At 38.8% G+C, this 288,358-nt stretch overlaps 1 protein-coding gene across 1 annotated transcript; it reads left to right on the forward strand.

Moving 5' to 3' along the window:
• Positions 1 to 50,217: 50,217 nt before the first annotated feature.
• On the forward strand, positions 50,218 to 239,028 carry LOC114095200 (cytosolic beta-glucosidase). The gene is made up of 6 exons (XM_027938386.2): positions 50,218 to 50,261; positions 130,422 to 130,532; positions 169,670 to 169,897; positions 180,022 to 180,827; positions 181,563 to 181,686; positions 238,232 to 239,028. Exons 2-6 carry the CDS (start codon positions 130,475 to 130,477, stop codon positions 238,432 to 238,434), a joined length of 1,419 nt encoding a protein of 472 aa, XP_027794187.2. The 5' UTR covers positions 50,218 to 50,261; positions 130,422 to 130,474; the 3' UTR covers positions 238,435 to 239,028.
• Positions 239,029 to 288,358: the final 49,330 nt, after the last annotated feature.

Raw genomic sequence — 288,358 nt, forward strand, 5'->3', positions numbered from 1 at the left:
GGTCATGTGGTACTGGTTGTTCTACAACCGGCTTATTTCACTTAGCATAATGTTTTCCAGATCTATTCAGGTTGAAGTAAATGGCAGGGTCTCCTTTTATTAAGACTGAGTAATATTCCATTGTATTCATATATCATGTTTTCTTTGTCTGTTTACCTGTTGGCAGACACTTAGATTGATTCCCTATCTTGGCTACTGTGAATAATGCTATGATAAACATGGCATAGTGCAGATATTACTTTGACACATTAATTTAATTTTCTCCAGATATATACCAAGTGCTGGGATTGCTGGATTGTGTAAGTTCTATTTTTAATTTTCTGAGGAATCTCTATACAGTTTTCCGTAATGACTTGCTAAATTACATTCCTACCAACAGCATGCAAAACACAAGTTGTTTTCTCTTTTTAAGCATAGCCATTTTAATAGGTATAAGGTGATATCTTTTTGTGTTTTTCTCCAATTAAATTTTTTGAGCAATATTTATTTAAACTTGTTTAACATTTCTCTAGTCACATACTATTTACTCTAGTCACTTACTATTTACTCAACAAAGTCATCTCATTGGGATTTTAATTTGCATTTCCCTGATTCGTGATGTTGAGCATTTTTTCAGATACCAATTATAATAGGGACTTAAAGCCTAATTTTGCTAAAAGCACAGACTCTTCACTTGGGCCTGCAGATATCCAATGGGCGACAAAAGCTTGGCATCTCTGTATTTATTTTGCATCTGTCTCCTTTGCTATCTTAAACTTTGTTTGGTGTCAGGTGCCTGTTTAACTCTTCATGAAAACCTATTCACCACTTACATAAGGAGTGTCTGTCTAAAAACAGGTAATATAAGGCTGATTACTTCTAAATTGACCTAACCTCTCTTGTCGCCCCTCAAAACTGAAAACGCTAAGATGAGAGTAACTTAAGATATTTCCAAGACTCTAGATACAGTCAGCCTTGCAGGCAGATCACCCCATGATGGGATTGGACCCTTAAGCAGGAGTGATTATACTGCAAGGTAGGAACTTAAGGAAGCTGCCTCCTTGAACAGGAGCAATCATCTCATTTGGAACTAAATTTTCCCCTCAATGGTAATGATTCCCTGGCATCAGCAGAACCATGGACGACTGGACCTGAGATGACAATCACCCAGGCTACAGTTTTACCAGGACTGCTTGACTATGCATTTCTCTTGTTCCCACTATTGTTCCTTCCCCTGTATAATCTGGACCTCATGTCATACCCAAAGACAGGGCTTAGGACACCAGTCCCCCTGCTTCCCAGTGTGGCTACCCTGAATAATCATTCCTCTATGGCTTTATCACCATTCATGTTTCTGATTGGACCCTTGAGGCCACAGGTGGCAGAACCTGGTCTGTTTGGGGTCCCCAGAGTTGGGTCTCTGGACTAGGACTCCAGGAACACTATTGCCCTATTCATGTCTTTTTCCCTTTTGTTAGTGAAGTATTTGTTTTCTTATTATTGAGTTCTTTGAGTTTCTTACATATCACTCGTTACCAGCTGTATAGTTTGCAAATATCTTCTCCCATTCTGTAGGTTAACTTTTCATTTTGTTATTTATTTCCTGAGCACTATAAAAATTTATTCATTATTAGTCTGGATTGTCTATATCTTTATAACTCGATCTTGGTATCTTATATTATCAATCTGTATATCCATTTCCTACAGGTTTTCCAACTGATCTTGTATTTCCATTGCATCATTGAATCAGTTGTAATGTCTCCTCTTTCACTTCTGATTTTATTTTCTTTTTTCCCTAAACTAGCTATGTTTTGTTGACTTTTATCTTTTCCAGAACCCAACTCTTCCATTGATCTTTTTCCATTATTTTTTAAATCTCTTTTGTTTATTTCTACTCTAATCTTTATTTTTTCCTTCCTTCTACTGACTTTAGGATGAGTTCTAGTTTTTCTAGTTCATTGAGGTACGACCTTAGCTTGTTTATTTGAGTTCATTCTTTTTTTTTTTTTTTTTTTTTGATGTCAACTTCTATTGCTGTAACTTCCCTCTGAGTACTGCTTTTGCTCTATTCTATAGGTTTTGGTGTAGTTTGCTTTCATTTCATTTGTCTCCAGAAATTTTTAAATTTTCTTTTTAATTTCTTCATTGATCCTTTAGTTGTTTAGAAGTGTAATGTTTAATTTCCATGTATTTTAAAATTAAAACTGCCCTATCCTTTTCCATGCATCTTTTCTTATAATTGTACTACCACAGATACTCTGCTTTCTTACCTGGTTTCCTTATCTTGTAAAGATATTTTTGCATGTGGATGCTTGTTCAAATTAATGTTTCTGTGGCAGGACAATTGCTGGAAAGTCTTATTCCACCATCTTGCTCCTGAATCACGCATCAACATCGTGACCAAATGAAAAAAATATAGTTAATTCTTTATTGCCCAATTTACTTGACATCAGTGGTTGCCACTCCCGTGTTCATTCACCTCTCCTCAGTAGCCTCTGACTTCTACGTGGGATTTCATGTGGTTTCTGGAAAGATAACAAGTCCATTCATTAACTACAGTAATAGACTACATGGCCTAGACCAAGCACATTGTAACAATAAACTCCAGCCAGGATGACTGGTTCAGGAATTGGCATGCAACAACAGCTTGTATAATGAGATGGAGGGAAAGCTAATAAAGCCATGGCCTTCCCTTGGTTGAAACGGGGTGGCCCACAGATGTGAAATCCATTTTGTTTCATTAACAAAAGCTCTCCTGGGCTAGGAAGAATAAATGGAATGACTCCCACTCTGAAGAAGCACAGCAAGGCTCACAGTGAAGACCGATTATGTTTTATTACCACAACTATGATGTCCTCTACTTCCTCCTCTATTGTCGAGAAGAACCAACAAAGTTTCTTTACTTCTTTAGTCACTTTGTGTTGAATTGCTATTCTTCAAACCAAAAACCACTCTTACAGACTTGTGTGAATGAATGGTAGGATAGGTAAAAATTCTTTGACCATAAGACAGTATGTTTCGATTTCGATCCTTTGTATTATTTTGTATTTATTTATTTATTTTTTCCTTTGTATTATAATATAAATACTGAAAAGACTCACTCATGTAAGTGAGTCTTAGCTCCATAGACTATGCCTAAGGTTTATCCTCACACTCTCTTTCTCAGAGTCAATTCTGGCTTCTTTTACCAAGAATCTCTTCTGACAAACTCAAGAGTGGACAATTTCAGAGTTGATCTAATTATATTGCCTGAGAAATAATAACCAGGAGGTAACAGAATGGGTGTCAGCAGCTCACCAGAGTTGGGAGAGAGATCTGAGCTGCCACATATCAGCATATCAGCTTCAAGCCTGGCACATGCCTGTAAACCCAGCTACTCAGGAGGCTGAGGTAGGAGGATTGCAAGTTCAAAGCTAACCTCAACTTCACAAAGCCTTGTCTCAAAATTTAAAAAGAAATAAATAGAAATGTAGCTCAATGATAGAGTACCCCTGGGTCCAATCCCTGGTACTCTTATGAAAATAAATTTTAAAAAAAGATTTCCCTTAAACATCAAAAATGAAAGATGTAAATCTATGATCACGTTCTGAGACGTTATAAACAAGAGGCTAAAATAAGGGAAAACACCAACTTCCCCTATTCCATTTCCCCCAGTGGAAAGGCACACTGGTCCAGGGTCACGTGGATCATCAGAGGTGTGAAGTCCTCTCTCTGCTGAGGGAGCACCATGCAAAAGCTTCAAGCTTTTTAAAATAATTTATTTACTTATTCTAATTTGTTATACATGATAGAAGAATGCATTTCAATTCATAGTACACATATAAAGCACAATTTTCCATTTCTCTGTTTGTACACAAAGTAGACTCACACCATTCGTGTCTTCATACATGTGCTTAAGGAAATGATGTCCATTTCATTCCAGCATCTTTTCTAGCATTTTGATGGACCCTGGTGCTAGGGACAGTGTTCAGTGGATAATCTAGGAGGGAAAAAGTACTCGGTGCTAAATCAGAGAGGGGAAGATTGTCTTCAAGGTTTCCTTGTTCTTCCCCTACATGGAGGCCTTGCCAGAGGCATCAGAAAGGACTTCTACCCAAGGCCTCAGATAGTGGGGGCATAGGAATGTCAATATGTGAACTTGCACTGAGCCTAGCATGGAGAGGGCATTTCCCCATAGGGTGCCTTCTTGGTAAAGCCTTTGCAATTGTGTATGGTCAGGCCTGAAAAATCACACATTGTTCTTTACCTAAAAGTGAGACACTTCAAGGGGGAAAGTCAGACTATTTTTAAAATCCTAAAATCCTGAGAATTTTCATGAACACATTTTAATGTCGTGTTTGAGTGCATGGTCTATCACACAGAATTGGGTTAAGTAATCTGTTATTTGAATAGTCCCACATTTGTGGAATGCTAGCTTCCTTGTTGAAACCCTTTGGGTTCAAAGAGTTTTAAGTAGGATACAATTTCCATGACAAAGAAAAAACTCAGCAGAGAATTCTCAAGAAGAAATCAACTGCTCTATAATCAACAAAACTTGGTGTCACAGACTTTAAAATTTAAAAATATCAAAGAATAATGAGACTTTTAATACAGACATTTGCTCTCTATTCAATCATATAACTTCTTTATGGATTACTTTTTACTGGGGATAAATATTATAATCTTTTGGTAGATCCTAAATATTTTACCTGATATGTATTATAAACACTTTCAAACTTATGTGGTATTAATAAGAGCTGTTTGAAGGTGATCAACTCATAGTCAGTACTGTTTTCCCCAAACCTTGAGAGATGTCACAATATTTCAGATTTCCTGAGAGTTGTGGGAACTTCTTTGCCGATCACAACACAAATCTTTGAATCTTAAAGTGGAACTTCTTAAGTATGTTCAGAATTTATTAAAGAAAGATTTTAATTTGACTATTTAAATTGGGATTTGGTTGTCATTTGGGGATCTCCAACCCCAAATGTCTATCTGGTTAGAAATGCTTTTTTTCTCCCTGAAATATAGTTCTTATATGCTACTGTTAATTAAAATTTATTGGAAGGTGTTTGGGTAAGTGTAGGTGAGTGTCTAGAAGTCTTTTTGTTTCTGAAGATGAACTAAGAAAGATCCCTAGCATGGTTGGTGTGGGGACGCTTAAGGAGGGGGAAAACTGGCCACTTCCCTGATCTCCAGTCTTTAGTTGGTGGTCAAAACAGGACGACCTTGGATGTGAAGCAAAGTCATGTGCTCATAAAACATCTGAAGAAACCCTATGTGTGCAGTTGGTGTGATCTATCTTTGTATGTATTTTCCCTGCTTGTAGGTACAGCGGAGACCTTCATTCTATTCAGCTTATTGCTGCCGAGGACTGTGTAATAAAATGTCTGAACCCTCTCTATTGATTCTCCACAATCTTTCTTCGAAATCAGAGAACCATACACAGCCCTGGGGTTGAACTACGGGCATTGGCTTGGCTTCTAGACTAGGCTCAATAGACCAAATCAAGATGGTGTCACTCGTGGGAAGGTGCCTCACTATCAGGCCAGACTCGTATGTTTATCTAACTTTTTGGGAAACCAAGAGAAAGAGGGATGAGAGCCAAATCCTCAAACAGGCCAGTTTTAGGCAGTATCAGAAAGTCTCCTCTGCTTTAACCTTTCTAGGGAAGGTAGCTTTGAAATGAACATTTCCTTTATTCTTTTTGTTTCTGCTTTCTTCTGCCCTTTTCTGCCCATAAAACCAACCTCCTCTGCTCAGCTTATTGGAACATTCATTTTGTTTTATAGAATTAGTTATTGCCCACTTATAGAATCCCAAATAAAACCCAATATCTTTAAACTAATTGTTATTGTTGCAACACTAGCTAGTGAGCTGTGGTCTCTTTCTGCAGCAACATGGTTCATTTTTTGGTGGAATGTAGAGCCACCCAGACCTGAGAACAGAAGGAGCTGAGTTGCAGGACATGGCGTCACACTAAGTCCACTAAATCTTTCTGTTTGTCTCTTAAAGTATGGGAATTGTGCACTGGAGTTTTATTTATCCATAAAGAGAATGAAATTATGTAATTTGCAAGAAAATGGATGGAGCTTGAGAACATAATGTTAAGGGAAATAAACTCAGAAAGTCAAGAGTCATATGTTTTCATATAATTTCATGAAAAAAGAAGAGAGAACAGTAGAATAGAGAAAAGGGACCAGGGAGAGGGAAGAGAGAAGGGAACCGGACATACTGGGGAACAATATTGGCCAAATTTTATTGTTATATGTTATACAAGTATAAATATGTAACAACAAATCCTACAATTACGTATAATTATAGTGAGCCAATAAAAATATTAAAAAATACAGCAATTAAACCATTTTAAAAATAATACTTTGTTTTTCTCACCAAGTTTTAAAATTCCATGATAAATTTAAATTTGGGCTACTAAGAATGAATTGTAAACCAGTAAAGTGGTAAAAGATTTGGTCTGCAGTATGGATCACAAGAGGATAGAGCAAGTTGCACCTTAAAAGCTTGCCTACTAGCAAAAGCTCTGATCTCAGAATAAAGACAACCGGGCATGGGAGGAAGGCAAGGGATGAATCAAACTAGAAGTTTTTCTCTTCTTGTTGAAAGACTCTTTTTCTTGGTATATTTTCAACACTAGCGATAGAGCCCAGGGCATCAAGCATGCTTTTTCTTTCTTATATTTTAAATATTTTCCCTGAACTTAATATTTTCCATAAAATGTTTTCAGTAAGACCTTTAAATTAAGTCTGGGTGTTTCTGAGTCTACATAGCAATATCCTCTTTTTAAAATTTATTTAATTTGTTCTTTCTAGATATACATGACAGTAGAGTGTATTTTCATATATTAGACATGCATGGAGTAAAACTTATCCTAATTAGGATCCTATTCTTGCAGTTGTACATGATGTAGAGTTTACATATATGTATTCATATGTAAACATAGGAAAGTTACATCTGATTCATTTTATTGTCTTTTCTATTCCTATTCCCATCCCCCTTCCCCTCCCTTCACTCCCTATATCTAGTCCAGTGAGCCCCTCAACCCCTTATTATCTGTTAGCATCCATGTATCAAAGAGCACACTTAGCCTGTGGTTTTTTAGGCACTGACTTATTTCACTTAGCATGATAGTATTCAGTTACATCCATTTACCAGCAAATGCCATAATTTAATTCTTCTTTATGACTGATATTCAATTGTGTATATATACCATATTTTCTTTATTCATTCATCTGTTCAAGGGCTCCTAGGTTAGTTCCAAAGCTTGGCTATTGTGAATTGAGCTGCTATAAACACTGATGTGGCTTAGTCACTGTACTATGCTGATTTTAAATTCTTTGGGTATAAACCGAGGAGTGGGATAACTGTGTCAAATGGTGGTTCAAATGTGGTTCAAATGGTGGTTCAAATAACTGTGTCAAATGGTGGTTCCATTCCAAATTTTCTGAGGAATCTCCAGATAGAACAGTTGCACCAATTTGCAGTCTCATCAGCAATGTATGAGTGAACCTTTCCCTCCACATCCTTGCCAACATTTATTATTACTTGTATTCTTGGTAATTGCCATTCTGACTGGAGTGAGATGAAATCTCAATGTAGTTTTAATTTGCATTTCTCTAATTGCTAGAGAGTTCAACATTTTTTCATATATTCTTTGGCCATTCATAGTTCTTCTTCTGTGAAGTGCCTATTCAGTTCCTTTGCCCATTTATTGATTGGGTTATTTGGATTTTTTTTTTTTTTTTGGTGTTGTTTGAGTTCTTTGTATATCCTGGAGATTAATGCTCTATTTGAGGTACAGATAGCAAAGATTTTCTCCCATTCTATAGGCTTTCTGTTCACATTCTTGATTGTTTCCTTTGCTGTGAAGAAGTGTTTTAGTTTGATACCATTCCATTTATTGTTTTTTTACTTTACTTCTCTTTAGAGGTCTTGTTGAGGAAGTCGGTTCCTAAGCTGACATGATGGAGAGTTGTGTGCCTATTTTTTCTTCTAATAGGCCCAGGGTTGCTGGTCTATTTCATAAGTACTTGATCCATTTTGAGTTGAGTTTTGAGCAAGGTGAGGGATAGGGGTTCAATTTCATTCTACTACATATGGCTTCCCAGTTTTCCCATCACCATTTGTTGAAGAGGCGATCTTTTCTCCAATGTGTGTTTATGGCATCTTTATCTAAGATGATATAACTGTGTTTATGTGGGTTTGTCTCTGTGTCCTCTTTTCTATACTGTTGAGAGCCACAGCTGAAGGGGCCCCAGCAAACTTCCAGCTGCCAGCAACCAGCTGCCGGCTGATGATTGTCTCACAGCGGCCCCAGCAACATCTAGCTGATTGGCTCCTCTGCGGTGATGCTCATTGGGCTGTTTCCCTGCCCTTTCAGACCACGGAGCTGCTCATTGGGGGACTTTTTTGGCTCCGCCCACGTGACCCAGCCAATCGGCCTCAAGAGCAGGAGGATTGTGGGAGGTGGAGAGAAGCTTGTGGGGGAGAGAGAGGCTTGTGGAAAGCCGGTGGTGGCAGTTGAGGCTCTGAGGGTTTTTCCTGAGAGGCTGTTTTGTTTGGCGTGTGTGGTTCTAAAAATAAAGTTAGTTTCTTTTGACAAGTGGCTCCTGATTGTGCCCAGCCAGACTGCAGCATTTGGTGGCTCGCACGGGGAGCGACTGAGGGTAAGTGAAACTGCTCGCCCCTGAGGGCAGGGCGAGAGGATGGGTAGCCATTTTAAGATTCCTCTTTTATTTTGCTTCACTTTTGTTTTAAGTTGCCTGTCCCTGGAGATGAGTGAGACGGAAGAAAAACCGCTCACATCTGAGGAAAAACTATTTACGTCTGAGGAACAGATAGGGAGAAAGGACGGATGCACATGTCAGGAGGATAGAAAGGCTATAATGACTTTTTGTTGCTCCCTTTTTATTTCATTCTGTCTCGGTTTTGTTTGGCATCATCTTGTTGGGTTGTATTATAGTAGAAATACGGGATCAGAAATTAGCAAAAAACAAACTGAAAGAGCTCATCAAACTATTAAAATGTACTTATTAAAGCAAAAAGAAGGAATTGGGAAGGGGTATATATTCCCCAAAGATAAACTTAAAATAACCCTTTTTACTCTAAACTTTTTAAATTTGGATTCATCAGGACTTAGTGCTGCGGAAAGGCATATGTGTCCAAAAAATGTACATAAGCCTAAGGTACTTTGGAAGGATATTCTAACAGGACAATGGAAAGGTCCTGACCCAGTAATTGTCTGGAGTCGGGGGTCTGTTTATGTGTTTCCACAGGGAGAACAGCAGCCGATTTGGATTCCAGAAAGATTAACTAAAGCGATTTCTACAGACCAAAAAGAAGATGATTTGGCTCAAATCCATAACAACTGATATCCAAAACTCCAGTTTGGCTATTCTTACATCTGCAACAGAACCAGGATGCTTTTTTCAATATCTATTTTATTATTGCCCTTTGCCATATCATGAAGTTCTATTTTGTTTTTTGAGCTCATACAGACCTAGGTTAATGTTTTGCTGATCAGTTCTATTTTTTGACTATAGAGTTTTTAAACATTGCAATGGAGATTTCACCTGTAAAAAGTTATAAGGCCTTTACTATAATGTTATGTGTTGTATGTATTATATTATGTGTGCACACTTGTGTTTTGTGTTATATGTTTGAATGTACGTATGTCCATATATCATATATGATGAGCGCTCATGGTAAAATGGATCCAAATATTTTTTTTCACGTGATTTATATGGTTTAATTTAAATTGGGTAAACAACTGTTGAGGATTGTTTTAATATGTAAACAAAAAAGAAGGTTAACAGATCTGTTTGTTTACTTTCACCTTTCCTTTTCATTATATTTAATAATTCTCTTAAAGACAATGTAAATTGTTAAGAAAATTGTTTTCTTTTAGTGCCTTCTGTAATGTTACATAATTTTTTCTTTAGCCATTATTGCCAGAATTCCTATCTTCATCCCAGTGCTGGTGAAGTCAAAGATAAAACCAATCTACAACTTCTACAATAGCCATCACTGAACTGCTTGCAGAACTTGCCTGGACACATTGTGAGCTCACCTGTATGCATTGTGAACTATCTGTTGGTGCAGCGACTTGTGGTAGTGTTGGGGTATTTTTGCTGATGATGTCATTGGTGGTACAATTTTTCCAAAAGGAGCCATCAATTGGCTTGGTGTATCTTCCTCCCTTCTGCTTGTCATGATCGTCCAGCTAAAATTTGGGGGCCAACAGAGGTGAGGCAAAGAACCTCACCCCCCCGCTGGTACAAAGACCTCTCCACAGGTGTGGCTGTATACTGGACCGGTAGTCAGTGACGGGTAAGATCCAATTGCAGTGGTACCAACCTAAGGACCATATGTACTATTGGACAACCTAAGGCAGGCACGGTCCCTAAGCCACATGCTTGTTGTTTAAACAGAGAGGGGGAGATGTTGAGAGCCACAGCCGAAGGGGCCCCAGCAAACTTCCAGCTGCCAGCAACCAGCTGCCGGCTGATGATTGTCTCACAGCGGCCCCAGCAACATCTAGCTGATTGGCTCCTCTGCGGTGATGCTCATTGGGCTGTTTCCCTGCCCTTTCAGACCACGGAGCTGCTCATTGGGGGACTTTTTTGGCTCCACCCACGTGACCCAGCCAATCGGCCTCAAGAGCAGGAGGATTGTGGGAGGTGGAGAGAAGCTTGTGGGGGAGAGAGAGGCTTGTGGAAAGCCGGTGGTGGCAGTTGAGGCTCTGAGGGTTTTTCCTGAGAGGCTGTTTTGTTTGGCGTGTGTGGTTCTAAAAATAAAGTTAGTTTCTTTTGACAAGTGGCTCCTGATTGTGCCCAGCCAGACTGCGGCACTATACCATTGGTCTTCATGTCTATTTTGGTGCCAATACTCTGCTGTTTTTGTTACTATAGCTCTGTAGTATAATTTAATGTCTGGTATTGTGGTGTCTCCCACTTCACTTTTCTAAGGATCAGCAACATCCTCTTGACTTTTATGGTTATGCGTATCAGTTTTCTAGAGCTGAAACTGCATGATTTATATAAGTTTTGGCTTCTTTTAAGAACTTGTTCTTTTTTAAAAAAATGTCATTTAAAATATGTTTTTAGTTATAGGTGGACATAATATCTTTATTTTATTTTTATGTGGTGCTGAGAATAGAACCCCATGACTCATGTGTGCTAGGCAAGTGCTCCACCACTAAGCCAACACCTCAGTCCTGAGACCTTGCTTCTTGATTTGAAGAAAGGCACCTTCTCCCTGTGTCCCCAGGTGGCCTTTATTTTGTTGTTCTTATAAGGACACAGATTGAATCAGAGACCATCTCAGAATGTTATTTAATCATAATTATCTACTTAAGGCCTTCTATTCAAATACAATTGCATTCTTATACACTAGGACTTAGGAATTTTGGAGTTCAATAATATTTAGCCTATAATAGTATGGCATAAAGGCATAGTACATGCCATGTAATATCTCACATAATTTCCAATTTCTAAACAGTTGATTGTATTTTATTTATATACACTCTGATAATATTTTATAATATTCTTTATTAGCAACTATGCATTGTGTAATGATAAAATAATTGTTTGGGTAGATATCCAGTGGCTCTTCAGTTCTATATTTGGTTTCCTTGTAATTAAAAGGATATTGGTTATAGAATTTAAGCCTTACATATTGACCCTGAATCAAACAAAGTCTAAATAACCTATACTTACTTACATGAATTGTTTTTTGTTAGTAAGATGCAAGATATAACTTCGATATTTTAGAGGAAAATGTGAAGATTTTAACTGGTTTTATCAGTTATGAGGTAAAACAGATTATCCAAAATCTTAGGGATAAAGGCAACAAACATTGGTGTGTTAGCTTTTCATTGCTATGACCCAAATACCTGACAGGAACAACTTAGAGGAGGAAGCATTTATTTTGGACACCGCTTCAGAGGGTCAGTTCATGGTCAGCTGACTTCATTTTACTGGGCAAGGAGGTGGAGCATCATGGAAGAAGAGTGTGGTAGAGGCAAGCTGTTCCATTCTTGGTGGCCAGGAAGTAGAAAGAGAGAAGGGAAGGAGCCATAGGAAGATATCCCCTTCTAGCACATACCCAAAGACCCCTCTCCTCCTCTAGCCACACTCCATCTTCCTACTGTCACCACTCAGCCCATTCAAACTAGGATGGACTGAGAGGTTAGAGTCCTCACAATCCAATTGTTTCACCTCTGAATATTCCTGTGTTAACACAAGAGCTTCCAGGGGACACCTCATATCTAAACCATAACACTTGGCCCTCTAGCAGTTTCCAAGAGTTAGAAATCTGGAAGCAGCAGAGTTGGGTGGCTCTGGCTCAGATTCTCCCATGAAACTGCAGTCAGATTTCAGCCAGTTCTACAGACATCTGCAGGGTCTCTCGAGCCTGAAGGACTCTCTCCAAGAAATCCTACTCAAGAGCTGTTGGCTGCATGCTTTGTTCTTCACTGGCTTGTGGCAATTCCTGACTATGTTCACTTCTTCGTGAGGTTGCTTGAGTGTCATCTCAACTTTTCAGTTAATGTCATCCAGGGCAAGTGATCCAAGACTGAACTGAGTAGAAAGCCACAATGCCTTTTATGTGGTACCAGGGGCCCCTAACCACTGAGCCACGTCCCCAGCCACCCACTCCCCTTTTTTCAATTTTAAGACAGGTTCTCTCTCAATTACCCCTGTGTCGCTGAATTGCTGAGGCTGGCTTTGAACCTGTGATCCTCCTGCTTCAGCCTCCTGAGCCACTGGGATTACAGGCATGAGCCACCATGCCCAGTGCCACAATGCCTTTTATAACCTGGTCTTTGAAATCACGCAGCATTATCTTCACCATATTTTCTTTTGCTAGAAATAAGTCACTAGATCCAGGCTCATGCAAGGGGAAAGAAACTAAGTTCCAACTTTTAAAGGAAAAAGACTTTTAGGCATTTTTAAAAACTACTACACTTTCTGGATCAAGATAATAAAATTGGGAGAATGCATTAGTCTGTTTGGGCTGCTATAACAAAATACAATAAACTGAGTGGCTAAAAAGCAACATAAATTTATTTCTCCTAGTCTTGAGGCTGGTAATTTTAAGATTAAGTTGCCAGCAGATTTTGTGTGAGGCCCAACTTCCCAGTTCATAGTTGGAGCTCTCTCGAGTTGTCTTTACATGTTAGAAGGGCCAAGAGTCTCTTTGGGGCCTCCTTTACATGTTAGAAGGGCCATGAGTCTCTTTGGGGCCTCCTTTGTAAAAAACTGAAAATCCCATCACAAAAGTTCTGTCCTTATGATCTAGTCATTTCTCAAAGATCCCACCTTCATATACCATCAACTTAAGAGTTTGATTTCAGTATAAGGATTTTTGGGAAAAAGCGAACAATAATGCTATAGTAGATCACTTGGATTTATATTCCACAAATGTTGTTTGGCAATCTAGAGATATTAACATGGTAAGAAAATGTTATGTAGCATAAAATTAAAAAGAATTGTAGCCTTCCAAAAGAGTTCTGTTATATTAATGTTGTCACTAGACAACACTCATTTAGTAACAAGGATGATTACCATCAATCCTAAGATTTAAAATCTTAAGTCTTGAAAGATTTAAAAATAAGCATTGAAAAGATTCAAGAGCATCAAAGCCATATGTTAATGTTTTTGAGTTTAGGAAGTAATTATGTATATGTGAAATTTCATATACTGTAATATATCACAGTGGCCTATTATACTGATATGTTTTTTAACTACACTTTGAGATGTGCAGTTAAGAAATAAATTTAGACTTAAGAGTTTGAGGTGAAAAAAAAAAGTAAGTAATGTTCGGTAATGAAACATCTCAGAGAACTTGAGTTCATTGTATTTAAAAGTTTTATTTCTTGAATTACAGGAGTTGTTGGATACTTGGATTCTTTCCCTTAAACATTAAGGAAAGTTTTTCAAAAGCAAATGTTCAAGGTGAGGCAACTGATAAACTGTTTCACAGAACTTCTGATCTTCAGGTTGGGAACACCATTTCGTTCTCCAGACCCCAACTCAAGTCCTATAAATGGGTACTGATATGTAGAAAGCTATCTGAGCATCCGAGACCTATCCTTCCAACTTTCAAACCTCTGGCTACTCCCATATGGGCTTCTGATGGTCTCCTGATGGTCTCTGAGATCCTCATTCCTGTTCATGTCAGGCATCCTGGTTAGCAGCACATGGGGCAAAAGTGACATCACAGAAGAAAGAAGAACTATGGATCTGGGCCTGGATTTTCCAATGTAGCAGCTTCTCATAAGTATGTTGCCTGACTTTCACTGCTGGTAATTCAGAGAAGCCTGACCAAATATGAGGCAGAAACTCTTGGGAAGCTAGGATTCCTCATCCACCTACTAATTGACTTTATAGTTTCCTCAGTTGTTTAGATTCTTCCATGTCATAGGTTTTTTTGTTTTTGCTTTTGTGATGCTGGGGATTGAACCCAGGGCCTTGTGCATGCGAGGCAAGCACTCTACCAACTGAACTATATCCCCAGCCCTTCCCATGTTAAAGTTATGGTACCCTCTTCTCTAGATGGCTCTAGGCTTTTCCATATTAAAAAGCAAATTCCTACTGTAGCTAAAAGAAGAGAGAAAAGAGCAAAGAGCAAAGAAAAGATGGTAGAGGAGGTGAAGTAGAAGGAGGAGAAGAAAGGAAAGGAGGAGGAAAGGATTTTCAAAGAATACTTGCTGGGAAATTTCTTTCAATGTAATCTAAGATCAAGTTCTCATTTGATGGGAAATTCTCTTTAACCTAAGTATAAACCTAAAAAGTAAATTTTAATTGTGTATCTCATTCTACTCCCAGAATTCTGAAAAAGATAGAATTGAAAAGGTAGGCTATTAAGAAAGAATTGGTTAAAAGCCTTCACCCAGAATTTATAGAACTTATAAATATGACCTGTTGTGGCAAAGTATTTGACTATGTGATTACACTAAGAGGTTGAGATGAGGAGATGCTTCTGTACTGTCCAGGTGAACTAGAATGCACTAACATGTGTCCTTAGAAAGAGAGAGGGAGAAGAACATCTCCCCACACACAAAGGAGAAGGCTCTACGGAGACAGCATAAATAGATTTGAAGCTACTGACCTTGAAGATTGGAGTTGTGTGGCCACAAGCCCAGGCACTCTGGCAGCCTGCTGAAACTGAAGAGATAAGGAACAGGTTCTCCCCTGCAGCCTCCAGTGTGAACACAACCCTGCTGACACCCTGGTATCAGCCTAGAGAAAACGACTCTGACTTCTGACCTCCAAGACTGTGAATCAGTTTCTGTTGTTTGAAGCCAGGGTTTTGTGCTAACTTGTTGCATCAGTCACAGGAAAGTAGTTTAGCACCTTTGCAGAAAAAAGGTCATAAGGGCCCTGAACTCATTTCAGTTAACCCGAAGAACATGGGAACTGTACTTCAAAGAGCTCTGGGGCTCAGGCCATAAGAGATCATCACCAGGTGGGCCACGACGGTTCAGCTCATATTTCTACCGTACTCTCTATCACCTGATAGAAAGCTTGCTTGCCATAGTCAAAGATGAACTGCCATTTCAACTTTATTTTCAGCATGAGTATGAGTTGGCTAACACTGAGCTTCATATCAACACAGCTTGGTAGCCAAAGTGCATGTGAAGGAATTTCAGAGAAATAACAGTTTTGCACCCAGCTTGCTGGGCCCTGGAGCTCCCATAGCTATGTGATGCAGCAGATCTTAAATATGTCCTTTTGATACATATCTCATTGTAAGTTGGCTCTGCATAATGAACCAGAGGTCCCAGACAATGAGGAAATTAAGTTGTCACATTCCCAAAATAAGGAGTAAATCAAATATGACCTTTAAGATTTACATATCAAGCCAGGCATCATGGCATATGCTGGTAATGCCAATGACTTGGGAAGCTGAGGCAGGAGGATTTCAAGTTTGAGGACAGAAACCTAGCAATTTAGCAGGACCTTATCTCAAAATTTAAAAAAAAACGGGCTGGCCAAGTAGCTCAGTGGTAGAGAGCCCCGGGATTCAATTCCCAGTACCATAAAAAAAAAAAAAAAAATCTCCATATCAGAGGGAAACAATCCTGTCTATAACATTTGTGAGCCCTAAAGCAAAAGTACAAAGTACAAGTGCAGGACTATTTATTATACATATAAATATTTCAAGGATATAAATAAAGCCAATAATAATTACATATTGTTATATAAAAGATATCCCAACTGGGTACCTTGAAAAATACAACTTTACAATAAGAAACACAAAAATACGTGGAAACTATATTTTTATGATTGACAATAAATATAGAAGACAATGCAATTTAATTAATTATATATGTTGGGTGATGTTTCAAAGAGTGATAAAATAAAAATTCATATTTTTTATGCATTGATTCCATAAAATTTACTTTCTTGCCACCATTTCAGCAATGAAAATAATATTGCAGTCAATATTTTCCTTTAAGTTTATGACAGCTACTATGGGAGGAATATATGAACTCTAGATAGGGCAGAGGGGTGGGAGGGGAAGGGAGAGGAGAGGGGGTTAGCAAGGATGGTGGAATGTGATAAACATCATTATCCAAAGTACTTGTATGAAGACACGAATTGGTGTCAACATACTTTATATACAACCAGAGATATGAAAATTGTGCTGTATATGTGTAATATGAATTGTAATGCATTCTTCTGTCATTATTTAAAAAAAAAAAAGTTTTAACATGTTTTTAGTAAAATATAAGATAGCAAACATTAACATTTTCAAAAAAATTTTTGTAGATTATTTGAAATACAAATATGAATGTAATAGACATCAAAATTTTAACTCAAAATTATTAGCTAAATTTGAAGTATGTCTATTTTTAAAATTACAATTAAATCCAGTAAAATATAGCGATAAAAACAAAACAATTCATATTCCTTGTCCATCAAATTGCCAATATAATGGTTTTCCTTAAGCCTCATACGTATGATGTCTAAAATAACATAATGTAAGCCAGGTGTGTAGGGAGGCTGAGGTGGAAGAGCTCTTGAGTCCATGAGTTTGAGACCAGCCTGGGCAACATAGTGAGATCCTTCTCAAAACAAAGCACAATACAAACTTGAGAGTAATATTGATTATTATTATAATATCTACCAGATGTCATGTGCAGTATTGCAAATTCCATGTGCTCTAGTTCATTTTGTGCTGTTCTAACACAGTATCAGAGGTTGAGTAATTTATAATGAGCAGAAATTTTTTTGGTACACGTTTCTTCAAGCTAGGAAGTCCAAAGTCGAGGTGCCAGATCTGGTGGATAGCCTTCCTGTGTCATGATGGAAGGTGAGAGGGCAAGAGAAGGTGAGAGAAGAGAGAGGGGGACTGAACTTGGCTTTTTAACAAATCCACTCTTGCAATAAAAACCCCTCTCCCAGGATAACATTAATCTGCTCTTGGGGGCTCTGCCTTCATGATTGATCATCGCCTCTTATTAGGCCCCCTTTCTCAACACTTTGTAAGAAGTGTTATATTAGGAATTAAGTTCCCGACACATGAACTTGGGAGACGACGTTCAAACCATAACATCATGCCAGTTCAGTCCTGAGTCCTCCTTGAAACCCATGTGGACATACTGACAGTTAACGATACATACAGACACATTTAGCATCATGTTACCTGAGAGGAAGGGTCAGGTAGACTAATGTCTTAAAGTGTTCATACTATTCACATTCTTCCTGCATCCTGAAACCTTGTCTGTCCAAAATCATCAGCTTGATAATCACTATCACCAAGAACATATCGGAAGAAATGTGGAATAGCATTTCTCTGGACCTCGAATAATACTATATTAACACAAGAAAGGCTGTTCAGCACACAGATCCTCTGATCCTGTGATGAAGAGCTATTTAATATAGTTGGAGGTTCCAGGTGTCTTGTGACACATAGGTATTCTAAACTGTGGGCCCTAGGGATAGGACCCTACTGCCAAGTCTAAGAGTTAGGGTTAGGGTTAAACTTGGTCAGATTACTTTGATACTGGGCAGTATTCATCTTTACCTAGCCTTACTAGGTTCCCCAAGTTTGGGTTGTAGGTTCAATGGTTGGCTGACAGCAACAGTTTGAATTTTCAGGTTTCAGTTCATTTCTCTCTGATATGTGGATACTAACCCATAACAAGAGAGGGTAGGAAAGAAAATATACAAGTCATTGGATTAGACACAGAACGAAAATCCCTATTTCACTTCTCCAGCATGGCAACTCTACCTTAGAAGAAAAAGAGACACTATGTGGTTACCCCAAAATTTCAAATACCTGCATGATGACCTGGAATAAATAAACTCAGAGCTACGGTATGAAAACTAGAGTGCCTCTCTAGGATTCACCTCTATCTTTTCTGTGCTTGCATTCATATATGTTTGCTACTATCTATCAAAATATTCTCTCCCTCTCACCATGCCCATCTCCCTTAATTTACATTTAAAATGATGATGAGAAATGACCCTCTTTGTAAAGATGCATTTGTAGCTTAAGAACAAATTTTGAAGTAGATGGATTTGTACATTTCCAGATGGAAGATAGACACATCAGTTTCCCCTTCAACAAGTGAGTTTCCAGGTCAATATTTATGTTAAAGATCTCACCTAACACAAATATACTTATCATTTTGTTTCCTCCAGACAATTACTTTGATTTCTTTCAAATGTATGTTAGCTTTTGGGGGAAAGTTTTTTAAAAAAATATTATGATCAGGTGGGGTTTATTTGAAAAGTAGCATATTCACTAGCTCAACAGAATAAAGGATAAAAACCCTATAATCATTTCAATGGGTGAATGCAAAGTGACAAAATTCAGTGCTAATTCATGATGAAATCTCTCAGTGAACCAGAAATGAAAGGGGGTGGCAAACCTTTATTATCTCTAATTTCTGGGGCCAGGAATCTGTGTGTGGCTTAGCTGCATGCTTCTGGCTCAAGATTTCCCATGAGATTGTAGCTGGGGCTGGAGTCAATTTCTTCTGAAGATTCAGCTGGCAGATTTCAGCTTCCAAGTTCACTCCCATGGCTGTTGGCAGGCTGATGTTCTTGATAAGGTTAGTTTTGTCCTCCTCTGCGGTGTCTCAATTTCCCTTCCTGAGTGCCATAAGGCTCCTTCTCTCTTTCTCTATCTCTTTTTTTCCCCCCAAATATTTTTAGTTGTAGATGGACAAAATTCCTTTATTTATTTTATGTGGTGCTGAGGATTTAACCCAGTGCCTCACATGTGCTAGGCAAGCACTCCACCCCAGCCCAAGGCTCCTTCCCTCTTGAAGACCAGATGGCAAATCTTGAACAGGGTTCTGGATGTACTCTGGTATAAAAAAACTGCTTATAATTTAGATGTGTTAAGAACTTGGGAGATGGTCCTGGAGGGTCTTTTTCTTATAAATTAGACAAGTCAATTTTAAATGTTCTTAGGGTATTTTATTTTTTAAACAACCTCATTCAAATTTAATACACATTATCCACTTAATATACAGAATTAGAAGTTTTTAGTATGTTGACAAAGTATTTTCATAGAGCAACCATCTCCACAATCAATTTTTGAACATCTTCATTCCTCCAAAAGAAATCCCTTACATAGTAAACTATCCCTAGAAGCATTCACTCCCCAACCCATCCCAACTTTCCTCCGTCTCACGCAACCATAATCCAGCATCCATCTATAGAGTTCCCACTCTGACATTTCATATAAATGGAATCACTTAACATGTTTTGGACATAGCTTTATGTTGTAGCATATATTAAGTCTATCAATTCCTTTTATTGCTGAATAATATTCTGTTGTTTGGGTACATGTATTTTATGTATTCACTGGTTCAGGTAAATTTGGTTGTTAACATTTTTTGGATATTCTGAAGAAAACCACAACAAACATTTGTGAATAATTTTTTTTTGTGTGTGTGTGGATGTATTTAAAAGTGGAATTGCCGGGTCATATGATAATTATGTTTAAATTTTGAGGAATGTGGAGCTGTTTTCTAAAGCAGTGGTGTCATTTAGCACTCCCAACAGATATGCATGAGGATTCCAGTTTCTTTATATCTTCTCCAGCACTTCTTGATATTGTCTGCTTACCTTCCTTCCTTTCTTCTTTTCTTCCTCCCATCTTTCTTTCTTCTGTACTAGGTAAATTCAGGGAACTCTACCACTGAGCTACATCTCCATCTTTCTTAATTTTTTAGGGTCCTGCTAAATTGCTGAGGCTGGCCTCAAACTTGCAATCCTTCTGCCTCAGCCTCCCAAGTTGCAGAAATTACTGGTATATGCCACCACACCCCAGCTTGCTTGCTTTCTTCCTTCCTTCCTTCCACCATTCTAATAGGTATGACATGCTTTCTATTTGTATTTAAGAGCTATTGATGTTTACCATCTTTTCAAATTTATTGGTCACTTTTAAGTTTTCTTTGGGAAAAAATGCCTGCTCAGGTCCTTTGCCCATCTTTTTATGAGAATCCAACCCAGGTCATCATGCACATCAGGCAAGGGCTCTAACACTGAGACACATCCCTAGGCTTTGTTCATTTTTAAATTGGGCTTTTAATCTTTTTTTTATTGTTGAATTCTGAGAGTTATTTATTGGATATAAATCCTTTATGAGATAAAATATTTTAAATATTTCCCATCACTTTGTACATTTTGTCTTTCAGGTCCCTGTTTGCAATATTTATAGCAGAAAAGTTTTTGATTTTGATAGTCTCTGGGATGGAAGATTTTATGTGTCAATATGACTGGACCATGGAGTGCCCTGATTGTTTGGAGAAACATTATTCTGTGTGTGTTTGTGTATTTTTGCTTGAAATTAATATTTGAAAAGGTAGGCTAAAAAAACCAGATTGCTCTTCCTGATGTGGGTGGCCCTCCTCCAATCAAATGAAGCACTGAGTAGAAAACTAGTCAACCCTCTTGAGAATAAGAGAGCACACTTCCTGCCCAACTGATCCAGGGATCTTGGACTTTAACTTTGAACACAGCTCTTCTTCAGTCTCAAGTCTGCAGCTTTCAAACTAGAGTTTCCCCCAGTGGCTCTCCTAGGTCTCTAACTTGCAGATTACAGATCTTAGGACTTTTCTACTTCCATAATTACGTGAACCAATAGTTACAATGAATCTCTTTCTCTTTGTGCATACATCCAGTTTGTTCTTATTTCTCTGGAGAAATTGACTAATATAGTACATTTTTTTTTCTATTGTTAATTGTGATTTTGGTGTCATATCTAAGAAGGCTTTTTTCTCACTCAAGGTTGGGAAGATTTACATTTTCTTCTGAGAGTTTTATAGCTTTATCTTTTACAGTTAGCACTACGATCCTCTTTGATTTAACTTTTGTGGATAGCATGAGGACTGGGTTCCGGGGAGCCACATCTCCAGCCACTTTTTAATATTTTATTTAGAGACAGGGTCTCATTGAGTTTCTAAGTTCCTTGCTAAATTGCTGAGGCTGTCTTTGAACTTGAGATCCTCCTGCCTCAGCTTCCAAGACACTGGGATTATAGGCATGCACAATAGCACGCAGCTGTATGAATTTATTTTAATACAAGTGTAGATGTTTTATGAGAAAAATCAATGCAGGTAGAATATCTCCTTTATAATAAAGTATCTGATGAAAAGTACACAAATAACTATTTTAGAAATATACCAATGACATGAAAGTGACCTCTAAAACCATTTGAACTGTTGGTCAATTTGAACTTAGTTTAAGTAGCTGCTATCATATGGGACACATGTCATTGGAGGACATCTCAAGTGGGACTCAAGACAGTTTCAACATGATAATAATATTGCTGAATTTCAACATTGCATAAAACAACAGGAGCCCATGGTGCTCTTATTTTTATAACTCCCATCCCACGCCAAATGCTTTTTCATTCAAGAGCTTCTCAGTGACAGCCTGGCTGCCTTCACTAGCTCAGCTGGAGATAGTGGACTGAAGCACTGCACAAACATGTTCTTACTGTCTCAGGCCTTGAGTAGTGAGAAGGGAGACCAGGATCCTCCAGGGCATCCGGATTCCCCTGGGTCCCCAGGTCTGCAGGACCTGCTGGAACACCTGGCTCTGGACCCCCAGGAGACTCAGGCCCGAAGGACCCCAAGGGATTCCTGGAGCCCCTGGGCCACCTGGAGAAGCGGGCTGGTCAGTTTTCTTCCCAGTCCTGTTTTCCTGTGGAGTGGGTCGATGGTTCCTAGAGCTGATGAAGCACCTTCAAGATCAATGGCTGTATATAAACTCCTTTCTAACAGATAGAACCTGTCATCTTGTGGACACTGGGAAAGAATATGTAGGGTATATCAGAGAAAATCAATTTTTCCCTGTTATTGAGCCATTTATAGGATTGTCTCTATCCATTCCTGATATAAGTATATGGAATGAATAGATCCTAGGGGTTGAGGGGAAGTTAATCACAATACGCCAACAGGAAACAATAAACAGAACTTGACCTTGAGAAACCACTTTGAGGTCTTGACAGCTTGATGTCATTATTGCAAATTTTTTTTTGAGGGGGGGCTATAACACAATATGAAGATTATAAATAAAACTTTATAATTCCTAAGACAAATGAAGAAATATTGCTGGATAATAGTTTTAAAGCCCAGGTAACTTTTGGAATACATGGGTACTGAACATAGCTCTGTATTCAGAAGAATTTAGGCTCTTCTTTTTTTATCTTTTAACATATTTCTGTTTATCCATTAACAAATTCACAGCATTCCTTATGAAGTACATATGTTCTTCCTTTGTTTTTGTTTTTAGATACACATGACACTAGGGTATATTTTGACATATTATACACATGTGGAGTGCAACCCCTTCCAATTAGGATCCCCCTTCCTGTGGTTGTACATGAGGTGGAGTTACACTGACTGTGTATTCATGTACGAGCATAGGAAAGTCATGTGCCATTTATTCTACTGTCTTTCCTACTCCCATCTCCCTTCTCTTCCCTTCCCTCCCCTGTGTCTAATCCAATGACTTCTATATTTTCTTTCCTACACTCTCTTGTTATGGGTTAGTATTCACATATCAGAGAGGACATTCAGCCTTTGGTTTTTGGCACTGGCTTATTTCACTTAGCATTATAGTCTACAGTTCCATCCATTTACCAGCAAATGCCTTAATTTCATTCTTCTTTGTGGCTGAGTAATACTCCATTGTATACATTTTCCTTATCAATTCTTCTGTTGAAGGCATCTAAGTTGGTTCCACAGCTTGGCTATTCTGAATTGAGCTGCTATAAACATTGATGTGGCTGCATCACTGTATTATGCTGATTTTAGTTCCTTTATTTTTATATTGAAGAGTGGGATAACTGGGTCAAATGGTGGTTCCATTCCAAGTTTTCTGAAAATTTTCCATATTGCTTTCTATAAGGGTTGCACCAATTTGCAGTTCCAACAGCAATGTAAGAGTGAACGTTTCCCCCCATATCCTTACCAACATTTATTGTTACTTGTATTCTTGTAAATTGCCATTCTGACTGGAATGAGATGGAATCTCAATGTCATTTTAATTTTGCATTTCTGTAATTGCTAGAGATATTGAACTTTTTTTGTATATCTGTTGTTATATTTCTTCTTATGTGAAGTTGTTCAGTTCTTTTACGCATTTATTGATTGGGTCATTTGGTTTTTTTGGTGTTAAGTTTTTTGAATTATTTGTATATCCTAAAGATATCTGAGGTATCTTTGACAAAGGTGACAAAGGCTTTCTCCCATTCTGTAGGCTCATTGTTCACATTCTTGTTTCCTTTACTGTCAAGAGGCTTTTTAGTTTGATTTTGTCCCATTTGTTGGTTTTTCATTTTATTTCTTGTGCTTTAGGAGTCTTATGGAGGAAGTCTGTTCCTGAGCCGACATGATGGAGAATTGTGCCTACTTTTTCCTTCTAGTAGGCACAGGTCTAATTCCTAGGTCCTTGATCCACTTTGAGATGAGTTTTATGCAAGGTGAGATATAGGGGTTTAATTTCAATTTGTTACACATGCCTTTCCAGTTTTCCCAGCACCATTTGATGAAGAGGCTATCTTTTCTACAACGTATGTTTACGGTGCCCTTGTCTAGTATGAGGTAACTGTATTTATGTGGGTATGCTCTGTGTCTTCTATTCTGTCCCATTCATCTTTTTTTTTTTAATTTTTTTTATTGGTTGTTCAAAACATTATAAAGCTCTTAACATATCATATTTCATACATTAGATTCAAGTTGGTTATGAACTCCCAATTTTACCCCAAATACAGATTGTAGAATCACATCGGTTACACATCCACATTTTTACATAATGCCATATTAGTAACTGTTGTATTCTGCTACCTTTCCTATCCTCTACCATCCCCCCTCCCTCCCCTCCCATCTTCTCTCTCTACCCCATCCACTGTAATTCATATCTCTCCTTGTTTATTTTCCCATTCCCCTCACAACCTCTTATATGTATTTTTGTATAACAATGAGGGTCTCCCTCCATTACCATGCAATTTCCCTTTTCTCTCCCTTTCCATCCCACCTCATGTATCTGTTTAATGTTAATCTTTTCTTCCTGCTCTTCCTCCCTGCTCTGTTCTTAGTTGCTCTCATTATATCAAAGAAGACATTTGGTATTTGTTTTTTAGGGATTGGCTAGCTTCACTAAGCATAATCTGCTCTAGTGCCATCCATTTCCCTGCAAATTCTATGATTTTGTCATTTTTTAGTGCTGCGTAATACTCCATGGTGTATAAATGCCACATTTTTTTTTATCCATTCATCTATTGAAGGGCATCTGGGTTGGTTCCACAGTCTAGCAATTGTGAATTGTGCTGCTATGAACATCGATGTAGCAGTATCCCTGTAGTACACTCTTTTAAGGTCTTCAGGGAAAAGTCCAAGAAGGGCAATAGCTGGGTCAAATGGTGGTTCCATTCCCAGCTTTCCCAGGAGTCTCCATACTGCTTTCCAGATTGGCCGCACCAGTTTGCAGTCCCACCAGCAATGTACAAGAGTACCCTTTTCCCCACATCCTCTCCAGCACTTGTTGTTGTTTGACTTCATAATGGCTGCCAATCTTACTGGAGTGAGATGGTATCTTAGGGTGGTTTTGATTTGCATTTCTCTGACTGCTAGAGATGGTGAGCATTTTTTCATGTACTTGTTGATTGATTGTATGTCCTCCTCTGAGAAGTGTCTGTTCAGGTCTTTGGCCCATTTGTTGATTGGGTTATTTGTTTTCTTATTTTTTAATTTTTTGAGTTCTTTGTATACTCTGGATATTAGGGCTCTATCTGAAGTGTGAGGAGTAAAAATTTGTTCCCATGATGTAGGCTCCCTATTTACCTCTTTTATTGTTTCTCTTGCTGAGAGAAAACTTTTCAGTTTAAGTAAGTCCCATTTGTTGACTTTTGTGCTATGGGTGTCCTATTAAGGAATTTGGAGCCCGACCCTACAATATGTAGATCGGAGCCAACTTTTTCTTCTATCAGACGCAGAGTTTCTGATTTGATATCTAGCTCCTTGATCCACTTTGAGTTAACTTTTGTGCATGGCGAGAGGAGGGGATTCAGTTTCATTTTGTTGCATATGGATTTCCAGTTTTCCCAGCACCATTTGTTGAAGATGCTATCCTCCCTCCATTGCATGCTTTTAGCTCCTTTATCAAATATAAGATAGTTGTAGCTTTGTGGATTAGTCTCTGTGTCCTCTATTCTGTACCATTGGTCCACCCTCCTGTTTTGGTACCAGTACCATGCTGTTTTTGTTACTATTGCTCTGTAATATAGTTTTAAGTCTGGTATCGCTATACCGCCTGATTCGCACTTCCTGCTTAGAATTGTTTTTGCTATTCTGGGTCTTTTATTTTTTCCATATGAATTTCATGATTGCTTTATCCATTTCTACAAGAAATGCCGTTGGGATTTTGATTGGCATTGCATTAAACCTATAGAGAACTTTTGGTAATATCGCCATTTTGATGATGTTAGTTCTGCCTATCCATGAACAGGGTATATTTTTCCATCTTCTAAGATCTTCTTCTACTTCTCTTTTTAGGGTTTTGTAGTTTTCATTATATAAATCTTTCACCTCTTTTGTTAGGTTGATTCCCATGTATTTTATTTTTTTTGAGGATTTTGTGAATGGAGTGTTTTTCCTCATTTCCGTTTCAGAAGTTTTGTCGCTGATATACAGAAATGCCTTTGATTTATGCGTGTTGATTTTATATCCTGCCACTTTGCTGAATTCATTTATTAGTTCTAGTAGTTTTTTTGTAGGGTCTTCTAGGTATAGAATCATGTCATCTGCAAATAGTGATAATTTAAGTTCTTCCTTTCCTATTTTTATGCCTTTAATTTCTTTCGTCTGTCTAATTGCTCTGGCCAGTGTTTCGAGAACTATATTGAATAGAAGTGGTGATAGAGGGCATCCCTGTCTTGTTCCAGATTTTAGGAGGAATGCCTTCAATTTTTCTCCATTGAGAATGATGCTAGCCTGAGGCTTAGCATAGATAGCTTTTACAATGTCAAGGTAAGTTCCTGTTATCCCTAGTTTTTCTAATGTTTTGAACATAAAGGGATGCTGTACTTTGTCGAATGCTTTTTCTGCGTCTATTGAGATGATCATATGGTTCTTATTTTTAAGTCTATTGATGTGGTGAATAACATTTATTGATTTCCGTATATTGAACCATCCTTGCATCCCAGGGATGAATCCTACTTGATCATGGTGCACAATTTTTTTGATGTGCCTTTGTATCCGATTCGCCAGAATTTTATTGAGGATTTTTGCATCTAGGTTCATCAGAGATATTGGTCTGTAGTTTTCTTTCTTTGAGGTGTCTTTGTCTGGTTTCGGAATCAGGGTGATGTTGGCCTCATAGAATGAATTTGGCAGAGCTCCTTCTTTTTCTATTTCCTGAAATAACTTGAAAAGTATTGGTATTAATTCTTCCTTAAAGGTTTTGTAAAACTCCGCTGTATACCCATCCGGTCCTGGGCTTTTCTTGGTTGGAAGTCTTTTGATTGCTTCTTCTATTTCATCTATTGTTATTGGTCTGTTTAAGTTGTGAGTATCCTCCTGACTCAGTCTGGGCAAATCATATGACTTAAGGAATTTATCGATGTCTTCACTATCTTCTATTTTATTGGAATATAGGTTTTCAAAATAATTTCTAATTGTCTTCTGTATTTCCGTAGTGTCTGTTGTGATATTGCCTTTTTCATCCCGTATGTTAGTGATTTGAGTTCTCTCTCTTCTTCTCTTCGTTAGCATGGCTAAGGGTCTGTCGATCTTATTTATTTTTTCAAAGAACCAACTTTTAGTTTTGTTAATTTTTTCAATAGTTTCTTTTGTTTCAATTTCGTTGATTTCCGCTCTGATTTTAATTATTTCTTGCCTTCTGCTACATTTGCTGTTGTTTTGCTCTTCCTTTTCTAGGGCTTTGAGATGAAGTGTGAGCTCATTTATTTGTTGGTTTTTCCTTTTTTTGAGGAATGACCTCCAAGCGATGAATTTCCCTCTTAAAACTGCTTTCATTGTGTCCCATAGATTCCGATATGTTGTGTCTGTATTTTCATTTATCTCTAAGAATTTTTTGATTTCTTCCTTTATGTCTTCTGTAACCCATTGATCATTCAGTAACATATTGTTCATTTTCCATGTGATGTAGGATTTTTCCTTCCTTCTTTTATCATTGATTTCCAGTTTCATTCCATTATGATCAGATAAAATGCATGGTATTATCTCCACCCCTGTATATTTACTGAGGGTTGCCCTATGGCATAATATATGGTCTATTTTTGAGGAGGATCCATGTGCTGCTGAGAAAAAAGTATATCCACTTGATGATGGTTGATATATTCTATATATGTCAGTTAAGTCTAGGTTGTTGATTGTGATATTGAGTTCTATAGTTTCTTTATTCAGCTTTTGTTTGGAGGATCTGTCCAATTGTGAGAGAGGTGTGTTGAAGTCACCCATAATTATTGTGTTGTGGTCTATTTGATTCTTGAACTTGAGGAGAATTTGTTTTATGAACGTCGCAGCACCATTATTTGGTGCATAAATATTGATAATTGTTATGTCTTGTTGGTGAATGGTTCCTTTTAACAGTATATAATGTCCTTCCTTATCCCTTTTGATTAATTTAGTCTTGAAGTCAATTTTATTCGATATGAGGATGGCCACCCCTGCTTGCTTACGAGGACCGTGTGCGTGGTATATTTTTTCCCAACCTTTCACCTTCAGCCTGTGTATGTCTTTTCCAATCAGATGTGTCTCCTGGAGGCAGCATATTGTTGGATTTGTTTTTTTAATCCATGTTACCAGCCTATGTCGCTTTATTGGAGAGTTTAAGCCATTAATGTTTAGAGTTACTATTGATATATGGTTTGTACTTCCAGCCATGTTTGATTATTTATCTTCTTCTTCTTTTTTTTTTAATTTAGTTTGTTTCTCCATGGTTAGCTTTCCCCCCGCCCTCTGTCTTTATAGAGGCACTTCCCACTGATGGTTTTGGTTATTGTTTTTCATTTCTTCCTCATGTAGTGTTTTGCTCAAGATGCTTTGCAATGCTGGTTTTCTGGCTGCAAATTCTTTTAGCTTTTGTTTATCATGAAAGATTTTTATTTCGTTATCGTACCTGAAGCTTAATTTTGCTGGATACAGAATTCTTGGTTGGCATCCATTGTCTTTCAGTGTTTGAAATACGTTGTTCCAGGATCTTCTCGCTTTCAGTGTCTGTGATGAAAAATCCGTTGTTAACCTTATTGGTTTACCCCTGAATGTAATCTGCCTCCTTTCTCTTGTAGCTTTTAGTATTTTCTCTTTGTTCTGTATATTGGATATCTTCATAACAATGTGTCTTGGCGTTGGTCTACTGTGATTTTGTGTGCTCAGTGTCCTGTATGCATCTACAATTTGTATATCCGTTTCCTTTTTTATTTCTGGAAAGTTTTCTGTAATTATTTCTTTCAGCAGGTTACTCATTCCCTTGGTTTGAATCTCTGTACCTTCTTCTATCCCGATGACTCGTAGGTTTGGTTTCTTTATGTTATCCCATATCTCTTGGATGTTTTTCTCGTGGTTTTTAACCAGCCTTTCTGAGTTGGCTAGGCACTTTTCAAGATGATATATTTTGTCTTCATTATCTGATGTTCTGGCTTCTACTTGCTCCACTCTGTTAGTGATACTCTCAATTGAGTTTTTAATTTGGTTTATCGTTTCCTTCATTTCTAGAATTATTGTTTGTTTTTTTTTTATAATCTCAATCTCCTGATAAAGATGCTTAACTTCTTCTTTTATCTGTCTATGTAATTCATTTTCAAAGTGTTCTTTCACTGTTTGGATTTGCTGTCTCGTATCTTCTTTAAGGTTCCATTCCATCTGTCTAAGGTATTCCTTGAGTTCTTTATATGACCATTTTTCTGCTGACTCTAGGTCCTCCTGAATATTTAGGCTGTCCTTCATTGTTTGTACTCCTTTTCTTCCTTGCTTTTTTATGCTGCTCATGTTACTTCTTGTTCTGTTTGACTGCTGAGTTACTGTTTACTCTTATAGATTTATTTGATGCTTGAGAGGAAAGATATTAGAAGGGAAGGGAAGAAGTCACTAAAGAGAATGAGAGTAGGCAGGTAGAATTCAAGGAAGGGGGAATAAGAAAATTGAAAAGAAATGAAAAGACAAAAGAAACAAGAATAACAAAGATTAGATAGTAAAGAAAGAAAGAAAAGACGAAAAAAAATTTTTTAACAAAAATAATAGTGATAATAAAAAATGAAAATTAAAATTTAAAAAATAATAATAATAATAAAATTTAAAAAATTAAAAAAAATAGAAACATTGAAAAAAAGTTAAAGAACAACAGCAAATAAAAATTGAAAATGAAAGAAAAAGAAGAAAGAAAAAAAAAAAGAAAAAGAAAAGAAAAAAAATGATAATAATAATAATAATAAATGCAGTCCTAGAGTTCTATTAACTTCTCTTCCAGTAGGTGGAGCTGTGCCCACTGGGCCAAGCTTCTCCTCTCAATAGGTGGGAACCATTCACTGTGCAGCAGCTCTTTCTCCTAGACTGGGCGGGTCTCCAATCCTGAGTGTCTAGGGCCTTGTCTTGTGTTTCCTCAAGCCAGGCCATGCTCACCTGTGGCGCTCACCACAATACTGGCTGCACGCCAGGTCTGCTGATCCTGGGAGCCCTGTTTTCATGAACACCTGGGCTCACTCTCCCTGTTTGCCTCCCTCAGACCCTAAGTTTGTAGAGCTTGGGGCTGAGATCCCCCAGCGAATTTGCTTGCCCTCCTGTAGCCACGCCCCCAGTAGCTGGTGCAAGAGACCTCAGTTGTCAGCACTGGTGGGAGCGGTAGCCGGGAGTTCCGCGCCGCGAGTCCCGCGCCACTCCTGATTCCCTCGGTCTGGTTATTGCGTTCACAGGAGAGCTGGGAGTGGCCCTTAAGTTTTCCCTGCTGTGTGGAGAGAGATGACTAGGGGATTACACACCTGTCGCGCTGGTTTCAATGCAGTTATCTCCTCCGCCCGTGACGCCATTTCTCTGCCATGGTGATATCCCATGCAAATGGTGACCGTTTGTTCCCTTTGCCGGGTGACCAATGCCACGGGTGGGTCCTGACTGTCTCTCCCAATCCCTGTTTCAGTCTTGTGGCCACTGCCTATGAAGTCTCGGTTGGCTTTTACCTCTGTAAGTTCCTAAGGGCCGGCCAATTATTTCAGCGGGATCGTTAGTGCTGAGTCACACGAAGCAGGCGAACCGGAGCTTAATTGCCTCCGATTCGGGCTCTGTGTGTGTGTTCTGAGGGGCCCAGCCTGTACACCCCAGATCCACGTCAGCTCAGCATTGCCTAGTGATCCTGAGCAAACAGCACTTAGACAGTTTACGGCTCCCTATGCCCGCGCAGTTGAAGATGTCAGAGACTTGATCTCTCTGCGCCTGCCACCATGTTACATCTCATCAATGATGTTCATGTTGCCCTTACAGCTTCCTGGTATAAGCAAGTTCTTGGGATTATACAAACTGCTGCTTCTGTTTCCAGTCCAGATTTCTAGAAATGAAACCCTGCCGCCGTCGCCTCCGTCTCTGGGCCGTGCTCACGAGCGCCGCGCTTGTCTGTGACCGTAGCAGAGCCGCCCTGGCCTCTGCAGCTCTTCAGCCCGGTGCCCGGCCCCAGGGGCCCAAGCGGCTGCCGCCGCGGCTCTCCGTCCCCCTCCTCCGGAGCACGGGTCCCCTGGCAGGGGGGTGCAGAACGACCCCAGAGCAGGCTCTGCCCGAAGGTGCAGCGGCGAACAGGCCACCGAGATGCTCGAGGCTGCAGTCCAGCCTTCGGAGGATAGGGCTCGGCACGCAGCCCAGCTCCAACCTCTAGGTGCGGCTGCCGGACAGTGTATACAGAGCCATCAAGACAGCAAGCAGAAAGCAAATGGCGGCACCCGCGGAGTGGATTTTCGGCACAGAAACCACAGCCCCGCCAACAATCCCAATCTACAAACTCTCCCTGTATAAAAAATATTCAAAAAAAAAAAAAAAAAGAAAAAAAAAGGGCGGGGCGCACTGAGCTTTCTTTGCCTCGGGTACTTACAATCCACTGCTGATTACACATTCAGCTTCTCCGCCCGGAGCGAAGCGAAAGAGGAAGCAGATGGGAGCAAAGTGCCCGTGGCTCTGAGCAGCCAAGCGTCTCTTTTTCGATTTCTTTGTTCTTCCTGCTCCTTGGCAAAGTGGTCCGCTACAGATTAACGGTGAAAGAAGCTCTAACAGACTGTGCGAAATCTCTATTAAAGCCGCTGCTTTGAGCACCACGCTCAGCACTTCAGCAACCCCCGTACGCAGCGGCCATCTTCTCCCTCCCCATTCATCTTCAAGTATATATTTTTGTGCCTATACCATGCTGTTTTTGTTACTATAGCTCTGTAGTATAATTTAAAGTCTGGTATTGTAGTCCTTTCTTGCTAAGAATTGCTTTGGCGACTCTAGGCCTCTCATTTTTCCAGATGAATTTCATGACTAGTTTTTCTATTTCTATGAAGAACATCATTGGAATTTTAATGGAATTGCACTAAATCTACATAGCACTTTTGGTATTTTGACAAAATGGCCATTTTGATATATTCTTTCTGCCTATCCAAGAACATAGGAAATCTTTCCATCTTCTAAGGTCTTCTTCAATTTCTTTCTTTAGTGTTCTATAGCTTTTATTGTAGAGGTCTTTTACCTCTTTTTGTTACCAAGTATTTCATTTTTTTTGAGGCTATTGTGAATCAGATACTTTTCCCAATTCTCTTTCAACTTATTCATCATTGGCATATAGGAAAACAATTTATTTGTGGGTGTTAATTTTATATCTTGCTACTTTGCTGAATTTGTTTATGAGTCTAAGAAGCATTCTGTGAAGTTTTTTTGGATCTTCTATAGGTAGAATAATGTCATTGATAAATAGGGATTGTTTGAGTTCATACTTTTTATTTGTATTCCTTTTATTTCTTTCTTTTGTCTAATTGCTCTGGCTAGGGTTTCAAGAACTATACTGAATAGAAGTGGTGAAAGAGGGCATCCTTGTCTTGTTCCAGTTTTTAGAGGAAATGCTTTCAATTTTTCTCCTTTTAAAATAATGTGTTGGCTTTGGGTTTAGCATATATAGCTTTTACAATGTTGAAGTATTTTCTCACTATCCCAGTTTTTCTACTTTTTTGAATATGAATGGATGCTGATTTTTTTCAAATACTTTTCTAAATTGAGATAAATCATATGATTCTTGTCTTTAAGTGTATTGATGTGATGAATTATGTTTATCTATTTCCATATATTGAAACAGCCTTGCATTCTTTGGATGAACCCCACTTGATCAAGCTGCACTATCTTTTAAATATGTTTTTGTATGGGATTTTCTATTATTTTATAAAGAATTTAGGCATCTATGTTCACTAGGTATATTGGTCTGAAGTTTTCTTTCCTTGCTGTGCCTTTGTATAGCTTTTGAATCAGGGTGATATCAGCTTCATAGAATGAGTTTGGAAGGGTTCCATCCTCTTCTATTCCATGGAATGCTTTGAGGAGTAATGGTGTAAGTTCTTTGAAGATCTGGTAGAACTTGGCTGAGAAGCCATCTGGTCCTGGGCCTTTCTTTTAGGCTTTTGATGTTGTCTTCAGTTTCATTGCTTGAAATTGATCTGTTTAGATTTTCTGGGTCCTCTGGTTTCAATTTGGGCAGGTTATGTCTCTAGAAATTTGTTAATGTCTTCATGATTTTCTATTTTATTGCAGAATAGATTTTAAAAGTAGTTTCTAATTATCATCTGTATTTCAATAGTGTCTATGGTGATGTTTCCTTTTTCATTGTGAGTTTTAGTGATTTGAGCTTTCTCTCTCTTTTTAGATTCTCTCTCTAATTGGCTAAGTGTTTGTTGATTTTATTTATTTATTCAAAGAACAAACTTTTAATTTTGTCTATTTTTTTTGGTTCAATTTTATTAATTTTGGCTCTGATTTTAGTTATTTCCTGTCTTTTACTGCTTTTAGTGTTGGTTTGTTCTTTTTCTAGAGCTTTGAGATGTAACATTAGGGTATTTATTTGGTGACTTTCTGTTCTTTTAAAGAATATACTCAGTGCAATGAACATTCCTCTTTGAACTGCCTTCTTAGTGTCCCAGAGATTTTGATAAATTGTATCATGTTTCTCATTTACTTCTAAGTATTTTTTTTAAATTTCAACCCTAATTTTTTCTACTATTCATTTTGGTCATTCAGTAGCATATTATTTAGTCTCCAGGTGTTAGAGTAGATTTTATTTTGTATTTCATTGTTTATTTCTAGTTTCATTCCATTATGATCCAATAGAATGCAAGGTATTATCTCTATTTTTTTTTGTATTTGCTAAGAGTTGCTTTGTGGCCTAAGATATGATGAATTTTAGAGAAGGATCTGAGTGCTGCTGAGGAGAAAGTTATTTGGTCCTTGATGGATGAAATATTTTATATATGTCTGTTAAGTCTGAATGATTAATTGTATTTATTAGCTCTATAACTTCTTTGTTTAGTTTTTGTTTGGAGGATCTATCCAGTGAAAAGAGAGGTGTATTAAAGTCACCCAGTATTATTATGTTGTGTGATCTATTTGATTCTTGAAATTGAAAAGATTTGTTGGATATACATAGGCGTTCCACTGTTTGGGGCATAAATATTTATGATTGTTATATCTTGTTGATGTATAATTTCCTCAGGTAGAATGAAATGATCTTCTCGGTCCCTTTTGATTCACTTTGGCTTGGAGTCCAATTTATCTGATATGAGGATAGAAACACTACTTATTTATGAGATCCTTGTGAATGATATTTTTTTTCCCATCCTTTTACCTTCAGTCTGTGGATGTCTTTGCTTATAAGATGAAACTCCTGGAGATGGCATATTTTGGGGGCTTGTTTTTGAATCCAGTCTGCCAGTCTATGTCTTTTGATTGATATGTTTAGATCATTCACATTCAATGTTATTATTGAGATATGATGTTTATATTCCCTGCCATTTTGACTTATTTCTGGTTAATTTAATTTGAATTAGTTTCTCCTTTGATTTACTCTTTTTCTAGTGTTGTTCCTCCCTTTGCTGGTTTTCCCTTTGATTTTTCATTTCTTTTTCACAAAATATTTTATTGAGTATGTTACGTAGTGCAGGTTTTCTAGTTGTGAATTCTAAGTTTTGTTCATCATGGAAGGATTTTATTTTATCATCAAACATTAAGCTAAATTTTGCTGGGAATAGTATTCCTGACTGGAACCCATTTTCTTTCAGAGCTTGGTATATATTATTCCAAGACATACTAGTTTTGGGGGTCTGAGTTGAGAGATCAGATGATATCACGATTGATTTCTCTTGAAATGTTACTTGTCACTTTTCTTTGGCAGCCTTTAAAAATTCTCTCCTTATTCAGTATGTTAGGCATTTTCATAATACTGTGACTTGGTGTAGGTCGGTTATAATTTTGTAAATCTGGGATCCTATAAGCCTCCTATATATGGTTTTACATTTCATTTTTAAGGTTTGGGAAATTTTTGGACTTATTAATTTTGGACTTATTTAATTTAAAGTTTGTGTATTCCCTTGGTTTATATCTCTGAACTTTTATGTATTCCAAGAAATATTAAGTTTGTTCTTTGCATGTTATTGCATATATCTTGGAAGTTCTGTTCATGTACTCTTAACACCTTTTCTCCATAGTAAGCTTTATTTTCTAAATTATATCTTTTGTCTTCATTGCCTGAAACTCTGTCTTCCAAGTGGCCTAGTCTGTTTGTGATATATTATATTGAATTTTTAATTTGCTTTATTGATTTCTTCATTTTTTAGATTTCTGACTAGTTCTTCTTCAGTATCTATGCTCTGTTATGGTTTAGATTTGATGTCCCTCAAAAGCTCATGTGAGACAACACAAGAAGGTTTGGAGAAGAAATGATTGGGTTATAGCCTTAGCCTAATCAGGATGTGCCTGGAGGAGGTGGGAATTAGAATGTGGCTTTGGGGTATATATTTGTATTTGGTGAGTGGAGACTCTCTTTCTGCTTCCTGGTCATCAGGATGTGATCTCCTTTCCACTGCCATCTTCTCCCACCATGATGTTCAGCCTCATCTCAAGCCCCGAGGAATGGAGCTAGCCTTCTATGGACTAAGACCTCTGAAACCATGAGCCCTCAGATAAACTTTTCCTCCTCCATATTTGTTCTGGTTAGATCCTTTAGTCACAGCAGCTAAGAAGCTGACTAAAACAGTCTCCTTGTTGAAATGGTATTTCACTTATTGTATTTTCCCTCTGGTTTCATTTCCTACGTCATCGTTACCTCATAGACCAGTTTAACCATGAAGTTTCTGAATTCCATCTCTTACATTTCCTCCATTGTGTTGTCAATGGAGTCTATTGTTGAGGTATTATGTATTATTTGGGATGGTTTGTTCCCTTGCTTTTTCATATTGTTTGTTATCTACCCATCTATCTGGATGGATATGATGCTGTAATATCTCTACCTTACAAGTTTATAGTGTCCCTCTATGTTATTAGTACCTCACATATCGGGGTGGGAGCCCAATGATAGCAATAATGTATGCAAATATTTAGCAGTAGACTAGGTCTTTAATTTCTATTTTGATATCTAGTGTTAAATGGTATTATATGTAGAGACAGTAGGATCAGTAAATTTTCATCAGTAAAAACAGTAAATAATCATGCATTATGTCTGGCTTAAAATCAAACAAAAGATGTTGTCTATGACTTCTGCCATATTAATTTTTCTATGACATTGGTGGTAGGGGTAGACACTATATACCTCAATTAGTATTAAGAAGTGTTAAGGATAGAGTTGAGTATGAGAAAAGAAGAAGTGATAGGAAGGTAGAAAAGTGTTCGCATTTTCAAAGGCTGAGTAGGGCAAACACTGTAGTAACTTAGAATATGTTGTTAATATCAAAGGAGAGGAAAAAAAGAATATAAAGGATGAGAGAGAATGGAATTTGGGTGTCAGGAATGGAAAAGAGAGAGGGAGACAAAGGAGATAGAGTAGTGGCAAAGAGAATACAAAACAGAATCATATTAAGCCAATCAAATACCTCAACCCTCAAAATACAGAGCATGGGAAAATAGTACATTAAAAAAGAAAGAAAGAAAAAGGCTAGAAACAAGGAGAGAGAAACAAATATGAACAAGTGTAGAAGTCCTTGAATTCATCAGTATACATTCAAATAAAATAAAACCCAATATAGAAAGCCCCAAACAAAAAGCAGAACAGAACTACAACCACAACAAACAACAACAACAAATCTTGGTGAAATGTTAAAAAATTAAGGAGTCGTATCCACTATGGTGGACAAAATAGTGAGTGAATCTGTTCACTGTCTATACCCACCTGGTTTTCTTCTTGATTCCTCTTGAAGTATGAACAAGTGTGGGAATATGGACCATGATTTGTCGTGTGTCCTTCCTCTTTATTGTATTGCTCACCGAGTTGAAGGTTGGGGTATAAGCCTTCCCAATTTCCTTTCTTGGGAGATTAGTGTGGGCAGGCTGTGCTGCAGGCCTGGAGAGGAAGTGGTGTGCTGGTGAAGCTGGGTTGCGGGCAGGTGGTGAAATAGCTGGGAGGCCTGGTTGGCCACATCTGGGAGGCCCAGCTGGCCTGGGCCAGGTGGGTCAGAGTGGGGACCTGACAGCCTATTGGGAAGCTATGTACTGGGCAGGGTATGTCTGGTGGCAGGCAGGACCATAGGCTGGTGTCTAAGCTGTGGGTCTAGTATGTGGGACAAGTTTCTGGGTGGGGGACCCAGGAGTTGGCAAACTGGGGACTGGGGGGATGGAGGGCCCTGGCAGCTCCCAGGGACTGGGGACTGGTGGATGAGAGATTGGGGATGGAGACAGGCACTGCGCTGGTGTTGGGACCTGGCGAGTATTGGCCCAGATGGACCCCAGGTACCCAGTGGATGCCAGGATTGACTTTCTGGGCAAGCAGAGACCCAAATGCACTCACACCTACCCTTCCAACCTCCTGACATTACCCTCTATAGCTATCCCTGTCAGTTCCCACAAGCTGCAGGACTCATAGGACTGAGGAGACCTGGGCTCTCTCCAGGCTCTCTAACTTGTGTTTCTCTGGGCAAAATGCTCCCAGTTTCTGACTTTCCACAGGTTTGCTAGGCTCAGACAGGCTGTGGCAGACCTCCCTGCATACTCATGAATCTGGTTTCCAGTTCCATTGTCTGCTGCGATGCAGTCCCAACATGGCTCCTGGATCCACTCTCCACAGAAGCTTTTTTTCTGTTTGTTTGTTTTTAGATCTGATTAATGATTCAAATAGTCTCTGGTTCAGCTAGAGTGTTAACACTCCAGTCTCAGGAGTTTTTACTGTAAGCCTCAGGGAGAGGTAGTATTCCGACTGCCTGAGTTCTGGGTAGCTGACTAGGAGAAATGCTGCCTCACTCTCATCCGCCATCTTGCCTCTCCTTGCCAACTTCATTCTGCATAGGTAGATCTGCATTTTTAGCTGATTATTTGCTCCTAACTCTACCATTACCCATTGAGTTATTTTGGCTTCCTTGTCAAAAATCAATCAACTATAAATATAAGTGTTTATTTCTGAGCTCTATTCCAAGAACTTATTTTTCTGTTGTTACAGTAACACTGTCTTGGTTAGTGTAGATTTTGGAGTAGATTTCAGGTACATGACATTGAGCATTCAATATTCCACCATTAAGTATGATCTTAGTTGTGGTTTTTTTTTGTAGATGCCCTTCACTGAATTGAGAAAATTCTCCTTTATTTCTAATTTATTGATTAAAGCTGTTGGTTCTGTCATGTGTTTTTTTTATAAGTATGTGAGATGACCTTAAAGTTTCTATCATTCTTCTGTTCATATGGATGCTGTATTATATTCATTGATTTTGAATATTATTTTAGCCTTGCATTCTGGGACAAGTCTTGTCTTAAATTCCAAGCCTGCGCTCTTTTGATGCAGTAATGACAAAATAGATCAATAACCAGCCTGATAGTTTGTTATAATGAGGTAGAACTGGTTCTGTGATGCCTGAATATTTGAGGTTTTCCAGCCTGAAAGCAGGATGTACCTTAATAATCCAACTGTAAATTGAGATTCATTTTCCTATTTTTGCCCTTATTCTAATTTTTTTTCACCACTGTAGCGATGAATCTTAAACCAAAATTAAAACATGATCAGAATCAGAACTCTCTACATTAAAAATGGAAATTACACATAAGTTAGTTACTTGCACTAATTGACTAGGGCTGCTGTAGCAAAGTACTACTCATGAAATGACTCAGACAGCAGAAAGTTATTGTCTCAGTTCTGGAGGAGTCCAGGATCCTGATGTTGGTTTGCTTCCTTCTGAGGACCTGAGGGAGAATCTCTGCCTTTCGTCCTCCTTGTTGGGCATTTCTGTTATCTTTTGGTGTTCTTTGGCTTGTAAAAACACCACTCCAATATCCACCTCCATCTTCACATGCATTCCCCTGTGTGTGCAAGTTTCCTCCATTTATAAGGATTGTCGTTAATCTTGTGGAATTAATCATATTGATTTTTTATTTTAATAATATTTTCAATGATGATTATCAACAATTATTGGATTATTATTAATCATCTTTGACATATTGGGAATCTATTGACTTCATTTTAATGGATGACCTCCAGAAGAGCGTCTCCAAATAAGGCCACATTGTGAGATCTGCAGAGTGAGGATTGAACACATGAATCCAACCTGTAACAGCTACTATCTGAGAAGTGTATCAAATTGTTTTCTAAAGCTTGCAGGTAAAGCCTTCAAAGAGGCTTAAAATAACAATCTTGAAAATGACATATCCACATTTGTGGTGTTTAATATTTATTCATGAGGTAAAGTTAAAAAAAATGACTTACTCTTGCTATTTTGAATTTTCTTGTTTGATGCTACAAACATTTAGAGATAACTACCGTGTATTCTAAAACCTTCTATTTCCTGCCAAGGCTAGGACAGATACTTCTATATAGAAAAATCCTCTAGTAATGGATTTCTAAGTTATCAGGGTAGTTGATTAAGTTATAGTTTGATTAAGTAAGCTTTTGTGGCATTGCAAGAGGAAGAAAGAAATGGAGGAAAAGAAAAAGGGAAAGGGGGAGAGACAGAAAAAATAAGGGTCGTAGACAAAGTAGAGAAAGAAGAAGAAGAGACAGAAACTCCAATAGATTAATTCTTCATTGGTGATGTGACTGTCAGAGATAAATGATATAGAATTACCATAGATTTTAAAGTCAGATTCAAACAAAACTCTAATAAGTCTGTGTTCTGCATGGATAATGCTTTTAAGATGATTTTTTTCCCTACATTAGATTTCAGGGTGCTGTCAGAAAGGATTAAACTCTTTTGCATCTATTTTTCTGTTTTTGAAATTTACATATTCAGTTACATTGACATTTACCTAAATGTTTTAACTTCTTCTTCCTTTGAGCTTCACAAATGGAAATCCAGATTCAGTGATAAAAACATAAGCGAAGTAAATATGAAATAATTATAAACGATTTTGAAACTTAAAAAACTAGGGCAGTAACTTAATATTCTAATGAACAATTGCATAACTGAGAGCGTTTTATTGTTCCAATCATGTGTATGTAAACTAATTATATGAACTAATTTGCTAAATAAGATTAATTGTGATTCATGGAACATTAATTTAAATGCCTGTCCAAAGCCTGACATTCTCCAAAGAGTCAATTTCTTTGTATAACTCTTTTTAAGAAATGAAAATGTGTGTTAGGCTATGTCAATTTATTTAATTTTAGAATTATAGTTACTAGTTACTTAAAATGACTTTGAAATAACGTATTCTCAAGACTTTGCTTTTAATAGACGAATTATGAGTCGTATTTTCCTTGTCATTGTTCGGCAATTGGCATTACCTGGTCATAATAGAAAAATCATACATTTATTTAGAAGAAAATCTCTATTGAAAATGACATTTTCAGAGGTTCACAAAGATCAGCAAACTAAGCTAAGCCCGCGAGGCATGCACATTTGGAGAATAAATAACTAATTTGCAAAACAATGAGTAAATCTAACATACATACAGTACATACATTTAAACATGATGAACAAACTAAGATCGTCCCAGAGAATATTCCTTATTCCTCAAAGATTTTCAGAAAATAAAATTTGAGGCTTCAGGGCAATAACTCAGAGTAATAATGGGTTTATGAACCTTATTATAATTTTTAAGCCTACCATTTGACTTGAATTTTCAAGCGCAATAAATCTTGTAGACCATGAAATTAATTTTTCTTTCTTTTTTATTTTTTTTCTTCTTGTAGGCACGGAAGAGTGTACAGTTAGAAATTAATGCTTCTTGCTGGACAGTGAAAGATGAAGGAAGACAAGTGGTGTTAGCTAATTATTTTCATCTCTATAAAAACACAATGATGTAAATAGAGCAGGCACGATTTCTAAGGTACAGTTCCGTAGCAACTTCAACCCACTTTAAGTTATTAGTGCATGTATATTGTATATCTATGATTTTGTCTTTTATATAACTTTACATGACTGGAATTAGCTCCTCTAGTCTTGATGTCTGAATTAGGGCATTTATGTGTGTGTGTGTGTGTGTGTGTGTGTGTGTGTGTGTGGTGTATTTTCCACTCATCTAGAAATTTCTTTGAACTAAGTGTTTGGCATTATGAACTTGGTTTTCTGAGCTGAAGTTTCCATCTGGAGAGCTAGGAACTGTTACGGATTGAGTTATTTCCTTTCAAAACTTATATGTTGAAGCCCTAACTGCCAAAGGGACTGTATTTGGAGTTTGGATCTTGAGAGAGGTAACCAAGGTTAAATGAGGTTATAATACCTAATCCACCATGACAAGCATCCTTATAGAGACAGCATGTGGTGTGTTCATAGGGAGGAGGCCAGAGGAAGATACAGTGAGGAGGCAGCCACCTGCAAGTCAAGGAGAGATGATTGGGAGACACAGACCTGTCAAGACCTCCACCTTGGACATCTGGCTTCCAGAACTGTGAGTGAAACCACCCAGCCTACCATGATTCATTATGGCATCCTTGGCAAAATAATACTGGGGCATTTATATAAAGCAACAATAATGTTATGGTTAGAAAAACGTGAATTTTAGACTTCTCACTGCCTAGGCTTCCATTCCTCCTCCACTCCTTACTAGCTGTGTGAAATCGGCCATTATTTAGCCATCTGTGCTTCCTTCATGATCAGATTGCTGAGAACTGTGGTAAAGAGGAAGTCCCAACAGCATTCCCAGCAAAACAGTCCATTCAGAAGGCCCATGATGAGACTTGTTAATGACACCTAACTGAAAATTGTGCAAGGCAGAAGACAATGGATAGGCGCCTTTAGCATATTGCCAAAAATTTCTACCTAGAAATCTATATTTAATGAAAATAGTCTTCAAAGCTGAAGAAAATAAACACTTTTTTTTGATAAACAAAACTCGAAAAAACAAATTACAGACAGACATGCACTAAAATAGATAGTGATATTATTAGAACAAAGAAGAGGAGGAGGCCTGGGGTTGTCACTCAGTGGCAGAGCACTTGCCCCTATATGTGTGAAGCACTGGGTTCGATTCTCAGCACCACATATGAATAAATAAATAAAATAAAGGTCCATCAAGATCCAAGATGGTGGGCCAGGGGGAGGCAGCATTCTGTGTCGTTCTGTGACCTGGGTCTCAACTAGTGGGAATATTGCTTCTCTGAGAGTGATAGATTTCTGCTGTCACACAAAATCACTAGCACTATGCCCCTGCACAAGGATCTGGGCCTCAGTGTTCCAGAAGGACTCCCGGCTCCTGACACCCAACTCTTGACTACTAGACCACGCAGGGCTCAGGGAGGCCTTAGCAGGATCACTGCATTGGTCCGGGCACAGAGCTCCCAGATGCTGCTCCATTCCCATGCAGGACACTCAGCTGGTACCCACCCACAGGAACTCCAGCTGCCACTCCCTGTGGACCCCCATCTGCCAATGTGGAGATCCCCCAGTTGCCTGTATCTTATGACTCTGCAGCTACTGCCATAGTCCCCTATCCATGGTAGCTTGCCTGCACCTGGGGACATCCCATAGGCTCTAAAGACAGTCAACAACACTGCACACCACAGAGATCATCTCTGAACACACTGTATGAGGCCATTTACTGGCTCCCCCCACCTGACCCAACACCCTGGTGCTGGAAGCCCGCCTCCATCTTGGGTCACCTTCCTCACCATCTTTGGTAGGGGAAGCTCCCAGGTTGGAACTCCAGCTGGCCAGGTACCCAACTCCCCCCTCTCCCCAGTGGCAGGTACCCCGGCCCAGTAACTGCCCAACACAAAACAGATCTCAGTGTTACAGCAGCGAAGTGCTATCAGGGTGCTGCCCACGGGAGCCCTGGTGATGGGAATTACCAAGGGAGAGGGAGAGTGTACAACAGTTCAAAGAAAGACTTATAGAAAGACCAGGAATTGGGAAATCTTCAGGCAAGATAGGGAGATGGGACCAAGCACTCAAGTCATACAAGAGGATTCAAAAAGAGACGCTTGAGGTGCAGTCTCCCTTCAGGAAGTGGCAGGTACCACCTCACTTCCAGGTGCCCTGCACCAGGACCAGCCTTCCCTCCCTGGTTACCTCCACCATCCTGAGGACAGAGATACCAGCTAACGGCAGACTACCCCACCTACTGGATGAGAAGGGAAGCAGGAAAGCTACTGATCTCCAACCCAAACAATTAATAATCCTGGTTTCTTCCTTCAAGATTTTATTTTTTCTCTTTTTCTTTCCCCCTCTTGCTTCTGCTCTCACATCTCCAACATGTGCGAAACCAAGTACTTTGCATGAATTAGGATTTTGAGGACTGGGATGTCTGACTAGTATACTAGTGTTGAATATGTATTTTTCCCCCTTTTTTCCTCCAAATTTTACTATTTTAACATCCTTTATTTTTCTTAATACATATGTGTGTTTGTTCTATGTACTCTACTGTCTTCCCATGTACTTTTCTAACCAAAATTACTTCCTGTTTATTCTCCTGCTATTAACCCTCTTCATCAGATTCTGTTTCACACTTCCTAAGATACACTCTCTGTATCCTCACATCCTGCCTCCTCAGCATATCATCCTATGCCTCAACCCCAGTTCATTGTCCACCATCAGAAACTAAACCCTTTTAAAAACCTACTGATTATATTATAGATAATAATCAAATTCAATATTTCTGTACATTGTGGCCAAACTATAAATGTCTTAATAGTAATAAAATGTTTATAGGTGATATGTTGTTTATATTGGGATCTGTTAACATTGTCTTTCCCCCACAAAGGAGAGGTATTGGAACCCTACTGGAGCACTATAAGCCTATAAGGTAAAAATGATGACGTCTAGGATCCACAGGGCTAGAAGGGAAGACACATAAACAATATGAAAAGACAAGGGAAGAAAGTGCCCCCAAATAAATCAAGATACCACATTATTAGAATCCATGGCCAGCACAGTGGAAGAAATTACAGAAAAGGAGTTCAGTCAGGATGTACAACACTAAAATGTTCTGTGAATTAAAGAATGACATAAGAGAGCAAATATAGGCAGCAAAAGATCATTTTGACAAAGAGCTACATAAACAAATACAGGAAGAAAAAGAATACTTCAATAGGGAGATAGAGGTTCTAAAACAAACAAACAAACAAACAAAGCCTTGAAATAAAAGAAACAATAAACCAAATTAAAAGTTCAGTTGAAAGCATCACCAACAGAGTAGACCTCCTGGAAGACAGGACACCAGACAATGAAGACAAAATATATAATCTTGAAAAGAATGTAGACCACACAGGATGATGGTAGGAAACCATGAGCAGAACATTCAAGATATATGGGATAGCATAAAAACACCAAATTTAAGAGTTACTGGGATAGAGGAAGGCATAGAGGTCCAAACCAAAGAAATGAACAATGAAATAATATCAGAAAACTTTTCCAAACATGAAGAATAAATTGGAAAACCAAATTCAAGAAGCTTACAGGATGCCAAATATACAAAAGCACAATAGATCTACACCAAGGCATATGATAATGAAAATGCCTAACATACAGAATAAGGAGAGAAAATTAAAAGCCCATGAGAGAAAAAACCAATTAGGATAACTTCAGATTTTTCAACCCAGACCCTGAAAGCTAGAAGGTCCTGGAACAACATATATCAAGCTCTGAAAGAAAATGATGCCAACCAAGAATCTTATATCCAGCAAAATTAAGCTTTAGATTTGATGATGAAATAAAAGTCTTCCATGATAAACAAAAGTTAAAAGAATTTATAGCTAGAAAACCGGCACTACAAAACATCCTTGGCAAACTATTCTATGAAGAGGAAATGAAAAACTACAATGAAAATCAGCAGAGGGAGGTAGTATCCTAAAGGAAAAACTAATCAAAGGAGAAACCAAGCCTAGTTAAATAACAAAAATAAAAAAGAATGGCTGGGAATACAAATCATGTCTCAATAATAACCCTGAATGTTAATGGCTTAAACTCACCAATCAAAAGACATAGACTGGCAGATTGGATTAAAAAAAAAAAAAAAGACCTAACAATATGCTGCCTCCAGGAGACTCATCTGATAGGAAAAGACATACACAGACTGAAGGTGAAAGGTTGGGAAAAATCATACCACTTATATGGATTGCAGAAACAAGAAGAGGTTTCCATTCTCATATCAAATAAAGTAGACTTCAAGCTAAAGTTAATCAAAATCGATAAAGAAGGACATTTCATACTGCTCAAGGGAACCATAGAATAACAAGACGTAACAATTATAAATATATATGCACCAAACAATGGAGCATCTATGTTCATCAAGCAAACTCTTCTTAAGTTCAAGAGTCAAATTGACCACAACACAATAAACTTGCATGACTTGAACACACCTCTCTCACCACTGGATAGATCTTCCAAACAAAAGTTAAACAAAGAAACTATAGAACTAAATAATACAATCAATAATTTAGATTTAACTAAGATATATAGAATATTTCATCCTTCAATTAATGAATAAACTTTCTTCTCAGCAACACATGGATTCTTCTCTTAAATAGACCATATAATATGCCACAAAGCAACTCTTAGCAAATACAAAAAAGTAGACATATGACTCTGCATTTCATAAGATCATAATGGAATGAAATTAGAAATCAAGGACAAAAAAAAATTACTCCAACACCTGGAGACAAAAAATACCCTACTGAATGAACTGTGGGTTGCATAAGACATCAAGGAGGATATTAAAAAAAATTCTTAGTGGTAAATGAGAACACTGACACAACATACCAAAATCTCTGGACACAATGGATGCAGTCTTAAGAGAAAAGTTCGTTGCATAGAGTTCATTCCTTCAAAGAAGAAAAAGTCAACAAATAAGTGACTTAACATTATATCTCAAAGCCACAAATCAATACCAAAAGCAGTAGAAGATAGGAAATAACTAAATTTAGACAGGAAATAATTAAAATTATAACTGAAATCAATAAAATTGAAACAAAAGAAACAATCGAAAAAACAAAAAGTTGGTTCTTTGAAAAAAAAAATAAGATTGACAGACCCTTAGCTACAATAATGAAGAGAAGGAGAGAGAAAAAGGTAATATCACAACAGACACTGCAGAAATATATAAGATAATTAGAAATTATCTTGAAAACTTGTACTCCAATAAAATAGAAAATATCAAAGGCATTTTCAAATTTCTTAAGTCATATGATTTGCCCAAATTGAATCAGGATGATATATACAATTTAAACAAACCAATATCAAGCAATGAAATAGAGATGCCATCAGAAGCCTACCAACCAAGAAAAGCCCAGGACCAGATGGAGACACAGCCAAGTTCTACAAGCCCTTTAAAGAAGAACTAATACCAATATTACTCAGCAATAAAAATAGAATAAAATCATGGCATTTGCAGGTAAATGGATGCAGTTGGAGAAGATAATGCTTAGTGAAATTAGTCAATCCCCCCCAAAGAAACAAATAAAGAATATTTTCTCTGATATAAGAAGTTTGATTCAAAGTAGGGTAGGGAGGAGGAGCATGAGTATGGGAGGAATAGAGGAACTCTAGATAGGGCAAAGGGGTGGAAGGGGAAGAGAGGAGGCATATGGTTAGAAATGATGGTGGAATGAGATGGACATCATTATCCAAAGTACATGTATGAATGGTGTGAATATACTTTGTATACAACCAGTGATATGAAAAACTGGGCTTTATGTTTGTATTATAAATTGTAATGCATTCTGCTGTTATATATAACAAATTAGAATAAAAAAATTTTAAAAAGTGTGCAAGATTAAATCTAGGGGCTCTGTACCTCTGAGCTATATTCACAGAACTTTTATTCTTTATTTGGGACTCAGTCTTGCTAAGTTGCTGACAGTCTCACTAAATTGCTGAGGCTGGCCTTGACCTTTTGATCCTCCTGCTTCAGCCTCCTGAGTAGCTGGGACAATAGGCATATCCAACCACACCCGGCTTATTTTAAACATTTTCAACAATATTATCACCTATCTAAAGACTGATACCAATATGTCATGGAGTATGGAAAGTACATAGAATTAATATGTTGCCAATGTGCAATGACATCACAAAATGCCCAAGTGGGGAAATGGAAGTATAATATTATACAAGTCTCATTATACATGAGAGTAATATAATACTGGTTCAATTTACATTGTAATAATTATCCTCATTTAAAACCCTATAGAAAACATTAAAAATAGAAAGAAATATCATCAATAAGCCTAGAGTGGAGATAAAATGTCATAATAAAATAGCACACTTGATCCCAAATGAAGTAAGATTAAAAAGGATAAAAAAGTAAAGAATAAATGAATGAAAGAAAACACAAATAACTAGTGAATGTAAGTCAAACTACATGAATACTTACATTAAATGTCAGTGCTCTGTATGCTTCAACTAAAGCGTATTGTCAGATTAGATAAAAGAAGATCTAATTATACAATGTCTATACGACATTCATTTTGAATATCAAGCAGATAAATTTAAAATAAAACAAGGACAAAAAAATGTGTGATGCAAACCTTAAGATTAAAAAGCAAGAACAGATACATTAATGTCACATAAAATAGACTTCAGAACAAGGAATACTAGTAGGGATAGTGTCACAGTTCTTAACATTACAGATTTAGCTATCAAAAAGGCACAAAAATCCTCAAGAGTATATGTCTTCCTTCTGACTGTTCCTGAGTTGTATTCTTTGGAATAAACTGGTAATAGTTATCTGAGTATGATCTGAGGACTGAGGAGGGGGTCATGGGAACCCTTGATTTATAACTGGATGGTCAGAAGCAGAGGACCTCCAAGGTTGGCCAGTGACCTCTAAAGGAGGGTTGTTCCTATGGGACTGAGACCTTAGCCTCTGGAGTCTGAGCTAACTCTGCATGGTTTGTGTCAGAAATGAATTGTAAGATACTCAGTTGATGTCTGGAGAGCTGGAGAATTGGTTTGTGTGGGAAAGACAGCTGGTGTCAAAAGTTTGAGCAAAAGCAGTCCATACATAGTATCTTCTCTGACCACAACACAATTAAATGAGAAGCCAATGTTGGAAGACATCTGGAAAATCTCCAAACATATTGAAACTTAACCCATGAATCAAAGAATAAATCACAAGGGAAATTAGAAAATATTTTGAGTAGAACGAAAAAGAAAACCAGGGTAGTTAAACTTGTGGGATATAGCCACAGTACTCAGAATGACACATAGAGCTATTAGGAAAGTGGAAAGTTTTAAGATTAGTGGCTTAAGCATTTGCCTTAATAACCTAGAAAGAGAAAAACAAATTAAGTTGAAAATAAAAAGAAAAGAAATACTAAAGGGTATAATTAATTTAAAGTTTGATATCCAAATGAAGCCAAAAGTTGGTTCTTAAAACAAAAATCATAAATTTGATAATTCTGTAGCTAGACTGATCAAGAAAATAGGCCACATAAAAAACTAATATAATAATGGAGATTGAAACAAAAAAAGGGATGTTATAAATAACTTTATGATGATATACCAAAAAAACAAAGCAATAAGGATGAATTCCTTGAACATGTATTACCAAAACTGATTCAATAAGACACAGAACCTTGGATGACTCTGAATAAGTTAAATAAATTGAATTTAAATTTTGTTCTACAAGATAATCCCAGACCCAGATTGCTTCACTGGTACATGCCATCACTGTTTAGGCGTTAATTATTCCAATCACAGACACAACATCCTGGGACACGGAAGAAAGGAATACTTCCTAGATCTGTTATGAAGCCAACACCACAATGGTACCTAAACCACACAGATTGTTGCCAAGAAAGAAAACTACTACTTCTTGAACAAAGGTATAAAAATTATTTACAAAATATTAGCAAATTGAATCTAGCAATATATGAAAATATAATACAGCATGACCTAAGAATGCATGGTTGATTCAAAATTTAACACTTAAAATTGATCTATTTGGGGCTGGGGCTGTGGTTCAGTGGTAGAGTGCTTGCCTGGCACTGGTGAGGCCCTGGGTTTGATCCTCAGCACTATATAAAAATAAATAAATAAATAAAGGCATTGTGTCCATCTACACCTAAAAAAGAAATATTAAAAAAAATAAAACTCATCTAATTAATTATTAACAAAATAAAAAAGGTTGGATAATGATATTATCAGATACAGTGTTATGGTTTAGATATTACGTATCTCCCCAAAAATGTATGTGTGAGACAATGTAAGAATGTTTAGAGGTGAAATGATCAGGTTATGAGAGTCTTAACCCAATCTGTGAGTTAATCCCCTGCTAGGGATTAACTGAGAGGTGACTGTAGGCAGGTAGGGTGTGACTGGAGGAGGTGGCTCGCTGGAGTGGGCCTTTGGGTTTATATTTTGTCCTTTTTGAACAGAGCTCTCTCTTCAGCTTCCTGGTGCCAAGTTCCCAGCGACTTTCCTCCTCAACATCCTTCCGCCATGATGTTCTGCATCACCTTGGGCCCTGAGGAACGGAGTTGGCCAGGTGTGGACTGAGACCTCTGAAACCCTGAGCCCCCTAGATAAACTCATCCTCCTCTAAAATTATTCTTGTTATGTCTTGTTTGGTCACGTCAGTGAAAAAGTTGACTAAAACACTTGGAAAATTTTGCATGCCATTGTATGATAACAAAATGCCTCATAAAATTTAAAATAGAAGAGCATTTCCTCAACTTTATAGGAAGTATTTGCAAAAACAAAACAAAGCAACAAAAATCAAAACATGCATATAATTCCTGATGAGAGAATGCCCATACACAAAATCCTAGGGCTGGAAATAAGAAAGAAATATCAACTTTAGTTGTATTGGAAGCATAGGTCTGTTACATAGACAGGAGGCAAATAAATCAGGAAAGAACCCAGTCTTCCTGTGGTGATCAGGGAAGTGATAAGGTGAAGGTACAAAGTCCAAAGGAAATCCACCAAGAAGGTCCCAGGAAGAGTGAGAGAGGGCTGTGGTTTGGAGAAGTGCCACTAACAGTCCACATGTTAGGGACTTGGTCTCTGTGGTGGTGCTATTGAGAAGTGCTGCTAAAATTAGGAGGTGTGGGACCTAGTGCAGGGTCCTTAGGTCATGGGTGTGCCCCCAGGGAATTATGGGAGCCTGGGAAGTTCTTCTTTTTTGCTTTCTGGCTCATGAAGGGAGTGGTTTGTTTCCCCATGAGCTGTCTTTATTTGCTGCCCTCAAAGAGAAGTAAGTAGCCACTGGAGTATGGGCTGGAAACTTCAGAAATGTGAGTTACAATAAGCCTTTTGGTTTCATAGAGTAATCACCTTGGGCATTTTTAAAGTAGTATCAGGAAGCTAACTCAGGATAGCAATATCTCAAGATAAAAGTTACTTTATGAAAACCAATTGTATCTTTACATCAGTAGAGAACAATTGGAAATTGCAGTTAAAATGCTCTTTACAAAGGTTTTCAAAATCTTGTAATAATTAGGGATAAATTTAATAAGTGTGTTATGCAAGTTGAAAGAATATAAGGTCAAGACAAACTCAGAAAAAACAATTGTATTCTTAAAATACTAGGAATGCACAATCAGAAATAGAACATTGAAAGCTACCATTTTGAATAGCAAGCATCCTACAAAATGAATTTGCATATATTTAGTAAAATATATGGAAAAAAACCTTCACAATAGAAAAGCATGAAACTACTGAGGGAAGTTAAGGAGCACCTAAGTGAGTGGAAAGAGTTTCCATATTCAGGGGTTGGAAGGACCTCTAGTTTCAGTGCAATCATAGTAAAAGTCCCAGGAGACTTTTCTGTATAAATGAGCAAGTTGATACTAAGTATACGTGAAAAAGAAAAGAAATTGAAAAGAATCATCAAACATAGAAACATCACAAGACTCATGTTATCTGATGTTTGGATGTACTATACTGCCACAGTTAGCACAAGAGTATCACACTGTTATAACTTACCATTATGACCTGGTAATTTCACTCCTGGATATTGACCTTTGAGGAGTGAAAAATGTATATCCAAATGAAACTTGTTTATGAATGTTTATAGCTGTTGTATGGTGAGCAAAAACTCCAGATAAGAGTCAAATTCTATGATTCCAATATACAAATCTTTAGAAAAGTCATACTTAATTTGCAAAGACAGAAAGAAAATCACTGTTTGCTTGGGGCCAGAGTAGATAATAAGGATTGACAATAAAAGAGAAAAACTTGACAATTATTGGAAAAGGGACACAAGAACTTTTGGTCGCGATGGAAATGTTCTTTATCTTACATTGGTGTTTCCATGGGTATATCAATTTTCATTACTGCTTAAACCCCTGCCATTAAAATTGAGCACATTTGATTCTAGGTAAATGTGTGCTTTTTGTTGTTGCTTTGTTTGTTTTTGCTTTTGGTACCTGGGGTTGAACCCAGGGGTGCTTATCAACTGAGCCACATCCCCAGCCCTTTTTAAATTTTATTTTGAGACAGGGCCTCACTGCTTAGGGCCTTGATAAGTTGCTGAGACTGGCTGGCTTTGAACGTGGTGATCCTCCTTCCTCAGCCACCTGAGTTTCTGGGATTACAGGTGTGCACCACCATGCCCCACAACAAATGTGTTCTTTATCAAGGTGATTTCAAAGATGTTTTAGAGCTCAAATATTAGTTGGAAACCTCTAATATGTTGTGTATATTTGTCTTTCAAGGAAGGGAGTTCAGAGCAGAGACTATGTGGGGAAGACCCTAAGTGCATGGAGACTATGGGAATCTATTCTGGAGTATAGTCACACAACTGGGAAAGTTAGTCCAAGCACCTGGCTTCTAAGACCCAGGCCTGTGTCAAATCTGATGGAGAGGGAAGTGTTTACTAATCCAAGCCTAGAGAAGGTGTCTCCATGGAGAGTGGAGGAACTCAGGGAGTTGTCTCTCTGCACCCTCTGTATCTGAGATCACTTTTGGTGTCTGTGGCTGTTGCTCTCTCCCACACCCTTTCCTGCTGATCTCTAATTGTCCTAACTAATTTCATTAATCGTACAATTAATGAGTCAGAGAGAATGTATAATTTTGTTAGCTAGTGTCAAATTACTTTTCAAAATTATTAAATAAATTATATATTCAAGTAATAAAATAAGAGAAAATAAGTAGAGCAGTGGCGTGGATCAGTGTCGGCCCACAGATGCTGGTTTGGTGTCAGTATCTATAGGTCTAAAGGGCAACTCTCTGAATTTATTTAAAGTTTAAAACATTAAACCTAGCATAATGTATTTATTACTTGTGTATCCAAATACATGCAGGAGAATCAAATCATCCTTGGGATTAATAAGATGAACTTGAAATTTGGCTAAATCTAGGGAGGAAAGGTAGGAAAAGGGGAGGGTGAACACAAGAGTGGTGGGAGTTCATGACAGTAATGTTTATAATTTTTGTAAGGATGGTATATTTCATCACAAGATATAGAAAATACCAACTGTGACTGTGTTTTCATAAAACCCTGGCACCATATCTGTGGGCATTTTTTTTCCATGTAGACCAATTCTGCAACTCTGTGGACACCAATCGAGTGTCTTGCAAAATCCCATTCTTCAATTCAATTCAATTCAACTTAGACCCTAGCTACCTGAAGTTAACACAGGGTAGATGCTCATTCCCTGAGACTGCCCTACTTCAGATGCTAACCACAAGTCCCAGGCCTCCCCTGGTCCTGATCGAAGAGCTATAAATAGGGGATCCCCAATATTTCCACCTTGGATTTGATAATCTGCTAGAACAATGCACAAAGCTCAGGAAAACACTTCATTGACTATTATTGGTTTATTATAAAGCATCCCAACGAACAGTGGTCGGAGAGGTAGCAGAGTGTGTTCAATGGGTCCCCAGCTTCTCTTCTGTGGAGCCTGGGTATGCCACCTTCCTGGGACATAGACGCATTCACCAACCCAGAAGCTCCCCAAGCCCTGTCTTGTAGGAGTTTTCATGGAGGTTTTATCACATAGGCATGACTGATTATTTGCTCAAACTTCCAGCTTCTTTCCTGTCCCTGGAGCTGAAAATTCTAGGCTTTTCATCAAACTTTGTTCTTTCTGGCTACCAGCCTGAAACTATTTACAAGTCACTGGCACAAAAGACATTCCTGTCACTCAGGAAATTCCCAGGGATGTAGGAGGTCTGTGTGAGGAACTGAAGATAAAGGCTGAATGTGTATTTCTTATTATATTATAATACCATATTATGGTGTTCACTTTATATTGATAGCTATAATTTTTGTAAGGATGATATATTTTATTAAAAAATACAAAAGAAGCAAAAACACAAAACAAATAATCTCTGGGAATTGTTTTAACTCATGGTGCATAATTCCAATTGAACGGCAAACAACAACAACAACAACAACAACAATACCATGGTACCGGCAGCCTGATTTCAAAATAGGGCAAGGAGCACTGGCAAAATGGCGGCCAGTGGAAGTAGTTTGGAGTTGCATTTTCTCTCATTTTTATATGCCAGCTGATAGCACATAAGTTACTAAATAAAGATTCCCAAGTGCTTTTTAAGCCATAGTATTCTCTATCTTAAATCTTTTTCATATCTGATCATTCTTATAATTTCTTACTTTTTGCCCATGATTGTGATTTTCTCTTTTCTGCAACATGTGAAAGATTCTCATTTTACATTGTTTATTCTACAATTTCACCATATGAAATCTTCAGAGGTTTAATTGTGCTATTTCTGCTGATTTTTTGTTCATTTTATTTCTAATAGTGAGTGTGATCTAGCGCAGCACTGAGAAACTGGCTTTCATTTAAGAGAGCCCAGTTTGTGCTCTTTGCCAACTTCTGTGGTGAACATGCTCCGGTGGTTGCCAATTTCAAACTGCCAGCTGACATTGAGAACGTGAAGTTGGGAAGAGATCACACAATGGCCTCTCTCAAGCCAGTCTGCACCAGCCGGCTGCAGCCCTCCTCTGCCTTCCTGTGTAGGAGTCTTACAGATTGGGGTGGAGAGTCCACCTCTTAGGAGGAATTTGCCTTTGTTTTGTTAGGTACCTGGAACTGTTCCTAATGTCAGGCCACTTTACATTAATTTCTTAGTGTTTTTGGAGTGTGAAGATAGTTTTGAATTGTATCTCTCAGTCTATGTGAGACTTGCTTCTTTCTGTTATTGTTTTTTTAATATTTTTATTTTTAAAATTGACAAGAAATAATTGGTGTGTATCTATGGGGTGCAGTGTGATGTTTTGATATACCTCTTCATGGTGTGAAAATTGCTTCTGTTAACAGATTCTCAAAGATGTCCTCCCCCCCCATTCAAGGTCAAAAAAAGTTTGCTAGTTATTGTGCAAGGCTGGTTTTTTTTTTTTTTTTTTTTTTTTTTTTAAATCCAGTCTCTCATGCAGGGCACAACCCTATAGGGTCTTGTCTTTATTTAGCATCTTCATTTCTATTCCCTGTTCTGTGAAGACATAAGAATTTCACTCATCAAATCCAAAGACTCTTGCTTTTTTGGAGGCCAGCCAATATTCTTGGGGCAGCTGCCAGTTTTAGTGCCAGTTTATTAGTCTAGATTCTTTCTGGGATCCTTCACTTCTGAATACTTTCTTATCCTTTGTGAGCTTGGCTATGCCTTAAAAATGATTTGGAAGAATTGTTGATCCAGTATTTTAAGTGTTTTGAGAGGCCAGGTTTTCAGGATAGGTTGGTTTCAATATATCTAGATGCAGATTTCCCATTTTAAATGCTTAAAGTGCCATCTACTTTTTAGGGTATCTATCTTCATGTAACAGATATGCCAAGCTTAGTATTTTTAAAATAATCAATTTCATCAGTGGTCAATGTTCATGATCTGTGGATTAAGAGTTTGGACAGGGCTCAGCAGGGTGATTCTTCTGTTTTCTGTGATATCAACTGGGGTCACTTGGTATTTTTCAGCTGGGGGCTGGCCTAATTTGGAGGGTCCCAGGGATTTTAATACCCTGAGTGGTGCCTTGGTGGGGATAGCTGGAAATCAGGACTGAGTTAGTTTGCTTTCTCTCTATGTGGTGTAGGGCCTGTCTTCACTGTTATAGTTAAAGCTTCGTCCCAGGGTTTCATAAACTGACTTCCAGACCACTCACGTATAATCGAATCAAGCCTTTATTGAAGCACACCGGTAGCAGCTGACCAGGACATAAAGCTGTTCCCCTGATCAGCCCCAAACAATTGCAAGGGCACTCCTTATAAGCCTGAAAACCACAAAAGGGACGTTCGGGGGTCTAGCCAATGCAAGCAAGCCAGGTTACAGAAGCAGGACAGTGCAGTCAATCGGAGGGAAGCCTAACCAATCACAGTTAGCCCAGTTACACCAGTTACAGAAACAGAGCCCTATTACCCTAGTTACAGAAACAATAGGTAGTTCCGTGTTCTTAAAGGTTTCTATAGCAAAAGGAAAAGAACATCTTGCCCCAGTCATGGCATGGTTGTTTTACAGGATGAAGTCATAAAACAAAATGGAGTCACATTTGCTCCTACTATCACATCACGATCTTGCCAGCAGAGCCACTAGGCTTCTTACGTGGTAGCTCAGACCTCAGAGAATGAGTGTTCCAAGACACAGGATGTGGGAGCTGCCAATTTCTAGATCTGGAAATTGGGTCTTTGTCACTTCTCTCACATGCTACTTGTATTCTATCACATTCAAAGACTTCAAGAGTTATTTGAGCCCAAATTCAAGAGGAGGAGGCAATTCAAAGGTTATCCAGTCCCACCTTTTTTCCTTGAAAGATGAAGAAACCAGGGAGCTAGAGAGATCAAAAAACTTTCTATGGTCAAAGTGTTGTTAGTGTCATGATTTGGACCTGGTGCAGCATAGCTTAGTTTCTGCATATGAAATTGTCCAACTGGATAGACCCTGGAAGTCACCAATACAGAAACTGGTAGGAAATTCAGAAGATGGAAATGAACATGGTACCTAGAAAGTATGCCAACAGATAACAGACCATGGTTTTATAAAGCAGTTTGTCTGAAGTTCACTATTTCCTAGGTGGATGTCCCAGTAAGGGAATGAGAAGTGATATTTAGAAATCCAAAAGATAATTAAATGAGTAGACATTTGTATAGCACTGCATTATGCCAGGGACTGAGGCACTGCTGAGATCCAGGTAAACTCAGTACAGTTCCTGGCCTTGTGGGGCTCAGGAATTAAGAAGGCAGAGAGTTAGCCACCACCTATTTGTCAATAGGGGGTAAGGTGCTAGAAACTGGATAATTATCAAGAACAACAGAACTCAGTCCTAGAGGTACTGGAGTTTGGGGATGTTTTCCAAGGTGAGGACTTGAGTGTGTAACAAATATTAGATGAAAACCTAAACCTATTTACTGTTGCCAGATAGATGAACATGCAGAGAAGGGTGCTGAGTTCTGGTGTTAGTGGCTAAAAGTCCTTCAATTATTGAGGATTTGCTCAGAGATTCTGAACAGAGAGACCACATTTTGGGAACAAATTTTTACTCCTCACACATCAGATAGAGCAGTAATCTCTAGGGTGTATAAAGAAGTCAAAAAGCTAAACACCAAAAAAACACAAATAACCCAATCAACAAATGGGCCAAGGATCTGAACAGATACTTGTCAGAAGAAGATATACAATCAATCAACAAATGTATGAAAAAATGGTCATGATCTCTAGCAATCAGAGAAACGCAAATCAAAACTACTCTAAGACATCATCTCATTCCAGTCAGAATAGCAGCTATTATAAAGACAAACAACAATAAGTGTTGGCGAGGATGTGGGGAAAAAGGTACACTCATACATTGCTGGTGGGACTGCAAATTGGTGCAGCCAATATGGAAAGCAGTATGGAGATTTCTTGGAAATCTGGGAATGAAACTACCATTTGACCCAGCTATTCCTCTCCTCGGACTATACTCAAAGGACTTAAAAACAGCACACTACAGGGACACAATCACAACAATGTTTATAGCAGCATAATTCACAATAGCTAAACTGTGGAGCCAAACTACATGTCCTTCAGTGGATGAATGGATTAAAAAATGTGGCATATACACACAATGAAATTTTACTCAGCAATAAAAGAGAATAAAATCATGGCATTTGCAGGTGTTGGAGAAGATAATGCTAAGTGAAATTAGCCAATCCCCCCAAAAACAAATGCTGAATGTTTTCTCTGATATAAGGAGGCTGACTCATAGTGGGGTAGGGAGGGAGAGCATGGGAGGATTAGATGAATTCTAGATAGGAAAGAAGGGTGGGAGGGAAAGGGAGAGAGCAGGGGATTAGCAAGGATGGTGGAATGTGATGGACATCGTTATACAAAGTACATGTATGAAGATTTGAATTGGGTGTCAATATACTTTATATACAAACAGAGATATGAAAAATTATGATATATAAGTGTATTAAGAATTGTAATGCAAAAAAAAAAATAAAAAACAAAGTACATGTATAAAGGCATGAATTGGTGTGAATATACTTTATATAGGGAGATACGAAAAATTGTGCTCTATATGTGTAATAGGATTTGTAATGCATTCCACTGCTGTTATGTATTTAAAAAAATAAAATCAATAAAAGATAAAAGAAAACAACAACAACAACAAAAACAATAGTGGACGTTGATAGCTTCTTCTGGGTTGGGCAGGGCACAGAAAGATTGTCCTTCAGGGGTTCTTCTGTATCTCCCTTTGCTTTAGGCCAAAAGTTTCTTACAAGTAGCTGGAGCTAATACACATGTAGTCCAGGGTTGAGGCATTAGGAGAGTAGCCAGACCAGCTGGGGTAAAGGGTGGCTAATAGCCCTTAGGGGGGTCCATAACTCCTCTTTCTTCCTCATGACTTTCTGGTCAAAAGTTCTTGTCTCTTAATGGCTAGCTGTGTCCCACAGCTGCTCTATGATTTCTAGTTCAAATCAATTCAAAATCTTACAGGAGTTTGAATAGACCTTTCTCCAGAGAAAATATAGAAGTGATCAAGGAGCATTTGACTAGAGGGCCAACATCACTGACCATTAGGGAAATGCAAATTAAAATCACATTGATATAAAACGTCTTATCCATTATGATAGACACACTCAGAAAAACAAAATAGCAAATGAGGATGTGGAGAAATTGGAACCATCATCCACCATTGGTGGGAATGTTAAATGGTGCAACCACATGGAAAACATTGTGGCAGTTTTCATAGAATCACCACATGACCAGCAATTCCATTCTGGGCATAAACTTCAAAGAAGTGGAAGCAGGGCCTCAAAGAGATAGCATACTCTCATGTTCATAGCAACTTTATTCATAATAGCCAAAAGGTGTAAGTGACCCAAGTTCCCATCAGCACATGAATTTATAAATGGAATGTGATATAGACTGCTAATGGAATATTATTTAGCCTTAAAAAGGAGGAAAATTTTGACTCATGCAGCAACATGGATAAAGCTTGGGGACATTATGCTAAGTGAAATAAACGTCATAAGAAGACAAATACTGCATTATTCACAAGAGAGTCTACAGTAGTAGTCACAATTATAGAGACCAAAAGTAGAATGGTGGTTGCCAGCATCTGAGGTGGTGGTAGAATGGGCAGTTGTTTAATGGGTGCAGAGTTTCAGTTTTGCAAGACTAAAAGCATTTTGATGATGGAATGTGGTGATGGTTGAGTGACAGTGTGAGTGTGCTTAATACCTGTGAACTGGGTACTTAGAGATGGTTAAGATGATCACTTTTATGTCATTTGTATTTTATCAAAATAAAAAAATATATATAAGGTCTACCAACAACACATGAACCAAACACTGTGGTGAGCTGGAAAAGCCTAAAACCTGCCAATTTGCACATTTGATCATTTAGTAATAGCTGCAATAGCCAACGTGGGACTGATAATAACGAAGTTAGCTTGATCTTAGCAGTAATGAGTCAACTCAGAACTATGATTTTTATTAACTTTTGGCTATTACTCAAGTAGGAAAAAAGTTACAGTTTCTCCCCCCTGAGGTCCAATTTTGTAATTTCATCTGGATTCATACTGTTGTAAACTTCGGTATAATAATTGATAGACCGATTTGTTACATTTGTAAAGGAAAGTAGTCTGTCATAAAACAAAGAAAAACCTTGTTATTCAGGAGAAGAAAAAAGTGAATTTTAAAGCTTTAAGAGCAAGAATTTAAAAAGTGGATATGTGAAAATATGTATTTTTTATTGCTAGAATTAAAAAATAAGAAAAAGAATCCACTTATTCAGCTAGTAATTATACATGAGTATATATGTATATATACACATGTGTATTTATGCCTTGTTCTTAGGAGGAGCATCCAGATGGTCTCTTTTCCTCTCTCTGTAGATGGACGACTTGCTGAAGTCTGGAGACTGAGCTGAGGTTTCCCATTATCTCAGAGTGGACTTCTAGAAAGGACCTTCTTTCTTCCCTTCTAACAGTAATCTTTGAGGAAAGGGGAGTGGTTGGAAGCCTCCATGTTCGTAGCATTTTCCAGCAAAGCTGTTCAAATTCCAGTGCCCTCAATGTTCAAGTAAACAGAACAGTCACACCTAAGGCCCCATCAGACGGGCACTTACGGTACGGCTGCAGACACAGGGATTCTGAGGGCAGGTACAGTGAGTGAATTTGACTGCAAGTGCTTACTAGAGTACAGTCTAAAAACAGAGAACTTTGGTAGCTGTTTTCATTTGGATTAAATTTTAAATTATTTTATAACTGTTTCCTTGTATATGATTATTTTATTTCACTGTAAGTCAAGGTTTGTAGTGTAATAATGAAATGTAACTTCTGAATTAGCAGTTTAAATAGGGATGCTGCCCCATTTGAAGTGAATTGAAATGAGCATGAATTCATATCATTCTTTGGGGTTAGGGTTGGGGTCAGGGGTGACTTCATTTTTAGCCCTATTTACCGACATGGCCCAGGATCAAGGTCATTCTGTGGTGTGTTCTAGTGCCCAGAAGCACCACAGCTTTTGGAAAATGGTCAATTCCATGTGTAATTTGGAAGGTAGGATGTGAGACTGGAGCATCTAGTTGTTCCAGGAAGCAAGAAAGCTCTCCAAGATTAATGGTGCTATGTCAAAAGATCACAGGAACCAATTTAAGGTGTACCTGAGTCAGTCTGAACACCCAAAGGAGGATAATGGCTCTGGTCAATTGACACACTGTAAATCTGAGAAACTATTAGTCCATAATGATGTACAAAAGAGAAAAACGAACTTAAGTGCTGAGTCTTGTTATTCAATCTTGTTGATGTTACTGACTAATTTATTGTACTGCTTAAGAGAATAGAAACAAAACATGCACATACTTAAGCTCAATGCATTTTCTGACTCAGGAAATATGAATAGAATGATACCCATAATTGGGACCTTAAATCATTCATTTAATGATGAATACATCATTCATGATGTATTCAAATTAAATTGTGTAAGTGTACATAGATGTTAGTACATGAATGAATAAAAATTATTAGCAAAATATATTTAATATTGATCTAACATATAATATGATTTATTTATGTATGTAATTTTCTAGGACCTCCCCATGGGTACCAAAATTTGAGGATTCCCAACTTCCTATATAAAATGGCCTGATATTTGCATATAAACTTTTGCAGATCCTCTTTTATTCTTTAAATCACCTCCAGAGTAATTATAATGTAACATAAATGCTCTGTAAGTAGTTGCTATACTGCATTGTTCAGGGAATAAGACAAAGAAAAGTCTACGTGTTCAGTACCAGTGACATTTTTTTCTTTGGAATATTTTTGAGATAAGTTAGTGTAAATTGAATCTATAGATGTGGAACCCATGGACAAGAGGGGCCAATTGTACTTTATAGTTTTATGTTTCTAAAAATGAAGAAAATTCAGGAGTCATTAGATAAAAAGGATTTAAAGTTATATTTCTTGGGATGTCATCAAGTTTGAAGGTCTCTAGAGGTAGAAGAAAAAAGACATTCATTAACTTTCAGTTTATCAATTTGAGTGAAAGAAATATTGCTAGACTCAAGGCTTAGATCATACAGATAACTTGAATCCATTGCAATAAGTAAATGATCCTATAAGACTTATGAAGTCATGGATGTAACAAAAAAAATTCAGATTCAGCAGATCATATTAGAGAGATATATATATAGCATCTTCCTGGTGTAGATTTCTCAGTGATGCCAAGCAACAGGCACGGCCATTGGTTTTATTTATGTGAATGAAGATTTTTTCAACCTGAGAAGGTTTAGGGGTATGTATACAAACATTTAAGACCTTAGAATTAAGACTAAATCAAACCATTTTAGAATTAGGATTTTTATGTTAAAATGTAAATTGTACCTAATATTTTGTATGCTAATAATAAATTGGAGAATCTGGCCTAATGGAGTGGCAGTCTTTTAGATCCTATGGAATGGGCATTCAAATAATATATTTATATTTATGACTAAGAAATAGTCTATGCAGTTATATATATCTCATCTAAAAAAACATTAGGGTTATCTCTTTATAAGCATTGTATATCAATGCTCAGGAAAGTTCTGTTTATTAGATTAGAGCATTTAAGATTTTTTGTTTTTCAGTACTGTGGATTGCATCCGGGGAGATTTACCACGAAGCTACATTTCCAGCCCTTTATATTTTTTTGTTTAGAGTCAAAGTCTCACTTGATGGCCAAGGCTGGCCTCTAACTTATGATCCCCCTGCCTCAGCCTCCCCAGGAGCTGGGATTACAGGTGTGGACCACCACACTCAGATTTAACTGTAGTATTTAGTAGGAAAATACTTGAGTTGATTCAGCCGCTCAAGGTTCCTCTGTCCCAGGGAATCTTTCCTCCACACTGTCACTCCTGTGTTTGTTCCCTGACACCTAACTAACTGACCTACAAATGGCGACCCTGTTTTTCACAAGGCTATCTAAACACCAGAGGTTATTTAGTCTCCTTGTGCACAGGCTTTGGCTGAACCCAGATGAACTTCCTAGGGCCTCCTTCTCTGTTCCTGTCTTGGCTCAGGCATTCCATGAAGTGGCACATGAGGGGATAGTGTGACCACAACAGGAGCTGACTGCTTTGATTTTCTCACATCACATTATCTTGTTGTGCTGTGCTCTCTTTTTGCTACTGGGGAAGCTGGTGTGATAACGGACTCCATGGAGAGGGCAGGAGACTCACCCACTGACCGAAGTCTATATGAACTTTCCCTCCAGGGGTTTACCTCTGTGTCCCAGTCAGTCTATACTTGCTTGTTGGATAGGCCAAGGCCTTTCAAATGGTATTAGTAATAAAAGTAAACTGCTTCAGGAATAGATCACTTTCTGGGGAATAAAGACGGAGCTCAAGGTTCTTATATTCTGGGGCACACTTTCGACAGGTTTGTAAATTCATAAATATCAAATATCATCTTGTATTTTTTTTTTGACCTTCACCATTTCTGGCAAAGTAGAGAAGGGAACCTATGGCCTTAAAGAAGGACTAAAGTAATTCCTCAGCAAATGAGGGTGCAAATAGCTGAGACCTTCCAAAGACCAGGATGGACATGGGAGCAGCAGTTCTCTGCTCTGGGGGACTTGGGCCCCTGTAATCATCATGAACAATACATAAAGACTCCAGCTCACATTCCTGCTGCTTCTTGCAAAAATGGAGAACACAGTAGTGCCATTTACAAACTCTCGTTCTGACTATAATTACCCTTTTGCATATATATATGTGTGTGTGTATGTGTGTGTGTGTGTACCTACATATGCATATATATATAGGCTACCACATCAATAATGTGTTCCACAGCAACATGTTCTTTCCAATGGGAGATTGGGTTCATGTCAAGTAATTTTGGACCAAATCTGCCTTGCACCTACATGGACTGTGCCAGTGAAATTCTCTCAACCCCTCGGATGGCTGAATTGTGCTTAAGATCATTCTTAGATATGTGTGTATCTCATTGTAAGTATTCCTGCTTATAAACCAGAGGCCTGTGAACTCTAGGTCTTAACCACATCAAAATTACCATAAAAGCATGGTGGATTCTTTTATCATTTATTTATTTTGCAATGTTGAAAATTGAATTCAGAGTCTCACTCATGCTTGGCAAGGGCTGTACCAGTGAGTTACATCACAGCCCAAGGTGAAGTTCTTTAAATTGAAGATAGCTATTTAAGATTTGGAAAGGGCAGAAAGGGATTCCTAGTTTCTGTTGCTCTGTAACAGATATTTAAAATATTTAAAATGGAAATAGATTATTGGCTTGGGACATTCACACCTGGCTACAGGGAGTCCACAATAAAGTCTCAAAGACCTGAGAGGTAGGGAACAGTAACCTCAGAGTCACTGGTTTGAACTAGAGGACCACTGGTTAATTTTGTGACAGCCAATAGCAAGGTCCTTATTCCTTGTCTCTCCCTGTGGCCACTGTCCTGGACGGGCTCTTAGAGTGATTACAAGCAATGACCAGCTTTGAAAAGGCAGATTTATAGCATGGTTAATGTCCAAGTAAAAACGGGTGAATTTTTTTTTTTCTCCGTAGGGGCATTTGATGTGAATCTCTTCCTCTGAACAATCAGCAGAAATTCTCACATGTTCCAAAGAGGTTAGAAACAAAATATCTATTACTAAAGAAACACTTGATTTCATACACCCCTGCTCATGTATTATAATCCCTTAGAATATCTAAATATTTTACTGGATATGTACTATGTATACTATTAATTTCACTTTAAGATAGCTTTTTTTCCAAGACACACACACACACACACACACACACACACATTTAAACAAGCTCTCTGGGATCCCTGCTTTGTGTGAGAGCACTTCCTGTTATTTTCTTCACTTTCTGTGACTCTGAATATTGTCTCCTGTACCCATACAGCTGTGACAACCAAGGGTTACTTTTCCAGGATTCAGTGAATGCTCTCATGTTGAAGGTTGACTTCAGGGCTCCACGGCTTTGAGTACCCATATCCCTTTAGACTCTGGTCAGAGCATTAAATACTTCCCAGCTAGTTCCTTATAAAATGATTTTTGAAATCTGGGGGCTGGGTGTGTAGTTCAGTGGTAGTGGTACAATGTGCATGAGGTAGCATGCATGAGGCCCTGGGTTCAACCACCAGCACCAACCAAATAAATAAAAATAAAAACCTGGCATTTTGAATTCTCTGTTGGTTTTAGTGAAGGAGAGGTTTGTGAATCCAGCTGCAGAAACAGTTCATTACAAAAATTTTCTGAAGTTGAACCAGACTACTCTCCCATAAAAACCCCTGCATGGTTAAGATGTGTTTTTAATTTCATGAGGCGTTGCTGTATTATTTCATTTTCCATCATGTTTTGGGGGGTTTTGTATTTGTGTTGACAGGTGAGATTTGTCTGTACTTTTTCTTTATCATATTGTCCTTGTGTAGTACCTATGTCAACATTACACTAGCTTCATCAAATGCTTTGGGGACTCTTCCCACATTTTCTATTTTTTGATAAAATTTATGAAATACTAAAATGGAAATTTGATGGATCGTGACTGTGAAACTGACATAGTGCTTCCTTGTGGAACTTTTTTTTTTTTTTCGATATTGGGGATTGAACCCAGAGGGGCTTTAGTACTGAGTCATGTTCTGAGGCCTTTTTATTTTTTATTTTGTGAGAGGGCCTCTGTAAATTGCTGAGGCTGGCCTTGAACTTGTGATCCTTCTGACCCAGGCTTCCCAGTTGCTGGAATTACAGGCATGGCCCACTGAATCTGGCTTTTTTCCTTTCTTTTTTTAGTACCAGAGATTGAACTCAGGGGCACTTGACCACTGAGCCATATCCCCAACCTTTTCTTTTTTTGAAACAGGGTCTTGCTAGGTTGCTTAGAGCCTTGCTGAGGCTGACTTTGAGCTTGTGTTTCTCCTGCCTTACTTTCTTATGTTGGATGCCTAGAATTAGTTTTCCAGTTCTGTTTTTCTAATATACACGTATTATAAATTATGATACATACTACACGTTCCTCCTTCAAATATCATTTTGTTATATCCCAGAACTTTTGATGTTGTAGTATTTTAAAATCATTCAGTCATAAGTATTCATTAATTTTGATACTGATTTATTTTAGTTTTATGATCTACCTACATATTTTTAATCTTTGACTTATACTTCAGTTATTCTAGTTAAACAAAATGGTTTGGGCTGGGTGCTATGGCAAAGGCCTACAATCCCAAAGATTTGTGAGGCTGAGGCAGGAGGATTGCAATTTCTAGGCCAGTCTGGGCAACTTAGTGATATCCTGTCTCAAAATAAAAAAAAAAATTAAAAGGACGGGGAATGTGATTCCATGGTTTAAAATAAGAAAAAGAAAACAAAGTGGTTTGTATGTGATTGTTTTTAAAAAGTGTGAATATTTACTTTATGATTTAGAATACAGGAGACTTTTTAAAAATAGATATTCCATGTCTTTTCCACTTTTAAGTTCAGTGTTTGACGTGTGCCCTTAGATCAAGCTTGCTAATTGTGTTGTGTAAGAGTCCTCTATTCATGGGCATTTCTTTTGCATGTTTTAGTTACTATTGAGAAATGTGTTTTAAGTTGTTTGCCATGATGGGTTATTCAGGCAGTTCCAAATCTTTTCCCAAAAGGCTTTAGACGTCTTTATTTTATTTTTTTTTTCCAGCTACCATAATAGTACATAGTAGCTATTTAAAAACTCATAATTATAAAAATATGGCAATATATAAGGTTGAGAATAGCAAGTGACTGGGCCCCGAATTTCCACATAGTCACTGTCGACAGTTTGGTATAGAATTCTTCCAAAACAAGTTTTCTAGTGGGGTGTGTGTGTATGTTCACATGTGTTTCCGGGAAGTTTTATTATTAGTGCTTGTAAATGGGGAGACTATGTTGGGGTGACATTGAAAAGATCAGTCATCACCACCATTTCATAGAAGAAGGTCATTTTAATACTCCCCAAATGAAATGTAGCCTGGATGCCCACTGGATTCTCCCAGCCTCTTGACCACTAGACAACTTTCTCTTAACCTTGCCGTCCAATCTGTGGAAAACTCCAGAACATTCTAGATTTCTTTAAATTCCCAGGTAGCTTATATCATCATGGATGCCTCTTGACTTGAATTTGAGATCTCTCTGGTTAGTCAAAGTGACATGTGGCTTCTTCCAAAGCAACAATAATAATCTCTCCATAGCATTCTTGAGTTCAGGACACAGAGCTGAAGGCTGTGGTGGGGTACGGACAGGGCAATGGAATACAGTGCTGCAGAAAGGGGATGCACCCAGCTGAGAAGTGCAATTACCCAGCGGAGCATCAGATAGCTTGACTCAAGCAAGTGCTCAACTTCCACCCGCTAGTGACACCCCTCGCCCTCCTTTTTCACCATCTTTTGTCTCTTTAACCTCCTTCTTTCTCCTTATTTTACTGCTTGCTCCTTTTCTGTCTCAAATAATCAAAATTTCCTCCTTATTTCATTAGGGATTATTTAACATTCAATTATTGTGAGGCCTGGGTTTGGTGGAATATGCACGCTTTTCATCATTTTTTTTTTCTAAAGAGGAGTCCTGAAATTAGCTGTTGGAACAGACAATCCTTTAACACTTTGATATGGAATAATATTCCCAGGAGTGGGATTGCTGGATCATATGAAAATTCCATTTTTAATATTTTAAGGAATCTCTGTATAATTTTTCCACAGTGGCTGCAACTATTTTACATTATCACCAACAGTGCAAAGTTTCCAGTTTCTCTGGACACTTGTTGATTTCTGTTCCTTTGACAGTGGCCAACAATGGATTTGAAGTGATGTCTCATCACTGCTTTGATTTGCCCACCAGACAATGACTTCTCCATTTCGGTCTTCCATCTGTCTTCCAATTTACATGTGAATTGGGAGATATAGAGAACTCATGTTTTTACACTCTGAAGGTCAGTGCAGGTAACGATTTTTACTCCGAAGATCAGTGCAGGTGCCAATAAAACACAGAATGCCTAATTAAGTTTGAAATTTCAAGAGAACAATGTTTTTAGTGTAAATATGTCCCCAAACTGCAGAGGACATATTTATACTAAAACATTTATACACACTATTTGGAACACACTTAAAATTAATTATTCAACTGAAATCCAAATTTAACAGGGTACTCTATTTTTACTTGCTAAATATGGCGACACTAAGTGCTGGGCGCCAGGTGCTGTTGTGGCTTATGCACTCTGCACCGAATGTCCTGGTGCACTCTTTCTCACAGGGAAGCAGCAGACCGGCAGTACCTCCAGCAATCGCTGTGGCCTTCAACATCAGAGTCCTTCGATTCTTCAACTTCTCACCAGGTGCCCACTTAGCTCTATGATGGAGGGAGTGACTTACCCCTGTCATTCATGCTGGAGTCTGGGGACAGTGAGAGATCAACATGGATTCCAGAACATCCTCATGGATTCCTCTTACCTTATTGATTCCAGTTGATCCTTCATGTTCATCTCTTCTTCCAGATTACTGGCCCTGCTGACTTCAGGCCATGGCAGAGGAACAGCCTCACTTTGATGATCTAATCTGTTCTCAAAACTGCATAAGACCAAATCCTTATAAGGAACCACACACACAGGTACACACACACCCAACCTCCCACTAATTCTACTGCTCTGGAAAAATCCTGAGTGACAAAGACTGAATGAAGTGAGTTTATGTTCATTTTTATATGAGGACACTGGATCTCAAAGATAGTAAGTAACTTGCCCAAGGTTATATAAATAACAAGTGGCAGAAAGAAGCAATATTCGATCCTCATCTACCTACATCCCAAAGCTATGGTCAGATTCATCTGTCTTAGGAAATGCAACAGGGGAATCACACATATGTGAAATATTAATTGATTGATGAGTGTCACATTCACAACAAGCAAGGTAATTAATCTAATTCAGCACTAGTGATTAGGTCTCGTTAATACTATATTTAGTAAGTGAGCATCTAATTTCTTTTAAGAGACATAGATAAATTGGAGGAATTTTTAGAAGACCAACCAACCAGAGAGGGACTTAGGAAGAGAAAATGTTAATAAAATAACACAGGCAGTGAAGTATACAGCAAAGAACAAGAGTTCCAGTGAGAGCCGTAGGGACAGAGCACACAGTTTGCAGAATGTGGAAGAAAAATTGAAAAGCCCAGGATAATATAGAAAAATTTTAAGATGAGAAAACACATCACTGCCATTTTAAAAACTGTCAAAGTTGCATACAATTCTCAAGCTACCAGTTGAAGATGAAGTATCTCCAATTACTGCAAATAAGTGAAATTGCTCACACCAATGGCCCCACCCCCACCTCTTACTCTCACATTTCATCAAGTCTAAGATGCACTTCTTCTTCATGTTTTAACATCTCTGAAATTAAGATGAATCTTTTTTTTAAAGTCTCTCTCACTACTTTCATTTTTTTAGTCATTTAAAAATAACAGTGTATATTAAAATCAAAGATGCTCTATTATTTGTAAAATACAGTAGTTTTTTACTCTTGGGAAAATTAACTAATATCTGTGTGCCTCAGTTTCCTTATCTCTAAAGTGGGGCAGAAATAAAACCTCTCATATATAAGGGTGTTAAAAGGAATAACCGAGAAAACTATATGATGTGTTTATAGAAGGGTAAAAGTTTTCTATTGACATAAAGACACACATAACAGCTCACGCCAGAACTTGATGGCTTAAAGCACTAATCATTTATCATTCTAGCATGGTTGATCACTGAATTAAGCTGGGCTTTCTGGGGCTTATTCATGCATCTCTGGCCAGCTGCACATCAGCTAGGAAGCTTTGCTCTTCTTGTCTGGAGCCATAAGTAGAACAACTCTGTTTCCTGGGCTCTTTGTCTTCTGGCAGGTCACCTGAGTTCCCATAGCAAGCTTTGGAGGCCTAGGCTCAGCTGGCACAGTGTTATACCTATTGCCTTCTGTTGGCCAAACCATGTCACAAAGCGAGTCAGGATTCAAATATGGCGACATGGATTCTACCCATGATAGAAGGAGCTGAAGAGGGTATGGATATAGGGCTGAGGCTTGGAGAATTAGAGATGTTTTAATAACCAACGAACCACAAACCAGGTTCAATAAACCTTGCCTGTCACTACTATCATTAATGAAGCCCTGCAGGAATGATAAAGGGAGTCAAACTGGCTCATTCCAACTTAGTGAAGGAAAAAGCAGAGCTTTACTGTGGGCGTGAGTGCTGGCTGGACTGGCCAGAGCATCTGACATGCACATCACAGTCTCAGAAGCATTGGGTTCTCCTGGGATTTAAAAGATGAAAAGACATTCAAATCCAACTGCTCTTACTCTCTTTTCTTAGTGAGGAGAAAAATGAGTTCAAGGGAGGTAAAATGACCTGTTCAAGGTCCTATAGCGGAGGAGCCCAGCTGCCCTATTCCCACACCAATGCTCTCTCATAAAATGCTGCTTCCTTCTAGGTATGAGTGTGAGGGGCAACAAAGTCCTAATTTGTTTTGAGTCTACAGCAAAATAAAACCTCTGATGAACACAGTGGAATAAAATGACCATTGCATATAGAATCATAAATGTGTTAACAAAACATTGTGCCACTTTGAATATAAACTTTTAGACTGTTGGAATTTATAAGTTCTTTCCAATGATGTCTGAATATTGTATAGTACCAAAGTGATTCTCAAGTTTCATGACAGCTATCTCTTACCATTTCACATGTATGTACAATAAGTGGATATTTTATTGGACTTCAGTAACAATAGGTAGTACATGAAATTCAGATTCTTTCTAAGAAGTAGGCAGGGATAAATCTCTGTCGGTTCAAGGTAGAGACAATGAAAATGAACTAGTTAGTATTTAAATACTTAGTAAATTTAATTTACTATTTTCAAGAATAAAGACTGTAAGTGGACTTAGAGAATTACTGGCCTCAAAGACACTGAAAATATTTTTTTAGTTAAAAATATTTTAAAATAAAATTCACCAATCAAAGTTAATATTAAAATGTTCAACTAAGTACATTTATTATTTTGCCTCCTAATAAGCATCCCACACCATGTTTTGTACTAATATTTGGAGAAATGTATATATGTTATTTGCTCATATTTACTCAAGAGTACATTTATTAGAGATTAGTGAGAGAATACTGGAGTTGGACTCAGGAGAACTGAGTTTGGAAATTACACAGCCCTGATCATCACCTAACTTCCCTGCATAGAAGAGTGAGGTTTTTAAAAAAATTGTTTTAAATTTATTTTTTTATTCTAATTTGTTATATGTGACAGCAGAATGCATTTCAATTCATATTACACATATAGAGCACAAAAATTTTTTGTATCTCTGGTTTTATACAAAGTATATTCACACCATTTGTGTCTTCATACATGTACTTAGGGTGATGTTTATTTGTTTTTATTCTTGAAATTGAACTCAGGAGTACTTACCACCGAGCTACATCCCCAGCCCTTTTTTGTTTTGAGACAGGATATTGTTTGTTGCCCAGGATGACCTTGAACTTACCATTCTCCTTCTGCCTCTGCCTCCTGAGTTCCTGGGATAACAGGCATGTGCCCCTGTGCCCAGCATAGAAAAGTGATATATTTTAATATTTTCTGTAGTGCAGGTGTGTAGGTAAAATTCAAAAGAGAAGTTCCTCATTATTCCACAAAGAATTTTTTTTGGTCCTCATTCTTCTTTAAAATTGTGCTAAGATACACATGATGTAAAATTGACTATCTTGACCATTTTAATTGACTCTCTTGACCGATGGCATGAGGCATATTGTTGAAGGGAGAGACCCTCTAGACCCCTCTTAATCCTTAGGTGAGCTCTTTCATTGACTCTAGGGGCCCAGTTAATACTAGAGCTGATTAACAAGAGGAAGGAGTCGAAGCGGCCTTCCTTTTACACAAACACTGGGACTTGCACAAGAGGAAGTCTGAAAAAGTGACCAAAGCATGATGCTTACACACTTTTCAGACAAAGACAATACATTTTTGCAGGAATGACAGGACAAGTGGGCGTGTGGACCAAGGTAGTAAATTCTAGGGTTATTCCTGAGGTATGTGAAGGAGCCAAGGCTAGTGGAGGAGAAGGTGACCTCAGAGTTTGTTTATCCAGGTTAATGACAACTCAGTTACCAGACTGGTGATCAAGGCTATCCTGCCGCCTTGGTATGGGAAAGACATCTCTCCCACAGGAATCTTATGGCTGGCTGCAGGTAGGGAAAGACCGACAAATGGCCCTTTCAGTTTAGAATTCTTAAGGGATTTCCTCTTGGAATATTCCATTCCCCAATTTGGCATATTTGGTCTTAACTCCTTCGTTTTTCTGCTACCAATAGTAATTTTCATCCACAGAACTCTTTTTTTTATTTGCAAAAGTGAAACACCATAACCCTGAAATACTAAGTAACTCCCTACTGTATATCCATTAAAAATTAAGTAACTCTCCCCATTCCCCTCTATACCTAACCCCTGGCAATCAACATTTTATTTGTTTGTTTGTATGAATTTGACTGCTCTAGACACCAATAAAAGTGAACCATTTAATATTTTTCCTTTTGCAACTAGCTTATTTCACTGAATCTACTGTCCTCAAGCTTCATCCATGTTGTAGCATGCGTAAGAAGCTTCTTTTTTATGGATGAATACTATTCCATTGCATGTATACACCATATTTGCTTATTTTTTCATCCACTGATGGACACTTGAGTTACTTCCATCTTTTGGCTATTGTGAACAATGCTGCTATGAACATTGATCTATTCCACAAAATATTTTTAACTGTGGCATATAAGAAGTGTTCAAGCTAGCATCACTCCTAGTTAACTATGGTCTATATAATTGTGTTTCAGCAAAATTAATTTCTTGAAATCCTTGCTACTGAGGTTTGGCTTTGAGGGGCGGGCACTTTGGGAGGTGATAGTCATGGCAGCAGAGCTGTGGTGAATGACATCAGTGCCCTTATAAAATAAGCCTAAGGGAGTTTGTTAACTTCTATCATGTGAGAACAAAGATACCATCTATGAATCATAACAACAGACAATACATTCACTGGTGACTTGGTCTTGGACTCAGCTTCCAGAACTCTGAGAAATCAATTCTGTTGATTAGAAGCTACTTGGTTTATGATATTTTGTAACAACTGCCAAAATGGACTAAGACAGTCACTGTGTGTATTTTTCAATTTGTTTTAGTGAACATGGAGGGGCTTAGACATTTTTCAAATTGAACCCTTTTCATTGTAGGGGTTATAATTGCATATAGCCCATGAATTCCAGAAAAAATCATACTTTTAAAGGGGGGAAAATAAGGATTAGATTGCTGTCTTGCACCACCACCTTTTATGCAAAAAAATTTCCTTTCATTCTCCATCTTTGCTGGTAACAGGTGAATGCGCTCACCCAGGATCTGCCTGGTGCTGGTGAAAGGTCCCTCCTGGTGTCTCTTTTCATACACTCTGCTTATCCTCTGGAGAACACGAGACATTCCTGGGTGGTTGTTTCATGCTCCCAGAGGGTTCACACAGGTCCTCTGCCTCGACAGGCCCTGACACTGTTCCTGATGCTGCTTCAGGGCGTCCACACCTCTGCTAGTTGTCATAGTGATGTCTTTGTAAGACCATAATGGTCTGGGGTTCCTCTGCCCTTGGATCCCCCCTGAGCCCACCAGCGGCTTCTGTCTTGCCTTCCTTTTGCCTCCTTATTGGTGCTGCCCCACCTTCTTATAAACAAACCAGCAGTTGACAGTATTTTCTTCTTTGGGGAAAAAAAAGATCTGGTTTTCTAGATTGTATTTTCACTGCTCAACCATCTATTCCCCAGTCTAGCACAGGGACATACAATTGTGACCCAATTCCTTGGAGCTTGGCTTTACATTCATAAAACCAAATGTAGAGAATGTGTGTGTGTGTGGGGGGGGGAAATATTCTGATGATTATAAATTAGAAGGATTTAATTTCAAGTCGACGGCTTAACCTATGACAGCCAGGAGCAAATTTGAACTCCAAAGTCAGGGTAACTTTGTAGTCTCTATATTCTATGTAATCTCTGCCCAGAGGCAAAGCATATAGCTGAACATACAGGGGCAAGGTCAAGGAGAAGAAAGAAAATGAATCCTAGCTTTTCACTCAGGCTAGAAAGACCCACAGTTAGCTATAGGGGGAGAAGAACAGAGAGGGCAAGGAACTGCAGAGACCAAATGCTGATTTCCACTTTCAAAATAAGAAAAAAGAGGACCGAGAGTTAGAATCTTAAAACTCTAATTATACATCTCATCTTTTATTAATAGTGGACAGTTCCAGCCACTTTGTCTGGATTCAAACTCCAATTACTAAAGAATCAACCAAGAAGAAATACTGATGCTTCTGATTCTAAAACATATTTATTGGATCGCCCTGTTTTTGCATGTCTCTTTACCCAGAAGATGAAGAGGTAGGAAAGGAGAGGGAGAGACACTGGAAACCAGTGTGTAAGACTTTGGGTCATTTGATGGTGCTGGAAAAAGCTGCAGCTTCTTTCGTTTCCTAATGAGCACCCCACCCCACACAATGCCATGGATGACACTGAAGTTAGAGCCCAGATCCCAGACTCCCAGCTCTTGCCTCTCGGCTCAGAGCCACTCCCAGCCCATCTGCCTCCTTTCTCCAGCTTCTCTTCAGGGTCTAACTGGGTCCTCTGCCTTGCCGGGTGCTCCGTGTGGAGGAAATTATTTCCTGGTCATTAGCTCAGCAGTTCATGTGTGCTTGCTATTTTTAAGTTAATTATTTTGGTCATCATGTAAGGCAACTTACAGCAATGAACTCAGAGTATTTTTTTTTGCATGTAAATATCTATCTATCTATCTATCTATCTATCTATCTATCTATCTATCTATCTAGCATCTATCTATCTTCCTGCTAGTGCAAATATCCTCCCACTTCATAAATTTTACACATGATTTGTACTCGTGAAAAATCATTTTATATCATCCCTGAGATGAACAGTGTATTAAAATGGTATTAAAATTAAGGAAGGAGTGAGGGGAAGAGGACAAGGAGGAGCAAGGAGCAATCAAACACCCAAGGTCATCAGCTACTTTCAGGTACAGCCCCAGCCTGTCTATTCAAACTTAGGCCCAAAGACCATATGCTCTGATCTCAGGCCTGAAAGCTTCTAGGAGATTATATATATTGGCCCAGTGGCCCTGAAGTAAATTTCTTGGTTAGAATTTCTTTAAGGACTATAGTATCTGACACACAGGCTTGAGATGAAACAGGAAAGCCTATGCGAATTGCTAAAATGGTGCGTGACTTGATAAAGGCGAATGTGAATGTTGGGGGCATGGACTTTGCAGCCACTTTGTCTGGATTCAAATTCCAAACATATTGTCTGCCAGCGGGAAAGACATGTAACCTCTCCCAGGAACCTGTGATGATTACATGAGCTCATCTGCACACAATGCTTGGCAAAGTGGCAGCCACACAGTGTTATTAATACACTGTTGGCTGCGTAATCTACCCTCAAGGTGCTTTTGGATTATTTTTTAGCACTTATAATCTCTATAACCTACCATTCATCAGAGTCCATCACCAGAAAGTCCTGTAGCTTGCCCTGTGTACTGAAAATCACAGATTTAGGGGACAGAACACAGAAGAATTCTCAGCATCCTCCTATGTTCATTTCTCTTTATTTAGATCATTACCTACAATTAAAAGCATTTTAATCACCAGTTTCTCAGTCTCAAACTTGTCCTTTTGCATTTGGTAAGTGCCTGTTATTTCTAATAAATATTTGCAACATTTCATTTATTTATTTTTCCTGTTTAATTTATTAGTGTTCTTCATGACATTAGTTCATTTCAGAAAGCACTCCCCAGAGTTTTATTAGTTGATGATTTCTTTGCTTTTGATAGTTGCTTTTTCATCCTTGGAGAAAGTTTCCTACGCTATTAATGGGAATCTAAATTGATCTTCTAACCCTCCGAGATGCCTAGAGACAGCTTTTTGTAGAAGGATAGCGATTATAGAACCTTTCTCAATTTTGCCAGTCAGACACCTTGAAGAAATCAATTAGTAGGCAAATTATTAACTAATTGAGCATTTAGAGTGTTCTTACTTTTGAAAAATCAATTAGGCCTTTGCCCTTAGTTTTCAGGCATTACTTCGTTATTAATTGTTTTAAACAGCGGTTCATCGGCAATAGATCCAGATCAGCTGACAGTTGTTTTTTGTTTATATTCTGTGCTTAATTGATTAATACAATGAGCCGAAAACCTTTAACATCATTGATCATGTCATGGGATGCTGAGTAATTGGCTGGCAAAATGTGATTTTTCAAAAATTAATGATTCGATGGTTCAAAGGTTCAATTCAGTGGCAGATTGCAGTCAGCAAAAATAAAGAGGATTTTTCAGTATTTCTTCAACATGGCTGATCTGACAATCCCAACCTCATTTTTGGAACTAATACTATTTTTTTAAAAAAATCTTCATTAGTGATAATTTCTTATTCTACAGAAAGCACAGGGGATCACATTTACTATTTTAATGACAGCATTTTTATTAACATTGGGTAAATGTGGCTTTTGATTGAATTTTTTAAGAGATTACTATTATTGTTAAACTCATATCAGAGCTACAAAAAAGAAGATAAACTTATAGGATGCAATTCCATGTTTTGTAAGATTTTCAAGTGAGGGCGCTGGTGGAAGGTGGGTGGAATAGAGGCTGGGAGTCTCAGTCAGTAATCCGCTTTTCTAAGAGGTCTTTCCTGAACCACATCTCTATAAGCCCTGGGCCCCCTTTTATGATCCCCTGGCTTCCCAGACACAGCTCTGTCCCTACCTTGTCATTTTCTTTGGTATATTTATAAGGTAGCCTCAGTAATGAGACTAAATTCTCAGAGCTTATGAACTTACTTAAGTGCTTTTATATCATTAGCACTATATCTGTATTTGTAACAGAAATGATGCTGAATAAATATTGGTTGATCAAATGAAAGGAGAAATACACCCACACACCCTATATTTTCATTCAGTTGGGGAAATATAATTTGGATATATATATATGTAATTATGATAATATGTATCAATCTATCCACTTATCTATCATTTATTCTATTGATTCTATTTTAATTGTCCTATATCTATTTATATTTCTGTTTTAGTCAGCTTTTTTGGTCACTGCCACCAAAAGATCTGACAAGAACAACTTAGAGGAGAAAACATTTAATTTCACTCATGGTTTCAGTCCATGATTGGCTGACTTTCTTGTTCTGGGCCCAAGGTAAGGCAGAACCTCTGGTGGAAGGTGTAGCAGGGGAAAGATGCTCACCAGGGACCAACTATATACCCCCAAGATATACCCTCAGTGACTCACTTTCTTCATCCACACCCTACCCACCTACAGTTACCACCCAGTTCATCCATATCAGTGGATTAATCCACCATTTAGATTAAAGTTCTCATAGTCTAATCATTTCACCTCTGAACATTCTTGCATTGTCTCACACGAGAGCTTTTGGGGGACACATTATACCTAATGCATAATGCTATCTATCTTTCCTTAATATTTCAAAACACGGTCCCTTGATTTTTATGTATTAGGCAAATTTCTCTGTATTTTTCTGTTGGTAAGATCTCAGAGGTCAGCGAGGGTCTTAGGATAATTGCTGTTAACTTTTAATCCATGCCATCTCTTTCTTCAAACACTTTGTTAAAATCGTAAGCCAGAGTTCTCTAAAGTATCTTTGATTATATTTTTTAAAGTCTCTCTCAAGATATTAACAAAAAAGTGATCCATGGTCACATAAATTGTGTAAAACACAGTAAATTCATGCCTTTGGGGAAGGCAAAATTTATGTTAGGATATTCAAGGTTCTGAGATGTCCAATCAGGACCTTGTAAATTTCTACCTTTTTGACCCAGAAATTCTTTTTTTGTAGAACATTTACTAATATCTTTGGAAATTATTAGTCTATGGAACATACTTTAAGAAATGCTGCTCTAAACAATAAATAGGCAGAGAATGTGATTTTGGTTGTGCCTGTCGTGTGGGGATAAACATGGTGAGGAAAATCAGGATCTCAGATGGCCTGCAGGTAACACATTCTATTGTTTCTTTTCTCACACATTTGTTGATTTGTTTTCTAGTAATAATGGTTCATTGCAAAAAACATACAAAAGCAAAACATCTTTATAACTGTTCAGTTCAGAGGGAATGCACGATTAAATTTGGGAAGTGAAGAATTAAACAAAATTAGACTTTCACATGCCTTCCCAGAGCCTCATTGTGATCAGTAATACAAAACTGGACTCACCAATGGGCTAACAATACACAGTTTTTCCAATTTTTTAAACCACAGATCTCTCTTATTTTTTGGCATTTTGGGGAATAATGTTGGAATTCACTGTGGATAATGAGGAGACATTTAGAAGACCTTCAGTGACTGCTGCCCAGTGTCCTCCCTGCACAGCACTGGAGTGTTCCCAGGATGGTCAAGTTCTCCTAGGATTACATAATTGGAGGTGCTGGAAACCCATTTCTTAGCCTCCTACAACTTGCTACAGCTATCTTTCTGCAAAGGATTGGGCTATGGCTCAGGCACAAGGACCCAGATGGAGCAGAGCTTAAAAAATAAAATAAAATTAATATGCATTTGGGAAACAATTACTCAGGCAAACCAACACATACATAATGGATTCTGTCCAAAGCTTCATTTTCCAAACTGCAGAACAATAATATGCGTATTAACCCAGGTGAGTGTCTAAGCAGATTCTTGGCAGCCTCTGATTAGATAAAGGAGCTCATGCATCCTGAATATAATTTACATAGTTAAAATTAGGCACTATTACAAAGGGACAGGGATGAGATGCATTAAAGTTCAATTAATTGTCACTTTCAAATTTTCTTTTTTACTTTTAAAAATTCTTAGTAACTTTGAAGTTTAAGCATCATTTTATTTTCTTTCCAAAATGGTTAAATCTGAATTTTAACTTAATTGTTGAATGTTTAGGAGGCTCTAGTAGTGGAAGGTCTTTTTAAAAATTTCTTAGAAACAAACAAACAAAAATATATATAAAGAAACGTAAATTATGTAACCTTATTTCTTATTAATTCATGGAAAATTCAAAATGATGATTTAATACTATTCTTGTTTGTAGATATAGCAGCATCTGATAAAATACAGGGAGATTTCTTAAACAGAAATAATTTGCCAGAAGTGAAGACATTTCAAATTTAAAGTAGAGAAAGAATTTCAAAATGCACTTAATTAATGAAAATCTGAATAAATCATTTCGGAATGAAAATGAAATTTCTTATACTTATAAATTTAAAAGCAAATGAATAGTGAAATGAAAAGAAATCATAAAAAGGATAAATGTTTTATTAAAATAACATTTTTTATATCATTTTTTCACGACAATAAAGTATGAGTATTTAAATTCATATTTTTATTGATAAATCATACTCATATAGATTTGATGTTATATACTAATGTGTCTTGCTTATTTCACTTAACAGGTTCATCCATGTTGTAAATGACAGGGTTTCCTTCTTCCACTATGTATATATATATCACAGTTTCAGTTCATTCATCTATTGATGGACACTTAGATTGAGTCCATATCTTGGCTAAAGTGAATAATAGCAATGAACATGGGAGGGAAAATAATCCTTTTGCTTGTTTATTTCAGTGCCTTTGGATATATATTCAGAAATGGGATTGCTATAGTAGTTCTCGGTATTTTCCATATTGTCTGTACTAATTTACATTCCCACCAACAGTGTACAAGGGTTCCCTTTTTCAAAATCCTTGCTAAAACTTGTCTTTCTTCTTTTTAATAAAAGTTACTCTAACAGGTGTGAGGTGACATCTTACGTGGTTTTAATAATGCAGTTCTCTAATGATTAGTGATGTTAAGGATCTTTTCATGTATTACCTGTTGGCCATGTTCATGTCTTTTTTTTTTTAATTTCTTTTTGCGTCCTTGGCCCATTTTTAAATTGGATTATTTGTTTTCCTGCAATTGACTTGTTTCGTATAAGAATATAAGAACTCCTCATGCATTTTGGATATTGTTATGATTTTGATGTATGTTGGTTCCCAAAGCTTATGTATGAGACAATGCAAGAACATTCAGAGGTGAAATGATTAGATCATGAAAGTTGTGACCTAATTGATGGATTAATCCACTGAATATGGATTAACTGGGTAGTAACTTAGGAAGATAAGGTAAGCTGCTGGAGGAAGTGGGTCACTGGAGGGAGGCGTGACTTTTGGACTTATATTTTGTCCCTGGTGAGCAGAGCTATCTCTGCATCCTGGTTTCTATGTCTTAAGCTGCTTTCATGTACCACACTTCTACCATGAGGTCCTGCCTGCCTTGGGCCCAGAGCAATGGATTTGGCTGTGCATGGAGTGAACCTCTGAAACCATGAGCTAAAACTTTTTCTCCATTAAGTTGTTCCTGTTAGGTATATTGGTCACAGTGACGCAAAGCTGTCTGAAACAAATATTAATCCCTTGTTAGATGTATCAGTTTGCAAATATTTTGTATTAGCCTGAGTGTTATCTCTTCACTTTTTTAATTGCTAAGGTTGAGGGCTGAAAAAGAAAAGACATCCATACTTAGACATGATAGAAAAAAATGACTTTTTGAAATCCACTCTTGGAATAGGAACTATCATTTGCCGAGTACCCACTATACTTCAGACGTTAGCTAAAGATTGTATTTGAATTATATCATTGAGGTCTGTCATCAGCCATAAAAGAGTATATTTTCCTCATTTTACTTTAAACATGAAACATTAGGCAAAGGATTCCTAGCACAGTAAAGAGGATTAGAATATAACACAGGCAGTGACTGGTTCTCATCCATTTTGCAATAAGAAGATCACAGTATTATCATACCACATCATATTTTTCCTTTTGGTATTGAAGGGTGAATCAGGGTGCAGCATTTGATTCTCTTAGTGGAAGAATTTTTCTTGACACTAATGCCATTCAAGAGCTTTAATTTTTCAAGTCTTAAAGAAGGCATACTTCATCATGGAGAGTTCCTTTCTTTACATCATCAATAAAGAGCTGGGTAAGTTAAGGTTTTTCTTTATCATGTAAAATTATAATAATTTGTAATCATGGGAGTTCTTTCCATCTTTTACCTGATGTAGCCTGGGTAAATGAAGTTGTAAGGCATTTTATGTATAAAAGCACTACCAAAAATACTCCCTTCCAGGAGCATAAGTTGATACTTTGGGGATGAAACAAATCAGGTTCAATAGCTTCCCGCCATAATGATGGTGGGCACACAGGTAAGAGAAGGTATATTCTGTTTTCTCTTTCAAATTCTTAAATCAGGAGATAAACAAACAAAAGGAGAAATTAATCCAAGAAATAAAACAAGAACTCTTTGTGCAATTTTTGTTTCATGTATTCTGTATTCACGTCGATATAATTTTTCATGGATTTTTTGAAATAAGAAAGACAAAAAAATGCATGTATGTGTATGTACACACATACAAGCATGAAACTAAGTGCATAAAAGATCTAGAATATAATTATAGAGGCTCTTCTTTTTAAAATTCACATTTTATTTTCATGTTTATGCAGGTGAGGTTCGAAAACACAGAAGACATTCAATTCAGAATTACGGTTTTCACAAAAACTGCTGCATAATTCTCTCTCACATTTATTCATATTTTTATAAAACATATGACCATTTCCAAAACCTCTGGGTATAATAACATATTTTAAAATACCAGCACAATTACCAAGCTGAAAAAGAGCACTAACTAGGCATTTTTCCCAAAGAAAACCATTTCAAACATCTACTCGGAATTATATATTAAGCCCGGAATATAATATTCCAAATATATAAAAGAATGAGTTATCATTTCTTTGGGAGTTGTAACTTTGGATTTTAGACTTCTGTCTGTTTAGTATTTCAAACGTGGCACTGCATTTATGTAATTTCTGGGTGGGTATTGAATATACAAGCTTTGATGATAAACTGGCTTCCCTTCATTTCCTTGAAATCAACACAGAATTTCATACCTATTTTAATACGTGTTAGGTTTTCTGCATACAAATGAAGCATTACTAAACAATTCCAACTGTATGTTTTAAAAAATCAGCACAGTTCAATGTTTCCCTAATTCTCTGAGTCTGGGGAACATAAATAATCATTTTAATTCTCTGGTAGACACTGAATTACATAGTAAATTATATCAAAGCCTGGAAAAGCTCCATGTTTTTAAACTCACATATTCCTTTTATATGAAGAATCTGAGATATGCATTAACTCCAAATGGTATTTAAAGTTTTGACTAAAATTAACTATAGCACTAGAAAAAAAATTCTTACTATTTTAAGAAAAAAGCTCCAGAGGCGATTTGGAAAAAAAAAAAAAGATTTTATTAAAGAAGAGAAAGGCAGAAAGAAAGAGAGATAATTAATAGGATATACTAGAGATGAATAACTAAATGAAAATATACAGATCTGTCAGAGCCCAGAGCAGTCAGAATAATATTAATCAAATCTTACTGACTCTTAATTGGAATAATGAGAAAACATTCTTAGCCTGCTTGATCATGTTGGCATTTTAATTAAACTTTCTTGGATCCCAGAGAAAACAATAGTTTTTTTGTTGAAACTCTTTTTGTTCGACTGTTACCAAAAATACCTTTGAAGGCAGTAACCAAGTGATATAATTGGGGTCTTTATGTGTGGCAACAAGCAGAACATGTTACCATAGATTCAAAACTTTGGCTTTTAAAAAGTTGACTATAAATCTGCGGCTACAAGAAACCAGAACAATGAAATGTGGATTTAATTAGAACAAACTTCCCACATTTTCAAAGATAATGCCCTGGTTATTCTTCTATAGCATGTACCTAATAGAACAGTTCTGGTCTAGTGGAATAAAGATTTTCAATAAATAAATAGCTGACAATTTAATACATACTTATATAACATATTATGTACCAAAGGCAATGTTCTTAGTGCTGGAGAAGTATTACTCATTTAATCTTCATAACCACCTTCTAATATAGGTATCATTTTTATTTCCATTTTAATGATGAGGACACAGAGGCACAGAGAGGTTAATAATTTGTCTGAGATTGGATTGTATAGCTAACTAGCTGCAGAGCAGGAACTTAAACTAGGTAATCTGATTTCAGCATCTGTTTGTTCAACCCCTGCACCTTGCCTCCCAACACCTTCCTCAAATACCTTTTGTGTGCCCATCAAGTCTGATTCGATGGTATACAGGTAATGTCTCATTTCATCCTCAGAATAGTTCTGTAAACTAAGTATTATTGTCATTTTACAGATGGGCAAAATAAGGCACAACAAAATTAAATAACTTGAGGAATGACTAAAATGGAAGAATGACTAAAATTAAATGACTAAAATGGAAGAATTTAAAACCATTTCTGTCAAACTCTAAAGTGAATGTTTTGTCCAATATCTTCCCAATATGCCAAAGTTTTTTTTTGTTTAAAGATTCAGCCATTTGATTTATTACCTTACATTCCCTGTGCTCTTTCAGTACATATATACTTTACGTTTTTAATAAAATTAAGACATTGAAACAGATAAATTGAAATTCATGTGATTATAGATATAGATTATAGATATAGATTTTAGATTGAGATATAGATTCATCCCCATCTAGGGAAGCATCTATGAGGTCAGACCCTTATGTAATTTGGGGGGATCAATTTTAGAATAAAGAGTGCATTTATGCTTGCAAAATTAGACATGTAAGTAAGTACTCATTGTGAGCAAAGAAAATGACATAACAAATGATGATACTATCATACCATGATGCAGTCTCTGATCTTTGCATCCACATGCTGGGTGAGTCTTCACAATGGGCTGAAGTCCTCTAGCTGGAATGTTAGCCATAGTTTCATGGTAGAAGATGGTAGTTCATGACCATAAAAATGCGTTGCCATGGCTTTTTGGAACATACACAAATAAGCAAGGGTTCATGATGTTAGTAACTTCATTAGCTTTGCAGTAAATTTAGGTTTGCAGTGAATCTGTCAGGCACCCACTTTCTTCTAGGCAAGGTGTGCCCTTCTGCAAATGCAAGCTTGCCAATCAACAACTATAGTAGGCCAGCATCATGAACATGTGGTCTGACCAGGAGAACTCTGGATAGAAAAAGAGAGAAAATACCATTCTTCATTTCTGATCAGATTATACCAATCTAGAAATATTGGAGAAAACCTATAATAATTTACACTTCAAAATAAGAAAATAGATAAAACTTTGACTTTTTTTTTTTTTCTGGTCAAGAAAACATTGGTAGGAAGAAATTCTGCCTAAGAGTTCAATTTAGATCCAAGGGAAATAAAAAAGTTTTGACCTTTCCCTAGGGCTTTCTGGAATCAGAAATGGTGAGCAAGGTAGAGGGGAAGTTATTTTCAAGCATAATTAAAAAAATTGCATCTGTGTTGGAGATGGAAAAAGAAGAAATGAAAACTGAAAATCTCTGCAGAATGTTGGAAAACATTATTTCCATTCCAGGGTGAGAAACTTGGAGATTCACTTGCTCTCTAAGAAATGCTCATCCTTAATGATTAATCTGTTACTTGCTTTATGAAATACAGAAAGTCAGAGTGAAGAAAAACATAAAAGATCCTCCTTGTTCCAGCCCCAATTTCATCCCCCCTCAGCAAGTATCTGCATTAACCATAGGAGACTGGAAGCCCATAGAGAGCACAAAAAGGTATTCCTCACAACATTCTGGAGAAGTTGAAGACAGAGAACCACCCCAGATCCCCCACCGAGGGATTCCTGCAGTAGAGAAGCAGGTCTCTGGGTGACAGGTGCAGTGCAGGGCTTGTCTTTTCTCCCCTGCATGTGCAGAGCCTGGGGCAGAAGATAGAGACCTCGATGCCATTGGTCTAATCATTTTCAAGTTATAAATCAGATAGTAAATCATTAAATAAAAATATGTAGTTATTTTCTACCTTGAAAAAAATGTGCTTTCATAATGACAAAATGGAAAAATATGTGCTAAATTATGACTTTCAGATGACTGAAAGTTGGCAAAATGTATCAAAGATGACTGATTTGACTATTTTCATAAATGGTTTGATGTTCTGTTTATGGGTCAAAGATTTATGATTATATAATAATGACATACATAATTTATAAATTATCTTTTTTTTATCCATATATTTACTTTTTATTGAATTTGTTAATGTTACAGAGTTCTCACACTGCCAAACCATGCCTGAGAATCCAAAGAAGGAAATGGTATAATGGACAGCCTCATCAACCCATCATACAGTATATTAAAACTTGATTCATATGCATTTTGAGAATTTCACAATCTTTTATAAAATTATAATAGGAGTTGGAATTTAAGTCTGCTGCAGGTCTTCAAAATTTCCAGTACAGTATGCCATTAAATAAAACCACCTCATATTCATCTCAGTTCATTCCTCAACAATATAACCCAACAAAAGTTTGTGGGAAAAACGCATACTTTAAGGAAAATATGTGGCTCAGGGTCCAAGAGATTACTTGTTAAGGTTTTTGGCTCCCAAATCATGTCTTCAGTATAACCAAGAATTTTAAAATTCTCCTTTAATCATCCTACCTCCCCGCTATTTATTTTATAAAGTTTCTTTTTTTCTTTCCTGAATTTCACTAACTATATTGTTGTAACCAAAATTTCACATGATTTGTTTCCTTGGCAGTAAATATCTAAAGGAGGTGTTGTAAACACGTCAGAGAAACAAATACTAGATACTTTAGGTTTTTCCAAATATGTGACCTCTGCCACAACTGCTCAGTTCAACCATTACAGTGCTTAGTTTTCTACAGACAGTATGTAAACAAACAAGTGTGACTGTGTTCCAATAAAACTTTATTTACACACGCTGTACCCTGTTGACCCTGATGTAAAGGGTTTACACATAAAATGAAGTTCCAAGGAGATTCCAAGATGGCGGAGGAGAGGAGAACCTGTTACTGGCTGTTCTGTGTGTGACTCTGAGGGAGAGGTAGGATGTTTTCCCCCACGGGGGCTCCCATTAACGAATTTAAGCTTCTTGGGTCGTGTGACAGGATTCTAAAGAGCAGATTGTTGCAAGTGAGCACAGAACGTGGGGAAAGCAGAGTTGCTCTTTGCCACTGAAGCAGGCCAGCAGTGCCTTGCTGGAGCCCAACAGCAGAGTTTGGGGGGCAGCTTTCTGACAGCACGGAGAGGCAGGGTTATTGCTGCTTCAGGGCTGAAGCACGCCAGACTGCGACCTCGTCAGCGCCGGACGCCAGACCGAGGACCGAGTTCAGGACATAGCATAGGAACAGCCCAGCTCCTTCCACCTCACTGGACACCCGCCCGCGGGAAAGAGACGGTCTCCATCTTGGAAAATCTATCTCGTCAACTTTTGGCGGGTGTGGCTGACAGCATGGATGGGCATCTGAACAGGTGTGTGGTTCCCAGCCCCCCCATCCCCAGCTGTGATAATTCAAAACTGTTCTGGCCAGCTTTTGGTGGGCGTGGCCATCAGAGCTGAGTGCAACTGAGAAGGTGCCTGGTCTCCAACTCCCCTCCCCCAGTTGTAATAACCCAAAACCTTTCTCGCCAACTCTCGGTGGGCGTGGCTATCAGAGGGAATAGACAGAACAGGTTTTCGGTTTCCAACTCCCTCTCTCCCTAGCTGTGATGACATGGTGACCACCCAACACAGAGCTAGCGCTCAGTTGATCAGGAGCACGAGGTGGCCAGGGCATCGCCCACCCAGAGTGAACCTAGGGCTGTGGACAAGAGATCCATCAATTGGGGCCTGGAGGGCAAGAGAGGTGACGGGGATAGAGACTGGGAGAAACCCAGAGAGACTGGGATTGGAGAGGCACCCGGAAGGTGAGGGAGAGCCGCCTCACAGGGTTGCTTCCACCACCCTGAGGGCAGAGACCCAACCTGGAATGCACAAACCCACCTACTGGAAGAGAAGAAAACAGAATTCTAAGAGTGAATTTTTTTCCTTTTTTTCTCTTTCATTTTTTTCTTTTCCCTTCTTTCCTTTTTTCTTTTTATCTATTTCTTCTTTTTTCCTTTCCTTTTCTTTTCATCCCTTTCTCTCAATCTCTTTTTCCCCTTTTTTTTTCTTCTTTTTACTTTTCTTCCTCCTTCTCTTCCTCTTTCAACTTCCCAAGTGTTATTATTTCTACTACGTGTAATTTACTAAATGCAAATAGATGTTTGTTTCTATGCTTCTTATTGTCCTCCCACGTACTTGTCTACCCTAAAATACATCCTGTCTATTCTCCTGCTAATAACCCCTTCATTAAAAAAAGAGTTCGCCTCCAAATTTGCTAAGATATATTAATTCCATACCCTCACATCTTTGCCCCTTAACATAATGTTCTACGTCCGACCCTCAGTTCTCTATACGCCATCAGAAACTGTATGCCTTTTATAAAACTAATGATTATATTTTAAATAATAAACATTTCTAGACATAGAGACTAACTATAAATGAATTAATAACAAAAACTAGCTCATAGATGATGTATTGTTGATATTGGCAACTGTTAATATTGTCTTTCCCCACAAAGGAGAGATCTCGGAACTATACAAGAGCAATATAAATCTATAGGGAAAAAATAATAACACAACAGTCATACAGAGCTGGAAAGAAATGTGAGCAAAATGAAAAGACAAGGAAAGAAAGGACCACAAACAATGCAAGACAATACAACTTTAGAAGAGGTAACATCTACAGCAGAAAAAATGTCAGATAAAGATTTCAAGATATACATGGTCAGATGTTCTGGAGTCTCAGGGAAGACATTAGACAACAAATGCAGACAATGAAAGATCACTTTTATAATGAATAACATAAACAAATCCAAGAAGCAAAAGATCAACTCTACAGTGAGATAGAGGTTTTATATATATATATATATATATAGAACCCCAGAAGTCCTAGAAATGAAAGAAATGATAAACCAAATTAAAAACTCAAATGACAGTATTACCAGCAGAGTATACCACTTAGAAGATAGGACATCTGACAATGAAGACAAAGTATGGCATCTCAAAAAGTACTTAGACAGAACAGTGAGACTGATAAGAAACCACAAGCAGAACATCCAAGAAATATGGGATAGCATAAATAAATCAAATTTAAGAGTTATTGGGATAGAAGAAGGTATAGAGGTCCAAACCAAAGGAATGAGCAATCTATTCAATGAAATAATATTAGAAAACTTTCCAGACATGAAGAATGAAATGGAAATCCATATCCTAGAAGCCTACAGGACGCCGAAAATGCAAAATCACAAAAAATCCACACCAAGACACATTATAATGAAAATGCCCAACATACAGAACAAGGAGAGAATTTTAAAAGCCACAAGAGAAAGGAAGCAGATTACATTTAAGGGTAAACCAATTAGGTTAACAGCTGATCTTTCAACACAGTCTCTGAAAGCTAGAAGATCCTGGAACATCATATTTCAAATGCTGAAAGATAATGGGTTTCAACCAAGAATCTTGTATCCAGCAAAATTAAGCTTCAGGTTTGAAGATGAAATAAAAACCTTCCACGATAAACAAAAGTTAAAAGAATTTGCAGCTAGAAAACTGGCACTTCAAAACATCCTTGGCAAAACATTTCATGAAGAGGAAATGAAAAATAACAATGAAAACCAACAGTGGGAGGTAGTACAGTAAAGGAAAAACTAATAAAAGAGGAAAAACAAATCATGTTAAATAACAAAAATAAACAAATATGGCTGGAAGTACAAACTATATCTCAATAGTAACCCTAAATGTTAATGGCTTAAACTCACCAATCAAAAGACACAGGCTAGTAGACTGGATTTAAAAAAAGATCCAACAACATGCTGCCTACAGGAGAATCATCTGATAGGAAAAACATACACAGACTGAAGGTGAAAGGTTGGGAAAAATCATACCACTCACATGGACCTCGGAAACAAGTGGGGGTGACCATCTCATATCAACTAAAATAGACTTCAAGCCAAAGTCAATCAAAAAGGATAAAGAAGGACACTATGTACTGCTCAAGGGAACCATACACCCACAAGACATAACAATCATTAATATTAATATTAATAAAACAATGGTGCAGCTATGTTCATCAAACAAACTCTTCTCAAGTTCAAGAGTCAAATAGACCACAACACAATAATCATGGGTGATTTTAACACACCTCTCTCACCACTGGACAGATATTCCAAACAAAAATTGAATAAAGAATCTATAGAACTCAATAACACAACTAATAACTTAGACTTAATCGACATATATAGAATATATCAACCAACACTTTCTGTGGATACACTTTCTTCTCAGCAGCACATGGATCCTTCTCAAAAATAGACCATATATTATGCCACAAGGCAACCCTTAGCAAATACAAAGGAGTAGAGATACTACCGTGCATTTTATCTGTTCATAATGTAATGAAATTGGAAATCAATGATAAAATAAGGAAGAAAAATTCCTACATCACATGGATAATGAACAATATGCTACTGAATGAACAATGGGTTACAGAAGACATCAAGGAGGAAATTAAAAAATTCTTAGAGGTAAATGAGAACACAGACACAATATATTGAAAACTCCTGTGCCACAGTCTGACTGGGCACAATTCAGGAGCCACTTGTCAAAAGAAACGAACTTTATTTTTAGAACCACACACGCCAACAAAACAGCTCCTCAGGAAAACCTTCAGAGCCCAAGTGCCACCACCGGCTTCCCACAAGCCTCTCCACCTCCCCCCACTCCTCCTGCTCTTGAGGCCGATTGGCTGGGTCATGTGGGCGGAGCCAAAAAAAGTCCCCCAATGAGCAGCTCCATAGTGGAAACAGCCCAATGAGCATCACCACAGAGGAGCCAATCAGCTAGAAGTTGCTGGGGCCGCTGTGAGCCAATCATCAGCTGGCAGTCTGAAAGTTTGCTGGGTCCCCTTCAGCTGTGGCTCTCAACACTCCTGGACACTATGAAAGCAGTACTAAGAGGGAAATTCATTGCATGGAGTTCATTCCTTCAAAGAAGAAAAATCCAACAAATAAATAAACTCACACTACATCTCAAAGCCCTAGAAAAAGAAGAACAAATCAGCAGCAAATGCAGTAGAAGGCAAGAAATAATTAAAATCAGAGCTGAAATCAATGAAATCGAAACAAAAGAAACTGTTGAAAAAATTGACAAAACTAAAAGTTGGTTCTTTGAAAAAATAAATAAGATTGACAGGCGCCCTTAGCCATGCTAACATAGAGAAGAAGAGAGAGAACCCAAATTACTAGCATATGTTATGAAAAAGGAAATATCACAACAGACACTACAGAAATACAGAAGATAATTAGAAATTATTTTGAAACCTTATACTCTAATAAAATAGAAGATATTGAAGGTATCAATAAATTCCTAAAGTCACATGACCTGCCCAGATTGAGTCAGGAGGATATACACACTTAAACAGACCAATATCAAGTGAGGAAATAGAAGAAGCCATCAAAAGGTTACCAACCAAGAAAAGCCCAGGACCAGACGGATATACAGCTGAGTTTTACAAGACCTTTAAAGAAGAACTAATACCAATACTCTTCAATCTATTTCAGGAAATAGAAAAAGAGGGAGAACTTCCAAATTCATTCTATGAGGCCAATATCACCCTGATTCCAAAGACACATCAAAGAAAGAAACTTCAGACCAATATCTCTAATGAATATAGATGCAAAATCCTCAATAAAATTCTGGCAAATCGAATTCAAAAACACATCAAAAAGATTGTGCACCATAATCAAGTGGAATTCAACCCAGGGATGCAAGGTTGGTTCAACATATGGAAATCAATAAATGTAATTCATCACATCAATAGCCTTAAAGATCAGAACCATTCGATCATCTCAATAGATGCAGAAAAAGCACTTGACAAAATACAGTACCCTTTCATGTTCAAAACACTAGAAAAACTAGGGATAACAGGAACATATCTCAACATTGTAAAGGCTATCTACGCTAAGCCTCAGGCCAACATCATTCTTAACAGAGAAAAACTGAAGGCATTCCCTCTAAAATCTGGAACAAGACAGGGATTCCCTCTCTCACCACTTCAATTCAACATAGTTCTTGAAACGCTGGCCAGAGCAATTAGACAGACTAAAGGAATTAAAGGAATAACTATAGGAAAAGAATAACTTAACCTAGCACTATTTGCTGATGATATGATTCTGTACCTAGAATACCCAAAAAACTCCACCAGAAAACTTCTAGAACTAGTAAATGAATTCAGCAAAGTGGCAGGATATAAAATCAACACCCATAAATCAAAGGCATTTCTGTATATCAGTGACAAATCCTCTGAAAAGGAAATGAGGAAAACTACCCCATTCACAATATCCTCAAAAAAATAAAATACTTGGGAATCAGTTTAACAAAAGAGGTGAAAAATCTATAAAATGAAAACTACAGAATCGTAAAGAGAGAAAGAGAAGAAGACCTTAGAATATGGAAAGATTTACCTTCTGCTCATGATAGGCAGAATTAATATTATTAAAAAGACCATACTACCAAAAGTACTACACAGGTTCGATGCAATTCCGATCAAAATCCCAATGGCATTCCTCATAGAAATAGAAAAAGCAATCATGAAATTCATCTGGACAAATAAGAGACCCAGAATAGCTAAAGCAATTCTAAGCAGGAAGAGTGAAACAGGTGGTATCGCTATACCAGACCTTGAACTATACTACAGAGCAATAGTAACAAAAATAGCATGGTACTGGCACCAAAACAGGCTGGCAGACCAATGGTACAGAATAGAGGACACAGAGACTAACCCACAAAATTACAACTATCTTATATTAGACAAAGGTGCCAAAAGCATGTACTGGAGAAAGGATAGCATCTTCAACAAATGGTGCTGGGAAAACTGGAAATCCATATGCAACAAAATGAAATTGAATCCCTATCTCTCTCCATGCGCAAAAGTTAACTCAAAATGGATCAAGGATCTAGGAATTAAACCACAGACTCTGTTTCTAATAGAAAAAAAAGTAGGTCCTAATCTTCATCACGTGGGGCTAAGCCCCAACTTCCTTAATAAGATGCCTATAGAACAAGAATTAAAACCAAGAATCAACAGATGGGATGGATTCAAACTAAAAAGTTTTTTTTTTTTTCTCAGCAAAAGAAATAATCTGTGAGGTGAATAGGGAGCCTACATCCTGGGAACAAATTTTTACCCCTCACACATCAGATAGAGCACTAATCTCTAGGGTATATAAAGAGCTCAACAAGATAAGCACCAAAATAACAAATAATCCAATCAATAAATGGGCCAAAGACCTGAACAGACACTTCTCAGAAGAGGATATACAATCAACAAATATATGAAAAAATGTTCATCATCTCTAGCAATCAGAGAAAAGATCAAAACTACTTTAAGATACCATCTCACTCCAGTAAGAATAGCAGCTATTATGAAGACAAACAGCAACAAGTGTTGGTGAGGATGCGGGGAAAAAAGTACACTCATACACTGCTGGTGGGACTGCAAATTACTGCAGCCAATTTGGAAAGCAGTATGGAGATTCCTTGAAAAGCTGGGAATGGATCCACCATTTGACCCAGCTATTCCTCTTCTCAGACTATACCTAAAGGACCCCAAAACAGCATACTACAGGGAAACAGCCATATCAATGTTTATAGCAGCACAATTCACAATAGTTAAACTGTGGAGCAACCTAGATGTCCTTCAGTGGATGAATGGATAAAAAAAAGTGTGGCATTTATACACAAAGGAATATTACTCAGCACTAAAAAAAGAATAAGATCATGATATTTGCAGGGAAATGGATGGCATTAGAGAAGATTATGCTAAGTGAAGTTAGCTAATCCCCTCCTCCCCAAAACAAATGCCGGATGTTTTCTCTGATATAAGGGGGGTGACTCAAAGTGGGGTAGGGAGAGAGAGCATGGGAGGAAGATTACCTCTAGATAGGGAATAGGGGATGAGGGAAAGGGAGGGAGAAGGGGAATAGCAAGGATGGTGGAAGGAGACGGTCATCATTATATAAAATACATGTATGAAATGTGAATTTGCTGTCAACATACCTTATATACAAATTGAGATTTGATAAATTGTAGTATAAAGGTGTATTAAGAATTGTAGTGCAAAAATAATCAATAAGAGAGCTCACGTATAATGGCATAATTTGGCATGAACATACTTTATATACAGAGTTATGAAAAATTGTGCTGTGAATGGATCATTATGAATGTAATGCATTCATTCCACTATTGTCATGTATGAAATAAATAAATAATAATAAATAAATAAAATAAAGTTCCATTTGAGTACGAAATTAAAAATATTTTCATCAGCAAGGGAAGTGTAAAATGAATACTGAGACTGGGTGTTTTCCTGTATATAGTCATATTCTATATTCTATATATTCTATAGCATTAAAATTATCTAAAAATTAAAAGGAAAAATTACATAAATTAAATTATAACCAATGACATCTAATATAAAAAATATTTAAATGAAGCTAAATTTTCACTTAATTTTTGAAATTTAATTATATATACTTGAAAACGTTTATATTAAATACATGTTTACTTTAAATTCTGACTTCTAATGTTCATTTCATTGCCAATGTAAAGAAAGAATAAGTCCCTTCATGAATATTACATCTAGACCTATCCCAATACACATTTAAGTATGTCATTATTTCTATATATTGTAGAATGATCTTTAGGCACTATTGTTAACTGATGAAAAAATTGAGCTTATTCACAAGAGAATCTCTATAAATATGAATTTATTTCTCTAAGATCTGAGAAATGTGTTAGATGTGATATTTAATGATATACACAGGACCTTGCTAGTGCTAAGCACTAGTTGTTGAATAACAGAGACTCATTTTAGGAGAAAAGAATGTTTTCAAGAAGGTAAAATATGGGTTTTGATTTTTTCTATAAATTTTTAAAAATTTGTAGCTCTATTTAAAAAAATATGGCATAATTTATGATAATAAAACATACAGATTTTAATTCCAAAATTTATTTAAAAATCTGTATTTTGTTGTAGGAAGTTGTGATGTTTTAGTTAAAAAATGTTATCTATAAGAAAATTCATATGTGCATATATTTAAAAATGATTACATATTTATTTATTATTTCTCTTGTTGATGGACATTTAGTTGCTTCTGGTTTGGGGCTAATTGCTATAACATTTTTATACATTTCATACAATATTTTTTGTGTGGAAATATATTTTCTTTACCCTTGACAAATACTTCAGAGTGAAATTATTGGCTCATAGGGTAGGAACATGTATAACTCTGATAAGAGCCTTCCAAAGAATTTTCCAAAGTGGTTGCTATTTCTCCTTATCTTTGACAGCACTTGAAATTACAATATTTTATTATTTTGATCATTCTTCAGGGTATGAAGCAGTTGTGTTTTATTTGGGTTTGCATGTTCAATTTCATGATGATCATTGACACCCTATATGTTTTTTGGCCACTTGTATATCTTTTATTGTAAATTATTTGTTCAAGACTTTTGCCCATTTAAAAGCAGCTAGGATATTTGGGTTTTATTATTGATTTTCTAAAAACTCTTTATATATTTTGGATACAAATCCTTTGTCTGTTCTATGTATTAAGAATTTGGTAATTGACCTTTTCATTTTCTTAATAGTATTTTATGATAAAGAGAAATTTTAGATTTCAATTACTCATGGGTTCTTTTAAACATTGTAAGGGTGAGCTTATGCTTCAAGGGGTGCCTGGAAAGCATGGGGACTAGTTAGAGATTCCTCTTGACCAGTATTAGCCTGAAGTGGTCCCTTTATTGCTGGCTTTCAAAGAAGACTATAATATTGGAGTTTTTCCAAGATTTTATGTGTACTTCACACTAATTTTAAAAGGCCATATATAGTATTTGATTTTTTCAGAATATGAGTGAGGAAGAAGATAGTCTGTCTTGCTCTGCCGTCTCCTTGTAGACTTCATGTCTGTGGGTGAGATCAGTTCCTTCAGATCCTGTATGTGTGGCATTATTGCTTTAGAGAGAACCTGCAGTATGTTATGGGCCCCCATATCTGAATTCTTTGAATAGTATTTTCCTAGCTTTCTCTGGAGCTGTTTTCTTTAAATATAATATAGTATGCTACCTTCTCAGGTGAGTCTAAGGGAAAGATCAAAGCATTGAGCTAGACTTTTCCAACACCTTTATTAAGAGCACAGGAGCCAAATCCTCTAGCATATTCTTTAGATGACAATGTTGAGGGCCACAGGTGTAGCTCAGTGGTAGAGCACTTGCCGAGCATGCATGAGGTCCTGGGTTCCATTTTCAGTACCCCCACCATCAAAGGTTGAAACTGGAGCTGAGGAGTTTGGCTCAGTGGTACAGTCCTTGCCTAGCATGAGCGAAGTTCTGGTTTTGATCTCCAGCATCATAAAACCAACAAGTAAAAATGTTAAAGTTATTTTTCGGAAGGGTTATTTTATTCAGATTTTATCATACTGCCTGGGAAAAGTCTCTCCACTTGTTCAGTTCCCCTGAGAAATTACTTGAACCCCAAACTACTTCATTCATTAAAAACCCCAGTGCCTAGCACCTCACCTTGTCCTGATTGAATAAAGGCCCTGAAATAGGGTTCCTCCATGACAATGGCACCCCTGCCACAGAAACAGCTCCCCACCATTTGATGTCCCCTGCTTGGCTCTAGTCTTCACTCTCCATGGAAATTCCTAGACAGGACTAGCCTGAGGCTCTAGGGGACACCCACTTCCATCTCCCAGGACACCAGAGAGTCTCAGTAGCTTTTCCATTTAGTAGTTTAGGGCACTGTTACTCTGGGGATGAACAGTTAACAATGGAACAAGACACCCAGGCTGCTTCCTGCTATAACCTACTGTTGGGAGAAGGGGGAAGGGACACTGATACTAACACAGCCCTGAGTATTGCCATTTACTGTCTGGGAGCTTTCTAGAGCCGGTTTCATTCAGTGCAGCTCACTGGATATTACAGTTTTGATGAAGAGAGAGGGCATAAGAATACTGATGATATAAGCAGTGATTAAAGCTATGCACCGTAGAGTCAGAAGGTTGAGGTTCAAATCTTTGCTTTCCCAACGAATAAACTGTATGATCATAGGTAATCTGCTCAAAAACTCTACAAGCCTCAGTTTTCTCATCTATAAAATGGGAGCGATAATTCTATTAGTCTGTTTGGTCTGCTATAACAAAATACTGTAGACTGGGGATTATAACCAACAGAAATGTATTGCTCAAAGCTCTGGAGATTGATGTCCAAGGTCAGCGTGTTGACAGGTTTGGTGTCTGGCAAGAGACCACTGCCTGGTTCACAGCTGGTGCCTTCTCACTGTGTCTTCATAGTGAAGGAGGACAGAGCATTTCCCTGGGGCCTCTTGGATGAGCTCACTGATCCTGATCATGAGGACCTTTTCCTCTTGATCTTGCCATTCCTGAAGTCCTCCCTCATAATACCGACACTGTGACAGTTAGCATTTCAACCTAAACATTGGGAGGGGAAGCACAAATATTCAGATCATGGTGTTAATAGTATGTACATTACAGGGTTGTTGAATAACATATGATTTAAAAGGGTCAAGGACACTAAGAGTAGTGGCTGGTGCATGATAACACAGTAAATATTATTATTATTAAGGTTGATATTAAGGATAAGGCCTTTGGATATTCAGGCTCTGGAATTTAAATGAGAAGAACCCTGGAAAATGTGAGTATTGGCAAGGTTCAAATTCCTTGAATAATTTTGTATGACTCAAGCGCTCTCAGTATGTGTGTTTTGAGGGGAGTTGAAGAAGGCAGAGAAGAACCGAGGTGATCTGAAGTTCGGAAAGGCAGGGGTAGCGAAGATGAAGTCATTTCTCTCACTTCTGTGGTTTCTATTACTTTGATTTCTAATTCCTCTTTTTTTGGAGGAGGGTGGTTATTAGCAAGGATTCAGAGACCAATAAGCAGGAAGGATCGCTGACATTCTGCTCCACATACCTGAGATCCTCCAGTGGACCTCGGTCTGGCCGTCCTCACATCCTTCACCCCACCCACCCCCTCTTAATTGGGTGCTATTATGCTGAAGGGTCCAAGGTATTGGTTTTGGGACAAATAAACCCTTTAAAGCACCTGCATGTGCTGCCAGGAGACCATAGCCTCTCCAGGGAGGGAAAAGGTGTTTTCATGTTCTCTGCTTCTTTTCTAGCATCTTAGACCAGTCTGTAAGTGGGACCGGCATGTAACTCCTGTGTCCCCCGACTTGCAAGGCTCAGCGCATGCGCAGCTGTGTGCGTCTCCTGCAACACAGGGACGAATTCAAAACTTTCTAGGGAGGATACAGGGAGAAAAAGGTCTCATCCTACATGACCCAAGAAAGGCAAAGGTAAAACTTGCCTGCCAAAGCAGATAGTGTGCTGTTGCTCATCTGAACATCTTAGATATTTGGGAGATAGGAACCCATGCATGCAGGCTCCCACATGCGTAGAAGGAAATTCCAGTCTTCATCAGCTACATTTTCTAGCTTTTATCTCTCCTTTCACTTCAGATTCTTTTATTCTCCCTAGCTGCACTTTACAGAAACCAATTAATATTTTCTCTGATAAATGTTCCTTTTTTAAAGGATAACCCATCTTTGATGTTAAGCGTAATATTTTTCTTATAACTCCTAAGAGAATATAAATGTAATATAAGTAATATAAATATAATATAAATAAAAGGCTGGGGATAAAAAATATAGTATCCTACCTTTTCCTGGATCCTGAAATATCAGCTCAGTTATTTGGATTTACACGCTTGTAATCTTTTCTGTCTTATTCATGACACTACACACACAGAGTCAGTTAGGATTTTAATGTCTGTCTGTATAGGGTAAAATCGAAGTGACAAAATTTGGCATCCACATTCATACATGGTTTGCCCTAGAGAATGATGAATTTATAGCTATGCTCAGTGCTCTCCAAGGACATTTAAATAACAAATACTGAAAGAGACCTGAGAGGACACAGCATAAAGTCGTGTGTTGTGCTGATTAAAATTAGAGCAGGTTGCAGGGAAACCGTGGGACATAATTCATGTAGAATTTAAAATAACTTACGGTTTTGTAGATTGAGCTTCTATTATCATATTTCAGCTTCTAATTCAGAAAAGAGTTATTGAAGTAATTTCGGGAACCAATTGTGAGATTTTTCTGTTCTTTTTGAAAGGACAGTTATTGTTTTGCTTGGTTTTGTCTAGAAAGCATATGTGGTAGCTACTCCACATACACGGAAGATGTTGGATACAGAGCATAATTTAGTTCTGCGTGGCTCATTATAAGAACTATACTGAGTTTCATCTTTAGAGCTAATAATCATTCTGCCTGGTGTGCTCCTTTGTAGAACACAGCGGCATTTATTATTTCCCTTAATATTACGCAACAGAAATTGTAACTATTTTGTAAGAACCTGGGCTCTTACTTGCTTTTCATTAATATACTTCTGGTATCAATTTTTAAGTGTTTACATGCAAGTCTGACTTTAGAAAATTCTGGCAGTAGACATGTTTGCCAGGCTGTGGACAATCAGGACACGCCCCACTATCTGGGCACCAGGGTGTTTAGTTCTTCAGGACACATCTGATCATTTGCATATCTATTTTTTGGTGCTGGGGATGGAACCCAGGGCTTCTTTTCTGATCATTTGCATATCATCAGAGATGTCTGATACTTAACAGTTGGTTTCAAAGGATACATGATTAAAATTTCTACAATATTGATTTGAATAAGGTGAATCTCATATATAATCCTAGAGCCACAAAGTTATTCACACCTTTAAAAAATTTGACCTAGGTGCCTGTGTGGTTCCAAGTTAAAAAGGAATATTCTAGGCTTTCTTGTCTTCTCTTTTACTCCTCTGACTCTTCATTCTCTAGGCCCAAATTAAATTCTGTTTTTACATCTTTAATGATATGAGCATTCAGGGCACAATGAAAAATAAAGGCCTTATTACTTCATAATATGTTTGAAATTGAGCATAATTATGTTTAGTTGATTAGTTGGCTATAGTAATCGTAGGACCATAGAGTGACTGAAATTAGAAATGGAAAAGACCCATTGGGAATCATTATCTTTCTTCCTGTCATGGAGAGAGTATTCTCTGAAATGTGGGGTGTGTGTGTGTGTGTTGTATAGTGTCTTAGAATTCTCTCAGCTACACCGATGCACAACTGGATATATTTGTATAGGTAGAAATAAAAGAATGCTGAGAAAGAGGAGAGACAACTAACCCCAGTAATAACAGTAGCAGTAACAGTTTTTATGGAACCTCAACTATACGCCAGCTACCAAACCTACATTTTCTCCAATTCAGGCATGATAGTCAGATATTATTATCCTTATTTTATATGCAAGGGATGAAGTTTAAACAAAGACAAATAACTTGCACAATGTCCTACAGCTATGGCTAGTGGAGCCCAGATGCAGACTCTGGTGTCTCTGCCACCCCGCCCAGTGCTCTCCCTCCACCATGGACGTGGGAGGGGTGGAATGTGCTTAGCTGCAACAGCTGCTGGACAATTCCATAGTCTAATGCAGAACAGAAAATGGGAAAGGAGAGTGAAGTCCACTTGACAAAGATTTGTTCCTTGGCCAAATTCGAGTCATGCTTCTCTGACCAGCTCCACACTTTGGGCTCTGTTCTTGGTCCTCTTAGTCCAGTCTCAGCACGAATCTTAGTGGGTCAATCTAGCAAGAATTCCCTTAACCTTGACATTCCCTCATAGTAATGTTCAATTTATAGACTCCCCACCCTGCTCCTTGGTTGTACATCTCCATTGTCCTTGTTGTAGCTGAGGTGAGCCTGATCTTTCTCCCATGCTGCAAAACCCCTAATGCTGTCATCTCTCCAAAATAAAGTCTGTCTTGCTGCCATTAACAAGTGTCTGAATAAATTTTTCTTTATCATGCTTGCAGTTCTGCAGGACTTGGGGAATGAAATCAAAATTGACCCAGGTATGCACAATGCAGTGGTTTTATGAGGGAGGTAAGTCCTGTCTTGAGAAAGTGTTCATACGGGCATTTGGAAGAGATGGAGCAGAAATGTGAAGCCATTAACAACTCAATCTTTCCCTCTTTGCCCAGAGGCACAAGTGTGACAGTGCCTGTGTGCAGAACAGCACCCTGTGCAGTAGGGTGTGTGGCTTATAGGTTAGGCTGCTCATCCAGACCACAAAGGGTCATGAGAGGTGTTGCCTAGGCTCAGAAGCAGTCATGGCGGGAGAATTCTCTACATCATGACATTTCTAAGATTACCACCCTAGGGAATTTTGTTCATTTAGGTATAAAAAAATTATTTCTAAGACAATCTAATAATGATATCAAGTGCCTGTCTCTCTGGTCTCCTGAAAAATCCAATCTCCCATCTCCCATAGACCCCCCAAGAGGAGCACCTGCCCTGGTCCCTGGACTTCAGAAAGACCCTCTCCCATCTTCCTCTGTCACAACTGAAGGACAAATGTCTAGATAACTTGGCATGAGGAGGTTGGAGGTGGATCCCAAGTGTCCTGGGTGGAGGAGAGTGCCCCACCTCCACATACCCAGGACCTCAGAGTTACCTACTCTGGTTTTTGGTGGTGGGCGCCTCCTGCATGCCAGTCTGCCTGACTGGTGGGCTGTATGGCAGTGCGTGTTGTGGAGATCAAGACTGCACAAATGAGGAAAGCAAAAGTTACTTATTCAGAGCTTGCTATGATAAAGGAATTAATCATGGTCACTTGCGTTTTAGAAGAGACTCAAATACAGATGGAGAAATGGGAAAGCCTCTTAGTGAAAAAGGGACATTTCAGGCAAGTCCAGTGGCTGGCCTGGGGAGGCTGTAGGCGGGCCGTCTAGCAGAAGGCCTCCTATGTGATTGGTTGGGGATAAATATTTGGCTTTCTCTGGGTGGTTTTAAGTTGGAAGAAAGGACAAAAATTAGGGAAGCTGTCAGTTACTAATCAAATCTTAGACATTTTGGTCTGATTGTTACTGGAATTATTCTTTGACTTTCAGGGTTATCACTAGAGATACAGAGTGAACTTCCTGCAGGTCTGACTTACAGCAGACAGACTTCCTGGGTTGTTCATTACAGTTAAGGGATTTGGTTTCCTGGGCAGGTGGTTGCAGGTTGTGGGCCAAAGTTCCACTGGATCTAGTCTCAGTGTTGTCTGTTTGTATATTCACTCTCTCAGGATTTAGGTCTATGGGCAAGGCCAGGGCTAGCTATTCGTGGGTATGCAGATGGAGCTTGAATGTGTGGCCGTGGTGCCTACACATATCAATCAGCGTCAGGCCCTTTTGGTATGGGAGGAAGCAAGAGGTAGAAGGAAAATGGGAGCATTTCACTGCTGGGGCTGCCCCACGTTTTTATATCCTGAAACAAAATTCTTAGACTTATAAATTTGCATCAGACCTCCCAGTTGTTACAGAGAATTACTTTTTTCAGGGTTCAAGCAGGATATATTTAACATTTCATTAACCTGTTTTATATATTCTACAATTTAGCCATATTACAAATCATCCTCTATTTTTACTATCTTTGTCCTTCACTCTCCCAGTGTAGGGAGCAGGCCAGTGCTTAAGTCCCAGGGTCTTAGGACCTGGGACAACCTCTCCATTTATCAGTATCTGGTCTCACTTGTCATATCTGAGACCATCGTCTGAATCAAAATGCTTCTTTCAGGTCAGGGTTAGCGAAAAATGTGTGGGCTCCAGCACAAAATCAAATGCAACCTCTACTCCCATTGAAAAATGTGTTAAAAAGTGTTAAAAATCCTGAAATATAATTTAATCTCAAATATCAGGATTTTTATAGGCTTTCTCTCAAAACGTTATGGTGGCTTTTATTTGCCATGTCTGGTATCCTAAGTAAAAACTAGAATTCATTTAAAATTATTATCACAGATGTTACCACTTTTTAAAATATTGTGCAGTGCCAATTATAAAATCAACTATAAAAATATTGAATTTATAGGTGGAAATACAAAAATTCCATAATTCGTATTTTATGCTTTGTACATATATATGTACAAAAGGAGATGGACAATGAGAGGAAGAACATTGTTGATTCTATGAGATAAGTCTTTGACTGAGAGTTCAGTTTATGAGCCCAGTAAGACACCTATTTGGACTTCTAGAATTAACCATGGAAGACTGCAGGATATCGGAAATCCCACAGGAACACAGAGTTCTAAAGATGGGAAATGCGGGCCATCTGTTAATATGATATCTATTCTACCCATCAGATAGTGAGCACTAAGGTAATTTGGGATAAATATAAAATGAAAAAAAATGGGATAATAATCACTTCCTTATATTTCTTTATAGTTTCGGCACCAAAATGTGCACAATACCACCATAGTTCAGCACTGCTGGCTTTCTTTTAATATGCCTTATGAATCTCCCTGTGTTTAAATAGCTTTATTGGGGTACAATTTACATACTATAAAATCTACCCATTATAACTGTATAGTTCAATGACTTCTAGTGAATTTATAGAGTCATGAAGCCAGCACCACAATTTAGTCTGAGCCTCTTGTTAACCCGAATATTCTCTTGTGTCTAGTTAGGGGCTAAGAGTGTATCTAGCCACAGCCCTGGAGCCAGGCAACATTGGTCTGCTTTGTATCTATGACTTTGCTGTTCTGGAAATTCTATGTAAATAAAGCAATATTTTCAGGTATTTGTGTCTGGCTTCTTTCACTCAAGTTAATGTATAATGCTTTTTAAGGTCATCTGTGTTGTGGTATGTAACTCAATCCACTCCTTTTTGCTACTGACTAGTATTCCATTGTATAGATAGGACACATTTTGTCTGCCTATTCACCAGTTGGTGAATATTTGGGTTGTTCCTAGTTTTTCCCTAACACAAATAATGCTGCTATGCACTCACATCTTTGGGTAGGCATGAGTTTTCATTTCTCTCAAGTAAATACCTAGGAATGGAATTTCTTTATTGTACAGTTAAAGTTTTAATAATTGCCCTATTGTTTTCTAAGGTTTCAAGCTGTTCTCCTATCAGCAAATATGGGAAATCCAGTTTTTCAATATCCTTGCTAATATTCAATATTGTCAGTCTTTTTTTATTATAGCCATTCTAGAGGCTGTGAAGTATTGTCTCATTGTGGTTTTAATTTGTCTTTCCTTGATGATTACTGAGGTCAAACATCTTTTCATGTGCTTATCAGTCATCTTCTTCTTTCCTTTATGTATTCAAATCTTTTGCCCATTTTTTAAAAAGCAGGTCATTTAGCTTCTTATTAAGCTGCAAAAATCCCCTCACCTCCCACATACAGTACCTTTGTCAGACAAGTCTGTGCCTATTGCCTTTTCAATATTAAATTGTATATTTGGAAGGGAAAAATATTTTAATTTTGATCTTAGTCCATTTTTGTTGTTATAACAAAATATCTGAGATTTGGATCTTAATAAGAAAAAGAGGTTTATTTAGCTAATGATTCTGGTGACTGAAAATTTCTAACAATATATTGCTAGTGTCTGTTGAGATCCCCTTGGAGGCATCAGAACATGGAGGAGAAGTAGGTGGAGTTGTGGGTGTGTGCAAAGAGAGAGTTCACTTAATGAGGCAGGAAGCCAGAGATTGGAAGGGGCCAGGCTTACTCCTTCATAACAGCCCACTCTTGTTAAGAATAAATCAACTCCTCTGAGACCTGCATTTCTGTTCCCCTGACCTTATCACCTTCCACCAACCCTAACTCTTAATGATCCACCACCTTTTGATTCATTACATGTGGACCAAGCTTCTAACACATGGATCTGTGGGGGAGAAACCAGAGTAACATATAATTCATCAATTTTTCATTGTATAGATTTTGCTTTTGGTTTCATATCTAAGGAATATTTGTTTAATCCAGTCACACGGGTTACCTTCTATGTTTTCCTCCAGAAACTTTATAGATCTAGCCCTGACATTTAAGTTTATGATCCATTTTGAGTTAACTTTCTGATGTGGTGTGAGATATGAATCAAAGTTTATATTTTTGGCCTATGACTATCCAATTGTCTTGGCACTTTTCTTTCCCCATTGCCTTGACATCCTTGTCCAAAATCAATTGACCATGAATGTGAGGGTTTAATTCTTTCTCTATTCCATTTAATCTCCTTTCTGCTACATCAAGATTTCTGGTCTCAAGGCCACAGGGGATGACAAAATCTCTCATATTTACACATGTGCTTATCCTGCATTATATACAATACTTTCAGAACAACAAGACTAGCATTATCAACACCAATATAATTTTCCATTACAGGAGAGAAAAGACATATCTCTTCCTCCCTCTTCACTGGGTCACAGCTGACACCCCTAGAACAAAAGGCAGATTAACAAGATAAAAGCATAAAAAATTCATTTGGCAAAAGTTTTATGTGACAAAGGAAACTTCAAAAAATGAAGACCAAAAGACCCAGAGAAAACTGAGTATTTCCATGGATAGTTGGGCAGAAATGTAATTGGAGGATAAAAGGAATGTGACCGCCTGGTGATATACTGGGAGGAACTAGTCAAAGCCTATTGGTTCTGATTCTTCTTCGACTTTGGGTACAGGACAGGATCCTTGGAATGAGGTTCTTGTGATATGCTTTCAGGTGAGGTGGCTCAGAACAGAAAGGTGGGAGAACGTCAGAGAAAGAGAAGTCAGAGACCTTTCTGCTTTTGCAGTTTACTCAATTTCTTTTAGCTTAAAATACCAGCATGCCAAGGTGCCATATTTTAAGGGCACATTTTTTTACACCCCATCACTGTTTGTTTTTAAAAGTTACACACTGAAAAGTGGAAGGGAAGCCCTGGATAAGATTGGAGGTTCTCAGGTAGGGGCTTACCTGTGGTGTGATGTGGCTGGGGGGTTTTGTCTAGGAATCCCCCAATGCCCTTGTCTATTGATTTATTTATCTCCATTTTTGGGTTCCTCCTAAAAGCATTCTTCAACTTCCAAACCAGAGATTGTCTGGAAAACAAGAAAAGAAAGGGCTGTGCCACACATACATCTCCACATGGTCTCCCATTCCATGCAGCATCTCCTTAATTGAGCCTCATGTCCCTGAGGCCTACACCTCTCTGTAAAATTGATTCATAGATTGAAGGAGCCATTCTTTGATTGCAGAATAGGGACAGTTCCTCTATTGCTTAAGGATCAAACAAGAGCTGAAATCAGACTTAATCAGCTTTCTGGAAATCCTGTGCCCAATCTTCCCAATTCTGTGTTCGGTAAAGCTCTACTGGTAGCTTGAAGTTGGCCACAGGGGGTGGCAGTTTACACCAGGAAGAATGGAAAACAGGGCTTTTCACTGGGGTGAGGTAGAGAGCAGATGGGCAGCAGTGTGGATTTCCCTGATTTATTCACATTTCAATAAATCCTTCAGTTTTCAGCACCTCCTACAATTTTACTTTTAGATTTTGGAATTCCAAAATAATAATTTCTCCTACTGGCTGCTTTCTTATTTTATTTTACTTTTTTAAATTAAAAAACATAGTTATACATGATAGTAGAATATACTTTGCTATATTGATACCAATATGTAATACATCTTATTTCAATTAGGATCCCAGTCTTGTGGATGTACGTGATGCTGAGCGTCATTATGGTGGCGTCATATATGTACACAGGAATGTCATGTCAGATTCATTCCCCTGTCTTTCCCATTCCCATCCCCCTCCCTTTTCTTCATTCCCCTTTGTCTTGCTTTTCTCTGTTTTGCTAGGTGTGTTACTACTTGCCCACTTGATTTCCATCTTCTCAAATTTTGTTACTATGATCTGTTTTCTCATTCTCTTTGAATTTATCCGTGTAACCCACCATTATCTTTTGGAGTATTAGAAGAAAGTATGGATTGAAGACAAAGCAAATGAGTGTTCATTTCACCATGTTTAATTTTAAGTACCTTTTAGTTTAAAAAAAGTTCTCTTGAACTTCCACTATTCCTGAAAATACATAAGGGTGCTACCTCCCATTTATTTGCTCCCTTGGGTCAACTTTGCATATATTAAAAGGAGGTTTAATAATAGCCATTTGTGAGGCTGGAGTTGTAGCTCAGTGGTTTGAGTGCTTGCCTCGCATGTGAGAGGCTCTGGGTTTGATCCTCAGCACCACATAAATAAATATATAAAACGAAGATATTATCTATCTATCTATCTATCTATCTATCTATTGCCATTTGTGTCATAGTGCCAAACACTCTGTGGGAAAATGTAATGAAAGGGGCTTCACCTGTGTCATAGAGTAAGCTGTGACATGGTGACAGGATGTAACATAAATGTCAAATTAACTACCTCCAGGAGTGAGATTCCTGTTTTCTTATTTTTGTTTTTAGTCTTTCTAATATACACATACAATAGTTCTTCAGTATTTTAGAAATAAGGAAAAAAAACAAAGTCTCTTAAAGTTGAATGTAAGTTGAACTTACATATCTATGAACTGTGCATATACACATCCCAAAGAACCCAAAAAGTATTAAGACAGAATAATCTCAGAATCCTTGGGTGTTTATGAAGTTAAGAGAGGTGGATGGAGCATTAGAACAGAATCCTCCTTCTGGTGTCTAATTGCAAGGTGTGGTATGTATTTCTGGCATATCCCCTCATTCCTCAAACATACACTCTTTGGGATTTCCAAAAGTAGAATATGGCAAGTTGCAGAAGGCTGTCACTTTCAGTCACATTCTCTGTGTAAACCAGGAAGACATTGCTGCCTCTCACCCAGTGAGACGCTCTGCAGAGGTAGGTACACATGTGTATACCATAACACAAAAGCTTTTCATTTGTTATAAACTCCTAGATAGGCAATACTAGTTTCCCCTCTTCCATAACGTGGACTTAGGTCCTTCATTTTTACTATGAAGGAAAATTAGAGAAACAAACAAACAAACAAATAAATAAAAGACACTCTAAATTTTTGATAATTTCAATTTCCTAGATCTTGTCTCTCCCAAGGATGCCCAGTGATTTAATTGTAGCAGACATGTCTCGGCAGTCCTTACTGGCCAAGGTTCTGCCAGTGGCCCACTGACAGCTTTTTTCTTACTGGTATTATGAGCTCCAAATGGGAGTACATTGGGATGGACCAGAATGAGTAGCCAGATTCCATTTTGAAGGATAGCTTTCAATTTCTGCAGAAGATATGAAACCTATACCTAGAAACAAATTTTGTAGAGGTCAAGGAATCCAGATCTATTCTTTCATGGCTGTGCTCCGTGGATTGAATACCAGGCCAACAACTACTGGGTAGCACTAGCAGGAAGAGAAGGGGGTTTAGAAGAATTGGAGGCCTGCCAAGGCCTGCCAAGGCCTCCCCAAGAAACTTGACATATGGAAAAATTCTTGGTTAAAAGTAATAAATCTCTTATTTAACTAAGACATGGTTGGGATGGTTATTTTGGTCTGAGCAGATCTGTAAGGAGAGAAAAAAAATTAATTCAAAGAACCCCAAGGGGCAGGACTAGTAATTCTCAGTGCTAAGATTAGAATCTAAGCCCTTAGCAGCCCAGCAAGAGAAGGCTTGTGGGGGTGGGGGGGGCTGTATGATTAGACAAAGGGCCTCCTGGCTGTGAACTGAAACATGAAGCTTATTAGAATCACAACTAACATGGTGTGCTTGGCCTTGAACAGGCTGACAATGTGTACATGTTGCGATTGCTATCATAAAAGCCGCTGTCAGTGCAAAGGCTTTGTGCTGTGCCAGTGAGGAAGCTGTCTTCTGCCATTTTGCTATTTGAGGGGTCCTGTTAATGGATTCCAATCTTAATCTTTTCTTTTTCGTCTGAGCTTTTAATATATTCTCAAAAGCCAATCTTAATCGAACTTCTTAATCAGGCTAGCTTCTCTTCTTTGAAATTACTTCCCTCTGACAATATCTTAATGGTAACTAAGGCATCCATGCAGAAAATTAGAAATGCATTGCCTGCTCACCTCCCATCCTCTTCCCCCCAACAGGAAGTTGGATACGGTGAGTGGGTCATGTAGGCTGGAGCTCAAGGTTTTGAGACAGCTGGGAATGCCTTCAAGAAGGAGGAAGCCTTATTACAATCATTACACCCTACTTGGACTCCATCTTCTCTGCTTCCCTTTTCTCCCCTCCTTCTCTCCCTGCCTCCTTGCCTCCTCTTTCTCAAATATTTAATATGAAGCTGCTAAGCAAGAAGTTCTGTGCTGAGTATTAGGGGACACAGACCCATTAGAGCAATACACTCTTCCTGTTTTAAAGAATTTCCCAGACTAGTTGCAGGGGTTACTGAGATGTAAAAATGAAAGATTCAGGATTCATAGTTAGAAAAACTATTCCAATTCTGCTTTCTTATTTCCCATCTGAAAGCTATTGAACAAAATATATGCTCTCACTAAACCTCTGTTTTCTCATCTGTAAGATGGGGTTAATAATGATTCCTTTCTCGTATGGTTGTTGGATAATTAAATGACACAGAACAGATTCTGAAACATATTAAGCACCTGAACACATTGGCAAATTTTGGAAGGGATAGTTTAAAATAAAAATTATTTAAATAGTCAATATAAAATCAGCATCACACCAGGGAAAAATCATGAAATGACCGCACAGAATCAGTTGAGACAATTTTAAGGAAGGCATAGAGCTGCATAAATCATAAGAAACGGCCAACTTGACAGTTCATAAAATATAAAACTAAATGAAGTATGTTAAAGGCTCTTCCCATGAGAGTCAAAAACAATAACCTGGTGCTTCATCTCCTTATTGTTGACACCACAGCTCAGTGTCACCTTCGGTGCTGCCACGTTTGAAGTGAGTGAAAGACAAGAGTCCAAGATAAAGCAGATGCTGGGGAAGACACAGGAACCTCCAGGAAGTGAAATGTCTCGGAAAGGTGATGCTGTTAGGCTGTCAGGGGCACACAGGAGATAAGGAGGAAGCAGTCAGAGAAGGCCCACTGCAAGTGCCCTTTCTGCAAAACGGGGTGTTGAAACTGTGTACATGCTCTTGCAATGTCCAGAGCACCCAGGAAAAGCCATGGCTCTGAATACACCATGCTTTCAGCCGTAAGCCGGGAACTAATGGGCTCTGATTCCACTTTAAAGCTCCCCTTTCTTCTGTATTATCTCTGAAAATGTATTTTCTCTGCATAGTATGTGCTCTTGAAGCAAGGGAACCTATACTTCATATTTTTTTTTTATTATCTCTTCACAGAACCTCACAAGGTGCTGAGCACCACTGAGATCTAGAAGGATTAAGAGCAGAGTTCACCCCAAGCTCCTATTTTATAAATGTCAAACATTAGGTCCTCAGCTAATGTCTGTTGGTTGATTATAGGAATTGAGAAGGGTATTTAAGAAAAGAAGTCTTTAGAAAAATGTAAGATCCAACATTCTTTGGTTTGAGCCACAGAACCTGGTGATAGATCATTTGGCCTCCTCTTCTGTAGGTTATCTCATTGCACAAAAATAAACTTTAACTATTGGCTTACATTTATTTCCCAGGGCACTTACACAGAAAGAAGAAATCTATTTTATCTGGATCCTGGGATTCAATTCACATGGATTTGGGAGTAGTGGTGAAATAAAATTTCATCATTACATTGGTGATGAAATTTGATATATAAATGTATGTATATGTATATATGTAATATACATACACATTTATAATGATTATATCATCAGGCACCATTCTAAACAATCCCTGTAAATGAAATAATTTAATTATAGCCACTCTCTGAAGTAAGTACCTATTTAATGAATAAGGAGATGGATGTATAGTTTGTCCCCAAGTACTCATAGCTCTCAAAGGATGTGCACTCCTGGAGTTTACTGTTTTCTTTAAGGACAAGAGTCTTTGGGAGTCTTGATTATTAAAAACAAAACAAAACAACAACAACAACAACAAAAACCCCACAAAACTTTATAGAATAAATAAAATAAAAAAATATTTTTAGAATAAATCTAGCACAGTTAGTTGGAGTAAAATATTCAAGAATCAAGCAGCACTCTGAACCAGAAGAGGTTGAGAGCTTGGTTCTAGCAGCGTGAACAGTGGGATTTTACAGGTTGCCCATGGAAGCAAAGCAGATATAATATAATATAAGCAAAGACATTACCTGATTGGCCACAGTGCTCTCTGGGCACCCAGTGTCTTCTTTATCAGCCACTGTTTGTTCAGAAAAAATCTGAATTTTTTTCTGAATGAAAAATGGGGCCTTTATTATTATTATTATTTGGCCTAATGAAAGGGCAGACATTACCTGATTGGCTACAGCCAAGCATCTGCCTTATTTGAATATGATCTTGTGAAAAGTCCCTAGTTAGAGTTAGTGATAGGTTTCTGATTGGCTAAGTACTGAATGGATTAAATTGAGTTTTGATTTGTTACATAGGACCCCAAGGCTCTGGAGTTGTCACAGATTAATGACCTCTCGATTATTTTAGCAGTTAACATATGGAAAAAAAAAAAAGACAGTTTCAAGACAACAGGACTATTTCTGGGCTTGACTATTTGTGACAATGGCTTAGAATAGCAATCACCATGCAAATCTACACAGGATTTATTTGAAAGTCATAATTCAGAGTTACAGGTTTCCTGGTGATTGTCAAGATGACATTTGTAGCATTTTCATCCTTTTACAAGGACTCTCCATCTGACCCAGAGTTGGGTATGCTCAGAAAAAGTATAAGGCAATGATTTTAGGACAGCCTCCCACAGCTGTTAGCTACTGTCAGCAAGTGTCTCCAGTTCCTCATGCACAATAATCCCTAAGAAACTTTCTGAACATAAATGAGAATAGCCAGTCTCCCTTACCTTGCTTTTTCTTCACATCATGACTTCAGAAGCTGCTGTCCCCACTGACACATCACTTACCAGGGGTATCAGATACAGCTTGCTGAGATGTCTTCCTGGGGTGATTATACACCATGAACAGGTCACAGGGCATGAGGTCTCAGGGTCTGGGCTTGTCCATTTGCTGATTGAATACTCTTGAGCCACAAGTGAATGACAGTCTACCTAAGTCAGGATTTAAAGTGATAAGTGGAAGCATCAGGCTGAGAAAGAGAATGGCCAAGACTTATACAATTGTTGCAGAACTGGAGAAGCATGAGGACAACAGTGGCTTGCTTGCTGTCTCTCCTCCCCTCCTGCCCTCCCTTCCTTCTTTTCCTCCAATGCTTCCTTCCCACCTTCCCTGCCTTATTCAGTGAGAATCACAGGGATGCAAGGGCAGGTTCTTTGTTATGTCAGAGAGTGTCCTGAGTGTACTCCAAAGACTCATGTGTCAAAGGCTTGGTTACCAGCCCAAGGTGCTGCTGAGGTGGTAGAACCTTGAGGAGGTAAAGCCTAGTGGAAGGGATTTAGGTCACTGGGGCATGCTCTTGAAGAGGGCATTGAGGCTATAGCCCCTTCCTGTCTCCACTCTTTGCTTTCTGGCCACTGTGAGTGGCCATGATATATTATGCCACTACAGGCCCACATTGATATGGCTAAGCACCATGGGCTGAAACCTCTGAAACCATGAGCCCAAATAGAGTTTTCATCCTTATAATTTGATTATTTCAGCTATTTTGTCATAGCCACAGAAAGCTGACGAAAGTATCAAGATAGTAAAAAAGGACCCAAAACTCAAGGTGATTAATATTTACCTATGGAAAGAAATCACAAGCTTCTATTATACAAAGGAAGCCTTCCTAGGAGTTAAGCTTTTAAAATAAATGTGTCAATAATCCAGAAAATCAAAAGTCAACAATGATTTCTGTTACTGGGGTGTTCAGAGAAGGGGAGGATGGAACTCCTGGATCTCTGTCTCCAATGACTCTGTCACAGTGAAAGTACAACTTTTCCCATAGGACAAATCACTTCTTTCACCTGTCAACGTGAATAATATAATATAATATAATATAATATAATATAATATAATATAATATAATATAATATAATATAAGCAAAGACATTACCTGATTGGCCACAGTGCTCTCTGGGCACTCAGTGTCTTCTTTATCAGCACTGTTTGTTCAGAAAAAAATCTGAATTTTTCCTGAATGAAAAATGGTGCCTTTATTATTATTATTATTATTATTATTATTATTATTATTACTACTACTATTTGGCCTAATGAAAGGGCAGACTGAGCAAAGAGCAAAGAGCCAAAATCTCTACACTCTTCACACATTGTAGATCAGCCTTGAGTGTTCAGTGGTTTAGGAGAGATGTGACCTGGGGCAAAGCCAATGAGTTTTATTGTTGAATAGATCCCTATTTCACTCCTTTCCAGTTGGAATCAAGGAAGTTGCCTAGCCCTGATGACCCTCCATTTCTAAATCTTTGAAGAGTCTAAGACTTCCCGGCTTCAGGACTGTAGTGAGGAGGGGGAAAGGCAGTTTGGCCAAGTGGTCAGTTGCAGCCTGCTCTCTGCTTGGTTCCCTTGCCTCCCCCACAAATGCCTAGTCTCACTATGGAGACCTTAGTGCAAATGGACCTGGGTGAGCCTGTCCTAAGCCTGAGCTGTGTGAACTCATGAGATGTGTGCTGTCAACAGTATGGAAAGAAGGATGTTTTGGCATGATATCTCTCTATTCCTCAAGTTATCTTTAGTTTATCTGTGAATTAGGTGTTTATGACGAGAAAGAAGATAAGCAAGTGGCTGGTCAGTTGTTGGCTTGGAAAACCTGCCCTGCTCTCTTACCCAGACCTGTCCTTGTGGGCAGGATGGCAGAATTAGGCTGAGTTTGGGAATGTAGGTGGGGTCAAGCTGAAGTGGGGAACCCGAGTGCTCCATCTAACTCCATCTGACTTAGAGAAGTGTGCCTTTCCCTGCCCGTTGTTGGGGCTCAGACTACAAAGTGTGGCACCCCGGTGTGCTAGGGACTCTGGACTAGAAGAGACTGGATAGGCCTCAGAAGTACCGTCTTTCTGGCCTTCTCTCATTTTCCTGTCTCTGCTCCCTTTAGTTTTCCCCACCAATGAGACACATAGAAACCAGAATTCCTCTCCCCAAGGACAGATCCTAGACTCTACAACTGCTCTTCTCCAAGAAAGCCCTAAATTTAGGAAGGACATTCTCTCCCTTGAAGACCTCATTCCAGAGGGTTCCTGCACCAGACATAGGAGAAAGGAATGCTCACAGAAGCCAGGAAGAATCTGAATGTCAGACCCTCCTGGGGACCCCTTAGTCTTATCCATATAACAAAACCCAAGTAGGTTCTTGTCTACTTTTTATAGGATCATTCAATTTAATTTAATTTTTTTATACATATAGTTCTGATTCAACAAAACTGAGTGCTGGAATTCTGGTTATATGTTGACCCTGGCAAGAGATGTTTGCCCCAAATATGCTGATCATTTGAAATATCCCTCTTGGTTTGGAGACCCGGTTCACATTTTCTAGTCAGTGTGCTACCAATTCTTCTTGGGCGTTCCAGAGCATCCCGAGTTTCTTTCATTCTCTTGGTTATTAATCCCAGTGCCAAGTATATATCAACACATATTTCTAGATTTATTTCTCTCTTTGCCGTTTTTACTTCCATACCAGGGAGAGAAGGAAAGAGTAAAGGGAGCCATTTTTATTATTAAGAGGCATAAAGTGAAGAAACTTTGGCCAGGGATGTAAATTTTGTGATCCTTTTGGTTACCGTTGGGTATATATGAGAAAGTGGAACGACCGAGTGATGATTATTATGTGCCTGTGCAAAGGAACATAAAATTCTCTGATGTCCTCGCAAGTCAAAATAGCAAAGAAAATTTTGGCAATGTCTCTTGGTATAAGGGCTGTAAGGTGGGAATGCGCTCTGCCTTCTAGAATAATAATGGACTGTACGTTCAGATGGAATGAGAAGAAAGACGGGGCTTGGAATGGGAACCTTGGACTTGAGTTCTGGCATTGCTTATGGGTCACAAAGCTTCTCCAGGCAATTCTCCGCCTCTCTTTTTTTTTCCTTCATAAATGTTGTGCCTTATTAAATGACTTCTAGTATTATTTTCCTCTCAAAAGACTCTCTGACCCTTGCTGAGGATTCCTCTCAGAACTTCATGAATAAAGCGTTTCAGCTCTATGATTTATGATTCTGAGTGAAGGTCTAATTTCCACTTGACCACTGCAGAACAGGAGCGAGGTCTGGAAGGGACAGTGGGTAGTTAACTATTATGCCACCCGGCACAAAGAGCAGCTGTACTACCAACGTATCTGCCTCCTGAAAAACTCAGATGTGCTCAAGTGGACAGAGAAAGATCAAACAGCAGAAGGGCAAGGGCCTCTGGAATCTCAGCTCTATTTAGCCCAAAAGGATTGGCAGCCAGTTGTGACCTTACTACTCAAAGCATCTCTGCTGCCATTCAAAACAGTGGTTGCAAATGCTCAAGCAGGAACAGTGGGTCTGTGTGGCTCTGTTTTTTTTCCCCTCTTTCCTAGTTGGGTAGAGAGGAATGTACACACAACCTGCTTTGAAGAATATTAGTGGTTGGAGTCAGTGTCTGTTGATGGTCTGCAGAATTTATATACTCCTCATGTGGTCTCATTTTAAGAAAAATGCTTTCCCCCTTCTGATACATTATGTCTACTTACCACGGAACATTTGTAAAAACGCAAACATAAATGAAGATAGATATCATCATAACCTCAACACCAAGACAGCCACATTTTCAAAATACATCTTGTAAGAAATCTGTATGCAAGAAGCAGAAGGAGGGTGGGGTGGGCTGTAGGAGACAAAGACCTGGAGAAGTTACCTCTGCTACATCGACAGATTCTTTATGTCACACCCAGCTAGCTCAGGGGCTCTGCTAAGCATCACAGAAGAGCGAAAGCATTGTTGACATTCAAAAGCTAAACTGTGGACTTGGGATAAGGCGATTTTGTTCTCTGAGGGAAGAAAAGAATCACAGTGCACACCAGGAAAATAATTTTGGAAACACAGTTAATTGTGAAGGTGAGGCCGAGCCAACTCATGGCTAAAGATACAAAGGAAACATTGTTCATTTCCCATAAATGATTTCCCATATGTAAAGTGGGGCCAATCCTAGCAGGTGACTTCAGAGATGTGGAAACATTTAACCACATAGGAATAAATCTTGCAAACATATTTGAAAAAATGCAAAGTGTAACCTTTAAAATAAAAATCCGTGGCTGTCACATTTAGAGACTGAAAGCTCAAAAAGCAGGGCTTGTTTATAACAACCACAAAGGCTGGGGACCTGTGGTTTTATTGGATTTCTCATCCCAAGAAAATATTTACACTTGGAGGAGATGATGAATTTTTAACTATAAAAGCCATACGTAGCATATTTGTGGAAAACATTGCAAATAAAAATGTTATTTCTCTTTAGTCTGACAAAATTGACAGTTCTGCTTAAGGCATCAAAAAAAATAGGTAATCACAGTTTTTCAAAAATGTTCATGAAGCTTTTCATCCTTAATGGGCCTATATATGGATGGTTGCCATAAATGAAAATGATCTTTGGTGAGTGTCCTGATTTTTACTGACAAAATTATAGGCACTGAAGTGTTTGGAAGGTTCCATCTAAACAGAGGAAGAGAAAAGAGAACCACAGGAGAGAGTGAGAAAAAAATTAGCATAGTCAGAGTTCAATAGACTGCAGGCAAAATGGGATGAATTTGCATTGTAGAAAAATATTTAATTTTGAGGAGTTTAACAATATTTGCCTTTTAATCATCGACAACCTAATTATTAAAACAGTTACAATTATTGATTTAGGGATGAATTTGTTTGTGACAGGAAAAATCTGAAAAAGCCAATATTAGGTTTATGCATTAGCCATTATGCCAAAAAGTAAAGTCCTTATTTTTAGCTGAAGGCTTGAGGCTTCTAAATAACAGAAGCAGAAATAACACAAAGGCTGCATGCATCCGGGGAACATGATCCAGAAATGGATGTGGCAACACAGACTGGTATTTTGTGTTTCCAAAAGTAATATCTGAATGCACTAAAATAGAAGGTCCCAGATTTTGCCCTTAATATCCTCTCTCTTCTCTCATTTCCAGAGCTTCTGATTGTCTCTCTAAAGAATAGAAGAACTCCAAAACAAAACCACATAAAGAACTTCTTAACTCTTTTATAGGACTAAAATTTAGTTGCAGCAGATGCTGTGGAGGAAGGGAATGGATTTGTTATCCCGGGAGTGGATTCCTGATGAAAGGATGAGTTCTGTCCCTTCCTCTCTTGCTCTCCTCCTCTTTCCCTCACTTCACTTTCTGCCATGGGAGAATGCAGCACCAAGACCCTTGCCAGAAGCCAGCACCATACCTCAGATTTCCCAACTTCCAGAACCATGAGCCAAATAGATTTCTATTGTTTATAAATTTCCCAGTCTTGGGTATTGTGTTATAGCAGCAGAAAACACACTAAGACATTTACCCTCCTGGAATTCTGGCTAGGCCTGAGAATTAAAGGTACATGAAATAGATTAGCAAAAGAAAACATACAGATTTGTACATGTACACAGAATTCCATCTAGGAAAACTAAAACCCAGAAAAATGGCAAAACCCAAGTGCTTATTATATAGTAAGTTGAATAGAAAGTGAGGATTGTGGAAAAGTCACTTAAACGTGTGGGGAGTAATTTAGAAGAAGAAAAGAGCTGTTTTAATGAGGTCTATCTGTAAGATTTTTTTTCAGCCTCAACTCCCAATCTCCTGTGACAAGAATTTTCTTTTTTCCTAGTATAAGAAGGGTGTCTTTTTAAAGGGAGTTTTCTCCTTTCTGAATGATTGCACCTCTCCTGGTGCAGGGAGGGAAGACCAATCCTTTTGCTTTTGATGTTAAAAGACATCAGAGGATAGTGGCTTCATTTTTTAAAAAAAGTGCCTTGGCTCAAAATAATCCTTATGCCACAGTGGCATGTTTTGAAGGTGGCATCCTTTGCCACCCTTTACTAGTAGCAAGCTTTCAGTGGCTTTTTATTAAGAAATGATGCAGTTCAGGACACACTTTATGGAAACAAGACTTCTTGACATTTGGCAAAACAGCAGAGGCAGGAAGGTTTCTTGTACCTTCCCTTCACCCTTCTCCCTTGACATATGTCATGAAACCTAGGGAGATCTCCCTGACCTTCTTCCCTTCTCTCCAGAGCAGGTAATAAGGCTGGCACTTGAGGATGCCTTCCCTAAATCCAGAAGAAACAAATGGGTCTTATTTCTGTAGATAAAGGAACACACAAAAAAAATCTGAGCAAGCAAGACCTGTAAGTCCCCCTGGTTTCTTACCATCCAATCACGCCTGGGCCAGCTAGTCTTTTGGAGACGTGATAGTTCAAGGAAAAGAAGGCCTGCGTAACCCAGCCGTGGCTGTTGTTGATGAGGTGCCCACTTTGGGCCTGACAATGTTCTCAGTGCTTTGTGCATATTGTTTCATTTAATCCTCACAACAGTATCGTCATCTAGGGCTGATGGTTGCTAATTTACAGATGGGAATACCTTCTTCCTTTGGAGCTGCCAAGAAATATGTCCAAACTTATGTACCTAGGAAGCAGCCAAGCAAATGCCCCATGTTGGGCCTGTCAGTTGATATCTAGCCACGGCCTCCACCCCTGGCTATTTCAGAAAAGAGGTGTCACCTATATCTTGAATATAACTTCTCAATATTCTAATTCTATTCCCAATAAAAATGACCAGAGGCAGAGCTAGTCAACACCTTCCCTATGATTAGAGTGCACATTAAGATAGATGGAAAAGAGATTGTGGTTTTAAAGCGGGAGGATGGTGGCCTCAGTGCTTCACAGTTCAGACACTTGGATGTCACCTTTTCAATCCTGCATAGTTTGAAATATCTGTTGCCACTTGCTTTACTCCGACTTATATCTATGTCTATATGTATATGTATCTACATATCTATATACTTATATAGATACATTTACTTAAAATGTATTGGCTAAGGACATCTATATCATGGTGGTGAATGGAAAGCTAGTATCATTTGTTATAAGTGAAAGGTACTCAGAGGAAGCAGACAATGTCAACAGGGCCATGTCATTACAGTTTAGCTCCCTCCTTTCCATGGCTCCCTCTTTTCTTGGAATTTCCTCTTCAGTTTCCAGTGCCCTTTCTTCCTTCAAAGTCCTTCTTCTCTTTCAGGCCAGTGGGACAGAGCCTTTCTGTGGGAATTCTATCAGGAGTGTTCTCTGAACTCCTTGACAAATGGGTCTTGGCCTAGCTCACGTTCCTTCTTCCCAGGTTTGAAACATCTGCAGTTTCCATCCCTTTTTGCATGATCTTTAGGTCCTTCAAAGTTATTTTTGCTGTTTATAGTTGAAAATTGAATTTGAATAAAAGGGTAAGTCAGTCATTAATAAGCTACTCTGGCATTATCAGAAGACTTAAATTCTGTTTTTTTTTTTTTTTTCCCCTAGTTGAGATTCTATTTCTGCATTTTCATTTGAGTGTGTGATGTGGGATAGGCACATGAAGTGAATATCACAAAACAAAATTTCAGGATCATCTTCATTTGTCCTAAATTCCCTCCTAATGATTTTGACTGCCACTGCATAATATAACGGACTCATCTTGATTTCAGGAAGAATATTAATACATTGTTCACCCTATATGAATTTTGATTATTGTAAATACAAGAAGTCATTGCTCAGAATGTAATCACATAAAACTCACGTGTGGGAAGAGAACATAATAATCTTTCATAGTTACTTAAAGTGGACAGATTAAATTATAGCTCTAAATGTTATTAATAGAAATGTCCCATCGAGGGCTGGTGCTGTGCCACCTAGCATAGTTTAATGCAGGTCCCCAGTGAAGGGGATGTGCGTACTTACCAATGGAAGATGGGAGAGGGGCTTCTAGGCTGAGCATTACCCTATGCAGCAAACTTTTCATCAGATGTGCTAAGACGGAAAGGTGTCTAGTAAGCGTGTGTGTGTGTGTGTGTGTGTATACGCACGTGCTAAGGATCAAAACCAGGACCTCACCCATACTGAGCATGCTCTCTGCTATGGAGCTACATCCCCAGCCCAAGCTTCAACTTTTCTGATGGAGTCCTCTAAGTAGCATCCTTGCCTGCTTCCTGCACCAAATCCCTAAATTAACTCCATCCAGGGCTCTCAAATGACTTCTTTCTCCATTGAGGACCTGATGGGCACAGAAGAGCACAACCCTCCATGGATTTTAGTGTACTCTTCCTCATTCCTTTTCCATCTCTTTTCCTCACTCTGGAATCTATAAGATAGTATGGCGAGAAATGGCCAACAATACTTAGGAACCTAAGTGAGGTTCTCCTTGCTCTTAGATTCTTCCTGTAGTAATCTGGCAGAAAACATGGGATGCTATTAAAAAAAATAGTGTTTTAGTCTGTTTTCTGGTGCTATAACAAAATGATTCTGGGTAACATATAAAGAAAAGAGATTTATTTAGTTTACAGTTTGGGAAGCTGGAAGTCTGAGATCAGATGAGACTACTAGTTCCGTCTTTGGCAAGAGTCTAATGGTGGATGGCATTACAATGGTGGGAGGCCATACATGTTGCAACAGGAAGCCAGAGAGGTTCAGCAGCCAGGCTTGCTTGTTGTACAACTCACGGTTATGGGAACTAACCAGGTCTCTCAAGAACCACACTAATGCCTTCTAAGTGTGGTCATTGTGGTGATGATTTTAGGAAAAAAAATCCAGAAAACCAACTGAGCCTTTAATTTTTAGCCTGACTGATTCAAGCAACCCCTATACTCAGAGAAGGCAGACAACAAATTTTTTAAAAAAGTGATTTCAGCATTGTGCTAAGGAGGCACACAATCACCAGTGGGAGCATGCAGCAAGGGGTCCTGACCTATCCCTGGAATGCGTCCTTAAAAAAGTAAATTTCAGTTGGTTAGTAGGAGGTAAGTAAAAGCCAGGATAAGGGATAAACAAGCTGTAGGTGGAGGAGTTATGAAGAAGCAGTGCCAGACAATACTCACATTATAGAATCAGCCGAGATGCTCATCAAGAATGGATAAAGAAAATGGAGTATCTCTACACAGTGGAGTGTTATTCAGCCAAAAGAACAAATTCATGCCGTTTGCAGGAAAATGGATAAAACCGGATAACATCATTTTAAACAACACAATCCAGACTCAGAATGACAAATGTTGCATGTTTTATCATATATGTGGAACCTAGAGAAAAGAAAAAAAGAGGAAAAGATGACCTGAAAGTGGTAGAAAAACTATCAGGAAAGGGGAAGAGGAAGGGATCAAAAGAGACAGAAGAGGAGAGAGCAAGACAGAGTAGGGAATGTGGACACAGTCGAAGCACATCACATGCACGTATGGAAATTTCACAATGAATCCCATTACTTGGTACGATTATTATGCACTCATAATCATGACAGAGATAATAAAAATTTTGGGAAAAATCTGCTGAGAAACAGCATAGTAGATTTGAAAAGAGCATGTAGATTTGAAAAGCTGGAAAAAGTTTAAGAAGTCAATGAGAAGAGCCCTGGTGTGAGTGTGAATGCAGGATTGGGGACTCAGACAGGGCAGGCTTTGAGGATATTAAGAAGTTTGAGCCAGCTGAGAGGGGTGGCACACATCTGTCCTCCCAGAGAATTGGGAGGCTGAGGCAGAAGAATAAGTTCAGGGTCAGCGTCCGCAACTTAGGGAGGCCCCAAGCAAGTTAGTGAGACCCTGTCTCAAAGTAAAAGATCAAAAAAAGTGGTAAAATGCCCCTGAGTTCAATCCCAGTACTAAAGAAGGAGACGGAGAAGGAGAAGGAGAAGGAGAAGGAGAAGGCAAAGGAGAAGGAGGAGGAGGAGGAGGAGGAGGAGGAGGAGGAGGAGGAGGAGGAGGAGGAGGAGGAGGAGGAGGAGCAGTAGCAGCAGCTCCTTGGACTTTTTGTGTGGGGACAAAGAATAGTGTGTGATATTTAGGCAGGTTCTGCTCAGGTGACAGCAGAGTATGTTGTATGGGACAAAAGCAGGAGTGGGGAGTTCATCTGGAGCTTTGTGGGGAGGAAAAGAATTTCTATGGACTTTGAGTAGAGAAGAGGCCCCTGGGAACGAGGTCAGACTGACATCTGTAAGACATCTAGGAAGTGCAGTCAGTAGGGTTTGGGGGTGAGCTGCCTGGGGCAGGGGAAGGAAGCGGGAGAAGGGTCTGGAATAGTATCCCCGGTACATGGAGCCTTTGATTATGACCCAAGAGAGAAAGGTCAAGGCAGGTTTTCCTTCACCTTCATAAGCTGAAGCTTCCTTTCCAATCTATTTGATCTAAAACAAATGAATTTATTTTCAGCGAAATTCTTCTTTTTGACTCTTGGGGTTTTGTGCTGTATTCAGCTGGATTCTTGCTCTTAGGCTTCCTCTCCAGGTTGCCCGTTTCCTGCACATCACTTTATTTACTAGGGGAAGAAAATGCTTTTGAAGTTTCAAACCCAATCCCTAAGTGCACACCACCGATGCGCAAACACGTGTGGATTTAGGTGGATTAGCTACAGCCTACTCCCAGGCATATGGCACACCTGTGTGCTGCCACAACAGTTTAGAAATAAAACCAGTTTGTTGTCTCTAGCAAAGCCTTTGAACTTGAGCATTCTCTTTCTGGCATTTGACACCAGGGCTGGGACTGAGAGCCAGGGCCTTCTTTAGTTTTTTCTCCCTGGAGGCGCTAACTTGCCTTGCCCTGATCACAGCACAGTTGGACATTGATTGGTTCACATGTTGTGTAGGAAGAGGAGTGGAGCTACATTGTACTTGGAGTATTGTTTTTAGGAGGAAGAGCTGAGTTTCTGACATATCTGATGGCTCTGAATCACACCCATGAGGTGGAGGAGTCCCTGACAGCTGCATTGTGAATAACATCCTGAGAAGTCCTGCTGCCGCAACTGACACCACAGCTGCGGGGTGCTTGGGAGCCTCCTGAAAGGAATTCCAAGGGCTCTGCCTCTGCTCCTGGCCTTTCATCCTCAGAGCTCCGAGCTCCACACTTGCGCTTTGAGTGGTATTGAGTGGTTTTCGTGATTCTTTGTATGCCATTGTTAGTAACAGCCTGTCAACACCTTGAAAGGCAGAGCATTTTTTGTTTGTTTAGAAAATTGCTCAATAGTAAATCTTTAATTAGATAGCAATATGGCTTTTATTTTTTGAATTGTGGAGTGAGGCACTGCTGTTGTTTTGTATTTCTTTTATGCTAAATCTTATGGGGTGTGCAGCCTTCAATAAAGCCACTGAATCTCACTTGAGTCTTCCATTAATTATCTCACGTATATCTTTGTTTCCATGCTGGTGATCTGTGCTGTCATTCAAGGCAGCTTGAGAAACAATCTGGTAAAAGTTTGAAGTTCTTTATTTGGAGGGAATTCATGGTACCTAGAGATGCATGCACCATATGCACATCCAAGCACATACACATCGACTTTCACATTTCTGTACTCGTTTGTTCACTTCTACATTTACATGAAACCACAGGTTTGGACAGGCAGAACACAAGCACATAAATGTGTCACATGTGTAAGGGAACCCTTGAAAAATGTGGGGTTCAAAATATTGATACCTGTGCAGTAGAAAATCTGTGTACAGACTTTTGACTTCCCCCAAACTTAACTAATAATAGCCTGTTGTTGACTAGAAATTTTACTGATAACAAAACAGGCAATGAAGCATACTTTTATGTTATATGGATTATATGTGGTGAAAGATAAATAAGAACCACCGTGAGAGATCACTTTTGCTGAAAAATTTACTAGACGATGAACTGGTCATGTGGATGCGATCACTGTCACATGATATTCTCCACAGATATTTGTAACACTTGAGCTCCCTGCAATAGCAACAGGAGGTGGCTAAAAATTATTTTAGTGCAATGGATGGTACATACTACAGTTAATTTATGCAGTTATAATTTAATACCGCTTATAGATTTCTCTTGACTGGTTCCATGTATTTGTGTGGGCTTTTTGATAAATTTCAGCTTTTTGTAATAGGTCGGTCTATATTTTATAGTAGTAAATGACAAAACAGACTCTTATCTACACACATTTTAGGTATTCATGACATATATAACTTTTTCATATTTTTTTTTTCAATATTCCTAGGCTATGAAAAAACCAGAGTTTTTTCCCCAAAATTGCAGCAAGTATCAAAAACTAAACAAAACAAAACACCCAAATATATGTGCGTAAAACTGTGCCATATAAACCATGTTGTAAAAAAGTTAGCTATATATGTACAGTATATACATATATGCATACATGTGTGTGCATGAACACACAAACACACTATGCTGAATTTTTTTGGTGGTAGGAAACAGGAAACCCAACCACCCCAACTGGCCTAAACCATAAAGGGAATTCACAGGCTCTCAAAAGATTTTCTCCTCCCATCTTTCCAGTATGTCTCAAGGCTACTCCTCTTTACATTTATGATATGGCAGCCCCAAACTTCCCCACTGGGGTGTAGCAGGAGGAGTATGCCCTTAAAAAGCTTCAGTGGAAGAGTGAGAAACTTCCCTTTCAGAAAGACTGATGGAGTTTCTCTCATATCATTGAACTGGGTGTGGATCCCATGTCTAATCCAATCCCTGTGGCCAATGAGAGGAAACCTGAAGAAGATGGACTAACAGAATCTCTGGAGCTGGTGAGGGATTGGGTAGAGCTGGTGTCAGATTTTCCAGAAGCATGTAGGCTGGGTAGAGCAAAGGCAGGTTCTGTTGCCAGGAGGCAATTGAGACTGAATTGATACATTCAGATTGATAAATGCCCTTGGCCCTGCTCCCACACGTGTACACAAGTATACATCAAGCCTGTCAGAACTGGCCCAATCAGGGCTTTCCTTTGTTACTTATTTACTTTCTACACTCCATGTTTCGATAGATTCTATCTCTAAGAGACTGAGGACATTGTTATAACTAATTCGTTTATGCATTTTTATGCATGAGAAATTGGTATTACTACAATGAATTTATATAATTCTAGACTAAAGCAATAAAATGACATTTTTAGATAGATTGGGAGAGCTTATAGGAGGTAAATGTATAATTGCAATCAGAATTATTGAAAAATTAAAAATAGACAGTGACTTACAGAGGTCAAGGTCCCTGTTTGGAAAGCGCTTTAGTAAAATATGCCTTCTTTGGTCAAAATTTGATTAGATCTTTCTGGGCAAACTCAGAAAATTCAGATGACAAATCTCTTGCACAAACAATTGTGTAGGGTGGGTTTGAGCCCCCTACCCACCCCCCATCTGATTCTCCTTGGCTTTCAGTTCATGTCCTTTCTTCTCCAGTAACGGGAGCTCACTGAAGAGGCTCCCTGGCTGGAAGACAGTAATTTGAAGTCATTGAATTGCTTCACTGGGGCTTTTTTGAAAAAAAAAATTATAGTTATTATTCAGAGAGTATATTTATTAGCAATTCCCCAGTCTCAGTACTTTAGGAAACTAAAAGTTTAGGTCTTATTCACACCATAGTCTGAAGTGGATTGCTTGCTGGCTGGTACTGGTCCGCTTTCCAAGAAGACTCCTATCCAGGAGTTAGCAGAGACTTGGAATTTCCCTGTGGAGCCGGGAGAGTATCCCCAGCCAGGGCTGAAGGAGGAGTGACCACACATGATGACTGTGTAGGCAGATTTTAGTGAACCAGGCTGCAAGTGCCCAACTCCACTGCTCAGTCATGGGCCATCCCTACCATACATGTGAGGGAACTGACAAATGCCATCTAAGTGTGGCCCCACACAGAAAAGGAAACACGTGGTGGGCTGTGAGGCACAGGCATCTTTACTGAAAACAGGTGCTCATTTAGAACCTTGTTTTTCCCCTAATACAAATAAATAGGAACATTCAGATTCTGAGTCTTTGCTATTCAAATTGGGAGAGTCAAGTTCAATTCAAATTGGGAGGATCAAGGTCATGACTAATGGGATTGAATGCTTATTAAAGAACTGTTTGTTTTGCAAGTTAACAAAGAAACAGGTTTTTGCAAGATTTTTTTTTAACCCTAGGGGGGGCATTTTTTTTTTTTTTACAATAGCTAACATTACTGGGGAATTTTTAAAAGAGCCACCCAAAGACAGAATCCTAATGCAAGTAACTTTTATTTGCCCTCAACTTGGGAAGTAGACGGAGGTTGGTGGCTGCTTCCAGTAGCAAGGAAGATGGCATGAACTCAAATGGACCAGTGTGTGGTTGTAAGATGAGTGTAGGTGAACGTAAGACCTTAGGTTTACAACAGGGGAGGATTTAATGTGTCTAAACAGCAGTCAGTAAGCCAGGAAATTAGCTCAGAGCTAGAACATGTGTTTGCCTTGTGTGAAACCTAAACAAACAAACAAAACCTAGCAATCAATGGTCTTGGAAGGACTGTGGTAGGTTCAAAGAGTAGACATTCTAGTGTTAACCAGTGATAAATGTTTATCTCCCACATTAAAAATAAATATACCTCGTTAGCAATCTTAGTTAATTTTTTATAGGAAATATCATGCTCCAAACATTATTTTTTAAAATTTATTTTTTCCTATATGGTGCTGAGGGTGGAACCTCACATGTGCCAGGCAAGTGCTCTACCACTGAGCTACACCCCAGCCCAGTCTTAATTAAGAGTAAAAAGGTCCTGACACAAAAACTGGGAGGTAGGGGAATAAGCATTTTAAAAAATTTGGTCTTCATGAATCCTAAATTTTCTTGTATGGTCCTAAAATCAAGTAGAGGGATCCAAATAATCACAAAACTTTCAGCTAGTCTTTCCGAATGGAGTGATGGAGTCTGAATTCTTTGCATGTAAGGAAAATAAAGAAACACAACAATTCTTTCTCACCTAAGATTGGGGCTGCAAATTCTTAGAGTCATAAAGGCCTTCAATCACAGAATATTAGTGAAACAAGTTCATTCAAAGGTAAGAAAGAGGCAGAGGAACTATTTCCATAGTAATACATGACTTTCCTTTCTTTTTAAAAATTTATTCTAATTTGTTATATGTGTCAACAGAATGCATTTCAATTCATATTACACATATAGAGCACAATTTTTCATAGCTCTGGTTGTACACAACATAGAGTCACACCATTCGTGTCTTCATAGATGTACTTAGAGTAATGATGTCCATCTCATTCCACCGTCTTTCCTGCCTCAATGCCCCCTCCCTTCCCTCCCTCCCCTTTGCCCTATCTAGAGTTTGTCTATTCCTCCCATGTTCCACACCCCCATTCCCATTATGAATCAGCCTCCTTATATAGGAGAAAACATTTTGCATTTGGTTTTTTTGGGATTGACTTACTTCACTTAGCATTATATTCTCTAGCTCCATCCATTTACCTGCAAATGCCATGATTTTATTCTCTTTTCCTTTTCTTTCCTTCTCTGTGGTGAGTTATCAGTGATGTTTTCAGAGGCAGCAACCCGTGTAAGAAGAAGATATGAACATCCCAGTCTTCTACTAAAGCAGCATGAAAGAACATAAAATAATGCCACTCTTCTCACTAAAATTTTTTGGTTCTTTATGTTAACATGTTCTTTATTGCTATTTTAAGAGGTCAATTCTATACAGTATATATAAATTCTCAGGTTTAATTTATTTTTTAATGATTTTAGTAGCACATTATAGTTACATACAATAGTGGAGTTCATTTTGACATAATTATACATGGCATGAAATAACTTGCTCAATTTCACCCCCAGTGCCTCCTTTCCCTCTCCTCTTCTCTCCCTCTGTTCTTCTTTTCTGCTCTTCTGGTCCTCCTTCTATTTATTTGTTGCTTTTTTAAAGTTAAACTTTATATTTTAATCTTTAATTTAAGAATCATATAGTAGAAAAATCTTGGAATTAGCACTGGAAGGGTATCTGTTGCATTGATGCTTTGTATTTTTTATTCTCTTTTTCATTAATATCATATCTGTTCATAATTATTTCTTGTCTTGTACTGATTTTAAATTAGTTTGTTCTTCCTTTTATAGGGCCTTGTGGTATAACATTTGATTATTTACCTGGGTACTTTCTGTATTTTTTTTTTTTAATATAGGAACTTGTTGCTACAAACTTTCTTCTTAGAACTGCCTTCATATTGTCTCAGAGACTTTCATATAGTGTATCTCTGTTCTTGTTTCTAAGATTTTTTTTAAATTTCCCTCTCACTTATTCCACAACCCTTTCTTTATTCAAAAGTGTATTATTTAATCTCTAGGTATTAAAATGGGGATGGGAATGGAGCAAATTATACTCTATGCCTATACTATTATGTCAAAATGAACCCTATTACTATGTACAACTACAGAGCACTAATACAAACATTAAAGAAGAAATTAAACTTGAGAGTTTAAATATTTATGTTATTACATACTCATATGTATTATTGAATTCTTTTAAAGTAGCAATGAAAAGCATGTTAAAATGGTTTTGATTTGATCACATTATAGATTTCTAATTTTATCTTTTTATAATCTAAAGTATGCAAAGAATTGTTTCTACTATTTGTATTTGCTGAGATTTACTTTGTGTCCTAAAATATTTTAAAGATGGTTCCATGAGCAGCTGAGAAGAAAGAGATTTTGGTTGTTGATGGATGAAATATTTTATAGATGTCTATTAGGTCCATTTGGTTAATAACATTTTTTATTTCTGAAGAATCTTTACTTAGTTTTGATCTGAACCATTTTCTATTGGTGAGAAAGGTGTGTTGAAATCACCCATTATTATTGTATTAAGGTATATTTTATTCTTTATGTTGAATAGAGTTTGTTTTTTATATGTAGGTCTATTGACAATTGGGGCATATATATTTACAATCAGTATATCTTGTTATTGAATGATTCACTTAACCAGTGTGAAGTGACCTCCTTTTTCTCTTTTTGACTTGAAGTCTACTTTGCTAGATATGAGTATAGCTATTCCTGCTTGCTTACCTTCTCCATTTGCATAGTATATCTTTTCCATCTTTTCACCTTCAGCCTATGAATATCATTGCCTGTAAGGTGAGTTTCTTGTAAATAACATATAATTGGTTTTTGCTTTTTTATCCCGTCAATCTATGTCTTTTGGCTGGAGAGTTTAGACCATTTATATTCAGTGTTAATATAGAGAGATGATTTGTATTTCCTGCCAATTTGATTTATTTTAAATGCTTGATTCTGATTTAATTTGATTCTTCTATCTTTGATGTGTCCAGGTACCTGCAAGCATTCTAGTAGATAATAGGGAATGGATCCTAACTATCTGACTTAGCAGACAGGTTATTTCCTGTGAGGGGGGTGTAGTGTTATGTATCCTCCTGAAGAAAAGCTCCATATATCCAGTGTTGTTAAACCCAGTGGGTTCCCCCATGTATATTTTGGAGAGTGCAGGGTGTGGTGGTCTAAGATAGAGGCATTGTGGTCTCTGTGATATAGCACTGGTTGACCCTTGTGGGGTATAGAACTGCTGCCTACTGTGGAGTCCACAGGTCACAGGTCAGTGGACTTTTATCTGAGCATACTGGTAGTAGCTGGTATCTCTGGGATATTCCTCTGCAAGCTCCTTTATGGGTTGTACTGCATTGTATATATGCTGAAGTTCTGTGCTGGGTGCTTGGGGGTTATCCACAGGAATATTCTTATGTGGATCCATGCATCTGAATGAGATACATCCAGCAATTCTGGAACTCACAGCAGTGGACCCCACTAGAGATGCTGCGGCACCAGAAGTGACTTCCTTTGTTTCTATGATTTTTATTTTTATTTATTTATTTATTTTTACCAGCTGGTGCTTATTAGTCAGCCCAGAGGCCTGAGTCTGTGTGTTTAAAGAATGCTGCATCTGCTGGCTGTTTCTGGATATGGGGAGCAGAGGGCACAGGGATCAGGGCTGTCACTGACTGCCATAAAACACTGAGCATCTGCTTCCCTCTGTGGGGTCTTTTTTATGGCAGCCAAGAGCTGAGTGCAGATTCTCAGTGGGCAGTCTGTGGCACTGAAGCCTCCATCCTGGCTGCTGCGGACCATTGGTGTTTTACCTGTCACTGTGACAGCAGTAGGGTCGTAGTCGGTCATCTTTGCCTCAGCTCTTCTGTGGAGTCCGTGGGAGTGCTGGGTTGGGGTTAGCACTCTCCAGGAGTGATCAGCGCTCAGGTCTGTTCCACCCTATTCCCCTTGTCCATAGTGGGGAAGAAGGAAGGGGCTTCTGTAACTTTCATCTAGCAGAAATCCCTCTACGAGTTCCTTCTAGATGGATTACTGAGACAGCCCATTTCAGAGGTGTTCCCTCTAGTTTTATTTGTTACTCTGTAGGTGGGAAGTTGCATTGATTATATTTCTTCTGGCCAGTTGTGGGTGCCACAAAACGACTGTCCTGCCTGGCATAGTGTTCAACCCACAATTTAGAATGAACTTTATGATCTCCTTCACTGTCTTTGCTGCCCCTGTCACAATTTATCTTGGTTTACTTTTTTTTTTTTTTTTTTTTTAATATATAACTTAACTAAGTAAGCTGATGGTATTTTCCTCTCCCTCTTGCTATCTTTGTTACTCCTTCCTACTAACCCCACCCTGATCAGGGTTCAGGGCCAAGGAAGTTTATTTTTATTTTCTGCTCCAGTAACAAAATCCCAAGTCTTTCCAAGTCTCAAGCTGCCTGGTATTGAGTTCTCAAGTGTTTGCTCCATTGTCCACCTCTCTGGTCAGCTGTTCTTTCGTGGTACTGAAGGATCTGATTAAAGTTGAGAAAAACTAAATTCTGTTTGTGGAAAAATAACTTCAGAGAATGTGGAGCACTGAGAAGATGATGTTACTATTATTATTATTTTGCTGGAGAAGCCTCTTGAGAGGGCAGTAATAATGAGTGAGGGACTACTGGCGTGTACCCTCACTGATGGGATAACTAAATTTTAACACCACGTCCCATAGCGGCTTGTAGACCTAAAAAGTTGCAACACTGCCATCTAGTGCTTCACTACGAAAATATTTTCATTTTTACTTTTTCATTCAGTTAACAGTAATGGCTTCAGGAATGAATGATTTGAGGCTAAATTTAATAGTTTGACCTGCTCTTTTTGCCATTTATTTCACCAAAGATGTACTTTTAAATATTTTCCTCCTTTTCTTCCACATTTAAGCTCTTCTTTCTTCTTTGGGTTAGAATAATTGGAGAGGGGGTTATTTCAATTCAGACCTTTTCCCACATCTCATGTTCCAGGCATTACACAGCACAGTATGATCCAGTACCCACTTGGGAAAGCTGAAAGGAATGCTCTTCCCTGATTACTCCCAGTTCCTCTCCCCACAGGCACTTTTTAAAAAATTCATTTTGGATCAATTTTAGATTTGTAGCAAAGTCTCAAAGTTAGTACAGAGAGTTCCCTTGGACCAGCCATCTAGTCTCTCCTGTTGTTGACATTGTGCACACCCACTGGGTGCCAAGCTCAGAGGAAGAAGAGTCTCATAGCAAGGCACATGTCTGCAAAATTTCAGAAATAGGAGCTTGAGGAGCAGAAAGGGAGGGCTGGGGAACAAAAACGTTTATATATACAATATTAGAGCTTCTGTTGTCTTCAAACTTATCAATAACTTCATTGGAAGCTAGAAAAGCCTAATCTAATGCCTTTTAAAATTTGGATTGAAAATCGTTTCCATCATGAAATCCAGTATTAAGCAAACTGCATATCAAGTGTGATGTTAGACTAAAGATAATTCCAGAACTGTAGGGTTTTGAAATTCTTCTCTCCCAGGCCCCCTTTGTCAGAAAGTCATCAAGGATTTGTTTCTTTGAAAGGGGAGAAGAAACAAAGGTGGGGAAAGACAAGAGGAGAGGGGAGGGGACATGAAGGGGATGATAGATTATAGTTCCATGGTAACCCACAAACCAACAGTGCAGAATGGGGCAGGGAAATAGAGTTGCCTGAACAATCAGAGGATTTTACTGGAGATGTGCTTGGGGATGAGTTAGTGATAGGTATAGAGAAAATGAAATAAATATAAAGAGCAGAGAGTAGAGCAGAGGATAGTTACAGGTAAGCATGGAAGCAGTGGCATGGCTCAGCTTCAAGTTGAATGTGGTCACAGTAACACAAATATCAACTTTATTTCATTAGGAAAAGTCATCTCATGTAGGGTGGATGGGGGAAGGCCGTGGAGATAGGAGAGAGGAAAGAAAGAGCAATGTACTAGATCTTGCATCCTTACACCCAGAAGTCAATAGTTAATTAATTAAAAAAAATTAAGTAGTAGCAGCAGCAGAAGAGCCTATTATTTTAAATCACAGGGGAGTAAATAACAGAAGAAATGGCTGAAAATGTTCTTGCTAGGGAGTAGGGCTCAGGCATTGGGAGAAATTGCTAAAGAGGAATGCTAGTAAGATTGCGTAACTTTTAAAAAAATGTCCATGTGTTACAGTAAAAGGTAAAAAGTCAACTTAGCACACAGGCTGACCCAGTTGTGTTGGGGATCAGGCAGAGTGGGGGGAAGCAGGTGCAATTGTTCTCTTTGTACAAAGTGACTTGGATTCTTCTTATGGTGGGATCCTTTTCTCTGCCTTCCTTCTTGCTGCACCTACATTTGCATTCTGGGACTTTAGTCTGGGGTGAGAGTCCACTTATTTGCACAGTTGTTTGTCTCCTCTGTCAGAAAGGGTGCTGAGTTCCTGAGAGCTGAAGGCAAAGCTGACAGATCCTGAGGCCATGGCTTTTCCTGAGGGATTTGGATGGGGGGCAGCCACTGCAGCGTATCAAGTGGAAGGTAGGAGAAGCTCCCTTTCCTTTGCCATGGCTGGAATGTTTTGTTACTGGTGGCTCCATATGCCTGGAGATGAGGGTCAGACAAGGGGAAAAGAAGAAGAAAAAGGGTCGAAGAATCTGCAGTGTTCTGAATGCAACAGTGCCCCTTTTCAGACAGAAGAGGCCATGTTCCCTTCTGTCTTTCCTCAGGCACCAAGGGTGGGGTGCAGAGGTGCTCATTAAACTGTAGTTTCACTCATTCCAAGTTTATCTGTCACTCCCCTTTTCAGCTGCTTTTATGATTAGTTTCTTGGACATATTTTCCCCAAACCCTTTAAGAAGAGAGGAACATTTCTTCTACCGGTGGGAAAAATATTGAGTAGTTTCCTTCAAAGAGACCTTCATTAGTTGGGAAAAGTGCCCTGTTCCTAGTGAACACAGAGCCAAGCCTAATCTTGTACATGGCACCTCATTTCCTGGGGGAAGCTGAGAAGCAAAGGGAACAACTAATTTTAAGATTTAAGATGGTAACGGGTATGATTCAATTGCAGTGGTATCAACCTAAGACAGGAGGCTGACGCCTAAAGGTCAGTTTTCCGATGACGGGTAAGAACCATATGTTGAATTGGACAACCTACCAGGCACGGTCCTTAAGCCACATTGCTTGTTGTTTAATTAATCAGAAGGGGGGAGATGCTGGGAGCCATTAGCCAAGTAGGTATGACAATTTCCTTGCCAGCGTACCCCATGTTGCTGACATGTTGCAGCGACATTGAATGTAGGTGACCTTGCTCAAGGACCAAGGCAGATTAGGGTGTTCCCGGTTTTAAGATAATCGTGTTTAGGGCGTTCCCAGTTTAGGTTCCAGGTTTAAGGTTTAAGATTATTCCTGCTGGGAATAGGGCGTATCCTGCTGCCAGAGTTCCCCTTGAGTTCTCACGGGATTCAGACAGTATATTTTGGGAGACAGAAGCCCAGTGGAGGTGGATTTGGGCAGAGAAGGTGGATTTGGGCAGAGAACGTGGATTTCCCCAGAACGTGATTGTAGACGGCTGGTGTGAGTTCGGGAATAAAGAGTTGCTGTTTGAATCTACAAGCTGTGTGGTGGCTCGTGATTGTGTGCCCAGCCAGACTGCGGCAATTTTCCCCAAACCCTTTAAGAAGAGAGGAACATTTCTTCTACCGGTGGGAAAAATATTGAGTAGTTTCCTTCAAAGAGACCTTCATTAGTTGGGAAAAGTGCCCTGTTCCTAGTGAACACAGAGCCAAGCCTAATCTTGTACATGGCACCTCATTTCCTGGGGGAAGCTGAGAAGCAAAGGGAACAACTAATTTTAAGATGGTAACGATAACTCTGAATGGACTCGGGGTCTGAGCCCTGGCTTCCATCCCCCCATGCCTAAGCATGCCAGTATGGTGCCCTCCCTGAGTCTCGGTTTTTTCATCTGTAAAGTAGGAAGATTAGCTTTACTTTTCTAAAGCACATCTATTTTTCCCCTAGGGAATAAAAGGTTAATCGCTTATCACAGGGAAAATATTTATTTGGTCAAATAAGTGTGTAGAACTCTGGGTTAAAGGAAGCTAAGTGAGTCTCTTGGAGTAGTTTCCTAGGGTTGCTGTGACAAATTACCACAAGCTGTGAGGCTTAAACAACCAAATTTATTCTCTTACATTTCTGGAGGCTAGCACTTGTCACTTGAAGATGTAATTAGCTAAGTTAAGATGTGATCATAGTGGAGTAGAGTAGGCACTTAATCCAGTATGACTCATGTTCTTTTAAGAAGGAGGAAATTTGGACACAGAGACATACAAAGGGAACAACATGTGACGAAAGAACCATTATAAGCTAAGAAATTCCAAAGACCAGTGGCTACCACCAGAAAAATCAGGAAAGGACACTGCCTAGAGTCTCAACAGGAGCATGGCCTTCCTGCAGAACCTGAGTTTTGAACTTCTGTCCTCTAGAACTGGCAGAGAATAGATTTCAGTTGGTCAGGCCACTGGATTGTGGCTCAGCAATCCTTAGAAAACGAATACACCAACCAGCACTGGTAAGTCAGTCAATGAGAACTTCCCCACTTACGGGAAGTGCTGTGGTGGTAATAGGGTATTGTGGTGAAGGGTTATGTATGTCAGCATGGCTCCTCGAGGTTGGATGGCCAAGGAGACTCTGTGAATTAATGTCATTTCATCTAAAAATTGAAGGTCAAAAAGAGGGTCATTTAAAGGAGGATGGGGAAATTTTTCTAGACAGAGATAGAATACAAGTTGATCCTGGCACCACTCAGGCTGCTTATGATTCCCAGCTTCTGCTGCTGTTTCTGAGATGCGCAGACAGAAGAATGAGGAATCTCTGATATACCTGCTCTCCCAGCCATGCAGAAGGTAACTCCTATGGGACATTGTATATTATTGTACATATATGCTCTGGGGTACAAGGCTCTTTTAAAGGAATGTTTAAGAATGTCCTGGTTAGCAGGGATGTCCCTGCCACCTTTCTCACAATGGTATCTTCTTTCATCTTCTCACTGGTAGTTTCTGCTTGGTTAGGGGAGATAATTAAACAGCCTGGCCTTCTAGGAGTAAGGAAAAGAGGAGATGATCTTTGTGAGTTTCTTTCTTGGAAGGGAGGTCAGACAGATCAGAGAGGAGGTGGCAGAGCAAGGGAAGGGCCGAGCCTGGTGACTGTGGACATGGACCGTAGAGCCAGCCTCCTTAGACGTGGTGTCTAGCTCTTCTTTTTACTAGCTTTGTGACTTTGGCAAGTTACTCAAATTTTCTGGACCTCCTGTTAAAAGAGGAAAAAAAATACCCCAACGTTTCAACACATTTCATTTAGCAGAGTTTATCTGAGTGAAGAAAGGATTCATGAATTAGGCAGCACCCTAACCTAAAAAGCTTCAGAGAGGTCCACCCAGCAATGTCATCAGGCAGTATTTACATACAGAAAATGGAAGTTACGTATAGAAATAGCTGGATTGATCTGAATAGGATGTATCCAAGTGCATTCTACTGTCATGTATAAGTAATTAGGAAAAAAAAAAAGAAATAGTTTGGTTGCCACTCAGCCTTGGCCTTGTTTGTATGTATCAGGACAATTTGCAGTTTATGATTGTTTGAAAACTTAGCTTCTATGATTGTCCCAGACTTGATTACTTGTTACAAGAATAAATTCTCAAGTTGGGTTGTGGGTTTGTTTGTATATTAAATTAGATTACAATTCCCTATGTATAGAGGAATGGTTAAGTAAAAAAAAAAAATTTTCTCAGTATTGAGGATTGAGCCCAGGACCTTGCAAATGGTATGCCAGTGCTCTACCACCGTGCCTCAGCCCTAGTTCTTTTTATTTCATTTTGAGACATGGTCTTGCTAAGTTGTCCAGCCTGGTGTTGAACTTGCAATTCTCTCGCCTTAGTCTCCTGAGCAGCTGGGATTATGGGCATGTGTCACCATATCCAGTTAGCTTTAACTAAATTCAATATAATTGAATTAAATTCTCCACATTTGGCCAGTCTATCAAAACTGACCAGAGATTTTGAAAAACTAAACAAAACCCTGGGTTCTGATATCCTTTCTGTCACTATCATAATGGACTTGTTTGGTCTCAGTATATATTTCAGAATTTATGTTGTCAAATTAGTTGGATGGTTCTTTATGCTTTGTTCATGTTTTTGTTATTCTAAACATAATGAGATGAATTCACATTCAAAAGATGGCTGCATACAATCATTTAAGACTTTTGAGTAACTACACTCTACCATGGAGAATGTTATGATGGCTATCAGGAGAAAAGAACAAAGAAATTAAACTACTCTCCTTATAGGAGTCTCCATGCACCAAACTTATCAAAATAAAATAATTTCAAAGTTCAAGCAGTAAAGATTGTTCAGCAGTACTCAAGCTCATCTGGTTATGATAAAGTCACTTGTGTTGGGTATGATGGCAATTAGGGGTCATAGTCACTACAAATTTACCTGATTTAAAGAAGCATTGATTTTTGTAGTTAGCCTTTAACACCAGTCATAGTAACCTGGGGACATACAACAATATACAAATTAGAAAACCCTGGAATAGCCAAGCTCTCCATCCACTACTCAGAATGCCTGCCAAACAATTCTTAGCTATCCCTGGAAGCAAATCATACGTTCTCTGTTCTTGAGAAATTCCCTTAATGTATTTAGTGAGAGTGTCTAGTGTCTAGAGAAATAGTAGCATCAGCCACCTCTTAAATATAGCTTTTGATAGTAGTAAAAATCATAGAAAAGGCAAGTATAACATTCAATTTGGTTCAGTATATACACAAACCAACAATATGGGCAAAGAGTAAATTTACAGCTATGTAATATTAACTTGAGAATTTTTATTGAAAATTCACCTTTCAAAGAGTGTCTTCTAACTCTCTGAACCCCAGGATGTCTTATTGGCCATAAAATCCAAGATTTTCCCCAATTTATGGACTGGCTTTAAATTCAATACAAATGACACTCCACCTCCACTGAGAGTGAATCCCCAGGAATCCCATTGAGACCTTCCCTTAGTGGAAACTAACTTATCTATCTTCATCTATTTCAAGGTTGGTGTTGTTGGTGCTAATTTTGGTTATTGGCTACTTTGGTCTGTGATTATGGGAGGTTTTTTTGGAAGTCTCAGTGGAAACTCCTTGGAAGGCAAGACTGAGCCAGGCCAAAGAGCAAGATCTAATCGGGGAAGTGATAAAATGAGTAAGCAAACTCTCTGCAGACCAGATAAAGGCACTTGGTGGCTGGAAGAGGGCCACCTAATCGCATCTGAGCAGAGGTCAGTTAAATTTATTTGCTTAGCTCCTGAACAAGGTCCACTGGGAAACTTGCTTTCATGTCGTTCTTTTATAGTGTGCTGGAAGGGTAATTACCACATTGAGTGGAAAGGGAGATTACCGATTTAATTGGTGACTCCATATAAGCAATGACTTATACCCACATAGGTGGTCTCTAGGCCTTGGTAGGAGATGCACATACTTCCACAAGTCTGGAAGCACGATATAATAGTCTTCCATTATCTGTGGTTTACTTTTCCTGGTTTCTGTATCCTGAAGTTTACAGCAAGTGAAAAATGTTAAGTGGAAAATTAAAAAAATAAACAATTCACAAGTTTTAAGTGTTACACTATTCTTAATAGCAGAGTAGTCTTTCTTCTATATGTTTCCTCTTCTCATTTCGGAACAACTAGTCATTGTATGTAGGAAAAAAGTGACTGTTTCCCTTAGTCAAAGCACATCTTACTTTCCTTGCATACTTATATACAGAGTTGTTTCCCTTCTTATATAAATTAAAATTACATGCATTAATTAGAATTTCCAGTGAACAATGGAAATCAAGTAATGGTAAATTGTCTGTCACACCAGCAACCTGGCAAATCTACAAATGGTTACCTACAGAAGCATGCACTTTCCCATAGTATGGTTTGTCAGTGTGGCACAGTCTGTTTTTATTAATGATCCCAAATATCTTCAATTTCTCTATAAGAAATTCTGGGAGGCAAAATTTCATCTCAATTTTCCATTCCTGATGATAAGAATACTAAAACCTTCTGGTTTGGGAAGGACATATTTTCTATGGAAATTTGATCTTACTTACCTCTTTTAACCCATTTTAGACAATTTTATTAGGATTGATTATAAAGATGAACTGCTAAATAGCCAGTTATCATCTTAAGTTATATTTTTTTTTACTAATGAAGTTTTTAATATAGAGATAACATAAATTTATTTTCCAAGGAAAACTAGGTAGTAAAAGTTATGCATCCTCATTATATTTAGCACTGAAAACTGTGAAGACACGCCTCTTTCCATCAAACTAAGAATCTTTTTTGTTTATTAAAAATTGCTCAGATCACGTGGACATGAAAAGAATTTGTGTTTATTATTATTTTTGGAGAGAATACATCATATATAAAGTTATTTTTCTTAAAACCAATTAAATAGAGTTAAGAATTTAACTTGACAATATCATAAAAAAATGGAAAAAATATGAAACATATTGTACAGGTATATGCACATAAATAGATAGGCAGAACAGAACTCAGAGCATTTTTTCCTAAAATTTTTGCCATGTGCCAATTACCATAATATAAATCTCATTAATTTATTGAAGCATATCTGTATCCAAATTGTTCTTCTGGCCAAACGAACAAAATTTCCTGCCCAGATGGCTAACGCTTTTAAATAATATTTGTGAAAAAGACCTTTTAAGATTAAAAAAAAAAATTTCCTTTAGTAAGGAACCTGGTGAAGAGGCAATCTTTGATTCATTTAAGGTTTTAGGTCCTTCTGTGTACCAATTAAATAATGTATCCCATTGTTTTTTGGTGGCATTTTGGATTCTGACTTTCATCATGAATTTCACAAATGATTAAAACTTCCCCACTGAAGCAACTGTAATTCTATTTTGTCCTTAGTTTAACCCATTTTCTAAAACAAACAAAACAAAGAAAACACAGGTTCTGGATCATAACTGCTGTATGTAACATTAGCTAGTAATCTAGAAAGTGAGGTCTCAGACTTCTGGAGTCGCTGACTCCTTCAATCTGGATAAACCCATTTTCAAAAGATGTCTAAATAAGGACTCTAAATTGATCCAGCCTAGTTTAATTACTTTGTCCAATACAATTCTGGACACTGATCAGTTAAAAAATGCTCAGGTAAAATAAAAAAACCTCAAAATACCTGGGACTCAAATCTGAAGGACAACTTTCATGACCCAAACTGCTGCCCAACTTAATGGGCACAATGGGTTCTTCTGGGCACATTTAGTTACTTGGTGCTCCGGGGCCTTGCTGAATGTATACTTCAGATCTCACTTCTGAAGCTAAACAAACAAACAAACTTCAGACAAATTAAATTTAGCAGAGTTTACTGAGCAAGGAAATGATTCATGAATTGGGCAGCACTGTGAACCAGTAAAGATTCACAGAGTCCCACCTGTCCATGTGCACAGACAGTATTGATAAAAAAAAAAAAAAAAATGAAGGTGACATATAGAAATAGCCTACTTACAATTCAGCATCTGCCTAATTTGGACATATCTGATTAGTTTGCAGCCTGTGATTGGCTGAAATCTTGGCTGCTGTGATTGACTAAGACTGGGTCACTTGTCATAAGCATGTACTTCTCAGTTAGGTTGTATTTATTTACATATTAATTTAGGTTACAATTCTCTAAGTCTGGAGACAGCTTTAGGACAAATTTAATCTGAAATATGGAGATAATTATGATGTCTACTCTATAGCATATTTAAGGGGTTTAAAAAAGATGATGCATGTTAAATTATTGCACTTAGTAAGTGCTCCATGTATGGTATTCACATTTAAGGATGGCACAAAAGACTGAGGATGACCATGGGACCTGTAGTTAACTTGGCCTAAGTATGCAATCAGTTGTGCAAGAGAATACAGTGAGTTCTAGTTCTAAGACACTTTCCCTGGTTTGTTATGCCAATTTACACTCTCACTAGTGGTGAGCGAAGGCACGCTTTATCAACTTCTAGTCCATGCTCACTTAGGACTTGGGGCAACCTTAACTGTCTGTCCTGAGCTGTGGTCTCTGCAGTAGTGCTGCACATTTTCCGTCTGAAGGTCATGTGTCCCATGCTCTTTGCACTGGGTTTGCTTCTGCCTTACACTAAGGTTTTTATGTGTATTCCTTAACGGCTATTGTGTTGTTGTTAAGGCTCCATGAACAGCTTCCAGGACGGGGAACTGGACCCCATGTGCTCTGCTAAGGGTTGTCAGCCTGCTATCTTTGTCGATGCACAGAATCACTTTCTATGTCTGCTTATTTTCTACCCTAGGAGCTCTGGATTTGAATCTCAACTCAAGCACTTATTAGCAGAGCAGGTGCAAATAAATTTTTTAGGCCTCAGTTCCTTAATTATAACATAGGAGGATGGTCATACCCACTGTGTAGATTTGTTCTGGGTTAGCATATAAAACCGGAACACAAGAGTGCCTGGTGCGTAGTGCTGACTAGATACGGACACTAATACGCTGGTATCTATTCTGTTGTTTCTCTCTCTCTCTGGGGAAGAGTTACGTCATCCTCCATTAGTGGGAATGGGCATTTCTTGTTTTGGCTATAAATTCAAATATACTCCCTCTTTTCTCTTCTTTGACTAGTTCTATCAGGAGATGCCGGGGAGAGTTAGTGTTTAACCATCTCTTTCACCATTGCCTGGTTTATAGAGGCAGGAAATCAACACATGACCTTGTCACATCAGTGTGGCCTGTGATTTAGAAGCTGAGGCCAGACTGTCACTTTCTGATTTTGAAAAGTTTTGAACTTTTGTGCTGCCTGGCCTATACAGACTTTGGAAGTAACAGACATTCAGCAAAACTGAGAACTGAGCATGAATTGTATTTGTAAAACAACTACAACAACAAAAATCAAATGTTTCAGTGATTTGTTATAAAACATTACCACTTATCTCTTTCAACTGATTTTCAAAACACAGTTGTCTATATAGGTATATTTGTTCTCAGATATTCTCTTGAGAGCTCTGAGAGATTACTAATTTAAAGCCCTCTTACCCCTGCACAAAAATGGAGATATTTTGGCTTTTTTTCTTTGGAATAGAGGACAGTGTCAGGGTCTTTGCAAATGGGGCCAATAGAGTGGGGCTGAGCCAGACCTTCTGATGGCAAGGCTTCCTAACATATTAATGTCTTGGTTGTGAATTTCAACAGACCCATGGCCCTTCCTTTCTTCTTCCTGTGCCTGTTCATAGCCCTCCTGCCTCTCCTCTGGCTACTTCACTGTTTATGGTATTAAAGGAAAGTTTATTGTTTATTATATAACAATTGGCATGTGGTGCCTTAAGCCTTTTGGAGGAAAGCACAATATAAATCTAATAAATAAATAATAAATAAGTGGTATAAGCAGGAGGAAAATTATGTGTTTTAGGTGAGTTGTAAAGGACCTTGTAAAACCTATAAAATGTATTTGTTAGACCAAGAGGCAGGGGAGAAAATGCAGATAATCATTGTACATATAGACAGGGGTCTTGCAGTATTTTTAAGTACATAAAAATATCCCTGTTTTTTAACCCTGTGTGAAGCTGACCCTGCTCACTGTTTGTGGCTGGAGAGAATGTGAGGCACAAAGGCAGCAGGTGACTCAGTGGTCTTTTGTTTACTTCTTCTATAGGCCACAGAAGAACTATGAAAATGACATTTAGAACCCAATTCTATGGCACTTATGAGCTTATAACTCCCAATGATTTCAGAGAAAGCTCTTGAGAGGTGAGCATGCTCTGTGAAATTCTACAAATCCTAAGCAGAGTCTAAGCTACTCCATTAATGCTTCCTAGAGGGACCTGAGTTTGTGGTCTCAGGGAAGCAAAGGACCCAGTTTTATGAAAGCCATATGGATTCTTGTGGTGCCCTGGACACCAGTACAATGCTTGCTCTTGATTTAACTTTGACTTTGGCTTTATGTTGGCAGAAATTGAGGTTCGTCTTTGGGTATCTCGGTTTTTCTCCGTGTAGTCAAAGGTAGAATACTATAGATAAGGAATTGGAGGCTAGTTTTATGCTTTTCTAAGGAGGAGAATAAACAGAGTGGGTGTTTGAGCTGGTTTTAGGTCAAGTGTATGAGTCCATGAAGACTGTTTTTCTCTGTTCCTTTTTTAAAACTTGAGCCATAATAGACATAAACAGATGTAAGCATAGTTCTTTATTTCTTGGTAAGGGAAGAGAAAAACAGGAAGTGAGCATTTATTTATGACTTTTATCATAGCTTGAAAGTTGATGTGACAGACACAACCCTTACTTCATTCTTCTAGTTTCAAATTTGAAATCCACAGAATCTCAAATTGCCTCCTTTTTTTTATTGGACCATGAAATTAATAATGAAAAATGTGTAGGATGAGTCAGGGATAATATGCAAATGTTCATCAACTGCTACACACTCACCAATTAGATACCAACTGTAAGCCACAGGTATACACTAGACTGGCAAGGCCAATGACCAACTAGAGTGGGTATAACCACTGGGGCCACATTTTACATCTTAGTTGAATTTTAGCCTTGGTCTTAAGTGTGGAACACATCTGGAATATATCATTGTCTGTTTATGGACTACTGATGAATTGAATCACTTAATTTCTTTCTGTAAACCTCAGATTTATCATCTGCAAAATTCCTAATGCTGATCTTTCTCTCTCCTTTAAATCTCATTAGATGAATATTAGAGCTCTTTCCTTATGTTTTGTGCTTCTTATCTGGGATGATTTTCTCAACTTTTTCTTTCAGAGTACTATATTTAGCTGTATTTGGATTTAGCTACATTCCTTCTATTTTTTCAACCCCTTTATTAAATATTTAGTTATGGCAATGGTAGTTCTAATTTTTAAGGAATAAATTCTTTAATTGCTTCTCTTCTATAAAGCTATACTGTATTTTCTGAATCCTGTCAACTCTGGGTCTCTTTAATAATGAAAATTTAAGAAATCAAAATTTCAATCCAGCAATGCTTCTCCCTGGTGTTTATTCAAAAGATTTGAAGTCAGTATTTTGAAGACCTATCTGCACTCCCATGTTCATTGCAACATTATTCAGATAACCAAGTGACAGAATCAAACTGTGTCCATCAACAGTTTAATGGACAAGAAAATATGTTGTATATGCACAATGAAATAATATTTAGTCTTGACAATGAAAAAAATCATTAACACTGATGGAATTGTAGAACCATATGCTAAATGAAATGAACCAGGCACTGAAAGGCAGATATTGCATGTTTTCACTTGTATGTGGAATCTAAAATAATTGAAGAGGAGAGTGGAATGGCGATCACAGAGGCCAGGGATAGGAGAATGAGAAGATGATGGTCAAAGGGTACAAAGCTTCAGACAGGAGGATTTGTACACATACATATCTATGTAAGTATATATGTGTGTATATGTACATACATGTATATATGTCATGGTAGATATAGTTGGTGATTGAATATTGTACATCTCAGAACTGCTAAGAGAATACATTCATATACTATCACCACAAAAAGAGTTAAGTATTTGAGGTGATGGGTGTGTTAACTAGCTTGATTTAATTAACACACATTGTGTTCATAAATTATAACATCACTTTATATCTCATAGATGTACACAATTATAACTTGTCAATATTTAAAAAATAAAAATGTAAGTGCTCTTTTCTGCATCTTTTTTTGTATCATTGAGATATTGGGTATTTTTTACTTTGGTTCTCATCTTTCATGTTGTTTTTGTACAATGTTTGATGATCCTTAGGTGCTCCTCCATGTTCATGAATGCAAGAATACGCTGATGAGTATCAGCTGCTGATTAGGCTTTCCTAAAGTTAGATAGTACAGCTAATGGAAACAGGGTGCTTCTCTAAGAAACAGAGTTCTAGGAAATGGTGGGAACAGTGGACAGGCCTGTCATGCAGGACTGTGAATGTGCAGAGAGAGAGCCAGGATGTAGACCTCAGTGATCACCAGATAGCGAGGGCGTTAAGGAAGAATGTTTTTGTTCTTTACCTTTTTTGTTTCTTGACTCTCCTTGCCTTCAAGTTCATGTTTAGCTCTGGAGTGCATTCTGCCTCTCTTGGCTGCCCTTGCACCCAAGAGTAGAAGTCCTTCCCAGTCATGTTTCTCACTTTCATTATGGGATTCTTGAGACTTCACCTTGAGGCAAAGCAGTTCCAACTACCTTCTTTATGGAGGAGAGAAACCAGCCAGTCCAATGGTGAGAAGGATGGCCTTCTAGTTGGTCACCATGTGGTGACTACTATAAGGCTGCACTGGTTGACCCTGAGACTCTGGGGGAACCTTCTTTAGTCATCATCTTCAGTGATGAGCTTCTGCAGGTGAGCTTATGTTGTGAAGCTTTGTCTTAGCTTCTCAGCCAAATTGCTCCTAGTTTCTTTCTGTTTTCCAGAAGCAGTTGAGTAGATGTGGTCTTCTACTGGGACTTTTTCTTGTTTTTAGCAGTTGTGGATTCCTTTAATTTGCTGTCACTCCAATGGGGCCGTGAGAAGAAGAAGAATGAACTGTGTGCTTCATTCCCCACCTTGAACTGGAAGTCTTTATTAACATAAATAATGACTTGTAATATTAATTTATGTGTAAGTTTGTGAACATGCGTTAATATAAGCAAGTGCCTCATGGACTATGAGGCATTATTCAAGGTTAATGAATAAATTCTCCTCTTCTTTGTACCATTATCATTCTCCTTTTCATTACTGATGCACTCAACTTCTGAAAATGGGTCCTTTGCTTTTTAGAAAGAGGATGAGTGCTATAGACTGAATATCTGTGCCTCCCCCACCCCATCCCCATTCATTTTTGAGAGCCTAAGCAATGTGATGCCATGTAGAGGTTTGGCTTTGGCGAGGTGATCAGGTCATGAGGGTGAAACCTTCATGAATGGGATTCCTGCTCTATGAAAGAAACCCCAGAGACCTGTCTTCTCTCCTTTGCCATGCGAGAACCTAATCAAAGGACAGTCATCCATGAATCAGAAAAGGCCCTCACCTGACACCTGGATCTAGGATTTCCAGCTTCCAGAACTGAGGGAATTAAATTTCTATTGTTTATAAGCTACCCAGTCTATGCTATTCTCTTATAGTAGATTGAATCAACTAAGAAAATGAGATAGTACACAATTAATAAATTTCAGACACTCTAACAAGAGAAAATTATCTATTCAGACTCTGTGAGAAAAGCCACTGTGGAAGAAGGTTATTATGACCAAGAAAGGCCACATGTCTACCAGTTGTTCCTGGGGTAAGCTCTCTAAACATCATATCTTACCTCCTTGTATTTCTGTTGAGCACAGATTCTTCATGTATGAAGTTTTCCTGTATCTCAGTTGTCTTCATGAGTAGTGCTGAAAACTATTCACTGGTTTGAGTAGATTATTTATTTATTTTTTAAAATATATTTTTTAATTGTAGATGGACACAATACCTTTATTTTATTTATTTATTTTTCTTGTGGTGCTGAGGATTGAACCTAGTGCCTCACATGTGCTAGGCAAGCGCTCTACCACTGACCTACAACCCCAGCCCCTAAGGTTATTTATTGAAAACTGTTTGCTTTTGTGTTCCTTGTACTGGCACATTCTGAATACAGTGGATGCTTATAGCATATGTTTATACAAAAAAAAAAAAAAAAAAAAAAACGTGTTTTTGTATTCTAAAAGTAATACAAGGTAATGGCAAAACATTTAAAAGATAGAAACAGCAAAAATTTAAAAAAATTAAAAATCAGCCAAAGAAGTATTTTTAAAATTTTAAAAATAAATTTTTGGTCTTTACCTATCCATTCATGGACTTAGGTGGACACATATACTCATGTGATCCCCACAGGAAAGTTCTGAAAATGGTTTTAATTTTCTTAAGAAATTTGCAAATATCTTGATAAGATATGAAATGTCTGCATTTTTTCCCTTCCTATGCCCTCTCTCCCTTATCTTTGCACATGGATGTTACACAGAAAGCTAAATATGAGCCCGTATATCTGACCTTGTGCAACAAGAAACAAATAGCCGCATTTCCATGATTCATTTAGAAGGTGGGTTCTACATACTGGCCTTCATATTGGTACATGAATTTTTTTGTCACTACTAAATCAATCAGCTGTGATAGGACATTTGTTTATTTGGATGATTATACGCCAGCATTGAACTGGAAAAAGAAGGTACTAGTTGTGTTGTCCTGCTTGGGCTTGCCCATCTGGTAGGGGTTCCTTTCCAGCTAAGCTCACTGGTGCACAAGGTTAAGTGATCCTAAAAAAATTATTAGGGCAGCACATAAATCCCTAAGTCAGAAATATGGAACTCATTTCATACTCTTTTTCTTACTCCCTCCTTTATTTAATCAATTCTTTTTTACTCTGTCTCCTCTAAACCCCTTAATTACACGCCTTTTTCTTTATTACTTCTACCTTTCCTTTAGCTCTGGAATTTACCATCTCTTGTGTTGCTAATCTCTCCTTTCTTCTTTTCCATTTGCCTCCAATCTCTCCTGCCTATTGCTGCTAACAAGGTCTTTTACAATGGTGATCACCTTATTATTTCTCAAAAGAGAACACAAACTCTGAAATCAAGAGACCAAGTTTTAGTCCTGACTCCACCTCTTACCAGTTGTGTCTTGGAGATATCTAAGCTTCGTGGGCCTCAATTTCCTTATTTGTAAATAGGAACAGTAATAGTACCTATCTTAGAATTACTAAAAATATTAAATCTTTCTGAATATCAAAGGCTCAGAACAGTCCTGGACAAGCTACAAGTGATCAAGAAACTTTAATCATTATTAAAACATTTTAATGTCTTTTTATCTGCTACAGGATATTTTCTGAACTTCTTGCATGGCAGAACAAACTCTTTTTAATTTTATCTCTGACTCCACCCCAGGTTCCTGTCTTGCTTTTCCACTAGTATCTTATTCTTTAACAAAATGAAACACATGAAATCCTTTTAACATGCCATGACCTTCATGCCTCTGTCCCTTTGTGCATGTGATTCCCTTTGCTTGAATGCGCATGTGACAATTGGCATGAATGAGACCAACAGAAGAAATTAGGAAGCCTCATTTCCTGGCCTGAGCTTTTCTTACTCCAGATACTGCCTTTGTCATTTTATCCTTTATGCCACTCTCCTGAGCGTGTTACTGTGTGCACGGTAGGGGTAATAAGGGCCTGAGTGTCTGATGGGGCTAAGGAACCCCCCCCAAAGAGCTTCTTAGTACATATGATCAATCTGTCTCTACATTATTTTGAACAATATATGATATGCTTTTTTTTTTTCTTTTTTTAACCTGGGAACATTTGAATGTAACTCCATGCTTCTAAAAGTGACCAATACCACAGAGGTGTCCATATGGATGTTGTAGCTGTGTGGTTTTCCTGTGAATGGGTGGTCCCCACTGGCTGCAGCTGGAGCCCTGTGTTTTCCTTCTATCCTACTTTGTGGCCTACTTCATTGAGTTACCCTAAGTCAGATGAGCAGATCTATCTTGGTTTGGATCTTTCTCAAGGTGCCTGTTCTTCCTTTCATTAGTGTGGATAATCAGAATTTGATTGTAAAGTATGACCAGGCCAAATACAAGGGCTTTTAAAATTATCTGCTGTTTTAGATTATCCAGGCCACTGATTCCCTTTCCTTAGCATGGATAATTGAGAGTAGACTGGGCTGAAGAATGTTAAGCAGAACCAATTGACAAAATAAATGAGATTTAAAAACTCCTTTACATTTAAATAATAAAAAAGTCTTTTTTTTTTTTACATTTGAAAGAGCTTGTTTTATATTTTGAAACTGTAAATATATTTGATTTTTAATTGCTATAAGACAGGAACGTATTTCCTATGATGTATTCATTTAAAACCTATTTAAAATGAATACTAATTATGATATACACTTAAGAGAATTAGGGGAAAATTGAAAATACAAAGAGGTCAGACAGTTTCATATTCAATGTCAAATCTTGTAAGCATGTTGATGCTTCATCTAGGTAACTGAGAGGGTGGGATTGACTTCAAATTCTGAAAATCTTTTGATAGTAGAGGTTTCAGTTTCTAGTCCCTAATAAGCAATGATCATTTAGAGAAGGGCATGCCTTGGAACGTATATTTAAGAATTAAAAGATTCTGATTTCTGTCTTCCTCCTCTCATCTTTCCCCGTTCAGCGCTGAATGCAGGTAGAGATGTATTTGCATGCCATTTGACTGGGAATTTAGAGGGCATTTTCCCCAAAGGAACAATCCTGTAAATGAGGATTGGTGTCACTGAATACCCTTCAGGTGTGTGATGAGATAAATAGATTTTGGGGGTTGGCTTGGGAATTTGGAACATAATGTAAGAAGCAATGGTGAGTTTCTGGGCATGTGATGCATAAACAAGGTTTCTGAAACATTACCCATTTTTATGTTGGGAATTGCCAAGCTAAAGCTTAAAGTCTCCCACAACACCTATGAATAATCATTTAAATACTGGCTTTGAGACCTGGGGGAAAAAGTGTATTATTTACTCTAAAGACAATAATCTTACTTGGAGTCATTGTAGTCCATCATACAGATGCATACTTGGGGATCTTTGAAAAAGCAACATTTTCTCTAGATGGTCCATTACTTTATATAACTTATAAATTACAACCCAGGGCTAGCTGGTAGGTGCAGGTAAGGGATGCACACCAGTCATCTTGTAACAGAATGCGGGGGTGCTACAGCTCTTTCACAAGGAGAAATATTATGAAGGGGCTTTGATCACTGCCTGTGGTGTTTTTTTTATAAACCAGAATATAGGAAGGAAGTGATGGAGTCTAGAGCATATCCTTTGGTTCCCATGGTGCTGAGAACTTGGCAAATATAGGCACACAAACATTCTTGTTGCTCAGCTAGTTTAATAAAGAGAGAACCGAGGGGTTCTAACCATAGATATTATATAACTAAAGCCAAATATTTTCCTAAGATCATCCTGCTAACCACAAATAAAGGCGAGATGCAGCCATGATTAAAGCTATGATATTGTTGGCTTGCTGTTGGGTGGTGCCTTTTCTCTTGGTTTGAGAGAGATTATTCAAAAAGATCCAGAATCCTTCTCCATGTTGAACTTGGAGACCTGTTTTCCTTGGTATGAAGTGAATAATTAAGTTCTGAGTATTTATTTGAATTACTAATATATAGTTATTAGTTTATTCCAATGAGATATTTGTCTACTGTGAGGACTACAGCCTGGAGGTGTAAAGGTGAAAAGAATAGTCATTTAAATCCAAAATTCTGGTGGGGAAGTGAGGTGTGTGCATGACTGATAGGATGTGATGACTCTCACTGTCAACAAACAAGGAGAGTGCTCTTGGAACAAACCCAGAGAGGTGGCGACATAGGAATGTGTGTGTGGGGGGGTTGTGACATCTAAGTTGGATTGTCAGAGATATGCATTTAGTTTAGTTTTTAGGGATAGGCACAAGGAAGAGAATATCATCAGATTAAATATTTTGAGCCAATGCACAGAAATATGAATATTTATGTTGTATTTGGGGAACTGTATAGTCATGTCCTGTTAAGTAGCTCAATGGTTTTGAATTTAAAGTGTGTGTATGAATCACTCAGAGTTCTTCTTATCACTTGGAAACTCATATAAGATGATATAACAGTATTTACAAATAGCATCCAGGGATCTACATTTTTTTCTATGTGTCTTATATGATTGTTTTGTAAGTGACCAATTTTGGTAAAGCCTGCCATAGTCTATGTTTTCTGATAATAGGCTGAATGGCAGGATCTGAAGCTAAAAAGGTAGAAGAGATTTATGTTGTGATGCACACAAAGTTCCAGGTTAATGAGTAGGCTTTAGGGTCATGTGCATTAGGTATTTGGTAGCCATAAAACTTAAGCAAAGGGAATAATAGAATCAGTTCCATATATTAGAAATTTAAATGCACCATAGAGGATGAGCTAAAGAAAGAAGATATGGAGGTTGGGAACAGTTGTCAAGTTGTTGCAATGGACAAGATGCTGCTGGTGGTGCTACTGCTGCTGCCGCTGATTCAGGAGAAGACCTTGATTTTGGTGAAAGGGACAAGATGGAGGAAAAAAAAAAGAGGAAAGAGACATCACTGAAGGAGAGTCTAAAGGGTATGCTCATGAGTGCATTGTAGGGTACAAAGGAAATAGGAAGACCAAGATGTCCTATGTAATTATTTTTAGGTATCTGGATAGCTGATAATGCAACAAGTAGAAGTAAAATACCCTAGAGAAGGAGCAGTTTTGGAGGTTGTATGGTAGAAATATAATAGCTTCCATTTGCACTTGAGATTCCCTTCGGGGAATTTTGGGAAGTGTCTGGGAGGCAACTGAGTATTCAAAGTTCCATTTTAGGTTGGATTTGCTCATAGTCACTGGGGTATATCTGAGGATCGAAGTCATCATGGAAAGAGAATGCTTGCAATAGGGCTGGAAAGGGAAACAGGGAGAAGATCAAAGATGAGCAAGTTTTCAATGTCTGAACTAAGTTTTGTGGAAGAATTAGAAAAAACTTAGATGCTGACATTCTCACAGAATCTCATAGTGATCAGAAGAAGTTTAGGAGCCTCCTAGCCCAGTGAGATTTAAATGTGTTTTAATGCGGCATACCAGAGTTTTAAGAAAATCTAACTCAGGATTTTCATAATTAAAAAATACATATGGGACTTCTGTATTTGTTGGGGAGGAGGTGAAGAAGTTGTGCCTGTCCACTCAGAATTCCCTTCTTCATGTCTCTTTCACTACAGGGCGACTACTGACTCCTCTCCAGGGAACATGTTTCTTTTAGAAACATCAATATACTTTTCTTATTTTATAGGAATTGGAGTGATTGATTGACATGATCAATGTCACACAATGCCGTGGTGACAAAGGGAGAACATGTTGATTTGATAAGCTCCACAAGAAACAAAGGAACAAAAGGAAAAAGGGAGTTTATAAATAGTATTGGTGGTGCAGGCAATATGTGTGTTTGAGGGACAGAGGTAACAATCTGAGTTGAAATAGTCAGGAAAGGACTGCAGGGGTGGTAGATTTTGAGAGGCTAAGAGAACACTTAGGGATTCAGTTTCTTGTTTATTTAAAAGTCAGAGCTAAAGGCTTGCACTGGTTTAGAGAAAGAAGGTGGGTCAATTTTAATCAGGTTTTGCACCAGTGTGACCAAAAGATCTCACAAAAACAACATAGAGGAGGAAAAGTTTAGTTTGGTTTGTGGTTTCAGAGGTTCAGTCCAGGGTCTGCCTACTCCAGAGCTCTGGTTCCAAGATAAGGCAGACCATCATGGTAGAAGGGCATTGAGGAGGAAAGCAGCTCAAGGCATGGCAACCAGAAAGCAGAGAGCTCTGTGCTCCAGGGACAAAATATAAACCCCAGAGGCTCACCCTCAGTGACTTCCTTCATTTATACCCTACCTGCCTACCTTTGGGGAACACCTTATATCAAACTCAGATCTTTCCAATATCTACAAAATTTAGGCATTTTTTTGTATATGTTTTGATGTAATTACTGCTCACATTCCATCCAAATTCCAATAGCAGTGGAAATTTCATGGTGGGACAAGCAGATGAGTCAGAGTAAAGAACAGCTGTAGCTTTCTTTTCCATGTAGAGGGGCTTTGGAAGGGCATCTTTGGGAGGTGATGTCTTGGTAATGTGTCGTAAAGCCATCTTGGCAAAGCAAACAGTCTACTTATTAGCATGTATATTTATCTAAAAGGGGTCTTTTAAGAGCTGCTGATGGAACATCTGTTTATGTTACCGATTGGTATATAGTAGAGACAAATATGTAGCTACCATAATTAGTGTCTAACATGAAAACCCCAGAAAACTCTCCGTTCGCAGGGCCACTTTGAGACACTGGCAGAATCTGCCAAGACTGATCACTGACCCAGTGATTCTTGGGGGACCTTGAGGAAAGTCAATTAGTTTCTGAGTCAAAGGAATCTCAAATTTTTCTAAATGGCCTTGCTGCCATCAGAAAGTTCTGTTCCAGAATTAGTAAGCTGCTACAAGTTCCAAGCCAATGTCCTTTCTTAGAAAGATGCTTATGGGATGTAAATCTTTTTAAGTACGCTTTATTGTACCAATTGTTTCCTTTACAAAAAAGCTCATTGGTTTATTATTAAATGGTCTATTTAATAGTGTCAATAAATTCTAAAATTGGAGACTGGGTATTGTAATTTTGGATGTTTTAATGGTCCCCATTGTCTAAGTTTCTTGGCCTTGGATCATTAGCTTGACCTTTGTCTGTTTTAATGGTCTAGAAAAAGTCCCCCCAACTACACAGAATTGTTATATTGGCTCTTGATATATGTGATCCAACTCTGGAAATTACTTTAATAGGGTTAAGTTATCAAACATTATTTGAATGATTGGAGTAGGTCTACAAGACAAAAAAGTGAATAATTCCAAATTTTAGATAAAAATTTCAAGCAAAAATTTATTATAAAATGTTTAATATATTTATTATTCTGTGATAACTGTATATAATAACTGTCTATAAAGAGCACTGGAAGATTATAATGCTAACTATAGATTTAAAGATATTGTATAAGTCTTAGTTACTGGCACCAGTTATACTTTACTGGCATAAGAAAAACAAAAATTTAAATTTGATTTCTTATTCTCATGAACAACATAGTTTTATTACTTAATCTCTTCAGGAGTTATTCCTCTCAGGTAAATAACAATACCTTTTGGAATTTATTAGAAGGGAGACATGAAATAATAAGGCAGCCTGGGATTTTTAAAAAGAACTCAATAAATTCTCATCCTTGTCATCATTTATCACTACCATAGCCACCATCACTATTATCACCATCACCATCACCATCACCACCACAAGGTAATATGTTCCTTTGGGTCCTCTGAGAAGCAGACACCAAGATGATGAACAAGCAAGAAGTTTATTAGGAAGAAATATCATGAGAGAAAATGAAGAAGAAGGCAGGAGAAGCTGACATGCCTGCGAAATATGTGATGGAGAGAGAGAGAGGGAAGAAAGCAAGTTTGAATGAATCATTTAGACTGTCATCCATTAAAGAGAAGGTCAGCAAGGTCTTTATGCATTGGGTTCTTGATCTAAAGTTGCCTGTCACAAGTATCTCACATCTTCCAGGAACAGGCCTGTTGCAGCCGACTTGCCCTAGGTAGCATTGGTTGGGATCAGCCCAGGGAAGTGAAGCATCACTGCAAACACTGTGAGGTGTTTCAGGACTCATGACTGGGCATGGTCAACCTGGAGGTTGGAGGTTTGCAAAATGTGTTCTATGGTTGTCACAGACAGAATTGTGAGGAATGAAAAAAAAATCTTCCCATATTTTGTAGTTCTTTAAATTTTCCATGTTGAACCTGTCTTATTTAACATTTGGGGAAAGAGATACAATAAAAAATTGATTTTTTTTTCTTTTTCTTGGGTAATGTGAAATATTTGTAACTTGCCTAAATCTGCTCTTTATTGTGCTCAAATATTCTGGTACAGCTGTGCTATTACCTCAACTGGACCTTTCCATAAAAAGTTTTATTTTTCTGCTCTAACTTTAATTTCTATTTAGAAACCTGATTTGATGAGAGTGTGAAAGTTTAACTGTTTGTAACAGGATTCAATTAAAATAGGTCATTCTTGGGGCTTTGAAAATGGTAAGTGGCCTTGGGCAAATTGGAACAAAAGTTATAAAATTCAATTGGATGCATCACAACACTTAACATCTTTAAGGAAGACATTTTGTCTAATAGATTCAATTTAAAAATATTTAGTGTAGGTCATCAGCTTAAGCACCTAAAAATGTGTTTGTTTGTTTTTTTTCTCCCTTTAGTTATAACTAAGATCAGGACACCTGGACTTTGATCGACAAAATAAACAATTTGTGGTGGGACCTTGAAGAAAAGTCAATTAGTTTCCGTGACTTTACCAGTAGGTTAAAAAGGAGATTGTAATATTGGTGAATAATGTGCTTAGCGATGTTTACATAAAAGATGCTTTGTCATTGTAAAGTATTATTGAATATTTATGGTCTACCAGACTGAGCCAAATGGCCCAGAGGAAAAAACAGTCAGATTTATGTAAACCTTGTTCAGTGTCCCAGATTCTTCAGGATGGGTGCTCTATATGTGAATGAATAAATAAATTGTATATATATTATTTTAAATTTTGAAGGTACATCAATATTATCTGGGGTGTTCGCCAATGTGCCTGACCTATGACATTGAAATGAAATGTCTGCCTCTGGGTATCTATTTCAATCTCATAAATATTTTTAAAGCCAGAGGCACTGATGGCAAGTAATGTTTTCTTACAGTTTTGTATCTGCAAATAAAGGTAAATTATATCTTTACCTAAAACCTACAAGAAATGATTGTTGCTCATCCATGGGGTTGCTCTCAGAATTCCAGGGCTGAAATTGTATATCTTATAAATCATTTTTTCCCCTTTATTAAAAAAAAGCATTCTACTTACTCTCTGCATAGTAGTTTTCTATCACTTTATTGTGAGAAATCTGAGCCTCAGAGAAATAATAAAAAATAAAAAATATTAGCTGTAAACACTGCCCAAGGACTTGGTGCATCTTACTGAGCCACACAATGCAGATGTATTGGAATGTGAATAAGTGATAGGGGACGGGAGGCACAGAAGCAATTTGTTTGGATGGGGTCACTGCTTAATCCAAATGGGTTCAGCAAAAGAATTCATGAAACGTGACAGTGGGCCAAGAGGAACTTGCTGTGACATTTCAGATTCCTCTATTTCTTCTAATTAACCATTTTACATGTAACAAAATGTACAGTATACACAGACCCAGGGAGACCCAGTTGTACCAAGTGCAAACCTGTCTGTGGGGAATGGATGGTTCTGTTCTCCTTAGGCAATGGCCTATGACTCAATAATACCTCAAGTTGAGCTTTTAATTTCTATGATCCATTGATTCTGAAGAGCATTTTCCTGTAAGACAGAAACTATACCAGCATTGCCTTATGATAGACCCTGACATTAAATGAACTTGGATATATGGCACAGATTCTAAATAGACTGCAAGTCTAACGAGATATTTGCAAACATGAAAACCACATAGAGAAAAAGCTTGTCATCATGATAGTGGTAGAAAAAATAACAATAACAATAACAGCTGCCTTAAAAAATTTACCTACCATTTGCCAGTCAGGATGCTAGACGTTTTACACACATCCTTACAAAAACCTTGAAGGTGAATATAATTAATTCCCTTTTGATGGAGGAGGACGTAGAATCAAAGAGGTTAAATTGCCCAAGAAGAATTTGGACGTGGGAATTTTAAGTCCTCATTCCTGTCAGGCAAGTTGGGAATTCTTGCCTCATTAGTTGGTGGATTCAAAATTATTTAGGGTGCAAGTATCTGGATGTGACCCATCTCTTTTCATGTCAAACCCTTCAAGGATACCTCTCCCCAGCCTTCCTCACTCTTCTTGGGAAACAGGAACTAGGATGTAAACACCAGTGTTATATCTTAGTATCTGGAGCATTGTAGTGCTTCATAAATATTTGTTGAAATGAGAAAAATCCAGCTGCCTCTGAAGGCTGGGATTTTTCACTCATCTAAAAAGGATGCTGTTGGCCTATTTTTTATGAATGTCCAATTTATATTGGCATTCCAGAAAACATGCATCAAAATGGAATTATTGAAAAGAAGATGTTCATGTTTAATCGAGTAACAGAATTCATCTAACCTGCCCAATTCATAAAAGAGATTCAGGGAGTCAATTTTGGAGTTTAATTGTGTTGTACAATGAAAATCTGCGATTCATGACTGATAGGAAAATAGTGAAAATTGAGTTAGTTCTTATAAAAGTTTTGAACACAGGCCAGACATATTCCCAGGAGTCAGGGTTTCTCAGAGAATTTTATGTTTCAAGTGATGTCAACAAGAAGTTACAGATTAATAGCACCTTGTAGTTTCCATGCAATGAAGGGAGGAAAGAGTTAAAGGGTTTAATGAAGTATCGCAAAGGGTGATGCTTCTGGGTATTGGAGGGTTGAATGTAGGGCACCTTATGCATTTTAAGCATTGTTGTTTTATCCCTTGTCCCATAGTTATGTAATAAGAGAATTTATTTTATTTTTTTTTTAGAGGGGAAAAAAAAAAGCCCACTGAGAAAAGTACTTGCTGCCCTTGGGGACAGCTTTTTACACTGTGTTTTGTAAGAGCTGTTCCTCCTGCCGCAGAGCTCTGAATTAGGATGAATGCCCTTTTTAAGGGCTGAGACCAGAACAATGACTGAATACCAGCCAACCCAAAGGAACCCAGAGCTGTGTGGGCAGAACTCAGCGGGCACAGTCAGCAGGCCTGCGTGGTCACCCGCCTGGAGCACCAACACAGCTCAGCCATTGGCTAGCCCAGAAAAAGAGACCAGACATTCTGTCCTTGAGGAGGCCAGCCAGACAAGCATGTTCCTTAAGGTACTGGTTACTCTGAATCTGATATTAGGGGAAGTAGCCCACAAGGAAGCGTAGCTTGAATAGTAGGTACGAACTTGATCACCAAGGTCAATTATATACTGCCTCCTAGTGGGTCAGTTTTACATGCATTGACTCCAATAATGCATCCCATAAATTCACTCTGCCAATAGGAAGATCAGGTGTTATTCTCATTTGTGTTTTATAGATGAGGAGAGTGATGCACAGGAATTCCCTAAGTGAATTCCCTAAGGTCACAGAGATTGTAGCCCATAGAGAATTACCATATAGAAAATATTAATTACTATAGAAAATATTATTAATTGAGAAGGAGCCAAGAGCAAGTCTTTGTTCAGTCCCACTTGACTTACAATTTTACATCCACCAGTTGCTAGCTCTATGACCTTCCCCAAATCCTTGAACTCAAGGAAACCTCAGATTCCTCATATTTAAATGCAGGGGGCAGGGTAACAGTAGTAGTTATAAAGCACTTGAAGTTCTTAGCAAAGTGCCTACCCATTACAAAGGTTCAATAAATGATATCTACTATTATTATCCTGATGTTTTTCCCACTATACTGTTTCTTCCTTCCAAATGGGGCTTAGATTAGCGTAGCAGCAATTGAGAGTTGTAACCAGCAGAGAAGAATGCAATACTTTGATGGAAGGAAAAAAAAAGAGTAGAGGTTTTCTTGCAAAGGCATAGAGACAAGTGCCTTTCACTAGATAGAGTGATTCAATACATAAATGACTGAATGCATAAGACTTAATTGAAAGATAAAAGAATAATTGCAGTAGAATGGCAGAGACAAAAGCAGTTAAGACAAAGAACTGCATATATTAAACAGGACTAATGTAAATGAAGAAGGAGTCTCAGAAGTCTTTGTAGCCTAAAGACACTATGATCATCAGAAAACAAACACCACCATGAGTACAGGGTTGGAGGCTAGAAGGTCAAATCCCAGAACAAAGACTGAAATATTTCCTCTCACTGCTTATTTCTGTAAGAATTCATCACTTTTCTGAACTAGCAAATCAGCAGTTGTATTGCATTCTGTTCTATTTTGTACTGGTGGAGTTAAAAAGCAGGACTCTTAGAGTACACTCGTAGGTAAAAGTAACTTTACTCTTGTTTCCTCGGGTCCCTTTACTCTTGCTGAGCAGGGAGAGCTCGTCCCTTTCCTTTAAAGGTGAACATAGGTGGCCTCTGTTTCTTTGGATGCTTTAAGTCCTGTAGCTTCCTATAATTTTCCATTCACCTCTCCAGATCCACTCTCATCTTTCCCAGCGCTGGGCCCTGAGAGGTTCACCTATTTGGATGGATCAGTGGGTTCCACTGTCCTGTGTCTTCAGTATGGACTTGATCAATGGGAAGCACTAACAAGAGACGGAAGGATACGGGGGGGGGGGGGGAGAGAAAAGCCAAGGACTTGCTCCTCTTGTCCCCTCCCTGCTGGATTGCAGTTGGTTGGCAGTGTCCCTGATCTTCTGCCAGGGAACCCTTGGCAAATTGCTCCTCTCTACTGGCTTTGGAAACCAACTCTGCCCCTGGCCCCTTCATGGGCAGTAATGACTTCCTGCTGTTGCAAACCCTGAGGTACTGCACCATCCCTGGTTGCTCTCCCCAAACCCCGCTCATACCATTGTAAATAGGCTTTTTTATTAAACTCTCGTCAATTATCCAGTTTAGTGCCATCTGTTTCCTGCTGGGACCCCGGTTGATACATATGGCCACTTCAAGTTGCAAAACAGAATAACTTTGGTTTTTAGAATAAATAATCAAACCATGAAAGAGTTAAAAGTTCAAATTGGATTTAGGGTTAAGTTTTTCTTAGCTATATTTAAGAAGGGGATGAGGTCATCTCTTTTTTCTTTCCCTGTTCCTTTTATTTTGTCTTGTTGACCATGGTTTCATTCTGGTTGGAGGCGAGGTAAAAAAAAAAGAGAAAATTCTTAAAGTTGGTTCACTTTCTCTGATTTTCGCAAGTATTTAGAGATGACTCCCCCCCCCCCCCCACCCCGGGCATTTTTGTGGACCATTGTTAGGGAGATGGTCTGGCTTCCAGCGTATCACTCTCACTGTCCTGGAGAAATCCAGACACTTACCCCAACTTCCATCCAAATTGAACACTTATCCCAAAAGATAATCCCAATCCTCGGTTCTCATGCAGGTATTATCAAGATAATGATATTGAAAGGAAATCAGCCTGCATTTACCCAAATCCAGTATGAGTGTCCTTATAAAAGAAAATAAAAAAGGCACTGAGACACACAGAGGGGAGGCACAGGGGAAGACAAAGGCAGAAACTTCAGTGATGTCTCAAGAAGCCAAGGACAGAAACAAGAAACGAATTCTTACTTCAGTGATCCAGAGGAGATTCATCCTGCAAACACCCAGATTTCACACTTCTAGGCTCTAGAATCAGGAGAAAATGAATTTCTGTTGCCTTAAGCCACTAAGTTTGTAATTTGTTAGAGCTGCTCCAGGAAACAAATGCAAAATATATTTGTCCTTTCAGGCATCCTTGGAAAGGTGCTAAGACATCACCATGCTTATGCCCTCCCCCGTGCCCACCTTTTTCCATAAGAAACTCGAGCACGGGTCTCCTCACTCACCCCTGGGCCTGTTGGGGCTCACTAACCCGGCCAGAGTTTCCCCATTGCTTCCTCTTCTGTTCTTTTTCTTTGCTTCTTTCTTCCTCTTCTTCTTCGGGTTCTAGATTCACTTTCTAGAAGTTAAGACTCCAATCCATTATGTCACTTTAACTGAAGAAAGGACGTATCAGGGCCTTTGACTAGCTCTTCTGAAAGCTGTGAGGGTCTGTAAGGACTGACTTGGCGAGATCCCACGGACTGGAAGCATTCTGCAGAGGAAACTGTCCTTCGCCCAGTTCTAAAAGCTGCCAGTCCAATATAAGGGTGTGGACAGGTTTGCTTTCTCCCAGCACTTGGCTCCATGGTTTGCAGATGGTCACCTTCCCACTGTCCTCACATGTGCTTGTGTCTCTGGTTTCTCTTCCTTGTTTTAAAAGGACAGTTGTCTTATTCACTTAGGGCCCCTCTCTAACAGCCTCATTTTTAACTAACTGCCTCCTTAAACTCTTTCTCCAAATAGAGTCATATTCTAAGGTCTGGGTAGGTAGGACTTCAACATATGGATTTGGAGGAGCACATGTGGTCCTTAGCAAGTGTCCTCTTCTAGATTAAGTTGAGAGGAGGGTGATCATCCTCCCAGCTTGTTTGAGGCATGGGACGAAGAGCACACTGACAGTTCTCTTCAAGGGACTGCTTCCTGAAGACCAGCATTAACCTCCACTTTTCACACATTTATGCCTTCAATGTGGGTAAGAAAGTCAGGAGTTGTGACTCCTGTTTTGGGGTGATGCCTTTGAGTGTTTACAACTGGGTCTGGCACCCGAAACACTACTTTTATTTTGGTGCTGATGTTGATGTTGTTTTGACTGGTTACATCTATGCCTCTAAGACTAAATATTTAGTTCCTTAGCACTATTTGTCTGAGTGTTCTTTTTGTTTATCTCAATTCAGTTTTCAAATCTTATTTATAGTCCCACTTCAGTACCGTTAAGTAGAAAACTATCACAAAGAGAAGAAAAGAAAGAAAGAAAAACAGAAGAATGAATAAAGCCATTAAGCCAGTTGGTCTATACTTCATTGAATCTGACAGGTTCTGTTATTTAGATAATCCCTGAACTCAATAAATATTTACTTCATTTTGATCGATTTTAGTGATAGCTTTTTTTTTTAAAGACAAAGCTGTCAATAAACTTTAGTTATAGCTCTGTCTACAGAAGGAAGGAAGAGAAGGAGGGGATCTCAGATATCAAATCACTACTTTCAAAATATTTGAAGGGTTGGGATGCTATCTCTCATAAAGTAACGGTGTAGAATTGTCTTATTTCACAGCACCTTGAAGAAATAAACTTAGTGACAACACTGAACTCCACCTCCTTCCATCCATCAAGTTCCTAGGGAGATAAAAGCACCAAGGCCTGAACTTGAGTCTTCCAGCTTGTGAATGTGATTCACGTTTCAAGCGCTGGCGATACCGGTCTTGGGACGCCTTGGGGACTTCATTTCTTAGCAGGGAGATCTTGGGGAATATCATTTGTTTGGGATCTCGTGAGGGTTCTTGAAATGCTGGGTTGATCATAGTTGCAGAGGGTCTGTGAAAGCAGCAGTCTGACAACGTGATGCATAGCCAGGCTCATCTATCTTCCAAAGTGGAAATTTCTAAAAATCTGCCTAGTAAACTCCAATTTAGGAAAGCTCCATCTTAAAGCACTTGACATCAAGGTTTTGTTTCTCCTTAAGACAATATTAATAACACACATTCCTTAAAAATCCTTCTGCTTGTATTTCCTGTTTAAAATTTAGTTAGAATTAAAACAAAAAAAAATTCCAAATTGACAGATTGGGGAGGGTGTGATGTGTAGGCTGGAATTTTGCGCTTATTATGCTTTCTTCCACCCTTCTTTCCTTCACTTCCATTTTCCTTCCTTCCCTCCCTCCCCTTTTCCTTTGGAGTTTAGTTGTTGTAGAATGCAGCCTGGATGGATCGCAATATTTGTGAATTCTTCAAGTTACAAAATATTTTTTTTTTTTTTTTACAATTACATTCCAATTTCTGTTTTCTTGCTCTTTCCTGTGTGTAAACATACGTGTCTATGTATGGACACACACACACGTAGGTTTGTACCATAGGGGACAAGCTTACAAACTATGTAAACCAAATTTTTTTCTTTGTCAATTTCTGAGAAAACCTCTCGTCATGATGGTGGCGTTTTCAACGTTATCTGTACATTTATGGCAGTTTCTTCTCGTATGTTTCAACATTCTATTGTTAGGTCCATAGAAGTTCATGATAGCTGTATAGTTTTCATGGACTGTAAATCTGCTCATATGAAAACCTGACTAGGTGCCCCATTGAATGCTCTGCCTTTGTAGTCATTTTAACTAATATGAATATTGTCAATTGTTTTGTTTTTATTAGCATTTGCACGATGTTTTTCCTCTTTACCTTTTTTCTAACTAAAATATTAATTTATAATTTAATTTTTATCATTTCCATTATGGCCTCTTTTCTTACATATTTCATATGCTACTGTGTCCCTTTGTGTTTTCTGCTCTCTTGTCCACCCTTTCTCCCTCTTTACATTTCCCTCTACCTCTCTTTCCCACCCAGTGGAGGCTGTTCTCCTGTCGGTGTTAGTTGTCTGCGTTTGGCAGGCCTCGTTATTGGTCCTGCCACTAAATTTCAGTGGTGTCTCAGTCACTGGGACAACCACAGGGCACATGCTCATTTCCCATGCCGCCTAGGGTGTCATTCCACACTGCACTGCCAATTAGTGTCCATTAGCCTGACACCTAGGTCTATATTTTCCCTCTCTTGGCGTATCTTTATTTTTCCTATTTAGTTTGTAGTTTTATCTTTGTAATATATGTATGTAGTTTAAGAACTGCAGTAGTCTCTATTGACAAGAAAGAAAGGTCTTTTATGTCATCCCACTGTACTTATTTATGTTCTCCAAGAACAACATTTTTTAGCCTTTTCACTATTTTTTTCTAATATTTATTTCTGTTTCTAAATGTCATATACTTATAGCTATTATTTGATTTTGTAGTTGAAAATACGATATTAACTTATTTTATGTAAGTTTTTAAAAATTCGTTTGTTTGCCTGCTTATTGCATGATACAAAGCAAAATTTCTCTTGTCTGTTTTCCTCATTTGGTGTATTTTGTTTAACTTCACTTAATATTTACTCAATTTTAGTGTTCGCATTGTTTACTACTGAGCCATGTATGTCCCATAATTACCTTTCTTTTTAAATGTAGTTTTAGTTTGTCTGAGAGTTAATAATTCTCTCTGCTGTTGTTGTTGGCTTCCTTTCTTGTGATCCCCCTCACGAACTTGTTCCCACACTGTCTGCCAGAAATGTAAATGGTTCCTCGATATGTTCAGATGCACCGGATACTTTATCAAGTTCTATTTCCCCCCACTTGGAGGCATCCCTTTCTAGAACCTTCTATCCTCCTGTGACATGGTAATGAAATGTCTTCTGTGTGGTATGCCTTTAGAGACTTCAGTCCTTTCTGGATTAGTTTAGGCCACAAAATGCTGCTTCTAGCACAAGAAATCCTTGTTCACCACAATCTCCAAATTTCACATAGAATAGTTACATTTAATATACTTAATAAATGTTAGTTGTGAAAATAAACAAATCTTTTCTTTCTGAAAGCACACCAGACTTATACCTGTTCCTAGTAATTACTTGAATATTTATCCACATTCCAGCTTTGTATCTTTCTTTCTTTTTTTAATACCAGGAACTGAACTCAGGAGCACTTTACTATTAAGCTACATCCTCACTCCTTTTTATTTTTCATTTTTGAGACAGGGTCTCAATAAATTGTTTTAGGGCCTCACTAAGCTGCTGAGACTGGCCTTGAATTTGGGGGTCTCCTTCCTCAGCCTCCTGAGCCACCAGGATTATGGGTATGCACTACTGAATCTGGCCACATTCTATTTTTCAAATAAAGAATTGGCAGTAACTTACAAGCATGATGATACTTTCTCCTATCTCTGAAACAATAAACAATAAGCATCAATATTTCTATTTTACATGAAGTATTATGCACAAAAAGCATTTTACTCAGCACACAGCATTTTCATAGACCATTCTTGCTACCGGAGAGACAAATGAAATCAAAAAAATATGGGCCTTGCCTCAGTGGAGCTCAAAGTAAAGAAGGGCAAAGATAGACCTATAAACAGTTCTAGCTCTGTGTGTTATTGTATAGTAGGTGTTGATAGGAAGGTGTGGTTATGGTGGGGAGTTCAAAATGCCCCTAAAAAGAGGTCACATGCTAATTTCATTTTGGGGATCTGAAGGAAGAATATGCAATGTAAACATACACATGATCTACTTCTTACTTTTTATTTTTTTACTGTACCTGATTTCCTTTGTGCATATAGATCTCAAAGGACAGTGTCATAGTAACAGAGAAAGTGACATGATGTCATTGGTAATGATGTCTTATAAACCAGGAGGCTGGGAGCCCATAGACCGTATTCATACAAGCTGAAATACTGATTCTTAATCACAAGCAAGTGGGAAAATACTGTTGTTTAGAGTGTTTCCTCCATGTGTGCTCTACTGCAAGACTAGGCCACAGAGAGACGAAAAAACAAAAAACTGGTCGTAACTGCTCACCCTTTATGCACAAAACATAGTTAGTGCTCAACACATTGAGTCTAGAGGGGGAGAAAAGAACTAATGCTCAGCACCTACTATCTGCCATATGCAATTTTGCTTTGGCCCTTTTGATTTTTGTTAGACCTCTATGAAGTACTAGATATTAAATTCCCGCTTTACATACAGAGAAGTCACATGAATAATAAGGGTCAGAGACAGGATATAAACTCATCTGTGAGGCAATCTAGAGCCTCTGCAACTTCCATAATGTTTTGCAAACTTGGAGGTCATAAATATATGATAAAATATTAATATTTTACATTTTTGTTGGAATCCCTTCTTTAACCTAATAGGATGAATATTCTAGAAAAATTTTATCTTTTTCTAAATTACTAAAATGAAATATATGATCTTATAATTTCTGGTCAAAAATATTGCAATATTGTTAAACAGTGTTTGGGCCCCAAGTGCCCTCTTTCCTGTTACCATCAGCACTGCACTGAATTATGTGTTTGTTTTTCTTCTTATTGGGTCTATTGTGAAAACTCTTACTCATATTTTAACACTTGCCTTAAAATGCTTTCTTTTCATCGAAACTACCCAACTCTCAGTGATGATGTTAATTCTCAAATGATTATTTGTTGATTTCTCATTGTGTTTTTACATGATCTTTTTTTCCTTTTTATTTCTTCTTTTTAGCTACACATGACAGTAGAATGTATATTGACATATTATACATACATGAGTATAACCTCCTAACTTGTGGTTGTACTTAATGTGGTGTTACACCACTCATGTATTCATATATGAACACAGGAAAGTTATGTCTGGTTCTTTCTATTGTCTTTCCTATTCCCATCCCCCTTTCTGCCCTTCATTCACCTTTGTCTAATCTATTGAACTTCTATTCTTTCCTCTCCCTCCTTATTATGTGATAACATCTACATACCAGAGAGAACAGTTGACCTTTGGTTTTGTGGGATTGGCTTATTTCACTTAGCATGATAGTCTCCAGTTCCATCCATTTACCAGCAAATGCCATAATTTCATTCTTTTTTGTTACTGAGTAATATTCCTTGTCTATATATACCAATTTTTTTATCCATTTGTATCTTGAAGGGCACCTAGGTTGGTCCCACAGTTTAACTATTTTGAATTGAGCTATTATAAATACTGAAGTGGCTGAGTCACTATAGTATGCTGATTTTAAATCCTTTGGGTATATACCAAGGAATGGGATAACTGGGTCAAATTGTGGTTCTATTCCAAGTTTTCTGAGGAATCCCCATACTGGTTTCCAGAGTGGTTGTATCAATTTGCAGTCCTATAAGCAATGCATGAGGGTACCTTTTCCCCTACATCGTCACCAACATTTATTGTTACTTGTATTCTTGATGATTGCCATGACTGGAGTGAGATGGAATCTGAATGTAGTTTTAATCTGTGTTTCTCTGATTGCTAGAGATGTTGAACATTTTCTCATATCCCATTCTGTAGGCTCTCTGTTCATGTTCTTGATTGTTTCTTTCTCTGTAAAGAAGCATTTTAGTTTGATACTGTCTCATTTATTGATTCTTGATTTTACTTCTTGTGCTTTAAGGAGTCTTGTTGAGCAAGTAGATTACTAAGCCAACATGATGGAGATTAGGGCCTACTTTTTCTTCTAGTAGGTGCAAGGTCTCCAGTAAAATGCCTAGGTCCTTGACCCACTTTGATTTGATTTCTGTGCAGGGTGTGAGAGAGGGGTTTAATCTAATTTTATTACATATGGATTTCCAGTTCTTGCAGCACCGTTTGTTGAAGAGGCTATCTTTTCTCCAATGTATGTTTATGGTGCCTTTGTCTAGTATGAGATTATGTATTTATGTGGGTTTGTCTCTGTGTCTTCTTTTCTGTACCATGGGTCCTCATGTCTGTTTTGGGTTTTGTTACTACAGGATACAACTCTTATCCTAGTGTTGTCTAAATAGTTAAATAAATATTTAGGCTGTGAGAACTTCAAAGGAAAGTTGGAGTGACACACTGAGTTACCCGGACTGAAACACTAATTCATGAAGCAAGATTATATATTTTTAAAGATTTGCCTAAATTGTATGTAAGTAACAGACTTCAAGAAGCTTAATCCATTGGTATTGGTATGGGTAGGACTGGCATATCCCTGTTTTGATGGTCATTGTCATCAGCTCTTGGAAAGCTTTTCAATCATTATGTGTCTTAGATTTCTTGTATGATTATTTGGAACGATAATCATACATCTTCTAAGGCCTATTCTGAGGGAATATGGCCTAGCTGAATTGAGCTGTTGGGGTAGGATTGGCAGAGAGCTAATGCTGAACAAACGGCCTTTACTGTGAACAATTAAATGTGCTACAAATTTGTTCTGTTGGACACATGATAGATGAAATAATATTTTCATTTTCGTGAGTAGTAATTCTCATTACATGTTCAGAATCCCCTTCAATATTGTCTCCCAGTGCCCAGAGGTATCCATGCCAACGAACTTTATATTTATCAATCACCTTGCTGTTCTTTGTGGCTTTGCCACTTGAGATGGTACTACCAAACAATTCACAATTTAGTGTTACATGTTTTGGACACTGTAAGGACAGAACTGCATCATGTACATATTCTACAACTTGCTTTCCCCCTTCTCAATATTATAGTTGGGAAATTTGTGCAGGTTGATCTGTGTAGATGTAGTTCATTCCTTCTTACTCCTGTGGAGGCTCTCCTTGTATGAATATTCTGTAGTTTATTTATTGTCTGGATAAGAGAAGTCTGGGTTGCTTCCAGTGGTTTTCTCTCTCTTGTTTATTTCACTTTGTTTTTTTGCTGTCGCAGTCAAGGCTATGTATGGCTCCGGGTCCACATTTGTAAAAACAGAGCATGTGGTGGCACATGAATTTTGGGTTTGGGTACACGATGTGCTTCTGAGTTTTACTAGACGTTTCCACGTTGCTCCCCACCAGCACTGTCTATGCATTCCTGCTGAGCAGCAATCTCTCCAGTGCTTCATATTGCACAACTTTTAAATTTGTGCCAACTGTGTGGGTGTAGAATTGTATCTCATTGCGGTTTTCATTTGCATTTCCCAGATTTTTAATGATCTCTTACATTTTTAAAAATGTTTACTGAATGTTTGTTTTTCCTTCTGTGAAGGAACTGTTAACATCTTTTGTCCACTTTTTTTTCCTGAAGTCTTTTTGGTTTTTTAATTGAAATTTCAAAATATAATTATCAATACGTCAATTTCTTGCAGTTGTATCAGTTTTTTGCTTCATGTATTTTGAAATTCTCTGTCCTTTTGGTTAATTTACCCTCTTGAAGTTATGAAAAGAATTTATTCCTGGAGATATTTTGCCCTAAAATCTACATTGATATTTATGTGGCTAGTCTAGTTTTCCAAGCTACTGATAGGTTTATTTTTTTTCCATCTTGTCACTTTAATCTTCCTGTGTCTTTCCACTTAAATGTCTTGTAGGTAATATATAATTGAGCCTTGCAATTGTATTCAATCTGATAATTGCTGCCTTTCACTTGGGTTGTTTAGACTTGTTTCCATTCAATGATATTATTGACGTGGTCAGGTTTAAATCGTAACATCTTGCTATTTGTTTTTCACTTGGCTCATCTGTCTTTTATTCTCTTTTCTGACTTTCTCAAATTATGTTTTATGATTCCATTATGTACTGTTTGCTGGCTTATTAGCTATAATTCCCTGTTTTGTTATCCCAGTGTTTCCTTCAGAAATTTATAGTGCACATCTTTTAACATGTCATTGTCAAGTGATATCGTACCACTTCCCATACAACCTAAGACTCTTGACAACAATCTACGTCTCTTTCTCCTTTCCCAGGCTTTATGCTAGTGTTGATGTACCATTCATTCCTATGCAGGTGAGAACCCTTATCCCCCCTTCTCAGGACAAAAGCCTGCACCTCTACCTGCTCATGCTGCTAAACCACGCTTTCATTTTGTTTTCTGGATTACCAAACTTCCTGTCAGATTAATGATGCCCTAAAAATGTATTTCTTTATTTCATCCAGGATTAATACTTGTTTTGAGGATGGCTCAGAGTACAGGATTAACCGGAAAATGGCAGTCTTGTGCATCATAAACAACTATCGTACTTTAGGATGTGGGGATAATTGGAATTAGAGAAAATTCCTAAAAAAACAAATGAGTTATTAATATTATTCATTCAGCAACATTTATGCTGAAGTACTCTGAGTGCTGGCAGGGATATATGCTTATCAAAATATCAATTATACTTGTTTATTTTCAATTCAAAGCTCAGTTTCTCATTGTAATAATGTTTAGACATGTTTTGTTTAATAAGCGTCTGTGGAGAACAAGTTAGTCCACATAAGTAATCCTGCTAAGTAATATTTATTTCTTAAAATAGTCAAAACTGGCTTTCATCAAGTTGAGGGACTCTTTCTAACATAGATAGACTATGTTTTGCACTTCTGAGGAGTATGGCATCAGTTGGCTCTTTCTTCATTGCTCGAGTTTTATTATAAAGAGCAGCATGATCACGTGGAAGGACTTGAACTTGTAAAATCTGGATACGAATCTTGGCACTATTACTATCCAACAGTGTGCTCTTAGGCGAGTTACGTATCAGCAATATGGTGAAGCAGCTTATGCTGGCTCATGAGAGGCTATTGTTAAGTTTCCTGTACTTTAATGAGCTGATTCTTAAACACAGTAATTTAAAAAAAAATTAAACAATATAGATGCATAAATAAAGAATTTAAATTAAAAACTAAGTTAAGCCAGGTGTAGTGTTACATACCTGTAATTCCAGCTACTCAAGAGGCTGAGGCAGGAGTATCTCAAATTCAAGACCAGCCTGGTCCACTTAGTGAGACACTATCTTAAAATTAAAAAGTGCTGGGATGTAGCTCAGTGGTAGCACACCCTTCCCCTCCTTGGGTTCATTCCAAATAACCAAAACCAAAAGCTACTCCTCATCTTTCTGCCTTCGGTTCTATCACATTGGTTGTTGGAACTTGGCCATGGCTGCCAATTATACCACAGATATTGGTAAATGCTGAAAGTCAGTGTTTGATTTATTATTTTGTTTGTGGTCAGGACCTGAGAAAGCATTAACAACTGTGATGGTTTAGATGTGAAATGTTTCCCAAAATCTCATGCATGAGACAATGCAGGAAGGTTCAGGGTGAAATGATTAGATGATGAGCTTTGTAACCATGGATAGGTAACTGTAGGCAGGTAGGGTGCGGCTGGAAGAAGTAGGTCACTAGGAGTGTGCCTTTAAGGTTTATATTTTGTCCCGGGTGAGTAGAACTCTCTCTGCTTTCTGATTGCCATGTCCTGAGCTGCTCTCCACTGCTATACTCTTCTGCTTTGATATTCTGTCTCAAATTGGAGCTAGAGGAATGGAGTCAACTGTTTATAGATTGAGACCTCTGAAACCCTGAGCACTAAATAAACTTTTCCTTCTTATTTAAAATTGTTCTTGTCAGGTCTTTTGGTCACAGTGGCAAAAAATTGACTAAAACAAAAGTGCAGATTAAACTTGTGTGGCTGTTGCATTGTGAGTAGCACAAAAACTGAGGAAATATTCTTTCAGTATTTGAAAATTGTTATATGATTTAGTAAAGAAGTGGCTCACATCACTGGTGAACAAGTCAAGTTCTGGTACATCTTCGTTATTTTCCTTTCAGATGAATTTCAAATACCAATGGTTGTATTTTAAGCAAAAATATCAACCAACTGTCATGTATAAACTACATGTTTATTAGTTTGTAACTGCACAATGACCACACATGTAAAAATTAAAAGACCATTCTATGAAAATCAATTGACTACATGGAATTTACAGCAAGGAACACTGCATATTTTATTATTTATAAACTGTGTCTATCCTTTAGTAAGATCGACAGTAAACACTTCTACATGTCTATGCGGTTTTTTTTTTTTTAACATATAGCCAGTAGTTAAATATTTACTAGCATACCACTGCTTAAATTCTCTGAGATTAAGTGCCTTCATTTATTGAATCAATTATTCAAAACTGTGAGCACCATACTTGAAAAAATCATATTTTCATGTTTGTTTCTGTCTCGTTCTGGAAAGTACAATACGTTTTAACTAGTCCAGAGTTCTTTGTGTAGAACTAGTCCAGAGTTCTTTGTGTAGATCTTTTCATTTTATTTTGAGACAGAGTCTCTCTAGGTTTCCCAGACTGCCCTTGAACTTGAGCGCGTCCTGCCTCAGCCTCCCAGGTAGCTGAGATTACTGCCTGTGCCACCGTCCTTGGCTCTCTCCCATAACTTCTTACCTTGTATGTCGTCCCTTTCTTGGGCTGGTGACGATATCTGATCCTGTTGGAACTGTGCGTACAATATGAGTACCGAGATGCTCATTGAGGACCTGAGGATAGCTTTTGTTTACTCCAGCCGTAAACACTTCACTTACATCACAATTAGGATGGGATAGTATAGGCTTATAAAAAAGGATTGTGGATAATCAGTAAACAGTCTCCCATGTGCCTTCCACCTTGTCTCAGGAATGAAACACGGAAGATGCCACTGAACACCACTTGTGCTCTTCCCTGGTTCCTCATGCCCCATTTTTTCCCTGAGGACAACCCCTAACCTGAGTTTTTCAGTCCCAGGAATGTTGCTGTACTTTGGCTTCCTAGGTATATGCTCGGAAAATACATAGGTTACCTTATATTTCCTTAAATATAAAACATGATTAAAATAATGTATATATTCTTTAAAAATAGATGAATAGACTATATTTCAGGTCAGTTTTGGACTCTACCTCACAATTGAGTGAATGCCCTTCCCTGCTTTCTGTAAAGGTATGGGCCATGACACTGGTTATTTTGCAATTGCCTCTTATGTAAGATCCCCAGGAACCGCAGGCACAATGTAGTTCACCCTGGCATCACTTGTACTAGGCATAGTGCTTGATACAAAACATACATGGGATTAATGGAAGTACAAATGATGAATTTCAGATACCAATATCATATCAACAGTGAAAATGAGTGACTTCCCACAGATAAGAGACTGGACCATCATAGGCTCCACTGTCAGATAACAGGTGGACAGGGTTGTGTTCATTAGGTTCTTTGTTGCTGTGACAAAATACCTGAGAAAATCAACCTAAAGGAGGAAAAATTTAGTTTGGTTCATGGTTTCAGAAATTTCAGCCCATGTTCACTTTTTACCCTGTTGCTTCGGACATGGAGTGCCTGGAGGAGCATAGGAGTTCACTTCAAGGCATTCAGGAAGCAGAAAGAGAGAGGGAGAAATGGGAAGGGGAGAGGGAGAGAGAGAGAGAAAAGAAGGGACTGGGGACAAGACACAGTCCCCAAGGACATGCTCCCAAGGATTTACACCCTTCCACCAGGTCCCACTTACTGCAGTTTCCACCACTTCTCAAATAGTCTGTTCAGCTCTGAATTCATTAGTCCATTGGTGAAGTGAGAGCTCTTATGGTTCAATCGCTTCCCAAAGGCTCCATCTCTGAACACCGCTGCACTGGGGACTCTGTATTTAACACATGAGCCTTTGGGAGAAAGTCCATTTCCAGACCATAATAGATTCAAGTATGAAGGGCCAGACATAAGGTCCCAAGACTATGTGGTGTGCAAGGACAGGGTGTGTCAGTCATGGCCGGGAGGAATGTTCATGCGGAGATGATGTTTTGGACTCAGACATTCGTAAGTTGGATCCTACCTCTGTTTACCAGCCAAGAGATCTTCAGATAATGAACCATGAAAGCTGGCTATGCAGAGGTACTGATGCAGTAATTTTTTATTTTCCACTAGTCAGCTTCAGGGATCAAGAACAGCTAAACACATAACCCACTCACACGTGTTATTTTAAAGGCATATTTTAAAGTTATAAATATGGCACATTGAGCTAATGAGGTGTGTTCTTTCTGTGACAAATATTTACATTCCACATATGCCTCTCCATGTCAAGAGTGTAACTGTTGCATTTTCTTCTTTTTCTCAGGAGGCTGGGATGCAGATGGAAGAGGCCCTTGTGTCTGGGACACATTCACCCATCAGGGAGGAGAGAGAGTTTTCAAGAACCATACTGGCGATGTAGCTTGTGGCAGCTACACTCTGTGGGAGGAAGATCTGAAATGTATCAAACAGCTTGGATTGACTCATTACCGCTTCTCTCTTTCCTGGTCACGTCTGTTACCTGATGGGACGACAGGTTTCATCAACCAGAAAGGCAAGTGTTTCTTAAAAATAGAAGGTTGCAGCTTTAATTCAAGGTTATTGCTGCAGCCTGGCATAATTAATCCAGTATGCTATTCTGCAGTGTAGCTTTGAAATTGCAAGTTTTCAAAGTGATTATAGGCTAAATTTTTGGAAATGGTTTTGCATGAGCTTTCTCAGTAATATTTTGGTTTTCCTTCACTGTTGAGCTCTTTCTTGGGGGAGGGAGGTTGAAATAAGCGTTTTACTTATGTAAGATGTTATCCGAGTGTTAACCTGAAGGTGAATTTTGAAAAGTTGTTGTATTAAACTATTTTCAGTTATGTAGCCCTGTGAGAAGTTATGAGACGCCCTGAAGAACCTACGATGATTCTGAGCATGTTAATCGAAGCTGAATTAGTGGAACTAATTAACCAGCATAGGGATTAGTACCAAGGGCCTGGGAGTCCATTTATTGTTAGGAAGTACCAGCTACATCACTTCCTATGGGTACAAGTATCTCTTGGGCACCCCTTAGTGCCTCAGTTTCCCCAAGAGTAGAAAGGAACACTCTTATAGTTTGCACTTTATAGAGAGTTGTTGAAAGATTAAATGAAAAAATAGATTGCAAAGTACTTAACACACATAAACATTAAATAAATGTTAGCTTTTATTTTTATTATGCCTTGTAATTAAAAGGATCATTCCCTGTCTTAGTGAATGCCTATTGTTTATTAGGCATTTCTAGACTCGTTTTTCTCGAATTCTCACAACCAATAAGAAAGGTATAATGATATCTGACAGAGATGTGTGTCCAATTGACATTTTGGGGAAGTGGTAGATTTGAGCCTAAGCTCTGGCTAAGCCCCTTCCACCTAACAGGACCAGAAAATAATGACCCGAGGGCCAAATCTGGTTTGCCACCTGTTTTCTTAAATAAAGTTGTATTGGAACAGGGCCATGCCCATTCATTACACATCGTCTATGGTTGCTTTCTCACTCTGATGGCAGGATCGAGTAGTTGTGGCAGAGACCATATGGCCCGCGAAGCCTAAAGTCTTTACTCTCTGGTCCTTTATAGGAAAAGTTTGCCAACCCCTGCATTACAACATATGGCTTCTTAATAATGATTCTTTATTACTACTTCCTCCTGGAAAGGATTTTGCATTACTCTTCAGCTGAGACTGGGGGAACAAGTGAGGGGCCACCAGTGAAAATTTAATAAGAGTCTCTGATTGCAGGGTAGGAAGGTGGATGGCTCAAGGGTGAGGGCACCTTGGTGGCATACACTTCCCACACCTGCGCCTTCGCTGATAGCCTGGGATTCTTTATGAGCTAGTTGTGAGATCCCCACATATAACTACCCACCATGACAAGTCCTAGGTGGCCATGAGCACCTGCAGTGCTCATTTCGTGTAAGTAGGCGTGATCTCCTCATGGTACATGAAGCCACCACTTAAGGGCCCACATGAAGCTCTGGCCTTTGTGCAGCCTCCCGCAAATAAGGACAGTGCAGGGTAAGCAGGCCCATTGCTTGGTTCTGAAGACACCGGCCCCTGAATGATTGCTGTTGGTTGAATGTGTACTTTCCTGACATCCGTGGTTCATTTTGTTTTTGACTTTGAACAAGTGGCAATTTGTTGTTCCTTTTAAAAGTGAACTCATCATTGTCTGCCTTCCTAATTCAACATCTATCTGTTCCCTTTTCTTCGGTACTACCGTACCCCAAGGTCTAAAGAACAAAAAGTAATCTTTGAATCCTCTCATTTCTTTGTTTCCAATATCTAATTGGCTGCCAAATGAGGTCCATTCTCCTTGTGCCCACTTATTCTCTCCCCTCCTAACTCCCCCTCTGCCCTGGATTAGGTATTTATCATTTCCACCAAAGGCTTTTTGATGTATCCCGATGGGTCTATCTACTTTCCCTCTGTTTGTTCTTTGATTCTTCCTATAAAATACTACTACTGCCATTTTCCTAAAGCTTGGTCTAAGTCATATTAGTCTGGATCATTTCTTTCTAAAAAAAGGCAAAATTAAAAATTTTCAGCCATCTCAAACCTCAATATCCAGTCTCTACTCCTTTCTATATCATATCAGGTTCTATTAGACTTAGTCTTCGCCCACTCCCAAAGCTTTGCAAGCTGTGTTTCCCCTTGCCTGTGTCCCATGTGACTCCCCCACATCATCTCCCTAGCACACACAGCCCAATCCTTATCTAACATACTTTGCATTTTTCTGCTTTCGTAGGACTTTGCTGACACTCTTCCTTCTGCCTGGAATGGTCTTTCCCTGACCCCCAGCTGCACACGCTGAAGGCCTAGCCTGCTGCTTAGGCCTAAAAGCCTATCACAAATACTTCATCTTTAAAGTGTTCTTCTGTTCCAAGCCACAAGAGATATATATATATATATATATATATATATATATATATATATATATAATTTTTTTTTTCTGTTCCCATAGCACTTTGCAAACCTGTTAAGGTATTTGTCACACTCTTCATTGTTACCATTTTTATATCCACTGTTTGTTTTTCAGTACCTCGAGTTTGTTTTCATTCATCCAGAGTGTCTACTGTGCATCAGAGACTGTGCTAGGTGCTCACAATGCAGATCTAAGGGAATCCCTTGAGTTGCTTACAGTGTACTGGGCAGATAATTCTGCCCTGCACACTCCTGTAACAGTCCAGTGCCTTACAGCGAGGAATTCAGTAAACGGTTACTAAATTTAATTGAATTAGGTCAATAGCAACAATAAAAATCACCACTGAGGAATTTTTGCTTTTTATTGAACATGTAGGATGTATAGCTTGCTGTGTCAAACATTGTACTTACTTTGGCAAATTTAATGCTCATAAGTGCCCTCTGAGCAAAGAGCCTCTCAAAACAGAGGGAATAATGTTAACGTGGGTGTAGGCTGAATGTAAAACTTCCAAGATGACAAATTTAGTTAGGACTGAGATCAACCTATGTCTGTCTAACATCAAAACTCAGCATTCAGCTTAGAGTTCATTTACAGGCTCAACAAAGCACTTGGTGCTCTATTTCCCTGTTGGTAAAAGGAAATGGACACTCTGTGTCACTAAGGTTCTTTCCACTGATTCTAGGAGTCTGTTTTCCCGTGCCCCCATTTGGATGGTAAACAACAAAATATTCCTACTACCACTTAACAGCTACTAGTACTACTACCTCTAATCACAATCCCCATCAATATGGTATACTGGTCCACAATCCCACAATTCCTTATGTGAAATTCTAAAATCTAAATTCTAAAAGGTTCCAAGGATTTTTGTAAAGTTAAATTAGTACCACCAGCTGACCTAAAAATGGGTGTAAAAAATATTTTTATAACCTTATTTTTAATTCTATTTTAATTCTATTTCATGAGAATATTTATATATTTTGCTGCAGAAATAATAAGGAATAATGATTAATTTTAATATATGATATATGCTCTGTGTTTCTTTTTTAAAATAAAAAAAAAATTCTAAACATTTTTCTTTCCAAAAGTTTTAGATGAAGGATTATAGATTTCTCCCAATATGTCAACATAGCAAGCTTTTTAGAGCCAAGTTAAGATATATAGAAGTCCATGGGGACACACTGTAGGTCACCAGTCTAAGATCAGGGAAGCAGAAAAACTGGGGCAGGAAGGTGGTGGAGGTGTGGCACTGGACTCCTTGGAGTCACCCGAACAACACAGGGAAGTCACTCATGCTAAGCTCGCGCGGCCGGCACGTGCCTGCAGAATCAAGCTTTTTGCATTTGGCCCCAGCTTTTGTAAAGCCACAGTTGATTAATATTACAGACTTTTCCCTGAACAAGAGGGCACTGGAGGTGTTTCCAGGAGGCAGAATTTCAATAAGCAGTTGCTCATTCTTGTGCAGTGATCTGTTGAAGCGATTGGAACTGTTTTAACTCAGGAAGGCCATCGTTTGTTTTTTTCCATTTAAACATTTTCTCAAAAAACGTGGAAAGAATTAGAAAATCCCTGTCCCTGCCTTTTCAAGGAATCCTCACCCCCGTTGTGTGTGGGTTTGACTACCCAGTTTAAAGCTTGATTATGGGACATTTGGAACCTTATAAAATTCTATGTCTCCAAACTGGAAGAATATCTTACAAAGTGCAATTATTACATAGCCTTTCTCTTTCAAATGTCAAGTTTTCAAGGCTTAACAAGAAGAGATTGAGCTGGCAACTCAAATCACATATTTCTGTATTTCTCAACTGTCCAAGTACATTTTCATATCTGCCATGAAAGTAAGTTTCGGGTGATTAGTAGGAGACCCAAGTATTGGTATGGAAAAAAAGAGAAAAGGGAATATTTATGTAGAATTTCTTGTTCATGTTAAAATTTAAAATAGAAGAGCACTTAGTGGGAATGATTTAAGTAAATTAACTAAACAAACATTAACCTCATATTCTATGTTGAACCCTATATTAGGCTGAATAATGATCTCCCTAAACATGTCCTTGTCTTGAATATTAGGAGCTGAGAATATATTAGATTAACTGGTAAAAGGAACTCTACAGATTAAATTAAGGATCTCAAGATGACATGACCCTGGGTCATCTGTGTGGTCCCATTGTGATCACAGGGGCCCCTTACAAGAGAGAGGCAAGAGGATTAGTGCCAGGGAGAGGAGATATGAAGACTGAAGCAGAGGACTGAGGGGAGGAATGAGGATGAAGTTGGAAGCATGGGCCCCGAGGGAGAGCATTCAGGGGGCCTCTCCATCCTGGAAAAGGCAAGGAAGTGGATTCTCCTCTACAGCCTCCAGAAGGAGCTGCTACATCGTGATTTCAACCCACAGAGAATTACTTGGAATTCTCACCCTCAGAGCTGTAAAATGATGAATTTGTGGTGGTTTTGGCCTCTTAAGTTTGTGGTAACTTGTTACAGCAGCAACAGCTAACTAATACAGGCAGTGTGACAAGAGAACCTATTAAAGCAATTAATTGGTCAGAATTGTGTGAGAGGTGTGAACCAAAGTGACTATGTGTATTTGACATGTTAGACACAAGATCAAAATGAATTCTTGTTACAGTATTTATAGTTTTGTTGTTGTTGTTTTAATCTGGAAGTATCATCTTTGCAAGATCCAGTCACCTCCTTTTAGAAGGTATTCACACCTTTCTTTGTACTCTATAATTCTGCTCCACTCCCAGACACAGTTGATAGGACAGAGGAAAGCCTTCATCCCCTGTGATATCTGACTCCTGTGACCTTGTTGAAAACGCTGAGTTTGCCCAGTAGTTTTCCTCTCTCAAGGGTGTTTGCAATGCAGACACTGAGGTCGGAGTTGGTTGGTGGAGGGCACCAGGGCATTTGCAGATGGTGTGGCCGTTTTGAGACCACAGAAAATTGGGCACATGCAGAATATTGGTTCTAAAAGAAGGAGGGCAATGGAGCAAGTGCAAGGAGAGACCATTTCCCCCAATGGAGAAGACATAGGATTTCTCAGCTTCAAACTTCAATTCCCTTGATCCCAGCTGTAGTTATTTATTTCTTTATTTTTCTGTTGTTGGGTGTCTGATAAGTCCCTGTCATTTCAAATAATACCCAGCATATTTCACCTCCACCACCCAACTACCACCCAACTGCCCCAAGTACCACCTTGATATTTTAGTTAGTCTGGGCTTGCTTATTTTCTTATATTTAGAGAATTTTAACTCAAATATACTTCATATTTTCAAAGGCCAAACAATCAGAAATGGGTTGAATAAAGCAGAGACTGTGTTATTGGCCATGAAAGGTTACAGAAGTTTTAATTCTTAAAATCACCAACCCTGTCCTAAATATCCAGAAGCAGAGCAGGATCCAAATGACCCCCTAAAGTTTCAAGATCTCTAGATTGGTAATCGATGATCAGTGCAAAATTCATGCTTATTCAGAGAATTAGTTGTCACTGAATTGTATCTGTTTGATAAATAAAGCTGAATGTCTATTGACAATTTGGTCTCATTCACCAAGGTAGTCCTGAGGTGGTTCTGTGAAAATTCCCTTTCACAGATGAGGAAACTTGGGTGTAGGGTGGCCGAGTGATTTATCCTGATCCTTTGACTAAATTGTATGAGTGTGGGGCTCGGCCATTAAAAACCCCATTCCACTACCTCATGGAAAATTTTGTTACAGTATTGAATAAACTGTACTAATCAGAAATAAAGTTGCTCAGATCTGGGGTATTAAATATTAATTATGCAATACTCTGTTACTTAAACAATTGTTTTATTTTCAACACAACTCATGATTTTCATGTTGTTTGAATTACATTAATTGACTATCATTAATGATTCCTCCTAAAGGAAAAATATAAAAGTCCTGGAATTGGATTCAGGTCTGTGTTAAGTCAATATTAAGCTTAGTGAAACTGTCACATTTTCTGGCTCCAGAACATGAAAAGTCTTATATTGTATACAGTCTTTGTAGTGAGACAAATTGGGATTAAATGTTGGTGGTTCCATTTGACAACACTGAGACTCTCTGAACACCAATTTTCTCATAAATTTAATAGTAATAAAAGTATCCATCTCTTGGACTTAGTGCTAGGATAAAGCAAAAACATGACATCTGGGACATATAGCATGGATTCAGTAAGGGAACGCTAACATTTTTTGTTTAAAGCCATTGAACAGAGTTGACTAAAAAACTTGCATTAACAATACCAAGAGAATTCCATCATATCAGTTTTGATATTCCCATTTACAAATGAGGAAATGTGGGCTCACAGGGGCACAGAAATGGGTTCCTGAAATGCTTTCATCAAGAGAGAAAAGAAAAGCTTTATAAATTTTGGTGAGTGTATTAGTTTTCTATTGCTACTGCTCTGAACGACCAGAAACATTGCTACTTACATATGTTACCTTAGAGTTCTTTGGGCCAGGAGTCTGACCCAGATCTCTCCAAGGCTGAAATCCAGGTGCCAGCAAGGCGACATTTATTTCTGAAGCCTATGTGGGAGAGTTGGGTCTTGGTTCATTCCTGTAGTTGTAGGTCCTTGGGGACTCTCACCTGAGGACCACTGCAGCTTCTAGAGGCCACCTGCATTTCTGGGCTCAGTGGTCTCCTTTCTTCATCTTCTCAGCCAGCAATGGCAGGTTGAATCCCTCTCAAGCTACCATCCTCTCTTCTCTTGTTGGTTCATATCTCTGACCGACTTCTATTCCTAGGATTCATGTGGTTATGTGGGGTCCTCCTGAACAAGCTAGAGACATCTTCCCATCTCAAGGTCCTTACCTTAGTCACATTAGCAAAAATCTCTTTTTATATTCATTCACTCTGTGGTTTAGGGCACAGGCATCTTTGGGAGGAGAAGGAGTTATTCTAATTACTAAGTGAGAAATAGCATAGAAATGCATCTCCCAAATATGCAGTTGTGATACATGATTCACACAGTGTTCCAGTTTGAGAAATAATGAGATATTATTAATAATGTCACTTAAGAAGAGACCCAGCATGAGACTGCATAACGTGGCTTATGGTGACCTTGCTAACCTCTCCCCCACTCTCATTTCTGGTGGGGTGTACATTCACCTTATACTGAACTTACTGCCTGAAAGAGTCATACTCTTCTAAGAGAATGACAAAGGATGACCAGACAAAATAGCTATAATTCTATATGAAAATAAAACTCTGACCTATGTAAGAAACATCAGAAGCGAAATCACATCTCCGAAGCCATCAGCCCAGAATAGTCAGGACTTGGTCAGCAGCTTGTGTGTTTGTTTGTCCCACCATCACCACCTTGCTTCCCACTCAGTCCCAATCAGAGGAAGCCAAATATGCTCCCCAAACCAACCACATGGGACACACTGCTTCTATTTAGCCTTCCTCCTGCTTCCTTGTGCCACTAACAAGTAACCTGAAGACTTCTCCTTTTTTTTTTTTAAAGAGAGAGAGAGAATTTTTTAATATTTATTTTTTAGTTTTCGGCGGACACAACATCTTTGTATGTGGTGTTGAGGATCGAACCCGGGCCGCACGCATGCCAGACGAGCGCACTACCGCTTGAGCCACATCCCCAGCCGAAGACTTCTCCTTTAAAAACAAACAAAACACCAAACTCTATACAGCTTTTCTTTTCTTTCTTCTCCTCCCTGCCACTTATTCTTCTTTTTGTACTAGGAATTGAACCCAAGACGCTTAACGACTGAGCCACATCCCCAATCATTTTTAAATTTTTTTACTTAGAGACAGGGTCTCACTGAGTTGCTTAGTGCCTTGCTAAGTTGCGGAGGCTGGTTTTGAACTCGAGATCCTTCTGCCTCAGCCCCAAGCCGCTGGGATTGCAGGTGCACTATTGCACCAGGCTATGTTTCCTCTTTTGTGTTGGCCTTTGAGTCCGTCCAATTGCAGGTGATGGTTGCTGACTCCCCAGCTATAGAAAACTAAATATCCTACTTTTCTCATTTGGGTGTTTTATTTCTACATCTCCTTTGGTTTCTGGCACATTCCTTTCCCCCTTTTCTCTTCCTGGATCTCTTCTGTGGGTGATTTATAGTCACCTTTTTAGTATTGGCTTGGTTGTCACTAATAACAATTAACAATAAAATTATTTCTAGAATAATAGCTCACCTGTAGTGGGTCCTTACCAGATGCTAAGAACTGTCCTAAGCATGTTCAATTTATCCACTCATGCAACTGTCGTCATAATTCATCGAAATGGGTTTCTATTATTAATTATACTTCACAGAGGGGTAAGATAATTCAGAGAGATCAAGTAACTTGCCCAATGTCACAGAGCTACTAGGTGAAGGAGTTAGGACAGCATTTACTTAGCCTGGCACTATTGTTCACTCTGGAGAGTCAATTATGCACATTAAGTTTTCAAATGCTCCAAGTGTAGGCTGGGTACCCTTTACCACATTTTAAATTAAGGCTCTATATTTTATCTTTACTAGTAGTACCGTGTTGCCCTGGTTTATAAGTTTATCTCTAGTCCCTCCTGATAAGTTTCCTGAGGAGGAGGATGGTGTTTACCTTGTTCATGTCTATATGTCCAGCATATAATAATTTCTCCATCAGATTATATTTAAACATTTAACAAATGAATGACTGGATTGATGATGCAATGCCAAAGTCTGAATTACTTTTTTTTTTTTTTTTAAATTGGAGGATCCTAAGCTATGGAGTGGGGGGGGAAGAGGGAACCAGTCTTTTAGGCAAACTTTTAACATACACAATTCTGTGCATGATTTTATATCTCTGTTCAGTCAACAACCTCTTGAAACAGCACAGCTGCTCTCTTCCAGGGTTCATTTTCCTCCATATTCTTACACGCAAAACCACGTGTAGCACTGACATCTGTATTGGAAAATATCCTCCCAGGTGAGGGTCATTATGAGGCTGGACCAATATCTTCCTGACTGTGGGTCCTGAGGCAGAGCCTCTTCAACTTAATAACGTCCTTCTGAACTTGGCAACAGTCCTGAAAGCATTCTCCCACACATGCTGTCCAGGGAGGATCAGCTGAAACCCAGTCTGGCTATGTATTTCCATGCACCCTGTCAGAAATTTAGAGCAAACCCTAGCCAGGTCCTCACAGTGTCCTGAGCCTCTGACCTCTGCTTGGAACCTTCATTCTGGGGAGAGATGCTGTTCATGCTCAGTAGGTTTTCTTTCTTAGATTTGTGAAGCTAATAGTCTGGAAAAGCATTAAATCAGCCATCTGAATCAATTCCTTTACTTTCTATCCAATACTACCGATATTCATTCATTCCACAAACATTTATTACCTACTAAATTTCTGGTACTATCCCAGGATTTGGGAATCCAGAGCTGAATTAGAAAGTCAAGATTCCTGCTGTCCTGGGGCTTCTCTTCTAGTGGGTTTAATAGGTAAAGTTTGACATACAAAGAATCAAAACAATTTCAGTAAGTGTGACAATAACACAATCTTGGATGAGAGTGACGTGCCCGAATGTATCCAGTTTCAGAATAAGTCTTTCCATGATGTCACCCCATCACATTCCCACTCCCCCATCAGACAGTCTTTTCTGGGATTTCCACGTTTTCTTCTAGCTTCTCAATGATTATACTGGGGGAAGTAATAAACCTCATTGAATAAGAAATCCTCTTGATCCTTTCTCGCTTAAAATTTATAGCCAACATGCTAAAAACAATTTCTCACTTCTTTTTTTTTTCCTTCCTCTCTCTTAGGAATTGACTACTACAACAAGATCGTTGACGATTTGTTGACAAATGGGGTTACACCCATAGTGACCATCTACCACTTTGATTTGCCTCAGGCTTTAGAAGACCAAGGAGGTTGGCTGTCAGAGACAATCATTGAAGCCTTTGACAGATATGCTCGGTTTTGCTTCAGAACCTTTGGGGATCGAGTCAAGCAGTGGATCACCATAAATGAGCCTAACATTCTTGCTGTGCTGGCATATGACATGGGCAAGTTTGCTCCTGGTATATCTCACTTTGGGCCTGCAGGTTATCAGGCAGCTCATAATTTGATTAAGGCTCATGCCAGAGCCTGGCACAGCTATGATTCCTTATTCCGAAAAGAGCAGAAGGGTAAGGTGTCTCTATCATTGTTTTTTGTCTGGTTGGAACCCGGAGATCCCAACTCAGTGGCTGACCAGGAGGCTGTTAAAAGAGCATCTGCTTTTGCATTAGATTTCTTTGCTAAACCTATATTCATTGATGGTGATTATCCTGATCTTGTCAAGTCCCACCTTGCATCCATGAGTAAAAAGCAAGGATTTCCATCATCGAAGCTTCCAGAATTTACCGAGGAAGAGAAGAAAATGATCAAAGGCACTGCTGATTTCTTTGCTGTGCAATACTATACAACTCGGCTCATCAAGCACCCAGAGATTAAGAAAGGAGAACAAGAAAAACTGGACTTTTGGCAGGATTTGCAGGTTGACAGTTTTCCAGATCCATCTTGGGAAGGTGTTAACTGGGTCTATGCGGTGCCGTGGGGAATACGTAAATTACTGAAATATATTAAGGTAAATGCATGATTTGTTTCTGTCTGTGTGTACCCAAATATGTGAGGATGGCAATCAGGCATGTGTATGAGTGTATATGGAACTAAAAGTGGGTGATTTTAGTTAATATGATGTCCATTTGTTGTCCTGGGAAGAACAGATTGAGGAGTGAGCTGGTGAGGGCTAAGTAGCTAGTAATGGGCTTAAAACCTGCAGTCAACTTCAGAATTTGTTGTTAAAGTCAGCAATGGCTGTAGCAGTAGCTTGCACACATTTTTCCAGCTGGTGTCACAACAGTGATTATTAAAAGGGCATTTTAAGGAAAGATAGGGCTGGAGCCTTTCTGAGTCTCCATTCCGCTGGATGACATCCAGGTGGCTGAAATTAAAATTTCAAGTTATCAGTTTTGAGGACCCCTCCTGTGGGGAGTAAGGAATGTGGCTGCCAGAGGGACTAAGGGGTTAAGGAGCAGTGACAATCAGCAGATGCTGATGGGAAGAAAGATATTTCTGTCTTCTCATTATAATAAGAGTCATTTGACTGTCTTCATGGACATTTGCACAGTTTTGCTTTTCCATTGTTAGTCATAAAAGGTCAGCGTGTGGAAAATTAAGTTAATAGGGTCAGTGCAATTTGATGAAAACTAGTTTTGGGGTTGTAGCTTCAAGAAGATTGAGGGTAATGCACCTGATTTTATGAGCTTTTTTTTTTTTTTAAACATCTGTTTGGAATAAAACTTCTGCTCTCTTGTTCTAGGATACGTATAATAACCCTGTAATTTACATCACTGAGAATGGGTTTCCCCAGCGTGACCCCCCATCTCTTGATGACACTCAGCGTTGGGAGTATTTCAGACAGACATTTCAGGAAATGTTCAAAGGTACCATTTGAAATGATGAAAGATCAATTGTGCAAACTTAATATAATTCTCCCATGTGCTTATTTGCATTCAGCAAAGACCAATGATTTTGAAAGCTGAAATTCATGTAAATCAGTACAAAGCCATGTAATTAGGAGAGGGGAGAAAAAGTATTTAGGAAAGAGGAAGGTGGGGTTTGGTCTTCCTTCAACCTCCTGAAATTGAATCAAGTAAAAAGTCACTGTCTTCTGAATTTTGTGGCTCCTGGGTGAGGGTGACAAGAATAAAAGGAGTGGTGACTGGTGGGAAAGAACATTAATTATTACAAAAAGATTAGCACTACCGACTACAACACACTTTTTTATTGCATATTTTAATATCCTAACTACCAAGAAATGAATGGACAGGATTTTTTTAAGGACCCAAATCCAGTGTTTATGCAACAAACTTCAAAATGGCACGAGTCCTCCATCAATATATGTACCATTAACTTGTAACCAAGAAACCCCAAAAAGAAGAAGCTTTGGTCTTAGAGAATATGTGAATTGTGTTTCAGGTTGATATTATTATTCTGGAAACTCTGTCTTTCCATGTAATTCTTTTTGTATTTGCAAAGACATCAAAAGGAATCATATTTAGTAGGTAACCCTTTTCTAGACCAGGCAGCCTCCCAGCTCCCTTCTTTAGCTTCCTCTTGGAATATTACTGCTGGGAACTGTTGCTTCATAAATTTCGTTCTTTCTCCCTATAAAGGAATCGTATCGTAGCAGCAAAATACCATGCAAAACTGAGACTTCTAATTTTCTTTTTTTTTAAAGCATTGTAGCCATACTCATTTTTCATCATTTTATTTGAAAGTCCCAGAATAATAACATTCTTTCCAAAAATTTTCACTATTATATTGAGAATAGAAGAAATTCTGGAAACTGATGGAAAGCGGTCTTTTTCTAAAATATGTTGACTGGATCTCTTGCTCAGGCCTTGAGTTTATTGACAGAGGCAATTGGATTCCTACAATTTGATCCAAGCAAAATAATTATTTTGTATTACACACAAAATAGATTCTTCCTTTGGTTGACCTTCATTTTTTGATAAGAGGGAAATCTCTCGTTCTCTGAGGTTTCTCCCCACTTTTCCCTGTAAATGGATTCTATTCATAGTTAACCCATTGAAGCGCCTGAGTTTCATCCTGAAGGACAGGTAGACATTCAAGCAGATTTACAGATGGATTTAGGAAGCATAAATGATTTGTCTAAGATTAGTCTGGTTACATTTGGAAAAGGAGAGAAAAATAGAAATTGTCTTTTTTTTATTTCTAGCTTGGTGCTCTGTTTACTGCAAATCATTTAAGAACATTTCATAGATATTTAAATAATTTTAAGTATTTCTAATGCTAAAATCTTAGGGTTGGACCCTAAAACTCAGATGATTTAAAGATAGAAAAATATCAGAAGAGTGGAAACTTTGAGAATTTGGGTTTCAAAGGGTCAGGAGAGGGAAGAAGGTTGACCAACAAAATCCTGTTTTCAACATGTACGTATCATACCATATTTGGTCTTTAAATTATCTAGTGGAAAAAATACAGAAGGTTTCTTAATTACAGTGGTTCAACTTGTGATTTTGTGAAATTTTGATGGTGTGAAATAGGTTCGCATGTAATAGAAACTAAACTTGGAAGTTTGAATTTTGATCTTTTTCTGGATTGGTTTCATACTATACTAGAAAGCATGTAATCATTCTCTTGTGATGCTGGACTTACAGCCATAGCTCCCAGTCAGCTTTGAAACCACAAGGGTGAACAATCGAGACTACAGTGTACCATGCTGCTATGCTGGGATGGTCGGGGGTTGGGTGTATTAAAAGCAGTTTTGACATAATGATGAGTTTATTAGGACATGAATACATAATAAGTTGAGGAGCCACTATATAATGCATTTGAAACATCATTTTCTTAGCACTTACATTCTCTTTGAATTTTAACAATAGACAATATTCTTTGCAACTAATGCATAATACTGTTTTTGTTTTGATTTAAAAAAAAACATATATAGCCTTTTAAGATGTGCAGAAATCTACAAAGTGACAAAAAATCTATAAATAAGTGTATCTGTCACTAGGTATATGGATAGATATTTTTTCATGGATTTTTGTAGGTAGTGAATCCTTTTGTGATAAAACTCTCTTTGCTAATAACAAAATCCCTTCTTTTCTGTGAACCATCTGTCTCCCCCTATCCTCATGATTACCACAGCCACAGCCTGGCAAGGGAGATCAAAAGCTGTTCCTCTCAACAGATAATTGACTGGTCTAACTACAGGCATGTGACATGGACTGAGCCAATCTCTGCCTAAGACTTAGAACTTGGACCAATCACTTGGAATGCTTCTTAAACTGTGCAACTTTGTGAGCCATTGGTGGCTTTACTTTGCCATATAAATTTCCGAGCAGCGGGAAGGGGAGATGCTCAGGCATTAATTAAGGAAGTGGAGACAAGAAACAGGGATAATTTTCTAATGGCTCTTGAGCTTCTGATTCCAGTTTTTCCTGAAGTCCAGCAGCATTCATGCTCTTTTTTAAAAATAAATATTATTTAGTTGTTGATGGATCTTTTTAAAAAAAATTTATTTGTATGTGGTGCTGAGAATCGGACTCAGTGCCGCACATATGCTAAGCAAGCGTTCTTGCACTGAGCTACAAACCCAGCCCATGCATGTTCTTGATAGACATTATTATTATTTTTTTTAATAATGAAAGGTCTTACCCATTTCTCTCATCTTCATCTGATTCTAATTGGGCTTCTATCACTTAGAACCAAAAGAGTTTTAATTAATACCACCATCTCACTTCATTTTCTAAACAGTGAGATAAGGTCATTACTCACACTTTATAGAACAAACTAAGAGGCCAAGACATTTGCTTAAATCACGAAATTACTAAGTAATATTTACTGGAAAAAGACAGAACTGGTATGTCATTAATACTATTGTTGATTATCTTGGTATCAGATATGATGTGTTAAGTTCAGGGCTCTCTGAGTCAAAGTGCCTTTTGTCTCTGCATAGAACTTCTTCCTTTACTTTTGGCACTCTGGGCTTGCATATATTTGTTAAAAGTAGTTCTGCTGTCTCTGAAAAGGTCAACAGGGTCTATGACCTTGGACACTCTCAGACACCCCATATACTATCTCTTATCAGAGGAACTGAGTTGAATTTACTGCTCCGTTTTCTGAGACTTCTTTGAGGTCGTGCTGATGATCGTGGTTGGCAAGAACCTTCCTGGTAAGAAGCATCCTGTGAGCAATTAAAAATGATAACAGACCAAGGAAGACATTTGTGGAAAGCACTGCAGGTGGAGCCCACCAGACCCAGGTGTCAGATGGATGATGGCTTTGTGATTCCCACAAACGGGACCTCCCTCCAACATCACGCACATGGACGGGCACCTGATGACACTATAGCTGGATCAATCATTGATCTGGAGGGCTCACTGATCTCTTCAGGTCAAATCCCATAGCAATTAGTCACGTAGTAAAAAGTAAGCTAATGTGTCTGATGTGTCTGTTTCCTTTTGGGAAAGAAGAAGAAAAATTATATATATATATATATATATATATATATATATATATATATATATATATATATAAAGCTTGGGCCTTTTTATCCTTGTGTTGTTTAATTGTATTTAAACATCTTTAAATAGGTTATATTTCATGACTGTAGATTCTGAGAAGAGTAAAGCAACAACAAAAACCTTAAAATAGCATATAACTAGGCTTGCATGCTAGTTCTGCAAATTTTTCAAAGAGGGGCTTTGGTAAATTGCCTGACCCATCTAACCCTCTGTTTATGTTTAAATATGGGAATAATACTTCCCTTGGCAGGATTGTTGTAAAGATTGCATTTAATGAGTTATATATAACCCATGAGCTATTAACTGGTACATAGTAGTTCCTTAACAAATGGTAATTATTATTATTATTATTATTATTATTATTATTATTATTATCATTATTATTATTATAAAATGTGCACAGTTAAAAATGTACCCACCATCTCCAAGTCAATTTCCTTGTTAGATTTTAAAAATGCTATTCAAAGACTGGTTATTCTTCTACCCTTCTTTTTTCCCCTTTGAAGCATGGCAGAATATTTCCCCAAAGCTGCATGTTTTTCCAACATTTTTTGAGGACCTTCTGGCGTGTGTTTGAACACTGGCCTTTGGCCATTCCAGGCGGGTTGGTGTGGGGAAGAAGCCACAACTGCATTATTTCCATCCGAGAGGTTCCCAGATGAGGTGAACAAGCAAATCACCAACAGCAGAATGAGCTGTCACGCACCTGGGGACTGCCCCGCCACATGGACTTTTGTATGTCTGGCATTCATTGATCCTTAAATAGTTAAGCTTTCCTCCCATCATATGAATCTTTATGACATTCATAAAATTAACAGCAGTGCTTAGACTCCAGGGCAGTGGCAGTGAGTTCACATGTACACACACACACACACACACAGACACACACAGATGGATGTGTTGTTGTAGGGGTCAGAAAGTATGGGATGCCAGGGAAGTTGCTCTCAAAGGGCAAGACTTCACTTACGGCATAAATCCTCCTGGAAAGGGGGTCCAACCTGTGTCCAGCCTGTACCACCTCCATGTCCAGCATGTCTGCCTTTGGCTTGTCTTCTGATCTTTCTTCAACCTGGAATTCCATGATCTTTCCTTTTCCTTGGGCCAATTCTGTTTTTTTGGAGCAGATGAATGTGCCAGGCAAGGTATGGGTTTGGGATCTGGTCCTGACAGTTATGCTCTCAAGGACTTTGGGGAAAACCTTAAGCAGACAAAGCTTCAGTCACCTAATTTCTAAAAACAGGGTTAATTATGAGCACCTGTCTTCTAAAGGGTGGTAAAAAATGAACACGATAATGTTTAGAACACCTAAAGAGGGTCTGGCACATTACTAAGGATTCTGTAAATGATGGTTAATTTTGTTCTGGGGGCCCCACGAATCCTCTAAGGGCTGGAGTTGTGCTTTTCATAATTAGCTCTTCAGCCCTGAGTGCTGAGCCTGTTATATTGTAGTGTTCTACACATGTTTGCTGAATATGGTTGTCTATCAGGGAAGGGTTAGACCATAGGTAATGAGAAATAAATGATGAAATGATTGGGAACTATATTTTCTTTCCCTAAAGAAATATACCCCACACAGGGGAAAAAAAAAATGCAGCCTTCTGGAAAGTTTCTGAGCCAGCCCAACTTTCTAGTCAGATCCATGCCTGAGTTAGCACAGCGGTGGATGATTGCAGAGAAGGTTTGTTAACGACCAGCTTTAGGCTTTTAATGACAAAACCCCTCAGCAAGATGTCATCGAAGTTATTGAAGACTTCACTGAAAGTGTTGAAGCTGATACATTGTAACAAGAAGGTTATAAATCTTGCAGCTTGGATATACCACCAAGACAAGATGCTGAGCACAGAATCACCCTGCTGGTGTCTGTCAGCATTATCCCTCCCCCTCTCTCTTCCCCTTCCCATGGAGAGCCCGTAAAGGAGAAATACATCCATTTCCCAAAGTAGCGCAGACCTGGCAGCCACCTGCCTATGCCAATTTCAGATCACAGAGGCCCATTTAACTGGACAAAATGTGTTAAGCACCTGTGTTTTTCTAAATGTGCATAAAAACCTTAAGAATCGAGGGAAGATCTCCAAAGTTAATGCAATGACCTTTTAGAAACTCCAAGCAATTAAAAATGCATTGTAATCTTAGAATAGAGACCCGAATTTCTGAACGTAGGTTCCCACACTGTTTTATTGCTTCTCAAAGGAGAATTTTGTCACCTTGGACCCTACAAAGCAGTTCATCTCTTAGCTCTAGAGGGGCCATATAAAATATACTTGTGTGGCTTTGGGTATATGTTGCGTGGGATGTTGGATTGACTGGGCACAGGTAGCAAGGTTGCTCCTCCCACTGTGCTGGATGGATGAGAGCAAAGAGGAGCCAGGTCAAAACAGAGAACAAAGAACGGGATCCAAAGGCTGTGCACAAAAATTGTTAGTGGGCATTAATATATAGACCTGTGAGATTCTTATTGATGTTTAAAAATTGACAAAAATTGTATGCATTTGTCATGTACAACATTTTGCCATTATAGAATGGCTAAATTGCACTAATTAACATATACGTTATCTCACATATCATTTTTTGTGGTGAGTACACTTAAAATCTACTCTCAGCAATTTTCCAAAATATAATACATTGTTATTAATTATAGTCTTCGTATTGTACAGTAGATCTCTCTCCTCCTATCTGAAATTCTGAACCCTTTGACCAACATCTCCCCAAACCCTCCCACTGCCTACATGCTGATTACAACCCTTCCACTGTCTTCTTCTGTGGGATCAACTTTTTAAGATTCCCACATACAAGTGAGCACATGGAGTGTTTGTCTTTTGTGCCTGGCTTGTTTTAGTGAACATAAACCTTCAGGTGCATCCTTCATGTCCCAAATGACAGGATTTCCTTCCTTTTTAATGTCATACAGCATTTCAATTTCATGTAGAACACAGTTTCCTTTATCCATTCATTTGTTGATGGACACTTAGGTGGATTCCACATCTTGGCTTTTGTGAATTGAACTGCAATGAACTTGGGAGTGCGGATGTCTCTTCAACATGCTGATTTCATTTCCTTTAGATGTATACCCAGTAGTGGGATTGCTGCATCATACGGTAGTTCTCTTTGTTTAATTTGAAAAGCCAGGAAGGAAACTCTTTCTAATATCTGTGTCCTACCAACCTGAATACCCAGACCACAAATATACATATACTCAGCCATAAATTATTCAGGTTACCTTATCATAGGTATACTGAATGACTTTCCCCTATTTCTTTTATCTTACTTCCATCCATGGCTTTCTGAACCTTTCCCATCATTACCATGAAGCCTGGCCAAGTTGAAAGCCTGGCAGTAGAGAGTCTGCAAGGTTTGGAGAGTGAGGATGGGATCAGTCCTGTGTTCCACTGGTGTGCCTGTGGGAAAGTCATCATTAGGACTCTCTGAATGTCAATTTCTTCATCTATGAAATGGGCAATGTTAATTGCTATTCTACTTAAATCAAAATCAGTTGTGAAAATAAAATGAGATCATTTATGCCTACCTATGCTTTGAACACCTAAGATGTTTGATGTTCTTCTCATATTTGACGTCTGCACTTTACACTTTTGTTTAAGGTCATCCATCACTGTGGCCCAGATGAAATATTTGACACCATCTGGATCTCATTGCTCTCCGCTGCGAAGGGAAGGGTTGGAAGGACTTAGTGCTCTTTATTAGGGTTCTTTCAAAATCTACAATTCTCAGTTTCTATGGTTTTATTTTTCTGCACATTTCTAAACAGCTATGATGGTTTCATCACTTTAAGGTTTTGTAAGAGAACATGTACTATGTAAAAGTGATGAATGTATTGTTTAGTAATTCTCAGAATTTCACACACACACACACACACACACACACACTACATGAGTTACTTTACCAGTCCTGTCCAGGTGAGGCTTGCATTGATATGATCTGAGACACATGCCATTTGTAGGCACATCCTCTTAGAAACAGAACCTGGTGCACCTGCTTCATGGGAAGAGGTGTCATGGAGTTCCCATGAGAGAAATGACTCAGTTATCAGAGAATTTGCCCTTGTGCTGATTGGAACAAACCACTTTTTCTTTTCTTTGCCAATAGTATTCTAATGGCAATGCTGTGTCCCAGCTGATGGACAGCTTATACCTTAGACTAAACTTGAAACTGAATTGAACTTCAGTTGAAACTGAAGTTTTTAATTCAGCCTAATGGCTCTGCGATGATAATTACTTTAGTCCTCCACAACTCCAGGCCTAGTGAATTTAAAAAAATGATATAAAGCCTTTTAAAAAATCAGGTAATTCCAAATGGAGTCTCCATATTTTAGAACAATCTGCCCAGTAATCTCTGTGTCATGCAGCAGCCAACAGAAGCTCCATTTTGTTCTGATAACCACAAAGAAGACCTGCAACTGAAACAACTGGGGTTTATCTGAAGAAAACCCACCTCTCTAGAAAAAGTAGGAAAAAGAGGAAGGATTAAAAAATGATTTTAATAAATATTTCAGAAAGAACTATTCGGCATATTCAAAATGACTAGCGTGCTACTAGAATTGAAGGAAGGTGGATTTCTCAGTTTTTTGTTTTTTTCCAGGATGTTGATGACAGTAAAATCAAGCATATTTATACATTGCCTTTATTTCTGGATATCCAACATAGTTTGATTATTACCTGACCTTTCAGTGAGAGTGAAAAAACACTGCTTTGTTGCAGGGCTGGTGAATTTCATCTTACTGTGGCTGTCTGGGGCTGCCTGGATTGTGCTAAGGATTCTCTCGGCCCTCTGTGGGCTCATGGAAAGAATGGAGAAGAGTGGATGGTCAACTGGTAACCATCCCCCTTAGGAAACTTAATGTGTGTTTTCCATTGGGGGAAAGATGATATATTCTTTGTGATAAACTAATACATTGGAATTAGGTTTTATGAGTGAAAATTAAATGAGTTCATTGGAGGGGATTAGCTCCCGAGAAACAGTGTAGAAATGACTTTCTGATCTTCAGTGCTGTTTTATCAGACTTCAAAAATGTTATCTCCACCTCTGTGGCCTTCTCCTCTAGGTCTTATCTTATACTTCGTAACTTCAGTGTTGCTCCTGCCGGTCAATCATGCTACAGTGACATAGCTATTGTTTCTGTCAATTTTCAAAACCTTGTTATAGTGTGAATTATGGGTTAGCTACATCTTATTTTTTTTTTCACTCATTAGCCTGAGAGTATCTGAGAAAGTCAGCAAAGTTATAAATAAAAACATCAAACATGGGTGACATGAATGAGTCATGGACTTCCCATGCAGCCCTGTCACAATTAAGTACTTGTTGAATATGACAGTTGAATAGATGGAACTTGAGAGACACTTTGATTTTTGAAGACAATGCCCATTATAACTCTTGAAAGGAAAAAAGAAAATCATTTTCAGGAAAAAAGTGGAAGTTATTAAAAGGTATAAGCTCTCATAGGCAGAAGCAGTGTGTGTAGATTTTATTCACCATTCTTGAAAGACAAAAATTCTGACCAGAATAAAATATTGGAGTTTTGTGCTAGATGCTTAGTATTCTGTAAATGCTCCCGTAAATGTTTAATGAGCGGCAAGGAGACTGGGTCTAGATTATTAGCAGAAAAACTGAATTACTTCTGGGAATTTTGGTGAATTATTTAATTTATACCATCGCTTTACTTTATTGTGATTTTTAAAGAAGTGGTTGATTGTCTTTATTATTATGAAAACGATTTCCGTGCACTGGTTTTAGGCATGGGTGTTAATTATCCTCATTGATATTAAATGGGGTAACAACAATTTTAATGTACATTAGTTTTAAAGCTCTTTTTATGTTAATGCTCTTAGTTTGTGCCTCAGTTTCTTCTCATTTAGAACATGAAAGTGTAGAACTAGCTGGTCCTTTGGGATCCTGCCAACTTGAGAATTTTGTGACCCTCTAAATATTCTTTCTGGAAAGATATGTAACGGATCACATTTTATTAGAACTCTTTATAATTTCTTAAGCTATAAAATTAAGTCTAAGGAATTGTAATTAATGGTCTTAAAAAAAAAAAACCCTCCCTTCCTTCTTCTTAGCCAGTGACTTAATTTGAATTTTAACACCTGTCTTATATGAACATAAAATTAGACCTTGCTCTGCAATGCACTGTTTCTATTGGTATTGATTCAGGCTCCAGGTAACATTTCCTTGACCTTCAATCTGCATGTTTCCTCTTCTATTCAGTCACAGTGAAAATGAACTTCACTTTTCTTCTCTTGAGAAAGTTGTCTCTGAGTTGATAAAGTCACAAGGACACCTCACATTCCAGTTTCACAAAGTTACTGTAAAGAACATAGAATCTCAGAGAGGAAATCAGATGAACAAATCCATTCCAGGCATTAGTCTAAAATCCCCAGCTGAATAAACCCATAGTAGTTATAGTTGCTGGCATGACATCACCTTTCCAACAGGATCATGGCAGGAGCCACCAAATCTTTCAAATTTTAACAGTTAAGCATGATGTTTCTAACTTTTTGCCATAATGCATGATTTAATTCAGTTAGGGAGTGCAGTAATTTTAACTTTCCTTAAATTTAATGTGACCATGACACTTTTGTCTCTGGGCAAGATCCTGAAACAGAAGGAGGGATCAAGCTGCTGCCCTTTCAGAATGACTGTTCCACCGTAATTCTGTGTGGAGACCTCACATAGAGGAAATCTGTTTTCCTATTCTGATTCTCGAGTGCAGGGTTTATTGCCTCAAGTTGCTGTTTAGGTAGCATTTTCTTCAATACAATGAAAGTATCAGCCTGGTGCTGAAGATGAAAATAGTCTCTTTTGGACTAGAAAGTAATTCTTAAAGCTTATCTGGGTAGGAGAGGGATGTCTATCTCTTTGAATGGGGTCATGTCATCAATAGCAAAGTCTCCTGGGTGTGAATAAGATTAGCTAATGAAACCACATCTTGGCCCGGGACTACTTTGTGCCATTCTAAAGTTCAGCCACATTGTCCTTCTTGTTTGGGAGAGCCCATTAGAGGAGTCTGCCTGCTTTAGAGATAAGTGAGACCATAATGGGTGGACAAAGAAAAGGCATTGGAACCCAGAAGAATTTTTATTGGTGCTGGTGAGTGAAGGAGAGCAAGAAGGAACCATGAAGGTTTCAGGTTGAAATGTTAATGAGCTGAGGATTAAAGAGTAGGCACTGGGAGTAGGCCTAGGGGAGGAGGGCATCCCACCTGCTGATGAAGTCATCTTTTTTCTGTCCTGACAACAAGTGGAATTCATTGCTTTAATAGATTTAAACCCAGCCCAAAGTCTTAAATGATTTTAAATGACCATGCTCTTTTATGAATAATTTTCCAAATATGTTTTAGAGTTAAAAATGAGTAGGACTCAAGAATTAGATGGTCACCCAAAGGATGAGTAAATATAAAATAAATTTATATTTATTTATATGTCTGTGTGAAGTGTGTACATTCTTTATAGATTAGGTTTATGTGGCTGAGGCAATGCTGGTCTGTCTCTGAAAAGATTTTTTTCCAGAGATGTTCAGGAAATGTTTCTAATCCTTACTCCACAGTTGGCCTTTTGTTTAGAAATGCCTTGAAAAAATATTCGTGGCCCACGTTTGCTGCCTTCCAGAATATATGTTACCAATGTCAAGTTTGGCTCAAAGAAACCCTTAGCACTTCTAGAAAAACATGCACATGACCCATTGATTGTGTACACATTTTGGATAGACAGGCAGAAAATTTCATGATAATTTTACGCAACAGAGCCTTGCTCATTTGATGTAGTGAAAGAACATATCCTTCAGTGACAGATCGGTGTTCAAAACTTGGCTTTGATACCTTTTCATGCTGTGACTCTTGAGCAAGTTATTTTACCTCTGTGAATCAACTCTGAATATTTATTTCTGTTGAGGATTAATGATATACTTTCTCTGTTAGAGAAATGCCTAGCACATAAATCCTTCAAATGATGGCTTTTGCAGTGAAGTCTTTGTTACCCAGCATCTATTCACCGGGATTTTAGAAAAACTGTGACTTCCTGAATAGTCATCAAGCACTGATAATTTATGCTTCTCTTGATGACCCTGAAATGCATTCTGAATAATTAGAGAAAGATTAAATTATAATCAGTTTAGTTTCAGTGTTAAGTGTATTTTAATTTATTCTCATTCTTTAAAAATTTGTAATCCTTCTGCATGTGGTAACAATTAACAAAAAATATTTGATTAGCTGGAGCACTACATTTCCTGACTATCTGACAGATAAAGAGTTTATTGTATATTGTTGGAATCCAAACTCTGCCCTGTGAATACACTAGACATGCACTGATGGATTCATATTAGCCTCCTATTTTCAGAGCCAATGTATTGCCTGTTGTAAATTCTTGAATTGACATTTAAATATCCTTGATAGTCACCTCAAAGCTTATACAAGTCTCTTCTTGCATATTTCTTTGATCACATGGCCCTTTTTTGGCCATGTCTTCTGATTTGTGCAGGTGGTAGCCAAATCTTCTAATCCAGAGGCTATTTACTCTTTCCCATAGATTTCTAGAGATGGACATCTCAAACACTGATAATTTATTAGCAATCAACCTAGCTCTGTGTTTCATCAACCTTTGCTCTCATGCAATCAGGTTTTAGACTTGTTTTCATTAGACCTTTTATTCTATATAAGCGCTCTGATGAAAATTTCACCACCCACTTGATAATTTTTGTGGTTCTTCTTTGAACTTTTCATATTTTCCCCATTTTTCTCCCCACCACACCAATAACACACACAGCTTTTTAAAAAACTATTTTTAGATGTTGATCAGCCTTTATTTTACTCATTTATTTATATGTCGATGCTAAGAATCGAACCCAGTGCCTCACACATGCTAGGCAAGCACTCTACCAATGAGCCACAACCCCAGCCATATGCAGCTTTAAAAGACAGTTTAGTACCAGATGTTAAAAATAAAGACTCTTCAAAAACTCATCAGCACTTATTGTTCTTTGGTGATCTCAATTATTTTCAGGCAAGCGCATTGATTTCTCTGGTTCAAATGATCAGCTTAGGATTTAGCATTTGTCAATTTCCTTTTGTCTTCCTCCTTCTGTCTTTCTTTGAATCTCTGCCCTACATTGAAATCCCTTTTTGCAATCTGTCAGTCTTCTTTTCCATAGTGTCCTTCATATTCCAGCTGACATCCGTGATACCTATTATGTAAGGTGAAGAAGAGGCTGATCATTTCCTTTAGAGTGAGGAGGCCAACAGGCAAAATAGCTGATTAAGAGTTGATTTCGCATTCCGTGCCCACTCAAAGTTTTGTCCCTGGTGAGGAGGGCAAGCTAGGCCGGGGTACTTCTGTAGCTGCCTTCCCTGGTGATGTCTAGGTAGCTGCTCAGTGAGGATAGGGAGCCAGGGTTCCTAGCCAGAAAGCGACAACTAGTCTTCTACGCTAAACCTGTGATTTCTGAGGCTGAACTCACTGGGTAATTGCAGTATGTTTGTTCAGGTAAGTTGCTTGTTGCTGTTTCTGTGTGTAATGTCTCCCCCAGGTAATTTTTTTCTCATTGTATAGATGTATATTAAGTTAGCAACTCAGTGGTATAGCTACCACTGTTATTCTAGTGACAGCACACCTATATCTATTTAATTACTGCAAGTATATTTAATATCTCATAAACCATATGTACATTATAGGGCCATTTTGAATCTTCTGGGAACTCTGATTTTGAACTTAGGTATGTTTGAATGGTCAAGTGTAATGTTTTATTGAGGCAGCTTCTGAAACAAAATGTGACATTTTCATAAGTCTAACTGGGCATCACCTGGCAGTACAAATTTAAGACTATTATGGTTTAGATTTTAGGTGTTCCCAAAAGCTCATGTGTGAGACAATGCAAGGAGTTTTAGAGGAGAAATGATGGGGTTCTGAGAGCCTTAACCCAGCCAGGGAATTAATCCCCTGGTGGGGATTAACTGAGTGGTTAACTGAAGTGGTTAACTGAAGGCTAGGTAGGGTATGGCTGCAGGAATGGGTCTTTGGGGGCAGGGCTTTGTATATATTTGGATCTGGAGAGTGGAATCTCTTTCTCTCCTGATCATGTGAGCTGCTTCCCTCCACCACACTTTTTAGCGATGATGTTCTGTCTCACCTTGAGCCCCAAGAAATGGAGCTGGCAGGCTGTGGATTGAGACCTCTGAAACTGTGAGGCCTCAAATAAACTTTTTCTCCTCTAAGATTGTTCTTGTCAGGATTTTTAGTCACAGCAGGAAAAAAAAAAAAAACCAAAGCTAAAACAAAGACCATTCATGAAATTGAAGTTAAAAAAATCTCTACTAGCTGTACGGATGCACTGTTAATCGCAGAAATGCCTGTAAACAGTAGTCGAGGATGTTTACAAATCTTTAACTTTTGAAACTCCTAATACTAAGTTCTCTCATAAATATGTTCAAATACACTCACCATCAGAAATTTAATGTTTTTCTTTTATTCAAGGGAGATTTATCTTTTTACACAAGTGTTCTTTTTTGTGTTCCTATTTTTTTTTTTTTTAGAAAAACCTGTTTTACACAAGTACTGCTGAATCTTTGTTATTCAGAGTAATGATAGGGAGGAGAGTTAAGAAATGCCAGTTGAAAGTTAGTGAGATGTATTAATTTCTGTCAATTACTGGAGATGGGCCATTGTATTATATTCAGGTTTTGATAAAAAGAAATACCAGGTAATATACCAGGAGCAGGAGGGGAGAGGAAAACCTTTGTCCAAAGCATGGGACATACACAGGCCAAAGGACATTCACTGTGAGTCATAGCACTAGTCTTCAAATTGTGCTCCAGGGTCTCTTGGGTTCCAGAGAGATACCTTTGGGGACTCTGTTATGTTGCATAGAGAGAGAGGACAAAAGCAGGGTTCTAGGGCACCCTCATTTTTAACGGTTGTATACATTAGAAATCCATAAACATTTTCATTTAAAAGAAAGACTCCTGTTAAAAATAGAAAAAGTGGAAAACAACTGAATAATAGGCACCTCATTATCAGAGAAGAAGAAACAAAGCTCCTTTGGGGAAATGAAGCTTAACTTTATTTCTCTTTCACTTAAAAAAAAAAGCTATTTTCAAAGATACCATGAAAAATATAGGTAGTTTTACTGTGGCCAGATTTAACTAAAGTTAATATTTTGCCACAAATATTTTACATTAAAAAAGAAATAAGTATTATTGATTCTTTGTGTCCTCCCTCTCCTGGGGATCTTGAAATTGATATATATTTCTGTGAACTAGATACATTTTGTTTTTACAAATGTACTGATGTACATTTGTACATAAATTGAGTGTATGTTGTTTTGGGCTCTTCATTTTTTACATAAATGGTGTCAAACTATGCATATGTGTTTTCAGCATTATTTTCCATGGGATTTATCCATGTTGGCACTTTCAGTTCTTATATATATATATATATATATATTTTTTTTTTTTTTTTTTTTTTTTGTACTGTGGATTGAACTCAGGGACTCGGGGACACTCAGCCACTGAGCCACATTTCCAGCCCTATTTTGTATTTTATTTAGACACAGGGTCTCTCTGAGTTGCTTAGTGCCTCACTATTGCTCAGGCTGACTTTGAACTTGTGACCTCCTGCCTCTAACTCCCGAGCCACTCGAATTACAGGTATGCGTCACAGCACCTGACTCTAATTAATCTTTTGATGCCTCTGTAGTATTCTGGTGGTGAATAAACCGCATTTACCTATTCATCCAGCTGATGGATATTTGTGGTCTTGCCAGTTTTTTGCTTTTACAAACAGTGCTGCATTGACTATCTTTGAGTAGCTCATATACTTAAAATTTATTTCTTACACCTATTGCTAGTCTTGTGGTATCTTTGCACAACAAAAATAATGCTGTCTTTCCTCAAAACAGTATATTTTCCAGGAAATGGTGGCAAAAACAATTAAAATCTACAATGACTTTATGCCTGGAATGCACACTAGAGTTATGCAAACTAAAACCAATATAATCATGGAAGTTTTGTATGTAGGAGATACTAACATGTAAAAACCTATAAGAAATAGAGTTTGGGTGAAATTGTGTGCTCAATAGATTAGAGACTAGGCTTAATAAAAGATTTGTGCTTTGTCTCTATTTGCAGATTTTCTAGCTACAGGCAGAACTTGGGGAAATTGTCCCCTTTCAGAGATAATCTTTTGAAAATAGAGAATACAAGAAAAATATATAAGGCTACTGATTTTTTTTTTCAGGTCAAAGAGGACCAATGGCAGGGTCATGCAATGTTGGGTGGGGGAATAATCTTTTAATTTCTTCCCTTTTCTGAATTCTGCTCTCAGCCCCTTCCATGTAGACCTGGATACAGCTCAGGCTTCCTTGACAGTGTGCTACTAATGTGGGCTAGTTGCCCAAGGAGGGCACTTTTGCCCTTGCTCTGGGAAGGACGTTTGAGTTATGTCTGGCCAAGGTAGCAAGCTGTGATCTCAACAAGGACTAGTGCTGCACGTCCCCATGAACTGAAAGGCAGTCACCTAAGTTCCTTTGCTCCTCATGAGGGGCCTTTTCCAGGGTGGGAAGCATCCCCATGGCAGCACTGCTATGCCATGGAAGTTCAGTAGGGGATGAATTCTGTCCTGCTTTGGAAATCCTGAAGACATCTTCTTTATTCTTCAAAGTCCTTGTAATTAGATATTGCAGAAGAAAGTCTAGTTAAAAAAAAAAAAAAATCTGTAGGTGCCTACAATTTGTTTCTTCTTGACTTTGTCCCATGCAACATTTTAAATAATAATTTGGGTCTAGAGTTTAGGGGATGCATTTCAAAATTGCAGATGATGAATTAGGAGAAAGCTAAAACATGTTTGTTGTTGCTTTTACAGTGATTTGTTCATTTGGATCAAGTAGGTCTTAGTAAACGTCCCCGTCACCTTTCTACAGAGGCTTTCCTAGAGAATCTGTGTAGGGCCTTTATTTCCTATCAACTTCTATTTGCTTCTTTATCTGAAATTATATGCCTTATGTGTTTACTGCTTCTCTGACATACCTCCATGGATTTTAAACCCTACGAGAAAAGGGGATCTCATTGCCACATTGATTTCTGGCCCCTAGGACATGGACTGTCTCCTGGCACATAATAGGAATTTAATACATTTTTGGTAACGGAATGAAAGTGGTGAGAATCACTGATGAATATCAAGTAACGAAATGAACTGATCAGATTTCTGGATTAGAAATGAAATTTGGAAGAAGTCAAGACCAGATGCCTGGAAGAATGTGTTGACTCTGCCTCATGGAAGCAGATACATGTGTCGTAGTCAGTTAAACATTTGCCTGAATTAAGATGTGGTGGCATCACTCTCAGTTTACGTCTGGAATATTATCCTCCATCCTGAGCCTCATTGAGCACGGATGCTAATATTCACATTCTAAATCATACCCAGAAGACAGTCTCTAGGCTGATCTCACATAGAGGAGAAGTCTGCTCGTTTTTATTAAAATCCTTTCAGATCTATTGGGTAGAAAGACTCATTTTGTGTTGTTTGACGGGGCAGAACTCAGGTCAGTGGGGACCCATTACACCCAGGCAGGCTTCAGTTTAACCTAAGACAAAGCTTTCTAACAATTAGAGGGGCTGAGTAAGGGAACGAGTGTCCTCAGGAGATCATTAGGTACCTGTCAATAGAGGGCATGGAAGCAGATGCCAGACGCCCATCTGTCAAAGATGCTGTTGAGAGGACGCTGCCCCGTGGGGGTGGGTCATTCCACAAGTGTGTGCAAACACCTAATATTTATTGAGGACCCACAGTGCACTTGCCTCTGTGGGGGATACAAAATGCAGAAGGCGCAGCTGCTGTCTGGATGAGCTCACCTCCCCATTCTAAATTCTATGAATCTCAGGTTGTTTTAGCCGAGATCCTGATGAAATTCTCCCAGATTCTACTTCAGAGCAGTCGGGGCTAATGAGGTGTCACAACACTGCCAACCGACCAGTAATATTTAACCTTATGTCCAGGAGGAAGAATGTGGTGGGGGATGTGACTACACTGTCACGTCTTCCTTTTGTCCCCTGATTTAAGCTCTGGCTTGGCTTTTGTGACGTGAGAGATTATAACATATAAAAAAGTTAGTTTCTTTTCTTTGGTTCACTTTTCTTCTGGTCTTGAAAGTTAATATGATTTCTGAGCTCAGGCTGATGTGTGTTAGCTTTATTTAGTGAAACTCTGTCAAGGTAAATATTTTTGCATTAGAATTGAACCTGGGTAATTCCCATTGATGACAAAAGCATGAATTATAAAGTGGAGACTTTATGGAATTAGAAGTAAGCATGCTTAATTCTGTAAAGTCAAGCCTGGCGCAATCAATCATAAAATGTTTGATTTGGAAACCTCCTTCAGCACAGTGGAGAACATTAATAAATAAATATCAGGATGGAACAGTTTTGGGGGTAGGTCTAGAAATCACATTAGGAGTCTGACATAAGCAGGTCTGAGTAATTGGGCCTATGTCAAAGACATGCCCCCAGATGCAGCATGGACATGGACACTGTCTGTCACATGCATCAGTACAGGAGATCCCACTAGTGCTGAGACCCCACTAATGCCTGTAATGCTTCTTGTCACTCCCTAATCCACATGTTATCACAGTGACCTGAATATGCTTCTAGGCTACATAACATAGCATTGCAGCCACTTTGACTCTCAGTAGACCACAGCTCCAGATTTCCAATGATTGCTTTCATTATTAATAAGTATAGAAAATACCAAGGGTTCGTGAAAAACATTTCTTTGCTATGTAGTCTGAGGTTCTAATCATTTTCTCTGCGGTCAGAGTTTCTGTGTGTGTGTGTGTGTGTGTGTGTGTGTATACCTTTTATTTGTGGACCCTGGAATTAATCTGGTTGAAAACTAAGCTTTTCAAATATAGTTCAGACTATTCTGTTCTGAGAAAGAAATGTAGAGTTGAGAGGGATTCTTTGATGGAGGCTACTTCCCCAAGCCGTTGCTCTGGAGTTTCTAAGGGTAATCAGTCAGAAAGGTCCAGAGCGTACATTTAGTATGGCATGCAAGTATTTTAAGAGGCTCTCAGTCGGAAAAGCAATACATTGGGCAAATTAGAAGTATTAAAGTGGACATTGGCATCATCTGACTGGGGAGGAAACATTACCCCTAGATTGGCCCTCTTTAATTTTCTATTTTCTGCTCTACCCAAGCAAAGATTTGGAGCACTACTTCTTAATCTTGGCTATGCATTCAGATCACCTGGGGAGATTTAAAAACTACTGACACTCGAGTTCCATCTTCAGTGATTTTAATTTATGTCTGAGGTGTTGCCTGGGCACCAGGGATTTTACGAGTTCCTCAGGGGTTCCAATGTGCAGATAATGCTGAGAATCACTGATCTGAGGGCCTTGATCTTCTAATAGTAAAGAGAAATCTAAAAATTTGCATGCTGTTATTTGAGGAGGATCATTTGTGTGGATATAGATTGCTTATGGATCTGAAAGTTGAAAAAGACTCAGTTTCTAAGAGGTACTTCAATCTGCTGTTACCATTTATCTTGAGTCATTGTGAAATGGTAATCATCCTTTCTGAAAATGACTTCAAGAAGTTTTTTATTTGTGTGTGTGTGTGTTTGTGGTACTTGGGTGCTCTAACACTAAGCTATACCCCGACGCTTTTTATTCTAAAACAGTCTCAGTACGTTGTTGAGGATGGCCTCAAATTTGCAATCCTCCTGCCTCAGCCTCTGAAGTTTCTTGGATAATAGGCATGTGCTAGGGACAATTCTTTTCCTCTTCCTTCTTCTCACAGAAGGGGAAGATCCTTTAAATATAAGAGGAAAAAAAAAGAACAGGTTCAGAAAATCCAGAAAATCCAAACTATCTGTAAAACTATATTCTTACCCTCCCCTCCCCTTCTTTTTTTAAAATTTATTTATTTTTAATTTCTTTATTTTTATTTTATTGTCTGTTCCCTTTACCCTGGGACTTTAACATTGTGCAAGAGAAGTCTATACATGGACTGTTTTGTTTCTTGGCAGGTGATCAAGTATCTACATGGGTACTTATAACAATAGTTGTTCTTGAAATACATAAGTTAATTCCTGTCTTTTTGTTAATGTCAGTAAGCCATTTGCAGCAGTATTTCCAGGCATTTAATAAATTTACAAAGAATTTAGGTTATTTTACCTTTAATAATTGGACTTGCCTTGTCTGTACCATGGCTTCCAACAGGGAACTTAATTTTTCATATGGAGTATTAGAGTTTCTGAACCTATTCTTGTCTCCCCCCACCCCCCACATACATTTAAATCTTCTGTGAGATTTCGGTAGATTTCGAACCATGTCTTCCCTTTCTTAATTTGATTTTCAGCTATGCCCAATTTTTTCACCTCAACCACCATGGTGATTTTTGATTCAGCAGTTTATATTCTCCCTGTGTTTTTTCTTTTCTTTTTCTTTTTTAAAGAGAGAGGGGGGGGGAATGAATTTTGAATATTTATTTTTTTAGTTTTCGGTGGAGACAACATCTTTGTTTGTATGTGGTGCTGAGGCTCGAACCCGGGCCGCACGCATGCTAGCGGAGCGTGCTACCACTTGAGCCACATCCCCAGCCCTCCCTGGGTTTTTTCCTGATCTCATGATCTTATTTGAGCATCATTCTTATAATGCTCACACAAATTTTACATGAAGAGAAGAGTTTTCTGAACACATAGTTTTCTTCCTGTGAGTCTTTTTCAGAGTGAAGCTGTTTCTGTAACTTTTAGGAGTGGTTCTTTTCTTCTGAGAATCAGCCCCTTTTCAGTGGTCCACTTTATCTTCTTTTGGACTGAGAGGAACCCAGTCGGAGGGCTTCCTGCTGGTCCTGCCCCCTGTCCACGTGGTTCTCTCTATTTCCTGTCTCCCTGCTTTATCTTATTTTTCCTCCTTCACTCTGGTTCCGTCTGCCCTTTCTTGAGCACACAAACCAGTGATCTTACTTGCTCTATGGCCAATGGGCCAAGTCTTTATGCCTTCCAGAGTGAGTGTAGGTTTTAATTAGTGTCTTTTTTGAAATGTTCACAGAAATAATGAATGATAGGAAAAGTAGATGCTTGTGCTTACACTCACACCTGGAGCATGGTTTGGACCCAACTTCCACTTATTTCCTTAGGACATAGTTCTAGAAATAAAATTATTGAGTTGAAGGGTATGAACCTGTAAAAGCATTTAGACATGTGTTTTCAAGTTGATTTATTGAAAAAACAATTTCTTAATAATTATTAGCATAGCTATTTTGTCATTTCTTCATTAATACTGAGGATTCCCTTTAAAACACACATACATGTACAACAAATGCATGACTAATGTGATATGATATATAGATATATCATATTTGCATGTGTAGTTTATTGTTTTTATTTATGTTTAATCAATTACAGAGATGACTAAATATTTTATTAATTTATTAGTTATTTGAATTTCTTCTGTGAGGTGTCTGTTCGTGTCCTTTGATCATTCTATCATGGTTGAATTTAGCATATGCTTTAAGAAAGCAGCAGCCATTATAACAAATGAATGTCATTTCTTCTGGCAGTTCCCTAGGAAATTATTTAAAGGCAATGATGATTCTAATATATGAAACAAAGTCTTCCATTTTATTTATATTTGTAAACATCAAAGACATTTATTATAATCTTGGAGACAATTTTTACAGATGTTTAAGGCTTAAGGTAAAGTTTTAAGATGTCATTAGATAAATGACATCCTGGGAAGGCATCCAAGAGGACAAAGTAGGGAAGAGTGGTTCTGAGGTCTCTGCTCTGGACTGTGACTCTCTCGCTGAAGCACAATTTAAAAACTGGAATTTAGAGCTTTTCCTTTTTCTATTCTTGCTAATCAATGATACTTTGGTATCATTTCACTGTAACTGCAGTTACCTTCAGCACCAGCGAGTCATTTACCCACAGCTGCCTATGACTGCAGAGGAGTTTCCACCGGGAACCACCATTGTGAATTTAGCCAGATGATGGAGACACAATGGTTACCAAATACTAAACTAAAACCAAGGTTGTGTGTGTCTGATTCTGTATATCCAGGCCGACTTTTACTCTAATCTCACATACATATCTCAAATAGAAGGTAAACTCAAATGCATTGTTCTGTCTTTTCCTGGCTGTCTGTGATTTATGTCCTCTCTGGGTGAAAATATGTTCTTATGATTTTGCAATGGTGATAAATTGACAGTGTGATATGACAAGCCAGGATTTGGAGCAATAAAACCTATGAAAATTAAAGTTTCTATTAAAAGGCAAGATACTTTTGTAGCTGCTACTGACCCTTTTATTTGATGATCAGGATATTTCAGTATACAAGATACAAAAATTGTTAGTTCCCTGGAAAATGACAGTTTGCCAAACCTCATTTTAATTTTCCTTGCTTATTTTATGATGACCCCTTTATCTCCTCGATATTCCCTTTCCTTTTCCTCATTTACCTTTCTGGGTTCACTACTATTCTTTTAACCCTGATGCTCTTTCAAGTTCAAAAATGGGGAAACTATAAGGCTGGAGGCTCAGTTCAGCCTGGCTTGGAATAGCTTTGTATAAATAAGAGAATTGTGTTATATGCTATTCAATCTTAAGAAATAAAAATGATTCTCACTTTAGTGAAAAGAAGCATCACCATGTTTTAAAATTATAGGCTTTTAGAGCTGGAAGGAGCCATGGAAATGACTGAGTCCATCCTTCTTGTTTTATGGATTAAAAGTGATCACGCAATCATTCTGTCAGAGGTAAACGGCTCTGTACTTCATACACCTGCCTTCCATATTTCCTCAGATTAAGTTCAGCTGAAGTTAGACTAAAGCTTAGTGGTTAAGAGCACAAGTTTGGGGCCAGACAGGTATGGGTTTAAACCAGCCTCTGGCTTTCAGCTGTTAGATGGTGGGCAAGTCCCTTCACCCAGCTAGACTTCAATTTTCTCACCTGCAAAAAAGATGGATCCTACCTAATGCATGAAGTCATCCTGAGGACTGAATTACATCATATTTGCAGAGTATTTATCTCCAGAATATTTATCTCAATACCTAGCATGAAATAAATGCCTAAGTAGTAGAAACCTGCTTTGACCAATGTGCTTTAACCTGTCTGTCTCTTTCTACAAAGTGACCTCTCAGAGCTGCCATGTTTTTTTGTGTGTGTGTGACCGTAGGTCCAATGCCTTGGCCCAGGTTCTCTTTCAGTGGCAGCTCCAAGTCTCCAGTTGCTCAAGGAATCAGTTTCATCTCTTGTCTTTCTTTTGTACCTTTTCAAGACAATAAATCTGCCAATATTCAGGTGTAAACACCACCGTCCCTCTCATGGACTCCCACTTCTCCATTGATAACAGCCAGCTTCATCCTCTTAAAACATAAGTCCTATCATGAATGTCCCGCATGGAGCTCTTCAAAGACCATGCTTGTCTCACAGAGTCATAGTGAAAAATACTTAAATGACTTACAGGGTCCTACGTGGTCCCATTCTTATTCAGCCTCTTGGGTCTCACCTCCTGTTGGTCTCTCTCTCCCATTCCACATCTGCCAGATGGCTTCCTGCTGTTCTTCCAGAACACTCCATGCATATGACTGCCTTGAGTGAGGATTAGAGTCATATTTTTAAGAAAGGTGGCTGTTAGCCCTTCTACGTTTGGTTTGCACATTACAAGTTACCTTCCGTAAACCATCCTATTTTTTTTTAAAGGGGTATTTTAGACCTTGTGTACTTCTTTTAACTTAGGAGTGGTGGGGGCTTAAAAACTAACCGGTACAACTAGGCAGATTAGTAACAAAAGTTCTTTTTTTTTTTTTAATTTAAGCTGGGCTGGGAGATCAATTATATACCCAGAAGGATAATGGCAGAGGGCTTATGCTGAGTTCCAGGAATGCTGTTCTGATCAGCACTTTTCTCTCTCAATTTTTCTACCTCTAGCCAACATGTTCTCCACTCCTATTTTATTATAGATCATTGCTGCCTCCAGTATAATGCACTGTTTGTTTTAATTTCTTTACTTTGCATCTTGCTAGGATTTTAGTTAACTCATCCCAGGTATGGCAGAGAGGACTCTTTCCAGATCCTCCCCTCTACGGGCACCTATGTGATTTCTTCTGGGCAACTCTGCCAGGATACATTCCAGTTCTCCAAGAGACAATAACAGAATCATCTCTGGATACGGAAATAAAAACCATTGACTCTCAAGGATTTATCAGTAATTTATTGTGTGTCATGTAAAAATGAGAATCCATGTTAATAACTTACTAAGATTTCACCTGATCTATACTGAAATGTCATCTAAAGTCTTAGCATTACTATTGTAAGGAAATGAAGGACCCATAAGAGCAACTGTACCTTGGCTAGGAGCTGATGAGAGCATTTCATCTTTAAGATGCAATAAAATTTTCTACACAATTTTGTAGAGGGAGAACTATACACTGGGATTGAATAACTAAAATCAAAGGAAAACATGTAGATTTTTTTTTTGTGTGTGTGTATGTGTGGATATGGCAATCATTTTGATGATTTTAGGACACCATTGGAAGGAAATGAAAAGAGCCTTAGATTTAAGAATCCTGGGTTCCATTTTTGCCAAGAAATATGTGACAAATTACTTGAGACACTTTGTCATCACCTGTGAAATGGGGGCTCACTGTAGCTTTTTATTCTATTGGATGTGTTGTTTTTTTTTAGCTACTTTCAATGAAACAACTATATTTCAACATGCAGCGACCTCTTCTGTACTCCTGATTAGCATGGAGGCTGATCCTTGGCAATGAAATTGACCTTGATGGCCTGCACCGCTGTTGTAGTTTGAAGGGCATGAACAAAAGGGATGATACCTAAAGTCCAGCCAGACAGGTGGGCAGTTCCCTTTGGAAGACACTGTCATGGCCACTCAAAGCCATGTTCTACAGCATTGTTCAGAAACCGAAGCGTTGTCAGCATTCTGAAAGTACATCATTTCTCATGGAACAGATTCATGTCTAGCAACTTGCAAGGCACTGATATATAAACCAAATCGTCGATTTATTAATTTATGATTTGAAATGCAACTGCCAAGGACATAGAATATCGATGTCCATCAGGTGACATATTCCTGAAAGAAATCGACAAGTGAAGCATAAATAAAGCTTAAACCATGGCCATGTGGTCACGGCAGGGCAAGGACTAACAGCACCTATCAGAATGGCTATTTCTACTTAGTGCACAAAATATTTTTATCCCTGGAAGTGCTGAATACACATTTGATAAAGTATGATTCCTGTTATCCTGGCTGAACTTCACCTTGCACTTGCTCTGTCCTGACTATGGTGTACCCCACCTCACTTCTGCTTTTGGTCAGCTCTGACCTGCACTGGGAGGAATGTGCTGTGAGAGAGGAGTCCAGCAGTTGTTTGCTCACCATTTTTATGTGGTGGATGCTTTTCTAACTCACCCAGTTCTGGGCAATGCCTTTTCTTCCCGTGTGTCCTGCCCACATCATGCTGTGGGATTCTCTCTACTGTATATTTTGGCAGTAACAGAAGGAACTCTCTCCAGGCTCTGCATTCCCACAGCATGAGCTATTTCCAAGCTTAAATGCTGGGGGAGGGCACAGGGAAATTAGATGGAAGAGGATGAAGGGAAGCCTGAGGGAAGTGGCTACTCCCAAAGCCAGATAATTTGTCTTTGCTTTGCCCTTGCTGGGCTAAGCCCCGGAGGATGGATATTTGGTATTTAGTAACACTCACAGTAGTCTGGGACTATTTTTTTTTTTTTTTTTTTTTTTGCAGAGCTTGAATATTTTCCCCCCTTGGGGAAAACTGGATTCTCCAGAGTAAAATGAATTATCTATTTGGCTAATTAGCTAGGACATGAAAAAAAATTCTCAGGAGGATCATCCCATCAGAGGATTGCTCTAATGTATGCTGGATTTTGCAGAGTCAATCTCTGCTCATCTTGGAGCCTGCCCATCCTATAGCTCATGCCTCACAAAGGAGCCAAAATTGTCAAGTAGGCGAAACCTCTTTCTCTTTTTCCTGCCTTCCTCAACGTGCTGTGCCTCATAACTTCCAGTGCTCACAGGTGACCTAAGGAATTACATTCTTATATTTCAAGCTCTACCAATTATGCACTTCAGGATATGAAGAGTACCCACCTCCCCAGCATCCAACCAGAATACCTTCCCTGGATACTCTTGTCAGGCACCACAATTGGAAATCAGTGAATATACCAATCATTTGATAAAGTATGAAAAACTTCAAATGTAGTTTTACAGCTTTTCCTTTCCTAGTGGACACATGTTCCGACTCTGATACTCCACATTTCCTGTAAGCAATTTTTCTCTCTCCATTTCAGCCACCTAATTGTGGCAAGAATGCTCCACCTTTAGCTTCAGAGAAGAGTCCTGATTAGCTCAGATCAATCAGAGAATCTCATTCTTGAGACACAGATGATAGCATGTGGGATGAATCTCACAGATACTGAGACAAAAGGAGAGCCATTAAAGGACATCCTTGGTTTTTTCCATGGGATATTAAAAAGAGAAGTCTGAAATGCTGGCAGCTGTATTCATCCACAAAGGAAGGGCCTAGAGATTTTCGGGGACACTGAAGGAATCTTGAAACTGAAGCAGATATTAGTGAACTCATAATAGACTAATGGAAAGAAACTGGATCCACGGCCTGATATCTGAGCTGCCAGATTGAATCTTACCTTAAACCATACATCTCCAGACTCTCAGTTTCCTATGCTCATCAATTTTCTTTATTGTCTAGGCCTAGGTCTCTGGTAGTCTTGAAAAAAAGTTCTTGAAGACACTCTGCTAATTTTCAAAGGCTTGGTGGAATAGAGCAGAGCCACACCTCCAAAGAATGCATCCTAAATGTTGGAATTATATACATATAACAGACTTTACAGGATCCCTTAGCTCAGGATATGTGGGCCACATACATTAGCCCTGATCACAAAGAGTGAATTCAGCGAAGCATGTCTCCATCAGACCCTATGCAAGTGTACACCTGGACTCTATTAATTTCTGACATTGAGAAGTCTATATGCCATATGGCAGCCTTACCTCTGAACCCATCCTGGATTAATATTTATAAAGTTTTCATATTGTCCACAGTCAGCTACTAGCAATAGCATGATGTAGCAAAGATTAACATAGATTTTGGAAAGAATATTCTAAACTCTGTAATTCACTGTGTTATCAATTCCCTCTTAAAAAGGTGTTCCCAAAGGGAACTATACATAAAGTGAAACAGTGCCTTTCATATGGAATCACCCTGTGTCTCTCTTTGGATGAATGGATTAAAAAAGTACATAAAATGATGTCTGTATACACAGTGGAATACTATTCTGCTTTAAAAAAGAGAAGGAAATGATGCCACCTGAGATGATGTGGGTAGATCTGGAGGATATTATTTTAAGTGAAACAAGCCAGACACACAGACACAAATACCACATGGTGTACTTTACATGTAGAATTCAAAAAAAGTACCCAAGGAAGAAGGAATTCTGTTTCTAGACTTCTTTTGGAATCTGCCTTAAGCTGCAATATCAACTCTTCCTTGGGTTTCTAACCTCCCACGTGATTAGAGTTGATAGTCCCCATAATCACATTAACTAATTCATTAAAATAAATGTCTCTTTCTCTTTCCATACACAGATGTGCCTGTGTGCATGCACAAACACACACACATTACAAAAATACACACACACACACACACACACACATAGTTTTCCTATTGGTCTGTTTCTCTTGAGAAGCCTGACTGATATAGCAAGGTAAGGAATTGGAGCATTAATTGGACAGTGATTGTAGAGGTTCATCAAGAATAGGGTCAAGTGAGGTATCTTAGAAATCACATTCTCATAGTTATTATGTATGTGTGTATTAGTATGTATGATTTCTTATATATAGAATAATATTATATGTAAATTTGTATTAGATTATCACAATATGTTGTATTAGTTCATTTTTTTCCTTGCTACTACAAAATACCAGAGGCTGAGTCACTTTATAGAGAAAAGTTTATTTAGTTTACAGCTATGGATATTTGAGGGCATGGCAATGGCATTGACTTTGGTCCACTGAAGTCCTGATGCTGGATGGCACCACAATGGTGGGATTGTGTATGGGTGCAAGAGATCACATCATCAGAAGAAAAGTCGAAGAGCTACTGGGGACTAACTGGGTCCCATGAGAACCATATTAGTCTCCTTCCAAGGCATGACTCCTAGGGACACAAGGACCTCCCACCAGGCTCCACCTCATAAAGATTCTCAACACTGCCATATTGAGAGCCAGGCTTCTAGTACATGAACACTGGGGAATGAGCCAGATCCAAATTATAGCATACAGAATATTCTATTATGTATTAGAATATTATACAAGAAATACCACATTATGGGTTAGAATATTACTGGATCATATTCTATTATCATTTTTGTTATTTTCATTTTCTGCATAAGATATTTGTAATACTCATATTTACAAAAAGCTGGAATCTCACATGAAGGAAATGAAATAGCTGTAAACTAAATAAAACTTCTTTTTTCTGAGTCTGGTATATGAAGGCTTATATTTTGAATGTCTGCAAAATTTTAAAGGCATGAAATAGTGCACAGACTATGCTTACAGCTGACTGAAAACCACATAGTAGGCTCATAATGGATGTTCATTATCCATTACATAAATGGTGTGTCAGCTTCACATACATTACTCCAATGAAATAACCTGAGATAAATAACTTACAAAGAGAAAAGGCTTATTTTGGCACGTGATTCTGGAGTTTCCATCTTAAGATCAGGTGGCTTGTTTACTTTGGACCTCTGGCAAGGGCAGCAGATCATGGCTAGGAAGTGCAGTGGAGCAAATCACTCATCTCCTGATCCAGGAAGTAAAGGGGAAGAGATTGAGATCCCACAATCCCTGTTGAGGCTCCATCCCCAGTGATTTAAGAACATCCCAGTAGGCTCTGCCTCTTAAAGGCCAACAGCACCTCCCCATACTGGCAACCTGGGGACCAAGCCTTTTACACGTGGGCCTTTGGGGATATTCAATATCCAAACTATAGCAAATGGTGAGAGCAAATGTTGGTTGGAAAGGCAGCCTCAGGGGCCTTTAGAGTAATGAGTGCTGCCAGTGAAGTTTCCTTGGCCCATTGCATGCTGTCTCTGGCTTATTTTATAGCTAATAGATCCCCAAGGTGCATCATTTAGCCTCTCTCTCTCAACCCCATATTCATAGTAAGTTTATTCTTTAAGAAGTTGTGTTTCAAAAGTCCCATCGCTTAGTTGTGCTGAGAGAGGGAGAGAGAACTCATACTCCATCATCCCCAGCAGTGAGATTTTTGGATAGGTAGCCTAACCTCTTAAAGAACTGCATTTCCTGACTTTTAGAATGGGGATGACAGAGAAATAGAATGCAGATCTGTGCTTGCCAAGGACTGGAGGAGAAGCAATTGGGGAGTTACTACTTAATGGATACAGATTTCTTTGGGGGATGACAAGAACATTTGGGAAACAGAAGTGGTGGTTGCATAGCATTGTGAATATATACATACTTGTCTTTCAAATGGTTAATTTTATGTTGTGTAAATCTCATTTCAGTAGGAAAAAATGGGAAGGATAATACCTCATGGAGTTGCCATGAGATGTATAGATGTTCACTCCTTAGCACAGTTACTAAACAGGGTTACTCTCCTCTTCCTCCTCCTCTTTCCTTCTCCTTCTCTATCAAGATCCGTATGATCATTGTCATAGCCATTCTAGAACCAATTCTTCTCAGATGAAAATGCAAACCCATTTTCCCTGCCAGTGGAAGGAGAATACAGGGAGACAATGCTGGAAGATTGGGTTGGGACTATTATGTTGACTATTATCTGGGAGATTCAGAATGGATATGGTAGACAGTGAGAAGTCCCTGAAGATGTTCCTACTGGAGAACAAAGGTGATCTGACTGTGCTTTGAACCAGCTCTCCTGGGAGCAACATGCATAGTAGCCTGAAGGGACAAAGGATGAAGGAGGGGGACACAGTTAGCAGGTTATTTGCCATGGGAATAGCTTTCTCTCTTCTATTTCCTCCTCAACCACCTTGGATTTGGCTGGCTACATAGCAAACACTTAATAAATACTTGTAGATTAGTTATTTTACACTTGTTTAATGCCTTCCTTTGAAGTACTTCCAGTTGAGATTACTTCTACAAATCACATAATGCAAGATAAAATACCCTATATATCTGTCAGTTTTCTCTAAGACTGTTTTCTAAGTATTATATGTGCTCGGTTCATGGACTGGGCGTTCAGTTGCTGGAAAAAAAGAAATCACCCCATTAGTCATGCCTCTGCAAATTTCACATTTTATATTCCAAGTTTTGTGGTGGGTGATATTTAAAGCTTTATTTATTTATTTTTTTGCAAGCTATTGTATCACTACAACTGTATATTGCTTGTGGACATTTTGTGATCTAAGGAAAATGATGATGTTCCATTTGTTATCACTTTAAGGGAAGCACAAAAAGACCTTAAAGTGAGAAATGCAGCTTAATTAGCACATTGGTGATTTATATTACCCAGTGTGAAGTCTCGGCTGGTACTAAAGGGAGGATCAAAACAAAAGGCATCTTTGGGATTTTTTCACATTTTTTGGTCTTACTCAGAATTCACAACCTTATTTTCATGTTTCTAATCTGCAAACCCTAAAATGTAACATCATTGTCTCAAAGTTATCACATTTCACATTATCAGGCAAAGGAACATAGCTGTGTGTTGATTAATCTCTGAGGACAAATGTCTTTTGTACCATTTTATGTGCAGGTTTACACCTTGATTTATGTAATGCCAAGGCTCTTAAACATCACAGAGTTTTAGAACTTGAAGGGACTACTGAAGTTTTCTAATTTTACTTGTACTATATATTGATTGAAAAAATCCTAATAAAAACCACTTAGAAGACTTTTACAGTGATTTATATTTTGTGTAACACACTATCTACATATATTATAAAAATATTTGGACATCTCTGTATTACACTGGATAATTATTTGGCCTATAAACCATTTATATTAGATATATATATCTTTCAATTACAAAGAACTTATCAGAAACTTGTTTAAGAAATAAAGGGATTTATTTGTTTAAGTGACTGAAAGGTCCATGGCTAGCTCTTCAAATTGGTAGAACTCAAATGCTCAACGGGTTCTATTTCTTCCTCTCTCTTGCTTCTGCTTTTCTGTGGATTTTTTCAGCTTCTGGGCTCTGTGCTGTGGACACTAGAAGATCTGGGCTTTTACATCCTCTAGATTCAAGACCAGAGGCAAGGACAACTTCTTTCCACTTCTCCAGCTGATTCTTGTCTTAGCTCTGACTGGACAACTTGAGTCAGGAGTCCATCTTCAGACCAATCACTGTGGCTTTAGTTGTGTAAATGGTGATCTGCCAGAAAAATGTCCACACCTGGAGTCAAGGGAGGGAGCCAATCTCATCTAAACCACCGCGTGCATTCAGTCTGGGCTCCACGATTTCCCCAGAAAACCTGAAGTGGTTGGTGGGAGGTAGATGAATGAGAAATAAGCAAAACCATCCGGGGGATACCCATGAGATGTTAAGTGGATTCCAGGATATTGTGTAGTAATAACAGAATGGATGGATGAGGTGTTAGAAGAGACTCCACAGTGGACTGTAGGCCCAGAGATTAAAAACGCTGTCTATATTCCAAATCCTTCATGCGGACATAATCTCAGAAAGTGAAATGACATGTCCATGGAACCCAGTTAATATGGCAGAGGCAGGTTAACACCATTCAAATGGACAAGAATATTTCTTAGGCTAATATATATATATATTTAATATACATATATTTGAAAAATAAAATTTCAGTTTTTGAAGGTGATATTTTTACCAAATTTGGAAAATCTGGGAAAGATCCAAGATCAAGTGAATACTCTGTATATGTGTGTGTGTGTGTGTGTGTATGTGTGTATATATCTATATATATATACACACACTACCATGTGCTACCTATAAAAATTCTTGGCTGAATTGTTGTGAATTTATTCCATAATAAGAGAATAATATGTATTAGAGTATTTAACCAGAGACTCTCATAATGACATTTTTTAATGTAGAAAATTTTCAGTGGTGCATCTTCACCTTTTAAAATGAACTCATTGACTATCGTATTTACCAATTACTCCATGAACTCTCAACATTATTATCACACAAAAAGCAAAAGTTTGAGGGATTACCCCTTGATTTATGCTTCTTGCAGTCTTTCTCAGAGCCCTCTAGTCAGCTTCGCTTCACCCACACACTGTCCCTCTTTGGTATGGTAGTTTCCTAAAGGGTTGCCTTTTATGTGTGCTTATGGCAGAGACCTGTTCACTTTTCCCCCATGTAATCTGCTGGCCCAGGACACCTGGCTCAGTCTTGACCTCTTCCTATCACCTCCAGCCTACACTATGGGAAAGCCACATAGCCCATAACCCCTTGCTTCAAAGTCTTCTTGCTCATCAAGTGGCCCTTTGAGGAATGCTTAAACCTGCCCATCTACTGACATCTGGTCCACCCAGTGGAAATCCACATACTCTTGCATGGTAAGTTTTGGCAGTACCTGCTGCCTGCATACCACTTCCTGTCTTACCTTTACCATCCTGCCTCTGCCCTTGATCCAGTGTCTCTACAGCACTGAGCACTCTGAGGATCCCATTGCCCAGTCCATCAGAAAAGAAATGATCATAGTCTCTAACTTTGCAGAAGTGAAGGAGAAGAGTTGGTTCTCCTCTCCCAGAAGAAGGGATGCTTATTGTTCCACAAGTTATAACAAGGTGTCCTCTTTCCCCTCCTGAATCAGACGGGGTCTATTGGGCTTGATAGAGATAGTGGTAGTGAACATCTCTATGGATATGAATTGTGGTCTTGAATGAAGCAATCTCTGTGAAGTGGCTGTCTTTTACTACTGGTAGTTCCTCAGACTTAAATGGTGAGGTAGTCAGTATCTTTTGGCCCTAACTATAATTGCTGGGAGTAACATGGTTTCCTCTCGCCGTTGACCCCTTCCTTCCCTACTGGCCTTGCAAAGAATAAATCAAGAAAGCCTACAAACTTTATCAAATAGAATTATAAGGACTTTTCTTGCTTGCCTGCCAAGTTTTCCCTTCAGAATCCCACCCATTTTCCTGTCTGTTCCTAAATGTGGTATATTAACTGATGTCCTTCCCTTGGATGCACTAAACATTATTTTCTGACTATCACCTATGTGCCTAGTTGTGGGCAAAGTTCTGCAGATTCAAATAGTAATAACAATAGGGATCATCTCTTGATCTTTCTGTTATACCTTTTATCAGTTTCCTATGCCTACTATGATAATTCTCAAAATAATACTGCAAGGTGAGTATCATTTTTCACAAGTGGAAATGGAAGCATAAAGGGGTTTAATAACTTTCTGAAGATGTTACATCCAACAAATTTATGAGTCACAACCTGTGTCTGATGGTGGATTCTGCTACATTTATATCAACATTTCTTTAAAAATAGAAATGAGGACACAGTTCTTGCCTTCAAAAAACTCACCATTTAGTGAGTTTGTTAGCAAAAAGTCAACCAAGAGTAACATAGGCCTGATCATGACATTGTATTTTTCTTTAGAACTAACAGTGCAAAGAATGTTTGTCCAAGAAATTATCAGGTTTTGAGTTAATTTTTGTGGTGTGAGAAGGTTCCGCGAAACACCCAGATATTCATAACCCTGCACTGTTCTCTCTTGAAACTGTCAATTGTGGCCTTTCTTTCCGTGCTTCAATGAAGCATCTCTTGGAAGAGAATCAATGAGCTCTCACTGCCCAAGGAAATGGAAATTCCTGACTCTTCTATTCCTTTACCTAGAGAAGCACTTAACATAGTCACTCACTTTTTTCTTTTTGAATAATTTCTTCCTTTGGTGTCTGATAGGCAACTTTTTGTCACTGTGATCAAAATAACTGAAAGAGGTTCAGTCCATGGTCGATCAACTCTATTGCTCTGAGCCTGGGGAGAAGCAGAATATCATGGCAGCTCATGGCAGCCAGGAAGCAGAGGGTGTGAGGAACCAGGGGCAAGTTAAATCCCCGGGGCACACCCCCACTGATCTCCATCCTCTAGTCGTTCCCCACCTGTCTACGGTTACCAGTACAGTAACCCTTTCAAATTATTAATCCATCAAACGGATCAATCCATTGGTTAGGTTACAGTCTCATAATCTAATCATTTTACCTCTCAAGATTCCTGCATTATCTAATATGAGCTTTTCATCTCCAGACTGTTATAGCTTCCAAAGTCTGATTAGTTATCAATCTTTTTGTTCTCCTCCACTGGTAGCTTTTCCCCAGCTTCTTTGTGGTATTTTCCTCATATCTCTGGCCTCTAGCTACTAAAATATACCAGGACTTAGTCTCTATCAATGTTCTTTATTCATGATCACTCCCTGGATGGTCTCATCCAATTTCATGGCTTTAGATCACTCCCTATAAGCTGACAATTCCCATTTATAAAATGCCACTATACACTGTTCTCTGAACTCCAGACTTGTACGTTCAACTACCTATCTAACATCTCCACTTGGATTCTTTATAAATATATTAAATTTTAACATGTTTCCAAAGAACATGTTTTCTTGCAGTTTTCTCTGATGCAGTAAATGTGAATTCTGGTTATTCAGGCTAAGAATCAAGGAGTTATTATTGACTCTTTGATTTTATTATATTTCATGTAGGTTTCTCCCCGGTACATCCAGAATCCTCATGATCTCCATGGCTGCTACACCTAAGTCCATTTCACCATTGTGTCATTTGGCTGGTGACAGTGACCTCCTAAGTCATCTGCCTGCCGTACCCTTGCTTTCTAGCCGTGCATTCTTTACATGTTAGTGAAGTCAGGTCCTCTCATTTCTCTCCTCTAAACACTGTCATGGCTTTCTCTCTCACTTAGAATAAGATCCAAAGCCCTTGCTGTGGTCTCCAGAACCTTTGCCTGATCCAGTTCCCCAGGCCCCCCTACCTTCTCTACTGCTCCTCTGCTTATTTAAAACTTACCTGACCTTCTTGTTCTTCTGCATGTCAAGAATGCTTTCCCCTGAGAGCCTCTGCAATGTGCTGTTCTTTCTGCTTCCTTTGTTGTTTCTCTCAACTGAGTTGGTCAGTGGAGACTTCCTCAACCATAAGCTGTATAAACTAGCACCTTCTGACTGTTTCTACTGTTACTCTGATTTCCTTTTCATTATGTTGTCTATCGCCACCTGATATATATAGCCATCTGACTCTCTACGCTTGGTCCACTGCCACATCCCTGCAGTTGGGTGAAGTGCCTGACATTTGGTAGTTCTTGGTAAATATTTGTGGACTTAGTGAAGGAATAAATTAAGGATGTATTTGGTAAAACTGAGATAAAACAAAGAGGATTACTTCAGAGTTTTGGTTGACTAGTTTTAACTGGTGGCAAATTTCAAATCCCTGGCAGGAATGGCATCTCCTCTCTAAATTTTGACGCAATGGTTTTGACTATTTCCATTTTTGTAAGGAATAACCAGGGAGCTGCTTAAGTGCTAAGAAGCTTGTGGGCATTGGGCACTGTACGTCCATTTCTTCCTTGCCAGTGTGGGGTATGGCGTATTCCACATTTTCACTCCCACACTCTTCTATGATGGAAGCCACAGGCGTGGATAAGAACTGGGAACTTCTTTCTCGGCCCCACACATTTCTTTTTCTTCCCTGTGGGCACTTTGGCACAGGCATTGTTCCTTTCTGCCTCATCTGTATTGTTCACCTGCTCATAACTTCCAGATGAGCCTATTGTGGTACATGATTTGGAAGACTGATCTCGACCGTGCCTCTCAAATGTGAGCTAATGGTGGCTATAGAGGCTGCTAATTTGGGAATATGATTCAGGTAGTGTGGATGATGCACTTATTGTTCAGACTCGGGCTCTGTTTTGAGGCTATCAGTTTTCATCTGTAGGACTCTGTGGAGTTTAAGGCTCCGAGGGCCATTAAAAATGGCTTCTTTCCCTTTAGTCAAGGAGATTTGCTGAGGCGATGGCACAATTAGTCTCTGAGGCTGTTGACAGGAAACAAGGGGACAGGGCTTTTTCTATAAACATTTCTCATCATAATTTTCAGACTCTCATTCTTGGCATAGGATTTTAGTCTCACTTTTGCCTAAAATCAATACAGTTAAATTTGTCTGAGTCTAGTAAGATTATTTGTTTTTACCTCCCCCACCCCCTTTTAATTCACATAGGGTGGGAGGAAAGGATTTTATGGCTCAGTTGACAGAATGTCTGGATTGAGTACATTCCCAGAAAAGCAAAGCAAAGAAAGGAAAGGGGGGGGGGGAAGCCCTTACTTGGAAGAAGAAAGTTTATTTAGAACTGGAATGAACCTGTCTTTGAACATGATAAATACCATACTTTTCAAAGGTTTGTTATGGAATTGATTTCTTTCCATATGTTTCTGGTGGTTTAATTTGATTGGCATAGCAAAATATTGCTGTTGGATGTGAGAGAAATAATTTTTAATGCACTGAACTATAGGTGTAAATTTTATTTGTGTTAATAATTTTGAATAAACTGCATTTAGGTATTGGGTTTATTCTTGGCTACTGGGCTACTACATAATTTGATTGTCCAGTTTTCAGACATGGATTTAAATCTTTACGCAGCTGGGAATTACCTAGTCATATTGTATTTGCTTCTGTTTGTAGAATCAGGAAAATCAACTAAAAAAAGAGGTGCTATTTCAAGATTTTTCTTATGTTTTTTTAAAATACAAAAATATTTCCCTAGAAACTTGATAGTGAGGAACAATTTAACTCTTTCTTTAAGTCGATGGGTCTGAAGGTATACAGTTCTGGCTTCCTCATTCTGCTAAACAAAATATGTAACACGTTTGCTATTTTGCCTTTATATAAATCAACCTGTCCAAATCAACCTGTGTTTATTATTTTAAAAGAGGTTAAATAACAGTAACTTTATAATGTTATTATTTTTTATATTGACCTTGACAACTATAATTTTCAATCAATAATAATCTAGCATGCAACCCTTAAGGTGGTTATGGGATAGCCTTGTTTCAATAATGCTAAATGAATAGTGCTCATGTGCATGAAGGTTTGCCTAGTAGCAGTGACAATTACAGTTAATTCAGGCAGAACTTCAATTTAATTTTGGGGGTGTATTCTGCTTCTTAGACTAACTGTTGTTCAAATCAGTGGACAACACAAAGATTAAAGTATTCAGGTCCTTTGTTATGAAGTGCTCATAAAATAACCTACCTGTGGCTCATGAGAAGTATAATTTTTTTTGGCTTGGCTTAATTCAATTCTTTTTTTTTTTTTCCTCTATGGGTCTGTTATGGTTTTTCTGTATCTATCTCCCCCACCCCCAATTCATGTTGTGGAATTTAAGACCCAGTGTGTTGGTGTTAAGAAGTGGGAAGGAAGCAAAATGGCGCTCACCTGACACCCAATGCCAGCGGCGTGCTCCTGGGCTTCCCAGGTCCAGACCTTGAGATTCACCCTCAAAGAAATAAATACTCATGGGCAGTAAAGTTGTCTGGTCAATACTCAGTTCAGCCTATTTTCATCAGGAATGACATGTACTCAAGTACATTTATCAACAAACAACTATCTATTGAATGGCTGATACTAGGGGGGGGGCGTATAAAGAAACATGGAAGTTGTTTTCAAGGAGAATAAAATCAAACTGATGAGATAATTACATCTGATAATTATCTAATACTTGGATGAAAAGTTGCTTTGCTACATAGTAATAAAAACTGATAACAAAGTAAAAATTAAGGCCATTTGAGGGAAAGGGGGGACCCACAGATGACCTGAATGAGTTTGTTTATTCCGATAAAAGTAATAAAACCTGAGAAAATTTATTTTCTCTCCATCCACCTTTTAATGCCATAGTTCTTGGATTAAGGTGGGTTGTTGCACATAAATTAGGAGGGCAGTAAATAAACTATATGTCAGGTATGGATGAATTGCTACCTCGTTTGAGATTCCTAAATCCCAGGAATCGTTCTGTTTTTCCCAATCCACAGACAAGGAAACTAAGGTCTGAATAGCCTGTTGAAGTCTGCAAGCTGTTATGTAAATGGCTAGGACTGAGTTCAGGCAGCTTGGCTTACGGTTTATGGTCTGCTTTAATCCCTGCTCGGGCCTCTCCCTTATGCCTGATCCTGTGATGATCCAGAAGGGAACTACGGCTGCAGAGATCTAGGTTCTCACTGCTGCAGAGATCTAGGTTCTCACTGCAAGTTTATTTTGCAGGGCTCCAATTAGTACACCAAATGAGCTCATTTACTAAACAGGCCCTGAGTAATTGGCTGATGGGGTTGGGGTGAATAGTGTCCTCGGGAGGGCTGTTTCCACAGCTTGACGCATTGGGCAGTCAAACCTGCGGTTGTTTATCCCTCTCCAGGACTGCATGGCCCAGCACGCTAACGCTGCAAGAAAATGGTGCCCAATTTAAAAACTCAAACTGGATGAATAGTCCTGGCTCTGTCTTTCAGAAAGAAACACTAGGAACCCAGCACAGAGGTTCTGCCTGTACCCTGTGTCAGCATGAAAGTGGGGCTGTGTGGGGCAAAGGGGTTCTCACCTTCCACATATGGATTTAAACAAGGGGACTGTGTCTGGGCTTTTCCTCCCTCCAGAGCCTCTGAAAGAAGTATGGCCTGGGAGGAACATGCTGATGGGCCAGGTCACACAGCCTATTACGTAGTCTATTCACCGTGATCCTAAATCCTCCCCAGAGAGGAAACTGCAACACATAGTCATTTGTCCCAATTGACACAGCTTGTAGCCAGCACCTCTCTGTACCTCTCTGTGAAAGTACAAAATGGGGCTGGCAATGACACCTACCTTATGGACTTGTTGTGTCAAATGCGTTAACAAAAATAAGGTTTGCCATAATAGTAAATTCTGGTGAACATGTGGGGAAAAAGAAACATTTACACACTCTTGGTGGGATTGTAAGTTGGTGTAACCACTATGAAAATCAGTGATGGAGGTTCCTCAAAAGATTAGACATAGAACCTCCATGTGACCCAACTAAACCACTCCTCAGTATTTATTCTAAAGAATTAATGTCAGCATGCTAAAGTGATCCAGGTGCGCCCATAATTATGGCAGCACAACTCATGATAGCCAAGTTATGGAAGCAGCTTAGGTTCCCACCAATGAATGAATGAGTAAAGAAAATGTGGCAGTAGACACAATGGAGTTTTATAAAGCCACGAAGAACAAAATTATGTCATTTGCTGGTAAATCGATGGAACTGGAGAACACCATGTTAAGTAAAATAAGAACATCATGTTAAATAGAATAAGAACATCATGTTAACTAAAATAAGAAAGGCAAGGGTCTCTCTCATGTGGAGAGAAAAAAGGAGAGGGAAAAAGAGATTTTTAGAAGTGTGACTGCTAGGATAAAAGATGGGAAGAAGGGGGAAGAAGGAGATGAAGAAAGTGAAGGGAGTCCTGGGGAATGAAACGGGCCTAATTGTTATGAGTACATTTAAATACATAAAAAACCTCACAGTTTTGTATGACTATAAAGAACCAATAAAAAATAAAATAAAAAAGGTTTGTGCAAGGGCGTCCAGGTCATAATAATCCTTCAACACATGTTAGCCATCATCACTATTATTTGCCACAATTATTATTTGTATCAGATCATGAAGTGGAAAAAAATGGAATTGGGAAAGGGTTAAAGTTCTGACTCTTTCTTCTATGTGTTTTGGGAGCATGAGTAAGTCACTCTTTTGACTCAGTGTTCTCATCCCAGATGAGGAAAACACTAACCTCATAGGGTTGTTTAAAGGAATAACAAAATAATTAATGTCTGTCAGTATCATCGGTCAACTCTACAGCCTCATGTTCATTATCATCACCGAGTCTCCAAACTTTTTTTTTTTTTTTTGATTATTACATCATGGATATATATAAAGGTGAAATTCACTGTGGTATACTAATGCATGTACATAGGAAAGGGTTTTTTTTTTTTTTTCTGTTTGTTTGTTTTGGTATCAGGGATTGAATTTAGGGGCACTTGACCACTGAACCACATCCCAATCCCATTTTTGTATTTTATTTAGAGACAGGGACTCACTGAGTTGCTCAATCCCCAGTACCACCACCACCAATAAAAAAAAAAAAAAAGAAGAAGAAGAAGAAGCAGCAGCAGCAACAGCTGGGGCAGGAGGATTGCAAAGGTCTTTCCTCTGGATTCTCTTTCTTATCAACCCAATTGACACAGCAGCGTTAAGACACTATTTCATCCTAAGCCCTTCTTCTCATCTCTTTGGTCTATAAGATTGGATGATATCACTAGTTCCTGGCCCTTCCTCCTATCTCACTGCAACTTCCCTAATATAAGGCATCCGCAGCCTCCTCCCTGGCCACCTGACCTCCTGTCTCCAGTCTGCTGGGAAAGTGTTGTATAAACCCAAACTCCTCACCCCCCACTTAAAACTCCCTCGTGGCCTCTCATTGCCTTCAGCATAAAATCGCATTTTCTTAGCATGGAAATCAAGGCCTTCCTTGACATGGTTTTTCACATACCCCTAAGGGTCACTGTCACCTTTCTGCCTTGTGTCTCAACAAACTAGACATGGCTTCCAGGATGTGTCTGAGATGGTTAATTTTGTGTCAACTGGGATATTTGGTTAAGCATTCTGGGTGTATCTGTGAGGGTCTTTCTGGATGAGACGCATATTTAAATTACAACCTGAGTAAAGCAGATTCCCTGCTCTGTGTGGGTGGGCCTCATTCAATCCGTTGAGGCATAAATGGAAAAACAAGTTGAGGAAAGGGGAATTCACTCTCTCTGCCTGTCTTTGAGCAGGGACATCCATCCATTTTCTCCTGCCTTCAGATTTGGACTGCAACTATACCATTTGCTACCCCGAATCTCCAGCTTGCTAACCACGGACCTTAGAATTCTCCAGCCTCTAAAATCACGAGATAATCAAATAGGTCTCCCATTGGTTTTGTTCTCTTGAGAATCCTCACTATTACAATGTCCCTGTTTTGCTCTTGTGCTTTCTGGCCTTATCCTTTTGGTTATCTTTTCTCTTCCCTTCAAAATTCTAGCATCACCTAATGTACAGCAGCCTTGGGCATCCTCTTTCCTGGACACCCTCATTGATCTTTGCAGGGCACCCAGCATTTTCTCTGATCACATTGTATCATAACTGCTCCTTTATGTATCTGTTCTTTCATTGAAGTGTTAGTCAGCTTTTCATTGCAGTAACCAAAATCCCTGACAGGAACAACTTAAAGGAGGAAAGATTTCTTTTGGCTCAGGGTCTCAGAGGATTCACATGGTCAGCTGGCTCCATTCCTTTGGGTCTGAGGTGAGGAGAACGTGGTGGTGGAAGGGTGTAGTCAAGGAAAACTGTTCAGCTAAGGGCCGCCTGAAAGGAGAGTGGAGAGTGTGGTAGAAAAGGACAAGGGACAAATACAGTCCTCAAGGTCATGCCCCCAATGACCTATTTCCTTCAGTCTTGACTTATTTGCCTACAATTTCTCCCCAGAAGATCAAAATAGTAATCCTTCAAATAGATTAACCCACTGGTCATCCAATTATTTTTTAAAAGCCCTACTTCTAAACCTTTCTGTACTGGGGGCTGTTTTAAGTTTTTTGGGGACTGCTTAAGTTTTTTAGGGGACAGTCCAGATCCAAAACACTGAATAATGGAGGAACCCTTGAAGACTGGGAGCTCACTGTACTTGTTTCTAAACTCCCAGTGGCTTAGAAAGAAAGCAATGCATATTATTTTAATGAGGAATCAATATTATACTCAACACCCATAAGGATGAGATAGTTGTCCTTTGAGAATTATCTGTAAGTTGCTAAAAGAGGAGACTATACACGAGATTTGTCACTAAATGGTTTTGGGAAAAATGGCACAGCCATTTTGTGTCTCAGTTTTCTCATCTTTTAAAATGGGAGCAATAATAGAACCTACCTTATAGGATTGTTGGAAAGAGCAAGTGAATTTTGCATAGAAAAACATCCAAATAGTGTTTGGCATCCTGTGAACACTCAGTAAATGTGATTTTCTACTGTTTAATTAGCTCCAAAATGGGAGTAAATTTCACCCTATTCTTCATTCAGGAAAGTTGCTCTTGGCGAGTATCTGTGAAACAGGGAGAAGTGGTCTGTGGGTTTCCTTGACGTCAGAGAATTAGTACACAAGAGAGTAGATGTATCAAAATTCAAACAAAATCAATATGTATATGGCAAAACAGTGGAGTTGGAAGACTTATGGAGTCCTGACATGAGCCAGAACAAACCCAAACTATTGACTTAATTTCCCTTTTTGTCTGATGGTTTTCTTGTACTGTGGTTCACAGTGAAATACAAGGCTGTCCGTGCCCATGCGTGTTCTCTAACCTTTCTGTTTTCTGTAGATGCCTCTCAGGAACATCTTGGTACTTTTAATACACCAACCAGTAAAGAAAAACTGATATATGAAAGACCATAAGATTGGGAAAAAAAGGGACAGTGCTTGGACATACCACTGCCAGTCACATACTTGGTGCAGGGCATCTGCTACTCCCACCCACAGTGCTGCAGTCAAGAGTCTTTGAAAAAACAAGAAAAATGGAGAGAATGATGGCATTTCTACCTCCTAAGCAGCACTATGAACTCTCATAGGAATTAACCAGGGAACAGGAATGATGGGGTCTGCTAAAGCAAGTGGACTTTGGAGGCAAATGGTTGGATTTCAGTCCCTTCTCTGTCACCTGTTAATCACTTTGAACACATTTACTTTCACTGAACTTCATTTTCTGTGTCTAGCTAAGGGACATAATAGCTTCAGTCTTTAAGGGTTGTTATAAATGATGTTTTAGCAATAACAATAGCTTATCTTTCTATGTTCAAGGGAAGTGTAATATGCCACCTTTGATAATCCTCTGAGATTCTCCTTGAATCTGAAAAAACTTAAAGGATAATGACCTGGCTATTTGTTTGTTAAGGTTCAGGAATAAAAACAGTTTGGAGATGCTGTTGATTGTGTAAATGGATGCTCCTCTTTTCCTCTCTTCCTCCATCTCTTTCCTCTGTTCACTCCCTTCCTTCCTCTCAGTGCACTTGCCTGATCACAGCCCCCAGTCAAAGCACCTCATCCTCTTGTGTGTTCCTGAAGGAAGCATTGGCACCTCTAGGGAGCAACAGTTACTGAGTCTTCTTTACTTCATCTATCACTGTTGGTCCTACATTCTTCGTTTTGAAGGCCAGGTATGATCTAATGCTTCTACGATACAATTTAAAGTCTTCTTTGATGTTGGATGTCTTGGGGGGAATAAGACAGAATCTTAGCAGGTGGATCTCAGCCACTCTGTAATTTTGCATAATAATTAGAATAAGCCATCTTGTCTAAATTCCATTCCTAAAATCCTGAGAGGTTCCACTGTGTACTGTGTTTAAGTATAGAGATAACAGGGTTCCACCTTTCACAAAGATTGCTGGTTTGAAAAGAACCCTAGAGAGAGAGATTGCATCGCCAGTGGACTTATAGAGAGGATGCATTCCAAACCAGACGGGCTAACAATCTCAAAGATGCCTTGTTCATGCATCAACTAATTATAGACAGAGATGGAAACAGGATTTGGGATCTCAGAGTGTATCACAGGGCATAAGGCCTTGGGAGAGAGGGGCCAATTCAAATGATTACAACCTTGATATGGTGCATGTGTTCTCTTTCAAGACTAGCTGGCAAATTCTTATTTATCTTTGAAATTTCTATTCAAATTATTATTCCATTGGAAAGTTGCCCTTGACCTTCCCAGAAGGGTTAAGCCATTGTTGGTCCAGGGTCTTTTATAGCTCCCATTCCTCTATACTCCCAGACCAATTATTTTTTTGGATCTGTCTTCTTAAATGAGACCATTAACTGCGAGGACAGAAACTTTGTGCTATTTATCTCTAGATGATGCACACTGAGCCTGGAGTCTGGTACATAATAGTTGCTCAATAGATATTTTCTAAGTGAATAATGAACAAACTGGATTTCTCAAATATTTGGAGTCACAGAGCTCACTTGTGAAGAAAAGCTATTCTTTGCCCCTGATATTATTGATGAATGAAGTCCAATCTAAATTCATGTCAAATGTTTTCCTGCCTTTGCAGCCTGCACGACTGAATTCCTTCCTTCCTTTTTTCAGACTGGAGAGTTTCGTATGTAATAATGTTGGAATCCCCAAAGTTTAGGAGGAAAGTATTTCATGGTTCTCACTCTGAGGTCTACAAGGAGTTTTATTTTCTGAATAAGTATTGATCGCAGCTTACAAAATACTGCAAACCCATATAATTAAAAAGAATGAGACCAGTCATCGGTGGGCAGTGCATGTCTAAGTGTGAGAGAAGACAAATTCTTCAGGTGCCTGTGATTTTATAATTGTACTTGCTTGGGAAGCTTATTAAAGCCTTGCAGGTGCAATGTTTCATCCAGAGTAGTGAACCTTTGAAAGATATGCATAATAAACAGAGTTTGAAATATGTTTTTATTCCTGGCCATATGGTCCTGTCTGGAGCTTTCCTGGATCTTTGGGTCAGTTCGTTGTTGAAAGATGGGCTTGCATGGACCCACCTCTTGGAGCAGCTGTCAGAGCCCTATCAGAACGAATCTGCTTTTGCATGATTATTTATTTTATGTGGCTCTCTGAAATAATCCCAGCCTTGCTCAGGAGCTGAAATGTGCTGAGCAAAGTTTCTCCCCTGAACAGCTTGTGGCCATATCACCAAGCAGTGTCCTTCCTTGTCCTTAAAAAGCAGACTAGCGAGACTTGTACATTAGGCCAGGATAGGCAGTCTGGGTGAGGTGTGCCCACCTGGGCTTGAACTTGATGCCAGAAATATGAAAATTCACACAGTAGCATTTTAAAGAGGTGTCACTGTTGTTTCTTCTCAACTCTCTATTACTTACTTTATCTCTCAGCTCTAGGTAATTACAGGGGCTGCTGGGCACAAGCATCTGAAGATTTTTTTGTGGTGGCAGTGTGGTGAGGATGATGCCAACACTTGTTCTCCCTTTGTCATTACTGGAAGGTGGCATTGACTCCTCTGCTTTGTAAGGGGCATTTAATAAATTCATTCAGCATTTTTTGCATATGTATGGGAAACTTCTAACTGACAAGAGCCTTGGCCCTGGGATCAATTATACGCAACAAAGTGCTCTGGTTTCTAACACATTGAATGGGCAGGAGGTTGATCAGACTGGGAGAAATTTAAGTCTCATATCCTTTCTTGTTTATTTGTAAAGTCAAACCTAGAGTTGAATTCTGACATCACGGTAAAATAAAATAATCTTGCACTTATGAATTGCTTTTTCTCTACTCTTATGTTGCAGGCAATATGTTTAATATCATCATATGTCTATTTGTAGCTATTCATTCATTTAAGCAATATTCATTGAGCACTTGTCCTTCATCAACCACTGTGCTAAGACTTGGAAAGGAAGGATCCACATGATTTCTGCCTTCCTGGAGTTCTACTGTAATTTGGATTCGCATTATCTCCCAGAGACCTGTGGGTTTTATGATTCCAATGTACCAAGATCTAGAGGTGGGGCTTTTAGAAAATGATCAGATCATGAGGGCTCTGATCTCATCAGTGGATTAATCCATTTGGTGGATTAATAATTTGGATAAACTCCTGAGATGTGGTGGAAACTCTAGGCAGATGGGGCATTGTTAAAGGAAGTAGGACACTGGGGGCATACCCTTTGGGATTGTATCTTGTCTCTCTGAGAAGTTTTCCTCCACCATGCCCACTTACCATGGTCCTGCCTCTGCTCAGGCCCAAAGCAATGGAGCCAGCCATCCATGGAAAGAATCATCTGAAACCGTGGGCCCAAATTAACCTTTCCTCTAAGTTGTTTCTGTCAAGTATTTTGGTCACATTGATGAAAAGCTGACTAACACAAGGAAAAGACAGACTTTGGACAAAGAGTCACATGTCTCACATGTGTTACATAAAGGAAGTTGGGGTACTGCGTGAACAAGCACGGCAGGGAAACCTGTATGTGCTCTTTGCTTTTATTGCCTATTTGCAGCTTAAGATCAAAGTCTATCTGATTTTTTTTCCTGTATGAGGATCACTCCACTTAAAATAATAACATATAATAGTAGATGTTCAATCAAGTATTTATAAATGTAAGGGAGGAATAAAAGAAAAAAGTTCAGCAGGAAGTGTTAAGATTCATGAATTTCTTCAGTTCACACTTTGTCGAACTACAATTTGAAAGCCCTAGATCATTTTCAGAGTAAAGCTATATATTTTTCTTTTGTCCCCACTTTCAGTATTGCCATTTAAAAAATTTGCTGTGGTATCTATATTTTTGTTTCTAAACCTTTAGAATCTAGAAATTAGCCTTCCACATGAGTATAGAAATATTTGACTCTGATTTTTTTAAGGGCTACCCTTATGTGGCCATAGTTGGCAGAGATGAGCTCTTTCTCTGTGCAAGTAGATCAATATTCTTATGTGTTAAAAGATGATGTCTATGCCAGAGTATTTATCTCAGGCTAGAGATAAGGTTGCATGCTGAAAGGTGTTTTCTCCTGGAGCATCCTTAGAGCACCCTAAGGTATTCCAGAGACATGGGTCACCCTTCAAATTTTATGTTGTGCTCCGGGGAAGAGCTTTCCAGGTCAGCAGAAGTACTGCCCCTAAATTCAGCCAAGGACCATGTAGGGGTACTTTGAAGAACATGGGGAATCAGAGGTAAAAGTTTGGTAGCAACCTGAGACAGTGGAGAAACTTTTGGAAAATGTCAGAAAGTGGGAGGTCAGTGAGAAGTGACGGGGACTCTCTGGTCCACGTGGATGGAGAGTTAGAATATCCGGGTTGGGTCTGGAATCAGGCTGAGTACTGTGGAAGACAGGGTCAGCTTGTAGTACTCTGACATGCTCAGGTGCGGGAAATCAATGGCCACTGAATTCCTCATTGTTCAGCCTGAAAATATGATTCCAAGACCCAGATGGGAATAGTGATACCAGTTTCATTAAGAACATATTAAGCCTATGCTTTCTCCTTCCCTCCCTCACTTTTTATCTTCCTTGCCTTCTTCTCATCCTCCATGTCTCTTTACCTTCCTTCTCTATCATTACCTCAAACAAGTGCTTATTTAGCATCTACCTGGTGCTAGGTACTCTTCTCCAGGTGGGGCATATTGAAAGGACACACAAGGACTCTCTTTCTCATGAAAGAGACTTTCAGTCTTCCAGAGGAGATGGACAATAAATAAATAAATTAATAAACACATGCACAATACACTTTCATTTAATGATAATGACCACAAAACAGCAGTATAGGATGATATGAGAGAGAAAGGGGTGGTTGGGACTAGGATTTTAAATTGGGCATCAGAAAAGACCTCTTATGGTGGTGAATTTGGACTAAGACCTGAAGGGCACAAAGATCCATTAGGTAAAGACCTAAAAGAATAATCCAGACAGGTGGAAATGTTAGTAGAAAGGCATTCAGAGGGATGAGGGACCAGCACGTTTTAAGTTGGGTCTTTATTCTCAGAGGACTTATGTTCCAGTGCTTCTCCCACATCCATTCCCTTCATGCTCTCTGCATGGTCTGGCAGTGAGCTTCCCACGGTGACTTTGATTCTGCATGGCACTTACAGTCCTTGGGTCTAGACTTGCAACCTTTCCATGATGAACTGATGAAAACAATCACAGGCTTTGTAGTCAGACAGCCTTAGGTGCCATTCTCAAATTGTCCCCTCTAGTTCTGTGGCTTTTGTAAAAATTACACCTCTAGAAAAATGTACCCTGTGACTTTATCATGTCAAAGAGATGGGACATTTCTGATCTTCTTTCTCAGTTTTCCTTTCCAAATTATCTTTAAAATCAGAATTCTATAAGACTTGCACCAAAGTTTTGTTTTCTGGAAATTCTCCATCAAAAGCCATGATCTCAACTACCATCTCTGTGTAACATAAATGTCTAACATTTATGTCCCCATCTCAAATTCTATCTGGAGCTCTTTTCTGTCTATCCAGCTACCACCTGTTTAACTCTCCATTTGGAGGTCAAAATAGCATCCTAATGTCATTATGACCAAAGTTAATCCATTATCATCCCTGCCCCTCCCCTAACACTTGTCTATGTACAGTATTCCCTAACTCAGAGTTTGAAAATATTATCAATTAAATTATGCTCACTTTACTTTCTTATTTCCTTTGTTGTGGATAGCTCACTGAAATACTGATTTTGTCTGATTGCATGTTGGATTTGCCTTGCTCTCTCCATCTTCTTATCCACCCCAGTCTACCTTCCCTTCATTTCCTCCTGATTTACTGCAGTTACTTCTAAATGCTCTCTCCAATTCCATTCTTGCTGAACTCAAATGTATGCTTCACAAATATCAGAGTCTTTTAAAAATGCAAATTAGTTAAAGCCATTTCCCTCCTTAAAATTCTTTAAGGATATTTCATTGCTGTCAGAATAAAAATCAAAATCCTTAAAACATTTAACAAGGCTTACATGTATGTCCAAGTGCTGTCTGAGACTCTCCCCATCATTCTTTATTATCTGTTGTCTTGGCTGAAGTTCCTTACATGTGCTGTGGACATTTCCCATATCTGAGTTTTCACACATGCCGTTATTCTTCTTGGAGCACTCTTATCTGTCTTCTAATGCAGTGGACATCTTTTATGTATCCAATATGCTTGTTTCATACAAGTTTTGTCTTGCCAAGGGAGAGGATGGGATTTCTGGTTTCTCTGGAGCGAGGATGCAGACATGGGATCCACCAGTCACACTCATCCATGTGAGAATTTAATTTGAGGGTGAAGAGCTGGACTGAGGCAGAACCAATTATGCTAGTGAGGATGGCAGCAGAAACAGCTAGCTTTTGGGAATGATGATGGTTACAAGGTCTAGTTTTTGGTGCAGAAGCAACCAGGATGCTGATGGCTGCTGGGGTGGCAGGAAAGTTGGATTTTGGCAACAACCTAAAATAGAGGAATTTGTTCTCATTAGGTCTTTAGAGTTGAAGCAGTTTCTCCAACCAACCAGATCTGTGGTTTACTTTGAACACTGGCCCTAAAAGTTCCATTGGAGCCTATTTCTTGAGCCCAACACTTGTGTGCTTCACCAGCCACGTTGGCTGCTGTTACAATTTAGAAAGAGCATTGGCTGAAAGGGATGTATGACTCTAACTCATCCTTGGGCTCTGGGTTCTGTTTCATTTCAGAAAACTGCTCTTTCAGTCCTATCCCTGCTGCTTAAGATAGATCCTACCGTAGAATGCAAGCAAGACACCGTATGGTGCTGTAGCTTGGTCTAAAGCTTCTGCTGTTACCTTGCTGAGATAATATCTCAAATCTCCTACTTACTTTCTGTATGAACTTCACTGAGGTTAACTAACCTTTCTGGGCATTAATTCTCCATTTCTAAAATGGCCACCATGGTAATATCTATCTGTCTTACAGGTCGATGGCAAAGATTGAATGACTTAATGCATGCATGCAGCCCTTGAAATGATATCCAGATGTTCAAAAATGTTAGCTATAACCTGCAGTTTCTCAGGATTCCTCCTTTTTTATTTTTTCATTCTGCTTTTCACAGACTGTAAGTAAAAGCTCACAGGGTGATAATTTGATTAATATATGCCTTTACATAACTATAATTGCAATAAAAGAGGAATTTTTTAAAAATTTTGTTCATTATTATGTTCCTAATTTCTAGCATGCGATGTATTTATTTAAGAAAGACGGAATAGGTGTTGCCACAAGGTCCTGGGGACCTTGAGTGATGGCCTCTCTAGTCCTAGCACACTGAAGCAGGAGAGCTTCGCAACCCTGGTGTTCCTGGAAGCTTCACCCTAAATTCCACTTTTCTGCTGGTTATTTTTCATGACCCACAACTGACCACACCACAGAGTACAGCCTTATCTGGGATCCTGTATTTTCCAGGGGGTGACCTGCTCTCTGGGGTTCTCAGCCCTGGTGCTCAATGCTGACTCTGCACCCTCTGAAAGGTGTTTGAAACCAGAAGGAAGAAAGAGCAAAAATAGAAAGTTCCAGAGAGAAAGGAAGGAAGGAAGAGAAGGAGGAAGAAAATGAGGAAATGGAGGAAGGCAGCCTTTTTGGCCAAAAAGAACTTCCCTAGATAGAAAAAACTTTGGTTCTCATATTTTTTTTTCTTTTTTTTCTTCTTCTTTTTTTTTTACCAGAGCAAAAATAACTGTACAAGCAATATATATGGAGAAATTATAGAAGATAACATGGACAGGTACCTATTCTCAGATCAGTTTTACAATCTAGATATTTTATATGATCCCTTCAACTCCCTGCTATTTGCAGTTTCCTCCCCCCCCCCAAAGTGTAATATAAGGAGTAGGAATAATATAGTTAATTAAGAAATCTGTGCAGCTCATTTCTGGTTAATTGGCATTTTCCTATAAAATATTTAGAAATTAGCTTTTGGTATTCAAAGCCTCTTTTTTTCCAGAGAGTCATAGCTTTTGCTACTAAGAGTCTGTGTCTGCAGGTGGGGCTTCCTGTGTTGGGATTATTTGCACATTTCCACAGATGCTGTCCAGCTACTGCTACTCAGCTGGCGGGGGGGCTTATTGTGCATTTTCTATGTTTAGATCTTCCTGATGTTGTTTTATTTTATTTTTTTCCTAAGAAGGGAAAACAGCCGGTGTGCCAGTTCTCTTACAGGAACAGTTATCTTGCTGAAGATGCTCTCCAAATGTAAATGCCCTAGTGCTTTTCAACCAAACTCAAAAACTCATTTTCAAAGTTGGCATGAGGGGCAATTGCCAGAAAATCATCTCTGAGCTGTGTACCCAGAAGGCTTTCTCTCATTGGCTTTGACAGGCTTGGGGAGCAATTCTATTAAGCTCCCAGTTAGACCAGGTGGTGGTCTGGGACTCAGAGCTCAGTTGGCAACTGCTTTAAAAGAACATGGGGCATTAGTTTTCTGTGGCTGCTGTAACAACTTAGCACAAACCTGGTGACTTTAAACGACAGAAATATATTCTTCCACAGTAATAGAGGCCAGACATTTTGCTCCATGTGTCTCAGTTGACCGCTGGTGGTTGCTGGCCATCTTTGGTGTTTGTCGAATCTCTCCCTGTGTCTTCACTGAGTCTTCTTCCAGGTGTGTCTTCTCCCTTTCTTTTCTCTTACACGGATGCTTGTTGTTGAATTTAGGGCTCACTATTATCCAGGAGATCCTTAAACAAATTACATTTGCAAAGACCCCTTTTTCAAAAAAGGTCACAGTCACAGGTTTTGGATGGACACATCTTTTGGTGGCCCTCATTTTTATCCACCTCACATGATAAATTGAGAGGATTTGTCCTGATCAAGGGGAATAAAACCAGGCTTTAACTGAGCACTGGGCTGAAATGGAATTCCAGGAGGGACATTTGATCATCTGACGTCTTCACATTCTCCCTGTGGTGATCCATTTCTGAAAGGTGGTATGGCCTGGCTTAGAGATAGCTAAGTCTCTTAGCACAGGGCTTCTCTAGCTAGAACTATTAGGGACAGGAGCTGGGGGACATTCTCCAACATAGAAAAATCTCAAAGGAGATGCCTCTGGGGCTGGAAACTATATTAAAAAAACACAGTGGACTGCCAGAGTATTTTCTAGGCTTGAGTCTGAAACTTGATTAGGTAAAAACATCACTCAGGTATTTGATTAAAATAAGTTCTCAGGTCCCAGCCTGTGTTAGTTTGATGAGGCTGCCATAACAAAATGCCACACACTAGGTGATTCAAACAGCAGAAATCTATTTTCCCACAGTTCCAGAAGCAACAAATCCAAGATCGAGGTGGCCACTGATTAGGGTCCTCTTGATGCCTCTCCCTGTGGATTACAGATCATCATCTTCCAGCTCTGTCCTCACATAGTCTTTCTTCTGTCCACGTGCATTCCAGGCCTCTGTCCCTATTCTTATATTTTTACCTTGGATTCTGCATTTTTCAAAGGGAGGCAAGATGAGGAAAGCTACAGAAACCCAGGGTGCTTTGGGCATCGTGCTGGGGGCTGTGCTATCCCATTCAATCCTAACAACAGTTCTAGCAGTAGGTATCAATGAAAAGTGAGACGCTCCCTTGAGCTAGGAACTGGTGCATCTGGCATTGAACATGAGCCCATAGAGGTTCCCTTTCCAAGTGTGCCCCTTCAGTTTTGTGGGTTCTTAAACCCTGAAGATGTTTCAAATGTGTGTTTATGCATTGAGCACAACGAACTTGGTTATTGTATAGTCTGTATGGCATTCTGATAACTGAGATCTTTGTGAGTTTGTTTCTGTTTTCCCTTAATTTTCTTTTCTTGGTCACTTTTCTACATTTGCCTGGTTATATTTATTTGATTCTGTACTATGATTACATTTTAAAATATTCATAATAATAATTAAAAGTTTGGAATATAGATACTTCCATTCAAAACAAATTTGGATGTGCATATAGGGGGTACTACTCTGTCCGGGAATCAGAGTAGATGTTCGCTGAACAGTCAGGTGACTTGATATGTCCCAATGTCTAGCTTCCCTCTGGACCACTGTCACCTACCCTGAGAGTTCATTCCTTCAGGGTTTTAGATTTCTGTATATGGAATTTCATTCTAGAATTCCCACTCTGTGTGCTTCTGGGTTTGAACACTTATCCTCACCTCATCTCACAAAAACAAAACAAAAATAGTTCAGATTTCTGAAGACTGGAAAATTCTATCAGGAAAAAGTAGCTGCCATGTCTATCCATCTCATATTTCACTTTGAAACTAGCCCTGACGATGCCTGCCAAACTGTTAGCTTTCCACTGGTTTGAAGATTTACTTAAAATACTTTATCTGGTGTGTTTTATTCATTTTCTTTAGAAAGACTTGCTCAAATAACGTAGGTTGCCATTACCTGAACTCGGAAGTCTGGAAGTCTGATTTTTCTTTCTGCATGTTCCTGGGGCTTTATTGCTCTCATTTTTCTGTGGTGAGGCTCCCTTTTGTGCCATGCTGAGCCTTTCGTCTCACTCTGGTCATGGAGGTTTGAGTCTGTGGATCAGTGGTTTGTCTGATGACTACATAGTCTTGGCACATTCATAGATATCCCACAACAATCCTAAAAAATTCCTGCAGACTATCTCTGTTGATAAATTGTGAGAAATTGACCCCGAGTTCCCGATTTCTAGGCATTTGTAATTTGATAAACACAGGCATAATTATGGTGTTTCATAAGCCAGTAACTTGAGAATATTCCTCTGAGAACCATGAATAATGAATTTCTAAAGTAAGTGTGTTTGTGTTTGAGTGGGTATGCATGTGTGCAGTAAAGAATTTGACTTTCCCCTAAGAGTGGTTTGTCTCTTGCTCTCAGTTTCTGGGAAGTAATCCATGCCATTCTTAACAAGAATGTGTTTAGGATGGGGATAGTCACTCCCAAAAGATCAACCATGTGATTTGGGCCTTGGGTCACCGGCTCACCAGGAAACCAAGTTCATCCACATACCAATCAATCAATCAATCAATCAAGTCTATGTAATGATGTCTCCAGTAAAAGCTCTGGACAATGAAGCTCTCATGTCCTTCCCTTGTTTGCAATGCTTTATTTGAATTGCCTCATGTCAGCACCAGGAGATAATGTGTCCTGACTCCTAGGGAGAGGATAATGAAAGCTTTGTTTAGAATCCCTCAGACTCTGCATCAGGAATCTTTTTTTAGCTGATGTTAATCTCTACCTTTTCCTGTAACAGTCATAACCACAGGAATATCAGTTTTCAGTAAGTTGCCCTGAGTCCTTCTAGCAAATTGCAAAAACCAGGGTGATTTGGGGAATCGCTTGAACTTGAAGATATTTTCAGATGTGAGAGTGGTCTTATGGTTGACATTGTGCCCTTAACCTTTTCAGTTTGGCTGTTTCTGGACAGCGCGTGCTTGTGCATGTGTACGTGTGTTTGTGCACACGTGTGCACATCTCTCTCTCTCTCTCTCTCTCTCTCTCTATATATATATATATATATATATATATATATATACACACACACACACATATATATATATATACATATGGAGTCATATAATACAACATTAGCATGGGATTCTTATAATTAGAATAGCCTGCCTGATTGAGGCGAGACTTAGCAGTTTTTCTCCTTGCATCTTTATATCCAACCTACTGGCCGTGAGACCCTTTCCACAGCCTCCCGGTTCACATCACACTACGACTTGAAGATAAGTACCATTTTTATCCTTGCGTGCTGTGTTCCCATCCAAAGTTCTGTCGGTCCTTGTTGAGTTTGCTTCCAACTCTGGTTAAAGAAAGAAAGCAAACTCTCAGAAGTGTTTTTCCCTGCCAAGATTTGGGACCTCATAAATCATGGTGACAAGAAACGTGATGATGGTCTCTGTGCATTCCAGAGGAGATGGGAGGAGGAGAAGCGTGAAGGGTCCAGGGTGGTTTTGTCATTTTTCCCAGCGGTGGGGTGGTGGGGATTCCAGCAGGCTAGTTTCTCAGCCCTAACTAGGTAATTCTCTACTTGAATGTTCCTGCAGCGAAAGCGCAGAGACATCTACCAGTGTCACTCGGGCGGTTTAGAGCTTGCTGTTGAACTCCTGGCAGTTAACAATGAAATTGTCAAGATTTCCTTTTTGTTCCCTTCCAAGCAGGCAGGGCCTTGTTTTTATCCCCTGGTTTCGCACATGAATCACTCCTTTTATGCGTGATCAGTGGGGCTGTGTGTTTCCAGGAACTGCCTGGCTATATACCTGGCGGGCTTTCTTGTTGGGTAGTAGTTCTGCAAATGAGAAAGAAAATATGCAGATTCTCAAGTATCCCCAGGATGAATTACAAAGCAAAGTAGATTATTGTTTCCTAGCCTGGTATTTGGCTTTGGCTGTTTTGGTACTTAGAAAGATGCCATTCGGTCCTCAAATTAGGTCTCTAAAAATACATTATATGGAAATGATATTTTCCAGATTATGGACAGAGATCACTTTATTTAAAAAGAGACAATCCAGCTGAACTTAATTGCCCTCTTAGGGCATTTGTAAGTTCTTCTCTAAGCAGAGTACCATGCATGCCTCAAGGCACAAATGTGGAGGGGTTCTGTCAATCAACCCATCAGGGACCTTTTGTCTATAGAAATATCCTCAGTCAAAAAAATAAAAATCCCAAGATTTGGAAACCAGTGCATGTGTACAAGAATATGGGCATATGGGCGTAGTGTTTTTAGGAAACCTGAAAAATACAGATTGATACCAAAGGAAAAATTAAAGAATGGATCTTGCTTTGTTGAAAGTTTAGCGAGATGAGTCATTTTGGTTGAAATTAGTTCCCAGAACAATTAAAAATCTGATTTATTATGTGAATGTTCATTTTTCACTCAGCTTATTTAGGAATATGGCCATCTTGTGAAACCAACTTGCCTTTTCATTTAATTTCCGTGCTGAGAAATGAATATTAGTGTGTTGCATAAATTGGGTTTACTTATTCTGGCTTTAAAAAAGAAAATGTTCCATACAAAGACTCACACAACCTGAGAGTTTTGCTAAACTTAAAATACTAGTTAAAAAGTGAGCTAAATTTATTGAGTAAAACAATGGAAAGCATTGTAAAATTATTTAAAGAATTCTCCACCCTGATGTGAAATGCGTGGATATGCTTAGAACATTCACAAATGACATTATGTGGAGCATCATGTTTATGAATATATGCAGTTTGGGGGGAGATTATTTTTTTTTGTTATTAAAGGACTTAAACATGACTCTACATGATGTAGAATGAATGTTTCATCTCCCCAAGATTCATGTTGATATCCTACCCCCCACAGTGAGATGGCATTAAGAGGTGGTGACTTTGGAGGTGAATAGGTCGTGAGGACAGAATCTTCATGAATGGGATTAGTGACCAGATAAGAAGAGCCATGAAAGAACCCCCTCCCACTCCTGCCACATGAGGACACAGCAAGAAAGCAGTTATTGATAACCCAGGACACGGTTACCCAAAAGACCGCATCTGCTACCATCTTGATTTTGGACTTGCCAGCCTTCTGAACTGTGATACATAATTTGTTGTTTATAAGTCATCCAGTCTATGGTATTGTGTTACAGTAACCCCACTGGACTGAGACAGGAGCCACAGCAGTTTAGTACTTAGTCAGTCAAGGATATAGGCATGGCTAGAGCCATGTGCTGAACCTTTTCATTTTGGAGGTTCTGTTTCCAAACTTTTAAGACATATCTTGGTCATGAGGATAAAAGGTGAGCTCTGCGACTCCCTCAGGCATGCTGCTGCTACCTGTTCCAACTCACCAATGGATTTACTGAGCTATTGAAGGCTGTACTGAGACTCTGGGCAGTGTTTTTACTGAATATTCTCCTAGGTACTAGGGAAGGATGTGTGTGTGTGTGTGTGTGTGTGTGTGTGTGTGTGTGTGTGTGTTTGGGTCTGAAATGTCATAGATATTTAAAATAGTGCACTGAGTAGGTGAAAGAATAAAACAAATGTCAAAATGAATAAATGGCTACATAATTAAAATAATATCTAATTTCTTGAATGAAGCCCTATTTGGTTCAAGCAGAAAACTGAAAAAGGGGATTTTTTTAAGTTGACAAATAAAAATTGTACATTTCCAGTGTAAAACATGATGCTTTGATATTGTGTGTGTGTGTGTGTGTGTGTGTGTGTGTGTGTCTATATATATATACACACACACTGTGGAATGGCTATCTCTAGTTAATTAATATTCGTATTAATTCACATGCTATTTGTGTGTGTGTGTGTGTGTGTAAAAAGAGAAGAAAGCAGGTTTTCCTATTCCTATTGCCACATAGATCTCTGTAAGGGCAGGAGAAAGAGACCCAGAATACTCATTAGTAATTTTGCCTGTGTTCTCAAACCTCATCCAGAAATGGTGACTTTTTTCTTTTTTAAAAATTTCAGCTATCCATGTTGATAAAGTCAATCTTCAAGTGTATTGTGCCTGGTCCCTTCTGGATAACTTTGAGTGGTGTGATGGATACAGCCTTCGGTTTGGTCTTTTTCATGTTGATTTTGAAGACCCAGCTAGACCTCGGATCCCTTATACATCAGCCAAGGAGTATGCCAAGGTCATCCGAAGCAATGGCCTGGAGGGGGCTTTGTAGAAATGGTGGCTGGGCAGTAACCCCTGGAGAGGACACCTCTGCTGCTGGAAGGAAATCTGCTTCAGTGATGATCTCTCAGATGACCTCAGGTTGCCTCTGTACCTGCTGATCTGTTATTATGAAATCTGAATTTGTAATGCCTGGGAATATATTTAATGATGGCCTCTATTTGTATTTTGATTAATGAGGGTTTTAAAAAAATAAAATAGAAAACCACTGAAATTGATTTTTATATTAAAAAAAAAACAGATATATTTGGAAAGCTCAATTTAAATCCTTAGAATTTTTTTCTAGGAAAAAATGATGCAAAGTTTATAGAGATAATATTCTGATGATTTGCAATTGTGATGACACACAACTTATCACAAGGATACTTTTTACCAGCTTAACATATCCTGGTTACACAGCTACTTGTCCTTAGTCTATCCATTTTGTGTGATCATCACCATTTTGTCACTATTTAACCTAGAATAAAGAAATCAAAGCTAAAAGTAACATTATACTGTCATATATTCTTTTGTCACAAAGGAGTTAATTGAGAATCTATTTAATAAAATGCATTGTTGATATGTTTGGCACATGGTTTGCCTATGCTTGGACAAATACATTTTTCTGTTACCTAAGAACTTTTGGAAAACAATAAAATAATAAAGTGATTTAGACATCGAAAAGTCTCTTGAGTACTGATTTTCAGCAAAAGGCAGATTCAATGGCAGACGGCAGCAAATTCAAAGCAAGGTAATGAGCAGAGCAGTCTCTACCTCTGAAGGTTCCTTTTAGATTTTAGACCCGTGTGAAATAAGCACATGAATCAAACGAGCAGAAAGTGGAAGAGAAGGTGGAGCGGGGGCTCCTTACATTCATAGTCAGAATGTTCGAGATACGCACGGGACTGGTAGAAGTTGGAAATTGGACTGAGTTTCCTCAGGAGGGGTCAGTAGTGGATGCAGGGAGCACTCTGGACTCCATTTCTCCTCTTCAGCACCTTTCACATATGGGGAGTTTGGTCCCTTGTGTCTATATTTCAGTAGCATTGGCCAAACACCCCGTGTTAATCAGGCTTGAAGTAACCAAGTGTCATCATCCCATTTTGCAGACTGGATCTGCGACAGTGTGGATGTGCATTTTTCTCAAGTAGCATCAGTGCTGGTTAAGCAGCCCTGGAAACTTCTTGGCACCAGCCCTTGCCCAGCACACCACAGGGCTGGGGTCCGTGGAAGGCTTCTATGAACTTTTTGGAGACAGGAAAAGAAACAAAACAAAACAAAACAAAAACAAGCAAGTGTGGAGTTGGTGATCCAGTTAGAGGTGGGGAGCCGGTTCTGTGCTGTGGCTCAGCTCCTCAGAGGAAACTACCCACGCCTCTGGCATCCTTGAAGCCCCATCCCAGCCCCCGCTCTGCCAGCAGATGCTATGTCATTTTTTTTCTTTTATAAACTGTGGTCAATTTCTGGATCGTTTTCATGTTCATTATCAAGGAATTATTTACAGCAAAGTGCACACTTTCAGCAACTTTGGACAGAGTAAGAAAGAAATGGTCATGGTAGTTCAATAAACGTGGTTGCACTGGGGAAAATTATATTAAGATTAAAATGGTATACACGGGAAATTCTATTACATCTTTGCCACTGGTTTGTTATTTTTATTGTTCAATGAGACATTATCTCACAATTTGTGTTCATTTAAGAAGCACATTTCCAAACCTTATTTCATTCCTCTCCTATCCAGACTGTCTTTTTCATTTTTACCATGTATCTTGCTTACAATTTATGTGCCCTCTTATATTGCAAGACAACTGAGTTTTCTTTTTAATTAGGATGTTGCTTTGAGTATTACTTATCCTACAGGGCATATTTACAAGTTTTACAACAATACAAATGAATACTATTTTCCTTACCCAAACCTGAAAATTAATATTCGCATTGTAAATAAAACAATCTGTCACATTGGGTCTACCACGTGAAATGAGCAAATTCTCACCACTGAAGACCCAAGCTTCCTAACAGTGCTGTGGCCTTCTGCAGCCCTCTGACGGGTTTTAAAGGTGAGCTCTTCCACCACGAGATGGATCCCACGAAAGGTGTTTCTGTAATTAGTCCATGAATTTGTATTGCCAGGAGGAACAGAAAAGAAAGGGAAACCCCCATCAACCAAAAGTCTAACAGCCCCTGCAGTATTTCAATTATTGTTATATTTAATTGCTTATATTAGCATTTGAGAACAAGATTGATCGGCTCTTGTCTGTCAATGAAACAGAATTTCAGTTCTTTAAATGGAAAAACAGGAGTTGTTAATTATATTTAAAAATCCATAGATACATCCATAGATGTCTTGAAGGTCATCTGAGGCTTGTAAAACACACATTTTATGTCTGTTTTATCTAAGGGGAAACTTGGATACTACAGTGATGGATGAGATCTACTGATACTTCTCTATTTCTTGGTTCTTTTTTTTGTTGTTGTTGTTCTTGTTTTTTGGTCAGTGTGAGCACTTATTTACATCCTGGGAATTATTTTTAAGAATTGTTTCATTTTTCAAGTAGTTTTTATTTTAGAACAAGTCATTTCTGAATTACTATAAGCACACAATGTAGAAGTAGGCCTTTTTACATTTTTGGTGTGTAGCCTTGAGTTTTCTCACTCCTGGGAATGCTGGGAGGAATTGTCACCTAAGTCCTTCACTGAACAAAGAGGCACAAGTTCTCTTAAAGAAACTCAGAAACTAAGAAACTGGCAACCTTGTTACTTCACAGTGGTGTACCAGTCAAGTATTTGTGTCCTAGGAATTTGTATTTGGCCTGTAGCTCTTAATTATTTTTATAAACTAGGAAATAATAAATACTTTTCTAATATATTGAAAAAAAATTCCCAATACTGACTGACCAAAAAAGTAGATTTTTAGCTGATAATCTTTAAACAACAATTCTATTACTCAATACTAGGCACAAAGAAAATACTGAGTCTTATTACCAAGTGAGCAGAATACAAATCAAAGCTGATGGAATTAATACTGTTTAATTACTAGCAATGCGCCTCACATAGAGAACACCTATTCATCATGCATCACAACACTGTAGTACCCAGTTGTCCTGGGAGGGATATGTGCAGAGCCCACAGCATCACAAGTTTTAAGGAATGATGTTAGCAGAGATTTTGATGGAGAGGCATTTTATAGTGGTCTTTAGAAATATGGTACTGGGCAGTTAAAGGGAGAATAAACCTTATACGCTAACGTAGTAGGTGAGCTTAGGGAAGGTGGTCCAAGTGCCAGGGGAGGTGCGGGAAGAGCAGTTTCCTACTGTGAGAGGCAAGGAGTGCTGCTCAAGCCAAGAGATGGACAGGCTAGGTGTCCAGCGACTGGCTCCAGCCATCTTGAGTGCATGGGGGTTGGTATCTGGTATTAGACAAACACAGTGTCACCATCAAGACTGTCATCTCTGGGGCCAGTTCACCTAGATTGACATCCTGGCTTGGACATTTATTAGCTAAGTGATGTTAAGAAACTTAAGGAATTTCCATGAGCCTCAGTTTTCCCATCTGTGAAATGAGGATAAGGCTCTTGTGAGAGATAATCAGCTGATACACATACAGTGTTTAGGGAGGTTCCTAGAACATGGTGAGGGCACGGATGGCATGAGCCATGATGTTCAACTCTCAAACATGTCCCCATTGAGCTCCCAGCAACTCGTTAGTCACAGCTTAGGTTTCCACTTGGGTCTGGCTCCCCCAAAGGTGTCTGTGACCTTCTGCTCTGGTAAGATGGGATTCACTCTTTTGCTCCTGTGACCAATATCAGTGGCAGTGATTCTCCTTACATTTGTTTGTTTGGCTTTTTGGTTGCTGAGATGTTAGTGATGGCTTGCACTCTCCTTAGGTGCTGGACCCGGAAGCCAGAGATGCCATTGTTTTCATTATCATTATGATCGAAGGTGACCAGCAGCTGAATCAGTACATGACCATTAAACTCAACCATGTAATACTTGGTAGAGATGCAGTGCTGTGGATGAGCTAGTTCTCCAGAGAAAATCACGGACTGGTTGGGAACTCAGACATGAAATAATATCAAATCATACTAGGCCAATTCCTCAGAGAGTAACAGCTGTACACAGGCAGAGGAGGGAGCACTCTCTGCTAGCTGGACTGGGCAGATGGGATGATGGGAGGAAGCTCCCAGGCCAGTGCACACTGGGGAAGAGTGGGCAGGCCTGGACTAGAGGGCGGAGTCCCTGATGCTCTTCTGAGTAGGTTGTGTTTTCTCTTAATGCAAGAATGAAGGTTTCTGAGAAGGATAATAAAGAAACAAAAGCAACACGTGGAGGGTAGCAAAAGAAGGAACAGGACAGAAAGCTTACAGCAGAATGCACCTGACGTGTTAAGGCCGCATTTGGAATGGGGAGTGCATATATGAAAAGTTAATGTACAATTAGAATTACTGTATCCAAAGGACATGGGAGGGCCAGGGTTGTGGCTCAGTGGTAGGGCGCTTGCCTAACATGCGTGAGGCACTGGGTTCGATCCCCAGCACCACATAAAAAATAAACAAATAAAATAAAGATATTGTGTCCATCAAAAAAAAATGTGTGTGTTTTTTTAAAGGACATGTACATACAAAGAGGGCTTTTGGGTCAGAACCTGGAACAGAAGCAAAGAACATTAGTGGGAAAACTGAGAAATCCAAATAGAGCCTATGGTTTGATTAATAGTACTCTTGTTATCCTCCTAGTTTTGATAAGTCTACATGGCTACCTGGGTGCAGAACATGCAGAACTCTATGCACAGTCTTTGTAACTCTTCTGTAAGTCTAAAACCATCCCAAAAATAAAGTTTAAAAACATACATGAAATGATATAGTAGGTGTACACAATATTCAAAGACACATTCAAAGATATAGTAGGTGTGGATGTGAGGTGTACTCGACACGTGCAAAGATAACAGCTGGGAAAGAGGTAACCACTGTGGATGCCTTGGTATTCCTTTTTTCTCTCTCTGGGGTCTGGTGTTATGGCTACTTCTTCTTCTTTGTAATAGTCTATATATTTCCTGTACGTGGGTTGTGTTTTCTTCTATTGTCAAAGAAATATTTTACAAGACAAACTTGAGCATTCAAGATGATCCACGAGGAGTTTGGAGGATGGAGAAGGACAAATCAGTAATGGCTCTGTGAAGGACACACTGGGTGGACCTCAGCCAGCATGCACGTTGCTCCCACTGGGTGCCCATCCTGTCAACAAGGATTGCTAAGTTCTTTTTACCTTCTAAGATATTAAAGATTCACTGGTTTATAATCACTGGTTGACATTTCTTTCACATGTAACGATTTTCTTTGTTGGATCAACATCTCCTCCATCCCTTCTTGCTCTCCCCACAGGGACTTTCCAGCAACCACCACTTTACTCTCCACTTGTATAAGTCCAGTTTGTTTAGAGTCCATGTGTGAGTTACATCATGTCGTATTGTCTCTCTGTGCCTTACTTCTTTCTCTTTTCACAATATCCCCCAGGCTCACATTATTATTCCAAATGACAAGAATTTTGCCAGAAATTCATTTTTTCCCCATATCATGTGCCCCAAATGACAGCATTTTGCTCGTTTTAAAGGTTGCATACTATTCCATTGCATATAAATACCATGTTTTCTTTATCCGATCATCTGTTGATGGGCAAGCAGGTTGATTCCATATCGTGGCCAGCACAAACTATACTGAGATGAATGTGAGAGTACAGATGGCTACTGATTCCATTTCCTTTGGATATATTATCAGTAGTAGGATTGCTGGATCACGTGGTAATTCTATTTTTAAATTTTGAGAAAACTTTTTACTGTTTTCATGACTGTGCTACTTTATATTCCCACCAATGATGTGGAGGGATTCCTTTTTCTAGCCTCCTCCACACTTGTTATACTTCATCCTTTTGATCAGAGTCATTCTAACAGAATATCAGGTGACAGACATACTGATTTTAATCTTTTTATTTCTTTGCACTTACAAGATAGTGAACAACTTGAAGTCTTATTCCTCTTGATATTTCCAGCATGTGGCATGGTATCTGGCATATTTAAGTAATTTATAAATGAGTATTAAATAATTAATGCAATAAGTGATAGTAGTCAAATTTTTATTTGCAATAGAAACTTAGGATGTGGATTGGCTAATCCCAGAGAAGATCATATAAGGTAAATTCTACAAGGATGGCCTTATTTTGCAGGTGAGTAAGTTGAGGCAGCAAGGAGCTCAGTTGCTTGTGTGAATCATAGAGCTGTTAAGTGATAGAGACAGTATGGAAAGCCATGCCATCTGTTTGCAGACATCAATATGCACGTCATCCTCTCTCCTGACAAATTTGTGGAAAATCAGGGCTGCACCCAGGGCTTCTGACTCCCAGAAATTTTCAGGAGGCTGCCCTGACCATTTAACCACAGGACAACTGTTGAGCATAAGATACTCTATGTCTCTGAAACCTCAGCCAGATTTCCACACCACACAGCTAGTCATTTCAGAGTAGGAGATGAATAGTGTTTTTTCCTCCCTAAGACGATCATTGTCCATACCCAGAGTTATTTTCTTTGGTACTGCACACACCCAGGCCATTTTGTCATCGAATCTTGTTTTCTAATACGCTTGCTACTCTTCCCAGAAATGTCATTGACCCAAACCAGAACTTTCCCCATGATTGAAGTCTTGCATTTCCAGTCACCAGTTGAACAGATGTGATGGTTAGGCATGTGCACAGTGTTACACAACCCAGGGTTTGATTGCAGCTCTTTGTTTTATAGAACATATGACCTCCAGCAACTTAGGCATATTTTTTATTTTCATTTTTTCCCATCTATAAATTGAGAACTGAAATAAAAATAACTACTGTATAGAACTATAGTGAAAATTAAATGAGATGGTAAGTGTAAAATAGCTTAGCACGTTGTCCACTAAGTGATAATTACAAGGCCCAGCAAGTGGTGGCTATTATTATTTTCTACTAATTGTGGTATAAAGACTCTAAAAGTAGGAAAAATAGTTTTAGACAATCAACTCTTGCTACCTGCCCACCTTACTGTCTTATCCCTTCTCTCAGGATTAAAGCAATTGATTTTGGTGAAGGCAGCTCCAAGACAGTTGCTCCTCCTTCTTGAAGTGGAGGCTTGTTCTTCTCTGGACTTGAGTTCTAATCCCATGCCCAGTCCCTCTCTTGCTTTTCCAGATCCATCCTGCATAGGAGATGGAGGGTTGTTTTCTAAAAAAAAATGATCACCTTCCATAGCAATGTCAGTTGAGTGATGACTTAAACACGGTCTTGCATCAAATGCAATTCTGTGGCAGGCTCTGGGTGTGGGTCCAGGATCCACATCACGCAGACCCCAAAGCATTCTATTTACCATATTTACCACTTTTTATAGCAATGAAGAGGAATGTGGGTTGAAATCATACTGCTTCTCATTCTCCTGAAAATGTCTCTTTCTTTTGCCTCCCTGCAAACTACAAATGCACAGTTCTTATTACTTTAATAGACTGTGAATTGATTTGTGTGCACGATGGAACTAGCAAAAGGTTTGGCAGAGAATAAACATTTTCTTCGCCCTCTGTGTTTCGTTTTTTTTTGTACAGTAGAATGCATCCCTGAAAGCCTTCCAGATTCTCTACCTTCTGATCACATTGTCTATTATAATTCTGCCCTATGGCAAACTTTTTCTTATTGACTCTAAATTACATTTAATCCTGTTAGAATCACTTTCTATTGAAAGGCATGCGTTGTGATGGCATTGACGGGAATCCAGCAACCAAGATGCCCAGCCAGAGGAAAATAAACTCTTGGAGCTTTCTAATGCTTGTCATTTTCATGCTGGGCCCAGCTGTGTAGCCTCTTGAAGGATGGAGAGGATCGGGGTGCTGAGTGCAGATAATGGTGGGCTCCCGGGCGGTGTGGAGAGCTCTCCACCACAAGAAAATAATCTTTTGAGCCCAGTGGACTAAGAACCAAAGACCATTTTGAGCTAAGACAGTATAATTCTATTAGTGAAAAGCCCTTGCAGGGGGAAATTGCCTGTGCTAAAATCTGTGCACAAATTAAAATAACAGGGCTAAGGGGGAAAATATCTCTATAAAAGGCTTTATGACTCCAGTGGATAGCATGATATTTGTCACATTAGGATCTGGGGCCCAAAAGATATAGGAGCTTTTATTTATTTTTCTCCTTGCACCATATTGGTCTTCATTTCTCAACTTTAACCTGTGCAATAAATCTGCCCTTGAGTGCTTATTTGATGAATCTGAATGCTATACAAATGCATCCTCTTGTTTCTTATCAGGGAAAAGTAGAAAATAGGTTCTGCACATCATTGCCGCGTGTTGACACCTCTCGAGATTGATGTCATCCAAAGGCTCCATTTCTGCTCAATGTATTGAATGTATAAATTCCACGTAATTTGCATGGATACTGTGGCAACAAGTCCAATTAATATTGCTGTTTTGATACAGCCTATAGAATCTATTTAAGTGTACCTCGGATTAGAATAGATTCTATTAGAATAGAATAGAAGTGAACAGGGAGAAAAAAAAAAAAAACCCTGTAGGTATAAATGCTGTTCTTTTTCTAGGATGACAGAATTCAGAAGTCCCAAAGACTGCAACTATTGAATAACTAGTGCACATGTCACCGCCCTCCCTCAGGCTAGGCCCTCTTCATTCATTGGACAGCAGCTGCATCTTTAAAGCTCATGCTACATTTCCCTAATTCCATGACAAAGACAACATGAGCCATGGGCTGCCATGTACTTGGAAATTGTGCCATGTAAATAAATAAAGACACGGTTCATAATTCTATGAAAGGATGATGGAAACATTTATTCTAGAATTAAGCAGTAATGAAACAGATGATTCTTTGAGCTCTAACAATGGACTAGGGAGTTTAGTGCCAGTACATCTCTTCCTAACCTATAGGACAATAAGGACAGCAGCCAACTGGGTTTACTTCCTCCCACCGGTTTTCTCCTCCCCCCCTTCCTTCCCTTTCATTCTCCCCACTTTTCCTTGTATCCTCTTTTCCTCCCTGTAATTTTAACTTCTCTTACTCATCCTTTCCCTCTCCACTCACCCACCCACTCACTCACTCACTCATTTTCTAAGTCTTTCATGGGACACATATTAAGAACCCGTCTTGGCTCAGCCATTGTGTGGGCACCCTGACTCCCTTGTGACCAAGACCACAGCAGCTTTGATCTTCATGCAACTTACAATATATGTGTAAACAGTCTGGTTTTCCATGCTTGGGCACCAGAGAAGGAGGAGCTGCCTTACTCTATTAAAAAAAAAAAAAAAAGATTAAAGACATAAGCAAGAGGACTGACCAAAAGCTCTTAGAATTATTCTTTCCCACAGAAAATCCTCAAACAATGAGTAAATAACTAGGTCTTTACCAAAATAGCTAAAGGAAAGCACCAGAAGACTACATAGTTGCATGGAAAATCCTGTAGAGTGCGGAAACTCAGGAAGTCTTTGTAAAGAAGGAAAGGAAACACTGTCCTCCATTACCCCATTCTCCAGTTGGGAAAGGGAAGCAAGATGGCCCCACCCATCGCCATCACCACCATGGACACCTGTATTCATCATTACTGGAGACTGCTGCAGTCCTCATAGGCTCTGAGCCCAGCTGAGGGAGCTCCCCAGAGTTTAGATGCTGAGCTGCCCCCAGAGAAGGAGCTGATGCTGTACCCTCACGGCCTGTGTTGCTAGAGTTCTGCACCATCTTGAAACCAGAGCCAGTGGTGCAGTATGTCCTCTTCTGGGTGTAAGAAGCCATTGCATCCCTCCATCTCTCAGACTCAGTGGCCACTGCATCAGACCTACGTGGTGGGGTCCCATCCCTGAGCAGAGCTGCTGCTACTTCTATTCTGTAGAGTCACTCCACCCCCTTGTCCTAGTTGCTGGTGTGTCCTCCTCTCAGGGCTGAGCTGAAGTATTGCCCTGCTGCTGGGGACCTCGACTCTTTAACTACTGGAGCAGTCAATCCCTAGGAGCCTCAGCTGATGTACACCCTGCCCCAGGGGAACCTCAGATCTGCTACACACTAGAGCAGTCATGCTCCTCTGTGCTACCCCTGGGGGTCTTGAAGCCTCTGGCAACTGAGATGTTGCACCCTTCCTTCTCCTGATCCACAGCTGCTGCAGCACCCTCTCCCTAGGGAGCCAGAGATCTGCTAACTGCGTAGCCCCACCTCTGGGGATGGGCAGACACAGTGCCTCTCACCCTCAGCCTTGACTGAACTGCTCTCCCTGCTTCTAGGTCAAACAGCTACAGCCCTCCACTACCTAGAATTGGACTAGACAATTTCAGCCTGGGTGCTGAGGTGAGCTGCCTCTGGGTGGAGTGGCGTCATTAGTATGCTGCCCCATGATAGAGCCCCAAGTCACAGTGAACATTTTGCTATTACTGTGTTTTTGTTACTGCTACATGCAGCCGCATAGAACCTGGGCTTCTTTCATGTCCCACAATCCCAGGATGTAGTATCTAGTTCCCTGGAGTCCGAACTGCCATTGTGCCCTGTTAGTTCAGTATCTTGAATTAAAGCTGTGCTCCAGTTCCCAGGACCTAAAACTATGTAGCACTCTTTCTTAGAGTGTTGCCAGTGTTTTCCCTTTCTTCTAGGGGTATAATCACAGCTACATCCCAATCCTATGAGCCCAAGCTGCTGGGGTGTACTACTAAGCAACAGACCCCAGTTGAGTGGGAGAACTGCACTTCAAGTTGCAGGTGCTAGAGTAGTTTTGAAAGACCCTGAGCCAGAAATCTGACTCTATAGCTTTTCCAAGCACCTGTGCCCTGGATCCAAGTACCACTGGGGTTGACTATGGACTGTGTTAGCCTCAACATTGATGGAGGATCCCTTTAACTAAGGCTTTCCACTGTGAAGAGCATAAGAACAGAATGGCTCTATAAAGACCTTGCTCTAATAACCCACGTAGTCACGGCCACTAATCCTTCAGCTAGATCACTGAGGCACAGGCAGTTATTGTTAATGTTAATCACAACTGAAGAACCTGCACCATCTACGTCCCTGCACTCCATGGTACCACCTCAGACTCAACAGCAAACTAGAGCAAACAGAAGAAAGAATCTGTGAACTCGAGGATGGGATTTTTGAAATGACTCAGTCAGAGGGAAAAAGAAAAAAAAAAATTAAAAAGGCTGAAAACAGTCTACAGAACTTATGGTACACTGTGAAGTGTATAAATATTTGCATTATTGTAGTTTTAGAAGAATACCAACATAGAAAGACACGAAAAGCTTATTTAATAAAACAATTGCTGAGAGCTTGCCAAGTCTTCAGAGTCTATATCCATAAAACTCAAAGGTTTCCAAATACTCAAGGAGGTCTTCTCTGAATCACATTGACGTCAAATTATCTAAAATCAAAGACAGAATTTTTTAAAGCAGCAAGAGAAAAGCATTAAGTCACACAAATGAATTTCCATTAAACTCTCAATGGATTTATCAGCAGAAACATTACAGGCCAGAAGAGAGCGGGATGATATATTCAAAGTGCTGAAACAAGTCCTGGAGCTTTCATTCAAGAATTCTATACCCAGCCAAACTTGCCTTTTGAAATGGAGGCAAAAAATAAAGTCTTCCATATTTAAAGAAAGCTGCGAGAACATCATTACTAATATACCTACCTTACTAGAAATGCTTAAGGGAGTTCTTCAGGTAGACACAAAAGGATGATCATTTTGGTTAGCTTTTTTTTTGTCACTGTGACAAAAAGACCTAACAAGAATAATCATTGTAGGAAAAGTTTATTTTTGGAGCTTGTGGTTTCAGAAGTCTCAGTCCATAGAAGGCTGGCTCCATTCCCTGGGACTCTAGGTGAGGCAGGACATCATAGAGGAAGGATGTGGTGGAGGAAAGAATCTGGCAACGTGGTACAGGAATGAAAGAGAGAGGCGGGGGGGAGAGATCTCTCCTCCACTTAGACAAAATATAAACTCCAAAGTTAAGGCTGGAGGGACCCACCTCTTCCAGTCACAACCTACCTGCCTACAATGACCATCCAGTTAATTCCTGTTATGGGATTGAGGCACTGATTAGGTGAAGGCTCTCAGAACCCAATTGTTTTGCCTCTAAACCTTCTTGCCTTGTTTCACATATAAACTTTTGGGGGACACCTAATATCTAAACCATATCAATGATAATTACTATCATAAATAAATATTAAAATATAAAACTCACTGGTAGGAGTAAGCACATAGTCAAATGCAGAATGTTTCAATACTGCAATGATGTAAATTAAGCACTTCTTTAGTATTGAGGGTTAAAAGTCAATTTCAAAGAAGACATAAAAATGGCCAAGAGGTATCTGAAAAAATGTTCATTGTCATTAATCATCACAGGAAAATTCAACCAAAATGACTATGAGAAACCACCTCTTATCCATTAGGATAGCTATTATCAAAAAGTCAATACATGAACAAGGCACTGTGGTGCACGCCTATAATCCCAGCAGCTTGAGATACTGAGGCAGGAGGATCACAAGTTCAAAGCCAGCCTCAGCAACAATGAGGTGCTAAGGAACTCAGTGAGACCCTGTCTCTAAATAAAATACAGAGTAGGGCTGGGGGTGTGGCTCAGTGGTCGAGTGGCCCTGAGTTCGATCCCCAGTACCCACCCCCCCAAAAAAAAAAAGTCAAAACATGATTTTATGGTTTATATATATAATGTTTCCTAAAAGTTCATACATGTGACAATACAAGAGGTGAAATAATTAGATAATTAGTTGTGATATAATCAATATATTAATCCACTGATATGGATTAACTGGGTGGTAATTTTCTGCAGGTAGGGTGTGGTTAGGGGAAGTAAGTCACTGGGGCATGCCTTTGGGGTTTAGAGTTTGTCCTTGGTGATTGGAATTCTTACTCTTCTTGCTGGTTGCCTTGTCTTAAGCTACTTTCCTCTACCACATTCTTTCACCATGACGTTCTGCCTCACCATCCCAGAGCTGTGGAGCCAATTGTGGACTCAACATCTGAAACAGTGAGCCAAAATAAATAAACTTTTTCTCTTCTAAATTGTTCTTGTTAGGTCTTTTTGTCACAGCAATGAAAAAGCCAACTAAAACACATAGCAAATTTTGGTGAGGGTTTAAAGAAAAAATAAACATTTGAATATTGTTTGTGGAAATAGAGATTGCCATAGTCATTATGGAAAACATGTAGATTTCTGAAGAGATTCAAAATAGAACTACCACATGACCCAGCAATCCCTCTCTTTCTCTACATGTACAGAAGGAAATGAAATCACTACCTCCTAAAGATTGCTGCACTCCCATGTTCATTGTAAATTTATTCACAATAGACAAATTATAAAAACAACCTAATTCTTTATGGATGGAAAAATGGATAAAGAAGTTGTGGAGTGTATATACAATGGAATATTAGTCAGCCCTGAAAAACAGTGGGATCTTGTACTTGCCTATAGATAAGCCTGGAGGAGATAATGTTAAATGAAATAAGATAGACATGGAGAAATATTGCATAACCACTGTGAAATCCACGAGAATAAAACAGTGGTTGTCAGAGATGTGGGGAGGGTGAGAAATGGGGAGATGCAGATTAAAGAAATCAAAAAAGCAGATATGAGCTGGGCAAAGTAGTGCATATCTGTCATCCCAATGACTCAGGTTGCTGAGTATTCCAAGTTCAAGGCCTGTCTAGGCAACTTTGTGAAATACTCTGTCCAAATAAAAAGATCCAAGGATATAGCTCAGTGGTAGCACTCCCTTTGGTTCAATCCTCAGTACAGCAAATAAATAATGAATAAATAACAACCATATGTAAAATCAAAATAGCAGATGTATAGGATGAATAAGACTAGAGATATAATGTTCAGCATGAGAACTGCAGGTAATAAAATTGTCCATGCAGATTTTTTAGATTTCAGCTGCTCTTATTCAAAAAATAAAACATGGATAACTATATGAAGTGAGAAAAATATTAATTTGCTTCACTATAGTAACTGTGATAGTCAATTTTATGTATCAACCTGGCTGGGCCATGGGGTAGCCAGATATTGGTTAAATGTATTATCTTCATGTGTCTCTGGAGGTGCTTCCAAATGAGATTAACATTTAAATTTGTAGACTCAGTAAAGCAGATGACCCTTTTCCATGTGGGTGAGCCTTTTGCAATCCACTGAAAGCCTGAACAGAAGAAGGTGGGAAGAAATAATTCTTTCCCACTGCATGGCAGCCCTCGGGCTGGGACATTGCTCTTCTGCCCTCAGACTCTGATTTGAACTCACACCATTGACTTCCCTGCTTCTCAGGCCTGTAGACTTGGACTAAAATTTCACCTTGGGATTTCATAGTTTGGAATTTCCAGTTCCATATCACAGAAGCCAGTCCTTTATACGTGTCCATGCACTCGCATGCTCTAACTACTTTGCGTCTGTGGAAAAACCCCACCAACGCAATCACATTTTTTTTTTTTTACTGTATGCATCCTAAAATATTATGTTGTATATCTTAATTATGCACAACAATAAAAAAACTAAATTTATAGCATATTTGAAATAAAGCACAGGAGACATTATGGTGGATAAAATAAAAACTTTATCAGCTTTCTTGAACTTATTTTAAAGTTTTGAATTTTTTTTTTTTAAATTTTAAAATCCATCTGGTGTTGGAGGAGATGCCATTATCTTGTCAGAGCTTAGGGCCTCTAAAGTCTTAATAGAGAACATGTGGGGAAGAAGTAATTAGACAGTGACATTGAACAAGTAATTAAAGTGTGATGAGTACTGTAAAGGAGAAATAGAGAGTGCTGTGGAGCATGCGACAGGGGACCCTCACCTCCCTTCTCTTTTCTCTGTGAAATCCGAGACAGGCGCTCCTTACACCACCGAGGAAGGAAGCCCTTGGATGGTCTGATGATGGCAGGGCCCGGGGTGGGCGAGGCTGGGGGAAGGAATCCCTCCTTCTGGCTGCCCACGAGCTGGACCAAGACACTGTTGTGGGCAGACTGAGAAGCACTGGAGGCCCTTGAGGAAGGACTCGGATGGGATAAAGATTTTTGCTCAAATAAAACCGAGTAGCTTCGTGATGTTGATTTCTGAGGAACAGCCACTGCATCCACGGTTAAACTTTTCCTCATATCCTTGAGGTCTTCTGGAGGCTGACCATAGAGCCTGTCTGGGTTAGGTTTTTGGTACCAGTAGTATACATGGGAGGGTTACTCGAAGTTTGAGATAAATGATGTGCCATTCATCGTTTTGTGCAGGCCACTGTGTTCAGCAGTTTCCCACTCTGGGGGGTGTCTGAGTCATCTGTAGGGTTTGATCAAACGTGGATCCTACGGCCCCCCCATCTGGAGCTTCTGATGCATTTCTGACCCAGGGTCTGAGGATTCACGTTTGTCATAAGTTCCCACATGCTTCTGTGGCTGCTGTTGACCATTTAGAGCCCTTGGCCCGTGGCAGTGGATCGGCTAACCCTAGTGAGGGGGTGGAAAGGGTCCAGGCCTAGGAGTCAGAACACCCGACTAGGACTTCCTGCTTCCCTGTTCACATGTCTTAGTCATCTCCATCTTGTCATGGAATCGTTTTCCTGAACTGTAGAATGTGTGTTACTAATGACATTGCCACGAGGGTCAGGCTATACAATATAAATTGGGAAAACATAAACCTTTGAGATAAAAAATGTTTTCTTACCTCCCATGCGATCATGTACCTCTATATAAATGCGTTTCAGAAACTACTGCCCACACATTGGGGAAGGTGTCCCACAGGGTTGCAGGACAACATCTCTGACCTCCAAAAGAATGGCACAAAAGAATTCACTAAGGACTGTTGACATATTACAAATCAGACATCACTGAAAAAATTTGGTGATGATCAATTCTGTGATGCTTCTGGAAGTTTCTGTCATGGTTTCATCTGGTTATCTGTCAAACGTTTTGGAAATCAGAGCTGCATGTTTTCTCAGTCTTTTCCAATTCTGGGTGAATGAACGAAACCTCTTGGCCAAGTGCAGCTGAAGTTCCTTCAGGAGCAGGAGTGATAGTATTGAGAGGGATGGTATCATCAAACTATAAAATGCTATAAAACGGAGATGTCAACAGAAAGTAAGGAACAAGCTATTTTGACTCTGTGAAGCAATCCATTCCTGTTGATGATGAGATTTAAAAAATCCCAATGATCATTTTTATTTTCTGGCATATTAAACCATTGTATAATTTCTTTGATTCAACTGTATTAAGTATTTAAAAAAAATAAATCTTAAGCTGAAGATCAATCTATCCTTATTTGCTACAAATGAGACCCTGTGCTTTATTGACCGCCAACTGCCCCAAGGTACTTTATCTTTAGTCTCAGCTGAAGACCTGCTGCAGCTGGATTGTTCCAAGAAAAATAGGCAACTCTGAGGCGTGTTAAAAATTTGAACATTGATGTGTCCTCGAAGTAAATCCAAGAGATATACTGGGAGAACAGGAAAATGGAGAATCCCTTCCACGAGATATCCAGAAATCCTTTATTTGGCCATTACACTGTTCATGGAACTCATCACTTTCAAATGTGACAGAAAAATCACTGAGAAGGGTCCAGCAATGACAAAGGCAGCATTCCTGTGTATCAGCTGTCCTGGTGGTGGTTGTTCGGAGCCCTGGGTCCATGCCAGGTGGCTTGCCAGGAAGCCTTGCCAGGTTTTCCTTGAAATATGATTTCCTGCACGCTTTGGGGGTACATGTTTACTTGGCGTTTTAATAAATATGGCTGCAAGATTTCCCATAGGAGGCTGAATTTTTGTTCCTATGGCATTTCCAGGGGAGAATAATAGATGGAGGAAGGAAACACATTAAAGAGCCCAGGCCTGGGACTAACAGGAGATCTTGGAGGGCAGTCCCATCGGCAGCTAAAGGAAGCAGTCAGTCTGGACTCCAGGGCAGGGCAGACTACTACTCTCATTCTCTGACTTCCAGCAAATCATCTGGCAGAAACTCAGTTTCCTATTTTTTTAAAAATAAAAATTAGCTTAAAAACATTTTGTTCCTCACATACGTATGGGGAAGATCACATGAGGGAGTATCTGTTCACTCCTACTAGAGCTTATGTTCCTGCAGAGAAGAGAACAAGGTCTTTATCCAGTTATTCAAAGCCCTTTTACTGGGATATCTGCCTCCTATGTGTTACTCCACCTGAATGTGTTTTGCTTCATGATCAGCATCCAGTTAGAACTCCTGCCCCTGAATCAGTTAAATAAAAATTTCCCTTTTGCTTCTTTAAAAAAAAAATGGAATCATTTGGGTCAAATTCTTCATTCACCTCTCATACCTTCTTAAAGTATGTTTGGCTTTTAATTCAGACACCCTATTATTAAAAAAGATGGAGCGATATAATTTCTTCCCTGGTCTTCCATGTCGTAGTATTTCCTGGGGACAGAATTGATTAAAATTTGACACAGGAAGGTTTTATTTTATACAGGATTAAATATATGCAAAGAACCATGACAGTGTTACTATCATAGTTTGTATTCTTAAAGTTTGGATCTAATTTTTGATCGAAGCATTTTCGCCCCCAATGAAATATTATATGTTATAATGTAGCAGCTAATAAGATCTGATACAGGGACTTTAAATTGAATTTCATTAAAAAAATAAGAGCATAAAATGTCTTCCTAATAGTCTTAATTAGGGAAAATGGAAGATCATAGTATTTCTATATTAATACAGTAACTTAGATAATTGGGATACTATGAACTACATGGTGAGAAAGATAGGAAGTCTGGAAGCCAAAGGAAAAATAACCCACTACTTACCAGTTCCTAATATTTTTTGTTTTGTTTTGTTTTGTATCAAGGAAACTCACTAGATGCCAGGCAGAGACTTGAAGCAATTATTCTCCTTCATGTGTACGACTCAGTATTGTCCTACTGCAGCCCTTGTTTTGTAGTGACTGCTTTCTTGGGAAAGGCATTGTTCTGAATCTTACTGCTTCATAACAACTGTCACTTGTCCCCCTGATTAGGGCATTGTATGAAAACAGTGCATTCATTGCAGGATTCTCACTAATCTCTCTCCTTTCATCCAGCGCCTCCCAGTTTCTCAAAGCCCTGCCTTGGCATTTTTAATCAAATGCTCCTAAAAGTTGATATTCATGTATTCTGCTTGCCTGGAATCTCTCTGTTCATACCTCACTATGAAGGTCTTATCTTTCTCTTTTATATTTCAGTCTGGTCGGGGAGTGAAATTAAGCTCGATTCCCTAATTGGGAGCCACATGGGGCATCTGCAGGATGATAACCGCACCAGAACTCAATAGCTACCCAGCACTCTGAAACAGAAGGTCGCCATTTTGTAAAACCAGAGAAAATGCTACTGGGCATTTTGTAGAATTGTCAATCAGGATAGAATGGACACTAATTGCTTCTCCCACAGCTGTTAACATTTCTCTTCAGCAGCCAAGCAACCCTTAAGACAGGAACAAACTCTCTAAGACATCTGACAATTTTCTACAAACCTAAGTATAGGCTTCCAAGGTGACATCTGTGATGAGTTGTCCATTGATTAACATAAATGAAAAGTTAACACTTCTGAACAAATAAAATATTTTAGACAGAGAAATCTGATTCTAGTAAAAGTATAAAGTGATCAGATAAATAAGATTGTCACATGTTTACAATTTTGGGGAGTGTTTGTGTTTTTATGATGTCAAAATGTTGTCCTCTAACAGTGTTCTCTAGGGTAGATATGGCCACATCTAGGGATGGAAAACCAATTCAGTGGTCTATAGGAACAAATTGTTAAAATGTCTTTTTTTTTTTTTAACTTTTACTTCTTTGCGGTGCTGGATATTGAACCCAGATCCTCATACATGGTATATGCAATGCTCTACCACGGAGCCACATACCCAACTCACTTCTTCTTTTTTTTTAATCCCAAAGAGAAAATGTACAAGAAACTTACACAATGCAGTAGCAAAACCTAAGCATCTGATTTTAAATGAGTAAAGGATAGATATTTTTCCAGAAAAGATATGAATGACTGACGGGTATATGAAAAAATGCTCAATGTCAATGATCATCAGGGAAACGCAAATTGAACCCACAATGAGATATTGTCTGACACCTGTTAGAACAATTGTTATAAAAAATACAATAGACAATAAGTGTTGGTAAAGATTGGAGGAAAGGGAACTGTTGTGTTCTGTTGGTAGGGAGAAAAGTTGGCATATCAGTTATGGAATTAGTATGATGGCTCCTTAAAACATTGAATTACTTTATGATCCAGTGATTCTACTACTGGATATATGTCCAAAGAAAACAAAATCAGTAGCTGGAAGAAATACATGTACTCCTGTGATAATTGCAGATTTATTCACAATAGCTGAAAAATGAAAACAACCTAGGTGTCTGTCAATGGACAGATAAAGAAATAGTAATATATATATATATATATATATATATATATATATATATATATATATATATATATGTATATACATAATATTATTTAGTCAGGAAACAGATGGAAATACTGCCATTTGCAACAACAATGAAATTTGAGGGCATTATGCTGAGTAAAATACAGCAGGCAAAGACAAATACTGTATGATTTCCCTTAGAAGAGGCAACTAAAAGAATTAAACTAACATAAACAGAGAGTAAAATGGGTATAGGGAGAATGGGGAATTGTTGGTCAAATGGTACAAACTTATAGTTGCAGGGCTGAATACGCTCTTGGGATGTAATGTAGGGCATGGTGATTAGAGTCAACTTATAATGCAATTATATGCTCAGAACTGGCCAAAACAGTAGATTTTAAATGTTCTCATCACATACACACAAAAATGATAACTAAGTAATAGATGTTTTAACTAATTTGATTGTGGCAATATATAAACATAATACAAATATATCAAATCATATTGTACACTTCAAATTTATACAATTTTGTCAGTCATCACTCAATAAAGTTGGAAAAATGAAGATTAAGAAAAATTGTAAGCCTTTTAAAAATGTAAAGTAAAAATTCAAAGTGATACATGTTTATACTTCATAAGTAAATGCCACTGTATTGCAAATGCATAGTTCAAAAAGTTTTACTAAGGGGAATGTGTATAGTTATCTATTGCTGTGTAATAATTTTCCCCAAAACAACATCTTAAAGTAGCCAACATTTATAATCTCACACTTTTACAGATCAGGAATTTGGGTGCAACTAGCTGGGTGCTTCTGGTTCAAAGTCTCTCGTGATCCACAGCTGTTGGCCAGGGCTGTTGGTCATACTGAAGGCTCGACTGGGGGTGATTTGTTTCAAGTTCACTCTGGTTATCAACAGCATTCAGTTCCCTGCAGTCTGTGGGTCTGAGGGCCTCTGGAGGTCTCAGCTCCTCCCTGGTAAATACAGTGAGGGTGGAGACCTTTCTCCTTCTTGGCCTCTTTAGAACACAGCTCACATTACAGAAGCTGCCTTCTATATTTAGGTGAGTGAGAGAGGGAGGAAGAGCATCCAAGTCAAAAGCCAAAGTCTTTTCTAATATTATAAAAGACACTTCATGACTTCTTCTATATTCTATTTAGGACAATTTAGAAACAGGTCTGTTGAGGAGCGAGTCACTAAATCTAGACCATGTTCCAGGGGAGTGCAAGACAAGGGCATGGAGATAGGATGCTGGGATCTTCTGGGAGTGTTTTAAAAGCTGCTCACCTTGAAGTATAAGGTTGAAAAGTCTGCAGACCACGTCATCGAGTGTGATTGGGCAATCTACTGTGAAGGCTCAGATCATAAAGGTGTTAGGCTTCTCAGGAGGACACACGTAGTCTCCCTTGGATCTTCCCCTTCTCTTTCTTTTCTCCTTCCTCCATCTCCTTCCCTTTCCTCTTTCTCCTCCTCTTCCTCCTGCTCCTCCTTCTCAAACTTTAAAAAATATAAAAATTATTTTTAGCTTGAAGGCCATAGAACAATGGCCACAAGGCAGTTTTCACCTGTCGACTTTGACTTGCCTTCTCTTTTTTATTTTTTTGGGGGGGGCCTAGGGATTGAACTCAGGGGCACTTGACCACTGCACATCCCCAGCCCTATTTTGTAATTTATTTATAGACAGGGTCTCTCTGGGTTGCTTAGTGCCTTGCCAAGTTGCTGAGGCTGGCTTTGAACTCGCGATCCTCCTGCCTCAGCCTCCCAAGCCACTGGAGTTATAGACATGTACCACCATGCTGGCACCAACTCTTATTCTAATGGATGGTGACACAGATTTCTGCTCACACAGTTGGAATTGAAAGATAAAGCTAGGAAAAAATGGGCCAATTGAATTCATCCAACTTAAATTTTTCTAATGTAAAACCTAAGCCGGGTAGCTGGGGCTCCTGGACTGACAGTGGCTTTACTATATCTGATTTGTGAGAAACATGAAATACCAGCATATCATAGTGTCTAGATAAGAAAGCTTGTTTTTGTTTTCCCCCAATTTTTTTGACCAAAAAAAAAAATATCTTCCATCTACTTTTGTTTTAGTCACACTGCTTACATTTATTCCAAGGGGCAACCTCAGGCAACCTGTGTGAACTGCCATATAAGGTCTCTTCCAGCTGGTGCAGTGGAACATGCCTATAATCCCAGCAGCTCTGGACTGAGACAGGAGGATCATGAGTTCAAAGCCAGCCTCAGAAACTTGGTGAGGTGCTAAGCAACTCAGGGAGACCCTGTGTCTAAATATGAAATACAAATAGGGCTGGGGATGTGGCTCAGTGGTTGATTGTTCCTGAATTAAAAACAAACAACAACAACAAAAAATGAGAAACAAAAAGATCTCTTTCAACTTTTATGATTTATGATTTTAGACACATGGGATGCTAGTTGGTTCTCAGTTAATTCTTGCATGTGTATCCACCTTTCTAAAATGTTTAGTTCATTTTAGCAAACGTTTACCAAGTACATATACTAAGGCAGGCCCTCTTACTAACCACGGAAAGGCAGAGGTAATAGAGATCCTGTCTTCAAAAGTCTATTAATTTATTCTAGGTTCTGAACTTACACTCAGTGCTTTTCACACAGAAGGTACTTAAGAAAGATTTATTAAGTGAAGGAAGACTGAAAAATCAGAGCCCTTTGCACCATTTGAGATTATGGACACAGAGGGGAAGTCAATATATATATAACGAGTCAATGCATTCTGGATGAAAAGTAACAATGCCATCAGTTATCTCAATGTTGCCATAAATCTGGATAGATGTTCCTGAGCAATCAAACCAAGTTTATCACCATTATAAATTTAAAAGATTAAGCTAAAATTGTGCTTCTGAAATTCAGATTTATATTAGAGCCTACCACTTTAAAAATAACCCTTGTGGATTCAAGTTGACGCCTTTCCCACTAGATGGTTTGATATGACTCCGGCTTTCATCTCTGTATAATAGAATATTATCTGGTTACAACACATAATTCAATTAGCAGTATCCTTTAAACTTCTCCATCCTTTGTTGAAATGCTTAAATTTATTCCTCCTTTACCCTTGCTTCTCCTTTCTCAATCTTGGAAATGACTGTCATTAATCTGTATCTTTTGAGGTTATCATTCCGCTTTGGCTCGGAACCATCTCCTTCTTATCAGCACTCATAGCGCATCATCCCGACCGCTCTGCTCTACACTGTGCATTGCCATCAACATTCCATCCTTACATATTTCTAATCTCAGCCAAGAAAGTGGTATCATCTTCATTTCTGGTCAGATAAAATAGATGTTTCACTGGATATGTAAATGATCCTATAAGCCAGATGAATTTAGAAGGGTTTTGCTTTTCAATGTTGAAAAAAGATCTTTATCCTTAAATCGGACAGTATGGAAACAAGTGAAATGTTACATGCTGGCATATTTTTGAATGCTATTTTCTTTTTTACCTCCCTGTGAAGAAGAAAATGACATCTGTAAGTTAGGGTGTGCTGAGGAAAATGAAGGCTTTTTGTTCATTTACAAAAAAAAAAAAAAAAAGGAGGATCAGGAGCACTTAGCGAGGCTTTCATTCTCTGTCTATCTCTCCAGCTGTCATGATGTAACAATGCTAGCCTGGGCTGGGAGCAAATGGATGCCCCCTGCCAAAGAAGCCTGAGAAATCCAACTGCAGAATGCCTTAACTGGAAAGAGTCTGAAGTGATATCTGGCCCGACCCTTTGTTTTTATAGTTGAGGACACTGGGTCTCAAGGAGATAAAATGAATTGTGAAAGGGCACTCAGAACTCGATAGAGTGTCAGATTTCCTGACTCCTAGTTCAGGGCCCTTAGAATAGCAAAGCAAAGTCAACCTTTGAATAATGAAATAAAAGGAATTTTGACTTATATGGAAGTCATTGGTGCCTGGGTCCACATACTTTGAAATATCTAGTTACATTAAGACATAATAAGGTTCACGGACAGGGAAAGCACAAATGACAGAAGGTTCGAAAGTTTTGGATCGCTCTGATGGCATTGTTACTTTTCATCCAGAATGCATTGATTCGTTATATATTTCCAGTTCAGAGGCCTAATCTATATTCACATTAATTGCATTATTTGCATATTTGAGATAATTTGGAAAATTTAAGGAAACAAAAAGCATATATATATATATATATATATATATATATATATATATATATATATGAAGGGGGCCTTCTTTTTGTAATCTTTCATTTAGAAAAATGAGTGAAAAAATTGAGACAATGAATGAAATATTAAACAAAAGCTGTGAAGATCAGCAATTGGAGAAATCAATAACGAAATCCTTTGTGTAGAATTTCATACATCCTTTGATTAGAAGAACTCTCCACAAACTAGCGTCTGGCACTGAGCCTCTGGAGGCCTGTTTCCCCCTCACACCTAGGGTCTTCTGGCTAGGGAAGACTTAGTTCACATTGCAGGATCTCTGGACCCGCACCTTTCATGTCATGAGGTCAGACTGGTCAATATTTTAATTGGCTAGAGGTCCTTAATGCCATTCCTGTATCTAGATGGCTATCAATAACAACCACAGAGAGAAGTGACTGTGAGCAGATTTTTAAATCTGTCCCCTGAAGTCCAGACTAATGTGTCCTCAAACAACATTGCCATTTATGAAGGAAAGCAGAGGTCCCAGGAAGGGTAACTATAAAACTCTGCTTACCAGCCAATTAGCAGTGGATGTGGGACTAGAACCCACATCCCCAGATCCCACCCAGGTGACATTTCCCTTGTTTTCTTCGGGTCTCTGGGCTCTTTCTGGCTTTCCTACTGTGCTTTACGTTGGACACTGAGAGAAGGAGCAGAATCTTAGAGTTTTCCAGGTTTTCAAATGGATGACTGGCCCCATGGATGTTTCCGCAATGCAAAATGTTAACCAAACCCTCTAGAGGGAAGACTTTCCGTGACATTGACAGACAAGTTGAAGGACAGTCCCTTAATAAGCAGATTTTGGTTTTTCCCAGTTTGGTCCCCATCTGGCTTACTAGTCATTTTTCACCCTTCCAGGTGGACTACAGATATTCTTCGTTTAGGAATTTTTGCAGTTCTCTGTTTTGTTTTTCTCTCCTTGCTCTTGTAACTGTGTTTCTCTGTGAGAAATACTCTTCTGACTTTTTTTTCTGCCTGGCTAATTATTTCTAGATACAGCTTGGGCTTTACATGAAAAAATTATATATCCCTCACCAATTTTCCAGTTCATAACAGTCCCTAAAACAAATCGTATGCAGCACCCTGTGCTTGCAAAATTACCTAAAAGTACAGCAAATGACTGCATTAAAATACCACCCTTTGGCCCTAAGAGGAGACTGTACAAATATTCAAAAGAGATGGTTATAGTTAGCAGGCACTCTAGTGCAGCCAGCTCTTGTTTTTAAATGTTATGCCCAGAAGAGATCTTTGAAATTTTATAAACAGATGGATTCTTTTTGCTTGATTCACTAATGTTTTACAATTAACTAATTAACAGGTTTATTGCCAAAATTAGCAATAAAAAGTGTTCAGGAGCTTCGACCAAAGCAGTCTTTTGCAATTACATAGATACCAAAACAATCTGCATGATAGTTTGAGGCTAAACGTTGCTCAAATCAGAATTTCACCTGCTGTTTTCAAATAAAAGTTGACAAATACGAAGCCGAACCCTGTAGATTTCCACACTCCTTTCATAGACATGAGCCTGTGCCTTAATTAATAATAATTACAGGTAACACAAGCTATGCTTAGAAGGCCTGAATGTACCCAGATTGCTTTCAAGTATGCAAAATTGCTTAGTAAACACCGTTCTGAAGGACTATCTGGAACCACTTTTTTGGTAAGTCCATCTGCTGTTCTCTTGCCAAAAGGACCTTAAATGACCAGCTCAACCTTATTTCCTACTGTTACTATCTTACCATGAGCCAGATCAGGCCCCTGTACAGGAGTCATCATTCGGTTGCTATTGGGGTCTTACCCCAGGTCAGGTCCTCTTAACACATTTCAACAGGCTTCTGCTGTGGTCAAATCCTTGCGGTTCCTGGAACATCCATCACCCCAGGTCTTGCTATTCAGCTTGGAGAGCCTTCTAGGCTTCTTAAGGATTTAGTTCGGACGTTACTTCTTTGGGGATGCATTCCCTAATCAATGCCCTATTCCTGCTTTCCAAAGATTTAGGAGGAAAAGGAGGGTTCCCCTTTTTGGCATCCCTTCACTGAACATAAGTAACTTGCAATGGAGAAGGAACATGTTTTGGATTTTTAAAAGATTTTTAGGCTCGTGAATATCAGAGGGAAAGAAGAGAGGAAGGAACAGAGAGGGCGGGAGGGAGGGAAGGAAGGAAAAGTCAGGCCTTTTCTTATTTCTGTGGCCTCGGTTGGGCCTGTTCCCTCTGCCTGGAATCACAGAGCCCACATTTCTTGGTTCATTTCTCAAAACCTCTGGAAGTTTCAGTTTGTACCAAACCACTTACTGCTGCTTTTGTATGGGCCTGTGTTAGCCCTCTGTTTTCTCTGGCATGAAAAATCTGCTTCATCCATGGGATTATAAGCTTCTTGGGCCGGAAGGTGTGGGACACAGAGACTCAGCATGAGAAGGGGCTTAAAGAACTAGGACAATTCAGGCACTTTTCGCAGTGTGGGACTCCCCGGGGCCACAGTCCTGGCACCTCAGATAATTCCCCTGAAGCTGAGTTGGTGCCCAGCTCTTGATAAGCACTCTCTGTGCATGATTAATCAATTAAACATTCCTTGTCCTAAACAAGATTAAATGCTGTTCTTATGACTTTATTGATTTATTAAATTAATTACCTTTTTATTTACACTCTGCCGTGTTTCACAAAAACAGACACAATCGGATACAATTCAATTGTGAGCTCCTAAGCCTACCGTGTAGTATGGGCCGTGGACTTGTTGATGGACCAAGTTCCCAGGTGCAGTGGAGTTGACACTTGGTCCTGGAGCCTCCCTGACTTCTCCACCAGGAGGTGGGCAATCTGCATTGGCACCTCTAAGGCACAGTGCTTCTCCTTGTATCGACACTTCACAGATTGGTCTAGCAATGTTCTGATCCCAGTCTTATCTGCCTCCCCCAGTCTGTAAGTACTAGAAGGCTGTGACAGTGTGGGCTTCCTCTCCGTGTGGTGGACAAGATATATCTCTCCCAGTCCACCCTCCACAATGCTGCTGGAGCTCTCCTCCCCATAGCAACAAGCTGGCATCCAGGATGCCTGTAGAAAAGCCTCTGAGGGTTCTGTGTCTTATGTGGGTGAAAATACAAGCACTGGAGTTTGAAATAGGCATCTTTTATACTATGGCCTGTCAGTCTCAACTCTACCCTCATTCTAGGCACCCTGAGCCTTTCTCAGGTTAACATGTCTATTCTGCATCTGTTCTCTCACACTTTGGAGGGGAAAGAGAAAGTTTTCCTCATCTTTGCTAGCTGACTATTTCTCTACCTGGAAATGTTCCATCCTTCCTCTTAGATTCAGCACCCACATGGCTGCTCCATGGTAGTCCAACAGCCCTTTGACCCAACCTACCACATAGTCATCATTGAACTACAATTGCAATAAGCATCTATTCTAAGACAGAGTCTGTGGAGTCAGTGACTCACTCTGAACATGGAAACCCTTTACTTGTTGCTTCACTCACCCAGAGAGACAGCCATCCTGCATCCTGATCATTGGCACAGTGTGTGGCCAATTATGATAGTTTAGACAAATACATTCTTGGGTGTTTCTTGCTTGTTGATTTATCATCATGCTAGTGACAATTTTCCTCCTTAATAACTAGTCATTTTACAGATCATTTGTGAAATGCAAGGGATTGTAGGTAAAGCTTCCATAGCTGAAATTTTTCAGAGCTCTACATTAGAAAACTATGCATCAAATCCAGAGGCTGGAGATATCTTTCTGCCATCATCTTTCTAATCTGTTCTTTTGAGAATTTCATTCTTTTGCTTTTGTACTTTTCTGTAGTTAATTTTTGCATTAACATTGTCTTTGACATTGTGTTAGACATAATTCTTTAATTTTTTCACATAATGTATGGGGAATTAGGTATACAACTTTTCCACTGATAACGTGAATACTGATAATGGCAGTTTTAATGCTTAAACTCCTTGCATATTTTATTAAAATGTATACCATTATTTTATCCTAGTTTCTTCAGGGAGCTGAGCAGATACTATTCAAGCAACTTGAGAAGAAATACAAGCCTTATTAACTCTCATCATTTTTGTTAAAAAAAAAAACCTGTTGCCGTACTTTTCAGGGAGTAAAAAAGCTAAGGTGGTTTATAGGTCCTCTGTTCAACAGTGGAGGGAGGCACAGTAGCCACACTCACCAGACCAAAGCTGTAGCCAAGGAGCCCAGCCTGGTTTCAGTCCTGCCAGGCCTTCTTTCCTCTCCTCCCATCCCCATTAAGAGCACATCCAAGTGGACACTTGTACCCTGTGTGGATCTGTTCCAAACTGAGCTCTCCTTAATTCCACAGCTGCATTAACGTTGTTCTGGATTGATTGATTTACTGCACTAATTGATACACTCCTTTCTGTCTCTAAAATATCTATGCTGCCAACACACACCGAACCACATTCAGGGCATTTTAAGTGCTTGCTAGTAGGCCCTGGCATTTTCAAAGTCAGTTTTTTGGCATATTTTTGATGAAATGTATCACATATGTAAAAAGAGTATTTAAAACATTTTTCATTTCTTTAAAAGGTAATAATTAAATACCTGGGTATCCACCATCAAGCTTCAAAAACTATAAATCTGTGTTTTCCCCTCCCTGTAGTCCTCTTTCTCTCTTTCTTCCTGTGTTCTCCCCAAAGTAACCACTGTCATAATTGTCTCTAAATTACTCTTTAAATTTCCTTCATGGTGTGTGTGTGTGTGTGTGTGTGTGTGTGTGTGTGTGTATGTAATGTATCTATATAATAATAATATTATATAGATATACCATTATACATACACATGTATTCTTTTGTGATACACTAATGCATCTATCCCATTTCTTCATCTCATTTTATTTGTTATCTTCAGCTATTATGTGCTTGATGTATTTTGTTGTGGTGGTGGTTGTGATTTTTCTACAGCTTTAACAGACTTATTTACAAGTAATAACAACTTGATCATCTACCCAGAATTTAAGAACTTAAACACTTTAAACTTGGTCATCTGTTTTTACAATTTAAATATTCTTCTTCTTCTATGTTTTGATTCTCTTCTATTTCCTCTCCCAATAGTTAAAAATTCTTTTGGTTATTTTGAATAGCAATATTGATTTAGATTTGCCCTTACATTTCCTAATTTTGTCCCTCACTGTTCTATCTCTGATGTTCTATGAGTATCATTTCCCTAGGTCTTAAAGCACATCCTCTACCTTGTGCTCTATGGAGGGATCTGTCCTCAGTTGATCTTATTTGTCTTCACTTTCTTTCTTAAACACCAGTCCCACTTTTTATTTTTCTCATTATTTTGAAAATACTACTCTAATATCTGGCTTTCCTCTTGCTATGGATAAATCATCAATTAGTTTAATTTCCATTCCTTTGTGGGAATTCTTTCTTTAAAGTACTCCTTTTTTTGAGGGAATTTCTTTCAATTTAGTTTCCTTGGAATTTGCTGCAATTCTGAGAATTGATGTCTTTAAGCAGTTCTAGAAAATTCTCAATAATTCTCACTTAAACAATACCTTTTCCCATTCTCTACTGTATTTGTGCCAGAGACGTGCTTTGGATATTCCAGGCACAAAATCAGGGTAGTTTTTCTAGCTCCTCCTTTAACTAGGTTGAGGCAACGAGACTGAGTTATGGTCAATGGAATGTGGGTAGAAAGGATACCAGTCCTGCTTGGATTGGGCAGATACCCAGGTAGTGCACTGGGCCATCAGCTTTGTGGTGCCAGAAGAGTGTCCACTGCAGTTTATAGGGACTCATGGGCATTTGTGAATGCCAGTCAAATGTCTAGTCAGAGAGTTGGCAGGAAAATGAATAGAAGACTAGGGATAAGGAAATCTGAGACGAGGCACATGGGTGAACATACAGAGTGGGTGCTAAGTCTAAAGATCTTTATCACACATATTAATTCCCCTCACAGAGCATCTGCCATGGGAGAGGTACTCAACAACCAAGTACTCAAAATTATTCATCTGGTTTGACATGAGCCAGCCTCTGTCATTGGCTATCATGTCACTGGCAGGGTGACCAAGACCATGAGTAAATTCAACAATATGGGTTTACTCTCGCTGTGACTGATGTAACTATTGCTACTCTAAATGTTCACTTGAGCACTAACAGATACCAATGATGAACTTCCAGTACTGCACCATTCCTTCAGACAAATTATCCCCCTTGATGATGAGTCAACTACTTTTGGCTCTTTCTACCTTTGGAGATCTAGCAATTGCTTGTACAGGAAAAGATGTACATTTATATACTCATTCTCCTCATCTCCCTGAAGGTTCTTTGACCAGCTCCACTACTAAAGGCCTTACAGACCTTCGAGCCCCTGGGTCCATCCCACACAATGCTGTGTTGGAGTAGCGGATCCACTTTACAGCAAAGGAAACACCATGTGGTCCACAGATTGGGTCCTATGGTGGAGGGTGGACACATTGCATGTAGGTTGTGGCTCTGAGACCATCTGTGGCAGAGAAGTCTATCTTCTGTTCCATTAACCTGTCTCTTCTAAGTTTTCTCCAGGAAGAGAGGGCACCAGAATTGTGGAGACACTGCTTCTCAAATATATACGAAGGGTGGTTGAGAGGCCCAGATGTGGGGGACAAGGAGACTTTCCACCTACATCTCTTCATAGAAGGACTTATCTCTTTGTTGCCCTATTACCATAGATCCTTTATATAGCACTCTCTTCATAGAATTATTTGATTGCAGATAGGCACCTTGTCAAAGTCATGGTCTTCTTGAGATGGCTCATATCCAATGATTGATCAAAGCAAATGAAAAAATACTCAGTCATTTTGTGACTTAGTGACAACTCTACCTGCCTTTCCCTTCCATGGGTTACAATCCCCACATCATTCCTCAATAAACATCCTCTACTTTAAAATCCATATTGAAGTCTGCGTTTTGGGGAACCCAACCTGTGACAATGTTAAAATAATATGATTTGTTCAAGATAGACAGGGCCACTTTACAAGCATAATAAAAGGGAACATGAAGATTCTAGAAACTCATTACATAATTGGGAAAGCCACAAGATCTAAAAGCAACAACCAGCAAAACCTATCAATAGATAAAAATCACATTAGTAGCATGGCCATCCAACTCTCTGTTCTGATAGTCTTAAAGTATCTGCCATTAAATCAAAAGAGTAAGAGAATGTGTATGTGTGTGTGGGGGGGAAGAAAACAAGAAGTCAATTGTATCTGAAAGCAAAGACGACTTCTGGTATTATTACTGTCATGTGGAACTGCTTACAAGCCAACAGGTCAAAAGTTTATCAAATGTTTAGACAACATTTATAAGCAAACAGACTATAAACCTAGATTTTTAAAAAAGGACATGACTTTTCAGATTTAAAACCGCGTTTGGTTTCCAGCTTTCCATAAACAGAAACAGCAGGGAGAGCCTTGGTGGTGTGGGAGGACTCCTGCCCAAAGCCTGACTTAAGTGTGGGCAAGGATCAAGGAGCTAACTCTACAGAGCATGGTTCTGGGGTCATGAGACCCATGGACCAGTACTCTTTCAAAGAGGAGAATCCGGCCTTGAGCAAGGAAAATCTCCCATGAGGATGGAGCATGCACAATGTCTGCTTAGTGCATTTCAATGAATAGTATGTTCGATTCCTCCCCTTGTTCTTTCTGAATCTCCAATTTGTTGTTAATTTATTCATTGTATACTTGACTTTAATTTATTTTTCATATCTGGGCATGTAATTTAGGTCTTCTGCAAACATATTTTGTTGTTCTTTTTCTCTGCTTATATTTTTCCAACTTCTTTGTGTTTCTTTAAACATAGTAAATTTGTATAATATGTTTTTTTTTCCTTTTTTTGTGGTACAAGGAATTGAACCTAGGGCCTCATATATCCTAGGAAATTACAGTTCCACTTAGATACATCACTAGGCCTTTTAATTTTGAGACTGACCTCTAACTTGCGGTCCTCCTGCCTCAGCCTCCTGAATCACTGGGATTATAGGCATGCACCACTGTGACTGGCCCTGGATTTATATATTTTATGTTTTGCATTGGATTGGTGTGATCACTACAGATACTCAGTTCTGTTATTGCTTTTACTTTATTTTTATTCACGCTCACTTTTGTGTTTCCCTTTACATTTGTCATCTTTGGCTGTGATCTGCTCATTCCTTGGCACTTTTTCCTGGGAATCTTGAGGCCCATATTATCAGATTCCTCTGAACTGTACTTGTGTATTTTTAGGTCATTTGAGTGGCAGAAGGATGTATCCAGGATCAGTTTACTTTGGAATTTTAAAAAATCAAAACGGAAGAATGAATTTGAATTGTAAGCCTCCACAGTGATGCTCAATAGTAGCACCTTGTCACATGAAAATTTTCTTTTTTTGGCATTTTACTCAGCACAAGGTCAATAAATGCAATTATTATTATTATTATATTTTTCTCTGGAGTATGTATCCATGGGGTTGTCTTCATAGGCTCCATCCCCAGGAAGACCCTTGGCTTTAACTCCGGGGCCCTGTACCCATTGCAGCCTCTACACAGAAGCTCAAGAACTCCAGGGTTTGCTGGAAACCTCTGCATGTAATCTGGACTTCCAAAGCCCCTGCTTTCACTTTGTCTTTGGCCTCTGTGAATTACTTCCTTTTGTGCCGGCTCAGCAACACTTTTTTAGAAGATTGAATATATATGTTTTATCCAACACTTTAGCTGTTTCAGTCAGGAGGTTTCTCAGAATTATGTAATCTGTCATACTGCTGGGAATAGAAGTCATCTTAGTCACCCTTTATCACTACTCCCAGTACCTACCCCTCTCCTTGTCAAATGGGGTGCTTGCCACAATTAAAGGTGCCTGTTGCCAAACTCGTTTATGAAAGTCTTAAACATACAATTAATCTATAGCAATGTTATACTGATTAAATAAATGAATTAAGGGAGTTTTAGTTTACTATGAAATGATGATGGCAATGCTCAATAGAAATGCATTGATAAATAAAATGTCATTATGGGTTCACTCCCTACTGGGGTTGGAGGGTCATTAAGTTAAACCTGGGAAAGTTAACAATAAAAGATTTGGAAAAATTTGTAAGAATCTAGGAATATTCTGTACTCAACTCGAAGTACTCAAAAAGAGTACTTTGCAAATATTTTCAGCCCTTACTCCTTTTTAAAGAAATTAAAATGAAAATTGAGACTACATTGTAAGTATTGTTAGTATCAGAAAGATGGCAAGGAAGCCAACTCAGGAAAAATTTATTTGAATTCACACCCAAAGACTGACTGATAAAAATGTCCTGGATTCACTGTAAAAAAGAAACAATTTGGGCAAATTAAAAAAAAAAATTGAGCAAATAGTTACTGGAAAATCAGGTTATTCTCAGAACTAGAACAGGGTCAGAGAACTTCTGTCTGCAATGCAGGCAGGGAGCATTTATAGAGAAGAAACAGAATGGAGGTGCACACAGCTGGATTCGTTATAGCACCTGGTGTTTCCCGTCTTTGAGTGTGGTCTCATCCATTGGCAGTCTGTGATTGGATAAAGACAGGCGACCGTGACTGGCTAACATCAGCTGTTTGTTACAAAATACACTTCTAAGTTAGGCTTTCAGTTTGCTCCTATTCTAAATTAACTTGCAGGAAATTACATAAGAACTCAGGAAATGAAGGCAGCCCCAGGACAAATTTAAAATTTAAAGGTATATATGTATTATTTTTATGATTCCTCAATAAAACACATATTTTTTTTGTCAATAAGCCAGTCCTGACTACAAAGAGAAGAGAGCTTTTAGTGATTGTAATCCATTAGATACATATTGGTCAACTGGTCCTAGACTACATGTGTAACATATGTTGTTTAGTCAGGGTTCTCCAAAGGGACAGAACCAGTGGGATACAGACAGATTTAGATGTGTACACAGATATAGATGTGTGAGAAGGGATTGGTTAGGGAACTGGCTAAATTGACTAAGTTACGGAAGCCGAGAAATCCCGTGTTGGGTGGTCTGCAGGCTGGAGAACTAGGGACTTCACTAGGGTGGCCCAGATCAGGTGCAAAGGCCTTACCTCAGCTCTCCATCTGGGACCAAAGGCCTGAGCACCTGAAGGCAGCTGGTCAAGTCCTGGAATCCAGAGGCTGCAGATGCTGAAGTTTTGATGTCGGAGGTCAAAGCTCTACAATGTGAAGGTGATTGTCACAACTCTTTCTGTAAGATTAGGAATGATGGACCCCCTAACTATCCAGAAATATCAAAAGGTTATTACACAGACTATAGTAATTCATATCAGTTGAATACTACACAGGTATTAAAATTAGGCTTAGCATAATTTGTAATAATGTAGAAAAGGGCCTTATTTTTCTTAGGCTGATTTCTCATGGAGCACAGCCTTCTCTGAAGCCATCTTCCTCAGTAGTGAAAGGAGGAAGCACTGGCTCCTGCCTCTCACTGGTCCAGAGTGGCCTCATGGACATGACTCCAGGTGGTGCATAGAGTTCTCCTGAGGGTCTCCATTGTGCAATCAGAGGAGCCTTCAAAATGGAAGCAGACTTCTACAGGAGGCACCCTCCAGCTTCACTGTGTGAAGCCCATCACGCCCTGTGGAACCCACCGTCCTGCTTGCTTGGTTAGTGGACAGACTGTTTCCGAGATGCACTCATTGCATTGTCTTAATGTTGTGAGAGGAAAAGAAGAACTGAAGTTACGTGCTCAGTCGAATCCCAATGAACTCATACATTCAGTGGTCTATTGGATAACTACCGTATTTCTCTGCATTAGCATGTATTCATGGGTGTCCTGCGCCTCCTCATCTTGCACCAAAGATGGTTTAGAAATAAAGGAATTTTAAATAACACAGACACAGCATTGTTTTTTTTAAATGCTTCACAGAATGGGTGCACCCCACTTTTTTTTCAAATAATCTGGCATAAAATCTGTGACCATTCTGCAGTGAAATACGGCAATCTGCCTTAGGTTCTGTGAATCAAATAGGACAAAACTGTTTTCCTTTGGGACTACTCTTTCTAGGGCAGGAGGATGGGTTTTGGAATAGAGGTGTGGTGACAGACATTAAACAAGTAAATGTGCAAAATAACTAAAGGTGATCAGAGCTGGTTAGGAATGAACAGGTATAAAAAATATCAATGCAGTGAGGCTTAGGACAAAGTAGATTAAAAAAATACATAAAAAGTGGGTGATCGGTGTGGGCTCTTGGTAGTAGAGCTTATTCTATGACTTTTCTGTAATTCCCAAGTTTTCTATAATAGAAAAATATTTCTCTTAATTGGCAGTAAAATGACTAAAAAAAATGATTAGAAGAAAACAAAGCCATTCCTTATTACCTTGGTGGCCCCTGGAGAGGACTCTCTATTCTGCTCTGACCTTGATCTTCCTATTTGGCTTTGGACCAAATACTTCCCCACTTGCTTTTCACTAGGTTTATAAAATTCTATGTAGAATAAACAGGTGTGTGTATGTGTGTGTGTGTATGAAAGTAAAATTCCTGAAAATAGGGACATTTCCAATGTTACTGTGCCCTTAACAAGAACTTGGTAAGCCAATGCTCCTGAAATATAACTTATCCCATTTGCTACTTGCTAACAAGGCTAGCCATCCATGAAGTTGATTCCTTTTTGGGGCTTGGTGTCTGAGCGTTTAAATTAATGGTTTGAAAGTAAAGTCTATTACTGTATGCAGCATAGCCAGCAATTGTTTAAATTCAGGCTAAACTACAGATAGACTAACGTTTTCAGTTTCCAAGGTGCCTACTTAGCACTGTGATTGGCAACTCAACATTGCTTTCCTGGTCCCCATTACAAGGTGTCGCCAGAAATACAAATCTATAAGGAACTCTCCGGCTTACCATCTGCTTGACACTCAGGGTCTGCAAATGGCCCCAAAAGGTGGTGACTGTTTGCAGTGCTCGGTCTTCTGAATTGCATTAAGTACCAATCTGAATTTTCTATTTGGCTGACCTCTAAAGAATGGCAGAGGAGATGGATGCAGACATCAAGTGCCCTGCTAAGGAACCTTCTGGGACAATAGTTGCTCCCGTCCCGGATGCTAGTGTGACCAATTCAGCGATTGTGTCTTTCCCGGGGATAAAATGAATATTGTGTCAGTGAAGCTAGACTCATAGAGCGATGATCTGAGAATCAGTGAGAAGGAAGACGCTGACCTTGGAGGGGTCTAAGGATGCCTTACGAATAGCTATCTGGAACATAATTAAAGGCATTTTTAACATCATAAGCCTTGAAGAATGCAAACCATCACCACTGCACACTGGGGAGTAAAAGATATTGCTTTTATAGCTGCAGAGCTTATGGTCAGAAGTGATATGAAATATTAGAAATGTGACAGTTTTATAATAATTTTATTCTTGCTCATTGTGATAATTTTCATTTGCAGCTTTTTACCTTTGAATATCTTGAAATGCATTAAGCCTCTCCCGCTCCATCCTTGTCCTGTGATATTAGAGGCTGTAGTTTTAAGCTGAGGAATTACCGTAAATGCTGCAGGCACAAGCAAACAGATAATGGTGTAGATGGTGCTTGTTGTTGGAAGATTTTGAAGTTCTGAGTGAATTTGTCTTCCAGCTAATGAAAGTAATAGGTCCCTGAGTGAAATATTGCCTCTTTCTTTCTATATTCCTTTCTATATCATTGTCGATTCCGATATCCCTCTCCCTCTCCTAGTTGCTTTTTGAGTACAGAACGGGAGGCAGGATCCTTTCCGTCAAATCATTCATTCTGCTCTGTTTCCTTTCTCGTCTTTTCTCCCAGATACCACATACATTCTCTTTCCTGAATGATCTGAGTGCCTGTCACATCTAGGCACTCTCTGCTTTACATGTTTCCATTTCTCAGATGAAATAATGTGAGGACAAAAGGCTCGTAGTTGAATGAGGGATTGGAGTCTAGTCCCAATGGCACAGAAACAATAGCCAACGTGGAGCACTTGCCAGGAGACATGCAAACACTGTATTAAACCTCAGTATTAAAAGGAGGTCAGCCTCGTCATAGGGAAGAGTAAACTGAGGCACAGACGTCTAGGCCGCTCACACAAGGCTGAACACACACTGTGAACAAACCAGGCTCCTGGGCCTGACCCTATGAACCCTTGAAGTGCCTGGGAATCTGTACCAGTTTTTTTTTTTTTTTATTTCTCTTCTTTCCCCAGGTACTTTATAGGAAAAAAGATGGCCAGAGGAGCAAGTGGAAGCTCACGCACATCTCTGTGCTATTGACTGATTTTGATGGAGATTCGTTTACTTGTTCTGGGATGGGGGGGGCTGGCAATGCCAGTTAGCCCCAGGTTTGGTCTTTTGAGGGGGATATAAATGAGGCAGTTGAAGCTGTTCTTGCCTTCAAAAAAGGTAAAATTTAGTAGGAGCCAAAGTAGTGAAATAAAATCACATCAAAACTACTGAAATTACTGAATTGGGTAGAGGGTACAAAATCATCTTTAACATTGGATCAAGTGAGAACTCCAAAGCCTGATTATTAGTTTATTAATTTAGAAGTCCCAGGATCATCTCTAAGCAATCTTTGTGAGCCCAGTTATCTAAAGTTAAATTTTAGAAAAGAATTGCCACTATTTGACATTTCTGATTTTTTTTAACCCTCTTAAATATCTTTCCCCAAACACATTTTCATTTTGATTTTTAAAAAAAATTACAACTAAGGGCTGGGGTTGCAGCTCAGTGGCTCTTATCTCGCACGTGTGAGGCGCTGGGTTTGATCCTCAGCACTATATAAAATAAATAAAGGCATTGTTATCTACAACTAAAACAAAATGTGTAAAAATAAAAATCACAAATAAGTTGGTCACATGATACTGCTTGAGACACATGTTTAATTAATCAAAGACGATGGCCACATCTTAGGGGACCATACTCCACCATCTGTAATGGCTGGCAGATTGCTTCATTTGGGGGGAAGACCTTTGTAGCTATAAAGGTTTGTAATTTAAATGCTCCTAAGTGAGGATATTTCTGGATTACACATTATGAGTGATAAACAGATTACAAAAATATTCAAAGCACAGTTGCTGTTTTCAGAGAATAGAGAATCCAGTGAAAAAGACAAGGCCTAACAACATCTCAGTTCTACTTCTGACTGTGCTACAAATGTATGCAAGGTAACCTTCCTTTCCAATAAGTCTACATATTCAGAGTCTGTCAAAAGGTGAGCTGACAATGAATGGCATAGATGTCTACCATGTAATCAAATGGAAAGAGCCATCCTAACAGATGTCAGGCAGGAGACTGGGACCAGGCTGAAGCCTAAACAATGGGTAAGATTCAGAATGGTAGGTGGGGGTCAGGGAATAGACTGACCCTTCAATTTCAATGTCACAACCAATTATCAAGTAAGCCATAACAGGAGCACACTTGCACTCCTCTTCCACTAAGATCGTTTATTTCTTTCCTGCTGCGGGTTTGGATAAATGCCTCCCAAGTGGTCCTAAGCCCGTGGCACTACTGGAAGTGGGTAGAACCTTTAAGACATGCGGCCCGGTCAGAGGTCTTAGGTCCCTGGGAGAGTGCCCTCAAAGGGGATTGTGGGATATTGACCTCTTCCTTTCTCCTTTGTTCTTAGCCATGCCGTGAACTGGCTATCTCTACCGCCTGCTTCCACCGTAACATACTGTCTCACCACAAGCCCCAAGCCACACGGCCAACTGGCTATGAACAGAAACTTTCAAAACTGTGAGTCAAAATAAACCTCTTTTCCTTTTAGGTTGTTTATCTCAGATATTTTGTTGCAGCAACAAAAAGTTAACCACATTTGTCACCAAGGAATCAGGTCAAATCCCAAAGTGCTCTTTGACCCCATTCTGTTATTGCTGGCATGGCTAAAATCCTTGTTTAATCCATTTTCTGTTGCTCTAACACAATGCTTGAAACTGGGGAATTCATAAAGAGATTGATTTAGCTCACCGTTCTGGATCCTGGGAAGCCCAAGAATAGGGCACCAGCATCTGGTGAGGGCTTTTCTACAGCATCATGACACGGCAGAGGGTGTACATGGTAACACTGAGCAAGCCTGCCAGCACAGGTCTCTCGGCTTCTTAAAGTTTCTAAGCTCACTCCCATGATCTCATCTAATCCTAATATAACTCTCCAAAACCCTACCCCCAAACACTATTACCATTTGAACTTGAGTGTTACGTTTCAAATACATTAACTTTGGGGAAATACCATCAAACCACAGAAGTCCTTAAAGGTGGGCTCCCCTAGAGACCTCTCTCTGTTTAATAAGCAGATCTAAGCAGGGGCTGCCATCCTGGAGAATCGAGGATCCTTATTGTGTAATTTTTCCTAGCACCGGGCAGGGTTAATAACTTAGGCCAGGGCCTGCTTTCCAAATTTACCCCTGATTTGTTCTCTCTTCTCTTTTGTTCTCTCTACTCTTCCTTCTGTTTTCCATTTCTTTCTCTCTCCCTTCCCCCACAGATTTCACTGTGTATAATTGCCTCGAAATTTAGATTTACAGGACAACAGAGGGAATTTAAGGCCCGGCTTAGGTCACCAGATAAATGCAGACTTGCTCTGATTCTGTCATGGAGTACAGTGAGATGGTGTGAAGATCTTTTTCAGTTATTAACTTTAGTGGTTCTTTTATTCTAAACATTCTGCTTCTGAATTTTGCATATAATTTCTCTTGGGAGCCTTATGGGGAGATAAGGATATTTTTCAGGGTAATATTTGTGCATTCCTCTGTCCTTAGCTTTCAAACATTTAACCTTAGTTCCTAATATTTTTAAAAGCGTTTATTCTGGAAGAAGGTAATTTAAATTTATTTTGCTATAATAGTAGGTATAAAAATTTCAGGTAGCTTGATTACAACAGATTGGGGTGATTTTAAAGTAGTTCCCATTTCTCTACATTATGTTTCTGGGATAAATAATAGATCATCCTCTAAATTATCAAGTTAGATTTGTGTAGTCTGGTGTGTGTGTATGTGTGTGCATGTGTGCATGCCTGTGGGTACAAACCTCATGCCTGTCAACATGTTAATTTCACCTCAGTTTATCTGATGTCTAACTATTGTATAACTTGGCTCCTGTAATCTGTTTTAAAGGAAACTTCATTTAGGCCAACTTCATAGTCACTTGCAAAGACAACATTTTAGAACTTAAAGTTGCAAAAACAGATGCCAACTAAGTAGCATCTAGGCCAATGGTTTTCAAATTATGATCTGTGATCTATGTATCTCAGAACTATCTGGAGTATGCAGGAAAAATGTGAATTCATTTTATTTCACCCATGTTTACTAAGTATACACATCAAGAACAGGTATGAGAAATTATGTTGTGGATATGGTCCTTGTGTGATTCTTTTGACTGCCCAAATTTGAGAATCAGTGACTCTGGACTGTGTTCTTATTGAGCTGACACATCTGGATGTACAGATATGCCAACTTCTGAGATCTTGAAAACTTGGTTAGACCAGAGACCCAATTCCCTCCTGGCCAAATTGTAATGGGAATCTGCCTGCTTTGGTTGGACAGTTCTTCCAATAACTTTCTTCCTGAAGCCATAGTAGCTTCCACCATATCTATGGTTTGACCACGTACTTAAGATGATGGGATGGGATGGTGACAGTTTTAATAAAGTTCAAACATTAGTTTCTTAAACTCTGCAGATTTAAGGGAAAACCCACAGCCCAAGGTAGAACATGTAGCAGTTTACACATTTTAAACAACTGACAGAGTGCTCAATTTATGCAGCAAAGACTTATGTAAATCAGGGAGACTTTGGGGCATTTTGATATGTCCTAGAATAGTCCTGGGACATTGATCTGAATTCTTGACTAACGCTTCATTACCCGAGTAGTGGTTCCTTCATTTGACAGGAAAACACCAGATATATTTTAGTTTTCTGTTGTTTTTTCTGTTACTGTTATCAGAATCGATCTGAAGCCATAGCTAAAAGCTAAGGCAACATTTTATGTAGTTTGACCAAGATGATAAGATGCCTGCTTTTTGTACTGTTGATTCTTGAGCATGTTGAAAATTGATCACAGTCCCTTCTACCCACCAGCTTTATTTTTATTCACACTAAAATGTAGCACTTTGAAAGGTAACAAGCAAATAGCCAGAAATTTTCAGAAACTATGCTTTATTAAATGATAAAATGTATATTGAGTGCTCAAGGCAGAATCTGACACATGGTAGAGTTAAATAGTAGCTACAACTATTTTTCTTTTTTAAAAAGTTATATATGACAGCAGAATGCATTACAATTCTTATTATACATATGGAACACAATTTTTTATATCTCTGCTTGAATACAAAGTATATTCACACCAATTCATGTTTTCATACCTATACTTTGGGTAATAATGATCATCACATTCCACCATCATTTCTCCATGTCCGCTCCCTTCCCCTCTGCCCTATCTAGAGTTCGTCTATTCCTCCCATGCTCCCCCTTCCTACCCCACTATGAGTCAGTCACCTTATATCAGAGAAAACATTCGACATTTGTTTTTTGGGGATTGGCTAACTTCACTTAGCATTATCTTCTCTAACTCCATTCATTTACCTGCAAATGCCATGATTTTATTCTCTTTTATTGCTGAGTAATATTCCATTGTGTATATATGCCACTTTTTTTTATCCATTCATCTACTGAAGGGCATCTAGGTTGGTTCCACAGTTTAACTATTGTGAATTGTGCTGCTATAAACATTGATGTGGCTGTGTCCCTGTAGTATGCTGTTTTTAAGTCCTTTGGGTATAGACCTAGGAGAGGGATATCTGGGTCAAATGGTGGCTCCATTCCCAATTTTCCAAGAAATCTCCATACTGCTTTCCATATTGCTGCACCAGTTTGCAGTCCCACCAGCAGTGTATCAGTGTACCTGTTTCCCCACATCCTCACTGACACTTATTGTTGTTTGTCTTCTTAGCTGCCATTTTGACTGGAGTGAGATGAAATCTTACAGTGGTTTTGATTTGTATTTCTCTAATTACTAGTGGTGATGAGCATTTTTTCATATATTTGTTTTTGATTGATTGTATATCCTCTTCTGAGGAGTGTCTGTTCAGGTCCTTGGCCCATTTGTTGATTGGGTTATTTGTTTGTTTTTCTAAAAATTAATTAATCCTATTCTACTTTCTCTGTAATTCAAGGTAACAAATTCAAAAAAAGTAGGGAAAATTAAATGTGTTCAGAAGAACACTTCTGCACTAGTGTGTCCACATGACAATTTCAGAAAGTAAAAGAATGTTTCTGAAAAGACTGACACCTAGCCAACAGCATTCCCGGCTTCCCTCTTCCTTTCTCATCTGCCATTGCCTACAGAGGCAGAAGATGCCAGGGCCTGCTTACTCTGCCACCCTTGCTGCTGTGGCATTGCATGTGTTTCAATTCTGACACCTAAGAAAGAATAAATCTGTTGAGCACGCTTGTCAGAGACTTTCCACCAGGGTAGAAGAGAAAGACAAACAGGGAATACATCTTTCTCCAGTTGTCTTGCTTTATAGATTTTGTGTAAGTGTGAAGACGTGAGGCCTGGAGTGACTGCAACCAAAGAAGCTTGCACAGAGCCTTGACATGGCCAAGTGACCAAATGAACCCTGAGTTCACTCAGATTCCTTTTTATGTAAAATAAACAAAAAACAAACTTTTACTTCAAAGTCTCTTAATTTTTGTTTATTTGTTTTTTGAGATGAAAACCACTCCATCTAACATATCTTTATAACAGTTGCACTTGCCTTTTAGAATATAAGCTACATGAGGGCAGAGATCAGGTCTAGTTTACTCCAAACCACTGTGACTTCAGGGTGATGGCAGTTGATTGCCTGGGCTGCTGGGATAACTCTGTCATCTTGTCTATAAACACACTCCTGTTATCATGTTGCTCTGCCATGTATGGGGTGCTGTCCTCATCTAGAATGTCCAAGATGGCATCCCACCATGTCTTAGCTCAGCCAGCAGAAAGGAGAAAGGGAGAGAGGAGAGGACGCACCTTCCTTTCACAGGCATTACCCAGATGCCACACACTTCCTTTGGCTGAATTTCCCATTGTCAAGGCTTAGGCACCTGCTGTAGTATCAAGGATGGCTGAGAAATAAAGTCCTTACGGTGCACAGCTAAAAATCCTACTATTATGTTTGTGATTGAATGGAAAAGCAGATATTGGGGAGCAAATAACGGTTTCTATAATAGATATAAATGGATTCAAAAGATTTAAAATAATGAAGCCTTGTTTATGAAGGCGCTTTGCTAAACTCTTGCACAAATTAACTCACTATAATAACCTTACAACATAGATAGCATTAGTATATGTATTAGTCAGTGTTCTCTAGAGGAACAGAATCAACAGGAAGTATAATTATAAAAAGGGGATTTACTAGGTTGCCTTACAAAACCAGAAACTGATAGCCCACAGTGGTCATATCCAGGCTGGAGAGCTGGAAGAACCAGTAGCTTCAGAGTCCAAGAGGTTGAAGCCCCAGAACAAGAGCGATCCACAGTGCTACTCTAGTCTGAAACTGCAGGCTTCTGGAGAACCACTGGCAGAGTCCACTTTGGAAGAGTGAAGAAGTGAGAGTCTGATATTCTCAGACAATCGCAGCAGCAATCAAGAACCTGTTCAAAAAGAATCAAGATTCTAACTACTGCTGCTTTCTTTTTCTTCCAACTTTTATTCCATCCAAGACATCATCCTATTGGACAGTGCTGCCCATGCTGAGGGAGTTTTCCATTTCAGTTGGCTAGCCCACATGCCAATCATGTCCAGACACACCCTAATTGACACGCCCTCATTGACATACCCAGAAACCTCTTAATAATCAGCTTCTCTTAATCCAATCAAGTAGACAATTCAAATTAACTCTTACAGTATCCCTGTTTTGCAGATGCAGATGATGAAGTAAGAATGATCAATGGGACTGACTTGCATTTAAATTAAAGTCCACATTCCAGTTACTTTTCCCTGGATGAGCTGTTGGGCTCCCTACCATCTGCCTCCACCCAGCTGTCCTACCATGAGCTTATATTCTGTGTCTGTTTAATCCCTCTTAGAACTTCCTTGTGAATTCCAACTGCTTTCCTTTTTTATCCTTTCCTGCCTCTTGTTCCAATTTTCTGCTTCCCCCGAGTTTATTCTCTCCTCTGTGGCCTTAGAGCAGCAGCCCCAACACCGCTCACCTCTTTTCCTGTCCTTCATTACTCCTGGTGCCAGCTTTTAGGCAACTGTCACCCCACTCCAAACCAACCCTCTCTTTTTTCCTCTCTGTGGTGCTGGGACTGGATCCCTGCAACCACGCTCAGCAGGTGTAGTAGGGAGGCTGAGAAGAGCCACAGGGGTTACTTCCGGTTTGCTTTATTCCACTTCCTGTTCCTGTCAGAACCACCCAGAAGAAGCTTCTTCACTTTGGCAGCTGAATGCCCGTTGAAATTTTCCCAATGCTTGCAGGACCAGCTTCCTCAGAGACACTAGTTCCAGCCAAGCTGCAACCCTTCCTCAAAGTATGAATTTTAGCCTCAGTGGATTTTCTTTGTTTTGTTTTAATGATGTCGAGATTTCCCTCATTTTCCCTGGGCTGGGGTGGTAGCTACTTTGTACAATTGCTTCCTCCATATCCCTTTACAGTTGTTTCACTACACCAACCCCCTCCTGGCTGAGACCTCCTTCAGAAAGCAGAAATGGCTATATAGTCAGTTCGGATTCAACCTTTCCCCTTCTCACTTATACATGGACTTGGTGTTATTTTTCTGAGGAGTTGTGTGGTTCCATTCCTAAGGAAATCAAGAAACTGCACGGACAATCTCAGTTGAGGGCGCAGTGCCATCTCCGCATCTCTGTCTGCTCCAGGCAGAGGTCGGCACTGCAGGAGGACATAGTGGTGACTTGATGAACACCTACATATTCCTCATGGCCTGGGAGCTGACTTGGCTCCCAGTTGACTGAGGTGACATTGTGCCGGTGCTCGGGTAAACGCAGAAGCTCTTCAAACGCAAAACAACCTAGATTCTCAAGTTTCTTTCTGTGGAAGGAAAATGGCACCCATGAATGTGCCCACACAGCAGGAGGAAAAACTGAGGTGAGTAAGGAACTTGAATGCAGCAAAGGCCCCAGGCAATCCGATCCCTGGTGTGCTTTCTCCTAACCTTCCTGACATAGGAGGATAAACTTGACCTTCAAGGGCTGGGCTCTTTCTCTTCTCTGATCATCCTCACTGGCCAGTATAGTTCTACCAGCCTGACGCTTTCCACAGGTATAAAATTCAGTCAGAGAAGAAAATAACAGTGAGATCAAAGGCTCATCTAATTTCCTTTCTCAGGGGGAGAGAAACCCTCTTCTGGCAGTCTGCTTCTCAGGAGTTATTCAAACCACCCTGCTCCTATTGTCCACAGTGAACTGGAAGCAAGAGAGAGCACCTGGCATCTCTTTATGCAGTCACTAATGACACCGGGGGTGGCTTAGCCAGCTGAGATAAATAACTTCTTAGAGGCACGGAGAGGCGAGTGTGAGCCAGGGGGACTCCCACCAAAGGCGTAGGGTAGCATACTGAAGTCTTTACAGGTTGCAATGAATGGAACTCTCTGTTTATTTGGTTTAAAGTGCCTGTTTGGATTCTGGCAGTCAAAGGACTGTGTCCGAGACTTTCCTAGGTGATGTTCCCTTGATGGTGCCTGGCACCATAGAAACCTCAGTAACTGACCGATGGCATCTCCAAGTCTAGTGCTTAAGTCAGGCTATTTTTATTGTGTTCTATATTTTGACAATGGCAGATCTTGCAAGGGGAGGGGCTAGTTGATATGATAAGTTGCTTTGAAGATTGAGTGATATTTAATATTTTGAGTAACTGCATCTTGTCGAAGTGATTTGGCTCTTCAAGGACATGCTATCCATGTTTAAAATGGGATGTCTAGGCTGCCACAGCATAATCGACTGTGAAATAAGCCCCTTGGAAAGGACAATTACTCCTGGGGCCTCAAATGCAAGTCAAGTCTCCCGTGGCAGCAAGAGGGAGGGTCCTGTTCGGTTTTAGTCAGGAGTGAAAATGATGGTTGCTCTCCTGCTCAGCACGGGCTAGTGCCTGCATTACCCACTCTGCCTAGCATTACTGAGATGTAGACAGCTCAGGCGATCAACCAACAATAGCTCAGAGTATGAATGACTATTACAGATTATCCCTCTCTCCATCCATCCATCCATCCATCCTGATATTAATAATCCAAAAAAGAGTTATTGAGGACCTACACTGTGCCAGGTAAACACATGGGTATTAAAAATAAAAAGATGTGAAGTTTTCTTTAAGCACACAATTAAGTAGAAAATAAGAGGGTGGGAGAGAAAGAGAGAAATTTTTAATCCAATTGTGCTATATTATAGGAAAGAAATTACAGATCTTATGCATCCCCTCAACCACTTTCTAAAATCAATGTCAAGTTCGTTTTACAGAATCTGAACCTGATATTTAGAGGAGCAAAGGCCACGCACTGTAAGGAGTGGCACTGGGGTTCAGCCCAGGTGGAATAGACTCTTTGGCTGCCCTGATGCTGAGCTGTAGAGAATCCCAGTTTGGCTGTAGCCAAGAACTGGTTGGTACTTTGTTCACTAGCAGTCATGAATCTCAAAAGCCTTAGTACTAATGTGGCCATTTTTCACTTGTTTCTTTTAATGAAGAAACTTATTTTCTTTTCCTCAACTAATTAGGGATTCTGAAAGATGCTTTAAAGGTGTTAGTGAAAGGCGCATACTGAAGTCACATCAAATTAGACCCACAGTTACAAGGACAGCTCACCAATACCCAAACCGGAGGCACCATATTGAATAAACCCCATAGAAATGAAAACCATTGCTTGACCTAAAACTGCAGGTGATATTTGAAATACCAAATTAATTCAAGAAGTCCCATGGATGGCTCCAGGATTCAGCAAAGCACTGTGTAAGATGACAACTGTAGGCAGTCCTTCTGAGCCAAGGGACGTTATTTCCTTATCAGTACTTTTTTGTTCCCTACTGATAAATGCTCTTATCAGTCATAAAGCAGTTTTCTTAAAATACACATGCATACACCACACACACATACACACACACACATACACACACTCCCAGGAAGGGAAATATAAAAAACAAATTGTTGCCAATAGAATCTCTAACATTTAATTCACAATAAAATATATGTATTTTTTATGTTGATCATGTTAATTTGTCTGACTCAGACTCTGCATAAGACTATTTATTTATCCTGCATATGATCACCAGGTAAAATTTTTCAAACCACCACTATTGCCATCCTCACTTTAATATGATAATAGTCTTTCTGGATACTGGGATAGGACCTACCAAACCTTTGCCTTCTTTCTAGCTGGAGAGGTTCAAACTGTAGCTGAATTTACTACATTAAAACTACATTTCCCCAGAATCCTTTGTATTTGAATTTGGTTCCACCAATGAGTGATTTCGTGCCGTGTTTGGGAGGTGTCCATGAAGTGGAGGCCATCTTTCTCCCCTTGGATAGATGTATGCTTCTCCAGCATTTTATTGTCTACTGTTAACCTCCATCTGCATTTGAAGCAACTGTGGTGGGCCAACAGAGGCAGTAGCATCCTCTGAACTTCAACAGAGCGCTGGGTCCACTAGCTCTCAGGTACACCAGCTCTCCCAGTGGCTCAGTTCTGTGTTCATCCAGGAATTGTTCTCAGAGGACCAGCCTAGCACCTGCTCATTCATTGGCTCCAAGGACCCTATTAGCTCCCAACCCCTGAGTTAAATTCCTTCCTGACTAAAATACCTAGGGTGGTTTCTCTTTCTAGATTGAACACTGATACTGAAGTCTGAATAGATATGTTGGGCCACCTTATGGATCCAGCTAATTATATATTTTTTAAATCTTAATTTCAAACTTGCCATCTTCCAATTATCATTCAATGCTTCCCTCCTTCCATGCTTTTGCTCAATTAATTTTCTCTGTTTGGAATGCCCTTTGATTCTCCCTTCTAGCCTCAGTTCAAATGCCATTTGCCCCAAGAGTTTTAAGTTACCACAGATTTAGGGGAAAGTGAGATATTTGTACCTTACGTAATTTGTTCTTTGGGCTTTAATTACACAGTGGTTCAGGGATATGGATGTGAAAGATAGCCCTGTTTTGGGGAGAGGGGCTTTCATCCCAGCATGGGAGTAGGTGAGTAAATATATAAATTCAGAGATGTACAACTACACTAACATATTCATATACCACTAAGAGTTTAGCATAGTGTTGGTGCTAATAAATGTCTGCTAATATAGTTTGATATAATATGTGGGTGAAATTATATATAGGGAAATTCACATGTCAGTACTCCATGCCATGAAAGAAATACTGTCAGTTCCACTTTATGGATTCAAAGTCCACATTTCATTTCACTAGCTCTAGGATAATGACTTGCCTACTGCTTTGATCCCCGAAAGCCACTGTGATTTCTGGTGGAAAGGGAATATTCTAAGCCTTTCCTTTCTACATAAAAAAATCAACATTCCTGTCACTAATTTCTTTCAGAAGACATACCACAAGATGCTGGGCACTTTTTTAAAAATATATCTGATTGATTCCAGGATGAGAGTCCCTCCCCTAGCAAGGAAAAATACGAAAATACATCGCAATTGTTATTTACTATCTCAGTTTTGTGAAATTCAGTGTGAATTCGCAAAAGGTTTACATTGAAATTTTATTAAAACAAACAAACAAGCAGAAAGGAAATCAAGAAAGCAAGATATATATATATTTTAATCCCCCGACTTGCCTGCCTAGGAACATGGCTACTTGCCAAACTGAGCCACTGTCAAACACACATACAATTCAGAGTGACTTACAGTCTAATTTCTTTAGGGCTTCCACCTGTGCTCAATTAAGGAACTGCAGAACTTGAAGCCTGCTTTCTGTGAATGATTTTCTTTGTTTCTTATGGGCAGCCTACTCTTTGCCTGGCCAACGGAATGGTCAGGCCGTATCCATTGTATGCAACAGAAAATACAATTGCCCCTCAGTCCCAGTGGGACCAGTTTAACTCTTCCTTTCTTGACAGGGGTGCTGGCTTAATCTATGGCCTCTTTTTCCCCTTTCTTCCTATATGACACCTCCTGGCTCTAAGTTTGGTTTTAACATCAAACTTGTTCCATTTCCTTGTGGTTCTATTTCTCTCTTTTAAAATTTTGCTGTCTTGGGGGAGATATCTCCTAGAACTTAAAACAGGCCATTGCTTTCCCATTTAGAAAGATCACAGGAAAGTCCAAATATAAATATTTATTTTTGTGTGCATGTCCCCCAAAGAGATATGCTGACGCCCTAATCCTTGGTATCTGATACCTATATTTAGAAATAGGGTCTTGGGGCATCTTAATCTAGTTATGATCAGGTTATTTTCAGGTAGGTTGGGCCCTAATCTAGTATGAATGGTGTCTTTGATAAGAAGAGAAAAGAGAGAAGCAGAGATAAAATGTCATGTGAGATCGAGAGACACACAGAAACTTAGAAAGATGGCCATTTCAGAAAGCCAAGGTTAGGTATTAAGACCATGTGAAAATGGAGACCGAGATTGGAGTTAAACTGTTAATAGCAAGGGCCTGGACAAATAGAATCTTCAAGAGGCACTAAAGAGTCTTCCCTATAGGTTTTAGAGGGAGCTTGGTCCTCCCAATACCGCAGTTGTGGACTTCTGGCTCTGAGAACTGATCAAAATGCATTTCTGCTATTTTAAGCTCCTGCTTTGTGTAATTGTTATTGAAGCCCTAGAAATCCAATATAGAAATTCAGGCAAGATATTAGATATTAAAACCAAACTTAGAGCCTTATGGTTGGGCCCTGGACATCAAGAAAAGCAGAAACCTTGGTGTTCAGCTCTCTATTTGGAAATGCTTATTTATATTTTAATGTCACACTAAAGTGCACAGAACAATTTTCATGTAAATTATCTTCATTAATTCTAAGAGTTTAGTATGAACCCCTGTTTTTACAGATGAGGTAACTGAGGTTGACCAAAGTGAGAGTTCCTTGGTGGCAGAGCTCATCCTTGCTTCTTTTGACTTAAAGCCCAGGGCACTTTCCACCTCCCCATTCTGTCTACCTGGCATAGTGAGAAGAAGTCCTTGGGATAGAACTTATTTCAGTCCTCATCATTTTCTATGCCTGAGCATAGTACAGGGGAACTCAGGACTGAAATCAAGAACCACATCAGTAACAACAAACAGGAGACTGGCCAATTCACCCGGCTGAAGGGGTATGTGGTTCAAACACTGCACGCCTTGCTCCACGCCTACCATTACTGCCCTCATCCAAGTCACCACTGTCTCTCAATCAGCCTCCTGTGGGTCCAAAACTGCCTTTGCCCAAGCCAGCCTGTCCTTGAAGA

This window comes from Marmota flaviventris, chromosome 7, assembly GCF_047511675.1.
Source record: "Marmota flaviventris isolate mMarFla1 chromosome 7, mMarFla1.hap1, whole genome shotgun sequence".
NCBI classification, from domain to species: Eukaryota; Metazoa; Chordata; class Mammalia; order Rodentia; family Sciuridae; genus Marmota; species Marmota flaviventris.

What these genes read in the sequence shown, in the direction of transcription:
- LOC114095200 (XM_027938386.2), top strand. Translation starts at nt 130,475, where the DNA reads ATGGCTTTTCCTGAGGGATTTGGATGGGGGGCAGCCACTGCAGCGTAT. An exon ending in AATTACTGAAATATATTAAG is followed by an intron (nt 180,828 to 181,562) that starts GTAAATGCATGA and finishes CTCTTGTTCTAG; the next exon opens with GATACGTATAATAACCCTGT. An exon ending in ATTTCAGGAAATGTTCAAAG is followed by an intron (nt 181,687 to 238,231) that starts GTACCATTTGAA and finishes TAAAAATTTCAG; the next exon opens with CTATCCATGTTGATAAAGTC.